Below are 288,358 nucleotides of genomic sequence, written 5' to 3'. Positions count from 1 at the left end.
ATAAAAAAAAAAAAACATACGTATCTATAATTACGCTGAATGTAAATGGACTAAATGCACCAATAAAGAGACAGAGAGTCTCAGACTGGATAAAGAAACACGATCTGTCTATATGCTGCCTACAAGAGACACACCTTAGACTCAGAGGCACAAACAAACTAAAACTCAAAGGATGGAAAAAAATATACCATGCAAACAATAAGGAAAAAAAGAGCAGGAGTAGCAATATTAATTTCTGACAAAATAGACTTTAAACTTAAATCCACCACAAAGGATAAAGAAGGACACTACATAATGATAAAAGGGACAATTGATCAGGAAGATATAACCATATTAAATATTTATGCACCCAATGACAGGGCTACAAGATACATAAATCATACTTTAACAGAACTGAAAAGTGAGATAGACACCTCCACAATTGTAGTAGGAGACTTCAACACACCACTTTCGGAGGGCAGGACATCCAGTAAGAAGCTCAATAGAGACACGGAAGACCTAATTACAACAATCAACCAATTTGACCTCATTGACTTATACAGAACTCTCCACCCAACTGCTGCAAAGTATACCTTTTTTTCTAGCAGACATGGAACATTCTCTAGAATAGACCACATATTAGGTCATAAAACAAACCTATGCAGAATCCAAAACATCGAAATATTACAAAGCATCTTCTCAGACCACAAGCCCATAAAAGTGGAAATCAATAACAGAAAAATTAGGGAAAAGAAATCAAATACTTCGAAACTGAACAATACCCTCCTGAAAAAAGACTGGGTTATAGAAGGCATTAAGGAGGGAATAAAGAAATTCCTAGAATGCAACGAGAATGAAAATACTTCCTATCAAAACCTCTGGGATACAGCAAAAGCAGTGCTCAGAGGTCAATTTATATCGATAAATGCACACATACAAAAAGAAGAAAGAGCCAAAAGCAGAGAACTGTCCCTACAACTTGAACAAATACAAAGTGAGCAACAAAAGAATCCATCAGGCACCAGAAGAAAACAAATAATAAAAATTAGAGCTGAACTAAATGAATTAGAGAACAGAAAAACAATTGAAAGAATTCACAAAGCCAAAAGCTGGTTCTTTGAAAAAATTAACAAAATTGAAAAACCATTGACCAGACTGACTAAAGACATACAGGAAAGGAAACAAATAACCCGAATAAGAAATGAGAAGGGCCACATCACAACAGACCCAACTGAAATTAAAAGAATCATATCAGATTATTATGAAAAATTGTACTCTAACAAATTTGCAAACCTAGAAGAAATGGATGAATTCCTGGAAAAACACTACCTACCTAAACTAACAGAATCAGAAGTAGAACAACTAAATAGACCCATAACAAAAAAAGAGATTGAAACGGTAATCAAAAAACTCCCAACAAAAAAAAGCCCTGGCCCGGATGGCTTTACTGCAGAGGTCTACCAAACTTTCAGAGAAGAGTTAACACCACTACTACTAAAGGTATTTCAAAGCATAGAAAATGACGGAATACTACCTAACTCATTTTATGAAGCCACCATTTCCCTGATACCAAAACCAGGTAAAGACACCACAAAAAAAGAAAATTACAGACCTATATCCCTCATGAACATAGATGCAAAAATCCTCCACAAAATTCTAGCCAATAGAATTCAACAACATATCAAAAAATTAATCCGCCATGACCAAGTGGGATTTATACCAGGTATGCAAGGATGGTTTAATATTAGAAAAACCATTAATGTAATCCACCATATAAATAAAACAAAAGACAAAAACGACAGGATCTTATCTATTGATGCAGAAAAGGCATTTGACAAAGTCCAACACCCACTTGTGATAAAAACTCTCACCAAAATAGTAATTGAAGGAAAATTCCTCAACATAATAAAGGGCATCTATACAAAGCCAACAGCCAACATCACTCTAAATGGAGAGAGCCTGAAAGCATTTCCCTTGAGAAAGGGAACCAGACAAGGATGCCCTTTATCACCGCTCTTATTCAACATTGTGTTAGAGGTCCTAGCCAGAGCAATTAGGCTAGACAAAGAAATAAAGGGCATCCGGATTGGCAAGGAGGAAGTAAAATTACCTCTATTTGCAGATGACATGATCTTATACACAGAAAACCCTAAGGAATACTCCAGAAAACTACTGAAACTAATAGAAGAGTTTGGCAGAGTATTGGGATATAAGGTAAACATACAAAAATCAGTTGGATTTCTCTACATCAACAAAAAGAACATCGAAGAAGAAATCACCAAATCAATAACATTCATAGTAGCCCCCAAGAAGATAAAATACTTGGGAATAAATCTTACCAAAGATGTAAAAGACCTATAGAAAGAAAACTACAAAGTACTAGTGCAAGAAACTAAAAAGGACCTACATAAGTGGAAAAACATACCTTGCTCATGGATAGGAAGACTTAACATAGTAAAAATATCTATTCTACCAAAAGCCATCTATACATACAATGCACTTCCGATTCAAATTCCAATGTCATTTTTTAATGTGATGGAGAAACAAATCACCAACTTCATATGGAAGGGGAAGAAGCCTCGGATAAGCAAAGCATTACTGAAAAAGAAGAAAGTGGGAGGCCTCACTCTGCCTGATTTCAGAACCTACTATACAGCCACAGTAGTCAAAACAGCCTGGTACTGGTACAAAAACAGACACACAGACTAATGGTACAGAATTGAGAACCCAGATATAAATCCATCCACATATGAGCAGCTGATATTTGACAAAGGCCCAGTGTCAGTTAATTGGGGAAAAGATAGTCTTTTTAACAAATGGTGCTGGCATAACTGGATATCCATTTGCAAAAAATGAAACAGGACCCATACCTCACACCATGCACAAAAACTAACTCCAAGTGGATCAAAGACCTAAACATAAAGACTAAAATGATAAAGATCATGGAAGAAAAAATAGGGACAACCTTAGGAGCCCTAATACAAGGCATAAACAGAATACAAAACATTACCAAAAATGATGAAGAGAAACCAGATAACTGGGAGCCCCTAAAAATCAAACACCTATGCTCATCTAAAGACTTCACCAAAAGAGTAAAAAGACCACCTACAGACTGGGAAAGAATTTTCAGCTATGACATCTCCGACCAGTGCCTGATCTCTAAAATCTATATGATTCTGTCAAAACTCAACCTCAAAAACACAAACTACCCAATCAAGAAGTGGGCAAAGGATATGAACACACACTTCACTAAAGAAGATATTCAGGTAGCTAACAGATACATGAGAATATGCTCTTGATCATTAGCCATTGGAGAAATGCAAATTAAAACTACATTGAGATTCCGTCTCACTCCAACAAGGCTGGCATTAATCCAAAAAACACAAAATAATAAATGTTGGAGAGGCTGCGGAGAGATTGGAACTCTTATACACTGCTGGTGGGAATGTAAAATGGTACAACCACTTTGGAAATCCATCTGGCGTTATCTTAAAAAGTTAGAAATAGAACTACCATACAACCCAGAAATCCCACTCCTCAGAATATACCCTAGAGAAATAATAGCCTTCACACAAACAGATATATGCACACCCATGTTTATTGCAGCTCTGTTTACAATAGCAAAAAGCTGGAAGCAACCAAGGTCTCCATCAACGGATGAATGGTTAAATAAATTGTGGTATATTCACGCAATGGAATACTACACATCGATAAGGAACAGTGACGAATCTGTGAAACATTTAACATGGAGGAACCTGGAAGGCATTATGCTGAGTGAAATTAGTCAGAGGCAAAAGGACAAATATTGCATAAGACCAGTATTATAAGCTCTTGAGAAATAGTATAAACTGAGAAGAACACATACTTTTGTGGTTACGAGGGGGGGAGGGAGGGAGGGTGGGAGAGGGTTTTTTACTGATTAGTTAGATAAGAACTGCTTTAGGTGAAGGGAAGGACAATACTCAATACACGAAAGGTCAGCTCAACTGGACTGGACCAAAAGCAAAGTTTCCAGGATAAACTGAATGCTTCAAAGGTCAGAGGAGCAAGGGCGGGGTTTTGGGGACCATGGTTTAAGGGGACTTCTAAGTAAATTGGCAAAATAATTCCATTATGAAAATATTCTGCATCCCACTTTGAAATGTGGCATCTGGGGTCTTAAATGCTAACAAGCGGCCATCTAAGATGCATCAATTGGTCTCAACCCACCTAGAGCAAAGGAGAATGAAGAACACCAAGGTCACACGATAACTAAGAGCCCAAGAGACAGAAAGGGCCACATGAACCAGAGACTTACATCATCCTGAGACCAGAAGAACTAGTTGGTGCCCGGCCACAACCGATGACTGCCCTGACGGGGAGCACAACAGAGAACCCCTGAGGGAGCAGGAGATCAGTGGGATGCAGACCCCAAATTCTCACAAAAAGACCATACTTAATGGTCTGACTGAGACTGGAGGAATCCCGGTGGTCGTGGTCCCCAAACCTTCTGTTGGCCCAGGACAGGAACCATTCCCGAAGACAACTCATCAGACATGGAAGGGACTGGACAGTGGGTAGGAGAGAGATGCTGATGAAGAGTGAGCTATTTGTATCAGGTGGACACTTGAGACTGTGTTCGCATCTCCTGTCTGGAGGGGGGATGGGAAGATAGAGAGAGTTGGAAGGTGGCAAAATTGTCACGAAAGGAGAGACTGGAAGGGTTGACACATTAGGGGGAGGGCAAGTGGGAGTACAGGCTAAGGTGTATATAAACTTATATGTGACAGTTTGACTTGATTTGTAAACGTTCACTTGAAGCTCAAAAAAAGTTAATAAAAAAATAATAATAAATAAATAAAAAGATGCATGATAATTACTGGTGATTGGTATGCAAAAGTTGGAAACAATGAAGAAGGATCAGCAGTTGGAAAATATGGCCTTTGTGATGAAAATAATGCCGGAGTTTGAATGATAGAATTTTGCAAGACCAACGCCTTCTGCATTGCAAATACCTTCTTTCACCAACACAAATGGCAACTATACACATGGACCTCGCCAGATGGAACACACAGAAATCAAATTGACTACATCTGTGGAAAAAGATGATGGAAAAGCTCAATATCATCAGTCAGAACAAGGCCAGGGGCCAACTGTGGAACAGACAATCAATTGCTCATATGCAAGTTTAAGCTGAAACTGAAGAAAATCAGAGCAAGTCCACAGGAGCCAAAATATGACCTCGAGTATATCCCACCTGAATTTAGAGATCTTCTCAAGAAAAGATTTGATGCATTGAACACTAATGACTGAAGACCAGACGAGTTGTGGGATGACATCAAGGACATCATCCATGGAGAAAGCAAGAGGTTACTGAAAAGACAGGAAAGAAAGAAAAGACCAAGATGGATGTCAGATGAGACTCTGAAACTTGCTCTTGAGTGTCGAGCAGCTAAAGCAAAAGGAAGAATTGATGAAGCAAAAAAACTGAACAGAAGATTTCATAGGGCCTCTCGAGAAGACAAAGTATTATAATGACGTGTGCAAAGAGCTGGAGATGGAAAACCAAACGGGAAGAACACGCTCTGCGTTTCTCAGGCAGAAAGAACTGAAGAAAAAATTCAAGCCTCAAGTTGCAATAATGAAGGACTCCTTGGGGAAAATATTAAACTACATGGAAAGCATCAAAAGAAGATAGAAGGAATACAGAGTCATTATACCAAAAAGGATTAGTCAATATTCAACCATTTCAAAAGGTGGCATATAATGAGGAACCGATGGTACTGAAGGAAGAAGTCCAAGCTGCTTTGAAGTCATTGGCGAAAAACAAGGCTCCAGGAACTGATGGAATATCAATTGAGATGTTTCAACAAACAGACGCAGCGCTGGCAAAATTTCGTCTATGCCAAGAAATATGGAAGACAGTTTCCTGGCCAACTGACTGGAAGAAATCCATGTTTATGCCTATTCCCAAGAAAGGTGATCCAACCGATTGTGTAAATTATAGAACAATATCATTAATATCACACACAAGCAAAATTTTGCTGAAGATCATTCAAAAATGGCTATAGCAGTATATCAACAGGGAACTGCCAGAAATTCAGGCCGGTTTCAGAAGAGGATGTGGAGCCAGGGATATCATTGCTAATGTCAGATGGATCCTGGCTGAAAGCAGAGAATACTGGAAGGATGTTTACCTGTGTTTTATTGACTATGCAAAGGCATTCGACTGTGTGGATCTTACCAAATTATGGAAAACACTGCGAAGAATGGGAATTCCAGAACGTTTAATTGTGCTCATGAGGAACCTTTACATAGATTAAGAGGCAGTTGTTTGGACAGAACAGGGGGATACTGATTGGTTTAAAGTCAAGAAGGGTGTGTGTCAGGGTTGTATTCTTTCACTATACCTATTTATTCTCTATGCTGAACAAATAATACGTGAAGCTGGACTATATGAAGAAGAATGGGACATCAGGATTGGAAGAAGACTCATTAATAACCTGCATTATCCAGATGACACAACCTTGCTTGCAAAAAGTGAAGAGGACTTGAAGCACTTACTAATGAAGTTCAAAGACCACAGCCTTCAGTATGGATTACACCTCAACATAAAGAAAACAAAAATCCTCACAACTGGACCAATGAGCAACATCATGATAAACGGAGAAAAGATTGAGGTTGTCAAGGATTTCATTTTACTTGGATCCACAGTCAAGAGCCGTGGAAGCAGCAGTCAAGAAATCAAAGGATGCATTGCATTGGGTAAATATGCTGCCAAGGACTTCTTTAAAGTGTTGAAAAGCAAAGATGTCACCTTGAAGACCAAGGTGCACCTGACCCAAGCCAAGGTATTTTCAATCACATCATATGCATGTGAAAGCTGGAGAATGAACAAGGAAGACTGAAGAAAAACTGATGCCTTTGAATTGTGGTGTTGGTGAAGAATATTGACTATACCATGGACTGCCAAAAGAATGAAGAAACCTGTCTTGGAAGAAGTGCAGCCAGAATGCTCCTTAGAGGCAAGGATGGAGAGACTGCGTCTTACATACTTTGGACATGTTGTCAGGAGGGATCAGTCCCTGGAGAAGGACATCATGCTTGGCAAAGTACAGGGTCCGTGGAAAAGAGGAAGACCCTCAGCAAGGTGGATTGACACAGTGGGTGCAATAATAAGCTCAAGCATAACAACGATTGTAAGGATGGCTCAGGATCAGGCAGTGTTTCGTTCTGTTGTGCATAGGTTCGCTATGAGTCAGAACTGACTCGACAGCACCTAAAACAACAACAGGCTAGTGAGGACACAACTCAGTATTCAATCCATATACTAAATACTGGTAACTGGTAATTTTTTATCAGATTAAATAAATATGATGGAAGTTGCATCAGGTATTTGTTGCTGCATTTTGAAGAAAAACGCCCTAAAATACAGTATCTTAACACACAATGATAAATTATTTTGCTCATGATTTTAGAATTAGGTGGGGTTTGGTGGACACAGTTTGTCTCTGCTCCGTGTGGTATCTGCTGGAATGCCTCACTTGGGGCTGGAAGATCAATTTCCACGATGGCTCACTCTCATACCTGGCATGTTGATACTGTCTGACAGTTTCTATTCACTCGAGGCCCTCCACAGGCATGGGAGTTTGATTCAAGAGCAAACTCCCAAAAAGACAATTTATTGTTGTTATTAGGTGCTGTGGAGGCAGTTCTAACTAATGCAACCCTATGTACAACAGAATGAAATGCTGCCGGGTCCTGTACCCTCTTCATAATCATTGCTATGCTTGAGCCCATTATTTCAGTCACTGTGTCAGTCCATCTCATTGAGAGGCTTCCTTTTTTTTTGCTCACCCTCCATATTACTTAGAACTCATGTCCTTCTCCAGGGACTGGTTCCTCCTGATAACATTTCCAAAGTAAGTGAGACAAAGTCTTGCCATCCTTGCTTCTAAGGGGCATTCTGGCTGTACTCCTTCCAAGATGGATTTATTCATTCTTCTGACAGTCCAAGTAGTACAAACTGCAAATCTCTTAAATCTTGGGCCTGAATACTGGCAGAATGTCATTTTCGCATACTCTATGGGTCAAGCAGTCACAGATTGCAGTTTAAAAGGAGCTTACATCTTAATGGCAGGGGTTATGAAGAATTTAGGGCCATATTTTAAAACTGCCACAAAAGCTGTAATATTTTTGTTCTGTATTGAATCATCTTCCACCCCCTATTCTAGAAACCAGATGGAGAGCATAGATGGAATGAGTTTAGATAGAAAGCAGGAAGCCAGTTATAAACTTCTTGCGATAGTCCAAACAGAGAAATGATAGCAGATATGAGGATGGGAGATAAATGTCAATCAGGTGGATATTTTGGAGTATAATTCATAGAATTTGGTTATTTATTGTACAATAAATCCATTTCTACTGAGTCTATTCTGACTCATAGCAACCCTATCAGACAGGGTAGAACTGCCCTATAGGGTTTCCAAGGAGTGGCTGGTGGATTTGAACTGCTACCTTTTGGTTAGCAGCCAAGTTCTTAACCACTGCAACACCAGGGCCCCCTATTGTACAATAGAGGAGGAGTAATGGAGTGATCAGAATCAGAGTAGGCTGGTGTAAATGTGGTGTCATTCATTAATCCAGATATTCCGTGCAGGGTGAGACACAGTTTGGGGAAGAAAAAAGCTAAATAACGAGTAAGTAGTGAAAGTTTTTAGTTTGAAGTAGCTTTGATAAGTCTAGATGGAAAATGTCTAATTGGCGATTGGAAAAAAATAAATTTAGAACTCAGGATATGAAGTGTTAACATTTAGGAAGCATCAGTGTTTAGGATACAGGCAAATTCAAATCAGCACATAAGATTTCTCTTAATGAAGATGTATCGTGGGGATAAAGACTGAGACTAGGAAATTTGTATGCACTGCTATTTAGAAGTATACGGATGGCTCACATGAATCACAGCTTCCTCTAAATTGAGACTAGAAGAACTAGATGGTTCCTGGATACCACTACCAACCACTCTGACCAGGACCACAACAGAAGGTCCCAGTAAAAATGGGTGAAAATTGTAGAACAAAATTCAAATTAAAAAAAAAAAAACACACCAGACTTGCTGGTCTGATTAGAACTTGGAGGAACCCCCAAGACTATTGCCCTAAGTCAACCTTCTAATTTGAAACAGAAGACACTCCCAGAGGCCACCTTTTATCCAAATAACAGATGGGCCTATAAAATAAACAATAACACCCATGAACAATCAACTATATGAGACCAAAAGGGAAATAGTTGTCCAAAACCAAAGATGAGAAAGCAGGACGACACAGGGAAACTGAATGAACAGAAATGATGAACCCAAAAGAGGAAATAGGGAGAGTGCTGATACATTGCAGGGATAACAACCAATGTCACGAAACAATTTGTGTACAAATTATTGATTAGAAAACTAATTTGCTATGTAAACTTTCACCTATAGCACAATAAAATGCCCCTCCCCCCAAAAAATATATATAGGGGAAAAAAGCATCCACTGATAGAAGAGATAAAGAGAAACAGATAGGGATGTCATAAGAGCCAGGTTAGGAGAGAAGGCACAACTGGCTAACCATTTATATTGAATATAGCAATTTGGCATGTGTAGAGGTACGTGCTACATAACCTAAGATATTCAAATTTGCCTCCTTAAAGTTTGAAATAAACAAACAAACAAAAAAACATTGTCATCAAGTTCATTCTGACTCATAGGGACACTTTAGGGTTTCCAAGGCTGGTACCTATATGGAAGCAGACTGCTACATCTTTCTCCCGCAGAGCGGTTAGTGAGTTGGAACTGGTGGTAAGTATCAACAAACCAAAGAAGCACTCCACGTTACAGTTTCTTCCTTCTTCTCTGAGGTGTATCTTTTCTGCACCATTTTAAATGGATTAAAGACAGCACTTCCTCCCCCAAGCCATCTTCCCCTATCCTTAAAATAAGAAACTTTCCTGAATATATTTTAGCACTATTGAGATTAGAACAAGTTTTTCTAAAGCTTAAGAATTAGGAAAAGGAAAACAGGCACAGACAACAATAAACAATTACTTAATATGACATAGTTTCAGTTTGTGTCCCAAAACACGGCCACTTCCCTACCTAATGCCCTATCTAAATCTGCGTAGAAGAAAACATTTTCATTCCCAATGGTAAAAAAAAAAAAAAAGAAAGAAAGAAAAAATCCCCAGTACGTCCTGCTCTTCAAAGCCCTAGATGGTTTTCTTTTTTTTTTTTTAATTATTATTATTCCTGCCTAAGGCTCATTTTCCAAGACTTGGTTTCCTTTATGAGGATGCACTTAATTATTGACAGAAGAGATTGTCACCTCAGGGTAACTCCAGTCCACTTAAAACAGCATTGTCCCAACCTATTTCTTTTTTTTTTATAGTCATAGCAGTCATCCTCAACAGACCCTCTTATAGTAACAAATAATTTTTAACACTCTCTGCACATTTATAAAATGTGATAAAAATTATATGGCTGACTCCTGCACAGATATCTTTGAAAAATCAATATAATATCATAAACATAATACATATATAAGATAAAGGAGAAATAAAGTATTTTGTGACAAAATAATACATGTTTGACTATATACGTGCACAAAAGGGATTAATTAGAAAGCATAATGAAGTAGCCAGTTGCTTGCACCATGAATCACCATGAACTGACAACTACAAATGCAGGCTGATCAGACGTGCTGAGTGTGTGACTCTTGTGACTCCTATGTAGTACCACAAGTGGTGTTGCTATTGGTGACAGAATTTTCTGAAATGGTTAACAGATCTTGAAAGTTCTGGGAAAAAAATACAATCTCAATTTACATAATTACGTTCTTTGGAGATTTGTTGTAAACTGAAAACATGAAAAAATCATTTGCTTTAATATGTTAAAAAAAAGAGTTAGGTTATAGGTTCATAATTTGAGGAGGTTGTTCATATACTATGAATGTCCAGTAGAAATTTCAACTTATTTTACAATTCAGCCTTGTGAGGGGTTATTCTGGTCCTGAAATATCTCAGGAAACCTTCCACTAAGTACCAATAACCCGTTGCCATAGAGTCAATTCTGACTCATAGTGGGACCCTTTGAGGACAGAGTAGAGCTGCCCCATAGGGTTTCCAAGGAGCGACTGCTGGATTTGAACTGCCAACCTTTTGATTAGCAGCCGTAGCTCTTAACCGCTATGCTACCAAGGCTTCCAAATGCCGATAGTATTCCCCAATCATTGAAAAAACTATGCCTCCTAAATTCTCAAAATGCTCTCTAGGCAGTTGTACAATCCCATGGAGAATTGTAGAGCTTCAATCAGCCAGAAAACACAATGAGCCTGTTACCACTAGGAACGTGGCCCTAAACCATAACTTCTACATAACAACTGTGTCATAATACAGCAGAATAAGCCTAGTGTTCATTCAAGAGATAATTAAATACAGTAAGTGGTGAAAGGAGGAAAGAGTTAGGGTTTCTGTATTGGGGGTGCAGATTATATTAGCAAAAGTAGATTCCACAGAATAAAATAGCAGGGGATAAATTAAGATTTCAGTAGGTTAAGTAATTTAAAAAAGAAAAAAAAGGCTGAATAATTGGAACCAGCAAGTGTGTACACAATTCCCACATATAGTTTGGTTGCTAAGGAGGGACAGAGTATATATCAGACATTTTCAAAACTATTGGGTGAAAGCTATGCTGCTAGGAATTTGTAAAATTTCCCATAATGATATAAACATTCCCAGAAAAATGTGTATTCAAAGGAAGCTTAAACTTCATTTAAAATATTCTGCCTTTTTCCATAACAGATAAATTTTTAACTCACAGTTTTTCTGCTTATACCCAACTTTGGCTTTAGATCCGTTTCTTCTGTGCTTGTTTATGGCTATTTTCACACCCTATGTTTGTATTGCATTCTGCTCCTAAGTGTGTGTGTGTGGTGGGAGGTGGGGGGACATCTCTAATGTATTATTTATTTAAATGTCAGAGAAAAAAAAGTTCATTTGCAATTTGTCAAATTTATTTAAAACTGTACTTCACACTTATGAAGTCATTTAATTTAGTATCATCTGCAAACCTGATGAGCAGATTTTCAATTGCTTTGTTCAGGTTATTAATAAGTATAGAACTCTAAGAATGGATTGATCTTCAAGATTTATTCCTCTGTAACTTGACCTTCTAAGGACAAATCACTGATAGTTTTCCTGAGTTTGCCTTCAGTTCAGTTGTTCATACTCAAAAGTTCAAAATGAGTAACGTAAGTCTACTTAGATGGATACAGGTAGTCCCTAACTTACACCATGGATCTGCTCCAATGACTCCATCTTAAGTCAGTTCTGACATAAGTCAAATACCTTATTTTTTTTTTTTTTCATTATGATTGCCTTTTATTTATCGGTATCTTTACATCTGATCATTACTTATCTTTGGGGGCTGAAAACATTACATATAAACTTCCAGATATATTTTAATACATACATACATTTAAAAATACACGAATCATATACATTTACTCCAACGATGAAAAAGAGTTGGACATGTTGGGTATTTGGTCAATTGCAGTAATAACTCCACTTATGGAAGGTTCTGGATCATCTGGATTATCCCTGGGATTGGGAATGGCATTTCAAGTCAGAGAATTAGTGAGAGTTGTCTGTTATGGTCTTTTTCTTTTTTTCTTCGTATGTTTTGCAGTGACATCTCACTGCTTCCTGAATCTACCTAGCAACTTTAGCAAAGCAATCAGCCTTTGGGTCCATGTTTTCAGGCAACTGAAGCCCCTGATTTAGTTTAGAGAAAACTTCAGCTAGCCTTTTCACTGTAAATTTTTGACAACTTTCCTTCCTTTTTCTCATTATTTCTTTCTTATTCAGTGTTTCTTTCCACTTCAAAATTTAATAAAGCCTGATCTGTCAGTTCCCCTTCTTTGGATCTATGAACTGTTCCGCATTGGCAATATCAGTGTTCTTGCCCTATGAATGTTTCCCCCCCACCAATGATCTCGTCTATCATATTATCCTGATCAAATGATTGGAGCGTGTTCACATAACTCAGCAATTTTTTTTTTTCCATATCTCCCACATGCATTTTCCCATAACTTCCTCCCAGGAAGACGCAACATTCCATGCACACTGAAGAATATTATAATTCTTCCAGAAACTGCATATCATTACCATACCTCCATCTGTTGCAGCTATTGCCTGAGCAAACATACTCCATAGGTAGCATGTCTTGAAGGTGGTGATTACACCTTGATCCATAGGTTGAATCGCAGCTGTCCTACTGGGAGGTAGACACACCAATTTCATGCCTGGATTTAGATAATCTGCGTGAGTAGGCAGAAGCCCTGTTTGCGCAGCAGTTAACTGCTTGGTTCCTAAACAAAAGGTTGGTCTTTTGAACCCACCAATTGCTCCATAAGAGAAAGGTGTGGCGGTCTGTTTCTGGTAAAGATTACAGCCTTGGGAACCCTAAGGGACAGTTCTACTCTGTCCTACAGAGTAGCTATGAGTTGTAATCAACTCAATAGCGATGGGTTTCTTTTTGGTTTTTATGTGAGGAGAATGTCCTGAGCATTATAAAGTAGCAGCATAATCTTGAAAGGAATACGTAAGGCGTACAGTTATGAGATGGAACAATTTAACAACTAGCCTTTGAATGACACAATTGTCATCCCAGCCTTGGAGTTACCCGGTAGCACACCGGCAGCTTGTTTTTGTCAATGTTTTTGAATGCTTGGGAGTTTTCAGAACAATAAACAGGAAAAGGCTTTAATTTAAATCCAGCAGCATTTCACCCAAGCAAAGCATGATTCTGTCTTTAAATGCCCGGGACTATGGCATCAACTTCGCCTCTTTGTGAGAATGATAACATCAGCAAATTACTCACTGTAACATTGTATATAGTACATATTGCTAATGATAAACTATACAAAAATAAATACATAAATAAGGACAGTCCTAAGTGTTTTGTAAATTGGAGATTATCTGTAATGTCTATATATATGACTAAATGAAAAGCTTTCCACTTATACTGCTGGGTCTACTTCAATACAGAGTTGTCTTAAAAGTTTAAAAAAAGAAAAAAAGACCTCACATATATTGATTGCTTATCTTATGCAGGGATAGTGTAACTATTTCACATAGATTATGTTATTTATAGTCTAAAACAACCATATGCAGTAGGAACCCCTCTTATTACCATGAGTAAGATTTGCAACAAAACTGAAAGCCCGTCAGTCTGAATTCTGAATCTAAATTACTTCATAAGATGATTTTTATGAGAAAACAAAATTGGTGTCTTTGGGTACCACTGAGAAAATTTTTAGCTCCACAAATCTCATCTTTTGTTATGTTTCATAGTTTTGATAATGTGAGACAAGAAAAAAGAAAAAGGAATAAAGCTAAAATTAGTAACCCATCTAATGTGTTCCAGACATTTTAAATAGATATCGATTTATCCATTCTTTCACCCAATGTTTTCTGGGAAACAGGTATTCAGTGATTATTTTGTGTGATTTGTGCTTGACTCTTATGTATACAGTAGTAAATAATGGCCTTTTCATGGTGTTCAGTGTCTAATTGATTGTTGGCAAATAAATCCTTACAAATTACTCTTAGAAAAGCTCTGGCAAGATAAATTTAGTGTTATATGGAATCACAGAACATGGAATGTAATCTGGCATAGGGGTCAAGACAGACCTCCTGGAGGGAAAGGTGTTTATATATCAACCTAATAGTTGAGCTGATGTCAATCAAGTTGCGAAGCAGCCTGCTGCTTCTAACTAAGAATGTTTTCTCTATTTGTTCTCCACTGGCTCCTTTCAGGAAACTGTGAGCTATTTCCCAGGCTTTCTTGCAGTTAGGGATCCCCATGTGTCATGGATTGAATTATGTCCCCCCAAAATGTGTGTATCAATTTGGCTTGACCATGATTCCCAATACTGTGTGATTTTCCTGTATGTCGTAAACCCTGCCTCTATGATGTTAATGAGAGCGCACAGCAGTTGTATTAGTGAAGAAGGACTCAATCTACAGATTGGACTGTGTCTTGAGGCAATCTCTCTTGAGATATAAAAGGGAAAAGTGAGCAGAGAGACAGGGGGACCTTATACCACCAAGCAAGCAGTGCCAGAAGCAGAGCATATCCTTTGGACTCGGGGTCCCTGAGCAGAGAATCTCCTAGTCTAGGGGAAGACTGATGAGAAGGCTGACAGAGAGAGAAAGCCTTCCCCTGGAGCTTATGCCCTGAATTTGGACTTTTAGCCTACTTTACTGTGAAGAAATAGACTTCTCTCTGTTAAAGCTGTTCATTTGTGGCATTTTTGTTCTAGCAGCACTAGATGACTAAGACAGTATGTAACCCAGTTGAGATCAAAGAGCTACTAGATAAAGTATGCTTTGGCGTGTGTTCAAATCGGATTGAGGGAGTTGCTTTTGGAAAGCCTTTCCCATCCTGCTAAAAAGATAAGCTTCACAAGAGGATCCTTTGTACAGCTTATTCCATCTCTAAAAATGGGCATGATGCCTGAACTACCCATGAGGTAACAAGATGAGGAAAAGCTAGCAGTTAAGGCTTGCAAAATGGAAAGAGAGAAAATATCTAGGACCTGATAATATAATTCAGCTGCTGCATCAGCCCTCAGCTATGTACTTAAAAACTCGTTATATGAAAGAAAATTAATCAACCTAATTTCCTAAGCCCCTGTTTGTTATGTTTTCCACTATTTATGGTTGAAACATCCTAACTTAAATAAACATGAATGAAAAATAGTGGAGGGGCATGAAAAAAAAAATGAACTCATCTTCAACTGCCCTGAAATCCAATTCTTTGAGTGTTATGGACTGAATTGTGCCCCCAAAAATACGTGTTGTAAATCATAACTTTTATGCCTGTAGTTATAATCCCATTTGGAAATGGGTTGCCTTTGATATATATTGAAGCAGGATTAGTGTACGGTGTGTCTTGAGTGAATCTCTAACAAGAGGTAAAAGGAGCAGTTTAAGCAAGCAGAATTGGGGGAAGATAGATGCCAAGCCACATGGAGATCTCCGAGGAATGAGGAAACAGAAGCTGAAAAGACAAAGACCCTAGAGCCAACCACCTGAATTCAGACTTCTAGCCTCCTAAACTGTGAGAAAATAAATTTCTATTTGTTAAAGCCACACATTTGTGGTATTTCTGTTATAGTAGCACTATATAACTATGTCATAATTTGGTACTAAGAAGTGGGAGTGCTGTTCTAACAGATACCGAAAACTTGGCAGTAGTTTTAGAATTGGTAATGGGTAAAAGTTTCAAAGTGTTAAATAGTAAAAGTCTAGATTGCCTTGCTAGAATGGTTGGTAGAATTAAAACACATCAAAGACACTTCTGATGAGGCCTCAGAAGGAAGTGAGAACCGTAGAATGGTTGGTAGAATTAAAACACATCAAAGACACTTCTGATGAGGCCTCAGAAGGAAGTGAGAACCGTAGAATGGTTGGTAGAATTAAAACACATCAAAGACACTTCTGATGAGGCCTCAGAAGGAAGTGAGAATGATAGAAAGTCTCTGTCATGTTGTTAGGTGCCATTGAGTTGATTCTGACTCATAGAGGGCTCATGTACATCTGAAGGAAACACAGCTCAATCCTGTGCCATCCTGACGATGGATGCTATGTCTTAGCCCTTTGTTGCAGCCACTATGTCAATCCATGTCATCAAGCGTCTTTGTCTTTTTCACCGACCCTTTACCTTTCCGGAAATCCTGGTGGCATAGTGGTTAAGTGCTACACCTGCTAACCAAGAGGTCGGCAGTTCAAATCCTCCAGGTGCTCCTTGGAAACTCTATGGGGCAGCTCTCTACCCTGTCCTATAGGGTCGCTATGAATTGGAATCAACTCAACAGCATGGGTTTGGTTTTTTAGTTTTACCTTTCCAAGCATTACGTCCTTTTCCAGGAATTGGTCTCTCCTGATAACATGTCCAAAGTAAGCGAGATTAAGTCTTGCCATCCTCATTTCCAAGAAGCACTCTGGCTATACTTCTTCCAAGACAGGCTTGTTCATTCCACTGGCAGTTGATGATAGTTATATTCTTCCCCACAGCATAATTCAAAGGCACCCATTCTTCATTTTTCTGTTGAACTTTTGCATGCATATGAGCCAATTGAAAATAAGACTTGAGTCGGGGTATCTCAGTACTCGAAGTGACATCTTTGTTTTTTAACACTTTAAAGAGATCTTTTGAAGCAGATTTGCCCAAAGCAATATGTTTTTTGATTTATTGGCTGCTGCTTCTATGGTCATTGATTGTGGATTCAAGTAAAATGAAATCCTGAACAACTTAAAACTTTTTCTCCATTTATCAAGATGTTGCTTATTGTTCCAGTTGTGAGGATTTTTGTTTTCTTTATGGTGAGGTGCAATCCATAGTGAAGGCTATAATCTTTCATCTTCATCTGTAAATGCTTCAAGAACTCTTTTCTCTCAGCAAGCAAGGTGTGTCATCTGCGTATTGCAGGTTGTTAATGAGTCTTCCTCCAATCCTGATACCCTGTTCTTCTTCATGTAGTCCAGCTTCTCAGATTTGCTCAGCATACACCTTCAGTAAGTATGGTGAAAGGATACAATCCTGATGCACACTTTTCCTGATTTTAAACTACAAAGCATCCCCTTGTTCTTTTCAAAAAACTGTCTCTTGATCTATGTTCCTTATAAGCAAAATTTAGTGTTCCAGAATTCCATTCTTTGCAATGTTATCCATAATTTGTTATGATTCATGTGGTCAAATGCCTTTGCATAGTCAATAAAACACAGGTGAACGCCTTTTTGATATTCTCTCGCTTCATCCAAGATCTACCTGACATCAGCAATTATATCCCTCTTTCTACATCTCCTTTTGAATCTGGCTCGAATTTCTGGCAGTTCCCTGCTGATGTACTGCTGCAACTATTAGTGAATGATCTTCAGCAAAATTTTACTAGCATGTGATATTAATGATTAAAAAAAAAAACAACCCACTGCCGTCGAGTCGATTCCGACTCATAGTGACCCTATAGGACAGAGTAGAACTGCCCCATACAGTTTCCAAGTAGCACCTGGAGGATTCCAACTGCCAACCTTTTGGTTAGCAGCCGTAGCTCTTAACCACTACGCCACCACAGTTCCCATATTAATGATATTGTAAGATAATTTCCGCATTCTGTTGGATCACCTTTCTTTGGAATGGGCACAAATACAGGTCTCTTACAGACAGTTGGCCAGGTAGCAGTCTTCCAAGTTTCTTGGCACGGAGGAGTAAGCACCTCCAGCGCTGTCCATTTGTTCAAACATCTCAATTGATTTTCTGACAATTTCTTGAGCCATGTTTTTTGAAAATGCCTTCAGTGCAGCTTGGACTTCTTCCCTCAATGCCATAGGTTCCTGATCATATGCTACTTCCTGAAATGGTTGAATGTTGACAAATTCTTTCTGGTACAGTGACTCTGTGTGTTTCCTCCATCTTCTTTTGATGCTTCCTACATTGTTTGGCATTTTACCCATGGAACCCTTCAAAATTGCAACTACAGGCTTGAATTTTTCTTCATTTCTTTCGGCTTGAGAAATGCTAAGTATGTTCTTCCCTTTTGGTTTTCTAACTCCAGGCTTTTGCACATTTCATTATTATATTTTACTTTGTCTTCTTGAGTCACCCTTTGAACTCTTCAGCCCTTTTATGTCATCATTTATTCCATTCGCTTTAGCTACTCTGTTCAAGCTTAAGTTTCAAAGTCTCTTCCGACTTTGATCATTTTTCTCCTGTCTTTGTAATCACCTTTTGCTTTCTTTTAGTGTACAATATGTCCAAGATGGCCACAAAATTCAGGTGGAATATACTCAAGCTTGTGCTTTGGCTCTCATGGACTTGTTTTTATTTTCTTCAGCTGCAAGCATAACTTGCATAGGAACAATTGATAGTCTGTTGCAAAGTCCGCCCCGGGCCTTGCTCTGACTGATGATACTGAGATCTTCCGTTGTCTCTTTAAACAGATGTCATTGATTTGATTCCTATGTTTCCCATCCTGTGAGGTCCACGTGTATAGTCATCATTTATGTTATTGAAAAAAGGTATTTGCAATAAATAAGCTGTTGGTCTTGCAAAATTCTATCGCATGATTTCCAGCATTATTTCTATTGCTAAGGTCATATTTTCCAATACTCACCCTTCTGTATTTCCAGTTTTTGCATTCCAATCACCAGTAATTATCAGTGCATCTTGATTGCATGTTTGATCAACTTCGGACTGCAGAAGTGGACAAAAATCTTAAATTTCTTCATCTTTGGCCTTAGTAGTTGGTATGTAAATTTGAATAACATTCGTAATTAACTAGTCTTCCTTGTAGGCATATGGATATTATCCTATTACTGACAGAGTTGTACTTCAGGATAGATCTTAAGACCTTCTTTTTTACTAAGAAAGTGACTTCATTCCTCTTTAATTTGTCATTACCAGCATAGTAGGTCATATATTTGTCTGATTCAAAATGGCCAATACCAGTCCATTTCAGCTCACTAATACCTAAAAAAAAAAAAAAAAATTATTTATGTGTTCCATTTCATTTTTGACAACTTCTAATTTTTCTGGATTCTTCCCTCATACAATCCATGATCTGATTATTAGTGAATGTTTGCGGCTGTTTCTTCTCATTTTGAGTCATGCCACGTCAGCAATTGAAGGTTCTGAAAGCTTGACTCCGTCCATGTCATTAAGATCAACTCTATTTTGAGGAGGCAGCACTTTCCAGTCATCTTCTGAGTGCCTTCCAACCTGAGGGGCTCATTTTCTGGCACTATGTCAGACAATATTCTGCTGCTATATTTTTTTATTCATAAAGTTTTCACTGAACAACTTTTTCAGAAATAGACTGCCAAGTCGTTCTTCCTAGTCTTAGTCTGAAAATTCCTCTGAAACCTAACCACCCTACGTGACCTTGTTGGTATTTGAAATACTGGTGGCATAGCTTTCAGCATCAGAGTAATGTGTTAACCACCACAGTACAAAAAACTGACAGACTTGTGGTGGCCTATCATCTTAGAGAATACATATGGTTCCAGCAAAGAATGTAGCTAGAAAGTTGGATGTTAAATGTGCTTTTGGTAAGGCTTTAAAAGGAAATGATGAACACGTGATTAGACAATGGAGGAAGGGCAATGCTTTTTATGCAGTGGCAAAAAAAAAAAAAACTTGTTTGAATTATGTTCAAATATCTGGTGGAATGTACAGCTTGTAAGTAGTGAGCTTGGATATGTGGCTGAGGAGATTTCTAAGCAAGATCTTACACAGACCACTTGGTTTCTCCAAGTCACATATAGTGAAATGCAGGTGGAAAGAGGTGGACTTAAAAATGAACTCTGAAAAATGAAAACAAAACTTAAAGATTTGGAAAATTCTCTTGTACAAACTAAAGATACGTGTTTTCAGATTTTCACCAAGAACGTGGTGACCTGATCTTTTTGTCAAGATTAAGCCTATGAATGATGGATCTAACCAAGCTGCCACATCTGAAAATCCATCAGTTTAGACTGAAGGAGAGAGAGATAAGATGAAAGTAAAGAAAACTTCTAGCTTCTTAGAATTCTGAAGGCAGGAAATAGACCAAAGGAGCTACATCTGTTCTCCTCCAAGAAAAAAAAAAAAAAACAAAGAGCCATACCTGAAGCAATCAGAGCTCAGAAGATCTGTTGGAAGGTGCTTGGAGGAAGGGCTGTCTTGGTTTCAAATGGTAGGACCACCATGTCCTAGGTTTCAGGAATAGATCTTTACCAACACAGTTCCAGAATGTGGGGCTGCCATTCACAAGTCCCAGGGCAATAAGAATGGGGCTGCTGTCTAAAGATGAGGGAGCAGGGCTATTATGCCCAAAGGGCAGAACAGGAGGACCGGGTCACCACCCAGGTGGATTAGGAGAATGAGGCAGCCCAAAGCAGAGGGAACAGAGTTGTAACCCGAGTGGTGCTGGAAGACTGAGCTGAAGCCCAGTGCCAGGTGGCCTCCATCCAGAATCCAGAGAGCACAGCCAACACTCAGAGTCTGGAGGGCAGAGATCTTGCTCAGAGGAGCCCAAAGAATAGAAGATTATTTTCAAGGCTTCAGAGCTAATTTGAATTTTTATGTTTGGTTGTGGACCTGCTTGATACCCATTACGTCTTCTTCTCCTTCAATTTCTCTCATTTAAATGGAAATGTCTACCTCATACCTATGCCATCGTCAAAGAGATAACTTTAGTTTAGATTTCATAGATCCACAGATGAAGATGAATTTTGCCCCAAGATAGAATACACCTAAGGTGTCACCCATATTTGATTTAGATGTTTCAGTAGATGAGATTTTGGACTTGGGGTTGATTTAAGAGTTTTGGGATAATATGATAAGATGAATGTGTTTTACATGCAGCAAAGACATCAATTTTGGGGAGCCACAGGGTAGAATGTTATGGATTGAATTGTGTCCCCACAAAATATGTTGCAAATTCTAACCTCTATGTCTGTGTTTATAATCCCACTTGGGAATGAGTTGTCTTTGTTATGTTACTGAGGCAGGATTAGTGTAGGGTGTGTTTTGAGTCAATCTCTTACAAGAGATAAAAGGAACAGGTTAAACAAGCAGAGTTGGGGAAGATAGATGCCAAGGTACATGGAAATCTCCAAGGAAATAAAAGCTTAAGAGACAAAGACCTTGTCCAGGAGCTGACAGAGAGAGAAAGCCTTCCCCTAGAGTAGACAACCTGAATTTAGACTTTTAGTCTCCAAAACAGAAAATAAATTTCTATTTGTTAAAGCCATCTGTTTGTGATATTTCTGTTATAGCAGCACTAGATAACTAACACAGAATTGAATGTCAGCTCTCCCGTCTTCCATTTGGATAGCAGCTTTTCTGTTCACTTTTAAGCATTAGAGCAATCTCATTTGGCTTTTTACTATATACTGTATTGAATGTTGAATATACCATAGACTGTCAAAAGAATGAACAAATCTGTCTTGAAAGAAATACAACCAGAATGCTCCTTAGAAGCAAGGATGGCAAGACTCTGTCTTACATACTATTGTCAGGAGGGATTGATCGTGGAGAGGGACATTATGCTTGGCAAAGTACAGGTTCAGTGAAAAAGAGGAAGACCCTCAATGAGGTGGGTTGACACAGTGGCTACAACAATGAGCTCAAGCATAACAACGATTGTAAGGATGGCACAGGACCAGGCAGTGTTTTGTTCTGTTGGGCATAAGGCCACTATGAGTAGGAACCAACTAGACAGCACCTAACAACAAAAACATATAAAACCAAAAAAACCCTGTGCCATTGAGTCGATTCCAAATTATAGCGACTCTACACTGCCCCATAGAGTTTCCAAGGAGCTCCTGGCAGATAACTATAAAACAAAACCTCAACATCCCATTCAATTGTGGATTTTTATCTTTCATAGCCCTGGTGGTGCAATGGTTAAAAAGATTGACTGCTAACCGAAAGTTTTACTGTTTCAAACCACCAGTGGCTCCAAGTGAGAAAGATGTGGCAGTCTACTTCCACAGAGAATTATACCCTTGGAAACCCTACAGGGTTGCTATGAGCCCGAATCAACTTGAAGTCCGATAGATGGGTTTATCTTTCTTGATAGATTAGATTTAACACAGATTGGAGTGGTAAGGGTAGTGCAGGGTAATTTGCCTTTTCTCTCATTGTTGTTTCTTCTATCCTACATATTAGTCAGTGTTTCTCTCTACTACAGGTTTGGATTAAGGGAGAAGGAAAAAGTGAAGAGATTAAAATATCTAGTGAACTGGAGCCTTGTAACATTTCATTGGAGCCCTCTAGAAAACAGATGCCCAAATGCTGGTTCTTTCTCTTATTAAGGTTCTTTTCTGGGCTTTTCAGAGTTTGGCTCTGCTAGGTATCTCCAAAATGAGATGGGCAACACATTCCCAGGCCAGGATCTGACAGTATACTTCATGCAACTGCTCTTTTGCCAGGCTTCTCACTCTGGGACACTACCCGCTTGGGAGTGTTGTTTTCAGGTAGCTTTAACTAGAATAATTTCCACAGGGTTCAGTTTCCTCACAGGAAGTAATCATCCTCTTGACCCTGATGCTGATGGGAGTGAAGCTTACTTCAGCTCCCTCTGCCTCTATATAAGCAATTACCAAAAAAAAAAAAAAAAATTGCCACGGAAGCAAGGGTTAGGGCTAGTCTCTGTGACTGCTGGACATCAGTAAATTCTGATGAGTCTCCTCCAAGAACCTCCCATTATATTCTTATTCTGACCTCAAGGCTGCACTGGCAACCGTGGAGTCCTTTGACTTGGTTTGAGGGAAGAGTGATGAGGAATGTCTTTTTTCTCTACTCCATGAAAAGAAGGGACTTTCACCACTACTATCTTCCAAAGATTCTATTAGACTGTAGAGTTAATAGTACTGTTTTGGGTCAATTAAGAGGAAGTCCTAAAGATGGTCTAGCACTTGTTTTTAGAAGTCACATATATTTGATGCCTATTTTTCTCAAGCATTATCTCGGGGTAGGTGTATTAGCCTGGGTTCTCTAGAGATGCAAAACTAGTAAATCATATATGTATATATTTGTATACAGAGAGATTTTATATCAAGCAAATGGCTCATGTGGTTGTAGAGCATGGACAGACCCAAGTCCTTGGGTCAGGCTTGACGCTTCTCCTGACACAAGTTGCTTCACGAACTGCTGAACCCAAGATCAGCAGGTCAGACTGCAGGTCTCTGATTCACAGTCTGTGGAGTCTGATAAATCTCAAGATTGGCAGGTAAACTTCCAGCTCAAGTCCCAAGACCTGGAGGTCAGGTGAGGATCCAGAGCAAGGAAAAGCCAGCAAGGTTTGCCAGAAAGTCCACATATATTGGATGCAGGCCACACCCCCAAGATAACTCCCATTCAAGTGATTGGCTGCTCATTGCAGATCTCATCATGGAGGTGATTACATTATTACATAGCTGTCAATCTGCATCATGACTGCCAAACCACTGAAAATCATGGCCCATCCAAGTTGACACACAACCTTATCCATCACAGTCCACCCCTTGTCAGCTTGGCACCTGTACCCATCTCTCTAAACCATACACAATCTCTAAATAAAGACAACTATAAAGTTGTACTTGTGCCCAATGTGATACCAAGAAATGCACATACAACTGAAAATGTCCTAGCCCTATTTGCATTTTATATTTTATAAGTGAAGAAAACAAAAAATATTTGATGCACACCTACAAGGAAGAAGTACAGTAGTCCCCTCTTTTCCTTGGGAGATGTATTCCAAGACCCTCCAGGGATGCCTGAAACTGTGAGTAGTACCAATTCCCATATATAATATGTTTTGACCTATACATACATACCTATAACCTTTAATTCATAAATTAGGCATATCAAGAGATTAACAATGGTAACTAATAATAAAACAGTTATAACAATATACTCCAATAAAAGTTATGTGAATGGGACATTCATTCGGTAGACAGCTACTCATATAACATTTTCAGAACTCTTTCGACCACAGGTGACAGAAACCATGGAAAGTGAAACTGCAGATGGGGGAGGAGGCTACTGTACTCATAACAATTGCAGTCCTCATTTCTGCAATTGGTCACGTGGTCGTAGCTGGTATTTAGACATACTTTCTTTCATCACCCATTCCATATTCCCTTTACCCTCAGCAAGCACCTCAGCTGATCATTTTTCTTTTGGAGTATAGCATACCTCCTCCTGGGCCACACTTTGCACTTCACTTTTCGGGGCATGCTGGGACTAGTTATAGGTCTAGAAGCAAAAATGAGTGATAAGTATGTGTTCTGAGAACATTCAGCAACATCTTCTAAGGCATTTGCCTCAGGAAATGCCTCAGGCAGTTACTCAGATGTCACCTCAAGGGATGACTCAGACAAAGGCTCTTCAGACACAACTGGGTTAATCTTATTAGATGGGGTGGAGGGGATAATGGCTTTACTGGGGAGAGTGGTTTAGCAGGCAAAGATGGAGTAATCTCATCAAATGGGAGCGAGACAGCTGGTTCCATTGGCCAAAGTGATTCAATGGAATTTATGGGCTCAGTGTCCCCAGCTTCCTAATTATATGCTCATATGTTCCCAGCCCAAGTTTCAGAATCCCATTTCTTCTTAATCAATGCCCTGATTTTAACTTCAGGCACCATTTGGGGTTGGAATTCAACTGGCTTTATAATTCATCCACTCTTACAATAAGACTCAGGGTTTAGTTTTCTGCAATATCAGCTCTGTTGCTACAAAAAATAAGGTTTTCCTTCAAGGCACAAGTGAAAAATCTGAGATTGTTTATGCGACACTTGAGCTGTGACTCTGAAGCCCTAAATTCATCTCTTTCATTTACCACTTTTTCTAGTGAAAGTAAGACCAAACAAGCAGTTTCTTTTATATATATATATAATTTTTATTGTGCTTTAAGTGAAAGTTTACAAATGAAGTCAGTCTATCACAGAAAAACCCATATATACCTTGCTAAAAAAAAAAAAAAAAAAAAAACCCAGTGCCATCGATTCGATTCCGACTCATAGCGACCCTATAGGACAGAGTAGAACTGCCCCATAGGTTTTCCAAGAAGCGCCTGGCGAATTCAAACTGCTAAACCTTTGGTTAGCAGCCATAGCACTTAACCACTACTATAATGAGACAGCACGCTCTCTCCCTCCACTCTCTCTTTTCATGTCCACTTTGCAAGCTTCTAACCCCCTCCACCCTCTCATCTCCCCTCCAGGCAGGAGATGCCAACAGTCTCAAGTGTCCACCTGATCCAAGAAGCTTACTCCTCAACAGCATCCCTCTCCAACACATTGTCCAGTCCAATCCATGTCTGAAGAGTTGGCTTCAGGAATGGTTCCTCTCCTGGGCCAACAGAAGGTCTGGGGGCCATGACCACCAGGGTCCTTCTAGTCTCAGTCAGACCGTTAAGTCTGGTCTTTTTATGAGAATTTGGGGTCTGCATCCCACTGCTCTCCTGCTCCCTCAGGGGTTCTCTGTTGTGTTCCCTGTCAGGGCTGTCATTGGTTGTACCTGGGCACCGTCTAGTTTTTCTGGTCTCAGGATGACGTAGTCGCTGGTTCATGTGACTCTTTCTATCTTTTGGGTTTGTAATCACCTTGTGTCCTTGGTGCTCTTCATTCTGCTTTGATCCAGGTGGGCTGAGACCAATTGATGCATCTTAGATGGCTGCTTGCTAGTGTTTAAGACCCCAGATGCCACTCTTCAAAGTGGGATGCAGAATGTTTTCTTAATAGATTTTATTATGCCAACTGACTTAGATGTCCCCTGAAACCATGATCCCCAGGCCCCTGCCCCTGCTATGCTGGCCTTCGAAGCATTCAGTTTATTCAGGAAACTACTTTGCTTTTGGTTTAGTCCAATTGTGCTGACCTTCCCTGTACTGTGTGCTGACTTTCCCTTCACCTAAAGTAGTTCTTATCTACTAATTAGTGAATGCCCCTCTCCCACCCACAGCTCATAACCACAAAAGAATGTTTTCTTCTCAGTTTAAACTACTTCTCAAGTTCTTATAATAGTGGCCTTATACAATATTTGTCCTTTTCCAACAGACTAATTTCACTCAGCATAATGCCTTCCAGGTTCCTCCATGTTATGAAGTGTTTCCAGATTCCTCACTGTTCTTTACTGATGTGTAGTATTCCATTGTGTGAATATACCATTATTTATTTATCCATTCATGTGTTGATGGGCACCTTGGTTGCTTCCGTCTTTTTGCTATTGTAAACAGTGTTGCAGTAAACATGGGTGTGCATATATCAGTTCGTGTAAGCGCTCTTATTTCTCTAGGATATATTCCAAGGAGTGGGATTGCTGGATTCTATGGTAGTTCTATTTCTAGCTCTTTAAGGAAGTGCCAAATCAATTTGAAAAGTGGTTGCACCATTTGACATTCCCACCAGCAGTGTAGAAGTGTTCCAATCTCTCTACAGCCTCTCCAACATTTATTCTTTTGTGTTTTTTGGATTAATGGCAGCCTTTTGTTGGAGTGAGATGAAATCTCATTGTAGTTTTGATCTGCATTTCTCTAATGGCTAATGATCGTGAATATTTTCATATATCTGTTAGCTACCTGAATGTCTTCTTTAGTGAAGTGTCTATTCATTTCTTTTGCCCATTTTTAATTGGGTTATTTGTCTTTTTGCAGTTGAGTTTTTGCGGTATCACGTAGATTTTAGAGATCAAGCGCTGATCAGAAATGTCATCGCTAAAAACTTTTTCCCATTCTGTAGGTAGTCTTTTTACTCTCTTGGTGAAGTCTTTGGATGAACATAGGTGTTTGATTTTTAGGAGCTCCCAGTTATCTAGTTTTTCTTCTGCATTCTTAATAATGTTTTGTATACTGTTTATGGCATGTATTAGGTCTCCTAACGTTGTCCCTATTTTTTCTTCCATGATCTTTATCATTTTAGATTTTATATTTAGTTCCTTGATCCATTTTGAGTTAGTTTTTGTGCATGGAGTGAGGTACGGGTCTTGTTTCATTTTTTTGCAGATGGATATGCAGTTATGCCAGTACCATTTGTTGAAAAGACTGTCTTTTCCCTCATTTAACTGTTTTGGGGCATTTGTCAAATATCAATTGCTCATATGTGGATGCACTTTTGTCTGGGTTCTCAATTCTGTTCATTGGTCCATGTATCTGTTGTTGTTACCATTACCAGGCTGTTTTGACTACTGTGGTGGTATAATAGGTTCTAAAATCAGGTAAAGTAATGCCTCTCACTTTATTCTTCTTTTTCAGTAATGCCTTATTTATCTGGGACCTCTTTCCTTTCCATATGGAATTGGTGATTTGTTTCTCTATCTCATTAAAGAATGTTGTTGGGATTTGGATAGAAATTGCATTAAATGTATAGATTCCTTTTGGTAGAATAGACATTTTTATAATGTTAAGTCTTCCTATCCACGAGCAAGGTATGTTCTTCCACTTATGTAAGTCTCTTTTGGTTTCCTGCAGAAGTGTACTGTAGTTTTCTTTGTATAAGGCTTTTACATCTCCGGTAAGATTTACTCCTAAGTATTTTATCTTCTTGGGGCTACTGTAAATGACATTGATTTGGTGATTTCTTCTTCGATGTTCTTTTTGTTGGTGTAGAGAAATCCAACTGATTTTTGTATGTTTACCTTATATCCCAATACTCTGCTGAACTCCTTTATTAGTTTCAGTAGCTTTCTGGAGTATTCCTTAGGGTTTTCTGTGTATAAGATCATGTCATCTGCAAATAGAGATACTTTGGTGTCTTCCTTACCAATCTGGATGCCCTTTATTTCTTTATCTAGCCTAGTTGCTCTGGCTAGGACTTCCAGCACAATGTTGCATAAGAGTGGTGATAAAGGGCATCCTTATCTGGTTCCCGATCTTGATGGGAATGTTTTCAGGCTCTCTCCATTCAGGGTGATGTTGGCTGTTGGCTTTGTAGAAATGCCCTTTATTATGTTGAGGAATTTTCCTTCTATTCCTATTTCCTGAGAGTTTTTATCATGAATGAATGTTGAACTTTGTCAAATGCCTTTTCTGCATCAATTGATAAAATCATGTGATTCTTGTCTTTTGTTTTCTTTATGTGGTAGATTACATTAATTGTTTTTCTAATGTTGAACCATCCCTGCATACCTGGTATGAATCCCACTTGGTCATGGTGAATTATTTTTTTGATATTTTGTTGAATTCTATAGGCTAGAATTTTGTTGAGGATTTTTGCATCTACATTCATGAGGGATATAGGTCTATAATTTTATTTTCTTGTGGTGTCTTTATCTGGTTTAGGTGTCAGGGATATGCTGGTTTCATTGAATGAGTTTGGTAGTATTCCATCTTTTCTATGCTTTGAAATACCTTTAGTAGTAGTGGTGTTAAGTCTTCTCTGAAAGTTTGGTAGAACTCTGCAGTGAAGCCCTCCGGACCAGGGCTTTTTTTTTGTTGGGAGTTTTTGATTACCTTTTCAATCTCTTCTTTTGTTATGGGTCAATTTAATTGTTCTACCTCTGTTTGTGTTAGTTTAGGTAGGTAGTGTGTTTCTAGGAATTCATACATTTCTTCTAGGTTTTCAAATTTGTTTGAGTTTAGGTATTCATAGTAATCTGATATGATTCTTTTAATTTCAGTTGGGTCTGTTGTAATATCGCCCCTCTCAATTCTTATTCGGGTTATTTCCTTCCTCTCCTGTTTTTCTTTTGTCAGTTTGGCCACTGGTTTATCAATTCTGTTGAGTTTTTCAAAAAACCAGCTTTTGGTCTTGTTAATTCCTTCAATTGTTTTTCAGTTTTCTGTTTCATTTAGTGCAGCTCTAATTTTTATTATTTGTTTTCTTTTGGTGCCTCTGGGTTTCTTTTCTTTCTCTCTATTTGTTCAAGCTGTAGGGATAATTCTTCGATTTTGGCCTTTTCTTCTTTTTGGATATGTGCATTTATTGATATAAATTGGCCTCTGAGCATCGCTTTTGCTGTGTCCCAAAGGTTCTGATAGGAAGTGTTTTCATTCTCATTGGATTCTATGAATTTCCTTTATTTAATCCTTAATGTTTTCTATAATCCCAGTCTTTTTTGAGCATGGTATTGTTCAGTTTCCAAGCGTTTAATTTCTTTTCCCTGCTTTTCCTGTTATTGATTTCCACTTTTATGGCCTTTTTGTCAGAGTAGATGCTTTGTAATATTTCAATGTTTTGGATTCTGCTAAGGCTTGCATTATGACCTAATATGTGGTCTGTTCTAGAGAATGTTCCATGAGCACTAGAAAAGAAAATATACTAGGTTGCTGTTGGGTGGAGTGTTCCGTATATGTCTACGAGGTCAAGTTGGTTGATTGGGGCATTTAGATCTTCTGTGTCTTTATTGAGCTTCTTTCTAGATATCCTGTCTTTCACCAAAAGTGGTGTGTTGAAGTCTCCTATTATTATTGTGGAGCTGTCTATCTCACTTTTCAATGCTGATAGAGTTTGTTTTATGTATCTTGCAGCCCTGTCATTGGGTACACAAATATTTAATATGGGTATATCTTCTTGGTGTAAAAAAAAAAATTTATTGTCCTTTTAATCATTATATAGTGTCCTTCCTTATCCTTTCTGATGGATTTAACTTTAAAGTCTACTTTGTCAGAAATTAATGTTGCCACTCCTGCTCTTTTTTGATTGTTGTTTTCTTGAAATATTTTTTTCCATCCTTTGAGTTTTAGTTTGTTTGTGTCTCTAAGTCTAAGGCGTGTCTCTTGTAGGCAGCATATAGACAGATCTTGTTTTTTAATCCATTCTGCCACTCTCTGTCTCTTTATTGGTGCGTTTAGTCCTATTGACATTCAGGGTGATTATGAATAGGTATGAATTTAGTGGTATCATTTTGATGTCTTTTTTTGTGAGTTTACAGTTTCTTTTTCCCAGTTGATTTTGTGTGCTGAGTAGATTTTCTTTATATATTGTCCTTTCCTCATATTTGTTGTTTATTTTGTTTCTCCTGAGTCTGTATTTTTCCCATGTGTTTTATTTGGATGAGTAGGATAGTTTGTCTCCTTTGTGGTTACCTTATTATTTACCCCTATTTTTCTAAATTTAAAAGTAACTTTTTTTCTTTGTATTGCCATATCTTCCTCTCCATAAGGAAGGTGTATAATTACATTTCTTAGTCCCTCTTTATTTTATTAATTTTGTCTTCTTTCATATAATAACATCGCCTTTACCCTGTGTTGGGCTTTTTTTTTTTTTTTCTTGCTTTTTTTTATTTCTGTGTCTGGGCTGACTTCTGGTTGCTCTGCCCAGCGTTCTAGTCTTGGATTGATGCTTGATATTGTTGGTTTTCTAACCAAAGAACTCCCTTTAGTATTTCTTGTAGTTTTAGTTTGGCTTTTATGAATTCCCTCAACTTGTGTTTATCTGGAAATGTCTTAATTTCACTTTCATATTTAAGAGACAGTTTTGATGGATATATGATTCTTGGCAGGCAATTTTTTTCCTTCAATTTTTTAAATATGTCATCCCATTGCCTTCTTCCCTGCATGGTTTCTGCCGAGTGGTCTAAGCTTATTCTTATTGGCTCTTCTTTGTAGGTGACTTTTCGTTTATCCCTCGCTGCTCTTGTAATTCTCTCTTTATCTTTGGTTTTAGCAAGTTTGATTATAATATGTCTTGGTGACCTTCTTTTAAGATCTACCTTATATGGAGTTCGATGAGTATCTTGGATAGATATCTTCTCAGCTTTCACAATATCAGGGTTGTTTTCTGCCAAAAAAATCTTCAACAATTCTGTCTGCATTTTCTGTTATCCCTCCCTGTTCTGGTATTCCAATCACTTGTAGGTTATTTCTCTTGATAGAGTCCCACATGATTCTTAAGTTTTTTAAATTCTTTTATCTGATTTTTCTTCAAATATATTAGTGCCAAGTGATTTATCTTTGAGTTCAGAAATTCTAGCTTTTACTTGCTCAATTCTGCTCCTCTGACTTTCTATTGACTTGCCTAGTTCTGTAATTTTATTGTTAATCTTCTGAATTCCTGATTGCTATCTGTCCATGGATTTTTTCAACTTATTAAACTTTTCATTATGTTCCTGAATAATCTTTCTATTTTCTTCAGTTGCTTTGTCTGTGTTTTCTTGGCTTGTTTTGCGTATTGCCTCATTTCCTCCCTGAGGTCTTGAAGGGTTCTGTATATTAAACTTTTGTATTCTGCATCTGGTAATTCCCAGAATGCACGTTCATCTAGAAGATCCCTGGATTCTTTGTTTTGAGAGCCTGTTGAGGTGATCATGATCTGTTTCTCAATGTGACTTGATATTGACTGTTGTCTCTGAGCCATCTATAAGTTATTGTATTAGTTTATTCTTGCTTACTGTGTCGTAGGTGCTTGCTTTCTTTTGTTTTGTTATACCCCTATGGGTTGCGTGAATGAGCTAGCTTGATTATTTTTGCCTTTGGAGCTCTGGTGTCCTGTCCCCAGTTGCCTAGAGCTGTTATCAGGTATATCAGTCTAGGAGTCCATTCAGTTTTCTTGTACAAATTCAGCTCAGATTTCAGGTAGCTGATCATCAAGTGTGTGGTTCAGGCTCTGTCCTACAGTCTTAGAGGGGCAGGGGTGATTGGTGTATATACCGGTATCTGATTGCAGCAGAGGGTCACACTCTGAACAAGGCAGGGGTCAGCCCCCGAGTGCCTCTGAGGAAAGCACGTCCGTAGAGCATGCTGGTGGGTGGTTCTGCAGAGGGACCATGGGCACCCAAAATTTTTGGTTTTAAGGACTGGGAGGTACCAGTTATCTTTGGACCCCTGTCACAGGTGGCTGGGTGACCAGAGTGGAGCTACCAGTCCTTAGGTCCCTGATGTGGGTAGGCAAGGACCTTGTTTAATAGGCAAAGCAGTGTCAAAAATCAAACACCCACCTCTCCACCGCACCACTGAAATGGTTGGAGTTTGCCAACAAGGGCCTATTCTCCCGAAATAGGCCTGTACAGGTCTATGCAGGAGGGAAAGGTGCTCAAAGTCCACGGACGGTTTATGTCTGGAAAGGAGCTGCTTCTGTCCTGAGCTCCTCCGGTTAACGGAGCTAGGAAATTATCTTTTCCCCACAGGTGCAAATTTTTTCTTTCCCCGAGGCCGGGAGGATGGCTCTAGGTGCTCACCAGGTTCTACCTCAGGCCCAGGGATTCAGCCACTGAAGCCGGCTGGGGGGTGGGGTGGGGCACGGTAAAATATAAACAAGTACTTAGCTTTTGCCGAGAGCGCCGTTCTCTTCAGGTTCTGGAGGTGTGAGTGGGCTGTGTGGCTGGCTGCGAGGAAACTGCAGCTGAAAGCTAGTACCAGCCCGCCGCCACCGCTGCCGCCACTGCCACTCTGGGAATGATGCCCGAGGGCTCCCTGCGATTCAGGTCTGGTAACTCCTCCCCACTTCTGAAGGGCCTCTTCCTCCCCTGCTCCTCAGTTCATTGTCTAAGCTTGCCTTTGATGCTCAGGGCTCCCAGCTTATCACAAATATACTCATTTCACTTGTTTTTCAGGTCTTTGTTGTAAAACGGGCTCGACAGAAGCATCTGTCTACTCCGCCATCTTGGCTACGCCGCCCTCCCAATCAGCTTCTTTATACTTCTCATTCTGACCAAACTGTAGACAGGTATTGTAATGAATTGAATTGTGTCCTTTAAAAATATGTGTCAACTTGGTTAGGCTGTGATTCCCAGTATTGTGTGGTAGTCCTCCATTTTGTGATTTTTCTATGTGTTATAAATCATAATCTTTGCCTGTGGTTAAAGAAGATCAGCGTGGGATGTAACCATCCTTGCTCAGGTCACATCCCTGATCCAATGCAAAGGGAATTTCCCTGGTGTGTTGCCTGCACCACTTTTTATCTTTTAAGAGATAAAAAGTGAAGCAAGCAGATAGTTGGTGACCTCATACCACTAAGAAAGCAGTGCCGGGATCAGAGCGTGTCCTTTGGACTCAGGATTCCTGCAGGGAGAAACTCCTAGTCGAGGAGAAGATTGATGACAAAGATCTTCCCCCAGAGCTGACGGAGAGAAGCCTTCTCCTGGACCTGATGCCCTGAATTTGGACTTCTAGCTTACTATACAGTGAGAAACTAAATTTCTCTTTGTTAAAGCCATCGATTTGTGGTATTTCTGTTACAGCAGCATCAGATGACTAAGACAGGTATCAAGCACATGATCATGTAGTGCCTTGCCTCTCACCAATACTTGATCTATTGGTGATGATATTTTGCATATTTCTATTGTCACCTCACACCATGGATTAGCAGTCCCTCCTTACTACTGGAAGCAGAGTCATCAACATCTTTAAGACTAACCAGACTTAAGAACCAATTTAGAACACTTATTCTTACAACTTTATCTCTCTAGAGCCCCACTCCAGGTACCAAATGTCTTAGGCTGGGTTCTCTAGAGAAGCAAAAACAGTGAAGTATATATATACATATATATATATATATATATATATAAAGAGGGAAGGAGGAGAGAGAAAGAGAGAGATTTATATCAAGGAATTGGCTCTCATAGTTCTAGAGGATAGAATTCCCAAGTCCATGGGCCAGGCAGGAAGTTTCTCCTGACTCACATAGCTGCAGGGACTGGCAAATCCAGGATCAGCAGGTCAGACAGCAGGCCTCTGGATCACAAGCTGCGGAGGTTGACAAATTCCCAAGATTAGCAGGCGAGATGGCAGGCCACTGGCTCACAGGTGGCAGAGGCTGGTGAATCCCAAGATCAGTAGGTAACCTACCAGCCCAGGTCCCAAGAACTGGAGGTCAGATGAGGATCCAGAGTCAGCAAAAGCCAGCAAGCTTTGCCAGTAAGCCCAAATATATTGGATGCAGGTCACACCCCTAAGGAAACTCCCATTCAACTGATTAGCTGCTCACAGCAGATTTCATCATGGAGGTGACTGCGTCATTAGTTAGCTGCCAAACCACTGATAATCATGGCCCAGCCAAGTTGACACACAACCTTAACCACCATAGTAGTTAAAACCAGTTTAACATCCTCTTACACTTTTTGAAATTTCAGGAACCTAGAAAAACTGTAAGTTATACAAAAACCTTCCGATTTTTGAATGAAGTGTTTTTTTTTCCCTCTCTAATGAAGCAATAGGTCATAGAACTGCCTTTACCCTACCTTAAGCTTGCATAAATGTGGTTTAATAACATTATGGAGCACTTTTGATCAACTAAAAGGAGTCACTTTCCATGCCCATAGATGTCTTGTAAGATTTTTCAGTTTTTTGCTAACCCCTGGATTTTTTTTTTTTTTTTCAGAAAACAGATATTTCATCGCTTTATTCCTTTTCAGGGCCACTCCGTTACATTGAGTCTTCATTGCACATAGCAACAAGAGCTGATTTTAAAAAGTGCAACTGACACGACTTTTTAACATTTCCCATTTCTATTATTTTATGTAACTGTTGTTAATAAAGAGATAAGAATTGGAACTTCCAAGTTATTTGGCATTGAACCCTTAAGAGAATCCTCTTCTTATACATTAGATATAACTCAGTATCTGTATAGAAATTATTGTTATAATTAATTTTGAGAAAAAAACTTGAACAGGAATTTTAAACATGTTTATATAACTTTTTCTATGCAATTTCCATGGATCGTTTCCACTTATTAATTACTTTGAATTTAATTGTGTAGTTTTCCTACTTGTATAAAGGACCTGGAATGATGCTGTAACTTATATTCTGAGGCTAGATATGTTGCTATTTGAATATCCTTGGCTTTGGACCTTGCTCTTTATTCTGAAATTCAACCAAAGATTCAAAAGAGTAAACTTTATTTTTCTTTATTTGGACTAAATTTCTATTATCAGTCCTTTCTTCCTGATGCAGAAAATACAATCCAGTAACATCTATGAAAACTAATTCCAATTTAATGTTTGTTTGTTTGTTTTGCAATCAAATGATTGTTTCTCCTGCTTCCTCATAAGAATTGCATCTAAGTTGCAGAAACAGGATTTGGGGACTTTTGTAACATCCCAGCAAAAGTGTTTGGTCAGGGGAGAGATCATTCTCTAACTCAGTGGAATCTGATCAGCTGTAACCACCCCATCTGATCTTCAAGAATGTTGTGCCTCCACAATGCTTCAGAGAGACTTAATTAAATCTTCATCCTAATCCTAGATCAACTGATTCACTTTTCTTTTGTTCTGATCCCACCCTCTAAAGATTATCTCTTTTCTTTCTACAATCCTTCAGTGATATGGGAATATTTATAGAAACTTCAGTACCTTTCATTGGCTCACAGGAAATGTTGGGACTTAGCTACCCATAATTCCTTTCAACTCTATGATTGCTACACCAAAAAGTAGCCTAGGTGGCACAAGGGGTTTGAAATTGGCTGCTAACCAAAAGATTGTTATTGGAATCCACACAGCAGCTCTGCAGAAGAAAGGCCTGCCGATGTGCCTCTGCAATGACTATAGACAAGAAGCCCCTATGGAGCAGATCTACGGTATAACACACGAGGTCACCATCAGTTGGGGGCCAAGTTACAGCAGCTAACAACAACAACAGCATTGCTACACCGTGACAGTCTGGCCACATTTTCTTTGGAGCTTTCCATCTTAGGATTTGATTTCTTAAAGGAATTGGCTCACATGATTGTGGGGGCTGGCAAGTCTAAACTCCATAGGTCAGGAGACATACTGGAAATTCCAGAAGTCTTGTGTCCCCAAACTGGTAGGCCAAGTAGTAGGATGAGGAAATCTGACAGGATGTCTATGTACAGTCTTGAGGCAAAATCTTTCTTCTTAGGGAAACCTCAGGCTTTTGCTTTTACCAACATATTCATAATAAAATAAAGAAGAAATACAACAATTACAGTGCTCATTTCTGCAACCGGTCACATGGTGGTAGCTGCTATTTATAACTACCTTCTCTCACTACCTATTTCATATTTCCTTTGCCTAAGCCAATACCTCAGCTAGTTGTAGTTTGTGTTTTTTTTTTTTTGCCTGGTGAGGTAACTCAAACCTTCTTCCTTGAAGGGTCTGGGCCATTAGTGGTCCTGCCTGAGTTGAGTTGTTACAGTTTTTCTTTGACTTTGATCGCAGGGCATAGTAGTACTAAGAGATGCCCTAAGGAATCTCCTGTGTTCTAGCCATATGCTTCTCTATTGTCATTGTATGGTAACAGTCCAATTCCCCTGATAATCAGGATCAATCACATCAGACAAAACTGTAACTCTCTTTTTCGCCTGTTGATTCAGAGGCATAAGGAGCCCAAAGTGGCCTGGTGGCAGTCATAACTTCCAATTCAGTGGAATTGTTGCTGCATCTCCTGGTGGAAGTACACTTCCCTTTGGAACTAAGACCTCTAGACCAGCAGAGGATAGTCATGGGGACAAGAAGCAAAAGTCTTGCAAGTGGATCACTAGGGATAATAATAAATGGTGTCACTTTCATTTCTAAACCTTGATTTCTAGACCTGTGAAAAAACATTGGAAATTATCTCTCTAAATTGTTTCTTTTAATTTGTAATATTTAACCTGAAAGTCTTTTCTAATAACTAATATCAATTAAGGTTTTACCTCATTAACAAAATTGTGAATATGTCAAAAGCTTATAAGCCTATGCTCTTTTACAGGAATAAACAAAGCCATAGACACAGGTCATACAAAAATGTTACTGAGTTATCAATATACAATTGAAAGAGAGGAAGTGGAGAGAATTTGGAATCTATGCCTGATTTCTACCTCTGCAACTTGGTATGTATCTCATCCCTTAAAAAAAAAAAAAAAAAATGACATTTTCGTCTTAAGGATACAGGTTTTTTTTATAGCCATCAACACTTAAAGGGAATTGTATGGAGCCCTTGAATTTATATCCAGTAAGCATGATTGGGAAACCCTGGTGGCGTAGTGGTTAAGTGCTATGGCTGCCAACCAAAGGGTCAGCAGTTTGAATCTGCCAGGCGCTCCTTGGAAACTCTATGGGGCAGTTCTACTCTGTTCTATAGGGTCACTATATGGTTGCTATGAGTCGGAATCAACTCGAGGGCACTGGGTTTTGGTTTAAGCATGATCGTCCCATTAGAACATTTCAGGTTGCTTTCAGTCAGTGTCAGTTCTGACTGGGTCAGACATGTGTCACTTACTGTTTTCTTTTGTTTTTTAATATTTGTAACATCATTCTTGTCCATAACCTACTACTTTTCATGAAGAACAAATTCAGAGAAAAGTTAATGAGTTCAACATAGTATTTCTTTCCTCCTTGTAACTCTTTCCACAGATAGACCAGGAACACAGTTTTTGGAACATAGCCATAGAGCCATGCCTAAAAAGTTTACTGCCATGTGGTGGAAGTGCCCAGGCTGTTAGTCTAGGAAGAATGCTTATTAAAAGGAGTTTAATTTGAAAAGTTATGTTTACAATAATTGGTTCCAATTGAATAGTATCAAATTTGGAGAACCCAAAATGGTAAACCTATAGGCAAGTTTGATAGTTCATAGTTTGAAAAAAAACTTGAATACTTCTGGAAGTTAAAAAACAAAATAATTTCATAATAACCTACCTAGCATTTAAAAATGTTTTATTTAAAAATATTTGCTAAATATTCAAGGTAAACATGTTTGCAAACATTCATTAAAATATTCCATTGTATGATATTTATTTGCAGGCATCTATAAAGTATTAAAATTCATTACTGTTTTGTCACATCATATGCATATTCTACAACATTCTAAAGAAACCTGAAGGATTAGTGCTGCAGTTTTCTTCCACAAAAGCCACCTGTACCCAGAGGACATGCAAAGTTGCCTGGTCCTTATCTCTTCAAACATATGTTTCTAAGCCTTTTGTAGGCACCTATTCTATGCATTTATCAAAGATTCACTAAAGAGGCATGCAGAAAGCCTGTCATAAAAAGTCATTGATTTTGGGAATACTCTTTGGACTGAGAACTTACCAATAATACATTCTGTATATACTGTCATATTTAACACGTTATATCACATTGTACATGAATTTTTGGATTTCAGTTTCTCAGGAATCTAATAAATCCATGAATTTACTTGATATTTATTTATAATCAGGAAATATGCATTTCTTATTAAAATGCATTCCATTTCACTAACTGTGTTGACTTACAGTACATACTAAATCAGCATGTTAATACTGTGGCTGAATTTTCAGATAATAAAATTCTGAACATTTTATTTTACCAGAGTGAGGTCAGATTCTAAGACTAGAATTAACTGACTTCTTGTATAGTACTATTAGCTGCTCCTATGTGAAGACATACCTTTCTCTAAATGACATTTTTTTACAAAGGATTTAACATTAGTTACACTGAGCCTTTCTATTAACAATGGGATTGCACACTTTTTGAAAATCTAATTTCTATCACTTAAATCTCAACTTCTTGAGGCCGTAGTTAATTATTGGACTACAAGTAGAATAAAACTAGCTTACAGGTTATTTGATAATGTTTTTATAGGAGGCTTTGGCTTTATTCTGGAAATCTATTTAGGGAAAACTAACAAGCTTGTAGAGGGAAGAACTAGCTGAGAAAGAATTAGGATCATGTAAGTAACTGATTCCCTGTAAAGAAAAAAAAAACTTGCATGAAAGAAATTCATGACAAAATTTAAGATGACAAATGTTTATGAATAACATTTTAAATAACTGAAGTCAATTGAGCTATAAACCATCTGGCATATTTAATTCCTAACTAAAATGCATATGAATTATTGTCATTTAATGGACTATTTAATGGACCTACGAAAAAATTATTTGGCGAAAACAACAAGCTTTCAGTAAAAAGAATCAATCTTCCTGAGGATCAAAGCTAGAGAATGTGTCTTCATACAAATATGAATATGAATAATATTCAGGACCAAATGACATATTCTTTCAATTTTTAGAAAACAAAAGCCATATTTATAAAGTGTAAATAAAAGCTATTCATGCCAGTGTCAAAGATAACATTTAGCAGGTAACAGAGTGGCATTGAAATCCACAGTCATCAATCAACAAGATAAATAAAGTCTCCCAGAAGAAAAGCAAAATTAGGCCTGCATAAGATTTTGGGAATAGTAGTAAAATTATGCTGAAGCATGGATTTGAAATTTATAGAGGTTAACTTGTTAAAATTTATTAACTCAATAATCTCATTCAGTGATAAAATCATATCTGATTAATATTTCAGTCGATGATTAAAAACTCATATTGAAATATTCTATAATTTATAGTAGATCTGAAACAAATGCAAAACTTTGTTGACTTCTGGGATTTTTCAATCACTACATTTTTTGCTTTATTTCCACATAGTAAAGCAGATGATAGTCGATTATGTTAACTGAAGTTTCGTGATTCTTGAGTCGCTGGTGTTGCATTGTTCTTTAATGAGGTAAAATGATTTCCTCAAATATTTCATAGTGTCCTGTGACATTATTTAATTTGATTTTTTTAAGATGAAGTTAGGAAGAGGGGGAGATTAATATACAGTTATTATTTATGTGAAGAACAAATCTTGTAAGCTGAGGTTATGACAGGTTGTTGATGTTGTATAAGTGCTTCTATGGAAGCTGTTATTTTAAAGCCATAAATCTATGTAGTACTTTGATTAAAGAATTCTAAGCTGAATATCTGACATTACTTTAGTGCATTATTTTGAAAGCCGTTCACACAAATGTGTCAGCCCACTTGTATCTACACTTCCTAAGTAGATAGAAAATCTGAAGTTCCAGGAATACTCAGTCAATGGTACCACTGATATACTTCCTTGACCCAACACACTGTTCCACAAATATTCCAAAAATATGAATGTGTTCATCTTTGTACAGGTTATATATGTTACAAATACATAATAATATTGAAAAAAATGGAAAATAATAGGAACTCTGCAACAATATTAAAGGAGTAACAAAGCAAGTCCTTGAAAGTGTTTTTCCCTTTTCTTTTGTCTTCTCCTTTCTTCATTTCTTCTCTCTTTTTTTTTTTTAACTAGAAGGATGGGAGAGTTCACTCACATGTCTCAGTAATCATTTTTATGTCTTTAAGAGGTTTTCAGGAATGTTTTCTGAATCTGCCAGAATGACTTAAATGAACAATGCTGTATGCAGTCACATCAACCACTTTTTGACAATTTTCTTCCCTTCGATTGTTTTTGAAAGGACTTCTTATCAGAGGGACTTTATATTCCTCCTTATTAAAAACAAAATGTATTGTATGGAGTGAAAATTCTATAATGAACATATGACCTGTGTGTTTCTTATCAAGAGCTTTAGGTGAGCAGGTCAAAGTCACAGCTTCTGAGAATTTGCAGTTTTTAAGGGAATACACAGAGTCTCTTGTAATCATCACTATGAGGTGCCTTTAGACTCTTGTTTGCTCATCAACCCAAAGCTGTATTAGTAGATAAGATGCACTTACTAATAAATTACTGGGGAGCTCTGTTTAAGACGACAGCTTAGATAGACACACCATACTGTCTCTGTACAACAAACACTTGAGAAACTAAGTGAAATGGATACAAATAACTGCCTCCAATTCCTGAATATCAAATGGAAGTTTGAAGAATTGGGCAAGTACTGATTGCAGAACTGATTGGAGAGTTAGAACAAAAGCAGCTGTGTCATGGATTGAATTATGTCCCCCACAAAATGTGTGTATCAGTTTGGCTGGTCCATGATTCCCAGTATTGTGTGATTTTCCTGTATGTTGTAAATCCTGCCTGTATGATGCTAATGAGGGAGGATGCACAGCAGTTGTGTTAATGAGGCAGGAGCCAATCTACAAGATTGGGTTGTGCCTTGAGGTAATCTCTTGAGATATAAAAGAGAGAAGCAAGCAGAGAGATGGGGGAGCATCATACCACCAAGAAAACAATGCCAGGAGCAGAGTGCATCCTTTGGACCTTGGGTCCCTGTGCAGAGAAGCTCCTAGTCCAGGGGAAGATTGATGAGAAGGCCAATAGAGAGAGAAGGCCCTCTCCAGAGCTGATACTCTAAATTTGGACTCTTAACCTATTTTACTGTGAGAAAATAAATTTTCTCTTTGTTAAATCCATCCACTTGTGGTATTTCTGTTACAGCAGCATTAGATGACCAAGAAAAGCTGGAATATGGAGATTCACTGATCATCTATACCCTGGTTGTCAGCCAGGTGCAGTGTGACCATTGTGAGATGGCAGCAAACAACATCACTGGATGAGGGACCAAGGAAGGCAACTTCACGGAAAATACAGCTAGAGACAAAATAACCAGTACCAATACACAGTATAAACAAATCTAGAAAGAAATGAGGTAGGCAGTTTGCAAGCCAGGTCTGAACAAGCTCGATAGGGTGATGTGTGAGAATGACATAGCTTTAAAAACAGGGAAACACAGAGAAGTGCTACAGGAGCAAAGTGAGCCAACTGAATTGTTGGAGCCTCAGGATGGGTGATCGATAGAATGGAGTGCAGGTGCAAAGGAAAAGAACGGGAAGGTGGGCAAGAGCTCCTGTGTCTCTGGACAGTGTAGAGAAGGGAGAGAGCTAGGAACTGGGGACAGGACTTACTCAGCAGTGAGTTCATCAATTTGAAAGGGAGACACCCATGCAATAGTAAAACTGCAGAGCACTAAATAGAAATTCACCCCCAACCAGTTCCATGCCGCCCCTGCATTCCCCTCCAGTTTGTACAGGCCCCACCTCAATAGGCTATGCAGCTAGCTGGCAACCTCATGCCCTGCTCCCTGTATCTCTGTCCCACAGAGTCCCACCTCCTTGTCCCCCAATTGCCTGGGTTGAAAGGCATAGTGCACTTGTGCCCTGCCCATCCTGCTGGCCCTGCCCTACTGGCCATGGCAACAGTCCTCCCAAATCCCACCTTTTTCCCCAAGCTCTCAGTAAATGTGCAGAGGTCTCTTATACCCCACTATAATGCCACTGTGATGCTATTCATGCCTGCACCAAGCCTGCCTCAGCCGTTTGGGTAGCGCTGCCTCCCTGTGACTTTAAAAACAACCTTTGCTTCTCACCAGAGGCTGCACTGTTTTTGCCAACACAGAAGGTCTATGCATCCTTCAAGAGCTGTAGAGTGATCCCAAACACCCAAAACCTGGCACCTCACATAGGGGAAGGGACATGCTCTTGCATCTCCGTGCAATCCTCTGATGGAATACATACACACATAATAACAAAGAACTCTATTGTGTGTGCAACTCACCATACTCACCAGTGAAAGGAAATCACTCCCAGCCAACTGGCAAAGACAAAGTCATATATACATGAATACCACAAAGAAACAATTAAAATAATACTAAGGAAGGTAGGCAAAATAAAGGGAAAAGGAACAAGCTAAGCTTCAGATATATCAAAGCAGAATAAAAATAATAAAATAAAAATTTATAAAGACAAACTAACATTTAATAAAGAAAAATATAAATAAATTACATTAATCCTAGTACCATGAAGATAGCAGTCAGTTGCAAATCATATGAAGAGACAGGAAAAGATGGCTGAAATAAACAAACAAAATAAGCGGACAGAAAACCTCTTTGAGGAAGGGCTGATCATGGAACTACCCAACAAAGACTTCAAAAGACTGGTATTAAGGAGCCTCAAAAAGATCAAAGAAAACACACACACCAAAAAAAAAAAAAAAAAATCTAGAATTCGAGAAAGCAATACAAGAACAGAATGACAAATTCAATAAAGAAATAGTATCCTTAAAACAAACACGCCGGGGGGGGCCAAGATGGCTGACCAGGTAGACGCTACCTCAGATCCATCTTGCAACAAAGACTCGGAAAAACAAGTGAATCGATCACATACATGACAATTTACGAACCCTGAACAACAAACACAGATTTAAAGAGTCGACCTGAGTGACAGAGACGGAGAATGAACAACTACGGGGAAGTAGCGACTGTTTTCGGAGCCTGGAGCCAGCGTCCCAGTCAGGTAACCTTGGCGCCGGGCTTAGGAGTGGGTGCAGGGGGACTGAACATGACATCTGTGATGATGCAAACACGGGGCGCAGCCCTTGCCCCCTGAACTGACCCCGGGAGGGGGCCCAGCTGGTCCGCGAGGGGGGCACAGCCACACAGCTGGTGGGAGGAGAAGTCCCCAGGAGGCAGTGACAGGTTTTGGAGCCGGGAGTGCAGCATCCCAGCTGGGGAACCTTGGCACCAGGCTTTGGACTGGGCGCAGGGGAGCTGAACACGGCATCTACTCACGGCACAAACAAGGGGCGCAGCCCTACTCCCCTGAACTAACCCCAGGAGGGGGCCCAGCCGGTCCGCGAGGGAGGCGCGGCGACGTGGCTGGCGGGTCGAGAAGTCCTCGGGAGGCAGTGACTGATTTTGGAGCCGGGAGTGCAGCATCCCAGCAGGGGAACCTTGACACTGGGTTTTGGACTGGCAACGGAGGATCTGACCGTGGCTTTAGCAGGCCAGACCCTTGGGGGCAATCTCCACACAGCCAGCACACATAGGTGACAGATAAAATAGTCATCCCAAGCAAGATAAGCAACTTTGGCTATGTTCCGGGGTGCTACTCTCCTGTTTTTCTGAATCCCCCCTCCCCTTCCCAGGTGGCTTCATTAACATTGGAATTTCCTGAGCCAGAGGGAGAATGGCTCTGGCTCTGCAGCAGCTTTGCTTTTCCCTTTTTTTTTTTTTTGGTCTTTTCCTAACCCATTCTTCTGGCCTGAGAGAAGCAACCACAAAAAACCCAGGGACCAAAAATCCTTCCCTAATTGGACTAAAAACACAAAACCAGCTCCAGCCAAGCATATATGATCCAAATCTCGGGCTTTCATCCTTACAAGGAACAAGGTGGCTGTTATAATGCAAAGGCATTTCTGATAGGGATCTGACGACAATTTTTTTTTTTAGTGGATTTACTGGAAAAACAAGTTTCCCATGTCTGATATCTCTGCTTATTCAACAGAGCCCTCACTGACCCACAACAGGGAATTGAGGGCTGAAGCTCCCCCCAGACCACCTAGCCTCTTGCCTTAGGGGTCTAAGGAGGGTGACACCTACCAATCAGTAGAGGTACTTGCATTGGGGGCCTAAGGTACAGCTGCAGTGCCCTCCCACCAAGGTGCTATAGGAATAGAGACACACCTACCTCACTGACACTTGGGGGAAGCCTGTCAGCATCCTGCCCTCCCGGAGTGTGAACCCCAGCTGCTACTAGAATCTTGTGCACACAACTATCACCACTACTTCTCGAGGTGGATAGGTGTTAGGGTACAGCACACACTTGATGACCCAAAATCAGATTCTACTCAAGAGTAGTGAATAGACTCAGGCATATATATCTGGTAACAGCCCAAACCAGCTGGTAATAGGTCATAAGTAAGTCAAGGGCTACAACTAACAAGACAACACAATCTAGTAGCCCATCCATGTATATTGAAAGAAAACAAAACAAGATAAGAATCACTGAGCAAATATAGAACGAATCACTACTATATCTTAGTGATGGCTCGGAGACAGCAGTCGATATCAAACCACATAAAGAAGCAGACCATGATTGCTTCTACAACCCCCAAACAAGAGAATCAAAATCTTTCCCAAATGAAGATACAATCCCGGAATTATCAGATACAGAATATAAAAAACTAATTTACAGAATGCTTCAAGATATCAGGGATGACCTCAGAAACGAAATAAGGCAAACTGCAGAAAAAGCCAAGGAACACACTGATAAAACAGTTGAAGAACTCAAAAAAGATTATTCAAGAACATAGTGGAAAAATTAATAAGTTGCAAGAATCCATAGAGAGACAGCATGCAGAAATCCAAAAGATTAACAATAAAATTACAGAATTAGACAACGCAATAGGAAGTCAGAGGAGCAGACTCGAGCAATTAGAATGCAGAGTGGGAAATCTGGAGGACCAGGGAATTAACACCAACATAGCTGAAGAAAAATCAGATAAAAGAATTTAAAAAAATGAAGAAACTCTAAGAATCATGTGGGACTGTATCAAGAAGGATAACTTGCGTGTGATAGGAGTCCCAGAACAGGGAGGGAGGACAGAAAACACAGAGAAAATAGTTGAAGATCTGTTGACAGAAAACTTCCCTGACATCATGAAAGATGAAAGGATATATATACAAGATGCTCTTCGAACCCCATTTAAGATTGATCCAAAAAAAAAACACCAAGACATATTATCATCAAACTTGCCAAAACAAAAATAAACAGAAAATTTTGAAAGCAGGCAGGGATAAAAGAAAGGTCTCCTTCAAGGGAGAAGCAATAAGAATAAGTTCAGACTACTCAGCAGAAACCATGCAGGCAAGAAGGGAATGGGATAACATATACAGAGCACTGAAGGAGAAAAACTGCCAGACAAGAATCATATATCGAGCAAAACTCTCTCTCAAATATGAAGGCGAAATTAAGATATTTACAGATAAACACAAGCTTAGAGAATTTGCAAAAACCAAACCAAAGCTACAAGAAATACTAAAGGAAATTGTTTGGTCAGAAAACCAATAATATCAGATAACAGCACAACACAAGGTCACAGAACAGAACATCCTGATATCAACTCAAATAGGGAAATCACAAAAACAAATTAAGATTAATTAAAAAAAAATGCTCAGAACAGGGATTCATTGAAGTCAATATGTAAAAGATCACAATACTCAAAAAGAGGGACTAAATACAGGTGGCATAGAACTGCCATGTGGAGAGGGATACAAGGCGATATAGGACAATACAAGTTAGGTTTTTACTTAGAAAAATAGGGGTAAATATTAAGGTAACCACAAAGAGGTATAACAACTCCATAACTCAAAATAAAAGCCAAGAAAAACATAACGACTCAACAAACATAAAGTCAAATACTATGAAAATGAGGATCTCACAATTTATAAAGAAAAACGTCTCAGCACAAAACAGTAAGTGGAAAAATGAAATTGTCAACAACACACATAAAAAGGCATCAAAATGACAACACTAAACACTTATCTATAATTACGCTGAATGTAAATGGACTAAATGTACCTATAAAGAGACAGAGAGTCTCGGACTGGATAAAGAAACACGATCCATCTATATGCTGCCTACAAGAGACACACCTTAGACTTAGAGACACAAACAAACTAAAACTCAAAGGATGGAAAAAAATTTATATCAAGCAAACAATAAGCAAAAAAGAAGAGGAGTAGCAATATTAATTTCTGACAAAATAGACTTTAGACTTAAATCCACCACAAAGGAGAAAGAAGGACACTATATAATGATAAAAGGGACAATTGATCAGGAAGCTATAACCATATTAAATATTTATGCATCCAATGACAGGGCTGCAAGATACATAAATCAAATTTTAACAGAACTGAAAAGTGAGATAGACACCTCCACAATTATAGTAGGAGACTTCAACACGCCACTTTCGGAGAAGGACAGGACATCCAGTAAGAAGCTCAATAGAGACACGGAAGACCTAATTACAGCAATCAACCAACGTGACCTCATTGACTATAACAGAACTCTCCACCCAACTGCTGCAAAGTATACTTTTTTTTCCTAGCGCACATGGAACATTCTCTAGAATAGACCACATATTAGGTCATAAAACAAACCTATGCAGAATCCGAAAATTCGAAATATCACAAAGCATCTTCTCAGACCACAAGGCGATAAAAGTAGAAATCAATAACAGAAAAACTAGGGAAAAGAAATCAAATACTTGGAAACTGAACAGTACCCTGCTGAAAAAAGACTGGGTTGTAGAAGACATTAAGGAGGGAATAAGGAAATTCATAGAATGCAACGAGAATGAAAATACTTCCTATCAAAACCTCTGGGACACAGCAAAAGCAGTGCTCAGAGGCCAATTTATGTCGATAAATGCACACATACAAAAAGAAGAAAGAGCCCAAATCAGAGAACTGTCCCTACAACTGGAACAAATAGAAAATGAGCAACAAAAGAATCCATCAGGCACCAGAAGAAAACAAATAATAAAAATTAGAGCTGAACTAAATGAATTAAAAAAAAGAGAACAGAAAAACAATTGAAAGGATTCACAAAGCCAAAAGCTGGTTCTTTAAAAAAATTAACAAAATCGATAAACCATTGGCTAGACTGACTAAAGAAATACAGGAAAGGAAACAAATAAGCCAAATAAGAAACGAGAAGGGCCACATCACAACAGACTCAACTGAAATTAAAAGAATCATATCAGATTATTACAAAAAATTGTACTCTAACAAATTTGCAAACCTAGAAGAAATGGATGAATTCCTGGAAAAACACTACCTACCTAAACTAACACAATCGGAACAACTAAATAGACCCATAACAAAAAAGAGATTGAAACAGTAATCAAAAAACACCCAAAAAAAAAAAAAGCACAGGCCCGGATAGCTATACTGCAGAGTTCCACCAAACTTTCAGAGAGCAGATAACACCAATGCTACTAAAGGTATTTCAAAGCATAGAAAATGACGGAATACTACCCAACTCGTTCTATGAAGTCACCATCTCCCTGATACTAAAACCAGGTAAAGACATCACAAAAAAAGAAAATTACAGACCTATATCCTTCATGAACATAGACGCAAAAATCCTCAACAAAATTCTAGCCAATAGAATTCAACAACATATCAAAAAAATAATTCACGACGACCAAGTGGGATTTATACCTGGTATGCAAAAAAAAAAAAAAAAAAAAAATTTTATGCAAGGCTGGTTAAATATTAGAAAAATCATTAATGTAATACACCATATAAATAAAACAAAAGACAAAAACTACATGATCTTATCAATTGATGCAGAAAGGGCATTTGACAAAGTTCAACACCCATTTATGATAAAAACTCTCACCAAAATAGGAATTGAAGGAAAATGCCTCAACATAATAAAGGGCATCTATGCAAAGCCAACAGCCAACATCACTCTAAATGGAGAGAGCCTGAAAGCATTTCCCTTGAGAACGGAAACCAGACAAGGATGCTCTTTATCACCGCTCTTATTTAACATTGTGCTAGAGGTCCTAGCCAGAGCAATTAGGCTAGACAAAGAAATAAAGGGCATCTGGATTGGCAAAGAGGAAGTAAAATTATCTCTATTTGCAGATGACATGATCTTATACGCAGAAAACCCTAAGGAATCCTCCAGAAAACTACTGAAACTAATAGAAGAGTTTGGCAGAGTCTCAGGTTATAAGATAAACATACAAAAATCACTTGGATTCCTCTACATCAACAAAAAGAACATCGAAGAGGAAATAACCAAATCAATACCATTCACAGTAGCCCCCAAGAAGATAAAATACTTAGGAATAAATCTTACCAAGGATGTAAAAGACCTATACAAAGAAAACTACAAAGCTCTACTACAAGAAATTCAAAAGGACATACTTAAGTGCAAAAACATACCTTGCTCATGGATAGGAAGACTTAACATAGTAAAAATGTCTATTCTACCAAAAGCCATCTATACATACAATTCACTTCCGATCCAAATTCCAACGACATTTTTTAAGGTGATAGAGAAACAAATCATCAACTTCATGTGGAAGGGAAAGAAGCCTCGGATAAGCAAAGCATTACTGGAAAAGAAGAAGAAGTGGGAGGCCTCACTCTACCTGATTTCAGAACCTATTATACAGCCACAGTAGTCAAAACAGCCTGGTACTGGTACAACAACAGACACATAGACCAAAGGAACAGAATTGAGAACCCAGATATAAATCCATCCACATATGAGCAGCTGATATTTGACAAAGGCCCAGTGTCAGTCCATTGGCGAAAAGATAGTCTTTTTAACAAATGGTGCTGGCATAACTGGATATCTATTTGCAGAAAAATGAAACAGGACCCATACCTCACACCATGCACAAAAACTAACTCCAAGTGGATCAAAGACCTAAACATAAAGACTAAAACGATAAAGATCATGGAAGAAAAAATAGGGACAACCCTAGGAGCCCTAATACAAGGCATAAACAGAATACAAAACATTACCAAAAATGACGAAGAGAAACCAGGTAACTGGGAGCTCCTAAAAAGCAAACACCTATGCTCATCTAAAGACTTCACCAAAAGAGTAAAAAGACCACCTACAGACTGGGAAAGAATTTTCAGCTATGACATCACAGACCAGCGCCTGATCTCTAAATCTACATGATTCTGTCAAAAGTCAACCACAAAAAGACAAACAACCCAATCAAGAAGTGGGCAAAGGATATGAACACACACTTCACTAAAGAAGATATTCAGGCAGCCAACAGATACATGAGAAAATGCTCTCGATCATTAGCCATTAGAGAAATGCAAATTAAAACTACAATGAGATTCCATCTCACAGCAACAAGGCTGGCATTAATCCAAAAAACACAAAAGAATAAATGTTGGAGAGGCTGCGGAGAGATTGGAACTCTCATACACTGCTGGTGGGAATGTAAAATGGTACAACCACTTTGGAAATCTATCTGGCGTTATCTTAAACAGTTAGAAATAGAACTACCATACAACCCAGAAATCCCACTCCTCGGAATATACCCTAGAGAAATAAGAGCCTTTACATGAACAGATATATGCACACCCATGTTTATTGCAGCTCTTTTTACAATAGCAAAAAGCTGGAAGCAACCAAGGTGTCCATCAACGGATGAATGGGTAAATAAATTGTGGTATATTCACACAATGGAATACTACACATCGATAAAGAACAGTGATGAATCTGTGAAACATTTCATAACATGGAGGAACCTGGAAGGCATTATGCTGAGCGAAATTAGTCAGAGGCAAAAGGACAAATATTGTATAAGACCACTATTATAAGATCTTGAGAAATAGTAAAAACTGAGAAGAAGACATACTTTTGTGGTTACAAAGGGGGGAGGGAGGGAGGGAGGGAGAGGGTTTTTTTATTGATTAATCAGTAGATAAGAACTGCTTTGGGTGAAGGGAAAGACAACACTCAATACATGGAAGGTCAGCTCAATTGGACTGGACCAAAAGCAAAGAAGTTTCCGGGATAAAATGAATGCTTCAAAGGTCAGCGGAGCAGGGGCGGGGGTCTGGGGAACATGGTTTGAGGGGACTTCTAAGTCAATTGGCAAAATATTTCTAGTACGAAAACATTCTGCATCCCACTTTGAAATGTGGCGTCTGGGGTCTTAAATGCTAACAAGCGGCCATCCAAGATGCATCAGTTGGTCTCAACCCACCTGGAGCAAAGGAAAATGAAGAACACCAAGGTCACATGACAACTAAGAGCCCAAGAGACAGAAAGGGCCACATGAACCAGAGACCTACATCATCCTGAGACCAGAAGAACTAGTTGGTGCCCGGCCACAATCGATGACTGCCCTGACAGGGAGCACAATAGAGAACTCCTGAGGGAGCAGGAGATCAGTGGGACGCAGACCCCAAATTCTCATAAAAAGACCATACTTAATGGTCTGACTGAGACTAGAGGAATCCCGGCGGCCATGCTCCCCAGACCTTCTGTTGGCACAGGACCGGAACCATCCCCGAAGACAACTCATCAGACATGAAAGGGACTGGTCAGCGGGTGGGAGAGAGATGCTGATGAAGAGTGAGCTAATTATATCAGGTGGTCACTTGAGAGTGTGTTGGCAACTCTTGTCTGGAGGGGGGATGGGAGGATAGAGAGAGAGGGAAGCTGGCAAAATTGTCATGAAAGGAGAGACTGAAAAGGCTGACAATAGGGGGAGAGCAAGTGGGAGTACGGAGTAAGATGTATGTAAACTTATATGTGACAGACTGGTTGGATTTGTAAATGTTCACTTGAAGCTTAATGAAAGTTAATTAAAAAAAAAAAGATTGAAGTCAAGGATTTCATTTTACTTGGATCCACAATCAACAGCCATGGAAGCAGCAGTCAAGAAATCAAAAGACGCATTGCATTGGGTAAATCTGTTGCAAAGGACCTCTTCAAAGTGTTGAAGAGCAACTATGTCACCTTGAAGACAAAGGTGCGTCTGACCCAAGCCATGGTATTTTCAATTGCATCATATGCCTGTGAAAGCTGGACAATAAATAAGGAAGACCAAAGAAGAATTGATGCCTTTAAATTGTGGTGTTGGGGAATAATATTGAATATACTGCCAAAAGAATGAACAAATCTGTTTTAGAAGTACAACCAGAATGCTCCTTAGAAGCAAGGATGGCGAGACCGCATCTTACATACTTTGGTCATGTTGTCAGGAGGGATTAGTCCCTGGAGACGGACATCATGCTTGGCACAGTACAGGGTCAGCAGAAAAGAGGAAGACCCTCAACGAGGTGGATTGACACAGTGGTTGCAACAATGAGCTCCAGCATAACAACAATCATAAGGATGGCTCAGGACTGGGCAGTGTTTCGTTACGTTGTGCATAGCGTCGCTATGATTCGGAACTGACTCAATGGCACCTAAAACAACAACTATGTATATAGATATAAAATGGAGCTAAAATGTGGGCTCAAGAGATAAACATACTATATTCAGTAGGTGTTTCACGTGAATCTGCCTCAAAAGCTACGTATTTCCAAACAACTTTCAAACTGAAGGTTACATTTTGTGTGCATGTGCGTCCATTGGTGTATATGTTACTTTTTAAGTTGTTTTTATTCCCCTAGAACTTTGTTTACTAAAATTATTATGTAATGATGCTGCCTGTGCTTCTTTTATGACAAAGGCCAAAGTTAAACAGCAAGTAAGAAAATTATCTCCTTGTGTAGTTATATAACTCATTAATAGCGTATGAAACTTGAAAAATTGTATTAATTTTATTGAATTCTATGGTAAATGCCCTTGATGTTTACTCTGCTATTAAGTAATCTTTTTAAGAGAAGAAATTCTAGCCCATGACTATACTACCCCTCTATGTAAACAGATCCAACGTATTGAAAAGATTGCAAAACTCAAATTCCCCACAACTTTTTACCAATCAGGATTAAGCGAAAGCATTTTGACAAAAAGCCCCCTAGGAGGCTATTAGGAAAATGCAGTAAGGCTGTTTCTGAAACTTTCTTCCTATAGCTAGGCTAATTGTATTTGGCCCTCTGAGGCAACAAGAATTGCCGTCAAAAAAAAAAAAACCTGATAACAAAGATGTTTCCTGCATCTATGTTGACAAACAAAAGAAATCAGACAATGAGCATCTGGATGGGCATTTAATGCTGAATTGTTTCAAAACATTTGTGTGTGTGTGTACATTTCTTGAGAATTTTCCAAAATTACATATGTTCTGCATCTATGTTTCAGGAACTCACCTGAGTTTACCCTAAGGATGTCATGTCTGGGCCTCCAGGAATCATTCATCAAGGAGAAATGAGCTTCCCAGAAAGGCTCATCCTAGGAAAAAAGTGGAAACCCTGGTGGGGTAGTGGTTAAATGCTACGGTTGCTAACCAAGAGGTCAGCAGTTCAGATCCGCCAGGGGCTCCTTGGAAACTCTATGGGGCAGTTCTACTCTGTTCTATAGGGTCGCTATGAGTCAGAATCGACTTGAGGGCAGGGGGGTTGGTTTTTTGGTAAGTAAAAAGTAAAAGCGCTTATCCCAAGTACAGAAATGTGTCCGAGGGAAAACAGTTCACAATCAGGGAAATACTGCATAATCTGCATCCTCTGGTTGTGCTCTAGCCTCCCCTGGTGCCGCCTGGGAGTAGCAGGAAAAGAAAATAGAAAGATTGCCAACGTCTGTTTAAGACAGTGAGGCAGACCTTAAATATAGACACAAAGCAGAACAATATGACTATTGTGTCTGTCTGAGTCCAACCAAGAGAGAGAAATAACACGGTAATTTGACCAGGGAAGCTTAATATTAACAAAATAACAGAAATCAACAATCAATATATTATTCAACAAAGAACAAGGACAAGTCAAAACAAAACTCAGTAAGGATACTTTCTGCTCAGAACCCTCTAATAGCTTTCCACCTCATTTAGTATGAAAACCAATGTACATATAAGAACCCAGGAAGTCCTAATCAAATGCTCTAATACCAACCACAGCCACCATTTTGACCTCACATCTCCTTCTCCTGTGGGTCACTCTGCTCCAGTTACACTGGCCACCTTCCTTTTATTTATTAATTTTTGCTCCAAACTACTCCAAGAGTGCTCTTAAATCAGGGATTTGGGACTTTTAGTATTTGTTAATTTCTCTCTGCCTGGGGCACTATTATTCAAAATATTATAAATCTTGCTTAAATGCCATTTTAATGAAGAAGACTTCCATGACATCCTTACATTAAATGACAATACCCTTTGTCCTTATCTATTACCTCCCCCCAAATTATTATTGCTCCTCCAAGGGAAGGAATTTGCTTTATTTACTCCTGTATTTTCTGTACCTTAAACAATGAGTGCTATTTATAAAACATAGCAAAACATCTACGGCTACGAGTTGGAGTGGTAGAGGTCATGGTCTAGAAGACATAAACTTTATCTCTTTTTATACAAGCAATGTGCCCCACTGTAAGCTTTCAACAAACATTTGAAATAGCATAAATGAATGAATAAATGAATCAGTTAAAACAACATTTATTACTACCTTGCTATGACTTAAAGAATTTTTGTTAGTGCTGATAATGCAAAAAAGAATAAGCTGCTCTTGCCCTGGGGCTTACTTGTTTAGACAAATCACGATGAAGAAAGGGTAGTCAAAACAATACACTTGCGGTTGGAGAAAACGTAACACAGAATATGCCATAGTCTGGAGTTCATGAAGACTCACCGTAGAGAATAATCACTGTGCTCAATCCTGAACAAACAATCAGATTTACCAAAGGAAAGTGGGGTGTTAAGATACTCCAGGCAGAAAGAAGAGCATAAATAAAATACAGGCAATCCCTGGGTTACGAATGTACAACTTAAGCATACAACCCGTAGTTATGAACCAACTCCCATAAGGCCTGTTATATTACAAATTCAGGATACATACAACGGTTCATAATAACAAACAGGAGCTACTTTATAACATGTACATCTCCTCACATCTCCTTCTCCTGTGGGTCACTCTGCTCCAGTTGCACTGGCCATCTTCCTTTTATTTATTAGTTTTTGCCCCAAGAGTGCTCTTAAATCAGGGATTTGAGACTATTATTATTATTGCATTATGTTAAAGATATTTTAGTGTATTTGGAAGTGTATCTTTAATTTTTTTCATGTATAGAAAGGTACACTATATACTAAGACAACATTTGACTAACTGATATTAGAGCCCTAACTGTTCTGATTTACACACAAATTTGACTTGAGGACGTATTTAGGAATGGAACTTCTTTGTAAAACTCATTCGTAATCCAGGGACTGCCTGTATTGAAACATGAAATACCTGATTTTTGAGGCTGGCTGAAACTAGAAGTTTTATACTCCATAGACTGTGAGAAGACGAATATTAGCCTTTCCTTTTACCTTATAGCTCTCCCATTCAAATCTGTTTCTTAAAATTACATCTACAGATTGGTAGCAGCTCACATTTTAAGATTATTCTGGGTACTAGTCAAGAAGGTGATTGACCCCATTATCAAGGTGAACAATTTCAAGTTACCATATTTCTGCTTCTTACATTTCTTACATAATCATGATGTTGGCATACACCAATCTTTTGCTGAGTTTCTGAACCTTTATTTTTCACTTTCTCAGCTTCAGGATGCCTCATGCCTAAATTTGTGAATCTATTAGAATGCATGACTATAGAATTTGTAATCCTCTCCTGTCTGGTTGAATTCCTACATAGAGAATTGTCACTTTTCATAAGTGTATGATGCAGCCATCAAAACGGTAATGCTCCTTTCATGTTGAAGATACAGCACCAGAAATATGGTAAAATTCTGGCATAGAAGATAAACAGACTGGAGTAATCTTATTGAATGAAATAATTGTATTATTAGGGCTTTCCAAAAGAGTAAATAGACCATGACAATTTAATGTAGATTGTTAGTATTAATTATGTGTGCTTACTTCTGGATTAGGGTGGATGGAGTTAGGGGTCTGGAAGTATTAAGAGATCAAATTGATCACTGGATTACAGAGGTAAGGTCCCTTTTTTAATAGGCTCTCTAAAACAATACCAAAATCTTCTTCGCAATTAAAAAAAAAAAAACCTGTTGTCAGTTAACATTATTGAAAAAATAAATAGCCCTTATTCAGCCCACTTACGGTAGACAAAAAGTAAAAAAAAAAATAGCATTGTCAATAAATGATCTAGTATTCTCATATCAAATTGGAAATTTTTTTGTGTTTTCCTACAATTTACGTATGTTGATTTAGAGATTATTTTCCCAAGATGTAAGGATAAGATCAAATAGATGTAATTTACCAGTGTAGTATATAATACTATGATCCTTTCCAACAGGAACCAATTTATATTTCAATTATTTCTCTCCAAAATTTATATTAAGACATTTTTCCCATTTAAATATGCAACTAATTTTTTTACTGAAAACAGCAAAAATATAGACACAGTCATGTATCTATTTATGAGAATATTTAAAACATGGTATGGATACAACCACAGTGCTACATTACATGAGGTAGAGTTCCCATTGCTGTCAAATCTATTCTGACTCAGGGCAACCCCATGTGCTACAAAATAGAACTGCACTTAGTAGGGCTTTTCTTGGTTGTAATCTTTATGGAAACATATTGCCAGGCCTTCTTCTGCAGTGCTGCTGGGTGTATTCAATCTGCCATCTTTTTAGGCCAGTAGTCAAGCACAAACCATTTGCACCACCCCGGGACCTATGCTCTTGTTGGTCCATATAACTATTTTTTGCAATTTTCCAACTGTTTCACTTTCAAGTCTCTGAGAGATGTGAAATGTAGTTTATTGCAGCTCTAAAATACCCTCTCACTGGCAACTAGACACTATGTTAATATGACTTAATTACCCAGAGCTACAATAGAAGCAAGATGTCATAACATGGAAAAATTCTCTTCCATTTACTTAATATATATTTGGAAGCCTAATGGGTCCCACTTACACTGACCCATTAGTAATATTTTATAAAATGTAGAGAGTTGTTAATTTAATGTTCTGATTGCACTCTGCATATTGCTCACAATATCGACAGCATTTCATTCTGTCCTGATTTCTGTGTATTTCTCTTTAGAGCTATAGTGATTCACAATGGACTCCCCGCTCATTTAATTTTCATGGTAAGTTGCATATTTTAGAAAAACACTTCAGTGAAATCTGTTAAACCTAATATACAGTGGATGAAAGAGGAAGAAAATAATGGAAATACAATAAAATTAAACACACACACACACAACTAATACTGGGTTTTTTAAATATGCCACTACCATGATGTATAACAGAAAAATAAAAATTCTCCGTAAGAAATGCCACTGTCATTGATACCTCTCTGGTCTTTCAAGTATTTTCCAAAATACTTTCAAAGAGTCCATTTCAATCAAAATGAATTTTCTTTACTCAGTAATAATGGTATTGATAAAACCATGAATTTGTCAGAGAATTTTAGTCCAGGTTATGAATTAAGTCTAAAAAAAATATACAAATATAAATATAAAGGAGTGGCAAATATGATATTACTCATAAGTTTAACCTATGATATTATAACCCTCTACATTTTTTTTACATGGGTTAGTTCCTTAAGGGAACAACAACAACAAAAAGACATAAATTATATTCTTATTGAACATATTTCTCTCTATTATAGACAGCATGGTTGCATTTATTTTACTCGTGAACAATAACATGCTCATGAATCTATCAAGCTAAAGCAAGAAGCCTACATTACATCTGAGCAAACTTATCCCTCTGTCAGGGCAGGCACCAAGGTGAAACCAGTGAGGTAAATGAAGCACTTGCTGTGGGTGCAAAATTTAAGAGGCTGTCAAAATACTCAGTAATCAAGATACATAATATTTTAATGCAAATATTTTTTAAAGATCAAGTGTAATGAAACACATCCATGATAAGAAAAGAACCACAAATTTAAAACAGGCTCAGTAGTACTGATTTTTCCTTTGCTCTCTCTATGTTGTTGCAATCACTATGAACGAAGTAGGGAGCTATGTTAAGGACCCTCAAGACACTGTTATTTTGTGAGACTGTAAATTTTGATATTTAATATATAGAATTAATAATAACTGGTCAACTTTCTCTTACCTGAACTTAAGACTATTTATAGGGTAGGCATGGGGGTTATGACAGGGCCAGCTGCCTAACTGATTATCTATTTTCAGGCATGCTTTTGATGTTTTTCCAAAGGAAGTGAGGTATTATTCCAAACAGTAATCTAGGTACTTAGGCTATAGGTGGGAAGAGTCGATCGTGTTGAGAATGATTATTGGGGTGGAGGAGTATATTAGGATAGAAGAAGGAAATGGCAAAAATAGCAACTTCAAAGTCTGAGGACACACTGAGCCTATGAAAACGCATGATTTTCCTTTGATAGAAAATTCATTACTCGTGGAGGTATTAAAGCCAAGGAAAATTGTCAGCTATTTAGAAGCATACTATGTATTTAATAGAGCTGAGGTAAAATCAAGTTTCTTTTTATTGTCTGTCTGTTTGCCTATCTACCTATCGCAAATTTATAACCACGTTCAAGTATTTGAGGAATGGAATATCTCTCCATCTTCTTACTTAAGTAACGGAGAAGATAATTAAGAGTTCTTTACGATGTGATTATAAATATTTAAATATTATATAAATTAAAAATTAAATAGATTTTTTAAAATTTCTTTTTTGAGGAATTTCTCTGGCAGCAGAGATAGATTTGTGGAACAGTGCTGGGGATGGTTCAGAGGAGAATGAGAAAAAAACAGATTAGTGGCTCAGTCTTTTTGAGTTTAGACACCACCCAGACCCAGTGCCGTCGAGTCAAGTTACTTATAAATTAAATTTTGGAAGCAAAGAAAAACTTTTTAGAGACCACAAATTTTTTGACAGGTAACTGAAGGGTTTTCGTCTCTTTTTCCTATAGATAACTGACAGAAAATATTTGCCAGAATTATTACATAAAATACATAATGCCCAGTTAAATTTGAATTTTAGATAATAACGTTTTAGTATAATTATGCTTCAAATTACTATTTATCTGAAATTAAAATGTAATGGGCACCCTATATTTTACCTGGCTTTTGGGTCCCTATGAGTCAGAATCAATTTGACAATGCAATTTTTTTTTTTTAATCCTTTTTTTTTTTTTTTTTACTCTAAGGAGCCCTGGTGGCACAGTGGTTAAAACGCTCAGGTGCTAGCCACAAAGTTTGCCCTTGGAACCCACCAACTGCATCACTGGGAGAAAGATGTGGCAGCCTGCTTCTGTGAAAATTTACAGCCTTGGCAACCCTATGGGGAAGTTCTACTCTGTCTATAGCGTCGCTATGAGTCAAAACTGACTCTACAGCAATGTTTTGTTTTGGGGTTTTTTTTTTTTTTTGGTTATTCTAATCTATTGTTTCATCAGGTTCTTGATCTGTGTGTTTCACTTTCTAAGTGCTTATCTATCACACCATTAATTCCAAATGAATACCTGCACATGTTTTCCTGCTCTCCTTGTGGCTTAACAGCACTCCTGCTCACCTATTCCTGTTCTATGTTGTTGTTGTTGTTAGGTGCCATAAAGTCAGTTTGAGTCAATTCCGACTCATAGTGACCCTATAGGACAGAGTAGAGCTGCCCCATGGGGTTTCCAAGGAGCAACTGGTGGATTTGAATTGCCAACCTTTTGGTTAGCAGCCTAGCTCTTAGCCTCTGTGTCACCATGGCTCCCCTGTTCTGATAGCTGGTTATAATCCCACAGATTGAGAGCCTTCACCTGGAAATAGGGATGCATTAATTCAGTGTTAACATTTTTTCTCATTAATCCCCTACTGAGAAGTCTTTTTAGACATTTTTTTTTTCTAATCACTCACCTGACTCATGAAATTTAAACATTTTTTTTTTTATATATATACACCATATATCTGTTTTATACTGTAGCCCTTTAAAGGGCCAGAAACCATTGTAATATCTAATTTTTTTTTGCACTCCAAGAACCAATTATTGTTCTCTTTGGGAGCAATATTGTCCCTGTAGAGAATGTATACCTCAACCCCAGAAGATAGCCTCACCCTGTACTCTTCAGTAACTCTGTCTCGATAGCAAATACTTCATATTTCTGCAGGAAAAAAAGGCATAAACTCACATCTCATCCATACTGACATTTTTATAAAAGTAATTGTATACTTTAGTTTTGTGCAGCAAATTTTACATATGCGACATACCTGAGGCTTCTCTAATAGGTCATTCCTGCAGAAAGCCAAGGCCCATGAAAAGAAGATGGCCTACAGGTGTCATGATTCAGAAAATGTTTATTCGAACGTCCTAATCCTAAATTATAATTTTCTTTGGAAAGCTTTGAACATTCAACTTGTTTTTTATTAATGCACTTAGATTTCAAAATGTAATTGGAAAAACCTGCATTTTCAAAATAACAGTTTATATGAATAACATGTATTCATGTATCATTATTACTAGTGACACATGTATTAATCAGCTTGCCATATGCTGGCACAGCTACAACGGTTGATCCAAATCTCCACAGATTTTTCTTTCTTTGCTCAGAGATATTATTTAAAGTAGGAGCAGAGTGCCACGATGTTCTATAATAGGGCATGGTATAAAGTCAGCATATGCTGTCTAATATTTCTTGGCAAGACTGGCACATATTTAGTTATTTATGAGGCATCTTAAATTAGCTTATCCTTTTGTTTTTTTTTTTTTTTAGTTTGCTTTGAGTTGTGTCAGGTTTCAATGGCCTTGAAACAGGCAGAACATAGATTCTTCCCAATTATAGTTACATCATCAGTATAAAATTTAATAGCATCATATCTTTCTCTGTTGTGGACACATATTATTTCTCTTGCTGACCTCTTGCCTACTTACAACTGCTTCATTACTATTTCACTTATGCTTAAATTGAAATCATTTTGCACTCCCTCCACATGCTTGACAAAATCCATAAGAAACTTCCCAGTTCTTCAGCCTCAGTTGGACATGTAACATTAAGAATTGCTTGATCACGTAACCAGGAATGACTGGGGATAAGGATAAGTGTAAGCTAGCCAAGCCTGAAATAATAACAATGTGATACTTTGGTGTCCTTCTTAAACAGTCTATCCAGCCATTCTACAAAAAAGCAATGAGGATCCAATGAAGGCTCAGGTACAAAGCCAAGAGTCTAGCTTGAAAGGGTAGAAAAAGCTGTGAGTTGGCTGCTAAGCTACTATCACAATGAAAAATAAAGACATACCAAGTCATTGGGGGAAAAATCTGCATTCCCATTACAACATGTGCATTGTAACTTGATTTTCTTGTGTTTATGACTAGTAAAAAACTTAGAAGTTGTTAGGGTTTTTTTGAGTTTTCTTTTCTGGTTAACAATTGACCAGCTGAGGACTGGAAGATAGCAACAGAATGGGCTCTGAGAAGACATACAATGCAAGAGGAGGTAAGCAGACAAGTAGGCAATGATATCCTGACTAATAAAAACAACTGGAACCTCATGGAAACCCTGGTGGTGTAGTGGTTAAGAGCTATGGCTGCCAACCAAAAGGTTGGCAGTTCAAATCCACCAGGCCTTCCTTGGAAACCCTATGGGGCAGTTCTACTCTGTCCTATGAAGTTGTTATGAGTTGGAATCGACTCAACGACAATGGGTTTTGGGAGGAACCTTATGCACACAATATCACAGAGAAACAATTTCAATATTAGGTATATGGTTTGAAACAGATAGATTTATTAACAGATCTCAGGACACTTAATGTTGGAGTTAGGAATCCATTTATTGGAAGTGAGTTGCAAGGAGGCTAGCAAAACTAATACTAGAATTCAGAACTTATAATGCTAAGTAAGTGATTTATTCATTCTTTTATTCACCACATATTTTTGAATGGCTACTAAAAGCCTTTCAGCCACTCATCTGTCAGTTTGTCATACTATGATGGCTTGTGCATTGCTGAAATGCTAGAAGCTATACCACTGGTATTTCAAATATCAGCAGGGTCACCCATTGGAAAGGTTTCAGCAGAGCTTCCAGACTAAGACACAGCAGGAAGAAGGACCTGGAGATCTACTTCTAAAACAAATTGGCCATTGAAAACACCAGAACACTGTCTGATATATTGCTGGAAGATGAGCCCCTCAGGTTGAAGGTACTCAAAATTCTTTGCTGAAAATGAAGAGGACTTGAAGCACTTACTGCTGAAGATCAAAGACTACAGCCTCAGTATGGATTACACCTCAACATAAAGAAAACAAAAATTCTTACAAGTGGACCAATAAACAACATCATGATAAATGGAGAAAATATTGAATTTGTCTAGAACTCCATTTTACTTGTATCTACATTCAAAGACCATGGAAGCAGCAGTCAAGAAAGCAAACAATGTATTGCTTTGAGGAAATCTGCTGCAAAAGGTCTCTTTAAACTGTTGAAAAGCAAAGATGACCTTTTAGGACTAAGGTGTACTTGACCCAAGCCATGGTGTTTTCAATCGGCTCATATGCATGTGAAAGCTGGACAATGAATGAGGAAGACTGAAGAAGAATTGATGCCTTTGACTTATTGTGTTGGCAAAGAATGATGAATATACCATGGACTACCAGAATAACAACCAATCTGTCTTGAAAGACGTACAGCCAGAATGCTCATTAGAAACAAGGATGGTGAGACTTTGTCTCACATACATTGGATATGTTATCAGGAGGGACCAGTCCCTGGAGAAGGACATTATGCTTGGTGTCTTAGTCATCTAAGGCTGCCTTATCAGAAATACCATAGATGGCTTTTACAAAGAGAAATTTATTTCCTCATGGTAAAGTAGGCTAAAAGTCCAAATTCAAGGCGTCAGCTCCAGGGGAAGGCTTTCTCTCTCTGTAGGCTCTGGAAGAAAGTCTTTGTTCTCAATCTTCCCATGGTCAAGTAGCTTCTCAGACACAGGTACTCCAGGTCCAAAGGATGCGCTCCGCTCCTGGTGCTGCTTTCGTGGTGGTATGAAGTCCCCAACTCTCTGCTTGCTTCCCTTTCCTTTTATCTCTTGAGAGATAAAAAGTGGTGCAGGCCACACCCCAGGGAAACTCCCTTTACCTTGGATCAGGGAGGTGACCTGAGTAAGGGTGGTGTTACAATCCCACCCTAATCTTCTCAACATAAAATTACAATCACAAAATGGAGGACTACCACAGGATACTGGGAAACATGGCCTAACCAAGTTGATACACATATTTTGGGGGGACACAATTCAATCCATGATGCTTGGTAAAGTAGAGGGTCAGCAAAAAAGAGGAAGACCCTCAATGAAATGGATTGGCCCAGTGGCTGCAACAATGGGCTCAAACACAGTACTGATTTTGAGGATGACATGGGACCTGGCAGTGTTTCGTTCTGTTATACATAGGGTCGCTATGAGCAGAAATCGACTCGATGTCACCTAACAGCAACTAAAAGTCAGGCATGGTCTAATTGCTTATGACATCATGGTTAACTTTAGATGTAATACGTACAACAGAAACAGATGTTGACTGCATGCAACTGATAAGACCGGGTATTTGAAAAGGAGAGTAAAACAAAGATCCCGTTTTTAGACAGCAGTGTAGGATCTCAAAAGCAAAGAATAGGTCTAGCTATTTAAACTCTGGTGCAGTGTCAGGGAGAATAATTTTTGCTAAGTCATTTAAGCATAATTTGGAATTTGCAAGGCTTAATTCTGCACAAAGGTCTGGATTCTTTAACTTAATGTGAGGAATAACATTAATCCCTGTTCTCCTCACTCTTACCCGATTGGTCATCTAGGAAAAAGGAATTTGTCCAACTGTGTGCTAATAACAAGCTCTGGAAAAAAAAAAAAAAAAAGCCCATTTTTTTTTTTTTTGCATATTTTAGTGGTGCTTATGTAACCTGCTGACAAAATTTCTAAAATAAAAGGAATAGGCTCTTAGAAACTGGTACAAGGTATGTTATAGCACATTCCTGATCGCTGACCTCTTAATTCACGTCTGGTTTCTCAGCTATTAAAAGATCTTGCCAAATTTTTAGAACTCACCTTTGAAAATATTTTTATTAAAACCTCAGTCTGGGGCTATTGTCACTTCCAGTAGCTGTCCAATTCCAGGCAGAAAGAAGAACGTGGACAGCTTTGGATATATCTTCATTTTCTAAAACCCTTTAGCCTTACTTCAGGATTTATCCTGGAGTTGTAGTTGGGGTTTGGACTGCTGGTAGTCAACTGATCTAAGCAATCAGAGGAAAAAAGAACTAGGGCAGAGACCCAGGCACTCCCAAATTTCTTGTCCTTTAAATATATATAGAAAGATATAAATAATGCATTTATCTTGAATATTCATGGTCATTCCTCTGAATACTTAGTAATCTCCATATTATTATGCAATACAAATATACAATGGAATCATAATTGGAACATATTCATTATTTCACATTTCCATGTATTTGCAGAGACACAGAAATTACAGACACTGACCTTAAAAACTTTGGTATTATTCCTGGGGAAATCAGCACAAGTTGACCAAGGCAAAGCCACAGAAGGCTCATAGACACATCCAAACTCCCTGAGGGACCGAATTACTGGGCTGAGGGCTGGGGACCATGGTCTCAGTGGACATCTATCTCATTTGGCATACCATAGTTTATAAAGAAAATGTTCTACATTCTACCTTGGTAAATAGCATCTGGGGTCTTCAAAGCTCGTTAGTGGCCACCTAAGATATATCTAAGATAGTCCCACCCTATCTGGAGCAAGGGAGAATGAAGAAAACCAAAGACACAAGGGGAAGATTAGTCCAAAGGACTAATGAACCACAACTACCACAGCTTCCACAATACTGAGTCCAGAACAACTAGATGGTGCCTGGCTATCACCACAGACTGCCCTGCCAGGTATCACAATACTGGGTCTCAGAGCTGGAGAAAAATGTAGAACAAAATTCTAACTCACAAAAAAAGGACCAGACTTATTGGTTTGACAGAGACTGGAGAAACACTGGGAATATGGTCCCCAGACACCCTTTTAACTCAGTACTGAAGTTATTCCATAGGTTCCCCCTTCAGCCAAAGAAAAGACAGACCTATAAAACAAACAACAACACAAATTGTTCAACCATGTAAAGGAGTCTAAATGATCACACCAGCCCAGGAGCAAGGACAAGAAGGCGCACGGGGATAGGAAAGCTGGACAAATGCAAAGGGGACAGTGTTGACATGTCATGGATTGGCAACCAATGTCCCAAAGCAGTATGTGTGTTAACTGTTTAACGAGAAACTGATTTTCTCTGTAAACTTTCACCTAAAGCACAATTAAAAAAAAAAAATCCTCAGTGTCATGTGAGAGTCCTTGAGAAAGCCAATCAAAAGCTTATTTATGGATTGAATTGCATCCACCAAAACGTGAGCTGTAAATCCTAACCCCTATACATGTGGATGTAATCTCATCTGGGAACAAGGTTTTCTTTGCTGTGTTAATCAGACCATTTCAGTGTAGGATGTCTTAAAAAAAAAAAAGCCAGTCATATTTGAGATATAAAAGGAGTAGCTTAGGCACAGAAGCAAGCAAGCACAAATGAAGAAAGATTAATGCCACCTGGAGATTGCCAAGGAACCTAGAAAGGGAAGCGGAAAGTGACAAGAATTTTCTCCCAGGGCGGACAGAGAGAAACTTCCCCTATAGCCAGTGCCTTGAATCCTGCTTCTAGCCTCCCAAACTGTGAGAAAATAAACTTCTGTTCGCTGAAGCTGAAAACAAAACAAAACAAAACAAAAATTCAGGTATTGTTTATTCAATGGAAATCCTGATGGTGTAGTTGTTAAGAGTTTGGCTGCTAACCAAAAGGTCGGCAGTTGGAATCCACCAGGTGCTCCTTGGAAACCCTATGGGGCAGTTCTACTCTGTCCTATGAAGTTGCTAGGAGTTGGAATCGACTTGCCAGCAATTTTTTTTTTTTTTTTTAAATATAAAACCTAGACTAATACAAGGAGCCCCGGTGGTGCAGAGGTTAAGGCGATCAACTGCTAACAAAAAGTTGTAAGTTCAAAACCACCAGTGGCTCCACGGGAGAAAGCTGTAGAAGCCTCCTTCTGTAGAGATTTACAGGCTTGTAAACCCTATGGGGGAACCCTGGTGGCGTAGTGGTTAAGTGCTACGACTGCTAACCAGGAAGTTGCCAGTTCAAATCCATGAAGTGCTCCTTGGAAACTCTATGGGGCAGTTCTACTTCGTCCTATAGAGTTGCTATGAGTCGGAATCGACTCGAAGGCAGTGGGTTTTTTGGTTAAACCCTATGGGATCGCTATGAGTCAGAACGTATTCAAGGTCAGGGGTTTGGTTTTTGGTGGTTAGACAAACATATGCCTGTCATAGATTTTAGTTTACTTCATTACTTATTCGTTGAGGATGGATAGAGGCTAAGAGAATGTAGAGGGCAGAAAAGGTTACCGTGAAAAATAAATCAAAGCTATTCGTTTTTAAAAGAGTGGGAAAATCTGCGAATTTTGTTTATCTCTCTTATTCGTGTCCCCATTACAATGGATAATCAAGAGTTGACTACGCTGTAATTAGAACTGAAGTTGAAGAATACATCAAACAATTCACAATTTATATTATAATACAGCTCATGAGCACACTAAATATATATTAATGGGGCATTCAAAACCATGCATTTGAATGGAAAATTCCACATCTGGAGTGATTTGGGATAAATTATTTAGTGCCCTCACTGTCTTTAAATTATTTTTGGTGAGGTCTCCTTTGCATAATAACATAATCAGCCCTTGAGTGGAAAATGTTAATGTAGTGGAGGGGAGTAATCTTTATCTCTGGACGATTCTAAAGAAAATCATACAATCAAGAAGAGAAAACCAAATTTTGAGGTAATTAGTCATAAGAATAAATGAATGTTGATAAATTTTGAGCTTATTCAAAAATTACAGGTTTTAACTAACATTTGATTTTGAGAATTTTGCTTTTTGAAAGTAGAATATTATCAAACTTGTCTCCTGAAATTTTATTTAGCTGTAAAATACTTCTTCCCGAATATTATAATAGTAAAGGGTCAATGTAATAGAAAGTATTTCTATCTGTTCTTTGATACTGAAAAATAGTCTCTGATTCACCTGAATTTAGGAATAACATTAATCATATGCACTTCTGAGACGTCAGATTGGAAGAAGCCTGGGTTTTGCATATTTGTTCCAATTTTGTAATGTAGTGAATAAGCAAGTTTTGGACGTTATGGCTGAAGCAAAATTGAAGCAATGTTTGAGAACACATTATTAGGCACATTATTTGGAGGCATTTAGGGAGTTTTAAAAAAACACAGTAAAAAGATATAGTGAGGAAGTATTTCATAAAGACAAATACTAATAACTCATTTTATTGTTTGAGATGGTGCCAGACTATCCAGATGGATTTGATAGTGAAATAAAGATAGTAGAATAAAGAGTTAGATGTTAGAAGTATATTTTTACTTCACCATGGAATTTAAAACTTATTGTTGTAAATAGCATTGAGAGAAATTTGAACTCAGTTACAATTATGATAATAGGCACTGAGCTCATATTCTGTGCCAGAGATTGTTCTACCTCTTTTTCATGCCATTTAATCCAAACAACATCTCTAGGATATGAAGGACTGCCACTTATTCCCATTTTACGAACAGAAAACTGAGGTTTATAGTGGGAAAGTCACTTGCTGACAAATGAAGAAGCTTGTTTTAAAATCCAGGAGCTCTGATCCAGAAACCGTGCTGCTAAATCAAAAGCTGTTCCAGAGAGAAGACTTTGATGAAAAAATTCTACTTATATATCCTTGAAGGGCTAGCCATGGAAGGGGGAGAAAACATCACATCTTTTATTTCAAATTCACAAAAAAAGAATGAATAAATGAAAATTACAAGGAGAATAAATTTGTGAAAGACATAAAATATATTTTCCCTGTTAGAGCTATCCAGCAATGAAATGAACTTCCCTACAAAGTAATGAACTTCTTACCCTTGGAATTATTCAGAAGGATAATGTTGACAATTCAGCAGACATATTGTGGACATTCTCTTTGTACTGGGAAGAATACTCAATTATTTTCCTCTGACAAAAAAAAAAAAAAATCCCTTCAACTGAGGACTACTCGAATAAAAATTACTGATGCTAAAACAATAATGCATTCATTTTTGTTTTTCTCCAATAACCAATGACATTCATCAAACTTAAATGAAGACATGTCCACATATAAAATAGCAAAGGCCATTCTCACCACTGATTATTTGCAGAATTCTAAGCAAGGAATAGTCACAAATTTTCTTTCCTGCTATATCATCTAGCTTTAGAAATAGTAGTAGTTATTTATTCTACTGAGGGTATTGGTTCTGAGTCATTTCATTTATTGTTGAATCTATGTATATATCAAGATTTATCTCTTGTTTTATTAGGAAATATTGATAGGTATGTGAATTATATAACTCAGAAAACAAAAAGGATGTAAAGAGTGCAAATTGCTACAAAATATCACAGAAGTTACCATTCTGAATCATTTTGTTTTCACTCAGTATAATTTGACTGGTTCAAAAACTGGTATGTAAATCTCTTGTCACTTAAACAACATGTCTATGAACATAATATCATTTAATAAACTGGAACTAATCTACTTTTTAATCTCTCTGGAGAGCTGCACTGTTGATAGGATTTTATCTATTACTATACTCATGTATTTAGTGCTGCTATAACAGAAACGGAGTCCTGATGGTGCAGTGGATAAGAGCTACATCTGCTAACCCAAAGGTCGGCAGTTCAAATCCACCAGGCGCTCCTTGGAAACACTATGGGGCAGTTTTACTCTGTCCTATAGGGTCTCTGTAAGTTAGAACAGATTCAGTGGCACCTAACAGCAACAACATAACAGAAATACCAGAAGTGGATGGCCTAAACATACATTTTTTTCTCACAGTTTAGGATGCTAGAAGTCCGATTCAGAGTGCCAGCTCTAGGGGAAGGCTTTCTCTGTCAGCTCTAGAAGAAGATCCTTGCCTCTTCAGCTTCTGCTTTCTGGTCCCTTGGAGATCTCCATGTGTCTTGGCATCTATCTTACCCCATCTCTCCTCTGTTTTCTTGTTTAACCTTTTTTGTATCTCAAAAGAGACTGAATATATACTGTACATTAATCCTGCCTCATTAACTTTAAAAGACGATCCATTCCTAAATGGGATTATAACCATAGGCATAAACCAAAAACTCGCTGCCGTGGAGTCGATTCCGACTCATAGCGACCCTATAGGACAAAATAGAACTGCCCCATAGAGTTTCCAAGGAGCGCTTGGTGGATTCAAACTGCCAACCTTTTGGTTAGCTGCCGTAGCACTTAACCACTACGCCACCAGGGTTTCCGTACCACAGGCATAGAGGTTAGGATTTACAATACATGTTTTGAGAGGACATAATTCAATCCATACCATTCCACCCTTTGTCCTTCCAAAGTTCATGTCCTTGCCACATACAAAACACAATCACTCCATCACATCATCCTAAAAGTCTTAAATCAACTCCTAGTCCAAAATCTGATCTTCTGAATCATCTAAACCAAGTGTGGGTGAGACGTTAGGTGTATTCCATCCTGCGGCAAAATTCTTCCTAATCTGTGAAGCTATGAAATCTAGAATACAGTTTATCGGTTTCTGAAGTACAATGCTGAAACAGGCACAAAGTAGACATTTCGGTTACAAATGGAAGAAACTGGAGAGAAAGGAGGGCACCAAGCAATCTAAAACCCAGCAGAACAAATTATATTAGCTCTCAAGTCTTGAAAATAATCCCCTTTTCTCTGAGACCTTCTGGGTAATGACCTTGCCCTCCAAATGCTGGGTGTTGGCCACATCCTCTGGATTCTAGGTAGAGGCCCTTTGGCCCTGAGCTTCAGCTACACCTTTCAGGCTTTCTTGGATGGCAAATCTACTTTCCTAAGCTTTAAATGGCCCCATTCTCCTAGTCCATCTGAGTGGCAACCCTACCCTCAGCCCCAGCAGGCCCCATTCTTCAGTTTTGGGTGGCCACTCCATCTCCCTAGTACAACTTAATGGCAGTTCCACACTCTCGAACTCAGTTGGTGAATATCCGACTCTTTGAAACCTAGGAGGCTGTGACCCACTCTTTGAGATCCAGTACCTTAGCCCCATCCTTTGAAGCTGTGAAGGCCCTGCTTCCTGTGCTCCTTCTAATAGTTCTTCTGATCTCCGAGCTGCTCAAGGGATGTCCTTTTCTTTTCTTGGAGGACAACAGATGTAGCTCCTTTGGCTTGTTTCCTGCCTGTACAATTCCAAGACGCAGACAGAGTTCTTTCCTTTTGTTCTTCTACGTCCCCTTCGGTCTAAGCTAATGGGTTTTCTGCTGGAGTAGTTGGTTAGATCCATCAGTCACAGGGTTAATCTCTTTAACAAAAGATTCTGTAGCCACATCCTTGGTCAACATTCTAGTATATGTGTCTTTAGTTTGTACAACAGAATTTTCCAAATCTTTAAGTTCTGTTTTCATTTTGCACAGTTCATTTTTAAGTCCATCTCTTTTGCATTTTACTGTAAGTGGGAAGGAGAAACCGTGTAAGCCCTTTAAGACCTTGCTTAGAAATCTCTCCAGCCAGATATCCAAATTCAACACTTAAAAGTTTTACCTTCCACTAAACACTTGAATTAATTCAGACAAATTTTTCGCCACTGCACAAAAAGCATCACCCTTCTCACTTGTCCAATCACATGTTTATTATTTTCTTTTAAAGCCTCGCCAGAAGCACATTGACCATCTACATTTCTAACAACGTTCTGTTGCTGGTGCCATATGTATTCTCTAAGACAATAGAGGCTTTCTCTATAGCTCTGCTCACTTTCTTTTCAACCCTCACCAGAATTTCCTTTGACATCCACAATCCTACCAACAGTCTCTTCAAGGCAATCTAGGGTTTAATTATTAAAAAAAAAAAAAAAATAGGCATCTTAAATTTCTTTAGCCTCTACCCATTATCCAATTCAAAAACCACTTCCACATTTTAGGTGTCCGTTTGCTAATATTTTAACTCTGCATTTCATTCTGGCAACGCCAAAATCTTTTTGATGAATATGCCAAACTTTGGTATATGATTCCTGGCAACAGCAAACTACTGCTAAAGATCATAGAGCTCATGGATATAATGAAGGTTCTTTTCTTTTTCTTCTTTAAAGCTATTGCCATAGGCAGTCTTTAATTTTTAGATTAATGAAAGTTCTGTACCAAATTTCTTTCTTAAAAAATTTATTAAAGCATGTCTTAGACTAACTGTATCACAGTCACTTTGGATGTTGACTAAAAATACAGAATTTAGGGCTCACCACACGTCTGTTGAATCCATGTCTCTGTGGTTGGAAAACCACAACCTGTAGTTTGAACAAACATGCCAGGTAATTTTCTTGCAGTCTAATATTTGGAACCCATAAATACAATGTTCTTAAAAACTCATTTTAGTGTTGCATATGTGTGTGAAACAGCACATTTTATGAAACTGAAAGTCTAGTTCATTACTCATTACCTTTTTTCTTCTCGCATAATATATCTTCCAACTTGAAAATAGGTGTAGCTTTAAGTGGCTACACTTGTCATTTATTACTCTGGCTTTTCCAATGAAAATGACTGTGCCATCCTAACTTTAAGAATATTTTCTGAAATATTTTCTTTCTGCTGAGGAATGATTAAATACTCCTTAAGAGATTGGCATTATTTTATACACAACACAAAACATCTCAAAATCTTCAATGATTAATACCTAGCACTTATATTTGACAGAAAAGTAATTAACTATAATTTCCTAATAATGCAAAAAAGAATTACACAAATTAACACTAACCTAACAACAAACAAGAGCAGTTGTTTTTTGTTTGATTTCTTAGTATTATCTCTGAGGCCTTTCCTTCCTTTTTATCCAGCATTAAAACAGCACACTATAGTCAACCTTATTAAGTATTAAAAAAAAAAAAATATTAAGTATTAGCAATATAAAAACGCACATTCTACAAGATAAGCCAAATATGATCTTAGTCTCCTACAAAATGATTTTTCTGTAACTAATGTTGCTAGTATTTACATAGATGATAATGAATAGATAGAGAAAAAGAGGGCAAGCCAAATGCATTGTCATGCTGCAAATGCCCTTGATTTTCTGATTTTTTATTTTTGAATGCAATCTCTGTGCATAATAAACAGGTTGGAAGATTTAATATGAAAAGCCATATTATACATTTTCATTTTTACTGTAATAATTTATTGTGGATAATAGTATAGGAAGGTTTTAATTTTTGTGAGAGAAAAAGATTTCACAGATTCACAAGGTAAATCAAAGCATGAGAGTCTGTTTCATAACCTAAAATGTGAGTCAATTTTTTTATAATAAAATGGATTTTAATAAATTTTTTTACATCGCTGGGTAAGGCATTTCACCTCACTTAATCTCAATTTTCTTATTCGTACCTATCAAGAGGAATGCCTGGACTGTATTTCAGATGAAAATGATGCATCTTGATTAGGTATAAAATGTGCAAAGAAAAATTATGAAACATATTGGATGTTTAAACTGTGAGTTTCCGGGATACGCAGTAACATTTTTTCCCCCCATTCAATGCCCTATTTTCTCATGCCTCTCTGTCTAAAAAGCTACCCATTCAGTTTAAATGTGCTTCCTGCAGTGTTTCATTCCATAAAGAAAGCACAGCAACATAAGAGCTAGACACAGCTTCAGCTACTGGCTCCTTTTTAGCTCTACAGGGACCTAGATGCTTGCCAATTCTTACCTGCCAAGATAAGGGTGCAGGGTGTGGGATTCAGATGCCAGAATCATGGCCACACAAAAAAATTTGGACCTTTGCATAAAGAAAATGATTGGATCTTGTGAAAAACAAAAGGAGTGTTGATACCTAATATAGGATTCAATAGAAAACAAATTGCAAAAGGAATGCAAGTGAAAATTAACTAACCCCTCTGCCTCACCCGTGATTACACTGGCATCTGAGAACCAAGTGACAGCAAATGTTTCTTAAAACATGTGATTCCTATTAAGAGTGAGGTAGGTATATACCCTATTGGCCATTTAGATAAATTACACTAAAAGCAGATGGAGGAAAGGCAATACATTTAAGTAATTGTTGGCTGGATCTGTTTCCACACAATTCTAGTGAGGGAAATAATACTGTAAAATCCTGCAATCCTGTAAATAATTTGAGCTAATTGAATAAATATTGTCTATAATCTGGTCCCCCTAAATTCAAGACTGCCTGTTGATGCCAATTATCAACTACAGAAAAGCAATTTTCGAAACTATATATAATATTGGGATAATTTTAGTAAGACTAAAGATATTTTTTAATATTGGGATAATTTTAGTAAGACTAACAAGATATTTTTTATCTTTCTATACTTATTAATGTGAAACCCTGGTGGCACAGTGGTTAAGTGTTATAGCTGCTAATCAAAAGGTCAGCAGTTCGAATCCACCACACTCTCCTTGGGAACTCTATGGGGCAGTTCTACCCTGTTCTGTAGGGTAGCTATGAATCAGAATGGACTTGACAGCAATGCATTTGGTTTTTTGGTATACTTACTAGTATCTATGCTAACTAATCACAGTACATGGCACTGGTTTGGATATGCTAACTAATATAGACATGACCTCTAAATTGGTACTTTTTTCAAAGTTAAAATTAAGACTGCTGGTTTGTTGCAAAGAGACCATGTACAACCTTTTTACCTATGGGTTTTCAGGTGATAGACATACACATTTGCATATATCTATATGAATATGTACATATGTATACCCATGTGAGTTTTTGTTTTTTAATAACATCAATCTAAAAATAGTGTTACATTTTCTTTTTTTAAAAAAAAATCACACTGTTCTATGTGGCTGGAACTATCCAGAGTGGGAAAATAGCTGCTGCTTGCTATGCTTGGCTGCTTCCAACGTGGTTTATGCTTCTTCACCCGCTTCACCAAACCACCAGTGTATTTTCTGTGTGGAATGTTAGTGTATCTGATGTCTCAGGACTTGAATGTTTTATGCCTGAAAGAATTGTAACTGGATGCATGCTGTTGAACTAGTTGAGGGCAGTGAGCCATTTTTCCCTCTTTGTAAGATGAAACCTTTATCAAAATCTTGTCATATTGTCAATATTAGAAGATGAAAGGTAAAAAGTCTTGTAACACTGAGAACAGCAATGGTTTCTGTAAAAGGCAATATGAGAATTGAAATCGCTTGTTTAAAAAAACATATCAGCCTTCCAAGCTGAGTACAGGTTGAATTCAAGGTTAAATGAAAAAAATGCATTGTTAAGTATGATTGCAAGGAAATAATATTCTTCAGCTTGTTTCTTCAAAGTTTTTATTCCTGCCTGGTAATTGTTACGTGTTTTTGTATACATGCGTTCTCTTTCCGGTATTTTATTGTAAGCTCTTCCAGAATAGAAATGTATCTTATATGACTTTGTAATCACCCTCCTACATTATAATTCGACACTCAAAATCTTTTAGTTTCCCATCTATTATTTAAAAAAAAAAAATCTCTCCATGAGCCCGCATTCTTCATCAGCTACCTTTCTTTTTCTCTGCTCCATAGCAAAATAAGCTGAAAATGTTTTCTATATTTGCTGTTGTTGCTTACTCATTTCCCATTTTTCCCTCAAAATTCCATTGAGATTATGTCACAATTGGCAAACATTATATTGCTGATCCTAAAAATGGTGTCTTTTTCTCATCCTACTTCAATTCTCAGAAGCATTCCAAGCAACATTGCTTTTTGAAATTCTCTCATTTCTTAACATCCATCACATAACACCCTAGTTCCTGCCTGCCCCACTTCCTGGACCAGCTCTTAATTTCATTTGCTGGTAACTATTCCTTGTTCTGGCTGCTAAATGCCTAGAGAACCAAAGTTTAGCTCCAGGGTCTCTGTTTTCCGTCTTGTTGTCCTCCAGTCTATTGGCTTTAAATACCATGTATATGTATTCAAGCAAGTTTCAGCTGCACCTCTGAAGTTTTCAATCAAATTCAAATTAATGAAGCCAATTGTTTACTTGATGCATTCTCCTGGATGGCCAATAGCTACCTCCACCTAATACCTATTCTCTCTATTCGAATGAATTGAATATCATAGTCAATGGAAATAAATTTGAGCAGCTAAATATCACATGGTTGGGAAACAAAAATAATTGTATTCAAAAATTGTCAGTAAAGTGAAGAGCAGTCTGAATCAACTTTGTACTAAACTCTGCAGATAACATGACACATAGTTGTTTTCTTCCCTAAAGGTTTAGGATAATTTGGGTAGGTGATAAAGTTTATGTAATCTCTATATTAAAAAAAACCTTGTCAAGAAAACTAAATACTTAAAGAGTATAACCAAAAGAGTATAGGAGATACATTTTAGGTATTGTTTATAATTATGCATTTTCGTAATAGCACACAATTTTTTTTGCAAAGAAATTTTGTTAATAAAAAACATTTTTGTCAACTTATTAAAATTCTAGAAATTTCCATTAGTAACAGTTTTGTGAACTTAATTCAAATTACTACATGAAACTAAAGTGTAAAAAAAATGATATATGTGCCTAGAATTATCAAATATTTGTGCTGTTAGGAAATTTAGACATCACTTAGTCAAATATTTTTCAGACCATAAATCCTGGCCATTTATTCATTCATGCATTTAATTTAGTGAGTTCTGACTAGCATTAAACAATAATAGAATAGAATAAATAAGTGAGAAAGAAATATATAACAAAGGAAAGTATTTTTTGGTATAGCTTTCTTGTTGTTTTTAGTAATGCTTTTATATATGTATATTATATACATATATAAAATTTTATATATGTATATTATGTACATATATTATATATATATGTATATATGGAATTCAGGATTGGATGTGAAATTTATTTTTACTTTTGGTCACAGTGAAAAATGTATGAAAGTCACTGAATTTAATTAAGATTTTAAGATTTCTCCAAGGTCTAAGAGTGGATCAGAGGTGAACCAAGATTATAATCTACTCTCATATTTTACAGTCCACAGATTTTTTTCCAATACACTATAAACAAGTTATTGTACTAAAAGAATGTCAAAAAGAAAAGAAAAAAAAAACCTCTTCTAAAAACTAGTAATTTGACTTTAAATGAGCTTAGCAACTGTAAGAACATCAGAGGAGAAAGAACTTTCTTCCTGAATCCTGGATATATAAAAGAACCTGAAGGTAGCTTTAGTTAGTGGAACTTTTGTTTCCTTTTCTTTTTTAAAAAAACTTCCTACTAATGCAGATGACTTTTTCACCTAAAAACCAAAAAAAAAAAAAAAAATCGAACCCAGTGCCATCGAGTTGATCCCGACTCATAGCAACCCTACAGGACAGAGTAGAACTGCCCCCATAGAGTTTCCAAGGAGCGCCTGGCGGATTTTAACTGCAGATGCAGCCGTAGCACTTAACCACTAACCCACCAGGGTTTCCATTGTCACCTAAGTAAATAAAAATCAGAAAGGTTATATATACATTGTTCATTTTTAATGACATGTGCAATGTCTTCTTGACTCCCAACACAACTTCCCATTGCTTGACTACATTCACAATATTGATTAATGTTTTACACTAAGTATGTGTAGGTTTCTGTATATACAAAAACCAAACCCATTGCTGTCAAGTCTATTCTGACTCATAGTGACCCTACAGTAATGTCAAATAATAATAATGACTCAGTACCTTTTGAATTAAAATGTGTAAATTGTTACTATTGGGTGTCTGAAGCAAACACACTGAGAAGGGTATTCTGGTGCTTGTTTAGGAGCCAGTAAGAAATTTTCTAGAGAATTTTGTATGTATGACAGACAGGCTAGAGACATGCTATACCTTAAAAAAAAAAAAAAAAAACTTATAAGTATCCAGAAGTGATAACATTCATTCTATTTAGTTAATATTTATACCTGTTAATAATATTTTCACTTTGCAGAAATGAAAGATCTCATACCTCTTCCTATCATATAAATAACTGTGAAAAAGAAGCTACATATTATCTTGACAGCAATGGGTCTGATTTTGATACATCTGCCATATATGTTTTTCTGTTCTGATTTAGGAAATAATATTAGTCATTATTCCCTGTCCTTGAGCATAGAGAATGGGACCCAGCTGGAGCTGGGCTCACAAGAGCTCACGAGGACTCACAAGGACACACCAACTGGGCCCTGAGGTATAAAGGCAATAGATAGAATAATCCTGGAAAATGTCTTTTAGGGAACATTTCACCTAAGCCAGAACACAAAAGACTTTCCACTCGTATCTTTTGCTACTAACATTTAGTGAATAGAAATTTGTTGGACCAATGAAGACCCTCCTGACTGTCATTACTGAATCCTGTACCAATGATTGTTCAGAAAGATAATTCAAAATGTAAGATCACAGTTTCTAGCCAATCTGTGAAAAGGTGAAGCTTTCACTGGTTTTGCCTGTTTGTAATGTTAATATATACTGACGACTCCGTAACCTTCCCTTGGACTCAGACAGACATGGCTGTGGTAGCACGCTTGTCTGTTTTTCCACTTTTGTCTATTCTGTAATTTCCTTGGACTCGGACAAAGCTCTGGCAACATCTTTGTCCACTTCTCAACTTTTGTCTTTTTGAATATATGCTGAATAAAACTTTCTTTTTGCTTTACTAAACTTTATGATGTTTTTTCCCCTACAATAGTTCCCATAAAGATTATACCAGATTTCCAGCTTACCATGAAAAACACAATTAAATTATTTGAGGAGAATACAGTATTTCAAAGAGCAAAGACAGTCATATACATACACTGTCTATAAGTTTTTGCCTTTTCTTTCCTTGTTTACATGAAAAAAAAAACACTTACTAAAATCATTTAAATGAATATGTCCAAAACAAATGAAATTAATAATATAGTTGAAACCCTATCTAAATAAATTTGTAATGACCTATTTTTAGATTAGTAAACAATTGAGTTTGGTTAAATAATTTGGACTTTTCTCTATAGTACAGTAGTTTTGTTGACTTCAATTTATTCCATTTTATCAAATCTTAATAGTCTGGATTATTTTGCCAAAGAAAAGTTAAATAAAACAAGCAAATGTATATTAAAATGGATCAAATTTTAAGGGGGATGGTGAGGGCTTACACTCAGGAGGAGGAAGAGACAAGAGGTGGTGACATTCCTCAGTAAGATAGTCCTTACAGAGGGAGAGGCAGGGGGTAGTGACATTTCTCAATAAGATGATCCTTACCTAGTTAAACATTAAGCCAAGGAAATGGTCCCTATAGTGGTCCCTAACTTGGTAATTAAACGTTAAGCCAAGGAAATAATCTCTGCAGGGGTCTCTGACTTGGCAGTTAAACGTTAACAGAGAGAGTAAGAGACAAGAAGGGTACAAAACCCTAAGAAAACGACTATCGGGGCTCTCAGACCCTGTATCTGAGTAGCCCACTTGATGCTCCCTAGTCAAGTGTACTTTTGCTACTAACCCTCTGCTGGCTAATAAACCTCTGCTCGCTTGGCACTATTTGTCTCAGTGTTTGAATTCTTTCCTACACCAAAGACAACAACCGAGGCTATTCTCTGATAACAAAGTAAGTATATATAATCGTATATGAGTATGCATATATAGTTATGCACACATGCATGTGCAATTATATATAATTTTTTTTTTTTTATACATGTAGGTAAGCATGTGTATGTATATGCATATGTTTGTGTATGTATATTTTTCCCAAAATTTGGGGAAAATTTTAACCTATAAATACAGGAAGCACAGTGAACTTCAAGCACATATCACATCATTATAAAACTGCTGAAAACCAAAATGAAGAAAATATCTTAAAGGAAGTAAAAGAAAAAGGATATAGTCTATACCCAAAAAACCAAACCAAACCCGCTGTTGTCGAGTCGATTCTGACTGAAGGGTCCTTTGAGCTATGCTGAGCAGATATCTACCATCTAAATCAAAATCAAACCTGTTGCCATTGAGTCAATTCTGACTTGTAGCGACCCTATAAGACAGAGTAGAACTGGCCCCTAGGGTTTCCAAGGGGCAGCTGGTGGATTTGAACTGCTGATCTTTTGATTAGCATCTAGGCTCTTAACCACTGAACCACCAGGTCTCCATATTATATACAGGGAAGAAAATAAGAATTACAGTGGTCTTAAAGTCTAGATAATGTCAACTGCTCAGAAAAAACCCAGATTTAAATATCAAGCAAAAACTTCCTTCAAATATGAATAGAAACATTTTCGTATAAATAAAAGAAGAAAGAATTTGAGGCCAGCAAATCTGCACTAAAAGATCTACAAAAATTTGAAGGGTACAAAATCTAAGACCATATGGAAACTTTATCCTATGTGAAGAAATAAAGAATCCCAAAAACAGTAAAAACATTGACAGAAATAAAAGAATGTTCTTTTTTTTTTTCCCAATTCGTTGAGAAGAAAACTGCCCAAAGCAAAAATAATAATTTTGTAAGTTTATTTACATAAATGGGAACCCTGGTGTTGTAGTGGTTAAGTGCTACCGCTGCTAACCAAGAGGTCAGCAGTTCAAACCCACCTGGCGCTCCTTGGAAACTCTATGGGACAGTTCTACTCTGTTCTATAGGGTTGCTATATAAGTCTAATAGAAACACATCAAAGGGTAGGTATGTGAAACTGTATTATGTAAAATTGCTATATTTTAGCTGGGGAGGAACAATATCAATTTTTTAAGAATGTATATTTTAATTCCTAGAACAATCACTAACAAATAATACAAAAATATATATAGTAAAAAAGTGAAATGAGTAAGTGACAAACAAAACAAAACAAAAAATTCTTGTTTGGCTTGATAACCCATTGCCAGCAAGTTGATTCCAACTCATAGCGACCCTATAGGACAGAGTGGAACTGTCACATAGGTTTCCAAGGAGCGGCCGGTGGATTTGAACTGCCGACTTTTTGGTTAGCAGCTGAACACTTAACCACTGAGACACCAGAGTGTGACCCCAATACTCCCTACCATGTTTTCTCCTTTTTCAAAATGGGCAACTGAGAGCTTGACATAACTAACGCCATGATGAACATATAAGTAGTTCTTCCTCTGCCTGCCTCCTTCACTTACCTCTGTTAAAGACTTTGTTTTGACCTAATGTTAATGACTTTGTTCTTTGTTTTAAACTGATGCAAATAACTTTGTCTTGTTCTATTGGGCCACCTGTGACTTACAACCCCCCACAGGAAAATCAGAGCCCAGGTATCTGATATGTATATCTTTAGTCTGATAAAGAGTCTTTTGTCACTACCTTGTAATGAATAATTCCTCTGGCCAGGCCATCTGTAGACTACAAAGACACTTCTAACGCTTGTAAGATTCTATATAAGCTCTAATGTAAAACTGGCCTTTGGGACTCCATAGAGACAGTCTGTGCTGCTGCTGGGTCTGTCCCCAGTGATTGTGTACATGTGCTTTATAAACTTTCTCACTCTTTCTGACTTGGAGTATGTTTCATTGGCTCCATTGCTCCAGGGCACAGACCCTAATCAGGTAACAAGGGCTCCATTTGACTTGACAGAAACAGGAAAAAACAAACAAAATTCAAAATATAAATATATATGGGACAGAGAAAAATATGAAGACTATCAACTCAAAATCTAATCATATCGATAATTACAGTAAATAAGAATGTAGTAAACACTCCAAATAAAACGCCAACATTGTAAAATTAGATTGGATTTAAAAATGATGAAATAAATGGTATAAGGTGATACACTTCATTATTTTTAATATTTTATTGTGTTCTAGGTAAAAGCAGACACAACAAATTAGGTTGTCTTTTAACAATTTTTATACAAATTGCTCCATGACATTGGTTACAATTTCCATGAGTCAGCATTCTCGTTGTTTCTATTCTATATGTTCTGTTTCCATTTATCAAGCTTCCCTGACCCTCTTTGCCTTCTCATCTTTGTTTTGGGATAAATGTCAACCATTGTTTAAGTGAACACATTCGTCATGGGTGATACTGTTTTCTTGTTTAATAAGCCAATCTATTACTTGACTGAAAGGGAGTAGCTTCAGTTCCAAGCTAAAAAGGTGTATTTAGGCAACAGTCTCTGGGGTCCTTCTAGTTTCCCTCGGTCCAGTAAATCTGGTCTTTTTTAGGAATTTGTGTAGTGATACGATTTAAATGCATGTCAGCAAAAATTCAAAGTAAAAGTATGGAAGATGATATACTCTGCAAACATTGCAAAAAAAATTCTGGTGTGGCTGTGTTAGCATCAAAGTAGATTTCAATATAAGTTATATTTTTGGAGATAAAGAAAGATATTTCATAATTATAAAAGTACCAATTATGATTTATTTATAATATTTCAGAATTATAGAAGTATCAGAAGACATAATGACCATAAAGCTGTACTCTTCTAATAGCATAGTTTCAACACTCAGCAAGACTTAATAGAACTAAGGGGAGAAATAGAGATATTACCTTTATCATAGTTTAAGATTGTAACATTCCTCTTTCAAATGATTTTGTCTACTTGGTAGAAAAAGTAGACAAAAGTTTTCTCAATTTGAACAACACTGTCAAGCAAATTGATCAAATTGATACTGATAGCACACTACATCCAACTACTGAAAATTATAACTTTAAGTCTTCATAAAACACTCACCAAAAAAGCAATATATTGGGGTGTTATGGATTGAATTACGTGCCCCCTCCCCCAAAATGTGTGTATCAACTTGGTTAGGCCATGATTCCCAGTATTGTGTGGTTGTCCTCCATTTTATGATTGTAATTTTATGCTAAAGAGGATTACGGTGGGATTGTAACACCACCCTTACTCAGGTCACCTCCCTGATCCAATGTAAAGGGAGTTTCCCTCTTAACAGATAAAAGGAAAGAGAAGCTAACAGAGATTTGGGGACCTCATAGCACCAAGAAAACAGCACCAGGTACAGAGCACATCCTTTGGACACAGGGTTCCTGCACCTGAGAAGTTCCTCGACCGGGGGAGATTGAGGACAAGGACCTTCCTCCAGAGCCAACAAAGAGAGAAAGCCTTCCCCTGGAGCCAACACCCTGAATTTGGACTTGGAACCTACCACACTGTGAGAGGATAAATTTCTCTTTGTTAAAGTCACCCACTTGTGGTGTCTCTGTTATAGCAGCACTAGATAACCAAAACATGGGGGCCATAAAATGTTTCAATATATTGCAAAATATTGTAATTTTACAAAGTATATTCCCTGACTACAAAATAAATAAATAAATAAAAATCAGTAACAAGTCCCTAAAAAGTCTCTCTATATTTGGAAATCAAACGCTTTTAAAGAACACAGGTTCAAAACTGAAATAACAAAGGAAATTAGAAAACATTTCAAATTGAATGATGGAGAAAACAATATATCAAATTGAATGGGATGCAGATAAAGTGTTGCTCTGAAAGAACTTTATAACTCTGAATGATTAGGAAAAAAAGATTTTAAACAAAGATCTGCATCTCAATCCTAAGAGGCAAGGAAAAGAAAAGCAAATTAGACCCAAAGGAAAAAGAAGAAAAAAGATAAAAGACAGGTATCAATAAAATAAAACCTGATAAAGAATTTCTTAAAAAATTAACAAAGTCAAAAGTTAGTCATTTGCAAAATTAATAAATCCCTAGAAAGATTGAACAACCATAACAAACAAAAAAAGAAGATACAAATTACCTTTCCAGAACTAAAAGAGCCCATGTTACTAAAGACTACAGACATAATAAAATCATATTGTGAGCAACTTTATGCTAATGAATTTGACAATTTATGTGAAGTGAAAAAATTCTTGCAAAAACAACTTACCTAAACGGACACATTTAAAAATAGAAAATATGAATAGTTCTGTATCTGTTAATTTAATTTAAATTAAAAAACAAAAAATCCCACATCCCCATGAAGAAAATTAAACACGTACATGGTTACAGTGGTGAATTCTATCAAACATTCAAGGAATATAAAATACTAATCTCATGTAAGCACTTTTAGAAAATAGCACAGGAAAGAAAATTTCAAATTCATTTTATGATGTTCACATACCCTGTTACCAAACCTGGCAAAGGTAATCCAAGAAAAGAAAATTATACATTAGAATCTCTCATAAACATAAATTCATAAATACTTTCAATGGAATTCAGCAATCTGAAAAATGGATCATGACCTAGTGGAATTTATCCTATGAATGCAAAATTGATTTAACATTTAAAATTCTATCAGTATAAATTCAACACATTAACAGAATAAATGTTAAAAAGCATTTGATTGTCCCAATGATATAAAAATAGTACATTCTAGAAATCATTACCCATTCACAGAAAAATGCAACAAATTTGAATAGAAGGGAATTTTCTCAGTCTTATAAATGGCATATGCAAATAGGCCACAGCTAACGCTTACCTAAGATAGGATGTGTTCTCCTAAAACCAGGAGCAAATATGCCTTCTATCACTGCTTCTATTTAACATTGCTTTGGTAGTCCTAGCCAATACACTAAAAACGGAGAAAGACTGAAGAAGAAATGAAAATTGTATTTTTATACAGATGAAATGATTGTGCCTGTAGAAAATCCTAAGAAATCTATACATTTTAAAAACTATTAGGACTAGTAAGTGAATTTGGCATGATCACAGGGTACAAGGTCAATATACGAAATCATTTGTATTTCTATTTATTAGCAAAAATTCAAAACTGAGATTAAGATAATATTATTTTAATAGCATCAAGATCATAAAATATTAAATTGAATGCAACATGATAAAGATTTCTCCACTGAAAATATATTGCGGAGAGAATGTAAAGAAGCCCTATATAAATGGAGACATTTACTATATTATCTGTTTACAAAGATATCAAATATACTCACTTTGATCAATATCTTTAGCATCAGACAGTCAAAATTCCACCTGCCACATTTAAGAAATTGATGTTAATTCTAAATTTACATAGGAATCAAAGGACCTCAAAGGAGCAAAATAATTATGTAAAGAAAACACAATCCAATGCTTATTATTAACCTATAGATACCAAAATAGAGAGATATTGACATAAGATCAATAAATAGTATAATGAATAGACTAGGGAGTACTCAGAATAAAACATACATACACCAACAATTGATATTTGACAAAAGTATGTTGACAATTCAATGTAATAGAAAGAACTTGGTTTTAAAAATTTGTGCCATACACAAAAATATAACTCAAGATAAATCACAAAACTAAATGAAAAATCTAAAATTTTACAGCTTCTAGAAGAAAATATACAAGGATATCTTTCTTTCCATGTAGTATTATAGTGATTATTTATATAAATTAACCACACATAAAAAAAAAAAAAAAAAACTTTACCACAAAATACCCAAAAACCCAGTGCTGTCGAGTTGATTAAAATACTAATAAATCTGATCTCATCAAAATTAAATATTTTTGTACAGTAAAATCACTGTTAAGGTAATGAAAATGCGTGACAAGTGAAAAAAAATATTCACAGTGCATACATCTGATAAAGCTTTTGTATCAAAAAAGTTGACATATCAATAAAAAATACAAACAAATCATTTTTAAAAAGATGTACTTGAATAGACACTTCCCAAAAGACAAGAATGACTAATATGTATATTTTTATTACATTATTTCTTAGGCAAATGCAAACTAAAATTGTGGTCAGATATTTTTACTAAAAAAAAAAAAAAAACACTGCCGTCGAGTCGATTCCAACTCATAGAAAAAGAAAAAAAACACTAAATATTAGGAAAATATAAAGTAACAGGATCTCTGCCAAGTTGGAGGTGAGAATGTAAAATGGAACAATTTGGACAATTACTTGACAGTTTGTACCAAAGAACATAGGGTAAAATATACACATAGGTTATGACCAACAATTCTATTCCTAGCTATTAACTGAAGTGAAATGAAAACCTGTGTTCATATAGAAACCTGCGTTCATTTAAAAAAAAAAAAAAGTCTAAAAACACTTAGCATGCTTTATTCATGATAGCGGTCATGGATTGAATTGTGTCCCCCACCCCAAATATATATCAACTTGGTTAGGCCATGATTCCCAGTACTGTGTCATTGTCCTCCATTTTGTGATTGTAATTTTATGCTGAAGAGGATTAGGGTGGGATTGTAACACCACCCTTACTCAGATCACCTCCCTGATCCAAGGTGTAAAGGGAGTTTCCTTGGGGTGTGGCCTGCACCACCTTTTATCTCTCAAGAGATAAAAGGAAAGGGAAGCAAGCAGAGAGTTGGGGACCTCATACTACCAAGGATGTAGCACCAGGAGCAGAGCATGTCCTTTGGACATGGGGTCCCTGCACCTGAGAAGCTCCTGTACCAGGGGAAGACTGAGGACAAGGACCTTCTTCCAGAGCCTACAGAGAGAGAAAGCCTTCCCCTGGAGCCGATGTCCTGAATTTGGACTGTAACCCACTAGACAGTGAGATAATAAATTTCTCTTTGTTAAATCCATCCACTCGTGGTATTTCTGTTATAGCAGTATTAGATGACTAAGACAATAGCAAACATGGCAACAACCCAAATGGCTATCACCAGAAGAACATATATACTCATTCAATAGAACACTATTCAGTAATTGAATTGATTAGTGATTCTAGTAACATGGAGGAATCTTAGAAACGTCTTGATTAAAAGAAGCTAGATGCTGTATAAATGCATTTACGTGAAATTCATAAACAGGCAAAATTAATTTTGGTGATAGAAATCAGAACGCTATGTGAGTGTTGGAGTCCCTGGCTGGTGCAAGTGGTTAATGTCCTAGGCTGTTAACCAAAATGTTGGCAATTCAAGTCCACTGAGAGGTGCCTTGAAAGAAAAGCCTGGCAACCTACTTCCAAAAATTAGCAATTGAAAACTCTATGGACCACAGTTCTGCTGTGACACTCATGTAGTCTCCATGAGTTAGAGTCAACTAGATGGCAACTGGTTTATGTGGGTGTTGCAGTACCACCCAGCCTGCTCCTCAGTGGGCGGCTCTCTCCGCTTTTAAATTATTATATATCATAACACACCACAACAAACCAGAGATCACAAATAATTTAAATGATTATGACTTAGGCATATGAAAAGTAGATTCCCCGGGAAAGGGGTGGGAGCCCACCAGCAAGAAGCCTCTTGGATTGTGTCCTGCAGAGGTAGGTACAAATATATGCCAAGGGCACCTGCAAACGGGAGTTTTAAATTATGCTGGGGCAGGCTAGGGAATGCCAGGATTGGGGTCTGCAGTGTTACGTAGGAATTTTAGGGATCCCTCACCTAAAACAAAAAAATGGTATTTGCACAAAAACTTTAAAGATGAGGTAATGAGCCATATGAACCTAAATTTGTCGCAATAAACTAGTTTCCAGCAGAGAAAACTGAGTACAAAGGCCCTGATTTGGCAACATGCCTCGTGTTTCTCAAGACTAGCAGAGTTCAGTGTGACTGGAGCAATGTTTCCAAAGGCGAAATAGTAGACAATAAGATCTAAGAAAAACGTTGTTGTTGTTGGTGTTGGGTGCCATCCAGTTGGTTCTGACTCATAGCAACCCTATGTACAACAGAACGAAACACTGCCCTGCCCTGTGTCATCCTTACCATCTCGTTATGCTTGAGTCCATTGTTGTAGCCACTGCGTCAATCCATCGCGTTGAGGGTCTTCCTATTTTTAGGTGACCCTCACTTTACCAAACATGATGTCCTTCTCCAGGGACTGACCCCTCCTGATAACAAGTCCAAAGTATGTGAGATGTAGTCTCACCATTCTTGCTTCTTCCAAGACAGATTTGTTCGTTCTTTTGGCAGTCCATGGTATGTTCAATATTCTGTGCCAACACCACAATTTAAAGGCCGCAATTCTTCTTTGACCTTCCTTATTCGGTGTCCAGCTTTCATATGCATAAGAGGCTATTGAAAACACCATGGCTTTGGTCAGGCGTACCTTAGTGCTCAAGGTGACATCTTTGCTTTCCAACACTTTAAAGAGGTCTTTTGCAGCAGATTTGCCCAATGCCATGGGTCTTTTGATTTCTTCACAGCTGCTTCCATGGGTGTGGATTGTCAATCCAAGTAAAATGAAATCCTTGACAACTTCAATCTTTTCTCCATTTATTATGATGTTACTTATTGGTCCAATTGTGAGGATTTTTATTTTCTTTATGTTGAGGTATAATCCTTGCTGAAGACTGTGGTCTTTGATCCTCATTAGAAAGTACTTCAAGTCCTCCTCACTTTCAGCAAGCAAGGTTGTGTCATCTGCATATCGCAGGTTGTTAATGAGTCTTCCTCCAATGCTGATGCCTCATTCTTCTTCATATACTCTAATTTCTCGGATTATTTTCTCAGCGTACAGACTGAATAGGTATGATGAAAGGACACAACCCTGATGCACAACTTTCCTGACATTAAACCACACAGTATCTACTTGTTCCGTTTGAATAACTACCTCTTGATCCATGTACAGATTCCTCATGAGCATAATTAAGTGTTCTGGAATTCCCATTCTCCCCAATATTGTACATAATTTGTTATGATTCACACAGTCAGATGCCTTAGCATAGTCAACAAAACAGAGGTAAACATCTTTCTGGTATTCTCTGCTTTCAACCAGGATCCATCTGACATCAGTGATGATATCCCTGGTTCCACATCCTCTTCTAAATCCAGCTTGATTTCTGGCAGTTCTTTGTCGATATACTGCTATAGCCATTTTTGAATTATCTTCTGCAAAATTTTGCTGGCTTGTGATATTAATGATATTGTTCTATAATTTCTGCATTCGGTTGGATAGCCTTTCTTGGGAATGGGCATAAATATCGATCTCTTCCAGTCAGTTGGCCAGGTATCTGTCTTCCAGATTTCTTAGCGTAGACGAGTGAGCACTTCCAGCACTGCATTCGTTTGTGGAAACATCTCAGTTGGTATTCCATCAGTTCCTGAGGCCTTGTTTCTCACCAGTTCCTTCAGTGCAGTTTGGACTTCTTCCTTCAGTACCATCAGCTCCTTATCATATGTTGCCTCCTGAAATGGTTGACTGTCAACCAATTCTTTTTGGTGTAGTAACTCTGTGTATTCCTTCCGTCTTCTTTTGGTATTTCCTGTGTCATTTAATATTTTCCCCATAGATCCTTCACTATTGCAACTCGAGGCTAGAATTTTTTCTTCAGTTCTTTCTACTTGAGAAATGCTGAAATTGTTCTTCCCTTTTGGTTTTCTATCATCAGGTGTTTGCACATGTCATCACAATATCTTGTCTTCTCTAGTCACCCTTTGAAATCTTCTGTTCAACTCTTTTACTTCCTCATTTCTTCCTTTTGCTTTAGCTATTTGACATTCAAGAGCAACTTTCAAAAGTCTTTTCTGACATCCTTTTAGGTCTTTTCTTTCTCTCTTGTCTTTTTAATGACCTCTTGCTTTCTTCATGTATGATGTCCTTGATGTCATTTCACAGCTCATCTGGTCTTCCTTGATAGTGTTCAGTGTGTCAAATCTAATCTTGAGATGGTCTCTAAATTCAGGTGGTATACACTCAAGATTGTAGTTTGGCTCCATTCCCAGTATAGTAGATCATATAAGATTGTCCAATTCAACATGACCAATACCAGTCCATTTCAGCTCACTAATGCCTAGGATATTGATATTTGTGTGTTCCAATTCACTCCTAACTAGGTTAGGAAGATATTATCATAACCCATTCAAAAGAAAATGGTGGCTTGGATGAGGGAACGTACAGTGGTATTGGTAATAAGAAATGTTCACATTTTGGACATATTATGGTTTATTTGGATATATTGTATATTCAATCAACTGAATGAGGAATGTTAGAGAAAGAAGAGTGAAAGATTACATCAAGGTTTTTGCCCTGACCAACTAGAAAATTGTATTTGCTATAAACTGAGATGATAAGTGTTTTTGGAGTTAAATGTTAGACATATTACTTAAATTTTGGACGTATTAATTCTGGGATGCTTTTTAAAACATCTAATGGGAGTACAAGGGAGAGAATTAGACTAGAGATAATTTGAAACCATCAATATACAGACAGTATTTAAAACCATAAGACTGGATGAGACCACAAAGAGAGTATAGATTCAGAGACTGAACTCCGATATTATGCAGTAGTATATCCAGAGACACTGGATAAGGAGACCGAGATGGGACAGTCAATGAAATAAGAGAAAAGCCCAAAACATGATATCCTAAAAGCAAGTGAACAAAGTGTTTCCAGGAGGAAGGTAGAAGGCTAAGAATTGACCTTCTGATCAAAATTTCCTACTTAATAAATGAGAATATCTTTATGCCCAAATAGTAAAAGGTAACCAATTTTAGCAATTATTGAGTGTTTTGACCCTTTGCACTACAGTTTTCCTCTCCCCATCATCCCACAATTTGATAGAGATGGGGGAAAAGCATTAATCATTGTTCTGACTTGCCATCAGTAATTCCTTATACTCCAGAGTCAATAATTTACCTGTGTGGGCAGTAGCTTGCATTGCTGAATAAATGTATGAAAATTTGATCTTCATTTCACGAGAATGTGTTAGTTTTTAATTAAATCAGTATTTTATAATTTTATTAATTGCAGACCGACACTCCTTGCTAAAAGAAAAATGTGTCATATTCTTTTGTACTCTTTACAATAGCCCAATGTTCTCAGTACGTTATAATTATATTTGGCTTTAATCCTGAACTTAGTCTGCTCAGTGATGCAGTTTGTCACTTTTACACGTAACTTCCGAATGATTTCCATGTGTTTCAGACCTTTAGAAATTGCAAGACATGTCCCTGAAAATTGTGAGAGCAGATTTTTGAATCACAAGATGAATTTTATTTCTGAAATATTGACTTTTTTACTCAAGAAATAATATTGAATGCCCTGTGGATATGACCCCCATGTGTCTGTCAGTTTGTCGTACTGTGGGGGCTTGTGTGTTGCTGTGATGCTGGAAGCTATGCCACCAGTATTGAGATACCAGCAGGGTCACCCATGGAGGACAGGTTTCAGTTGAGCTTCCAGACTAAGACAGAATAGGAAGAAGGACCTGGCAGTCTACTTCTGAAAAGCATTAGCCAGTGAAAACCTTATGAATAGCAGCGGAACATTGTCTGATATACTGCTGGAAGATGAGCCCCCAGGTTGGGAGGCACTGAAAAGATGAATGGGGAAGAGCCGCCTCCTCAAAGTAGAGTCGACCTTAATGACGTGGAAGGAATAAAGCTTCCAGGACCTTCGTTTGCTGATGTGGCAGGACTCAAAATGAGAAGAAACAGCTGCAAACATACATTAATAATTGGAACCTGGAATATACGAAGTATGAATCTAGGAAAATTGGAAATCCTCAAAAATGAAATGGAACACATAAACATTGACATCCTAGGCATTAGTGAGCTGAAATGGACTGGTATTGGCCGTTTTGAATTGGACAATCATATTGTCTACCATGCTGGGAATGACAACTTGAAGAGGAACGGTGTTGCATTCATCGTCAAAAAGAACATTTCAAAATCTATCCTGAAGTACAACACTCTCAGTGATAGGATAATATCCATATGCCTACAAGGAAGAGCAGTTAATTCAACTATTCAAATTTACACACCAACCACTAGGGCCAAAGATGAAGAAATAGAAGATTTTTATCAGCGCTAAAGTCTGAAATTGATCGAACATGCAATCAAGATGCATTGATAATTACTGGTGATTCGAATGCAAAAGCTGGAAACAAAGAAGGAGAATCAGTAGTTGGAATATATGGCCTTGGTGATAGAAATAATGTTGGAGATCAAATGATAGAATTTTGCAAGACCAACGACTTCTTCATTGCAAATACCTCCTTTCACCAACATAAACGGCGACTATACACATGGACCTCGCCAGATGGAACACACAGAAATCAAATTGACTACATTTGTGGAAAGAGACGATGGAAAAGCTCAACATCATCAGTCAGAACAAGGCCAGGGGCCGACTGTGGAACAGACCATCAATTGCTCATATGCAAGTTCCAAGCTGAAACTGAAGGAAATCAGAGCGAGTCCATGAGAGCCAAAATATGACCTTGACTATATTCCACCTGAATTTAAAGACCATCTCAAGAATAGATTTGACGCATTGAACATTAGTGACCGCAGGCCAGATGAGTTGTGGAACGACATCAAGGACATCATCCATGAAGAAAGCAAGAGGTCACTGAAAAGACAGGAAAGAAAGAAAAGACCAAGATGGATGTCAGTGGAGACTCTGAAACTTGCTCTTGAGAGTCGAGCAGCTAAAGCAAAAGGAAGAGTTGATGAAGTAAAAGAACTGAACAGAAGATTTCAAAGGGCCTCTCGGGAAGACAAAGTAAAGTATTATAATGATTTGTGCAAAGAGCTGGAGATGGAAAACCGAAAGGGAAGAACACGCTCTGTTTCTCAAGCTGAAAGAACCGAAGAAAAAATTAAAGCCTCGAGTTGCAATAGTGAAGGATTCCATGGGGATAAAACTAAATGATGCAGGAAGCATCAAAACAAGATGGAAGGAATACACAGAGTCATTATACCAGAAAGAATTAGTTGATATTCAACCATATCAAGAGATGGCATATGATCAGGAACCGATGGTACTGAAGGAAGAAGTCCAAGCTGCTCTGAAGACATTGGTGAAAAATAAGGCTCCAGGAATTGATGGAATATCAATTGAGATGTTTCAACAAACAGATGCAGTGCCAGAGGTGCTCATTCGTCTATGCCAAGAAATATGGAAGACAGCTTCCTGGCCAACTGGCTACAAGAGATCCATATTTATGCCTATTCCCAAGAAAGGTGATCCAACCAAATGTGGATATTATAGAACAATATCGTTAATATCATACGCTAGCAAAATTTTGCTGAAGATCATTCAAAAATGGCTGCAGCAGTATATTGACAGGGAACTGCCAGAAATACAGGCTGGTTTCAGAAGAGGACGTGGAACCAGGGATATCATTGCTGATGTTAGCGGCTGAAAGCAGAGAATACCAGAAGGATGTTTACCTGTGTTTTATTGACTATGCAAAGACATTCAACTGTGTGGATCATAACAAACTATGGATACCACTGCAAAGAATGGGAATTCCAGAACACTTAATTGTGCTCATGAGAAACCTTTATATGGATCAAGAGGCAGTTGTTCGGACAGAACAAGGGGATACCGATTGGTTTCAAGTCAGGAAAGGTGTGTGTCAGGGTTGTATTCTTTCACCATATCTCTTTAATCTGTATGCTGAACAAATAATATGAGAAGCTGGACTATATGAAGAAGAACAGGGCATCAGGATTGGAGGAAGACTCATTAACAACCTGCGTTATCCAGATGACACAACCTTGCTTGCTGAAAGTGAAGAGGACTTGAAGCACTTACTAATGAAGATCAAAGACCACAGCCTTCAGTATGGATTACAGCTCAACAAAAAGAAAACAAAAATCCTCACAACTGGACCAATGAGGAACATGATGATAAACGGAGAAAAGATTGAAGTTGTCAAGGATTTCGTTTTACTTGGGTCCACAATCAACAGCCATGGAAGCAGCAGTAAAGAAATCAAAAGACACATTGCGTTGGGCAAATCTTCTGCAAAGGACCTCTTCAACGTGTTGAAGAGCAACGATGTCACCCTGAAGACTAAGGTGCGTCTGACCCAAGCCATGGTATTTTCAATCCCATCATATGCATGTGAAAGCTGGACAATGAATAAGGAAGACTGAAGAAGAGTTGACACCTTTGAACTGCGGTGTTGGCGAAGAATATTGAATATACCATGGACTGCCAGAGAACAAACAAATCTGTCTTGGCAGAAGTGTGGCCAGAATGCTCCTTAGAGGCAAGGATGGCGAGACTGCGTCTTCCATACTTTGGACATGTTGTCAGGAGGGATGAGTCCCTGGAAAAGGACATCATGCTTGGCAGAGTACAGAGTCAGCAGAAAAGAGGAAAAGCCTCAACAAGGTGTTTTGACATGGTGTCTGCAACAAAGAGCTCAAGCATAACAACCATTGTGAGGATGGCGCAGGACCAGGCAGTGTTTCGTTCTGTTGTGCATAGGGTCACTATGAGTCGAAACCGACCCGAAGGCACCTAACAACAACAACTGTGGATATGATATGTAAAATGAATACCAGAGTAGAGCTGAGGATTGTGGAATTGGAACTAACTGAGGGGCAATCACAAGAGCGATCTGGACCCTTTGTTTTCATTATAACACTTGTGGGCATATCTACTGCTCCTGTATAATAAAGTAAGCAGCGTAAGCTGCTGCCTTAATCAGCAAACCCTTGGTTAATCACTGACTCAGTGAAGAACTATTTATGAAGCATATATTATTTACACTGAGATATGTGCTGTAGGGGATAAAAAAACTCTGTGAATTGGAATCCACTAGACTGCAACTCCTACAGGTTCACAAAAAAACTTAACTGGGGAGACATGAATAATAATGCAAAATAAAAAGAGAACCAAGCAATACATACCTAAGTTCCAAATTCTCTGACATATCCTTACAAAGTATAGTATTTATACCAAGGGAAAAGATAGGTGTGACTTGGAATATTTAAAAAAGATATTAAGAAAGTGAGGCAGGAAGCCTCAGAGCCCAATCCTTCTGAGAGACACCTGCTCGGGCTTATCCTCTTACACCAAGTGGGATAAGCTACACATTCGTCTAACATTGTCCTGGACAAGATAACCACAGAATGAGCCATGGATAGCCTGAACCTCCATCTGGATGGAGAGTTAACATCCTAATGAAGAAAAATTCATCCTTTCCTCCATCCTGGGGATTGAACTGTTGTCTAAAGAAAATGCATAATTATCCCCAAGCTCTGAGAACCTGTGTGAAGGTCAATCCTGAATATTCGTGATGAATTTGGTTTTTCTTGTCTGTTTTCTGTAAAAGCCCACCTCCCCGAGCTGCCGGTGAGCAGTCTTGGAGGCAACAGCCCTGATTGATGAAATAAAGGCATCTTTCTGATCGCCCACCTTGGCCTCTTGTTTATTGGCTATAACAAGTCAGGCCGAGCAAAACCTGGGTTTTTTCCCTGGCAACAAAGGGAATGGACTTGAGCTTTCAAACTTTCTCCTTCATGGACATGTAAAATTCACTTAGTACCCCCAAAGTGGTCTAACAGTGTTTCTTAAACGTTGGCCTTTAGTAAAAAATTTCTGGTAAATAGTTAAATGACTTTCAATAGTTTGGCTAGTCCAAGAGAAAGGATGTGATCTGGTGATCTAAGCAGGCCAAAAAGTATCAGAAAAGGAATAAAAGTAGAAATGAGCACAGCTTATTCTGAGCAAAGATGGCAAGGATATTGCTTAGAAAGAAGGGTTAGAGGTAAAAGAAAAAAAATTGATTCCCACCTAAAGATATTGTTTTTTTTAATTAATTTTTGTTGTGCTTTAAGTGAAAGTTTACAAATCAGGTCAGTCTCTCGTACAAAAATTTACACAAACCTTGCTAACCCACCACTGCCGTCGAGTCGATTCCGACTCATAGCGACCCTATAGGACAGAGTAGAACTGCCCAATAGAGTTTCCAAGGAGCGCATGGCAGATTCGAACTGCCAACCTCTCAGTTAGCAGCCATAGCACTTAACCACTACGCCACCAGGGTTTCCACATACCTTGCTATACACTCCTAATTGCTCTCCCCCTAATGAGACAGCACAGTCCTTCCCTCCACTTTCTCTTCTTGTGTCCATTCGGGCAGCTTCTGGCACCCTCTGCCCTCTCATCTCCCCTCTAGACAGGAGACACCAACATAGTCTTATGTGTCTACCAGATATTGTTTTGATAACATAATAAACCAGGGTTACTTTAGGAGATAAACATATTCATACTGATAATTTCTGGTAAATTATTCCCCCCAAATGCTCCATCAGTTTTCTTAATTGCCATATAAACAAATAGCTATGGAGATTCCGAAACAAATTATTTGAGAAAAATATTACAGAGCTGTTAAAAGCACTTCAGTAATCAAGGTATACAATTTACCAAAGTAATATTTTGCCTGTCAATAAACTGTTTTAGTTGGTCTCCTTAGGAAAATATAAGTTGCTCCTAGTATTTCTTACATTATTTAAAAATTTTTAACTTCCTAAGCCCTATAGTCCCTTCCTAACCTTATCTTCAAGCATATTTTATCCTTAATTTAGTCAGGCATATTTGGAGTAGGTTTGGGTAGGAGTTCTGTTGGGCCTGGGTTAGCATATAGAGCCTTTTGGGGATGGAGACTCATTAGAAACTGGGCAAGGACAGTGTCACTAGTTCAGGTCGTAGACTGAGGGCAATTTATTCAGTGGCAGAGGCTAGATTTGTTGAAGGTTGTCCAAGGAAAGCAGATAATGGAGATCTCAGATTTGGTACCAAAATAAGAGTCCAAGCAACAAATTAATCTGCACTGTGGTTCCTGAATTACAGTAGAACCTCAGCCAGGCATTGGACACATCGTAGGGACAACTAAGCCACTCAAGAAGGAACTAACAAGAGCCAGTCATTGTATCAGGACCCCAGCCAAAAAGGCTAAAGTTCGGGAGTTGAGACAAAATCGAGAAAAGAGAAGATATGAAATCAAAGTAAATATAAGAAAGAATTAGGGAGGGCTGTAAATCAAGTACTTAAAGGTTTGCTAAATTTGCCCTTACCAATACTGATACTGTAACTGAACCCACTCGGGTTCTTGTCCTGTCTTATTAAAAAAAATATATTAGCCGATTGAAATAAGACAGACACTGATTGCAACAGAAAGTGGCAAGTTTATTGTCTGCGCATACAAGGAGGCGTGGGGGTCTAGTGACCTTAAGGTCACGTGCTCGCTGACTAAGGGGGCTGGGGAGCTTTTTGTTTCCAGTGGCGTCAGGGGGTTGGGTTTGGTACCCGGAATTTTCTGCTTTTTTAGCCCTCCCATGGCTATATTTTGGGGTGGGGGGGGTCAGTTGAGGATGTGATTTCAATCTGTGCATGCTTCAAGGTGTAACTAGGGTGGAGCCACTACCTGCCGCGACTTCCTGCTCAAAACAAGCTTGTAGTTACCAAGACAAAGAGGGGGCAAAAGGGTGTTGCCTGGGGTTTTCAATATGGCTGAGTAGCCTGTTTCAATACCAAGGCTTGTTAGCAATTGAAGAGTCTTGTGATTGGGGAAGGAGTGACTTGTGCAACAGAAGGGCACAGAAACTAAATCAAGACTGTAACTCATGAACACAGGAAGAATCATGTCTAGTTTATTATAATTTCTCTTTCCAGAAATAAGTAGAATGCCTGCAACATTAGCCACTGTGAAAAGCTTTTGAATGCATAAATGAATGAATCAAGGAATGAATGAATGGATAATGGTCCTGTTCTTTGATGCCAGAGTGCTGACATTAATCCAAATTTCAGTAGAGGAGGGGGCTGGTTCTACTTTATTTCTTGAGCCTAGCATGAAGGTGGCAGTAAATTTTTCAGCAGGCTCAGAAAAACACAAGAACCGAACAGATAATAAACACTTATGATTTCTTATTTTAGTTGGCTTTGGGATCTGTGACCATCTGTGACAGTGTGACTTAGGAAAAGTTTACCTAGGAATGTTAAGACTGTAAACCAACAAATTACTTCATTGTTTCCTTCAGAAAAGTCCTAAAGACCAACTTATCAAAGATAAGAATCTAATGACCTGAAAAAAAAAGTCACTTATCAAGCAACAATTTACTTACTTCAAGGCCATCCCCTCACTGGGTGCAAAATCCTAGTATTACTTCATAAACTTTGTTCAACCCCAGTCAGTTTGTTGCCTGATTAGGGTCCACTCCAAGTCAAAAAGAGTGAGAAAGTTTATTAAGGAGATGTATACATCACTGGGGACCCAGCAGCAACACTGGTGGTCTCTATGGAGTCCCGAAGAGCAATTTTACATTAGAGTTATAGAGAATCTTACAAGGGTTAGAAATGTCTTCGTACTCTGCAGATGGCCTGGCCAGAGGAGTTATTCATTACAAGATAGTGACAAAAAACTTTATCAGACTGAAAATATACATACCCCACACCTGGGCTTTTATTTTCCTGTGGGGGATTGTAAGTCACAGGTGGTTGGACAGAACAAAACAAAGTTATTGGCATCAGTTTAAAACAAAGAACAAAGTCATTAACATCACGTCAAAACAACGTCTTTAACAGAGGCTTGAGAAGGAGGAGGCAGGCAGAGGAAGAAGAACAGGTTCTTTATGACATTATGACATTAGTTGTGTCAAGTTCTCAGTTGTCCATTTCGAAAAAGGAGAAAACATGCTGGGAGTGTTAGGGTCACAAGTTCCTAACCTGGAAAGAGCCACCTAAAAAGACTAGCTTAAACTCTCTTCTGACTTTTCTCTTCCAATTCACTCCTAAAAATCTCTCCGGACATTGTGTATTGAATTCTAATTAATTTATCTTTGTGTTTTTTTTTTTAAATAGGTTGTCTGGTGATGGTCTGTTAAGTTCAACAACTTTTTTGATCTTGATGCCTTTCAACTCTTCTTTGCTACATTGCTGGTTCTTGTTCCTTGAAGTCATTTGTCGTGCCCTCGTTCATAAGATGTGACATATTTAACACTCAATATTGTGACCCCAATACTCCCCAGCATGTTTTCTCCTTTTTCAAAATGGGCAACTTAAAACTTAACATAACTAAGGCCATGGTAAACCTATAAGTTGTTCTTCCTTTCCCTGCCTCCTTCACGTACCTGTGTTAATGACTTTGTTTTGACCAAATGTTAATGACTTTGTTTTTTGTTTTAAACTGATGCAAATAACCTTTTGTTCTGTCCGACTACCTGTGGCATACAACCCCCACAGGAAAGTTGGAGCCCAGGTATCTTTAGCCTAATAAAGAAATGTCTGGCAGGGGACTACAAAGACACTTCTAACCTTTGTAAGATTCTATGTAAACCCTAATGTAAAATTGCTCTTTGGGACTCCATAGAGACAGCCTGTGTTGCTGCCGGGTGCCCGGTGATGTATGCATCTCCTTAATAAACTTTCTCACTCTTTCTGACTTGGAGTATGTTTCATTGGCTCGACTGCTCCAGGGCGTGGACCCTAATCAGGTAACAATAGGCTAAGTATTAGTGTTAACATAGATTTTCCTAAACTCAGAAATGTATTGCTCTATGTGCTGAACAAGCTTCTGTAAATATGTATAATGCGATCCTGGAGACCTTTTAAACAAGAAGGATTATACAGTATTATAAAAGACTGAAACATAAATATGGGTTTTTAAAGCGGGAAAGATCAAAATTCTAAATGATGTACTACATGCATAGTAAATAGAGAGAAACCAAGCAACTAAACTATTATTAATCATGAATAATTCACCAACTAAAGCAACATCATATACAGGCAAGAACTAAATTTGTGATTTTAATTAATGTTTAACAAACCAGAACTATTCTGCCTTATAGAACATGATAAATGACAAGGATAAAAAGCACAATGTTTATCATTCAACACTATTATTATAAATCAGGTTTTAAAGATGCTTTTTTTTTTAGAGACTTCTTATTCAATTCATTATTTGCAAAATTCAGATAAGCAAACTTAGTTCCCGGACTTTCTTAAATTGAACTGCTCAAGTACTTTTCATACAACATCATACATTTCACAGCATACATCTTTCATTCCAAAAAGTGTGAAAATAATGTGGTAGTTCTTGTAATATTAAATCAATTTCCATGTTAGATATGTTTGTGATAGTTTTGAAAACTGAGGGAAGTGCCAAACTAGTTCATGCCCTCTCCTCAACATATGTTTTTCTAAAGCAATTCTATGTCAAGTTTGACGTGTGAGAACTGAAACCATCAATAGCCAGAGGCTTACTCTTTAAATTAACATGACTTTATGAGCTCAGAGAATTCTTGTTTAGGAAATGAAGTTGCAAATAACTTTATTGTTTGTTTCAAGAACTTACTGAAAATCCATTTATCCAAAAAATAGACTACTCAACTTGCTTTCATCAGGGTAAAAGACCCCTTCTTAGAATAACAGATCACTTAACTGGGCTCATCAAACAGTTACCGGCTCTTCAATCACTTGCTTCACAAAACTTACCTGGCTGTATTTACCACTCCTATAGCATTGCTGGAAACCCTGGTGGTGTAGTGGTTAAGTGCTACGGCTGCTAACCAAAGGTCAGCAGTTCGAATCAACCAGGCGCTCCTTGGAAACTCTATGGGGCAGTTCTACTCTGTCCTATAGGGTCAGTATGAGTCAGAATTGACTCAGTGGCAGTGGGTTTGGTTTTGTTTTTTTTATAGGGTTGCTATGAGTCAGAATCCACTTGAGGGCAACGGGTTTGGTTTTTTGGTTTTGAACCATTATATGGAAACCCTGATGACGTAGTGGTTAAGAGCTACAGCTGCTAACCAGAAGGTTGGCGGTTTGAACGCAACAGGGTCACTATGAGTCGGAATCCACTCGATGGTAATGGGTTTGGTTTTTGCTTTAACCATTATATGGGCAAGTTTGTTCAAGCTCGATCAGGCCTTTCTACATTTAAAAACCCACTGAGACAAGCAGCCTCAGAGCTCAACACTTTAAGGAGATAAAGGCAGCCTTAGAGCTCACCACTTCTAAGAGACACCTGCTCTGGCTTAGCCTCCTACACTGAGCAAAATAGACTATACATTCTTCTGAAATTGTCCTTGACAAGACAGCTATAGAATGGGCCAAAAACCGTCTTTGACAAGATAACCACAGAACAGCCATACCACCCACTAGTGGGGCCCAATTGATCTTAGCAGGCGTCCTATGCTATCTCAACACTTCAAGTAACCTGTTATCTCATTATGTGCAAAATGCGTATAAGCACCCCATCAGAGAATCGAACCCTTGTCTAGAAAAAATGTATCATCACCTCCAAGCCCCGAGTGCCTGTGTGAAGGTCAGTCCTGAATGTTCATGATGAATTTACATTTTCTTGTCTATTCTTTGTAAAAGCCTACCTTCCCAAGCTGCCTGTGAGGCAGCAGCCCCTATTTCTCCTTTCCTTGTACAACGAAATAAAGGTGTCTTACTGATCTTCCACCCTGGCCTCTTGTTCATTGGCTGTAGCAAGTCATACCGAGCAAAACCTGGGGTTTTCACTCGGCAACATATCTGGTGAGCCACCCAGGAGTCATCACTTAGTTCCTGAGACGGGCCGTGCCTGGGACCCTGCCTGGTGTCTGGTACCACCCGAAAATTCTCCAGAAGACTTTGGGTGGTCCTCAGGGCTGCCCCACCTCAGGCCCAATGGCGACTCCATGGGAGACATGAAACGCACCTGAGTTATTTGGTAAGTATCTAGGTAAGGCCTTAGAAGAATCCTTGACCATTGAGGGCATAAAAGGCTCTAGGTACCTGTTGGTGCACTGAATAAGGTTGTGTGAGTGTGTAAAGTGTGTGTCTGTCCAGAAATGGAGAATGATCAAGGGATCCTGGAATGCAGCCCACTGGGATGCATCCTTAAAAACTGAGACTATTTCAGGTCAGGCCCTATGGAAAAAATATATATATATATTTTCTTTTGTAACACCCTACGGCCTCAATATGAATTGGCAAATGAGGAAAAGTGGTTGGCGAATGGGTTTCTATGTTCTAATACTATCTCCAACTTGATCTTTTCTCTACTAGCAAGGGTAAATGGGATGAAAAGTATTATATGGAAGCTTTCATGACTCTGTATCAGAACAAAGAGTTACAAGAGTTATAGGATCTTAGTTTAGAGAGGGACTGACAAATCACAACTGCCAGTCCTCTCTCCTGACCCTAAGGAGGACTCCCCTCTCAGCCTCTGCACCGAAGCCATCCCCTCCCAAAACTTTAGTGTCCATGCCATCTTCTCCCTACTCCCTGCCTCCACCCAGTAGAGCAACCACACCAGCAATGGCCCCCAGTGTTAAGCCCCCTCAACCTTTGTATACACCCCTCCTGGGTATTTCTGTCCCACTAGTGGGCTCACTGTTCCCACACAGAGCAGAATGATTTGGGGGCACCCTGATTTGGCTGCTAGGGAAAGTGAAAATACCCCTTAGCACAGCTGCGGCCAGAGGCATGCACACCCTCTGACAAGTCCTGGCAGGAGACACAGGCATGGTTTGGTTTCACCAGCCCATCTCAATCACTAATCTGTACAATTGGAAAAATTATTGTCCCAGTTACCAAGAGGACCCTAAGAGAATCTTTTTGCTTCCATTTTTCGCATCTACACCCCCAGTTGGGCAGACTGCCAAGCACTACTAGATATGCCCCTAACTCCAGAGGTGTGCCACATGGTGATAGAAAGGGCTAAGGCAGAGGGTGACACATGCCATGAGCTGCAAGTAGAAAACTTGTCAGGGGCATAAACGTTCCCAACAGGGGACTCTGGTTGGCACCAGAACATAGCCAAAGGATGCACTTGACTTACCTATCATCAGGAGTGTCTCTTAGAAGGGCTAAAGAAGGGAATGCCAAAGCAAAATAATCCTAGTAAGGCATATGGGGTTAAAAAAGAGACCAATAAAGACCCATCAAAATCTCTGGAGAGAATTTATAAAGCTTTCAGACAGTCCACAACCACCAATCCTGAAAGCCCTGAGAATGCCAGAATTATTAATATGATATTCATTTGGCAAAGCACCCCTGACATTAGAAGAAACTGTAAAAATTTGAAGGGGGTGTAGAACTAGGAACTCTCAACTGGTTGAAATAGCTTATCAAGTGTATTCCAACAGAGATCAGGAATAAGAAAAGAAGAAAATTTCAGAACATAAAAAGCAGGTGGCATTTCAGCAGCTACCTTGTGTAGAGGAAATCCAACCCTAAGTAACTCATTAAGAGGAGTCATGTTTGAGCAGAGGAAAACCTCCAAGGCCCAGGCCCCATTAGAACTCAATCAACATGTGTGGTGCAAGGAAAAATGACACTGGAAAAGGAATGCCCCAAAACAAAAACAAAGCCTGAAGTGACTCAGTGTCCTATAATGCTGGCAGGGAAGGACTCAGACTGAAGAGGATCAGAGGTAAGTCCTCAACCTAAGCCTCTGGTTATAATGAAGGTGGAGGGAGAAATCTGTAAAGTTTTTGGTAGATACTGGGGTGACACCCTCACTTCTGACCCAAAAGAAATCTACCCTGATGAGACAGAAGGTGTCAGTGATAGGAATATCAGGAAAAGAAGAGCACCCTCCCTTCCTACAACCTCTAACTTGTTCTATACAAGGGAAATCTCTAACACACTCCTTCCTTTACATGCCTGATTGCCCAGTCTCCTTGCTCTGAAGGGACTTACTGTGCAAACCACAAACATAGATCTCTTTTGAGAATGGAAACATGCAAATACAAGTTCCCCCAGAAAATAGGTGGTGGTTACAAACGGCCCTTACTACCAGGCCAATAACTAATTACGGGAAAGACGACATTATTGAGGGTTAGTTGATCTAAATAAATATCAAAAATACTGTAGTGCCATGGGTCTGGGCTAACAAACACTGGGAAGAGCAAAAAATGTCCCTCCGTTTGTCATTGAATTGTTACCTAGTACAGTTCTCCTCCAAGGCTTAAGCAGTAAGTATTCCATCTGAGCTGAAGTGCAACAGACACTGGACGAAATCATCACCAGGTACCTGAAACATAGACTGCTCAGACTGTGTCAGTCACAGCTCAACACACCACCTCCCAATGTGTAAACCCTGCTGTCGACCTTGTTGCCCACCTTTTCCAGGTCCACTGTGTTAGACCTAAAGGATGTCTTTGCATCCGAGTGGAGGAGGAAAGTCACAAATCTTTGCCTTAGAGTGGGAGGGCCCAGGAACAGGACAGAAACAGTAGTTCTGTTGGCAAATCCTCCCACAAGGTTTTAAAAACAGTCCTACTCTTTTTGGATCAGCTTTGGCCCAAGTACTGAGACAACTAACCTTACCAATGACATCCTTCTCCAGTACATGGATGACCTGCTTATCACCAGCCTCACTGAGTATGACTTGGTCCAGAACACTGTAGAAGTTTTAAATTTCCTGGGAAATGCAGGGTATTGAGTCACAGAAGAAAAAGCTCAGGTCAACCAAAAAGAGGTCATTTATCTGAGTTTTAAAATCAGACACCTAGAGCAAGAACTCCTCCCTACTCAAAAAGACACCATTTGCAGATTGGCGGCCCCTACCACCAGGAGACAGCTCTGAGGTTACACATTCTCTGAAACTGTCATTGACAAGATCTTTACAGAATGGGCCAAAAAGTGCCCTTCACAAGATAACCACAGAACAGCCATAGTGGCCCCAACCGGTCTTAGCAGGCTTTCTATACTATCCCAACACCTGAAGTGACCTATTAGCTCATTATGTGCAAAATACATATAAGTACCCCGGTGGAAAATCGAACCCTGTCTAGAGGAAATGCATCATCACCCCCAAGCCCTGAGTGCCTGTGTGAAGGTCAACCCTGAATATTCATGAGGCATTTACATTTTCTTGTCTGTTCTCTGTAAAAGCCTACCTCCCCAAGCTGCCTGCAAGCAATCTTGGAGGCAGCAACCCCGTTTCTCCTTTCCTTGTACAATCAAATAAAGGCAACTTTCTGATTTCCTGCCTTGGGCTCTTCTTTATTGGCTGTAACAAGAAATGCTGAGCAAAACCTGGGGTTTTCACTCAGTAACACCACCACAATCTAGATGCCAAAAAATCTTATAAATATCTACTTGTTACCTGTTACCACTTCCTTCATAGGTTGTTGTTGTTGTCATCCTTGTTATCAGCTGTCATCCAGTGCCCCACCCCCAACATGAAATTCTGATGCTAATGCTTGGTCCTGGGCCACCCAATGATTGGTTATGGATTGAAACATTGTGATCCATACAATTTTCATTGGCTGATTTCAGGAATAGATTACCAGGTCTTTCTTCATAGTCTATCTTAAGATGCTCTGCTGAAACTGTTCAGCATCATAGCAACACTTAAAACTTCACCGATAGATGAATGGTGGCTGTGTATGAAGTCCATTGGCTGTGAATTGGTGCTTCTCCCCTCATAAACACCAAAAATTAGTTGCCACTGTATGCATTCTGATTCATACGACCTCAAGTGTGTCTGAGTAGAATTGTGCTCCACAGGGTTTCCAATAGCTCATGTTTCAAAATTAAATGACCAGGCCTTCCTTCCAAGGTTCCTCTGGATGGACTCTAAGCTCCAACTTTTCGATTAGCAGCTGAGCAGCTTAACCATTTGCACCACCCAGGAACTCCTCTCCCTTCATAAACTAAAAAACCTAACCCATTGCCATTGAATCAATTCCAAATTATGGCAACACAAAAAGGTTTGCTCTCATCTACTAACCAAAAGTTCAAAGCCACCCAGCAGCTCAACAGAAGAAAGGCCTGGCAATGGGCTTCTGTAAACATATGCAGTCAAATGTCTCAGGAAAAGACAATTTTCAGTAAATTGAGTGAGCCAAGAGGCATAATATGCTGACCATGCTATCTGGATTCTAGACTAACAGCTATGTTTTTTGACGAAAACATGTTTTTCCTCGGTGGTCAAAACCAGGATGTGAAACCATATGCCCTGAGGATCCTTGACCAAGTGACAATCTTGCTGTTGCTGTTAGGTGCCATCGAGTCGGTTCTGACTCATAGCGGCCCTATGCACAACAGAACGAGGCACTGCCTGGTCCTGCGCCATCTTTACAATTTTTGTTATGCTTGAGCTCATTGTTGCAGCCACTGTGTCAATACACCTCGTTGAGGGTCTTCCTCTTTTCTGCTGACCCTGTACTCTGCCAAGCATGATGTCCTTCTCCAGGGACTGATCCCTCCTGACAACATGTCCAATGTATGGAAGACGCAGTCTCGCCACCTTTGCCTCTAAGGAGTATTCAGCATCCCTCAAAATAAACATACTCAGGAAGAGTGCTGTCTGGGTGCTGCAGCCAACAAGATATTTCTTCAAGATAGACAAAGAAAATATATGTAAGCATCTTGTGACCATGATGTAAACATCTTGTGAAACTATCTGTAGTCACTAACTATGCTATTAAGAACTAGTAACCAATCAGAGGGTGATTATTACAATATTCATTGATTTTCGTGTAATTGCCCTCCCTGTGATTTGGTTCCTGTTTTTACCCCTTAAGAATACTTGTATAATAAAACTGCTCGAATTTTGTCTTAGTTATCTAGTGCCGCTGTAACAGAAATATCATAAGTGTACGGCTTTAACAAAAAGAAATTTATTTCTTCACAGTAAAATAGGCTAAAAGTCCAAATTCGGGGTGTCAGCTACAGGGGAAAGCATTCTCTCTCTGTCAGCCTTCTTATCAATCTTCCCCTGGACTAGGAGCTTCTCTGTCCAGGGTGCATTCTGCTCCTGGTGCCTCTTTCTTGGTGGTATGAAGTTCACTCTCTTTGTTTGTTCTTTCTTTTATATCTCAAGGGATTGCATCAAGACACAATCAAATTTTGTAGATTGAGTCCTGCCTCACTAACACAACTGCCTCCCATCCTCCCTCATTAACATCGTAGAGGCAGGATTTACAACACATAGGAAAATCACATAATACCAGGAATCATGGCCCAGCCAAATTGATATACTCATTTTGGGGGCGGGATATGATTCAATCCATGCCATACAGACTACATGGCTCTACTTTCAATGGGCTATGTAGTTTACCAATTGCAATTGTTTTAAGCCCTTAATAAACCTCTCTGTTTTAACTTAAAACAGCTTTCAAGTTTTTCTTTACAACACAAGAAAATCCTAAGGAGCTGTGAGGAGAAAATTCTTCCATCAAACCAGGCAGCCATGGTTTTCTCCATTCCTCTCCCTGCTTGCATTTTAGGGTTCACCCCCACTGAGGTCTAATGTTTGGTAGCAGAGTTAAAAAGATAAAATTAGCCACTCAGACTAGGGGTATAAATAAGGTGGGAATGGAAGTTTCCTTAGTCTCCACAGCTATGGTGCAAGTGCAGTACACATAATGTAAGCTTATAGTCCACCTAAGTGAACTTACCTGACCAGGGGAGACCAGCAGCAGCAAAGTTTCCATTTAAGTCCCTCACCTATAGTGCAAAGCGGGGTGTGCAGGGAAGAGTCATCATCTCTGCCCAGACACAAGGGGGAACCGCTTGTGATAGAGCTTTTCCTGTTGTATGCTTTCTGATTCTTATAATAAAAGCCACTTTCCATGTGCTAATGTGTGTTCAGGCTCTGATCAGAAGGACGTGATGTTTATGAAGCAACCCGTATTAGTTATTGGTGCCCTTTTTCTAAGGATCTCCTGACTATACAGAAATTGGGTACAACCTGTGAATACCAGGCAAATTTGGAGTGTTGTCCTATAGTTATGGCATAGTTAAGAAGAGCATATTTTTTGCAGGAGCTCAGTTCTACTCTGTAACACTTGGAGTCACCATGACACCCTTCATAATAAAAAAATAAAAACAAAAACATTGCTGTTGAGTAGATTCTGACTCATAGCGACCTTATATAGGACAGAGTAGAAGAAGTGTCCCATAGAGTTTCCAAGGAGCTCCTGGTGGATTTGAATTGCCAGCCTTTGGGTTAGCAGCCATAGCTTTTAACCACTACACCACCAGGGTTTCATTTTTTTTTTTTTTAGTCACCACTAAATACAGTGGCCTTACTGTATTTAGCAGTTAGCAATACATTTGGCTTTTCTTGATAAACAGGTCTTATTGGTAATTCTTAGGGGACTTGATAACTGATAATCACAAAAGATAAAATTCAGAATTTGTCAAAATTGGGACGGGCAGAAAATTAGCTTCAATAAAATATAATAATATGCTATGTATATTACATATAATATATGTCAATAACACACATATGTGTATGTGCGTATGAATGCATTAATGAAAATTTAGGTAAAGCAAAATCTTTTTTTGAATATCTATTATAACGACCTCTTCAAAAAGTAATATTTTTTAAATAAATTGAATATGAGCCAAAATATTTATAGAAATATTAACATTTTCAGAGTGTTTATATAAAGGAGAGTACTAAGATGCACTTATTTTTGTATTTCCAATCTGTGTCATCCTGAAAAAGTACAGTTGAGAATGCATAAAATTTGTTTTGGGAATGAGACAGCTGCTGCTGTTGGAATCAATTTAAGTTGCACATTCATGACATTTGGAAGTTCAAATGCATTTTTTTGAGGAGAATTTTTAACATTGCTTCTGTGAAGTACCAGTTCTGGGGGATGTTAAAACATGCGTGTGATTTTTTTTTTTTTTTTTTTAAAGTAAATTGACTACATAACCTCTTATCGGGGGGACAGATATTAACCTCCTTCAAATGTAATCCAAGGTAGTAATCACTAAATATTGCTCTTTCAAAAACTCAGGCCTAGTGCTTAAGTGTTTTTTTCAGAATACAAGTCATAGAATTCCAGTGTTGGATAGTCTATTCAATTCCTTAACCAACCACTGAGTGTTCACATTCAATACACTTGATTATCGTCTATCCTCTACTTGAAAACCCCATTGAATGAACAACTCATCATGCATATGACATCTTAGCTTTTTTTTTTAGATAAAATGATATACCATAAATATCTTTATTCTTCACCAAAAATTGCCGCCATCAAAATCATTATCAAGTCTGACTAAGACTAGAAGGAGCCCACAGGTCATGGTCCCCAGATCTTCTGCTAGCCCAGGACAGGAACTGTTCCCAAAGCCAACTTTTCAGACAGGGATTGTGCTGGACTATAGGATAGAAAATGATACTGGGGAAGAATGCTTCTCCGATCAAGCAAACACATAAGATTATGTTGTCATCTCCTGCCTGAAGGGGAGATGTGAAGGTAGAAGGGGTCAGAAGCTGGATGAACAGGCACGAAAAGAGAGAGTGGAGGGAAGAATATGCTGTCTTATTAAGGGGAGAGCAAATAGGAATATATAGCAAGGTCTTTAGAAAATTTTGTAGGAGAGTCCAACCTGATTTGTAAACTTTCACTTAAAGCACAATATAAATTAAAAAAAAAAAAAAAAATTATTACCAATATTTTTTCAAGAGTAACACAAATCGAGGCAGAGCCAAGATGTCGTAATAGACAGATGTTTCCAGAGAGCACTGTTTACAACAAAGACCTGAAAAAAAACAAGTGAAACGAGCATATTTGTGACAAGCTAGGAGCCCTGAGCTTCAAAGGCAAGCTTAGAAAATGAACTGAGGCGCAGGGGAAGGAAGAGACCATTCAGAAGTGGAGAGGAGTTACTGGACCTGAATCATGCGGAGCCCTCAGGCACCATTCCCGGAGCGGCGGCGGCGGGCTGGTACTAGCGCTGGGCTGCAGTTTCCTCAGGGAGAAGCAGCCAGCCACACAGCCTACTCGCACCTCTGGAACCTGAGGAGAACAGCGCTCTCAGCAAAAGGTAAGTACTTCTGTATATTTTAATGCGCCCCCCCCCCCCAATCTGGCTTCAGCGGCTAAATTCCCTGGGCCTGAAATAGGTACTGTTCAGCACCTAGAGCCATCCTCCCAGCCTTGGGGAAGGAAAAAATTTGCATTTGGGGGAAAAGATAATTTGCTAGCTCCACTAAATGGGGGAGCTCAGCACAGAAGCACCTCCTCTCCAGGCATAAACTGTCCATGGACTTTAACCACCTTTCCCTTCTGCATGGATCTGTGTGGGCCTATTTCGGGACAACGGGCCCTTGTTGGCAGACTCCAACCATTTCAGCTGTGCGGTGGAGAGGTGGGTGTTTGACATTTGACATTGCCTATTAAACAAAGTCCTCACCTACCCACATCAGGGACCTAAGGACTGGTAGCACCACTCAGGTCACCCAGACACCTGTGACAGGGCCCAAAGATAACTGGTATCTCCCAGTCCTTACAACAAAAAAATTTGGGTGCCCATGGTCCTTGTGCAGAACCCACCCACCTGCATGCTCTAGGGAACAGGGACACGTTTTCCTCAGAGACACTCAGGGGTTGGTTCTCAGCCGCCTGCTGAGAACCCCTGCTGCAATCAGATACCAGTATATACGCCAATCACCCCTGGCCTTCTAAGACTGTAGGACAGAGCCTGTACCACACACTTGATGATCAGCTACCTGGAAACCTGAGCTGAATTCATACAAGAAAACTGAATGGACTCCTAGACTGATATACCTGATGACAGCTCTAGCCATCTGGGGACAGGATGGCAGAGTTCCAAAGGCAAAAATAATCAAGCTAGCTCACTCAAGCAACCCAGAAGGGCACACCAAAATAAAACAAAGCAAGAAGCTATGACACAGTAAGCAAGCATAAACTAATACAATAACTTATTGACAGCTCAGAGACAATAGTCAATATCAAGTCACATAAAGAAACAGACCATGATCACCTCAACAAGCTATCAAAGCAAAGACTCCAGGGATCTTCTAGATGAAAGTGCATTCCTGGAATTACCAGATGCAGAATACAAAAGTATAATATACAGAACCCTTCAAGACAAGGAAATGAGACAATACACCGAACAAGCCAAGAAACACACATATAAAGCAATTGAAGAAATTAGAAAGATTATTCAGGAACATAATGGAAAGTTTAATAAGACGGAAAAATCCACAGACAGGCAGCAATCAGAAATTCAGAAGAATAACAATAAAATTACAGAAGTAGACAACTTGATAGAAAGTCAGAGGAGCAGAATTGAGCAAGTAGAAGCTAGAATTTCTGAACTTGAAGATAAATCACGTGGCACTAATATATTTGAAGAAAAATCAGATAAAAGCATTTAAAAAAAATGAAGAAAGCTTAAGAATCATATGGGACTCTATCAAGAGAAATAACCTACAAGTGATTGGAGTACCAGAACAGGGAGGGATAACAGAAAATACAGAGAGAATTGCTGAAGATTTGTTGGCAGAAAACTTCCCTGATATTGTGAAAGATAAGAAGATATCTATGCAAGATGCTCATCGAACTGCACAAGAGGTAGATCTTAAAAGAAGGTCACCAAGACATATTGTAATCAAACTTGCCAAAACCAAAGATAAAGAGACAATTATAAGAACAGCAAGGGATAAACGAAAAGTCACCTACAAAGAAGAGCCAATAAGAATAACCTCGGACTACTAGGCAGAAACCACGCAGGCAAGAAGGCAATGGGATGACATACTTAAAAAATTGAAGGAAAAAAATTGCCTGCCAAGAATCATATATCCATCAAAACTGTCTCTTAAATATGAAGGTGAAATTAAAACATTTCCAGATAAACACAAATTGAGGGAATTTGTAAAAACCAAACCAAAACTACAAGAAATACTAAATGGAGTTTTTTGATTAGAAAATCAATAATATCAGGTATCAACCCTAGACTACAACACTGGGAAGAGCAACCAGAAGTCAACCCAGACAGGGAAATCCAAAAAACAAAGCAAGATTTAAAAAAAAAAAAAAAAAAAAGCTCAAAAGAGGGTAACAGTGATGTTATTACATAAAAGAAGACAACATTAGAAAAATAAAGAGGGAGTAAGAAATGTAATCACACACCTTCCATATGGAGAGGAAGATATGGCGATACAAGAAACAAAAGTTTGATTTAAATCTAGAAAAATAGGGGCAAATAATAAGGTAACTACAAAGGAGACTACTATCCTACTCATCAAAATAAAATACAAGAAAAAAATACTCAGCAGAAACAAAATCAACAACAACAAATATGAGGAAAGGATAATATATAATCTACTCACCACATAAAATTAAGTGGGAAAAGGAAACTGTCAACAACACACAAAAAAAGACATCAAAATGATAGCACTAAATTCATACCTATCCAGAATTACGCTGAATGTAAATGAGCTAAGTACACCAATAAAGAGACAGAGCAGCAGAAAGGATTAAAAAACAAGATCTGTCTATATGCTGCCTGCAAGAGACACACTTTAGACTTAGAGACACAAACAAACTAAAACTCAAAGGATGGAATAAAATATATCAAGCAAAAAAGTAGGAGTGGCAATATTAATTTCTGACAAAATAGACTTTAAAGTTAAATCTATCATAAAGGATAAGGAAGGACACTATATAATGATTAAAGGGACAATACACCAAGAATACATAACCATATTAAAGACATATGCACCCAATGATAGGGCTGCAAGATACATAAAACAAACTCTATCAGCATTGAAAAGTGAGATAGACAGCTCCACAATAATAGTAGGAGACTTCAACACACCACTTTTCGTGAAGGACAGAACATTCAGAAAGAATCTCAATAAAGACACGCAAGATCTAAATGCCACAATCAACCAACTTGACCTCTTAGACATATACAGAATACTCCACCCAACAGCAACCTAGTATACTTTCTTTCCTAGTGCACATGGAGCATTCTCTAGAATAGACTACATATTAGGTCATAATGCAAGCCTTAGCAGAACCAAAACATTGAAATTTACAAAGCATCTTCTCTGACCATAAGGCCATAAAAGTGGAAATCAATAACAGGAAAAGCAGGGAAAGGAAATCAAACACTTGGAAACTGAACAGTACACTGCTCAAAAAAGGCTGGATTATAGAAGACATTAAGGATGGAATAAAGTATTTCATAAAATCCAATGAGAAAGATACCACTTCCTATCAGAACATCTGGGACACGGCAAAAGCAGTGCTCAGAGGCCAGTTTATATCAATAAATGCACACATTCAAAAAGAAGAAAGGGCCAAAATCAAAGAATTATCCCTACAACCTGAACAAATAGAAAGAGAGAGAAAAAAGAAACCCACAGGCACCAGAAGAAAACAAATAATAAAAATTAGAGCTGAACTAAATTAAACATAAAACAGAAAAATAATTGGAAGAATTAAGAACACTAAAAGTTGGTTTTTTGAAAAAATCAACAAAATTGATAAACCCCTGGCCAAACTGAAAAAAGAAAAACAGGAGTGGAAGCAAATAACCTAAATAAGAAGTGAGATGGGCGATATTACAACTGACCCAACGGAAATTAAAAGAATCAAAGCAGATTACTATGAAAAATTGTACTCTAACAAATTCGAAAACCTAGAAGAAATGGCTGAATTCCTAGAAACACACTACCCACCTTAACTAACACAAACAGAGTTAGAACAACTAAATTGATCCATAATAAAACAAGAGATTGAAAAGGTAATCAAAAAGTTCCCAACAACAACAAAAAAAAGGGCCTGGTCTGGAGGGCTTCACTGCAGAGTTCTACCAAATTTTCAGAGAAGAGTTAACACCACTACTACTAAAGGTATTTGAGAGCATAGAAAAGGACAGAATACTACCAAACTCATTCTATGAAGCCACCATATCCCTGATACCAAAACCAGGTAAAGACACCACAAGAAAAGAAAATTATAGACCTATATCCCTCGTGAACGTAGATGCAAAAATCCTCAACAAATTCTAGCCAATAGAATTCAACAACATATCAAAAAAATAATCCACCATGACCAAGAAGGATTCATACCAGGTATCTAGGGATGGTTCAACATTAGAAAAACAATTAATGTAATCCACCACATAAAGAAAACAAAAGACGAAAATCACATGATTTTATCAATTGATGCAGAAAAAGCATTTGACAAAGTTCAACACCCATTCATGACAAAAACTCTCAGCAAAATAGGAATAGAAGGAAAATTCCTCAACATAAAAAAATACATTTATACAAAGCCAACAGCCAAAATCACCCTAAATGGAGAGAGGCTGAAAGCATTCCCACTGAGATCAGGAACCAGACAAGGATGCCCTTTATCATCGCTCTTATTCAACACTGTGTTGGAGGTCCTAGCCAGAGCAATTAGGCTAGATAAAGAAATAAAGGGCATTCAGATTGGCAAGAAAGAAGTCAAAGTATCTCTGTTTGTAGACGATGTGATCTTATACACAAAACCCTAAGGAATCCTCCAGAAAACTACTAAAACTAATAGAAGAGTTCAGCAGAGTATCGGGATATAAGATAAAGATACAAAAATCCGTTGGATTCCTCTACACCAACGAAAAGAACATCGAAGAGGGAATCACCAAATCAATGCCATTTACAGTAGCCCCCAAAAAGATAAAAGACTTGGGAATAAATCTTACCAGAGATGTAAAAGACTTATACAAAGAAAACTACAGTACACTTCTGCAAGAAACCAAAAGACTTACATAAGTGGAAAAACATACCTTGCTCATGGATAGGGACACTAAACATTATAAAAATGTCTATTCTTCCAATTGTTTTCTATATATTTAATGCAATTCTGATCCAAATCCCAAGACATTCTTTAATGAGATGGAGAAACAAATCACCAGCTTCATATGGAAGGGAAAAAAGCCCCAGATAAATAAGGCATTACCGAAAAAGAAGAACAAAGTGGGAGGCCTTACTTTACCTGATTTTAGAACCTAGTATACTGCCACAGTAGTCAAAACAGCCTGGTACTGGTACAAAAACAGATACATAGGCCAATGAAACAGAATTGAGAATCCAGGTATAAATCCATCCATATATGAGCAGTTGATATTTGACAAAGGCCTCAAAACTGTTAAACGGGGAAAAAACAGTCTTTTAACAAATGGTGCTGGCATAACTGGATATCCATCTGCAAAAAAAATGAAAAAAGGAGGAGGGGGCCAAGGCGGCTAACTAGGTAGAGGCTACCTCGGATCCCTCTTGCAACAAAGACCTGGAAGAACAAGTGAATCGATCACATACATGACAATCTACCAACCCTGACCATCAAACACAGATCTAAAGAGTTGACATGAGGGACAGAGACTGAGAACCAACAACCACGGGGAAGCAGCGACAGTTTTCGGAGCCTGGAGCCAGTGTCCCAGTCAGGAAACCTTGGCGCCGGCCTTTGGTCTCAGCGCAGGGGAGCTGAGCACGGCACCCTGTGAAGGTGCAAAGATGGGGCACAGTCCTAGCCCCCTGAACTGACCTTCGGGGAAGCCCAGCCAGTGCACGCAGGCAGCGCAGTGACGCAGCTGACAGGAGGAGAAGTCACCGGGAGGCAGCGACTGGTTTTGGAGCCCGGAGTGCAGCGTCCCAGCTGGGGAACCTTGGCACTGGGCTTTGGACTGGGAGTGGAGGAACTAACTGCGGCTCCAGACACAGCGGAAGCAGGGGACACGGGCCCGACCCTCAGGGGCAATCTCTACCCAGCCAGTGCACACAGTCGACGCGCCCCACGGGAATCTCAGATAAAACAGTCATCCTAAGGAAGATAAGTAACTTTGTCTACATTTTGGGGTGCTACTCTCTCGTATTTATCTGAACCCTCCCCTCCCCTTCCCAGGCAGCTTCATTAACATTGGAATTTCCTGAGCCAGCGAGTGAACTGCACTGCAGGTTTTCTTTCTTTCTTTTTTCTGGTCTTTTCCTAACCCATTCTCCTGGCCTGAGAGAAGCAGCTACAAAAAAATCCCAAGGACCAAAAATCCTTCCCTAATTGGACTAAAAACACAGAACCAGCTCCAGCCAAGTATATGTGATCCACAGTTTCAGGCTTTCATCCCTACAGGGAACAAGGTGGCTATTATAATGCAAAGGCATTTCTGATAGGGATCTGCCTGTAATTGTTTTAGCGGATTACTGGAAAGATAAGTTTCCCAGGTTTGATATCTCTACATATTCAACAGAGCCCTCACTGACCCACAACAGGGAACTGAGGGCTGAAGCTCCCTCCAGACCACCTAGCCTCCTACCTTAGGGGTCTAAGGAGGGTGACACCTACCAATCTGTAGAGGTACTTGGATTGGGGGCCTAAGGTACAGCTGCAGAGCCCACCCACCAAAGTGGTTTAGGAATAGAGACACACCTACCTCACTGGTACTTGGGGGAAGCCTGTCAGCATCCTGCCCCCCCGGAGTGTGAACCCATGCTGCTACTAGAATCTGGTGCACACAACTATCACCACTACTTCTCGAGGTGGATAGGTGACAGTCTGCACCACACACTTGATGACCCAAAATCAGATTCTACTCAAGAATAGTGAATGGACTCAGGTGTATATATCTGGTAACAGCCCAAAACAGCTGGTAATAGGACATAAGTGAGTCAAGGGCTACAAAAATCAAGACAGCACAATCCAGTAGCCCATCTACATATATTGAAAGAAAAAAAAAAAACAAGATAAGACTCAGTGAGCAAATATAGAATAAATCACTACAATATCTTAGTGATGGATTGGAGACAGCAGCCGATATCAAACCACATAAAGAAGCAGACCATGATTGCTTCTACAACTCCCCAAACTAAAGAATCAAAATCTTTCCCAAATGAAAATGCAATCCTGGAATTGCCAGATACAGAATATAAAAAAAACTAATTTACAGAATGCTTGAAGACAACAGGGATGACCTCAGAAATGAAATAAGTCAATCTACAGAAAAATCCAAGGAACACACTGATAAAGTACTTGAAGAACTCCAAAAGATTATTCAAGAACATAGTGGAAAAATTAATAAGTTGCAAGAATCCATAGAGAGACAGCATTCAGAAATCCAAAAGATTAACAATAAAATTACAGGATTAGACAACGCAATAGGAAGTCAGAGCAGACTCGAGCAATTAGAATGCAGAGTGGGAGATCTGGAAGACCAGGGAATTGACACCAATATAGCTGAAAAAAAAATCAGATAAAAGAATTAAAAAAAAAATGAAGAAACCCTAAGAATCATGTGGGACTCTATCAAGAAGAATAACTTGAGTGTGATTGGAGTCCCAGAACAGGGAGGGATAACAAAACACAGAGAGAATAGTTGAAGATCTGCTGACAGAAAACGTCCCTGACATCATGAAAGACGAAAGGATAGCTACCCAAGATGCTCACTGAACCCCATTTAAGATTGATCCAAAAAGAAAAACACTAAGACATATTATCATCAAACTTGCCAAAACCAAAGATAAAGAGAAAATTTAAAAAGTAGCCAGGGATAAAAGAGAGGTCTCCTACAAAGGAGAATCAATAAGAAATAGTTCAGACTACTCAGCAGAAACCATGCAGGCAAGAAGGCAATGGGATGACATATGTAGACCACTGAAGGAGAAAAACTGCCAGCCAAGGATCATATATCCAGCAAAACTGTCTCTCAAATATGAAGGTGAAATTAAGACATTTACAGATAAACACAACCTTAGAGAATTTGCAAAAACCAAACCAAAGCTACAAGAAATACTAAAGGAAATTGTTTGGTCAGAAAACCAATAATATCAGACACCAGCACAACACAAGGTCACGGAACAGAGCAACCTGATATCAACTCAAATAGGGAAATCACAAAAACAATTTAAATTTAACTAAACAACAACAACAACAACAAAAAATGCTCAAAACAGGGAATCATTGAAGTCAATATGTAAAAGATCACAATAATCAAAAAGAGGGACTAAATACAGGTGGCATAGAACTGCCATATGGACAGGGATACAAGGTGATATAGGACATTACATGTTAGGTTTTTACTTAGAAAAATAGGGGTAAATATTAAGGTAACCACAAAGAGGTATAACAACTCCATAACTCAAAATAAAAACCAAGAAAAACATAATGACTCAGCAAACATAAAGTCAAATACTATGAAAATGAGGAACACACAATTTACAAAGAACAAGGTCTCAGCACAAAAAAATAAGTGGAAAAATGAAATTGTCAACAACACACATAAAAAGGCATCAAAATGACAACACTAAACACATACCTATCTATAATTACGCTGAATGTAAATGGACTAAACGCACCAATAAAGAGACGGAGAGTCTCAGACTGGATAAAGAATCACGATCCGTCTGTATGCTGCCTACAAGAGACACACCTTAGACTCAGAGACACAAACAAACTAAAACTCAAAGGATGGAAAAAAATATATCAAGCAAACAATAAGGAAAAAAGAACAGGAGTAGTAATATTAATTTCTGACAAAATAGACTTTAAAGTTAAATCCACCACAAAGGATAAAGAAGGACACTACATAATGATAAAAGGGACAATTGATCAGGAAGATATAACCATATTAAATATTTATGCACCCAATGACAGGGCTGCAAGATACATAAAACTAACTTTAACAACTGAAAAGTGAGATAGACACCTCCTCAATTACAGTAGAAGATTTCAACACACCACTTTCAGAGAAGGACAGGACATGCAATAAGAAGCTCAACAGAGACACGGAAGACCTAATTGCTACAAACAACCAACTTGACCTCATTGACTTATACAGAACACTCCACCCAACTGCTGCAAAGTATACTTTTTTTTCTAGCGCACATGGAACATTCTCTAGAATAGACCACATATTAGGTCATAAAACAAACCTTTGCAGAATCCAAAACATCGAAATATTACAAAGCATCTTCTCAGACCACAAGGCCATAAAAGTGAAAATCAATAACAGAAAAATTAGGGAAAAGAAATCAAATACTTGGAAACTGAACAATACCCTGCTGAAAAAAGACTGGGTTGTAGAAGACATTAAGGAGGGAATAAGGAAATTCATAGAATGCAATGAGAATGAAAATACTTCCTATCAAAACCTCTGGGACAAAGCAAAAGCAGTGCTCAGAGGTCAATTTATATCGATAAATGCACACATACAAAAAGAAGAAAGAGCCAAAATCAGAGAACTGTCCCGACAACTTGAACAAATAGAAAGTGAGCAACAAAAGAATCCATCAGGCACCAGAAGAAAACAAATAATAAAAATTAGAGCTGAACTAAATGAATTAGAGAACAGAAAAACAATTGAAAGAATTCACAAAGCCAAAAGCTGGTTCTTTGAAAAAATTAACAAAATTGATAAACCATTGGCCAGACTGACTAAAGACATACAGGAAAGGAAACAAATAACCTGAATAAGAAACGAGAAGGGCCACATCACAACAGACCCAACTGAAATTAAAAGAATCATATCAGGAAAAAAAAAAAAAAAAATTTTTTTTTTTTTAATGAAAAATTGTACTCTAACAAATTTGCAAACCTAGAAGAAATGGATGAATTCCTAGAAAAGCAGTACCTACCTAAACTAACACAATCAGAAGTAGAACAACTAAATAGACCCATAACAAAAAAAAGAGATTGAAACGGTAATCAAAAAACTTCCAACAAAAAAAAGCCCTGGCCCGGATGGCTTTACTGCAGAGTTCTACCAAACTTTCAGAGAAGAGTTAACACCACTACTACTAAAGGTATTTCAAAGCATACAAAATGATGGAATTCTGCCTAACTCATTCTATGAAGCCACCATATCCTTGACATGAAAAACAGGTAATGACATCATAAAAAAAGAAAATTACAGACCTATATTCCTCATGAACATAGATGCAAAAATCCTCAACAAAATTCTAGCCAATAGAATTCAACAACATATCAAAAAAATAATCCACCACGACCAAGTGGGATTTATACCAGGTGTGCAAGGCTGGTTTAATATTAGAAAAACCATTAATATATAAAAAAAATATATATAATCCACCATATAAATAAAACAAAAGACAAAAACCACATGATCTTATCAATTGATGCAGAAAAAGCATTTGACAAAGCCCAACACCCATTCATGATGAAAACTCTCACCAAAATAGGACTGAAGGAAAATTCCTCAGCATAATAAAGAGCATCTATACAAAGCCAACAGCCAACATCACTCTAAATGGAGAGAGCCTGAAAGCATTTCCCTTGAGAACGGGAACCAGACAAGGATGCCCTTTATCACCGCTCTTATTCAACATTGTGCTAGAGGTCCTAGCCAGAGCAATTAGGCTAGACAAAGAAATAAAGGGCATCCACATTGGCAAGGAGGAAGTAAAATTATCTTTATTTGCAGATGACATGATCTTATACACAGAAAACCCTAAGAAATTCTCCAGAAAACTCCTGAAACTAATAGAAGAGTTTGGCAGAGTCTCAGGCTATAAGATAAACATACAAAAATCACTTGGATTCCTCTACATCAACAAAAAGAACATCAAAGAGGAAATCACCAAATCAATACCATTCACAGTAGCCCCCAAGAAGATAAAATACTTGGGCATAAATCTTACCAAAGATGTAAAAGACCTATATAAAGAAACCTACAAAGTACTAGTGCAAGAAACTAAAAAGGACCTACTTAAGTGGAAAAACATACCTTGCTCATAGATAGGAAGACTTAACATAGTAAAAATGTCTATTCTACCAAAAGCCATCTATACATACAGTTCACTTCCGATCCAAATTCCAATTACATTTTTTGATGTGATGGAGAAACAAATCACCAACTTCATATGGGAGGGGAAGAAGCCTCGGATAAGTAAAGCATTACTGAAAAAGAAGGAGGAAGTGGGAGGCCTCACTCCACCTGATTTTAGAACCTATTATACAGCCTCAGTAGTCAAAACAGCCTGGTACTGGTACAACAACAGACACATAGACCAATGGAACAGAATTGAGAACCCAGATATAAATCCATCCACATATGAGCAGCTGATATTTGACAAAGGCCCAGTGTTAGTTAACCGGGGAAAAGATAGTCTTTTTAACAAGTGGTGCTGGCATAATTGGGTATTCATTTGCAAAAAAATGAAGGAGGACCCATACCTCACACCATGCACAAAAACTAACTCCAAGTGGATCAAAGACCTAAACATAAAGACTAAAATGATAAAGATCATGGAAGAAAAAATTGGGACAATGTTAAGAGCCCTAATACAAGGCATAAACAGAATACAAAACATTACCAAAAATGACAAAGAGAAACCAGATAACTGGGAGCTCCTAAAAATCAAACACCTATGCTCATCTAAAGACTTCACCGAAAAAGTAAAAAGACCACCTACAGATTGGGAAATAATTTTCAGCTATGACATCTCCGACCAGCACCTGATCTCTAAAATCTCTATGATTCTGTTAAAACTTAATCACAAAAAGATAAACAACCCAGCCAAGAAGTGGGCAAAGGATATGAACACAGGCTTCACTAAAGAAGATATTCAGGCAGCTAACAGATACATGAGAAAATGCTCTCAATCATTAGCCATTAGAGAAATGCAAATTAAAACTAGGATGAGATTCCATCTCACTCCAACAAGGCTGGCATTAATCCAAAAAACACAAAAGAATAAATGTTGGAGAGGCTGCGGAGAGATTGGAACTTTTATACACTGCTGGTGGGAATGTAAAATGGTACAACCACTTTGGAAATCTATCTGGCATTTTCTTAAAAAGTTAGAAATACAACTACCATACAACCCAGAAATCCCACTTCTAGGAATATACCCTAGAGAAATAAGAGCCTTCACACAAACAGATATATGCACACCCATGTTTATTGCAGCTCTGTTTACAATAGCAAAAAGCTGGAAGCAACCAAGGTGTCCATCAATGGATGAATGGTTAAATAAATTGTGGTATGTTCACACAATGGAATATTATGCATCAATAAAGAACAGCGACGAATCTGTGAAACATTTCATAACATGGAGGAACCTGGAAGGCATTATGCTGAGCGAAATTAGTCAGAGGCAAAAGGACAAATATTGTATAAGACCACTATTATAAGCTCTTGAGAAATAGTATAAACTGAGGAGAACACACACTTTTGTGGTTACGAGGTGGGGGAGGGAGGGAGGGTGGGAGAGGGTTATTTACTGATTAGTTAGTAGATAAGAACTACTTTAGGTGAAGGGAAGGACAATACTCAATACACAGAAGGTCAGCTCAACTGGACTGGACCAAAAGCAAAGAAGTTTCCAGGATAAAATGAATGCTTCAAAGGTCAGCGGAGCAAGGGTGGGGGTTTGGGGACTATGGCTTAAGGGGACTTCTAAGTCAATTGGCAAAATAATTCTATTATGAAAACATTCTGCATCCCACTTTGAAATGTGGCGTCTGGCGTCTTAAATGCTAACAAGCGGCCATCTAAGATGCATCAATTGGTCTCAACCCACCTGGATCAAAGAAGAATGAAGAACACCGAGGTCAAACGATAACTATGAGCCCAAGAGACAGAAAGGGCTACATGAACTAGAGACTTACATCATCCTGAGATCAGAAGAGCTAGATGGTGCCCGGCCACAACCGATGACTACCCTGACAGGGAGCACAACAGAGACCCCTGAGGGAGCAGGAGAACAGTGGGATGCAGATCCCAACTTCTCATAAAAAGACCAGACTTAATGTTCTGAGACTAGAGGAATCCCAGCGATCATGGTCCCCAAACCTTCTGTTGGCCCAGGACAGGAACCATTCCCGAAGACAACTCATCAGACATGGAAGGGACTGGACAATGGGTGGGAGAGAGATGCTGATGAAGAGTGAGCTATTTGTATCAGGTGGACAATTGAGACTGTGTTGGCATTTCCTGTCTGGAGAGGAGGGTGGAGATGGTTAGAAACTGGCAAAATTGTCACAAAAGGAGAGACTGGAAGGGCTGACTCATTAGGGGGAGAGTAAGTGGGAGTATGGAGTAAGGTGTACATAAGCTTATATGTGACAGACTGACTTGATTTGTAAACGTTCACTTAAAGCTCAATAAAAATTATTAAAAAAAAATGAAACAAGACTCATACCTCACTCTATGCACAAAAACATGCTCAAAATGGATCAAAGACCTGAATATAAAATCTAAAATGCTAAAGATCATGGAAGAAAAAATAGGACAAAGCTTGGGGCCCTAACACATGGCATAAATAGGATAAAAAGCATTACTTAGAATGCAAAAGAAAAACTAGATAACTGGGAGCTCCTAAAAATCAAACACCTATGCTCATCCAAAGACTTTACCAAAAGAGTAAAAAGACTACCTACAGACTGGGAAAAAGTTTTTAGCTATGAATTTTCCGATCAGTGCCTGATCTCTAAAATCAAAATGATACTGCAAAAACTTAAGTACAAAATGACAAATAACCCAATTAAGAAATGAGCAAAAGATATGAATAGACACTTCACTAAAGAAGACATTCTGGTAGCTAACAGATACATGAGGAAATGTTCACAATCATTAGCCATTAGAGAGCTGCAGATCAAAACTACAATGAGATTTCATTTCACTCCAACAAGGCTTGCATTAATCCAAAAAACACAAAATAAAGAGAGATTGGAACACTTATACACTGCTGGTGGAAATGTCAAATGGTACAACCACTTTGGAAATTGATTTGGCACTACCTTAAAAAGCTAGAAATAGAACTACCATAGGATCCTGCAATCCCACTCCTTGGAATATATTGTAGAGAAATAAGAGCCTTTACATGAATAGATATATGCACACCCATGTTTATTGCAGCACTGTTTACAATAGCAAATAGATTGAAGCAACCAAGGTGCCCATCAGCAGATTAATGGATAAATAAGTTATGGTATATTCACACAATGGAATACTAGGCATCGATAAAGAACAGTGAGGAATCTGGAAACACTTCATAACATGGAGGAACCTGGAAGGCATTATGCTGAGTGAAATTAGTAAGCTGCAGAAGGACAAATATTGTATAAAACCACTATTACAAGAACTTCAGAAATAGTTTAAACTGAGAAGAAAAAATTTTTTTGTGGTTATGAGAGGAGGGAGGGAAGGAGGGTAGGAGAAGTGTATTCACTAATTAGGTGGTAGATAAGTACTACTTTAGGTGAAGGGAAAGACAGCACACAGTACAGGGGAGGTCAGCACAATTGCACTAAACCAAAAACAAAGAAGTTTCCTGAAGAAACTGAATGCTTCGAAGGCCAGCATAGCAGGGGCAGTGGTCTGGGGACCATGGTTTCAGGGGACATCTAAGTCAATTGGCATAATAAAATCTATTAAGAAAACATTCTGCATCCCACTTTGAAGAGTGGCATCTGGGGTCTAAATGCTAGCAAGCAGCCATCTAAGATGCATCAATTGGTCTCAACCCACCTGGATCAAAGGAGAATGAAGGACACCATAAAATAAGCCCAAGAGACAGAAAGGGCCACATCAACCAGAGACTGCATCATCCTGAGACCAGAAGAACTAGATGGTGCCTGGCTACAACTGATGACTGCCCTGACAGGAAACACAACAGAGAACCCCTGAGGGAGCAGGAGAGCAGTGGGATGCAGACCCCAAATTCTCATAAATAGACCGGACTTAATGTTCTGACTGATACTGGATGGACCCCAGTGGTCATGGCCCGCAGACCTCCTGTTGGCCCAGGACAGGAATCATTCCTGAAGCCAACTCTTCAGACATGGATTGGATGCTGGTGAGGGGGATGCTGGTGAGGAGGGAGCTTCTTGGATTAGGCAGTCACTTGAGACTATGTTGGTAGCTCCTGCCTGCAGGGTAGATGAGAGGGTAGAGGGGGCTAGAAGCTGGCGAAATGGATACGAAAAGAGAGGGTGGTGGGAGTAACCAGGCTGTCTCATTAGGGGGAGAGTGATTGAGAGTATGTAGCAAGGTGTATATAAGTTTTTATGTGAGAGACTGACTTGATTTGTAAACTTTCACTTAAAGTAAAATAAAAATTATATATATAAAAAAAAAGAGTCACACAAATCAAGTTAATTATACATGATTGTTTACCACTTGCTTGATGATAGTAATCATGGCCCACATGAGCTCCTTTTCTGAACTAAAACAGCCTTATCCCATATCTGGATTTTTTTATACAAGGTTTGGGGTTCCATTACTTCAATAAATAAGGTCTAGCTTTTAATTTCCCCTTTTGAGTATGTTGTCAAAAACAGTACACTTTTTCATGTGTAGTATTACAAATGTAGATTACAGTAAGTCCCCCAAGTTAAGAACGTCCAACTTACGGACAAGTCTTAAGAAAGGACTGCCATAAAGCCTATTATATTAAAAATTCGAGTTAAATACAATAGTTGGTAATAACGAATGCACACACTACTTAGTGACATTCATGAAAACATTGCACAGCTTCAGCGGTTCATCAGTTGGAGAAAGAAGAACAACTTCCGTCATTTGAAGTCAGATCCCGTTGCCATTAACACTATGCTGACTGCGTAACTTTGTTTTTGCCTTAATTTTTTTCCCTTATTCACTCTTGTAGCCATGCTTTCAAAGCATAAATCATATGCAAGTACATCAAAGAAAAGGAAGATGATCATGAGTAATAATAAAGTGGAAATAATAAAGTGATCAGAAAGAGGTGAAATGACATTGGTCATGGGAACGGCGCCAGATCTAACCTCTCCAACACCAGGCTCACCATCTTTAACAATAGTATCTCTCCATTACCTTCTCCTGCATCATCCAATTATTGATATTACTATAATGTTACCTTATGAATGCCCCTTTTGGTATGCAAGACATCAATGGAACAAGAGTAATTGTTAACCTTTAATCCTAATTTTTTTTCTTTCTAAACCATTTTGAGAACTATTTCTTTACTGTTTCTTTTTTGTTTGTTTTATAGTACCTAATACTTAGACAAACAGATTCTCTTTCTCTTTTCAGTGACAGTACCATATTTTTTTATCATCACCATATTATTATTATGTAAGGTATTATTATGTTTAAGTTGTTTTAGTGTATTCAGAAGTGTTTCTTAAGAGTTGTATATGATTAGAAAGGTAAACAGTTGACTAACTGATGCTAAATAAGAACTGTATGTACCCATTCTGACTCACCTACAAATTCAACTTAAACACAGATTGAGGAACAGATCTCATTCTTAACTCAGGGACTGCCCGTAGTTTCAAACCATCTATTTCTTGCACCGAAAATTGCATTTCTATTGTTGTGCTATTGTTGTTGTTAAGAGCCATTGAGTTGGTTCTGACTCATAATGACCCTATGAGCGAAAGAATGAAGGACTACCTGGTCTTGTACCATCCTCACAATCATTCTTATGCTTGAGCCCATAGTTACAGCTACTGTGTCAACCCGTCTTGTTGAGCATCTTCCTCTTTTTCACTGACCCTCACCTTTAGCAAGCATGATGACATTCTCCAGGGACCGGTCTCTCCTGATAATGTGTCCAAAGTATGTGAGTCAAAGTCTTGCCATCATTGTTTCTAAGGAACATTCTGACTGTACATCTTCCAAGACAGATTTGTTCATTCTCCTGAGAGTCCATGTTGTATTCAACATTCCCTGCAAACACCATAATTCAAAGGAGTCAATTCTTCTTCAGTCTTCGTTACTCATTGTCTAGCTTTCACATGCATATGAGGTGATTGAAAATACCATGACTTGGATCAGACACACCTTTGCCCTCAAAGTGACATCTTTGCTTTCCAACATTTTAAAGAGGTCTGCCCACTGTGATACATCATTTGATTTCTTGACTGCTGCTTCCATCAGCGTTGATTGTGGATCCAAGTAGAATGAAATCCTTGATAACTTCAACATTTTCTCCATTTATCTTGATGTCACTTAATGGTTCAGTTGTGAGAATTTTTGTTTTCTTTATGTTCTAGTGCAATCCATACTGAAGGCTGTAGTCTGTGATCTTGATCAGTAAGTGCTTCGAGTCCTCTACGGCAAGCGAACTTGTGTCGTTTGCGAATCGCAAGTACTTAATGAGCCTTCCTCCAATCCTGATGCTGCATTCTTCACATAAATGCAGCTTTTCAGATTACAGATTGCTCAGCACACAGATTAAATAAGTATGGTCAAAGGATCTAACACTCACCCACACCTTTTTGACTTTACACTATGCAGTATCCCCTTGTTCTGTTTGAATGACTGCGCCTTGGTCTATGTACAGGTTGCTCACAAGCACGATTAAGTGTTCTGGAATTCTCATTCTTCATAATGTTATATTTAATTTGTTATGATCCATACAGTCGAATGACTGCATAGTCAATAAAACACAGGTAAATATCTTTCTGGTCTTTTTTTCAGCCAGGACCCATCTTATATCAGCAATTATATCTCTCATTCCGTGTCCTCTTTGAATCTAGCTTGGATTTCTGGCAGTTCTCTGGGGAGGTACTGCTGTACTGCTTCAGCCACTTTTGAATGATCTTCAGCAAAATTGTACCTGTGGGTTATATTAATGATATTGTTTGATAATTTTTTCATTCTGTTGGATCAACTTTCTGTGGAATGGGCACAAATATGGATGTCTTCATGTCAATTTGGCCACGTAGCTCTCTTCCAAATTTGTTGGCATGGATGAGTGAGCATCTCCAGCACTGCATTCACTTTAGCTACTATAGGTGAAATAGCAAGTTTCAGAGTCTCTTCTAACATCCATTTGGTCTTTTCTTTCTTTTCTGCCTTTTCAGTGACCCTTTGCTTTCTTCACGTATGATGTCCTTGATGACATCCCACAACTTCTCATGTCTTCAGTCATTTGTGTTCAACATATCAAATCTATTCTTCATGCGGTTTCTAAATTCAGGTGGGATATACTCAAGGTCATGCTTTGGCTCTTGTGGATTCATCTACCCTCCATATAGCTCTAGAAAATCTAGGGTCCATGAGAATTTGAAAATCTATTCTGTATTTTCCCTCTTTTGATTCTACACTACAAACTAGGAAGTAGAACAGAAGCACTAAACGTATTATTAGGCCAATTGACTGCGATGTCCCATGAAAAAAAACCGAGGAACCAAATCCCATGAGGTGCTTAGTTGTACATAATTAGCCTCAGCAGCAACTCTTTTTTTTTTTTTCATTGTAAATTGTCTTAGTCATCTAGTACTGCTATAATAGAAATACCACAAGTGGGTAGCTTTAAAAAACAGAGATTTATTCTTTTACAGTATAGAAACTATGTGTCCGAACTCAGGGTTCCAGCTCCAGGGGACGGCTTTCTCTCTCTGTCACCTTTTTGGGAAGATCCTTGTCATCAGTTTTCCCAGGTCAAGTAGCCTCTAAGTGTAGGGACATCAGGTCCAAAGGACGCACTATTGTTCTGGCTCTGGTTTCTTGGTGGTATGAAGTCCCCCTGTCCTCTGCTAGCTTCTCTCTTTTATATTTCAAAAAAGATTGACTCAAGACACGACCTAATCTTGTAAATTGAGTCCTGCCTTATTAACATAACCGCCTCTAATCCTGACACATTAACATCATACTCTAAACTCAGTGCCGTCGAGTTGATTGTGACTCCATAGAGGTAGGATTTATAACACAAAGGAAAATCATATCAGATGACAAAATAATGGACAATCATATAATACTGGGAATCATGGCCTAGCCAATTGACACACATTTTTGAGGGGACATTGCTCAATTAAAACATTCCACCCTTTGACCCCCCAAAATTCACATCCTTGCCACATGTAAAACATATTCACTCCATCATATCATAGCAAAAGTCTTAAATCAACTTCAAGTTTAAATTCCAAAACTTCTTCTTCATCTGCAAAGTCCAGAATACAAGTTATCTGCTTCCAAAGTACAGTGGTGAAATAGGAACAAGCTAGACATTACCAGTACAAATAGGAGAAATTGGAGGGAAAGAAGGAATAACAGGCACCAAGTAAGTCAGTCAAACCAAAAAACCAAACCCAGTGCCGTCGAGTCTACTCCGACTCACATCGACCCTATAGGACAGAGTAGAACTGCCCCATAGAGTTTCCAAGGAGCGCCTGGCGGATTCCAGCTGCTGACCCTTTGGTAGCAGCCATATAACTTAACCACTATGCCACCAGGGTTCCCGGTAAGTCAGCAGGATACATTGTATTAGCCCTTAAGGCTTGAAAATAATCCTCTGTTCTCCGAGACTACTTAGGAAATGGTCCTGCCCTCTAGACTCTGAGTGTTGGCCACACTCTCAGGATTTTGGGTGTAGGCCCCTCGGCCATATAATGTTGAAATAGCAAATGTTTGGTTACATGTATATTTATAAAAAATAAATCTGTAGTTTTGATAAGGAACTTTTTAGGTAGCATGTTCAAAGTATAAGTTGAGTGTTTCTAGCTGTATGTAAGAAGCTTTTACAGACATATAAATTCAATAAGAAACAGTTTTCTGTGTGGGAGAGAAATGAGACTGCATATTTGGTGATCAGAAAACAGATTGTGGTAGATAACATTAAAAAAAATAAATAGATAACATTACTATTCACAAATTCAGGAGGATTATATATCCTCTAGGTGGAGTTATACGACATGATTTGGACAATAAAATTGAGGAAAGTAATTGTTGACACCGGTAGAATCTTTAAGAGCCAGCATACGGTTCACTACATTTTCATTCTTTCTAGACTCTGCTATAATGACAGCATGTGTCAAGATGGAGTCTCCACCAGACAGAGTACTTGAGTGAATATGATGAGCACAGTTCCATTGATAATGTGTAATGGACATGCAGTATAATAAAAAGCAAAACTTGATGCTTTCTGCTATTAGAGTTTTAGGTTTAGTTGTCACTGCTACATAGCACACTCAACCTGAGTGTATCAAATGCAAAAGAATATTTAAATAGCTTTACACTAAAGTAAATTAGAATATATTTGCTACCATGTAAAATCTACCACTCTGACAAGTACCCATATTCAAACAATAAACCAAATTTATCCAGAGAGCAAAGTAGTTGAGCCAATAATGAATATGCCAGTCTTTTTTTTTTTTTGGTAATACAAAGACAAATTCTTATTTCATTCTAGTGAATTCACCTGAATTACCTCAGGAATCATTTTTGTCATAGTTCTGCTATTCTCCATGGTATTTGGTCCTTAACCCTTTAGTATTTCCTGACTAATTTATTTATTGTTAGGTTTTTTGTTTTTTTGGTTAGTTATTTTTTCATCGTTACATTCAAAAATAGGCCAACATGTTGGTTAACATTAAGTAACCTAAATCTTAGTAACTGATAAAGCAATTAATTTTCTAGTATTGTCAATAAATATTGGAAACGTCATATGAGCTTTTGTGACCATTCAGTATAGGGTTAACTCAGTCAACTTGGGTTGTTCAAACCCTGCACAGACCGAGGAAGAGAATGGCCCTTGACCAACTCCAAAGGGCTAAGCTCTCAGCCCTTGGAATAGTCTGCCTGGTAAGAGTGTTTCTATATGTCTCAGGCTGTGGGCCACATTGTATCAATTTGGTCTTTGGAGGCCAGGAAACTCAGTAGTTAGGGTCAGTCACAAGGGTGTTGCATGCTTATGTGACTGACCCTCAATTAAAACCCTGGGCACTTAGGGTTGAGTGAGATTTCCTGATAGGCAATATTTCCCATATGTTGTGATACATTGGAAACCCTAGTGGCATAGTGGTTAAGTGCTATGGCTGCTAACTAAGAGGTCGGCAGTTCGAATCTGCCAGGCATTCCTTGGAAACTCTACTCTGTCCTGTAGGGCGCTATGAGTCGGAATTGACTCGATGGAAGTGGGTTTTTGGTTTGGTGATACATTGCTGCCAGGAGAGTTAAGTAGGTCCCCATGTGACTCAGTTTTGAGGGAATACCTGTAAGCTTGTTCATGCATGACTTCTCCTTGACATGCCCTATAGTCCTTTTCCCTTTGTTGACTTATTTATATTTGTCCTTTCACTGTAATAAACCATAACCATGAATAAAACACCTTTTCTGATTTTTGTGAGTCCTAGTGAATTATTGAGCCTGAAGATGGTCTTGGGGACCCCTATCTCATGGACAAAAATGGGAATATTTTAATTTAGTCTAAGATTATTGTTACTCACAAAATCTTTTCTGTAAAAATAAAAAATCAGAATAGAACAAGCTTTAATTTTAGAATTGTGTTAAAAATCCTATAATAAGTTTTTGCTATTACTTTGATTTGCATTATTATATAATAACTTGTACATAAAATATTGATAACAGGAAAAAAGAGTGAGTATATACTATCATTTATTAATAATAATAGCAACTTTCCAATGTAGAAGTTAATAATTGAAATGATTGAAAAATATGTTAAAATTATTAATTAATGTAATCTTAGTTTAAAATGAAGCTTTGATTGAATTTATGAATTAGAAAAAAAGAATCTGAGACAAGAATCAGTCCTAGTAAAACATTTTTGAATCACTGATATAATTTAATGTCCTCATTTCTGTTCTCTCTCTCTCTCTCTCTCCTCATCTGTCTAAATTTTCACCCATTGTAGATTTCTTTGTAAATTTACACTAAATTTTTAATGGAATTTTTTTACAATTCACTGTAAATAACTCCAGGGAAAAGTACAACTCATTAAAGAGTTCTTTTTAAAAATAATATCCTTTTTTTAACACATAAAAATAAAAGGCAAAAAAAAACATTTTAAATGACAAAATTAAAATGCTAAGATAATTGCATAAAACAACGAATATGAAAGCAACTAGAATGTTTTGTTTGAATTAAAGGTCTATCATCAATCTTATTTTACTTTTTTTTTCATTTTATTTAGGCTTCTTAAATTTTAAGAAGAATTTTAGTGACATTGCCAAAACTACGTATTTAAAAATGAAAGTTACATATTATAATACGCATCTCTTCCTAGAACATTTCTCTGTATTTTTGTAATAATATTATGTGGCAAACATATAATATTAACTCCAAAATATTAGTAATTACAATAAATAAAAATAAGCTACATATCTAATTTAAAGCAGAGACTGTCAGACCTGGTAAAAAAGCAAAGACTCATCTACATTAATATTTAGTTGCTCAAAAAAGCAAAGAGCCACTTTTATATAATATTGCTTACAAAATACAGACATCTTATATAAAGGCACAGATAAAGCCAAAAGTATGGAAAATATATTTCAGGCAAGAACTAAGAAAAAGAGAGCTCAAGTGGCTGTATTAACACATGATAAAGCAGACTTACAGACTTAAAGATTATCACTATAAATAAAACTAGATATGCCATTATAACATACGAATCTGGAAGTCATAAAGAATTAGAAATGTGTGTGTGTGTAATAACAGAGCTTTCAAATATGTAAACAAAGGCAGGCAAACCTGAAGGGAGAAATAAACAAATCTACAATAATAGTGTAAAAAAAAAAATTATACCTCTCTGTCAGTAATTACTAGAAAAACTTGTTAGAGGATCATAAAGAATATAGATTATTTGAAAAACATAATAAATCATCTTGACCTAATTGACCTAGACCTAACAATTGTACAATATGTATCTCCTTCAAGGTGTAAGACAAATGGAATTCTTCATACATTGCTGATAGGAGTATAAAAGGTAAACTACTTTAGAAAATTATTCAAAATTTTCTTCTACAGTTAAACATACCCTCTGACCCAAAATGTCTATTCCTTTTTATTTACCCAAAGACAATAATAATACGTCTGCAAAAAATATTTGTACAAGACTATTCATACCTGTTTTAGTCATAATAGTCAAAACTTGGAATAATCCCCAAATCCTTAATAGTATAATTCATAAGCAAATTTTGATACCCTCATACAAATGGAAAACAAGTAGGCAATTTAAAAATACATTTATAGTAAAGGATATGGATGATTCCACAAAAAGATTATTTTGAGCCAAAGAAGCTATGCAAAAAGAATACAAACTGTATAATCTCATTTCTATGAAGGTCAAGAATAGGCAGAATGATCTATGCTGGTAGAAATCAGAAATCTCATGCGAGGTGGGAATGGATTTAAAAGAGGCATGAGGCAACATTCTAGGGTGATGGAAATGTTCTATGTCTTCATTAAGGTGTTGGTGACATGAGGGAACTTTCTGTTCAAACTCATGGAATTGTATACATATGATTCATGGATTCCCCTATATATAAATTTTACTTTAGTTTTAAAAAATGAGTATTATCTGAATTTTCTTCACACTAGAACTAGTATAATAGAAGCACTATTGTTTCCCTCTCCAATATCTTTTTGTCCCTTCTTCAAAAAAACCCTTAATTTTGTTTACTAACCTGTCATTTTTTTGCAGCTGTTTTCTTTGATAAGCTCTTTGTAGTGCCATCTGAATGGGTAGAGGACATTGTCCTAAGCTAATTACCACTGTCTTTTTTCTTTCCAGTAGTTTGTTTTTGCATGAATGGGTTATGCAATTATGGAAGATAAGATTCTAAGCCGATTGGCATTCTCCTGGGAAAAGTTCTCTTGAATATAATGCATATATGATTTCATTCTTTTATGGAAATTGTCATGCTTGCATGAGCTGGTGCATGTTTTGATTTCATGCAGAATACAAGCCTAAGGACAAACTAATGTCAAGAATGACAAAGCAGAAAGATTAAAAAAAAAAAAAGAACTTTGTAATCTCTGAGTCTGTTGGTTCAATGAATGAATCTACCCTGGGACTAATGTACTTGGGGATGACTTTTTGAGTGAGATATAAAAGTTCCATAATGTTAAAGCTTCTTTTACTTGTGTCTTTTTTACTAACAGTCAAAAGTTTTCTTATTGATACATATACTCAGAAAATTTTCTTACCAGTTTAAAAAATAATACTCTGTTCTTCCAAAACTTTGAATTGTCCAATGGTGGCACCTCTAGTCCTCAGATCTTACCCAGGACTTCTTTGGTTCCTCTGTCCCCATCCTGTATGTTGAAAACATCTTCATTATTTATTAGAGAAATGATATGACATCTGGACTTTTAACAAACTCTACCATAAAAACATGTCAGAGAATAGTTGAAACAAGAATGACAGAAATTGTATGGTTATTGAAGTTGCATGATGGAAAAATCATATTATTCTCTTTATTTTTGTGTTTGAAAATTCTACAATAAAATTTTAAACTCTATAATAATACAACTAGAATTAAAAAAAAAATTCAAGTGGTGAATTGTTTGCCACAAAAGATGACAAGCAAAATTGTGTCAGCAACAATTTATCAAAGAAGAAAAAATAGAATAATCTAGAAGTTAATATTACGATTTAATTGCCATGACCACTAAAAGCTTGATTAATAACCCAGGGCAAAATATAATTTTTCTGTCCCCTGTGCCATGGTCTAATATATAATGATAACATATTGCAGTATCTTAATCAATGATTTAAAATACAAAAGAAAAAAAAAATCATCAAAGTACCACAATGCCGTAAGCATACACAGTATAACATTTCTAATGATTTCCATATAAAATAAACTTTTTATATTTATTGAGTAAACTAATGTGCTTCCCAAAATAATGCATTATTCACTAAAACTAGGTTCATTATTGCACTACATTTCCAACTTTAATGATTAACACATGAATAATTATTGCTTGACACTACCCCAACTTGACTGGATTGAAGAACTTTCATATCACAAAATAAGAATCTGAAGTCTAAGAATATATCACAAGAAATTATATCAAAGTGATTCTTAATGATAGACTAATCAGTTTGTAAGAAGATAGCTCTTCAGAAAGAACCCTCAATTGTTCTGAGATGAAGACTATTCTGTCTTTAGAACAGAACCAATTGGAAAGTTACAAAATCTGCACACTAGAGTTTAGACAATGAATACAGAGTAGGCAGTCTCACTTTAATTTCTTCTAGTCAGTTTCACTTTTTAGTTCTCATGCAAAGGTACCTGAGATACCAGCAGAATATTTAAACACTAAAGAGAACCATTTTTACTTATTTAATACCCTAATATGACTTATATTAATTCTATATTTCGTAATATCTTAAGATTTAAGGATCACATTTTCTAGAGTGCTTTAAAAAAAAAAAAAAACTCCCAAAAAGCACTTTCATGGATCATAAAACAAGCATTATTTGCTTGGAATGCAAAAAAGTAGACTATTTCAACTGGATAAATTTTATTTAAGCTTGACACAAATTCTCAGTTAAGTAAAAGGACACTGAATCTTAAATCACTAACACGTTATTACTAGGGCTTAGCAAATTAACTCAGCCAATTGACCCTTCTGAAAATAAATCCCTTATTGAGGTCCATAAACGTTCAGTTAACTTTCCTTTCATTACCTTTCCTTTCATTTTCATACACCTTCGAACTTATATATTCTGATCAACTCTCAAAAAACAGCAAGAAGAAAAAATGTAAGAAGAATTTTCTTTATAATTTGTGAAAGTTCATAATTCTCCTATCCTAGTTTAATTTTCTTTTTTTTTTTTTTCCTATTGCTCTAAAAAAAAATTGCTCTGGCTTCTATTAAATAACGCTGTTTAGTGATGGTCTTCTGGAAATTGTAACTTCCTATATTTATGTACTGCCATGATTTCTCATAGAGTAATTTTTTCAACAATTAAACTTTGTTGAAACACTAACAGTTTTTTCTTACCTTTTTTACCCGTGACTAGACCATTAAATAAAAGAAAGAAGTTAGGAAGTTAAGGAAAGGAGAGCAAGGGACAGAGAGAGAAGTGAGGAAGGGAGACAAAGAAAATGAGGGAAAAAGGAAAGAAAGCAGGGAGGACAGAAGGAAGGAAAAGAGGGAGGAAAAAAATTCATTTCCAAATACTACCTACAGCAATCAAATAATGGAACCTGCGCTCTGTATCTGAACCTACCTCAATATTTAACATGAGGCTTTTTAATACATTGAATAATTCAATGATTTTGGAGGTTCATATATTGAGAGACAATCTTTAAACATTCACCATAATAACATGACCTGTACTGCTTCATTGTAAATCATGGCATTTGATGACATTTGTGAATTACTGAAGGCACATTTGATCACAATCATAATATTAGAATTTCACAAAAGAAACCCACATCATGTTGCAAAAAATTATATTTTCAACCTGACTTAAATTTGGGGATTTTAACACCAATCCCTTTGCAGATTTGCTTTATGTTTAGAATGTACACTAAAAAATCTTGAAAGCACTCTTTTGTGATGATTATTAGGTTATACAGAACCCAGCATGCAAGACTGCATCAATATATTCCAGAAATGAAAAAGTAGTTTTAAAAAGAATATTGCTGATCATATTCAGTAAAAATACTTGCATTTCAGCAGAAAGAAGGAATTGCTTGGTCTAGATAATCAGTAAATTAATTTCCACAAAACTGTTTCAGATTGTACTATGTCTCTAAATTTGAGGACGAGTATAAATTCCTCAAAACACCAAGTTTATGTAGAACGTATGGAAGGTGCCCTTTTGTAGCTCCACGTAACTTGCATTTGAGTCAGTGTTAGTACTTCAGAGGTGCTCTTAACACAGTATTTGGTGAAATAATAGAAGTTATTAATTTAAAAAATTGTGTTGAGTTGATTCCAACTCAAGGCAACTTCATTTGTGTCAGAGTAGAACTGTGCTCCATAGAATTTTTCAGTCCTGGTTTTTCAGAAGTAGATCTCCAGGCCTTTCTTCCAAGGCACCTCTGTGATCTCAAAGCTCCAGCCTTTAGGTTAGCAGCCAAGCACGTATCTGTTTATAATACCCAGCGATTCCATGTGGTTTAATACCTATCAGTAACTCACTTATGGAGACTCTGGGTGGTACGAATGGTTAAGCACTGGGCTACCAACCAGTCAGAGGCACCTCAGAAGAAAGAACAGGTGACCTGCTTCCGTAAGGTCACAGCCATGAAAGAAACTCCATGAAAGAACTCCACAGCCATGGAGTTCAGTTCTACTCTGAAACACATGGGGTCACCATGAATCAGGTTGAACTTGGCAGCCCCTGGTTGGGTGATTAGTTCATTCTTTCGCATTCACCTGATAGTGTTTGATCTATGTTGTCCACATGACAGGAAGATTGAGGCATTTAAAAAGTAAATAGCATAAAAGAATTTCTGAAAGCAGATGTTTTTAAAGCAATTTATACTTGCAAAGTACATGAATCAGGATGATTAAAATGTAAGAGCTTAAAAAACACACACCTGAAATCAATTACAAAAATGGTTTCAAATGTAGCATATCAAAAAAAAAAAAAAGCAGTCACTAGAGAAAAAAATCTGAAAACCTATGTTCTGGTCCTTTTGGATGACTTCAAAGTATTTTAGTCCTTAGGCATTTGCATCTCCTGTGTTTGTCAGGGTTATCGTGAATGTTAGAAAATTAATGCTTGTATAAACAATTTGAAAATTGTAAAATCTATACAAATGAAAAATATTATTATTACTGCCATCAAAAATAAGTTTATTACTACACATTAGCACTAAATTTAACTCCATACTTTATGGCACTTACTTTATTCTTGCTATTCAATAATTTAAAAATACAAGTTTATTAAAAGCAAATGAAAATTCTCTCCAACTTTGAATTCAAGAAATTAACAAAATGTGTATCTCTATTCAAAGAACAATAACTGTACCAGCAACAAAAATTTTTGCAAAATCTACCAAAAGTCTCCCAAGAAATTTCAAGTTAAAATTTCTTATATCATCCAAATAGAAGAACCATTAGACAATAATTTACTCAGGCATTTATGTAAAAAAAAAAGAAATAAAATACAATCTTGGTATATTGCCTACTCTCATTTCCTTTTCCACATGGCTTTTAGTTTCTGATCACAATATAAGGATATTTGTTATTAAAAATATCATACAAATCAGAATCAGATAAAATCATCTCTCTAGAATGTCAACCAAAGAACGACAGCAAGGTATTTGGTTATATAATTTTTCTTTTTTTTTGCTTCCTATATATAACAAATAGTACAATGGCCATAATTTTTCTCTTGTTCATACGATCTGTTTTCCAACTATTAAGTCATATTGAAAATAAATTTTTATGCTTTACCATATATTTGTAAATCCTTCCATTTCAGTATATATAAAGTTATAACATTCTTTTTAAAGAATTGGATAATGCTCCATTAGTTTTAAATACTTTCCCCCATAGATGGATCTTTGCGTTATTTCCAATATGTGCCATCAAATACAAGGCTATGATCTTTATTTTTGTACATATAATTCTGGGCATTCGTAAGCATGCTTTATACATTATCTAATAAAGATTTCACCTAATGCATATTTATATTTAGAGAAATAAACAATTATAAGGTGCCTTGGTGGTATAATGATTAAACCCTTAGCTACTAACCAAAAGGTTGTTTGTTCAAACCCACCAGCCGCTCCAGCGGTCCCGGGGAGAAAAGATCTGGCAATCTGCTGCCTTAAAGTTCACAGCCTAGGAAACTCCATGGGGCAGTTCTACTCTGTCACATTGGGTCTCCATGAGTTGAAATCAATCCAATGGCACACAATAAGAACAACACTTTCAATAATAAGTGAACTTTTGGAGACAGCAGGGTAGTAAAACATTATGGTTGAGATCTTTTTAAAACACTTGTATTATTCACAATCATTTGTACATATATCAGCCAACTAAATTTTTAGATATCAGAGTGTAGGTTAGAGAATAACTTTTTTTTGTAGGTAGAGGGGATTTGAAGGAAAACAAGTTACTCTAGTTCATAAAGGGTCTATCCCTGAGTCACACAGAAAATTATAGTGCTTAGAGCCTGGGGTCGGAATTTTGCAAAAATAAACAATTTCAGCTCATAATACTTATAGAAGTCCTACCAGGCACCCAGTAATCAGTCAACAAAATTTATGGATGGGTGATTTAAATGTTGGTATAAAAGTCTGATTTTCATATTTTTCCAATGTAATTTGTAATAATTCTTCCAGAGAAATGCAAAGGCAATTCTCATTAGAAAAGCAGACCAAAATGAGAAGGCCTGAGTCCTTAAAATAAGTACCAAGCAGCTCTAAAGTTGGCATCCACTGTTAATTGAGAAATAACTGGCCAGACTATTGTGGCCTCTATCAAAATTATTTCCAAAAGGTAAATAAGGACGTTTCCAAAGCTTTGGACATTGGGAAATTCCCTCAAAAGTCACATTTCCTAAAATAAAAATGTTAAAGACAATAAATGCTTAGATTTCAGCTGTAAACATTGTAACTTATATTTGACTTTTCCTGTGTGTCTCAATGCAAAAAAAAAGAAAGATTTTTAGTCACAGTTGAGTATATTTTAAATAACCAGTGGCATTTATTAAGATGTCCTACCAATATTTATGGGATCCTCTGGGTGTCTGGGTGGCACAAATGGTTAAGCACCAGACTACTAACTGAAAAGCTGGTGGTTCAAATCCACCCAGAGATGCTTCAGAAGTAAGGCCTGGCAATTTGTTTCCAAAAGGTCGCAGCCATGAAAACCCTATGGAGCAGTTCTACTCTGCACACTTGTGGTCCCCATGAGTTGGAATCGACTGGATAGTAAGTCACAATAACAACAATCAATATTTATAGCTCTTCTTCTTTTGAGCACACAGTCAGACCGCATACTCTGCCCATTCTTGCAATTAGCTGAGGTTATATGACTTGATTTAGCAATAAAACGGTGGCAGAAGTAATGCATGCCATTTCTAGCCAGAAGAATTTGAAAGGTGGTGAGTGATTTTCTATCTCCTTCTTTCACCTACTGCAATAACTAGTGCTTTTATGACTAATTTAGGTGGTGGAGTCTCCATCAGCTTGGATCCTGAGGTGAGGACAACACGAGACAGCGACACTTTCCCACTAATACTCAATGGGCATATAACTTGAGCAAGCTTGTGTAGAGAATAATATTTTGATGCTACTTATTACTACAGCATAATCAGGTCTAACCTTTGAGTGAAAATAATTACCCAGGTACTATTTGCAGAGTTGCTGGTTTGTTATTATAATTAGGATTAGGCAGAACTATTCCTTGTGGGGAGCCCTTGTGGGGCAGTAGTTAAGAGCTCAAGCTGCTAACCAAAAGGTCAGCAGTTCGAATCCACCAGCTGTTCCTTGGAAACCCTATGGGGCAGTTCTGCTCTGTCCTATAGGGTTGCTATGAGTAGGAATCAATTTGACAGCAACGGGTTTGGTTTTTTTTTAAATTCCCTATGGTAAAAAACACCTTCTTAACTGGCAGATGTTTGTTGGCTTTATAGCACAAGTCATCTAGAAAAGAATTCATCTAGAAAATAATTTATTAAGAAAAGAATTGGACATCGTTATCTATTAATAAATATGTTGAGGTTCTATGATTGAAATAAATTGCCAATTGACTTCATAGTTTAGTCATGCCAACTTGACATCTAGGCAAGATAGTCATAAGTGGAACCTGGCATAATTAAGTAATTCTCCAATCCATTGATTACAAGTCTAGATCCTGTAACTCTTTGAAAACAAGAAGTGTGCTGTTTACATATGCATCCACAGAGCCTGGCACTGTGGCTGGAACATAGTAATTGCTTGATAATATCTGCTGAAAATGATCAAGATCTCTTTAATCTTCATTATGGTCATGACTAAAAGAAAGAAGTAGACTTTTACTTGGTCGATCAATAATCTTAATATTGTCTCATAAATCACTTCACTATACTTGGGGCTCAGATTCAGTTTTCACAATTTCAATAAAAACTGTATTTCCAGGAACTCTCTTGTGAATGCACACCGTGGTATTTACTGATAACTTTTCCTTCACTATCACCTGATTCACATATTAGAAAAGGGAGATGGGGAGGAAAGCAAACCCTTGAAAGGACAGATTCAAAACATGATGAATTACTGTCAGGGATGGTCTTACCATCAAAACTTGCCAACCACAGGGAAATAATGGAGAGAACTAGCACTTATTGTGTACCTACTAATGGTTAAAGCACTCAGTTGCTAACCGAAAGGTCACCATTTGAATCCACCAGCGGCTTCTCTGGAGAAAAAATCTGGTGATCTGCTACCATAATGATTCCAGAAAACCAAACCCACTGCCACAGACTGCTTCCAACTCATAACAGCCCTACAGAACAGAGTAGAACTGCTTGCTGAGCAGCTGGTGGGTTCAAAAGCTGACCTTTTGGTTAGCAAAGGTACTTTAACCCCTGCCCCACCAGGGCTCCTCCCATAAAGATCACAGCCTAGGAAATCCTAAGAGGCCATTCCACTTTGTCACATAGAGTCCCTATGAGTCAGAATCAACTTGTCAGCATACAACAGCAATTAATTGTTAGCTACATTTTTTTTTTAATTAAGTAATGAATTTAACCAGCATGTTGTATTGTTTACAATGTGTCAGACTTTATTCTGTGTGGCTTTCCACGTACACCTTCCTATCCGAGTCTTAATAATCACCTTGTGAGGTAAGTATTACTAACTCTCTTTTTCATTAAATGGACATTCAGAGAAGATAAACAACTGTTTTTTTTTTTTTCCTTTTTTTTATTTTTTATGGCCACACATATATTAAGCAAGGAAATGAGGCTTTAAATCAAGTATAGTTTAACTCACCAGGAATTATTAGTTTTTCCCCAAACCTACACCTTTCTTATAATTGTGTGCTATTATTGAAAGCTACATCAACTAATCTTCCAAAGCATTCTCTATGGGAGTGGTCTCCTATGAGGGTCAACAATTGCTACTCCATATGACCTCACTTCATTTCATTTTATTTCAACATTAATTGATGATAGCAGTAAAACTGTAATAAAATATGGATCTTTGCCTTAAGGAGCTGGCATTCTACACAGTCCCCAAACCAAACCTGTTGCCTTCAAATTGATTCCAACTCATATCAACCCTACAGAACAGGGCAGAACTGCCCTATAGGGTTTCCAGTGTGCAATCCTTACTGAAGTGGACTGCCACATTCTGCTCTTGAGGAGTGGCTGGTGGGTTCCAACCACTGACTCTTCAGCTAGCAGCTGAGCACTTAACTGCACCACAGGGCTCTTATATTCTACATATTACATCTCTAAAACTGGAAGCTAGAATTGTGTTTTGCTTAAGAAATAAAATAAAAGACCCTGTGTCTAATTAAAAAGTATACAGGTGACAACATCTACTATGCCATACTAAACCAAACCAAAAACCAAACCTGTTGTCGAGAAGTCAATTCGGACTCACAGCAACTCTATAGCCAACCTTTTAGTTAGCAGCCGGGCTCATAACCACTTTGCCACCAGGGCTCCATGTCCTGCTAGCCTAAGCCTTCCGTACACTTGACTCCGACTCATAGTGACCCTGTAGGACAGACTAGAACTGCCCTATAGTGTTTCCAAGGAGCAGCTGGTGACTCGAATTGCAGGCCTTTTGGTTAGCAGCTGAGTGCTTAACCACTTGCCACCAGGGCTCCTATGCCATACTAGAAGCCCTATAACAATCACACTTAATACTTTTTTTGTTGTTGAGAATTGACTTTTTTTTTTTTTTCAAGAAAGGTGTATAGTGCCTTCATTATATAGTTCACAGGATAATGTTCATGTCACATTGATGGCATAATCTCCAGTATTGCAAAAAGAGGGAACTGGAAATCAGAGATGTTAACTTGCCTTAAGACCCAAAATCACATAGCTGAGATTATAACTATATGAATTTAATATATATTATTTGTTTCCATTGTATCACACATGATAATGGACTATAGACCTAGAAGAAGTTGACTTCCTGCCATAATAATTGAGGTGTTCAGGTTAGGCAATCCATAGGGCTATTTGCAGAAATTGAAAAGTGGCATTGCAATTTAAAGCCATTCCTGACCAAAAGGCTTGAAACCTATTGTATAATTTTTTAAAGCCATAAGGCATTGATTGTTCGGCTGTATGTGTAGTGGATGTCCCAGAATCTCAGAGAAAGGAGTAAGAAAGATTTAATTATCTGGACTCCATAGCTATAGATTTGTAGAGTCACTGGGTTTTTCTACACCTGGTATTACGATATGGGCAGTCCCACAGAAATAACTTTTCTAAGTAAAGAAAAATAAAGCCTAGTGTTACAGATTAAAAGTAGTAAAGCAGTTGACGTCATTTATTGTTAGTCCTCCTGTACATTTTAGTTCCTTTAAAGTATTCATTGCAGTGATTTAAGATAGGGTTAGACCAGAGTCGTGTTAGCAAAAACAAAGCCTGGATATTTTTTCAAGTTTTTGTTTTGTTTCTTAACAAATGTCCTTTACGTGTTTATAATAATCTGGAATCATGTTAAATAAATTAGTCATTTTATAGGAATTTAGTTACATTGAATAAAATGGTGCCAAAGTTCATGTTAATAAGACAACTAATGAGGTTGCAAACAAATATTTTCATTTAAATACTAAATATGTGAAATCACTTTCTATAAAAGAACCTGAATTGTTTCTTGCAATAACTTCTCATTTGTACTGATTAAAATTTTTGACTTAAATGTTTCTTTAGAGAGCAAATCATGATTTTAATCCTCTTTCAAGATCCAGGAATAGTATTTTCCTCCTCACCATGGACCAACATATGCCATTTCCTCAGCATACGTTTGTGTCATTCCTTATAAAAAACAAATTAAAGAAAAGTTCAAGTCTCTAATCAGGCAAGATGACCCTGAATCAATCAAATAGGCCCTACTCAGCTTCCCCAATTGTGCCACCACTAAAGCTAAATGGTGAGGTGATTGCAGGACTTTTAGATTTCTAAAGTATTTAATACTTCCTGTACGTAATCACTAGTTTTTATTCTTGACTCTGTCAAATGTGAATTTAGAATTTACCCATCAATTTAATTGGGTAGTGTAATCGCAGGTGGCTTTATTTTCTTCTTACAAAGATATTGTGTTTTTTATGCTGTACAATTCATTTTAAAAGGGACTACAAAGATATTCAGCATGTTCTCTCTGTGTTCTTCTTATAGCAGTATCCTCACCATTCATTAACTCACTCTTTCTGTCATAATAATTTTGATTTTTCCAAGAATATTCGTCAAAGAAATGTGTCACGTGGGAAGGCATCAAACTCACAGAAAATACCCTTGCTGAGTCTTTACGTTATAATAGGCTAGGGACTGATTTAAGTGTTTCATACGTATTGTGATGTTTAATTTTCACACTACCCTATGAGTAGATAATTTTATTATCCTCAATTAGAGATGAAGAAAATGAGACACAGGGAAGTCAAGTAGCTTGCACTATGTCAGTCATACGATCGCTAAATGGCAAAACCAGAATTCAAACCAAGACACTCTGTCTCCAAATGCATGCTCCCAACCACTATTCCATAATGCTTCCCAGGCATGTCTTATCGATATACGTATTTATCAGTTAGTAAGAAGAGGAAGCATTATGAGTCGGATCCTAAAGATAACATTTCTAAAAGCAAGCCAAAAGAATAAATCAAACAAATTTAATTAAATTAGTACAGGATTAAAGTTAAGAAATATTTTATGATTCTTTTAAAACTCAGTGATCTCTCTGATATCCATACACTATTATTTCAGTAACAAAAATACAAAAGGTTTACATCCATTCTTTAATTTTTACTTTTTGCTTATGTTTTGCTTCAATGGGATGAAATGCTGTTTAAAAAAATTTTTTTTGCTATGTATCCCAAGTGGTTGTAGACATTTTATTCTTCTTTCATATTCATATTTTGAACTTCTATTTCAATGTGAAACTCTATTTTCATCTGAGTTGAAAATTTACTCTGCTTTACCCTCCTCTCCCATCATTCGTATATGGGACAAAAGCTAGAAGTAGGATTCAGATGAAAAATATAAAAGATTATTTATAGGTGATGCCCAGAAGACTCCAAAAAATATTGGCAGTGGATTCCCCTTTTCAGGGACTGTGATGGCATGATACAATTGGGTGAAATGATCAGTAAAATTTGAATCATTTTGCAAACATGGCCTGATTTGTCCCCATAAATTGGCGAGGACTGGGAAAACTTAATTTATAACCACCATAGCTTCTCAGCAAGACCTAGATTCTCACTTTTAAGATTGTTAATCTTTCTCACAGGTTCACATCTTGACCATGCACAAATAAGATTCAAACTAAGTCCAAATCATACTTGGCTCCACAAGACTTGTATCACCTTTAGCAAGTTACTGCCCTAAACTTCTGTGATCTCATCTAACAGATCCTGAAAATAACAGAACCCTCCTTTTATGGTTATTTGGTTTAAACAAGGTAGTAGTTCTTCCATAATTGTATTCATCCCACCACGACGGTTGTGTTTTTTTGTTTTCCTGTATATCTGTTAACATTGCTCCTTATTTTTGCTGCTAGTATAATTCGGTTATATAGTTGGCACCTCTACCCAACCAGTTACAGAGTCAATTCTGACTCATTATAACACCATGTGTGTCAGAGTAGAACTGTGTTCCATAGGGTTTTTCAGTGGTTGATTTTTTAGAAATGGATTGGCTGGCCTTTCTTCCAAGGAGCCTCTGAGTATCCTTCAACCTCCAACTTTTTGATTAGCAGCTAAGTGTGTTAACTATTTGCACCATTCAGGGACTCCTTAGTACCTTCAGACCAATTACAATAATGAGCAGCAATAGTAATAAAAGGGGTACGCTTGTATTGTTCTTGACTTGAAAGATATTTTTGTTTCATCATGACTTAATTACCCATATTATATTATATTTAGAAATTATTTAACTATTTATATTTATTTAGATTTCAACCTAAAATGGATGTTGCATTAGTTGCATAGTCAAAGACTATGCATATATCTAAGTAAAATAAGCGTATTTTCAAATCTGGCCTCTTAATATGGTGAACTGTATTAATATATTTCTGAAGTTTGAAACAGTTTTACATGGTTTGAATGCAATTCACTTGTGTATGCTCTGCCTTTGTTTTAAAGACTGTTGTATTTTTTATTTGTTGAAAGGTGATCCAGCAGAACACAGAAATTATGAAACAATATCATTAATATCACATGAAAGTAAAATTTTGCTGAAGATAATTCAAAAACTGTTGCAGCAGTACATCAACAGGGAACTGCCAGAAATTCAAGCCAGATTCAGAAGAGGATGTAGAATGAGGGATATCATAACTGATGTCATAGGTCTTGGCCGAAAACAGAGAATACCAGAAAGATGTTTACCTGTGTTTTATTGACTATGCAAAGGCATTTGACTGTGTAGACTATAACAAATTATGGATAACATTGCCAAGAATAGGAATTTCAGAACACTTAATAGTGCTCATGCAGAGCCTGTACATAGACTAAGAAGCAGTTTTTTGAACACAACGAGGGGATACTGCATGGTTTAAAATCAGGGTAGGCATGTGTCAGGGTTGTACCCTTTCACCACATTTTGTCAATGTGTTTATAGTAATCTGAGAAGCTAGACTATATGAAGAAGAATAGGGCAACAGAATTGGAGGAAGGCTCATTAACAACCTATGTTACACAGATGACACCAGCTTGCTTGCTGAAAGAGAAGAGTGCACTTGAAGCATTTACTGATAAAGATCAAAGACCACAGCTTTCAGTATGGATTATACCTCAACGTAAAGAAAACAAAGATCCTCACCACTGGACCAGTATTTCTTTCTGTGTAAGCAGGGTCACTATGAGTAGAAACATACTTAAAGGCACCTAACAAGGACAACATATTTGATTTGGTAATACAGAAAGGGGGAAAGAAGGTGGAGAATGGCCAGAGATGAAATTTAAAAGATAAGCTAATACTAGATCATATAGTAACTTGATTTTAGGAATTTAAAATTTATTTAGAAGGAAATTAGCAAGAAATTTGGATTATATTTTAAGTGCATACTCTCGTGGATTGAATTGTGTCCCCTCAAAATTTGCTTATCAATTTGGCTAGGCTATGATTCCCAGTATTGTGTGATTGTCCACCATTTTGTCACCTGATATGATTTTCCTACGTGTTGTACATTCTACCTCTATGATGTTAATGAGGTGGGATAGATGGCAGTTATGTTAATGAGGGAGGACTCAATCTACAGGATTGGATTGTGTCTTGAGCCAATCTCTTTTAAGATATAAAAGAAAGAAGCAAGCAGAGAGACAGGGGGATCTCATACCAACAAGAATGCAGCACCGGCAGCATAGCATGACCTTTGGACCTAAGGTTCCTGTGTGGAGAAGATCTTAGTCCAGGGGAAGATTGGTAACAAGGACCTTCCTCCAGAGCTGAAAGAGAAAGCCTTTCCCTGGAGCTGATGCCCTGAATTTGGAGTTTTAGCCTACTGGACTGTGAGAGAATAAATTTCGGTTTGTTAAAGCCATCCACTGGTAGTATTTCTGTCATAGCATCACTAGATAACCAAGACATATACCATTTTACATCTTTTCTCTTCTCTTATCCATTAACCTCTTTCCTCTTTCTCAGCCTATGAATTTGCTTATTTGACTGAGAGATAAGAAGCAATCAGAACAGAATTTCCTAATGATCCCACTCTAAATCTAAAATCTTTCTACATCTTTAGTCTGCCTACCCTTCTCTAAAAATTAGTGAAAGTTTCTGCATCTGTTTAAGAAAACTAGACCACTCAAAAGACTCTTTTCACCTGTTTCTTCAAGGAATTTGCTATTGCAATTAACCTCTTTTGCCCTTGCATCAATTTTTTTTTCCTAGTGGATAATTTCAACGAAGCCACAAACACTGAATTATCTCCCACCTTAAAAAAATAACATCAACAATAGCAATAATAACAGCAACAAAACAAAGACAATCATTCCATGATCTCGTCAGCATCACCTCATTTCTCTTCTCTTCAGAACAAAACCAAAACCTACTATGTCAAGTCGATTCTGATTCATAGCAACCCTATACAACAGAGCAGAACTGTCCACAGAGTTTCCAAGGTTTTTATCTTTATGGAAGAAGACTGCTATATTTTTCTCCCTCAGAGTAGATGATGGATTCAAACAGTGGATCTTTCTTTTGATTAGGAGAAAAGTACTTTAACCACTGTGCCAACAGGGCTTCTCCTTCACAGCAAAGGCCTCCCAAAAATTGCTTATATTCACCATCTCCAATTTCTGATTCTTCAATCTCTTCTGAACCCATTCCATTCTAACCTTTCTCATTGTAATTCCAACTAAGTACTACTTAAATGATCATTTTACCAGTATTGTGAAATCTAGTGATTAATTCTTAATTCTGATTTCCTGAGATATCAGAAGCTTTCAAAACACTCGATATCTCTTATTTGAACAACTTTGTTCACTTGGCTTCCAGTAATCCATCTGCGAGTTTTTTCGCGTGCCTCATCGCCTGCTACTTTTATCTTGCTGTGTTCTCTCTTTACCCTCTTTTTTACCTCTAAGTGTTGAAGAACTCCAGGGCTCAGTCCTTGGATGTTTTCTCTTCTCTAATTATACTCACTCACTTGGTCTCAGGACCTTAAATACTACCCATTAGCACATGCCCTGACTTCCAGTTAAAGTTTCAGATTTAAATATAAAACTGCCACCTTAGCATGTTTAACTGAATATTTAATACGTATTATAAACCCATCGTGCCCAAAATTTAATTCTTGATTTCCCCAAACTAGCTCTTTATCTAGTCTACCCATCTCAATAAAGGACAACACTATTCATTTCATTGCTTAGGTCTAAAAACTAAGGGGCATCCTTGATTCCACTCATTATCTTACATCGCATATCAGCCTGTTAACCAGTCCTGTTGGAGTCACTTACACTTAAAATATACCTAGACTCAAGGCTATGACCCTAGTCAAAGCTACCATCTTTCTTTCCTATAACATTGCCAGTCTCTGAAGTGGACTCCTTGTATGCTGAGTGAAATAAATCAATCACAGAAGGTCAGGCATTGTATGACCTCATTTATATAAAGACAAAACCAAACCAAACCAAACGCAGTGCTGTCGAGTCAATTCCAACTCATAGCAATCCTATAGGACAGAGTAGAACTGCCCCATAGAGTTTCCAAGGAGCGCCTGGAGGATTCGAACTGCTGACCCTTTGGTTAGCAGCTGTAGCACTTAACCACTATGCTACCAGGGTTACCATATAAAGACAAGAGCAGGCAAATGTATAGAGACCAAAGTTTATTAGTGGTTATTAGGGGGCAGAAAGGAAGGGGAATAAGGGATTATTACTTATGGAGAACTGAGTTTTGGTTACAGTGATGGAAATATTGCATTGATTAAAGGTACAGTTGCACGGCTAATTAATCCAATTGCTGTCAAGTTGCACACCTTTACAAAGTTGAATTGACAAACTTGTTTGTACTCTTGCTGTGTTTATATACAGTGTATTCCTCACATACAGCTCAGTGTTTAAACTGTAAAGTAGTTCATTTTACTCCCTTGCTCCTCCCAACGGCTTCTGTTCACTCTTAGAATAAAATTTAATGTCCTCACTAAGCTTTACCATACTTTACATATTCTGATCCCTGGGTACCATTTGGATCTTTCCTTTTCTAATCGTAACCATTAAGTCATAAAATTTAAATTTAAATGAATTAAAATTTAAGCCATTTAAAAACTTTTTCAGTTGTATAAGCACCGTATTCCAAATGTTCAATGGCCACATATGGCTACTGGCTGACATATTGAACAGTGCAGGCTACAGAATATTTCTATTATTGCAGGAAGTTCCATGGGGCAGCCTTCACTAGAACGTATGCACCATACAAACGTAGCTCTGTTTCGTTTAGAAAAATATCTGATCTTGAAAAAGAAATATTTTTGAAAGAATTAATACATGCATTGAATAAGACAGAATACATAAGGGTCAGTTTGAGTGGTTATTTCAAGAGCTTAGGGGCAGAATGAGTAAAGGGGTGGAGAGAGCCTAGGAGGTTGCTTAAGAAACAATCTCTCCTCTTAGAAAAAAGGCGTAGGTGAAATTTAATCCTCGCTCATGCCAACATGCAGTTTTTACACAGAAAATGTAAATTTTTTAATTTAATATGGGTACAATGATTCCAGTTTTGTTTAATGAAAGTGAGAAAGATAATTAAAAAACCATATTCACCACACTAGGTAAGATTATGCTCATTAACTGTAATGCTTTTTCCAATGTGTTACACTGATTGAGAATAGGTTACACTTAAAGATAATTTTTAAATTACAAAAGCTTCAGTTTAGAATTTATTTAAATAAAGAGCAACATTTGGATATTTAAAGTCCGAGTTTTTAAATTGATCACTATATACGAATTTTAGGAATACATAAGCATCATATGTGTAAAGAAAAGAATGTCTATTGGGTGACCATAGTGACATGAAGTAATACAAAGAGCAAATAGCATAAGACTAAATGTCAAGAATAACTTGATTTCATCCCTAGATGTGCTGTGCAAATTACTAAGTTATCTAATCTCTCTGAATCTCAATTCCCTCATCTGTGCAAAGCAGAAATAATATTTGATCTACTAATATAGTATTTTTCTGGAGATGAAATAAGTCAAGATAATGTATGGGAGGTACTTCAAAAATACTTATTTTTACATAAAATTCAGTGAATTCCTCTATGAAAGTGAGATTTTGTCATACCTAACTAAAAGTATGAGCAAATACATAATTGGCAATGAGCTGTTGACTAAAATTATCTCAGTACTAAGTGTGCAATTTTTACAAGAGAAATATTTTGCATACTCAGTCACCTAAAAATTTGGAAACTTGACTCAAAGCATTTAAAGTTTTATTTGTTGGCACAATGTTCAGCAAGAAAACATGGGTCATTCCCCTCTAAAGATCTCATTTTTTACCTGTCAAATGGGACAGAGTTCAATACACAATTGTTTTCCCACTGGCGCAGTTTCTTGGCTGAGGTAAGTATGTCAGGCAGAGCTGGACAGTTAAAGAATTAAAATGTCCTAAATAGCACAGCAGAAAAGATTTGATGTGTAGCTCCTAGAGATAAAACAATATAAAAACCAACACGTATTATTATTTTAAAAAATATTTACTTGGCTCAAAGTCAGGATGATCATGAGAGTATGAAGAGAAGTGCCAAAGGAAAAAATTGGCAAATTCTCCCTTGAAGTTAAGGACATAGTAAGACATGGAAAGCTCAGGAAGCTGTGTAGGCTGCCTAAATGGTGGTGAGTTGGTTGGGGAGAAGGGAATTAGCAGGATAGATACACAAACATTTCTGTAATGGGCTCTATCAGAAAGACCTCAGAAGCCATTTGTCAACAAGAAGCCATTGGAAACCTGGGAGAATTTCCACTTTGTTTCTGTTTCTTTTATGAAATGCCAAGCAGCAAAGTGTTATTAAGATCACTGAGAAAATGGAGAGGCAAATAAGGATTCTTTTTCCTACAACCTACAAATCCTAACTGAACAAGATTTTTTTTTTTTAAATTTTACCAGCTAAGCAGATAGAGGCAATTCAAGTATTATGCTGAATTTTAGTCTCAGCATTGTTGGAGAAACTGTAATATAGAATCTGACAACTGTGCAGACTGACAACAAATTCCCCAACAATTAACCCCTTATTCAATAATATTACTGACCATGTTGTTGCTTGATTGATTAAGGGTAAGGAGGAGATGACATCTTTACCATTTACCTCATGTTTGGGGAGAAAGAAAAAGTGATACAATGAGCTAATGCAGGCCATTGATTTATGTTCCTTCCCATGGTGTTGCACATTTATTTGATTTTTTATTATAGTAATGGTAAGATAACATTTTATTTCTGCATTATTATCAAAGTTCTAAAAATGATAATGCTAAGGAATGTTTCTGGCATACAAATAACAAATGAAACCACAGCAGTTTGTTTAGAATGCAAGGTCACCTTTCCACATTCTTTGACAAGTTCTTGGCAATTTCAATAACTACTTTTGAAATTTTTCAAATATCCTGACCAATCAGTTCCTTTCCCTCTCATCTCCAAAAATTTCGTCCTACATCTAAACTCAGCCATATACTCCTACAATCATATCCTAGACCTTGTCATCACCAAAGTACTCTCTGCTTCAAATATCTCCTCTAAATACCATCTGTAACCATTGTACTTTCCTTCCTCTAACATCCTGACTCCAATGATAATTCATCCCACCATGTCCTCCTACTCAACCACTCTACCATTTTTCACTTTTGATTACCCCTCCTTATTTATTCTTTTACCTACCCGAGATAACATGGCCCATCTTTATTTTTATATTGCTTTTACTAATGAAGAAATTAAGCTCAGAGAAGCTAAACATCTTGTCTAAGTACTTACAGGATCTCAAATGAAATTTTCTTACTCCCAAATCTAGAACCTTTCTTTTTAACCTTTCCAATACAGTTCAAGAATGATAAGTAATACCTAGGTCAGTGATTTTCAAACCTGGCTGCACATTACAATTATCCTTGAGCTTTTATGGAACATTTATGCCAGAGCCCACTCTGGACTAATTTAAACAGAATTTCTGGTTGAGGGGAATAGATATTTACTTATTTGTTAAATTATTAAACTGCCCCCCCCCCTTTTTCTTTTGTACATCTGGTGTTGAGAACCACCTGACCAAATGCTGTTAGATGCTCATGTGAAAACAAGGATAATCAGGTGACCATATACTATCACTGCCCTTAAGTGGCATGGCACTATTTTTTTTTTTTTTACCCATCTCTTTAATTAAGCTGCTTTTATTATTTTCTTTTTAATTCATCTTCTGATTAAAGCTATGTATTTAACTTCCTCTACTCACCTGTATGTGTGAATGATAATGGCAAGAACACAAAACCAAGCATCAAGAAAACTGGCCTGTATGAATACTCCTACCTGTCAAGGATCTGCTAGGTTCCAGGGATAATCATTACCCCTATTAATCCTCGCAACTCCACAAGTGTGGATGATGAGAACCGTATCCCAGAGAATGAAATCAAAAAAAAGAGTCACCTCCTGGTCCAAGTTCTCGAACCAAGCCACAGAATCAGGTAATAAACCCAAGTGTGTCTTATTCTAACAATCTTGTTTCCTCCTTCCACATCCTAACTCTAATTTTCTTGGAAGTTCTTTAGTTTTTGTTGTCCACAATCTTCTTGGGAAACACGATAAATTCCAAAACACTCCTCTCAGACAAAACGCTCATGGACACAAAATGTTGCCTACAACCTCAAAGGATTTTTGAGCCACCTGGAACCTATATATTAAATAAAAGCTTAAGAATTCAAGGACTGTTCCGAGCTTTTGTGGACTCCTAAACCTTATAGGGAGTCCCTGGATGGTGCAAATGGTTAACACACTCAGCTGCTAACCAAAATGGTGGTGATCTGAGGCATCTCAGAAGAAAGGTCTGGCAATAAAGTCAGCCATTGAAAATCCTGTGGAGCACAGTTCTACTCTGGCAGTCATATGGTCATCATGAATAGGAATGGCCTTGATGGCTACTGCTGGGGAAACCTTATACAATATTAGCAGCTATCCTTAAGAAAAAGAATTCAAAATCACAGACACAAATTAGTAACAGGACATTGAAAGAGGCCAGGGTGAGAGGCCCCTGGGGCTTAATCTTCATTAGCTTCATAGTTATTCTGACTCTACCACAGAGCATTCCAACACTACCTGTCACCAAAAACAAACAAACAAAAAACTTAATGATTTGGTTAAACTAACTAAAGAATCTGAGTCATTTAACCTGTATGGAAATGTGATTCAGAGTTTCCTGCAGGTTAATTTAGGGGAAATTTCTAAGTCTCCATTTCAGTTGTATTTGACGATTTGGTATCATATTTCCTTCGGTATGGATGATCTTCTAATTTTCCAAAGAAAGTTCCAAAGAAAGGTAAATATTTAATGGATAAATCTGAACAGTATTAAGAGTAAAGTAACTGACCTTATTCCTGTGAGTTGAAATAGACTCGATGGCAATGAGTTGTTTTTTTGGTTATTCCTAAATATATTCCTAAACAAGAAGGTATACCGTTAGTAGTTTTCTTTCATGGAAAATGATTCAAGACTTACTTCACATTTTATGCTGCCTTCTCTGGCCCCCAGTAATCAGAACTCCAACACCAATTGTACTAAATCCTGGGCATAATATACCTGTTAAATATTGTGCACCTGTCCCTTCCAAACAAACCCTGATGGCATAGTGATTAAGTGCTATGGCTGCTAACCAAGGGTCAGCAGTTCAAATCCACCAGGGGCTCCTTGGAAACCCAATGGGGCAGTTCTACTCTGTCCTATATGGTGGCTATGGGTTGGAATTGACTCAAAGGCAATAGGTTTGGGTGGGTGTCTTCCAATTTATTACTTACACTACTCTTCCAGCTTAGGCCTTGCCTGGAATCAAGCAATACCCTCTAGTTGCTCTCTCTACCTCTGGTTTAATCTTTCAGAAATCCATTTTGCATCATCTAAATGATTTATTCAGAAGTTGGATTATTTATTCAGAAGTAAAACTTTGATTTTACCATTATCTGCTCAGCAACTCCTTATTGCATTATTAAAATATTTATACAATTTATTAAATGTTTGCCTTATGCTTGGCACTTAACATGCAGTATTTAAATTTATTCATTATGTCAAAATAATGAAGCAAATATTTTTACTATCCTTATTTTACAGATGAAGAAACTGAGCCATAGAAAGAAACAACTTGACAACAATCATGCTGGTGACAGTAAATAGAGGAGTCAGGAATTAACTCAGGTCTGTCTTATTTTCAAGACCTTAAGCTTAATCATTATGTTACATATCACAATCTGAATATTGCCTTCATTTTACCTTCCCAGATTTCTTTGTGACAGTATACCGTTGTAGAGCTTCCAATTGTATCACATTAAAATACTCCATGTTTTCTATCCTTATCCCATTCATCCTCATCTTCAGGCCTTGTCCATCTTTGTCCTAGAATCCCTATTGTTTCTTTTCCTCATATTCAAAGCCTGCATATACTTGAAAACCCACCATAAATTTCCACGTGCTCCATAAGACCTTTCCTGTTTCACTTTTGAGAACAATGCCTCAGCATTTTTATCTGTTCTATGTACATGATCCATATCACCTTTTTATCCTATATTTTAATTTGGTATTTAATTATACATTACATTTCAATGATCTACATCCTATGTGAGCTCCTTCAAGAGAGAATGATCGTCTGGTTTATCTCCATGTGCCACAAAGCACATAGTATCTCCTCTTGGGTAGAGGCTTAATAAATATGGTTGAATGAATGAACACAGCATAGACAAACATTTCCTTGATACTGCAAATCTTTCTACATCGACTTCTGCTGGCCTATATCCAAACCATCTTCAGTATCTTCCACAGGTTCTTACATTCAATTGCTATAATTTAACTATACAGATGATCATTCATTATTCATAGTTTCACATAATAACCAAATTTTCTGTCATTTAAAATTATTCCAGGGTTCACCCTACTGCCTGCTATCATCATCACTCACTTACCACTTGAACTGACGCACTACACAAGAGAGTCAGCTCCAATGCAATACAAAATAATGCTACTGCAGATTACAGAATGTCTTCAGTTTATAATTCAGCATTTCAAGAAACAAGCTACTAAAACTTGGGAATTTCAAGAACTGAGCCTAGGTTTTGATTGAATTTGAGGAAAATAATCAAATACAATAAAAAAATTATAAATTACAATGATTTTGTAACGATAAAAGTGACATCCTGTTTTTTTTTTTTCTAACGTTCTAATAAATCCTGGTTTTAACTTCTGCATTCTTGTATTTGAGCCTAAACACATGAGGCTCAATTTATATAATTATTGGGAAATGATAGGTAGCAATCTTCTTATAATACAATATCTTCCAGCCTATGGTGGGATGAATCAACCAGAAACAAATCATCCAGACATTGAGAGTTAGCACTATGTTTTGTTCACTGTCCATTTAGTGTGCTTTCCCAGGCTTCTGCTAGTTATCCTTAACTCATCTCAATGCAGATATTAGACCTTGTGGCCCAAACCAAAGTTTCTAGTCTGTTTTCAGTTTAAATTTATTTTATCTTCTAAATTGTTCCCAAAACACAGAACACACTAAGCACCTCCCTTAAATGTAAACTCTAGCTAGCTCTTGAAGTCCATCTGAACAGAGAATTCATTTGAGATCCTCAATGTAATTCAAAACCATACTGCATTCTAAATTCAGCTATTGAAATAGAACATTCTTTTGTTCATCATTTGTATATTTCATTTGAATATTATCATTTGTAATGTGTTTTTCAAAGTTATGGGTAGTCACAAAGTGGTATTATATGCCATATGAAGTGCTAAACATTCTTATAATGATGAATGATCTAATATCAAATGTAATAGAAATTGGTTAATATTAATGATTTCAGCCTCTGATTATAAAAATAGAATCACATTTTGCATATTATCAATTCAAAATGTCATATTGTATCATGTAATTGATTACTTGTTCTTCAAAACAGTAAATTGTGAGCTGAAATTAATATATTAAGAGGATTACAGCTAAATACTTAAGCTAAACTTTGAAATGCCTCATTTATACTGTTAAGTGTTACTCTTACATTTCAATTTGTCCCAGAGTTTGGCATCTTTTGATTAAAACAAATACTAAGTAAATATTTACAGCTTTCAAAAATAAGTCAAGAGTATTAATGGGGAGAGTGGCGATCCCCTAAATCTTATAGGGCTTGGCCATGGTAAGGAAAACTAGGATAAGGTCCAATTTCTCTTCCCCATAGTTATGTGATAGAAAAACTGGCACAACAAGTTTCTCTGCTGGTCAATAAATAAGTGTACCTATGTAAAGCAAAGAAGGAAATGCTCCATATGCAGGTTATCTGATTTAAGTTAAAGGTTGGAGTCTTGGTATTGTCTTATAACCACCTTGTGACTATGACTCAGGATCACATCATCATGAATCTACAATAGCCACCAGGTAGCCAAGTAACTAAAATCCCAATCCTGTAACCCTTTTAACCTGTAACTATGTACGTATCCTCTTCATGGTCCCTTCCTCACTTCTGTGGGGGACAGTGATGAACTGACCGGCTACCAGCCATGACCTTGTGATGATTTTCTTTGTCCTCTGACCGTGATTCAGTGGATTCCTTCAGCCTCTGTACTGGGTACATGTTGATGGTCACCCTCATTTGAATGATTGTCTTGGGTTAATAAAAATATCTTTTGATTAAATTTGAGTCTGGCTTCTTTTTGCCCTACGACAATATATTTTTTTCTTAGATCTTGTGACTAGTAAAATGTGTTACAATGACCAAATAATGAGTTTATTAAAAAACAGGCACAACGTTAACATCCCAAACATATACCACTGATGAGAGAAAGAATGATTATGCAAGGATGTAAGAATCTCATCATTGCATTGTGAGCATTTGACATCCTGGCTCTCTCCCGTTTGTACAGTGCCTACATACAAAGCTGATATTCCAAAGACAATAATAACAGCTAGCACTTAAATAATAATTCTGTCTTGCAGACTTCGAAAATATTTTTTCTATATTAATTCATTTAATCCTCACAACTCTTCATAGTTACTGTTAGTAGTATTCATTTTACAGATGAGGAAACAGAGGTACAGAAAGATTAAGTAACTTGCCTCAAATTACCCAGACCATTAGTGATGGAGCTGGGATTTAAAACCAGATAATCTACGTCCAAGGAGCCCCGGTAGCACAGTGGTTAAGAGTTCAGCTGCTAACAAAAAGGTTGGCAGTTCAAATCCACCAGCCACTCCTTGAAAACTCTATGGGGCAGCTCTACCATGCCCTGTGGGGTAGCTATAAGTCAGAATCAACTTGATGGCAATGGGCTTCTTTTTTTTTTTTTTTTAAGTCTATGTCCAAGGAGCCCTGGTGGCACAGTGGTTAAGCACTAGGCTGCTATCTGACAGTTCAAGCCACCCAGAAGCTCCACAAGAGAAAAGGTCTGGAAATCTGCTTCTATAAAGATTACATTCTAGAAAATTCTATGGGTCAGTTCTGCTCTGTCACATAGTTGTTATTAGTCCAAATGGATTCGAAGGCACCTAACAATAATCTATCTCCAGAGGCCATGCTTAGTTTCTCTGTATCACATAGGTAGAGCTACACCCAACTTGCCAGTGAGCCAGTGACTTCTTTCACAGACATAATTGCAACTTCCCACAGGTCCCCAAGGTCTCCAGGTCCTGGACAGCTGGATTTGCCAGCAATGGTTATAAACAGCAGACACAAGCACAGACTCACGAATGCCCATGTAATTTATTTGTACACGATTGTTCTTGCTCTGCCTCAAATAAAGGGAGAGTAAAGGGGAGGAATAGCTACAACGATGCACTAAAACATACTGTGGTGCAGGACTGAGTAATGTTTCCTTCTGTTATACATAAGATTACCTTAAATTGGAGCCAACACTATGGCAACTAATAGGAATAAGAAGAGGGGAGAGGGCAGTCAGCCTCTAGGGGAAAACAGTGTGTCCAACTCTGCTGTGAGGTACCTCTCTGCAGAATGCTAAGAGATTCGCTGCTTCTGTGGTCTTTTAGCATGTGTGTTTTCACCAGCACCAAGGGATAACTTTAGCGTTTGCCTTGCACCCTCACCAAAGTAGATATCATCACTAGAAAATAATTTAGTGAATGTTCTTAGCTTTTGGCAAAATGAGGAAAATATCTTGGATATCTTCTGAACAACTAATCCATATCTGGCATTCTTCCTTAGTGTTCTTCAAGTACTAACCATTTTCTCCTCAGCCACTAAGTGTTCCATTTCTTAGCTTTGGACTCTTCCCTTTTTGCTCTATACTCATTCCATAGCCAATGAAAGTCATAGCTCTGACTCTTTCCACATGTTAGTAACCCTTACACTGAAATCTCCAGTCTAAACCTCTCTTCTTAGCTCTGGATCTTTATATCTATTAGGTTACTTTATAAAATCATTCTTAGACAATCACTTTTTAACCTAGGAAACAGCAATTTTACATGTTTAAATGTAATCATGCTTGCTAAAGTAGAGGGTCAGTGAAAAAGAGGAAGACCCTCAATGAGATGGACTGACACAGTGGCTGTGGCAAAGGGATCCAGCATAGCAACAATTGTTAAGGATGGCTCAGGATCGGGCAATGTTTCGTTCAGTTGTGCATACGGTCGTTATGAGTCAGAACCGACTCGACGGCACCTAACAACAACAACGACAAATGTAATCATTGCTTATTTAATTATTCCATTTGGATATCACAAAATATCTACAACTCAATAGGCTCGAGGCCTAATTCATAATTATTCTTATCAAAACTTTTTGTTCCTCTGTCTGTGATACCTTTCTCAGTGAAAATCACCATCTCTCATCTAGTTACATAAACTATGAAGACAAAAACGTTGCCAAGAGTTGATTCCAACTGATAGTGACCCTATAGGACAGAATAGAACTGCCCCATAGGGCTTCCAAGGAGCAGCTGGTGGATTCAAACTGCCAGCCTTTTGGTTAGCAGTCATGCTCCTGACCCCTACACCACCAAGGCTCCTGAAATGTGAAGGAGTTTTATAAAACCTAGGTGCTTGGTATAAGAGAGATTTCTGCCAAAACTTTTGCTCTTTACTGCTTATTCTAAGCTGACTTTCAAAAGTCAGCCAGCCAGATCACTTCAGGATGCCTGTTAGTTCCCCTCCTCTCTCTTCCTCTCATAGCATGCTCCCAAGCACTCAGGCTAGCCCTAGAAATATGCATAGATAAAGCTGTTTTACTGTTAGCAAAACAGTGTTTAAGGGAGCTTGCAATTGTCTAAAACCAAACTAAATCTGTTGCTGTGGGGTTCTACTCACAGAGGCCCCTGTAGGACAGAGTAGAAAGTGCCCCTTTGGGTTTCCAAGGAGCAGCTGGTGGATTCCAACTGTTGACCTTTTGGTTAGCAGCCAGGCTGTTAACCACTGTGTCACTTTTGTAAAGACCAACCAATTAGAATTTTTTCCTTGTAAATTCCTAGATTTTCTGTGCTTAAACTCTGAAAAATTTCTTTCGCCGAAGTACTTTTGTGAATCCTTACGAAGTACTATCTGATCTGTATCTCTTTTTTTCTTTCAATATGCTCTTTGCTTTAGTTTTAACAGAAGCTCCAGTTTGCTCTTTGACAAAACTAGAGATTCTCCTGTGACTTCTACTTCAATGAGGCAAGTCCAGCTGATCAAAAATTTCCATCTACTTTATTTTCTATAAATTTTACAACTGCTTCCACTTCTTGAAATCTGTTATCAATGTCCTACTTCTGCCCGTAATGTTCTAGGCCAGGCAACCTCCATTTCTTTCCAGATTTCAGAGCATTAGCCCACTAGCCTACAAACTAGCTTTACCTCAATTCGTTCTCCCCATGGAATCCAGATGGATATTTTCAATATTCCAATTTGATCCATTACTCATCCAACTCTCTCAAAATGGTGCTCTGTACAGCCCATTTTGCCAGTTGCTTGTCCTTATTCTCTATACATGAGTCACTCTGTCTTATTTCAGCTTATACAGAGTGTCAGCCTCTCACCGTCCACAGGATCTTTTTTTTTTTGTAGCGTTTTTTCTCATATCGATTGTTATCAATATTCTTTTTTTAATTTATTGTGCTTTAAGTGAAAGTTTACAAATCAAGTCAGTCTCTCATACAAAAACTTATATACACCTTGCTATGTACTCCTAGGTGGTCTCCCCCTAATATGATGGCACACTCCTCCACTCTGTATTTCCCATGTCCATTCAACTAGCTCCTGTCCCCATCTGCCTTCTCATCTTGCTTCCAGACAGGAGCTGCCCACAAAGGCTCATGTGTCTACTTGAGCTAAGAAGCTCACTCCTTACCAGTGTCATATTCCGTCTTATAGTCCAGTCCAATCCCTGTCTGAAGAGTTTGCTTCAAGAATGGTTCTAGTCTTGGGCTAACAGAAAGTCCGGGGACCATGACCTCTGGGATTCCTCTAGTCTCAGTCAACCATTAAGTCTGGTCTTTTTATGAGGATTTGAGGTCTGCATCCCAGTGTTCTCCTGCTCCATCAGGGATCCTCTGTTGTGTTCCCTGTCAAGGCAGTCATTGGTTGTAACTGGGTACCATCCAGTTCTTCCAGTCTCAGACTAAAGTAATCTCTGGTTCATGTGGCCCTTTCTGTATCTTGGGCTCATATTTAACTTGTGTCTTTGCTCCAGGTGGGTTGAACCCAATTGATGCATCTTAGATGGCTGTTTGCTAGCATTTAAGACCCCAGACGCCACTAATCAAAGTGGGATGCAGAACATTTTCTTAATACATTTTGTTATGCTGATTGATTTAGATGTCCCCTGAAACCATGGTTCCCTACCCCTGCTCCTGCTACCCTGGCCTTTGAAGCATTTGTTTGTCTTCAGGAGACATCTTTACTTTTGGTTTAGTCAAGTTGTGCTGACATCTCCTGTATCATCTACAGGATCTTTGCAGATGCTACTCCCTCTGTTTAGAACATGATCAGCTCCTGGACTTCTCTGTTCTTTTTGCTCAGTTAACACATGTTCATCTGTCAATTTATCTGATCATCCACATTATATCAAAAAAAAAAAAAAAAAACTGGTTGTGTGGATTCTGGCTCCTAGCAACCCAATAAGACAGAGTAGAACTGCCCCATAGGGTTTTCAAGGAGCAGCTGGTGGATTCTACCTGCTAACCTTTTGGTTAGCAGCATAGTACTTAACCACTGTGCCACCAAGACTCCAATCATCCACATAACCTGCTGCTGTTGAGTCGATTCTGACTCATAGCGACCCCATAGGACAGAGTAGAACTGCCCCATAGAGTTTCCAAGGATCGCCTGGCAGATTTGGACTGCTGACCTTTTGGTTAACAGCCGTAGCACTTAACCAGTATGCAACCAGGGTTTCCACAAAAATCATCCACATATTCCCTCCAAATTTACCTCAAACTACTTTGCTTCATGCCATTATGGGATTGTATTACTGTACCTCACAACATGTATATAAGACTTTAATGCCTGGTAGTGAAGTGATTAAGAGCACAGCTGCTAACCAAAAGGTCAGCAGTGGAATCCACTAGCTATTCCTTGGAAACCCTCTGAAACCCTTCTACTCTGTCCTATAAGGTCGCTATGAGTTGCAATCAACTTGACAGCAAGAGATTTGATTTTTTTTTTTTTTTGGTTTAATGCTAAAGACAACAGTTTAGTTAATATCCATTCCCACTAGATTCCAAGTGCCATACAAATAGGAACTGTGTTGTTTTTGGTTACCACAGTGTCACACATGCTCAAGGATAAGGTACAGTGCCTGGCACAGAGCAGATGCTCAATATTGAAGAAGAAAACAGTCCAAGTAGACAAGATAAGAACAAGGTGGTTGGCTCTTTTTATGCTTTAAAATTCCATCCGCAACTCACTGGTAGACTTTCAATGTGCTCTATACAGGCCAATTCATCAAATACACGATTCCTTTCTTTTCTAAAATGTCCACTATGTTGAGATCTGAACAACATAGGTGTTTAAATCTTTAGTAATGATGACTTAATTTTCATTACTTGCAAATTTAGATAAAAGGTTTTGTTATTATTTATTTTCCCCTAATACAACCTCTCTCTTAACTTTATCTGCAGGACTCCAAATACGTGTCTTCTATTATGATAACAATTTTCTTTTTGTAATAAAAGTCATTAAATTGTTTTTTTAATCACTGATCTCTTAAGTTAAATTAACAAAATAATAAAGCATATGACATCATATTCCTACATGTGGTATTTTAAATAATATATTTAAATTCCTTTTTAGTTCATATAAATACAACATACTGTGGAAAAGAATAAATCATGTAATACATTTTATAACTATCATAGTTACATAAAATATCATAAGGCTAAGTTTTCTAGTTTTCCAAAGTAGAAATAAAAGACCTATTTGCATATAGTACTAAAATCCCCAAAGTAGAGGAAGGAACTTTCTGAGTGGCACGTTAAGACTTTCTGAGTGGAAGGGAGAAAATGCAACCATTCCTTTACTTGCTTTCTTCTCTTGCTAAAGCAGAGTTGTTCCCTATGGTGTAGTTTCTAGTGCTTCTTTGTTTGTGGTCCAATTTTACGTGACTTAAGCAGTATGGCTGGTGCAGCTTCCCTAGAGAGATAATTTCCTGTAGTTTAATAGTTTTCTTTATTAGGATGCTTTTCCCTGTTGATCAGCCATTGTAGATATTCTTTACTCAATTTCCTTCAATTACATATGGTCATTATCTAGGAGGAAAATGTGCAAAGTTCTAATTCATTATGTATATTATAAGAAGTAGTAAATTATTATTATTAGGAATTAGTCTTCAATGAATGCTATGGGCTTGACATAACACTGATGCTCATGCTAATACTGTGTTTTTCTTTATTATACAGGAGTGGGAGAGAATTTAAGTTTCAAACTCAAAAAATAATTGAATATTCTTACAAATAGATTAGGGTTATGGAAATGAAGTTGAATAACTCAAAGAAGGAATGAAATGTTTGCAAATACTAATATGTAAATAACATATGCTAAGAAAAAAAAAACTTTTTTTTTTTTTTAAGGAATACTCAATTAGGGAGGGAGACCTAATTCTTCCTCATTACTATTTTATTACCATAATAGTTCATTCGTTTTTCCTGACCATCTATCAAGTCAGTATTCTCCTGAAATTTATATGTTAACTGACTCCTTTCAGCAGAACGGAATTAGAACTATGGATTTATGACACAATGCTGAACCAAAATCAATGGCATGACCACAAACTAACAAGTTTCCATTCGTTGCACTGCATTTAAGTATCAATCCAATAGAACTTTGCATGAACCACAAATAAACATCTCCTTGTTCAGTAGAACATAAAGCTGATTATAAAAAATGATTTTGGCCAGTGAAAGAGTTGAGCACTGGATTAAGAAACAAATGTTAGATAGCAATAATGTAATTGATTTATAATCAATGCAAGTACTTTCAATAATGGAACAGCTTACCTTTAAAAGCGCTGTAGAGGCACTGAAATGTGATAAAAGTTTATTAAGAACACAAACCAAGTTGAAATAGAATCTCAGAGAAAACATATGATTTTTTTTTTAATAGCTGTACACCTTGCAACATAGTATCACAGTACATATTATTTAACTGTAACTTTTGTAAATATCCGTTGTTGTTCGTGACAAATTGTGGATTCCTATTCATAGCGACCCTATAGGGCAAAGTAGAACTGCCTTAAAGGGTTTCCTAGGCTGAAATCTTTACAGGAGCAGATTGCCAGGTCTTTCCTCCTGAAGAGTGACTGGTGAGTTGGAACCTCAGGACCTTCCTAGCAGCTGAACACTTGCACCACTAGGGCTTCTTTTGTAAATATCTAGATATACAAAAGTCTTATATTCTCTTAACATAGAGATTGTATTTTATTTGTCCTATATTTCAGTGTTTTGATATACAATTTATAAAGTTGTTGTTGTTAGGTGCCGTCGAGTCAGCTCCAACTCATAGCGACCCTATGCACAACAGAACGAAACACTGCCTGGTCCTGTGCCATCCTTACAATCGTTGTTATGCTTGAGCCCATGGTTGCAGCCACTGTGTCAATCCACCTTCTTTGAGGGTCTTCCTCTTTGCCGCTAACCCTGTACTTTGCCAAGCATGATGTCCTTTTCCAGAGACTGGCCCCTCCTGACAACATGTCCGAAGTTTTTAAGATGCAGTCTCGCCATCCTTGCTTCTAAGGAGCATTCTGGTTGTACTTCTTCCAAGACAGATTTATTTATTCTTCTCGCAGTCAATGGTATATTCAATATTCTTCTCCAACACCACAATGAATAAGGAAGACCAAAGAAGAATTTATAAAGTATATCAGCTATTTTTATTAAGGCACATAATAGCAATAATTATGATTGATTTTGGTTATATTCACGGTTGGAAAATAGGTTCTGACAATTTTTAATCATCTTTGCAAACTTCTGCCACATAGTAAGGAATTATCCTTTGAACTGCTTTGTCACAGGGCTGTGCTCCAAATTATAATTACTTTGATCAAAACTTGGCCTTTAATTTGCAGCTGCATAGTAGTTATCATCAGGGGGTGCTAGAGTTGATATAATAGAAATTCAAATCTAAGGTTGTCGAAAAGTTTACAAAAAAAAACAACCTCAGAAGGTAAGGCGTTCCTTTCTGAAATAGCCAGTTGACCTCTCCTTAGTATTTGCTGAGCAATTTTGAAATAGTTTAGAAAAAGTAAAATTGTCTAGATGTTCAAATTTGAGCGAATGTGAGCCGTCTAAACAAATTCTACCAAGGTCCTTGTGAAATAAGTATTCCATCATAAATATCAGGGTGACTAACTCTTCCAGTTTGGAATTGACTGACTCAGTGTGAAATGTGCAAAGAGAAAATGAAAGAAATCTTCTCTAAGCAGAAGTCTCTCTGAATAAGACAGGGCTAGAGCCATTTTTTTTAGCCTCAAGACTGTCCTTCATCCAGCCCATTTCCTACAGTTCTTTCTTCTTTTCCTCAGAACCTCCTTAAAAAGAAACAGCCACAGTCTAGCCGGAATTGGCTGAACCAGGTCCTGTCCTCCATCCTGGCATTCCAGATGACTTTTAGCTCATCAACTGCTTCCTGCATGATAAATTCTCCGCCCCTGGGTGGAGAGCTGACATACTAATGAACAAAAAGGACTAAATTCCTCCTGCTTGGGAATCCAACTGGGTCTTAGAAAATGCTTACTCATTCTGAAACGCTCTTAGTCTATGCGCACGCCATTTTGTATACTGAAACTGATCCTGCCTACATAAGCCAGCCTCCACAAGCTGCCTTCCAGGTAGTCTTGGATGGCACGCAGTTCCGCCTGTTTTCTTGCCTGACCAGCCAATAAAGTTGCCTTTCGTTCTCCTCAACTCAGTCTCTTTTTGTCCCTGATGGAATTATGCCGAGCAGAATCTGTACTTCCTGGCAACATGACTAGTTTTAGGCTCTTTATTGATGGATTATCAACTATACTTTGCACTTCGTAGACATTAAAAATATGGTCTGAAAAATCATTCACTAAGCATGCAAACAAGTAAGTTGTTTGAATGCCTGCCTTCACACATTCTACTGCTTATGGAATTTAATGTTATGATAACTTACTACTCATAAGCTTTTATCCTATATAAGACATGAAATCAAATCATGTCTATTTCATCAAATGCTTTCACAAGCATTACCTTGTTTGGTTCTTACCACATTGTTCTGGAGTGAGCATTTTCACAATTTAGTCCACTTGTTAGTCAACATATATTAAAAATAAACAAACAAAAAAACTTCTACAGGGTTTTCAAGGCTGTGACCTTCAGAAACAGATGCCAGACCTTTCTTCCAAGACATCTCTGGGTGGGTTCAAACTACCAACCTTTTGTTTGGTAGTCAAGTGCTTAACTGTTTGCGCCACCCAGGTACTCTTCAACGTATATTTATTGAACACTTCTATTTTGCTGGGTAATGTGCTAGGTCTTGGACATTGATATATAAGCAAAACAGTTCAGTCTCTGACTTCATGGAGTTTATGGTCTAGCTGGGCTGATGTGCAATAAAGAAATGATTATAGCTAATTAAATAAATTTCAAGTTTGCAAAATGCTGCAAAAGATAATAGGGACAGAGAAAATAAAACTCAACAGTATGTCTTTATTTTCTCACGGAAATACATCTAAGAAAGTATTGATCCAGAGCTCAAACTTAAGTACATTATAAGTACATTACATGGAGCCCTAGTAGTGCAGTGGTTAAGAGCTTGGCTGCTAACCAAAAGGTTGGCAGTTTGAATCCACCAGCTGCTCCTTGGAAACTGTATGGGGCAGTTTTACTCTGTCCTATAGGGTCGCTATGAGTTGCAATCAACTCCATGGGAATGGGTTTGGTTTTTTGGCATGTGCTACATAACACCTGGAATCTCTGAACACCATCTCCCAAGGAGTATCACTTCATTCCAAGTGTGAAATTTAAACCAGTAAGAGGGAGTTATGAGAAAGTCATATGCCACTTCTACTGCTCTCTCTCCATTTTGCCGCCACCACAACTGCAATACTTATTTAAAAAACCTATAGATTGCTAATAAAAAAAATAGCATGGGTATATTTAGAAAAGATTATCAATGTTAATTTGGGGGCATATCTTGACATATTTAGGAATCCATGAAAAAGAAAATCCAATTTCCTGGGTTATAGACATTTAAGTTTCATGAAAACAGGAGCCATGTGTTTCTTGCCCACTGCTGCTGCTTCAAGTGTCTCAGAGCACTTGGTAATTTGTAGGCAATTCAATTCCTACAATTGAATGAAAGAAAAAATTACAGCATAGGAAAGTGTAAAAAAAAGAATATATATATATACACAATGAATGAAGGAATGAATGTCAATTGGAGAATTAGAGAAGATTTGGAAAAAATGGGTATGCAAAACTCTGTAATCCATAAGTTTAATACCTATATCTGGTGATGCTGTTAAGAAGTTTTTGGCATTTTCTTCACTCCACTTCACTTCACATTAATAAGAATATTAATGTGATATCATTAATATTCTCTTGCAATTTAAAACAAACAAAAACAACGGTTGCCATGAGTCGATTTTGACTCATGAGGATCTCATAGGTTTCAGAGTAGAACTGTGATCTTTCAAAAGTAGATAGCCAGAACCTTCTTTCACGATGCCTCTGGGTGGATTCGAACTACTAACCTTTGGTTAGTAGTCAGCACTTAACCATTTGTACCACCTGGAAATGCTTTTCCCTTACAAATACTATATATTCACCCTACCTGCAGTTGAAATGTTATAGATAAATAGCAAAGCCCAACAATAAACTTAAAAAGTCCTTGAGAAGCAGCATTTCGGGATGAGCAGGGAGCTTTTTATCCTACTTTGCCACAAAGAAGACAAAAAGAAAAAGATAAAGAAAGGAAGCATAGAAGCTAGGATATTTGCATAACAGAGGAAACTCTTTCAAGCAATGCTTTGCTAGGATTATTTGTTTTATTATTGTTTATACTTTAAACCCATTATGTGCCACCGTTTATCATAATAGCTGTAGGCAGCCTATAAAGCCACAAGTCTTTAGCATTTTCAAGAACTCAAAGAGAACTTTATACTGAGAATTTATGAGAATTACAGGTCACATTTTTCCTAGAGGAGAGTGATAAAAATTGTATAAATGAAATACTTTGGAAATTTCTGAAACTATGATGGTATCTTGTTTGAAGAAAAATAAAATGTCTGAGTTTCAAATAAAAATTGTGTTTGATGACCGTTAGTCTTAAGCCAAGTCAGCTATCCACTTCCTTTCAAAACAGGGTGCCAAAGTACTTGTCCACAGGTCTCATAAAGACCTCTTCATGTAGGACTGTCCAACCAATTGACCTAATACCTAATAGAATTACTGTTCCACTCCCAAGTTTGGTGATTAGTGCCTACTGTCTTAAAAGCTTACTAGCAGACATCCAAGATAGAGACCATAAAGATGGTCTCTTTATCTGTCTGGAGCAACAGAGGAAGAAGGAGATCCAGGAGAGAGAACAACTGGACTGAAGATATAACTGCCTCCGTGAACTACTGCCACCTTAGCCATGAGATCAGAAGAACTGGATAGTGCCCGGCTACCATTATTGAACATTTTGATCAAGGAATCAGTGGATGAATCTTGATAAAAAGGGGAAAAATGTGAATTAGAATTTCAACTTTTGTAGAATCCAGCTTACTGAATCTATTGAGATGAGATCTATTGGTCTGAGAAAATCTTCAGACCATGAACCAAAATTATCCTTGTAGTCATCTTTAAACTAAACAACTATTTAGCTAAATTAGCACTGCATTCTTTTAAAGAATTATCTATATGAGATCAAATTGTCAACAGTAACTCAAAAGCAGAGGTGAGAAGTTTAGGGAGTAGAGTAAGCCAATGGTGGTGAAAGAGTACGGTTGAGATAGTGAGAATGGTGACACAATGTAAGAATGTAATCAGTGTTATTGAATTCTACATGTAGAAACTGACAAATGTTTTGTTATGTGCATTTTAAATAAAATTAAAGTAAAAAAATGAATAAAACGTCTTTAAAAGTTATTGATAAAAAGTCTCTTCTTTTAATGGGGACGTCTTCTTAAGCTAATAAAATTTCTGTGGTAAGCAGAATTTTAAGAATGGCTTTCATGACTTTTGTGTTCCTGGCGAAAACCCCAGATTTTGCTCAGTATGGCTTGTTACAGCCAATAAACAAGAGGCTGAGGTGGGAGATCATAAAGACGCCTTTATTTCATTGTATAAGGAAAGGAACAATCGGGGGTGTTGCCCCCAAGACTACTAGCAGGCACCTTTGGGAGATGGGCTTTCATAGAAAGCGGACAAGGAAATACAAATTCATCATGAATATTCAGGATTGAACTTCACAGCAGGCGCTCAGAACTTGGGGATGAGAATGCATTTTCTTTAGACAAGTGTTTGATCCCAGGATGGAGGACGACATTGATTTTCCTTGATTAGGATGTTAAGTCTCCACCCAGAGGCGGGTTGAGGCCATCTATGGCCCATCCTGTGGTTATCTTGTCCAGGACAATTTTAGAAGAAAGTGCGGCTTATTCTGCTCCTGTATGAGGATAAGCCACAGCAGGTGTCTCTTAGAAGGGCTGGGCTCTGAAGCTGTCTGCCCCACTTGCTTTCCTCTTTAAGTGTGGGTGGAACCTGTGAATATAACGAGATAGTGCTCCTGTGATTGTGCTATATTATATGACAAAAGGGAGGTCATCTGGTGGGCTCAATCAAATCACATGAGCAGGTAAAAAGCAATTTTCTATAGCTGGTGGTAGAAGGAAAAGTCAGAGAGATTTAAAACTCAGGAAGGATTCGATAGACGATTGTTGGCTTAAAATTGGAAAAGACATCAGACTGCAGGAGTTAATAGAGATCCCCAACAACAGCCATGAAAAAATGGGGTGCACATACACATACACATATACACACATAAAAATATGGAATTTTCCAAAAGAATTTAGCCTGAAATTTAAATGACCTAAGTAGGAGGCTTCTCCCTAATCTTTATTCAGTGTTCCCTATAAGTAAATGTGCCATGTTGTAATATCTAAAAAATACTTTTAAAACTAGGCTTTTTTTTTTTTTTTTAATTAAGTTTAAAATGTCCTGCTTCCTTTTAAGGTTATTTCCTTCCAGGCTACTATGGAAAGAAATGTAACTTTTTATTGGTCCTAAATTAACATCATCATAGACAGAGTAACTACTTAACTCACCCACTAGTCTGACACTTAGAGCTCTGATGGCACAGGGGTTAAGCGTTCAACTGCTAACCGCAAGGCTGGCAGTTCAAAGCCATCACCTGCTCCTTGGAAACCCTATGGGGCAGTTTTACTCTGTCTTATAGGGTAGCTATGAGTTAGAATTGGCTTGATAGCAACAGGTTTGATTTTGGTTTTTAGTCTGACACTCTGTTGATTTCTCACTATTTTTAATTAAATAGTGGATTTATAAACTTGATTGTATCTTCTAAAAAGATATGTTGAAGTGTAATCCCCATATCCTTGTGAACGTGACCTTGTTTGGGAATAGGGTCTTTAAAGATGATATCAGTTAAATTAATATGAAGTCATACTGGATTAAGGTGGGTCCTAATGCAGTATGAGTAATGTCCTTATAAAAGAGAAGAGGCATAGAGAGAGACAAAAAAAGAAGACAGCCATGTGAGAACAGAGGCAGACATTACTAGAGCAGCAAGGGCTACCAGAAGTTGAGAGACAAGGATCGTCCCTAGAGCCTTCAAAGAGAGCGTGCCCTACTCAGACCATGAATTTGAACTTCTAGCTTCCAGAACTGTGAGACAATAAATTTCTGTTCTTTTATAAGCCACCCAGTTTGGGTACTTTGTTACAGTAGCCATAGGATATTTAGAGTGGCTAAGGTCAGAAAGTCGGAATCGACTCGATGGCACTGGGGTTTAATGTCAGAAAACTAGCACTTAGTGAAAACCAATAACAATACCTACTGATATTTGTGTTACACTTGCAAGTTCTAAAGAACTTCACCTCAAATCAATTTTACAATTAGAAAAGATATAAATTATTAAAGCATTTTTACATATTATTTATTATTGAAATAAACTTGTGTAATAGGTTATCAATAATTCTGTTTCTGAAATGAACACTGGAAGTTTATATGCATAATTTTTATGAGTCAGTCTATAACATATGGGAGAAATGGGATTATAGAATAAAATATAATCCCTACCATGAAGTATCTAACAATTTAGAAGCCTCCACATTATAGACAAGGCGATCTAGCCTTGTGAACATCTGAAATACCAAATACTGTTTTCTTCTATGTGAGTAATGTAAAAAAAAAATGTGGCTCAGCCTTCAGTATATTTGGCTAGTTATCTTGAATAATTTACTTTACTGAGCCTAATCTCTGTCTACAACTGGTTCCAGTGAGGAAGAAGATAGATTTAATTCTATCCTTTAACTGCTATATGTTAATATCTACGTGTTAACATATATAGCAAAACCTGTGAGAGCCGGAATCTGCGTAATGTGGAAACCTGTCAGAGAAGAAAACTAAAATAAGCAATAAAAAAGTGGTAAGACTGCATCCTCTCAAAGACCCGGAAAAACAAGACACTCCCGTCAAGTTCTGGCTTTCACAGGTGTCACTGTAATCATAATATGTGTTATCGTTATATTTTCATATAAATTTATTAATATTATATGTGATTAAATATATAACGTATGCTCAATTATTGCTCAGTTACTGAAATATAAAACAATTTTTTTAATTTACACAATTTTTTTCCCATTGCTTTCAAGGTGACCTATATCCTTCACTGCTCTCCTAACAGCACCCACTAAAGTTAATATTAGAATGAAAAGTATTATAGCATAGAAGACAAAATTTCAGACTCTTTAAAACTCAGTTCTGAACTCTGAAGTTCATTAAAGGTGTGATCATATCTGCAAAATGGAAACAATAATAGAACTTACTTCAAATTGGTAGTTATGAGGATAGAGATGATTCCGATAGAGTGTTTGGCAAGTGGTAAGAGTATAATTAATATTTGTTTCTGCTTTTCTAATGATTGTTGTTGGTGATTGTTTTTATAAATTATATCATGCCTATCTTGCCAAAATCTTATACCACATATTTTTATTCCTATGGATTTTTTTTAAGCTTCACAGAAAATATGTAACAAAATACAAGCTACTCATACTGGATTAGGACTCACCTGAACCCAGTGTGTGACCTGATGTTAATTTAACTGATGTCTTCAAAATTCAATCATAGAAGTAGAACCACTACTGTGTGTGTACAGACACACACACACATGCATTCCTCACTGGGATTTTCCTTTAAGCAATCATGGGAGTTGGAAAAGCAGTCTCTATAATGCTGTTGCCTTTGAATTTGATGCTGGGACTGGAAATTTTCTGGACAGGAAACTGGAAAGGGTAGATGGATGAAAAGTAGAAGAGAACAGAACAAGCCAGAACATACAAGCATGAGATAGAACCCCAGAGCATAGATTAAAGCTTGTTTCAGTTTTAGCTGTCTCTGACTGTGATGTGCATGTGTTTGAAGAAAAATCTGGCACACTTATCACAGAGGAAAACACACACCTAGCCTAGGAGTTAGAGAAGCTGAGGGAAATCCAGTTGGATGGCGAGCAGTTGCAGGCCACCTGCTGTCCCATCCGAATGAGGTCCTTGAGCAGATAAGTAACAAGATATGTAAGCCACAAAATGGCCACCACTTCATTTCTGCCCTCTGCATCTCACACAAAAATCTCTTTTTGTAGCTCACCTTACTCAGAAGTACATGGTGAAGGGAATTTAGAAAACTATCATTCGGCCAAGGCCAACTGACAAAGCCACCACAATAATAAAAATTTAAACGATGACAAACCAAGTAAAAAACAAAAAGTAGTGCTAAGATATTCTTTAGAGTCTTAAAAAAGTTAATTTCCTTGTCTCAAGAGCTGAGAATGACATTTGGCTTCTACGAGGTGGGAGAAACAAAGATCAACTAATTCCATCTGCCACAAAGATTAGCTCATGTTTTTTTTTTACCAGGAGAATTGAAATGAAAGGGGGTGACAATGTGTCTAATATTCCAGTGTACTTCTGCATCCTTTGTATTTCAGATTTTTAAAAGTCATGATTAAAATGATTCTATTACTATCGAATGCCTGCATAGAAGTTTGACAAAGTTCTTAAAGAATTGCAACTAAATGTTTTATTGAACGTACAAAATTATATTATTGGGTATATTAAAATCTGACTAAAAATAATAAACATTGAACCAACAATTATGCTTTATTTTTCTATTTTGGACTCACAGTTGCTTTTGTACTCCCAGTATTATTCTTTTATTATCATGAAATCTAAAGTATGTCTCACATACAGAACACTATTAGTGTTTTATATTGGAAATAAACTATAGTTGAGACTGAGCAATTAAAAAAAAAGAAGCTCTTTTCCCTTTTCTTCTATTTTCAAATAGAATCTAATTTAATCTTATTCAACAGATTGGCCGAAAGCATTAAGCAGACACATTCTTAAGAATATTCAGCCCACACCATGTTTTTTACTGTGATAATTACAGCTTGGTGTATCAATAGAACAGTTAGCTTGAGGCTTGAGCAAATAAACCAACTCATATTCTGCTCTCTTAGTAATAACATTTTTAGCTGATCCCCTTTGTTGTACTAGCTTTACTAATCACAAACAATGTTATTTGTCTGGTAATGTGTTTTATCTTCAAGATTAAATTTGCTATTAGAAAACATTTTCTCATAAAAAAATATGATTCATAAGAAACGGTCAAGGCTTAAAGTAGAAAATATAAACAGGTTCTCTTCCATTTTTCCTCGAAGGGGTTGAAACCTACTCTGATTAAACAAGAAATCGCCCTTAAATTAAAATTATGTTGAAATTAGCTACCAGTGGCGTGAATAGAAGGTTCAGATTCACCTCACTAGAGACGTAATTAAGATGGGAGATGGAACAGAGCAATGTAATGAAGTGAAAGCTCTAAAAGTAAATATTCAGTCACTGTGAGGAAAATGTCAAATCCACAGTTTTCTGCCACTTATGTTCTGACACCAGCTATACATGCAGCACTTCCTCTGACCCTAGCCCCCTGGAGCTAGGTCAGACCTCACAAGTTACAGGGCAGTCCTCCTGACTGTGAAGTTGGCCAAAGACCTCAAACACAGGCTATAAGCTTGGGAGTCCACAGGACACGTTGACTTTTGACCTGATGGTTACAAATTTAGGGGTTCCTTATACCCCTCTCAGGATACCAGTCATAAACTAAGTATCCCTTGCCCTCTCACTTCTGAACTGCTGGCTCCCACTTCTCCCTTAGGTTCAGTGATTTGCTAAAGGACACACAGAACTCAAGGTAAGCACTATCCTTATGATTGTAGTTTTTAATATGTATGTATATTTTATTGTGATTTAGTTGAAAGTTTACAGAGCAAATTAGTTTCTCATTAAACAGCTAATACACAAATTGTTTTGTGACACTGGTTGCCAACCCCACTATGTGTCAACCAATACTCTTCCCTTTTGCACCTCAAGTTCTCTGTTTCATTTGTCCAGTTTTCCTGTCCCTTCCTGCCTTCTGGTTTTTGCTTTTGGGCTGGTGTGCCCATTTCTCTCATATACGTGTTTAAACTATGAAGCATGTCCCACACATGTTATTGTTGGCCCCATACACCTGTCTAATCTTTGGCTGAAAGGTGAACCTCAGCAGTGACTTCAGTACTGGGGTAAAAGCGTGTACTGGAGAAAATCTCAGGGTTTCTCCAGTCTCTGTCAGACCACCAAGCCTAGTCCGATGACAGTTTTATTATAGCAAAAATAAAAAAATTCTCAGGACCACTATAAGGAAGAGAGACATAGAGCGAGGTCTGGGAGAATCCCAAATATGAAGCTTCAGGATCTAAAAAAGGGCATGTCACCCTCTTTAGTACAGATGTCTTTCATTAACTGGAAACCATATGGGACAGTCCTACTCTGTTGATTCAATGGCAATGGGCTTTTTTTTTTTTTTTTTGTAAATGTGGATAAACCTATCTGAGAAGGAAAAAAAAAAACAGAATATGAGGAGCTGTATTTTTTTCCCCATTGTCATGGTTTGAATTGTGTCCCCCCAAAATATCTGTCAGCTTGGCTAGGTCATGATTCCCTTGTATGATTGTATGACTGTCTACCATTTTATCTTCTGATGTGATTTCCCTATATGTTGTAAATCCCATCACTGTGATGTAATAAGATGAATTAGCAGCAGTTATATTAAGAGGTCTACAAGATTAGATAGTGTCTTAAGCCAATCTCTTTTGAGATATAAAAGAGAGAAGCGAGCAGAGAGACATGGGAACTTTACACTGCTAAAAAAGAAGCACCGGGAGCAGGGCACGTCCTTTGGACCCAGGGTTCTTATGCAGAAATGCTCCCAGACCCAGGAAAGATTGATGACAAGGGCCTTCCTCCAAAGCTGACAGAGAGAGAAAGACTCCTGGAGCTGATGCCCTGAATTTGGACTTGTAGCCTACTAGGCTGTGAGAGAATAAACTTCTTTGTTAAAGCCATCCACTTGTGGTATTTCTGGTACAGCAGCACTAGATAACTAAGATACCCATCAATTGTATTATTACTCCAAACATTTTAATCAGGTGTTCCTAAGGGAAGGAGGGATTTCTTCATCTTTTCTTTTTTTCCTCCTCCTCCTCCCTCTTCATTTTCTATTACCTCTTATGTTTTCTCTAATTCTATCTTTGTAACTCTCTTTGCATCAGGGTAAGTCAAATTTCAAAAGCTAATCTGTTGCTCTTCTTTTGGTTGATTCAGATCTTAATTAGAAAATACTTTCAATAGTCTGCACCAGAGACAGCAATGGAAACAAGAGGTTTGAAAAATGAAAATAATGTGCAAAGACTGATAAACCTGGAATCATTTAGCCTGGAATTTGAGAGATTAGGTAAGGTGGCATTTACTTGGAAATATTTAAATCATAAAACCTAAATGTTTGGTGGTCAAAGAGGGATTGATAATATATTCTATGCTTGTTTTGCTTTAATGGAATTCAGTCAAATATATGAGCATAATGGGAAAAAGACTAATTGCCATCCTCAGTTTGACATTATCAACTTGTTGCTTATTGAATACTCTGTGGTGAATAAAAGGAGAATTATCAACTATTCCCTTTCCCAGAATCTAGAAAAAAAATCTGGTTTCGATTTCAACTTGAAAGATTTGCCGTCAGTGCCTTTGTTAAATATTGAACTAGGGTGTTAGAATTTCTTTTCTCTTGAGTACTTAAAAACCCATGACAAATTTAAACAGCCTGAACGGTTTGTAAGTCCCTATGGACAAAAGAAGGACTAAAGACCTCCAGAGGTATCTTCTACAATCTTCTATTTTTTGAGAAGCTATGATACATTAGAAAAACTGAAGTAGAGAGGAAGATTGATAGGAAACAAGAGCTTTGATTTTAAGCTAGTAGATTTCAACAGGCAACTTAACATTATGTGGATAAATTCTTGTCAGCATTTGTGATTCATTGGGGGATTTTACAAGAAAAAGTCCTTGCATGTTTTTTGAGGGCTCCTGGTACCAAAGAAATAAATCATCTTGGGATTTTGGGCCCAAGGTAAAAAGGACACTTAGTACATTGATTTGATCCTGAGTCTTCTTCCAGAAGCAAGTCAAACATTAGAGCAGAAATGATTATCTCAGTTGATACTTGTTGAATAGAATTATAGAGCAGAACAGAATAGAATAGAAAAAATAGAACCGAGTTAAACTCTTACCTATAGAGTTATTTAAATGGCAGTATATATTAGAACAAATAAAACTACTTCCTCCTGCATTTTTGAATTTTTCTGGCAGTTTCTACAAAGTGTGAAATATTCTGCAACACAAATAGTAGGTGTCGCTAAGGATGGCTTTTAAATAATCCTCAATGGGTCAGTTAAAGTACACATACGTTGTTGTTGTCCTTAAACCACCAAACCCACTGCCATCGAGTCGATTCCGACCCTTGGTGCTGTCAAATTGGTTGTGACCTCTAATAACCCTACGTGCAACAGAATGAAATACTGCCCAATCCTGCGCCATCCTCAAAACCAGTTTTATGCTTGAACCCATTGTTGCAGCTACTGTGTCAATTTATCTCATTGAGGGTCTTCCTCTTTTTTGATAATCCTCTACTTTACCAAGTATGATGTCCTTCTCCAGGGACTGGTCCCTCTTAATAACACAACTAAAGTATGTGAGAAGAAGTCTCGCCATCCTTCCTTCTAAGGAGCATTCTGGCTGTACTTCTTCCGAGACAGGTTTGTTTATGGTTCTGGCAATTCATGATATATTCAATATTCTTCCTCAACGCCATAATTCAAAGGCATCAATTCTTCTTCGGTCTTCTTTATTCACTGTCCAGCTTTCACATGTATATGAGGACATTGAAACTACCATGACTTGGGTCTGGCACACCTTAGTCCCCAAAGTGACATCTTTGCTTTTGAACACTTTAAAGACGTCTTCAGTGCAGATTTGGCCAATGCAATACATCACCTGGTTTCTTGACTACTGCATCCATGGGCATTGATTGTGGATCCAAGTAAAATGAAATCCTTCATAACTTCAATTTTTTCTCTCTTTCTCATAATGTCGCTTATTGGTTGAGTTGTGAGGACTTTTTTTTTTAATGTTAATTTGTAATTTGTACTGAAGGCTGTAGTCTTTGATCTTCATCAATAAGTGTTTGAAGTCCACTTCACTTTCAGCAAGCAAGGTTGTATCATCTGCATATCACAATTTTTTAATGAGTCATCCTCCAATAGTTATGCCACCTTCTTTCTCATATAGTCCAGTTTCTTGGATTATTAGCTCAGCATACAGACTGAATAAGTGTGGTGAAATAATACAACCCTTATACACACCTCTTGACTTTAAAGCATGCGGTATCCCCTTGTTCTGTCTGAATGACTGCCTCTTGGTCTAGGTACAGGTTCCTTATGAGGACAATTAAGTGTTTTGGAATTCCTACTCTTCCCAATGCCCCCACATATATGTCAGTTTGTCAGCTTAAGCATAACAATAATTGTGAGGATGGCACAGGAGCTGGCAGTGTTTTCTTCTGTTGTACACAGGACCACTATGAGTCGGAACCGACTTGATGGCACCTAACAACAACAACAAAAATTTTTCCCGATGTTATTCATGATTTGTTATGATCCACATAGTTGAATGCGTTGCATAGTCAATAAAACACAGGGAAACATCATTCTGAAATTCTCTACTTTCAGCCAGGATTCATCTGACATCAGCAATTATATCCCTCATTCCAAGACCTCTTCTGAATAAAGCTTGAACTTCTGGCAGTTCACTGCTGATGTACTGCTGCAACCGCTTTTGAATGATCTTCAGCAAAATTTTACTTGTTTAATAATATTATTCAATAATTTCTACATTCTGTTGAATCAGCTTTCTCTCAAATGGGCACAAATATGGATCTCTTCCAGTTACGTGGTCAGGTAGCTAGCTGTGTTCCAAATTTCTTGACATAGACAAGTTAGCACCTCCAGTGTTGCATCCATTTGTTGAAATATCTAAATTGGTATTCCACCAATTCCAGGAGCAATGTTTTTCGCCATTCTCTTTGTTGCAGCTTGGATTTCTTCATTCAGTACTGTCAGTTCTTGATTGTACACTACCTCCTGAAATGGTTGAACATCGGCCAATTCTTTTTGGTAAAGTGACTCTGTGTATTCCTTCCATCTTCTTTTGAATCTTCCTGTATTGTTCAGTATTTTCCCCTTAGAATTCTTCAGTACTGGAACTTGATGCTTAAATTGTTTCCTCAGTTCTTTCAGCCTGAGAAATGGCAAATGTGTTTTTCCCTTTTGGTTTTCTAACTCTGTGTCTTTGCACAGGTCACTATAATACTTTGTCTTCTTGAGATTCCGTTTGAAATCTTCTGCTCAGCTTTCTTACTTTATCATTTCTTCCTTTCGCTACATTCAAGAGCAAGTTTCAAAGTCTCTTCTGACATGCATTTCAGTCTTCTCTTTCTTTTCTAGTTAATGAACTTCTTGCTTTCTTCATGAACGATGTCCTCGATGTCATTTGGCAACTTGTCTGGTCTTCAATCATTAGTGTTCAATGCTTCAAACCTAGTCTTCTATTCTTGAGATGGTTTCTAAATTCAGGCGGGATATACTCGAGGTCATACTTTGGCTCTAATTCTTATAAGACTTGTTCTTATTTTCTTCAACATCAAATTGAGCTTGCCTATGAGCAATTGATGGTCTCTTCAGCAGCGAACCCCTGGCCTTGTTCTGACTTATGATGTTGTGCTTCTCCATTGTCTCTTTCCACAGATGTAGTTGATTTGATTCCTGTGTATTCCATCTGGTGAGGTCCATGTGTATAGTCACTATTTATGTTGTTGGAAAAAGCATTTGCAATGAACAAGTCATTGGTTTTGCAAAATTCCATCATGCAATCTCTGGTGTTGTTTCTATCACCAATGCTATGCTTTCCAACTACTGATCTTTCTTCCTTGTTTCCAACTTTTGCATTCAATCACCAGCAATTATCAATGCATCTTGATTGCATGTTTGATCAATTTCAGACAGGAGAAGTTGGTAAAAATCTTCAATTTCTTTGTCTTTTGCATTAGTATTCGTGCATAAGTTTCAATAATATTTGTATTAACTGGTCTTACTTCTAGGCATGTGGGTATTATGTTATCACTGACAGCATTGTACTTCATAACAGCTACTGAAATGTTATTTGTGATGACGAAAGTGTCATCATTCCTCTTCAGTTGGTCATTTCTGGCACAGTGGACCACATGATTGTTTGATTCAAAATAGCAAGCATCAGTCCATTTCAGCTCACTAATGCCTAGGATATCAATCTTTATGCGGTACATTTCATTTTTGAGCACTTCCCATTTTCCTAGACTCATACTTTGTACATTCCATGTTCTGATTATTAATGGATGTTTGCAGCTGTTTCTTCTCATTTTGGATTGTGCCACCTCAGCAAAAATGTACACACAAAAATTTTTTTTTTTAATGTACACATAGAGGAATACAAAAACAATATAAATCTTGTAAATGTATCTTGAGAAATTGTACTAAACCTCAAAATAATGTTAAGAACTAAAACCGAAGGGCTATAAATTTGGTCTTTGTATGTTTAACGTGGTCTCAATTGATTGCCGATAGCTAATATTTTATTTTTGTATCCAGCTACTGAGTGTGTGAAAGTTTATCTTATGTCAGGATCAGGTGAGGTTGAATAAAAGGACAGTAAATTTTATGAACAAAAATATATTTTCAATTAATAATATAATAACATTTTAAAGAAAAAGATATAAACTAAGAATATACTATGAAATTTGGTAAATTTTTAGCACCATTATTTTATACTAAAAGTAAACTTATTTTAAATTAAATAATTATATATTCCACCTACACTTGGCAATTTACTCTAACACTTTTGAAGACTTTGAGCCTTATGAATTAATGGGTTTAATTTTTCATTCACTCAATAATATAGGGATTAGTTCCTTGGAACATGAAGGACAACAAGAGAAATAATGAATTGGCTATCAAGAAGCTTACTTTTCAGTGGGATAAACAGACATTCACCAAATAAAGAGATATAGAATGCAATGACTACAAGTGGTAAATAACGTTATGCAGGAAAATAACAGGTTGCTAAATTAGAGAATAAAAGCATTCTCTTTTGGTGTTTGTTGACTGGAAGCTTCATCTGAAAGTACAACACAAGTGTAAACTTTAAGAATAGAAAATTATCTAAAGAGTTGGGGTAGTATTTTTCCAAGAAAAGCAATATGAAATGAAAAACAGCGGGGGTAGAAAAAAGTTTGGGCGGGGTAGGAATGACAGAAGATTTTGTGCCTCCAGTGAATACAGAAAAGGGGTGGAGTAAAACTGGAGATGTAAGTGAAAAGTGGGTCATGCGGTACCTCCTCAGTGACAAGAAAGAATTTGTGTTGTAGTGCAAATGATTTGGAAACCTATGCTACAAGTGATTTGGAAAACTTTGAAGGAAGAAAATGATAAATCATTTTATTTCTAATTTTCACGGTAGGTACTGTGCACAAAATAGATGGTAGAACAAATAAGAAGAACTGTTAAGAGGTCAAATGGATGGCTTTGAGATATATTTTGTTCAACAACTACAGGGAAAAACATTTTTTAGATATTTGTCAGTTTTCTGGCTTTAATAACTGAGGAGATGGGTATTATAGTTCTTGAGACACAGGAAAGCTTATGTTTTTTAAAAAAATAAAAATAAAATTTTGTATTTTGGATGAGCTAACTTTAGAAATGTATGAGCTATCCAAGTTGAAATATCAAAAGCTCAGTGAAAATACCTTGGCTGGAGCTATACAAGTGAAAAAGTATGGATGACATTTAAATGAATAAGACCACTCTTAAATGATAACAGAAAAAAGAGAAGAGAAAAACACCTGCATTCTGCAGGTATGCATCATTTAGAAAAGAGAGAACCAGGGAAGACTAAGAAAAGTGGACAGTGAGGCAGAAGGAAGGCCTGAAGAAGAATCACCACAAAGGCTAGGAGAGGGTTTCAGGAGCAAGGCTATGTACAACCTTGGCAAATGCTACTAGTAAGAATACAAAAATGTAAAATGGGCTTGATTAAAATGGAAATAATTAACAACTTTCACAAAAGCATTTGACTGGATTGTAATGACTTGAAGAATAATTGGCAAGTGGTTGTAGAAATTTATCAGTCCAGATTATAACCTGAAAACCCTCACGGTACAAACATCTAAGATAATTATTACTTCTTTTTTTCATGTTTGCCTTTTTTTATTTTATTGTATTTTAGATGAAGGTTTTCAGAACTCGCTTCTGATTAAATAGTTAGTACATATATTGTTTTATAACATTAGTTAACAACCCCACAACATGACAACGCTTTCCCTTCTTGACCTTGGGTTCCCTATTACCAGCTTTCCTGTCCCCTCCTGCCTTCTAGTTCTTGCCCCTGGGCTGGTGTGACCCTGTAGTCCCATTTTGTCTTATGGGCCAGCCTAATCTTTGGCAGAAGGGTGAACCTCAGGAGTGACTTCATTACTGAGCTAAAAGGCTGTACGCGGGCCATAGTCTCGGGGTTTCTCCACTCTCTGTCAGGCAAGTAAATCTGGTCTTTTTTTGTGAGTTAGAATTTTGTTCCACATTTTTATCCCGCTCTGTCCAGGACCTTCTGTTGTGATCCCTGTCAGAGCAGTCAGTGGTGGTAGCTGGGCACCATCTAGTTGTACTGGACTCAGTCTAGTGAAGTCTGTGGTAGTTGTGTTCCTTTAGACCTTTCAACTAATCTTTCCCTTATGTACTCAGTTTTCTTCATTCTCCCTTGCTCCCAAAGGGGTGAGACCATTGGAGTATCTTAGATGGCCGCTCACATACTTTTAAGACTCCAGTCACTGCCTACCAAAGTAGAATGTAGAACTTTTTTTAAAAAAAAAACTACTTTATGACAATTGAGCTAGATGTTCCCTGAGACCATGGTCCCCACAGCCCTCGCCCCAGTAATTCAGTCCCTCGGGGAGTTTGGATGGGTCTATGGAACTTCCATGACCTTGACTTGTACAAGTTGTGCTGGCTTCCTCAGTATTGTGTACTGTCTTGCCCTTCACCAAAGTTACCAATTTGCTATTGTCTATTCATTGTTTTCCAACCCCACTCCTCTCCTCTCCCGTAACCATCAAAGATTGTTTCTTTTTGTTTGTAAACCTTTTCATGAATTTTTATAGTAGTGGTCTCATACAATATTTGTCCTTTTGTGATTAACTTATTTCACTCAGCATAATGCCCTTCAGATTCATCCACATTGTGAGATGCTTCGCAGATTCATCATTGTTCTTTATCATTGGGTAGTACTCTATCGTGTGTATCTGTTGATGGGCATCTAGGCTGTTTCCATCTTTTTGCTATTGTGAACAATGCTGCAGTGAACATGGGTGTGCATATGTCTATTTGTGTGATGGCTCTTATTGCTCTAGGATATATTCCTAGGAGTGGGATTGCTGGATCATATGGTATTTCTATTTCTGTTTTACAAAATGGTTGTATCATCTTGAATTCCCACCAGCAGTGCATAAGAGTTCCAACCTCCCTGAAGCCTCTCCAACATTTGTTATTTCCAGTGTTTTTTGATTTGTGCCAGTAATGCCGGGGGTGAGATGGTATCTTATTGTGGTTTTGATTTGCATTTCTCTAATGGCTGGTGATTGCCAGTATTTCCTCATGTGTCTGTTAGCCACTTGAATGTCTTCTTTGGTGACGTGTTCATTTCCTTTGCCCATTTTTTAATTGGACTATTTGTCTTTTTGTCATAGAAGCGTTGGATTTTCCTGTAGATTTTAGAGATTAGAACTTTGTCAGATATGTAATAGCCAATTTTTTCCCCCCATTCTGTAGGTTCTCTTTTTACTCTTTTGGTGAAGTCTTTTGATGAGGATAATTTTTAATTTTTAGAAGATCCCAGTTTCTAGCTTATCTTCTGGAGTTGTTAGTTATGGTTTGTATCCTGTTAATGCCATGTATTAAGGCCTCTAGCTGTGATCCAGTTTTTTCTTCTACGATCTTTCTAGTTTGGGGTTTTATATTTAGGTCTTTGATCCATTTTGAATTAGTTTTTGTGTATGGTGTGAAGTATGAGTTGTCTTTCATTTTTTTTTGCAGATGGACATCCAATTTTGCCAGCGCTATTTGTTAAAAGTCTGTCTTTTTCCTATTTGATGGACTTTGGGCCCTTGTCGATGATCAGGTGACCTTAGGTGTATGGATTTACATCTGCGTTCTCAATTCTGTTCCATTGGTCAATGTATCTGTTGTTGTACCAGTACCAGGCTGTTTTGACTACTGTAGCTGTATAGTAGGTCAGGTAGTATGAGTCCTACTTTATTCTTCTTCTTCAATAGTGCTTTACTTATCCAGGGATTCTTAAAAGTTAATGACTAGCTTCTCCATCTCTTTAAAGAATATTGTTGGTATTTGGATTAGGATTGCATCACACTGTAGATTGTTTTGGGTGGAATTGTCATTTTCACAAAGTTGAGTCTATCTATCCATGAGCATGCTATGTTTTTCCCTTTATGGAGATCTCTTTTGGTTTCTTGCAGTAGTGTTTTGTAGTTTGCTTTGTATAGGTCTTTTACATCCCTGGTTAGATTTATTCCTAAGTATTTTTTTTTTTTTTTAGGGGATATTATAAGTGGTATTATTTTCCTGATTTCCTTTTTGTTGTTCTCTTTATTGGTGTATAGGAATCCAACTGATTTATTATTATTATTATTATTGCGCTTTAAGTGAAAGTTTACAAACCAACTCAGTATCTCATACAAAAATTTATATACACCTTGCTATATACTCCTAGCTGCTCTCCCTCTAGTGAGACAGCACCACTGCTTCCCTCCACTCTCTATTTTTGTGTCTATTTGGCCAGCTTCTGACCACCTCTGCCCTTTGATCTCTTCTCCTGACAGGAGCTGCCCACATAGTCTCATGTGTCTACTTCATCCAAGAAGCTCATTCTTCACCAGTATCATTCTCTACCCCACAGTCCAGTCCAATAGCTGTCTGAAGAGTTGGCTTTGGGAATGGTTTCTGTCTTGGGCTAACAGAAGATCTGGGCACCATGATCTCTGGGGTCCTTCTAGTCTCAGTCAGACCATTAAGTCTGGTCTTTTTATGAGAATTTGGGTTCTGCATCCCACTGCTCTCCTGATCCCTCAGAGGTTCTTGTGTTCTCTCTCAGGGCAGTCATCGGTTGTAGCCAGGCACCATTCTAGTTCTTCTGGTCTCAGGCTCTGTGGTCTCTGGTTTATGTGGCCCTTTCTGTCTCTTGGGCTCATAATTACCTTGAGTCTTTGGTGTTCTTCATTTTCCTTTGCTCCAGGTGGGTTGAGACCAATTGATGCATCTTAGATGGCTGCTTGCTAGCATTTAAGACCCCAGACACTACTCTCCAAAGTGGGACGCAGAATGTTTTCTTAATAGATTTTATTATGCCAATTGACTTAGATGTCCCCTGAAACCATGGTCCCCAAACCCCCGCCCCTGCTACACTGGACTTCGAAGCATTCAGTTTATTCAGGAAACTTCTTTGCTTCTGGCTTAGTCCAGTTGTGCTGACCTCCCCTGTATTGTGTGTTGTCTTTCCCTTCACCTAAAATAGTTTTTATCTACTATCTAATTAGTGAAAACCTCCCTCCCTCCCTCCCTCCCTCCGTGCTCTCATAACCATCAAAGAATATTTTCTTCTCTGTTTAAACTTTATCTGGAGTTCTTATAATAGTGGTCTCATACAATATTTGTTCTTTTGCAATTGACTGATTTCACTCAGTTATTTTCACTCAGTTATTCTTGGATCTATATTTGTTTCAGTTAATACTGAAAGACATTTCTTCACTCTTATTGCATTTCAATTCACTTGTGACAAACTGCATCAGTTTGGAAACTTTTGACTTAATTTAGAGAAGAAAACCTACATTAAGCATTTTTTAACAATAAGGAAAATCACTGATAATAGAACTGGAGTTGTGACAAGGAATATATGCTACTGTTGAATCTAGTTATTCTAGGTGGCAACAATTGTTGTTGTTATTTGCTGTCAGTTGATTCTGACTCATGGCAACTCCATGTGAGCAGAGTAAAACTGCTCTGTAGAGTTTTCAAGGCCATGACCTTTTGGAAACAGATCACCAGGCTTGTCTTCCAAGACATCTCTGGATGGGTTTGAACCACCAACCTTTTGGCTAGTAGTTAAGCGCTTTACAGTTTGTGCCATCTAGTAACTCCTTGGCTACAATTACGTCATCTTTTATGAGGTCTTATTGATATGAATTGGGCTTTGTATCAATTCCTGTTTGTCAAGTGCAAACAATCAAATATTGGCTTAGGCCTGGTTTCTGAACCAAGCGCTTAGGAGGGAGATTATCTTAAAGCCATGTAGGGCAACCTCATCCCTGATGATTCTGAGTCAATGCTCTTATTCTAGGCCAATGGAAGAGGTTGGGAATCTTGAATATATAATAGTGTCTACTACGCATATGACTCATATCTGAATGCTTTAATGCATCTGTCAATAGATGTGTATTTGTGTTTTTAAACATATACTTAAAATTCACCAAAGACAAATATGTCTCTAGGTTGTCAACAATGGCATTTTTTAAAGACAACTGATGCTTATTATTTCTTTTTGAGGTCACTTTCAAATAAAAATGGTGTTTATTAAACAAAGAAGTAGAATGGAATTGTATGCATTTTATCACATAAATGATTGTTATTTTAAATTTATTTTAGTATGAGACAAACACATTTTTTACAGGAAATATCTAATTTGAACAAGTATATTGTCCAGTTTGGTATGAATGGTTAATGGTAACTGTCATGGATCGAATTGTGTCCCCCGCAAAAATATGTGTCAACTTGGCTAGACCGTGATTCCCAGTATTGTGTGGCTGTCCTCCATTTTGTGATTTTAATTTTATGTTAAGAGCATTAGGGTGGGATTGTAACACCACCCTAAGCCTCAGGTCAACTCCCCAAGCCAGTGTAAAGGGAGTTTCCCTGGGGTGTGGCCTGCACCACCTTTTATCAAGAGGTAAAAGGAAAAGGAAGCAAGCAGAGACTTGCGGATCTCCTATAACCAAGAAAGCAGCACCTGGAGCAGAGCGTATCCCTTGGACCTGGGGTCCTTGCACCTGAGAAGCTCCTCGACCAAGGGAAGATTGAAGACAAGGACTTTCCTCCAGAGCCAGTAGAGACAGAAAGCCTTCCCCTGGAGCTGATGCCCTGAATTTGGACTCGTAAACTACTAGACTATGAGAGAATAAATTTCTGTTTGTTAAAGCCATCCATTTGTGGTATTTCTGCTATAATGACACTAGATGACTAAAACAGTAACAAACCAACTTTGCGAAGCAAGTAGGTACATAGCAAAGGCATGTACTTCATTTGGAATGACTCAATAATACTTGCAAAAAAAAAAAAGATTATTCATTGCATATAAAGGAATACAAGTAAAACAAGCATTTAATATTATTTTTGTTTCTGCAATTCTTTCTTAAACAATAACATAATTTCTTCTCATATTTAATCTGAAAATGAAAGATTATTAAGGATTCAAAAGTCAAGCAGTGTTAGATAAGGATAAGATAAATCAAATACATTAAATTGAAAGTGCTTTCACTTGAGATATTTGGTGATTTGCCTCTGCCAGGTAAGTAAAAGGAAATATGTATTGTTTGTTATGTTAGTAGCAGAAGGTTATTATAAAACAGTTATCTTGCAGAAAATAAACTTTTCCAATAAACTCCAAGACACAAAAATCAATCTGTGCTGTACAAAAATTATCATATTTTATAGTGATTTATAATTTACAAAGCATATTCTCTTTGTTAGACTTAACAAATACTGTCTCATTTATTTCCCACAAAGGGCCAGTAAAAGAGGTATTGCTGGAGAATCAGAGGGGTTAAATTATGTGTGTGAGATAACAAAGCTATTAGAAAGCAGAGCTGGAACCTGAATTTAGAGAATTAATTCTTCATCTGGGTCTCCTTTCTCCGCTGCTGCCTCCCCTTGTTCCCCCACTTTAGAAGTTTGAAGAGGATTTATTGTATTATCACATATTAGATTACTAGACAAATACTGGGTAATACTAATACAATTAAGATGCTGGCTTCTTTTACTGTGATGCAGAGGACAGCCAGAGGAAAAAGCAAACACAAGATATCAGAGGCATGAAGAAAGGGGACTAAACGTTACTGCAGATGGATCTAGGGGGTTCATAGCAATTAAGCCAGTAAATCCCAAGTGCTTAATCATAGGTTCTGCCACTAGGGGTTCCATGTTAGTTCAGTAGAGAGCAAAACAGCAATTCAGCATCAGGAGTAAAAGTGCTTCCCTTGGCTTTCCACTAACTGTGAGTTTTATGAAGGGTGGAAATTTTATAAGGCTTTTCACCAAGGTAATGTGAAAGTATTATGATTTTATGCTTGAAATGGCTTAAAAAGAACACATCTGATGCACCTATGACCAGAGTAAAATATCTAATATTTCTACCCTATGGAGTATCCCTAATAAGAAAGTGATTCTTTCTTCCAGAGGAGTCAAATATAAATTGCATAGATGTGACAGTACTAGAAATCTGATCTGGGCAGAATATAAACATATCTGAGCAGGGAAGATAGGTTTTAGTATGTAATTACAGATAAAAACTCATTCGGATAAATAAGTAAAAGCAGGTGTTCTGCTTCTCCACGCGGTAAATAATTGACCATAGTATTCCTAGGACAAAAATCTAGAGATAGCCTAATAAGCTTCCACTAGATTCCTGCAAGAGAGAAAACATCCAGTTTATTAAACAGGATCCTAACAGAAGCAAATATTATAAATCACACTCTTCATTCAAATCCAAATCCTAAGTCAGGTCACATAATCTGAGCCCCTTTCAACGAAATAGAGGTTGGACGCTATTTAAGAAGAAGCTTACAATTACTTTACAAGTATACTCTGAAAGTCTTCCTCTTACCCTTCTCTAAAGGGATCTAAAGTCATCCAAAATATCAACAGTTAACTAGGGGAATGAATACTCAAATAATTTGGGGATTCCTAAGTATTGGCTCTGACTAACAATCCCTAGATCTCAAAAATTCTACTGGTGTCATCAGTCAAGGTAAGATTTATAGATGTTTCATGATAACAGAATTTTGATCAAAATCTATTTCATGTTAAGCTGAAGAGGAGTCTAAATCTATTCAGTGGTTATACCCTGAGTCCCTGATTACATAACCAAAATAAAACTGTTTAGTTTCATTTATGATCTCCACAATAGCTTTCTAATTTGTGAAGTATATGTGATGATAGAAAGAAGGACCAGAGGAAGCATATCATCTTCTCCCTATAAAACAGCAAATCAAATAGCAAATGATCATATTTATGGAAAAAAAAAAGTACCAATTAGTGTCACTATCAAATATATGTAAAAAAAATGCAGGCATGGTCTTCCTTACTTTCATTTAACTTTCCTAATTGACCTGATGCAAGGCAGATAGTTCTTGGAGAGGAAAAAGGGATTTACTGTAATTTTTCTAATTATACATATTATCGTATATGTGGTTTCCTTACCGGATACCACAATTTAATATAGTGCTTTTTACCTTTTATACAGCATAAAGGCTAGAAGTATTATTTCCCTAAAACAGATGAAAAGAAGAGCAATATTTTGAGGTCATAAGTCTTCAATACACCAATTCAGCAGCATTGGGTCAGATTCAGACTGAAGCGTGCATGAAACATTATTTGATCTATTTCATTGGTGACTTTATGCTGGTAGGGTCTAAGTTTAGGAAGTAAAAAGATCCTAGATCAAGGCTTTATACTATAAATAGTTTGAAATATAGATATGTGAATAAAATATGAGTTAAATTATAGGAAAATAAAACAGCCATCGTGGACTGAAGTATGTCCAGTTATTTCCTTTTAAAATAAGTGCAAGTTGTCCCCTGCACCACTACCTATGAAATAAATTATAATGTTGGATCTCCAGACTTTGGAAAACCCTAAATCACTTTTGGGTGTGTGCTTCAACTCTCTGACTAGGTGACCTCACATGTTGTTGCCTATTTTGAGTGGGACTAAAAGCAAGAGACTCTGCTTTGTGGGTCCAGGCTTAAGTATAAGCAATACAACCATTTATGACCTTGCTAAAGCTTAAAATGTCTATGAGGTTATACACTCAATATGCACAATAATCCATAGAATTTTGTAGAAAAGCTATGCCCTCTTGAGTAAGTTAATGCTTACCCTCTGAGAAGTGGCCCTTGGCCCTTGGCCCTTGAAAAAAAAAAAAAAGAGGCTTAAAACCTGATTCTGAGATGTCAGGTAACCAGACAAGATGAGATTCCTTTCATGAACTTAGTATTGTCTGATTAATCTAGTCAAATTGATTTAGCATGTTAGCCACTATCCATTATTGGTTTGAATGTTATAATCAGTTCTTGGCTGGTAGGGTGAGGAGGCCCAAAGGCACATAAAAAGTTGCAGGAGCAGGTGGCTCCCATTCTCCACATGCATATTCACACCTTAGTGAAACCTTTCCCTCCATCTGTATCTGTGGCTCCAAGGTAAGCTCCCTATGTGGAGGTGAATAAAAAGAAAAACGTAACCAGTTTACGAATGATATTTACAAGGATATCAAGTGTAGTGGCACATGTTGTACACTCTATAAATCTGAAAGGTGCTATCTGAATTCTAGTCTTCTGTAGTTATGGAGAACATAACCTGAACTGATTGCTCAGTAGTAGTCCAGGTATATCATGATGTGTTGAACCAGCCAGTAATGGTCTGATGAACTGTTAGAGGAGATTATGAATGACTGTGAAAAAGACAAATAGGGAGATCCTGCCCTTGGGCAGGACATTGTACAGTATAAGTTACTGTCCACTGTTTCTGGAAGGAAACGTCATCACTAACTAATGTACTTTGAATTAATAGTTTGGCTAGATATTCAGAGAAAAGGGAGATACGAATTTGGAAAATCATTGACAAGAATGTTTGGTAAGATGTAATAGAACAGATCTCTAGAATGGACCCAGAATAAGGTGAGGATATTTATGTAATATGTAAAATTTGAGCACCACTTTACTTAAAAAAAAGACAAAATTATCTGTTTCCTAGATATTATCCTTCCAGACCATTTGACTAATAGGCGCATGAACCACAGACAACAGCAGCAAGCCTTTAAGCTACGTTTAGGCCCAAACAAAGGCCCTACCTCACTAAGAATGACAAGCTGCAAAAACTGCAACCCATCTTTCCAGAAGCGGTGACCGATTTGGAGCCCCTAATATTTTATCACCACCACGTGTCTGTCAATTTGTTGTATTGTGGTGGTTCGCGTGTTGCTGTGATATTGGAAACTTTTCTACTGGTATTTCAAATATCGGCATGATCACCCTCGTTGGACAGGTTTCAGCTAAGCTTCCAGACTAAGACACTAGGAAGAAGGACCTGGCAGTCTATTTCTGAAAAAAGTGGCCAGTGAAAACATTATGAATAGCAGCAGAACATATTGATATAATGCTGGAATATGAGTCCCTCAGGTTGCAAGGCCAGTTAATACAACTATTATTCAAATTTACCCACCAAACACTAATGCCAAAGATGAAGAAACTGATGATATTTACCAACTTCTGCAGTCTGAAATTAGTTAAACATGCACTCCAGAAGCATTGATAATTACTGGTGATTGAAATGAGGAAGTTGGAAACAAAGAAGGATTGGTAGTTGGAAAATAATGGCCTTGGTGGCAGAAATGACGCCACAGACCATATGATAGAATTTTGCAAGACCAATGACTACTTCATTTCATTGCAAATACACTTTTTTCAACAACATAAACGGTAACTTTACACATTGACCTCCCCAGATGGAATATATAGGAATCAAATCAACTACATCTGTGGAGAGAGGTGATGGAAAAGCTCAATGTCATCAGTCAGAACAAGGCCAGGGGCTGACTGTGGAACAGACCATCAACTGATCATATGCAAGTTCAAGTGGAAACTGAAGTTGAAGAAAATTAGAAAAGCCCACAAGAGCCAAAGTAAGACCTTGAGTATCTCCCGCCTGAATTTAGAGACCATCTCAAGAATAGGTTAGACACATAGAACACTAATGACCAAAGACCAGACGACTTGTGAAATGACATCAAGGACAATACACATGGAAAAAGCAACAAAAAAACAAGCCCGATACCGTCCTGTCGATTCCGGCTCTTAGTGACCCTATAGGGCAGGGTAAAACTGCTCCATAGGGTTTCCAAAGAGTACCTGGTGGATTATGAACTGGTGACCTTTTGGTTAGCAGCCAAACTCTTAATCACTATGCCATCAGGGTTCAGGTGCTACGCATGCTTAGTCTCTGGAATTCAACAGCATACACAGGAGAGGGTGTCTCACTGGATGCATTCACTGATGTGCGTTGTGGGGAACGACTTCAGTGTGGCAACTGTGAGGAATCTTTTTGTCTTTCCCTTACGGGTGACCCTGCTCAGGCACACCCACTACCCACGGTAACCCGCTGGGGTCATTTCTTTTGTGCCTAGTGCCAGTCATTGGGGGCCTCAGCGAGGTTCAACAACACTTTCAAGCAGTGTTATGGTCTTCCTTCACCCTTCTCACCTGAACAGCCTGTGAAGTCTCACAGTTTGCGCCACCTTAAAAAAAAAAATCCAGCTCAAGCTTCCTCAAATAAGTTCATTTTCTGCATTCCCTGTTTGGGCTGTTACCCAGTCCTGTTCCAAAACGGCTGCAATGAGCAAGCACTCCCGATGTTAGCGGATAGGATCTCTCAGTTTCTGAGGTGATCCCGTTCCTCCTCTCCCCCACTTCTAGACTCACCGGAAATCTCTATATTCCTTGCTGGTCTCTGGAATTCTGAGATTTCAGTCGGTGCTTGTTCTTATTCGTTGTTCGGTGGGTTACTTGCCGGGGCAGTTGATGGGAGAGTCCGCTCTTTTGCCATCTTGCACTGCCCTTCAACCTTATACTTTTTTTAATGAACCAAACTGGGTTATCAGGGAAGAGAATCAGGTGGAAAAATGAGTTTTGTTTTTAATTACCATGAGCCCCTTGTTAAAAAATAAAATAAAAAACACATTGATTTCCTTTGTATGGCCCTTCCATTGGGAATTTTCAGTGATTATAGATAAGCTACATGAATTTAGAGGATCCCTGAGGGTTTAAACAGTTAAGCCTCAGTTACTAACTGAAATGTTGGTGGTTCGAATCTGCCCAGAGGCATCTTGGAAAAAAGGCCTGGTGATCTATTTCCGAAAGATCACAGCCATTGAAAACTCTATGAAGCGCAGTTCTAATCTGAAACACATGGAGTCACCATGAGTCAGCATTGACTGGAGGGCACCTGGTTTACTGGTTAGTAGAACTTAGGGATACTCGACTCTAGCGATCTATCTTGGTTACATCTTTTAGTGACACATAACAAATAAGAATCTTTTTCATCACATCTACAGCTTAATTTTTCATACCTACAAAAAAAAAAGTTTTTTTTTTTTTTTTACAACTTGCCACCAATTCAAAGTCATATTTTTTTTTTCCTTGACAAAGTATTGATTATAATTCATGTAAATTAGAAAGATAATACAGGAGACTGCAGTACACCAGATGTACAAATAACCCTTGAAAAAAGTGAAGGAACCAAGCCGAGAAAATTAAAAGAATGTAGCATTAACCTTACTTTACTCATTTCAACCAAACAGGATCCATTTCAAGGAATGGGCTCAAAACTAGTTTTGTTTGAAATTCTAGTTGCTTAATCCTTCCTCTCAGATGTAAGGTGGATACTATAAATGTTTCATTGTTCTTCAAACTAATTAAATAAGTTACATTAAGAAATGAGAATGTCAAAGGAGGGAAAATAGAGCACTGATAATGGCACATTGAAAAATAATTTACAAAATGAGAACAGTTTACATAAAATGAGTTTATATTTTACTATATTTTGTTGCTCATAGTTTTCTGACCATAAAAGCATATATAATTTTAATTTACTTAGTCACTAATTATTGTCTATCCAACCCAGTTTAGAAATACTTTTGATTCATTTTAACTCATTTAAAAATTCTTTATAACCCCAAATCCCAACAATCCTTTTTTTTAAACTTTTTTTCCTCTTCATTGCTATTCTCTTTTCTTTTCCTTTAAGGCTTTCTTCCCCTATTTCCTTTTCATTTATCTTTACCTGCCTCTCTTCCTTCAGCCTGCCATGCCTTTCTCTGTCTATCCTCTCAATGCACCTCTTTCTCTTTGATCTTCTTCCCTTGCTTTCTCACTCTCATAGTCTTCCTCTCTATTCATTTTTTTCTCTCAACTACTTTGAGAAAGTTAGGTATTTTCTCTTTCTATTTTTCAGGAGAGGAAGAGTATGAGCTATTTGGGACAGAGTACCAAGAAGAAAACCTTTAACCTCTCCTCACCTGAAAATAATTGAAAATCTTCAAGAAATGACAGTATTTGAATTGTATTTTATATTGACGTTTATGTTGAGGTGAGAAATCTTGGATGACATTTTTCTTGCTTAAAGCAGGAGAATGAAAATGCCAACCTGTCACATGTATTTGCTTTGAATGTAATCTTAACTTGCCTGCTTTTGGGATTTTCAAAATATCTAACATAAGTTTCTAATTAAAATCTTCCAAGTGTGATGTATTTTTGATTGTGTAAAATCATCTCCATTTCCTGGCATTAGATGTTTAATTATCTCTGCCTGTATCATTCTCTCCCTCCCTACAATAGACAACATATGCGATTACCCTACAGAGGGCATTTGCCCCTAATGTGAAACCTAGAAATGAAAGTTGTATCATCAGGCATGGAGTTGCATTAAAATTCTGAAGCCTTTCTAGGCAGTAAAGAAAAAAATTTTTTTTTTTTTTTTTAGGCAAGTGTTCATAAAATATGAATTTGAAAAAGATACATCCTAGGTCACCAACTGTACTTAATAGCGTTATTAAGGCTTCTATCTATAAGAGAGAGAAAATTTTCACATCAATTCACATCAGTCTAATAGCATTAATTATGCCAACTTGTTTCATGTACTGAAGATTTAAATATCATTTAGCTTAGTGCATGTATACTACTGAATGATACTCATAACCCTCTAGAGAAGGTAAAGATGAATGTCACAAATGCCAGCTTGGGCTCAATCATCAAATCAGGGTGGCAGAAACTCCAAACTAGCTCATCGCAATCTGTTTAACTAAAACTAACCTTGATTTAAGCAAAACTAAATTTCAGCAGAAACAATGATTTTAACTGTCATCTCTTCCACTCTTAATATATAATTTCACATCCATTACCAATTCTATCATTGATAAAATTACAACCTAAAAGTGAGACTGATTTTATGTACTCCCAAACATTTATAATATGAACATAGCATACACTGTTATTAATTTAATTATTATTACCTTTTTTTTTTTTTTTATATATGGTATACTAAGGTCAATACACCTAACACTGTTTGATGCTCTAGAGATACGGAACAGAGAACAATTCTTTAACTTTGCAAACTTCGTTATTTTTTGAGACGAAACTCCAAAGGGTAAAACAGTTAAATGACTACGAAAACTTTTCCTCAGGGTATCATTTTCACAATAGTCCTTAGAAACTGTACAAATAAAGCTCTGCAGTAACTTCATTGTCAGCTATATCAACAGAGAGAGCAAATGTTTTCTGAAGAAACTGAAAGGCAAGTATAGTACAAACTTTGCAGCCAAACATTTTATTTATGAATTATGCAGCTTTGCTAAAGTCATTTGGCTTTTCTAAGTTTTAGTTTCCTCGCTCCTATAGTTTGTTGTTGTTGGCTGCCATGGAGTTGGCCCCCAACTCATGGCAGCTGCATGTGTCACAGAATAGGCCTGCTTTCTGGGTTTCCCTGGCTGTAGTTTTTACAGAAGCAGTTTGCCAGGCCTTTCTTTTGCAAAACTAGTGATGATCATATCTAATTTGCAGCTTGTTGTGAGAATAAAATGTAACATCTATAAAGCACCAGAAGGTGACAATATTTAAAAAGACACTATTTATTATGATTATGATTTTATCATGATGAATCCCATTACATTCATATGAGGAAAGTAATCCAAAAATGCAAGTAAATCAGAAAAAAAAAATTAAGTAAGTGGCTAATTAAGTCACATACATAAAAAATATTTGGTCAAGTAAAAACTTTTCTCATATCTGAGAAACTCAGTTTCCACAAATAAGCTATGAAGTTTGAAAATAATCTGTAGATTGAGATGATATACCAATTCATTAAAAAAAAATAGGCCATTAAAAATGAGAATATAAATGTGTTTGCTCTCATGCTGTGTTGAGAATATTTACTAGAAATGATTTTTAAAAATAACAATAAATGGATTTATGACAAAAATCTGTACATACAAATACTTTTCCATAAATTAAAAGGGAGTGCTGATAACTAATATGAGAAAGGGTAAAAAGTCTCCATAGTCTAAATATATCACAGTATTAAGAATTTAATTAAGAACTCTCAATATGGTGGTATATTTAGACGAAGGTGACTTTAACATTAAACAGAAAGAAAAATATAAAATAAATACAAATTAAAAAGTAAACTATAATAGCATAAAAAATTATTTTATTTTATTTATTTTTTTTATAGCATAAAAAATAGCATAGCAAAGGGAAATAGGTACTATGGAGAAAAAAAGAAAAGGGAGAATAAAGAGTACTGGGGTGAAAGGATGTAATTCTAAGTTCAGTCATCGTGTAACTTGGAGGTGAGGATGATGTTTGAGCTAAGATCCAAAGGAAGTAAGAAACTGAGATGTGAAAGCATCTGGAGGTAGAAGAGGGAATGCTGAGTGAAGAACAAGAGCAAACGTTCTCAGGTGAGGGTGAGCCTGGGGAATGTGAGAAATCAAAAGAAGACCAGTTTGACTAAATTGCATTAGAGTAGTGAGAGAGACTCCCAAGGATTGGGGTGATATCTATTGAAATATATGCAAAAGCTGCTCAAGCAGATAAAACTATTAGGTAGATTTGGTGTATGGGTGCAAACAAAATAGGGAATAATAGATTTGCTTATTCAGGACCACTTAAAAGTCATTGTATTGGTTTCATAGGGCTTCTGTAATAAATTATCACAAAGTAGATGGTTTAAAACAACAGAAATTTGTTCTCTAACAGTTCTGGATGCTAGAAGTCAGAATTCAATATGTGTCAGCAGGGTCTTTATGTTCTCTCTGAAGGCTCTAGAAGAAAATCCTTCCTTGTCTCTCCCAGATTCTCGCGGCCCCAGGCAGTCCTGGACTTGTGGCAACATAACTCCCAATTTCTGCTTCCATCTTCACGAGGCTCATTTTCTCTGTATCTCTCTGTGTGCGTATTCCTTTTTGTATAATGAGGCTAGTCATACTGGATTATATCCCACCCTACTCCAGTATTACCTCATGTTAACTAGATACATCTGCAAAGACCTTGTTACCAAATAAGATCATATTCACGGGTACTGGGGGTTAGGACTTCAACATATCTTTTATGGGGACACAATTCAATCCACAAGAGTAACTCAGCAGCAATAGTCATTATGCCCCTAAAACTTTCTCAGTCTGCCTTGCTTTTTGTTTATCCTTATGCAAACTAACTGGGCTTAAAAATATTTAAACTTAAAAAGATAATTCCTTATATACAACCTGCTTCAGGCCCACATTAATAGCTCCACATGTAAACCAATCAGACAGAGTATTTCCCATACCTAAAGCTGTCAGACATGGATCCATATCAACTTTTGTAAATGCCTAGCTGCCAATTTTTTTTTAATCAAGGTATTAGCAATATAGTATAATAGAATTTCATATGAACATAAAGTAAAAACACATACAGTTTGAAATTCTGGGTTAAGAACTTCTTACCATTTTGAACTTTGGAAATTTTCTTAATCTCTCTGAATTTCAATTTTCTAATTGGTAAAATGTTCACAAATAATGTGATACTAATGGCACTGGTTAAAAAAAAAAAAGTAAGTTCAGAATGTTAACCTAGGGTTCCCATAATTAGGGAGTAATAGGGAAGAGATTTACCCTCCCTGTTGTGTCCTTTCCCCATACTTATTCAATCTGTATGCTGATCAAATAATCCAAGAAGCTGGACTATATGAAGAAGAACGGGGCATCAGGGTTGGAGAAGGACTCATTAACAACCCGTGTTATGCAAATGACACAACCTTACTTGCTGAAAGTGAAGAGGACTTCAAGTGCTTACTGATGAAGATCAAAGACTACAGACTTCAGTATGGATTGCACCCCAACATAAAGAAAACAAAAATCCTCACAACTGGACCAATAATTAACATCATGATAAAAGGAGAAAAGATAGATATTTTCAAGGATTTCATTTTATTTGGATTTACAATCAAAACTCATGGAAGCAGCAGTCAAGAAATTAAAAGACACATTGCATTGGGTAAATCTGCTGCAAAAGATGTCTTTAAAGTGTTGAAAAACAGAGATGTCACCTTGAAGACTAAGGCAGGCCTGACCAAAGCCATGGTGTTTTCAGTCACCTCATATGCATGTGAAAGCTAGACAATGAATAAGAATTGATGCCTTGGAATCGTGGTGTTGATGAAGAATATTGAATATACCACGAACTACCAAAAGAATGAACAAACCTGCCCTGGAAGAAGTACAGACAGAATGCTCCTTAGAAGCAAGAATGGCTAGACTATATCATATGTACTTTGGGCATGTTATCGGGATAGATCAGTCCCTGGAAAGGACATCATGCTTGGTAAAGCAGAGGGTCAGTAAAAAAGAGGAATATCCCCAACAAGATGGATTGACACAGTGGCTGTGACAACGGGCTCAAGTAAAACAATGATTGTGAGGATGGTGTAGGACTGGGCAGTGTTTTGTTCTGTTGTACATAGGGTTGCTATGAGTCGGAACTGACTCGACAGCACCTGACAACAACAAGAACATAGAATATATAGGGACAGTTCATATGTAATAACTCTTCAGAAATTGACCCATAGGCAATTTTATCCCATTTGGAAGGGAAAAAATTACTGTTACTTTCTGCCTTGAAACACATTCTAGACAAATGAGCAGATATAGATTTCCAATTAATATTTCTGAGTTGAGACAGAGATCAAATGTCAGGCAATCTGAGGTCACTAGAAATTTCTATGCTTCAAAAACGGCAGTATATAGATAGAAAAAAGTTTCAGAAATCACCAAGGTGGACTGCTTTTGTATTGCTGAATACTAAGGCCTTTAATGTGGGGTAAAATGCTACAAGGTCAGAGAGAGAACTTAAAGGGATCTGTCAGCCTAATAATTCTCAGACCTCACCTAGACTAGGGGGTATTTTAAGATCACACCAGCCATAGTCAATATTCTTCATTGATTACTTAAGAGCTGGTAGAAATCGCAAAAGGAAAGACCTTTAGTGGTGAGGTTAAATAACAGAGAAAAGGTGTTTTATTCCTACAAAAACAAAGCAGATAAACTAGACATGAATGAATCAAACTGAACCACATGTAACTTTACTGCCTACCAATACAAATACTCTTTAAAGAAAGACAATAAAATCCAGACACTAAGCAACACAAAATACACCAATACCAACATCTAATACATGTTTTTAGATATTCGACGAGGGTGAAAAACATTACCAGAAGTACCAGTCAATATAAAAAACACCCAAACAGTAATAAATTTTGGAGAATTAACAGAAAATAACATTATACTATCATTAAAATTATGTTCAGTGTTTAAAAGAGAACAAGGACACAGTGAGGAGATAAATGAAAGACATAAAAATTGAATTTCTAGAAAAGTTAAATAACAGCACTATATTGGATTGGAAACACTGGTGGCATAGTGATTAACAGTTTGGCTGCTAACCAAAAAGTTGGAATCCACTAGGCACTCCTTGGAAGACCTATGGGGCAATCCTGCTCTATCCTATAGGGCCGCTACGAGTCAGATTTGACTTGAAGGCATGGGTTGGTTTATATTGGATTAGCTATTGAATAGGCACTGCTGAAGAAAAGAACAGTGAGCATGAGACAAAGTATAAAACCTATAATATGAAGCAAAAAGAGGGAAAAAAAAGACTAAAATAATAACTAGTCTCTGTGGGACTATCAATTTTTGTTTGCCTGAATATCAAAAAATTTTATACACATGTAACTGAAATTTTAGAAGAAAGGAAAATGAGACAAAAAAAATTTTTTTTTAAATATAATAGTCAACTTTTTTCATGTTGATGAAAACTATAAACTCATAAATCCATGAAGATCTATGAACCCAAGAAAAATAAACACAAGAAAATCATATGAAGGCAAATTAAAATCAAATTTATTAAAGTCTTAAACATAGCCATAGGAAAAAAGATAATATAGTCAGAGAAAGGGGAAGAAACAATAAAGAGTTCTCATGACAAACTGTGCAATCCAGAAGACAATGCTTTGAAAGAAACTATCAAAATAGAATTCTTTACCAAAGAATATACCTTTCAAAAATGAGAGCCAAGTAAAGATTTTTCCAGACAAACAAAAAGTGATAAAATTCATGGCCAGCAGACTTGCGCAATAACAAAAATGTCAGTAGAAGCCCTTCCTGAGGAAGGAAAATAATACCAGAGGAAAACTGTACTTCGTCAAAGGGATAACTTTGTCCTTCAGGATAGATCTTCAAATTTCTTTTTTTTTTTTTGATGATGATGTCATTCCTCTTTAATTTGTCATTCCCTGCATATCAGACCATAAGATTATAAGATTCAAAATGGCCAGTATCAGTCTATTTCAGTTCAAAAATGCCTAGGATATTGATCTTTATGAGTTCCATTTAATTTTTGACAACTTCCAAGTTTCCTAGATTCATACTTTGCACATTCCACATTCCAATTACTAATGGATGTTTACAGCTGTTTCTTTTCATTTTGAATCATATCTTATCAGCAGATGAAGGTCCTGAAAGCTTTACTCCATCCATGTCATTAAGGTCAACTCTGGTGGTGCAGTGGTTAAGACCTGTGCTATTAGCCAAAAGGTCAGCAGTTTGAATCCACCAGTCACTCCTTGGAAACCCTACGGGGCAGTTCTACTCTATTCTATAGGGCTGCTATGAGTCAAAATTGACTTGATGGGAACAGGTTTGGTTTGGCTTTCCACTCTGAGGAAACAGCCCTTCCCTTGTTGTATTTTGAGTACCTTCCAACCTGAGGGCTCATCTTCTGATACTATATCAGACAACTTTCCATGGCTATTCATAAGGTTTTCACCGGTCAGTTATTTCAGAAGTAGACTGCCTGGTTCTTCTTTTTAGTCTGTCTTAGTCTGGAAGCTCTGCTGAAACTTGCTCACCATGGGTGATCCTGCTGATATTTAAAATACCAGTGACATTGTTTTCAGCATCACAGAAACAGGCCAGCCACTGCAGTATGACAAATGGAATACACAGGAATCAAACTGACAACATCTGTGGAAAGAGATGATGGAAAATCTCAATATTATCAGTCAGAACGAGGCCAGGGAACTACCAATTGCTCATATGCAAGTTCAAGTAGAAGCTCATGAAAATTAAAAGAAGTTCATGAGAGCCAATAAATGAACTTGAACATATCCCACCTGAATTTGTAGACCATTTCAAGAATAGATTTGATGTGCTGAACACTAATGACCAAAGACCAGATGAGTTGTGGAACAACATCAGGGACATCACACATGAGGGTAGCAAAATGTCATTAAAAAGACAAAGGTAGAAAAGGCCCAAATGGATTTCAGAAAAGACTCAGAAAATTACTTTTGAACATTGAGTAGCAAAAGCAAATGGAAGAAATAATGAAGTAAAAGAGCTGAAAAGAAGATGGAAAAGACTGGTTGGAGAAGACAAAGAATTATTTTAGTCTTTTTTTCCCTCTTTTTGCTTCGTATTATAGGTTTTATACTTTGTCTCATGAGGATGATATAGGACCAGGCAATGTTTCATTCTGGTGTACATAGGACTGCTATGAGTTGGAACTACCTCAACAGCATGTAATAACAAAAACAACAACAACAACATGTACCCAATACCCCATTTTAAAAATGAACAATTCATGGCCAAGCATGAGATTGATTTATATTCTCCCATTTCCTCCACCCTGGATTATTTGGAAGCAGACTTTAGACATCCTATCCATTTATTCATGATTCTAATATTTACAGGGAAATATCATAATTCACATTTGCTTCTCTATAAAAATTTATCTGTATGAAATAGCCTCTGGTGATAATGTATGCCTTTATTTATTTATTTTTAATATTTATTTTTTTTGTTGAGAGTATTCGCAGCAGAACATACACCAATTCAATAATTTCCACATGTACAATTCAGTAACATCAGTTACATTCTTCAAGTTGTACAACCTTTCTCACAGTCTTTTTCAGAATTATCCCCCCCAATTAACATAAACTTGCTGCCCCCTAAATTTCCTAGTTTCCTATCTAATCTTTCAATTTGCTTTTTCAATTTGATCCCATACAAATAGTTCTTAAAAGAGCACAACACTTAAAGTAAACCTTTTTTGCTCCCACTGCCGTAGAGTCGATTCCGACTCATAGCAATCCTATAGGACAGAGTAGAACTGCCCCATAGAGTTTCCAAGGAGCGCCTGGCGGATTCGAACTGCTGACCTTTTGGTTAGCAGCCATAGCACTTAACCACTATGCCACCAGGGTTTCCCCTTTTTTACTAGTTAGGCTAAACTGTTCTTTGGTTTTAAGACTTGGGGATATTTTTGGTTTAAGGTTTAAAGATTATCTGAGGGCAATAGTCTCATGGGTTTGTCTGGTCTGAATTGCTTCAGAAAGTATGGATTCGTGAGAATCTGAAATTCTGTTCTGCACTGTCTCCCTTTTGATTATGATTCTTCTATAAAATCTTTGATCCAAAATGTTCAGTAATGATAGTCAAGCACCATCTAGTTTTTCTGGTCTCATGGCAAAGGAGGCAGTTGCTCATGGAGGCAGTTAGCCATACATTCCATTTAGTAAAATAATAAGAATGGATTTGTTTATATTGCATTTGGAAAAAAAATTAGCACCAAAGACTGAATTTAGGATATGAAAGAATATTGTTGTGTCTTATAGATGAAGTATGAAAATATTTGAAATTGAATGGTGGTAAGGTAAAAATGCACATTAATTCTTTTAGACAAACTTAAGAAAAAAAGAGATAGATATAACGAATAAATTGTGGAGATTAAAAGGGTATAGAAGATACTTCATCAATCAAAAACATAGTCAAGACTATAGAAAATATAAAACAAAGAGGATATGGGACAAATACAATACAAATATTAAGAAGGTCAATTTAAACATAATAATGGTGAAAATGGAAACCCTGGTGGCCTAGTGGTTAAGAGCTATGGCTGCTAACCAAAAGGTTATCAGTTAAAATCCACCAGGCACTCCTTGGAAACTCTATGGGGCAGTTCTACTCTGTCCTACAGGGTCGCTATGAGTCTGAATCAACTGCATGGCAATGGATTTGTTTTTGTTTTTAAAATGCTGAAAATAAATGCATCTATTAAAAGGGTGAGATCATTAGACTTAACAAAATTTTTGACTCGACCATATGCTGTCCACGAGAAATTCACTTTCAATGTAAAGTTTCTGACAGGATTACAATAAAAGGATGTTAAAACTGTATATATAATGCAAACTATATATATACATAAACAAAATGCTGGAGTCATTACATGCATATTAGACAAACAGTACTTCCAAAAATATATATATGCAGAAATAGACAGGAATATTTCTTGCAGAGAAAGTAGTCAATTTAGAAAGAAGTCATGCCAATGCATACATTTAGTAGTCACATTTCAAAATATGTTAAGTAAAAGCTAATATAACTGAACTAAGAAAGAGAGAAATCCACAATTTTAATTGATGGTACAAGCGGACAGAAAAATCAGTAAGAATATAGAAGATACGAAAAACATTATCAACCAAAATGACCTAATTGATTTTTTTTCTTTGCCTTGGTCACATTGTGCTGACTTTCACCATGTTGTGTACTGCCTTTCTCTTCACCAAAATTAGCATGTGTCTACTATCTAGTTAGTGATTCTCTCTACCCTCCCCCTCCCATCCCCGGTAACCATGAACAAATGTTTCTTTCTGCATGTAAATCTTTTCTCGATTTTTTATATTAGTGGTCTCATAAGGACAATATTTGTCCTTTTGTGGTTGATTTATTTCACTCGGCATAATGTCCTCCAGATCTATTCATGCTGTGAAATGTTTTGAATGTTTATCATTATTCTTTATCATTGGATAGTTTTCCTTTGTGTGTATATACCACATTTTGTTTATCCATTCATTGGCTGATGGGTACTTAGGTTGTTTCCATCTTTTTGTTATTGCGAATAATGATGCAATGAACATAAGTGTACATATTTTTGTTCATATCACAGCTCTTATTTCTCTAGGATATATACCTAGGAGTGGAATTGCTGGGTCATATGATATTCCTGGAGCCTTGTGGCACAGTGGTTAAGAGCAAATTTGCTAACCAAAAGATCTGCAGTTCAAATCCACTAGCCACTCCTTTGAAACCTTATGGGGCAGTTCTACCCTGTCCTCTAGGGTTCCTATGAGTTGGAATCGACTTGATGGCAACGGGTGATATTTTGGAATGGCTAACAATCATGAGCGTCTCTTCATGTGTTTGTTAGCCTCCTGAATGCCTTCTTTGGTGAAATGTCTGTTCATGCCCTTTGTCCATTTTTTTGTTGTTGAAGTTTTCTAAAAATTTCAGAGATTACACCCTTGTCAGATGTCGTCTCCAAATTTTTTTCCCCAGTCTTTAGGGACTGTTTTTTCTCTTTTGGAGAAGTCTTTTGATGAGCATAATTATTTAATTTTTAGGAGGCCTGTTATCTAGTTTATCTTCTGCTGTTTGTGGATTTTTAGTTGTTTGATAAGCTATTTATGCCATAAATTAGGGTACCTAAGTTTGTTCCTGTGTTTTCTTCCATGAACTTTATAGTTTTAGGTTTTACATTCAGGCCTTTGATTCATTTTGAGCTAGTTTTTGCATATGGTGTGAAGTATGGTTCCTGTTTCATTTTTCTGAAAATGGATATGCAGTTTTGCCAGCAACATTTGTTAAAGAGACTATTTCTTCTCCATTTAATGGACTTCGACACTTTGTCAAAGATCAACTGTCCATGGGCAGATGGGTTTCTTCTGGGCTCTTAATCCTGTTCCATTGTTCTGTATGTCTGCTGTACCAGTACCAGGCTGTTTTGACTACCATGGCTATATAGTAGGTTCTGAAATCAGATAGTGTGAGTACTCCTACGTTGTTCTTTTCCTTCGATAACACTTTGTTTATCTGGGGCCTCTTTTCTTTCTATATAAATTTGGAGATCAGTTTTTCCATTTTGTTAAAGAATGTTGTTGGAATTTGGATTGGGATTGCATTGTATCTATAGACTGCTTTGGGTAGTATTGACATTATCACGATGTTAAGTCTTTTTATCTTGAGCGTGGTATGTTTTCCTATTTATGTGTGCCTTTTTTGGTTTCTTGTTTTGTAGTTTGTGTAGGTCTTTTACACTCGGAGTTATATTTATTTCTAAGTATTTTATCTTTTTGTTGGCTAAAAAAAAAAATAAAATAAATAAAAAATTTTTATTTTTATTTTTATTGTAAGTGGTACTGTTTTCCTGATGTACTTTTTGGCCTTCACTTTGTTAGTGTAGAGGAATTCCACTGGTTTTGTTTATGTTGATCTTGTACACCGTCAGTTTGTTGAACCCTTCTCTTAGTTATACTGATCTTCTTGTGGAATCTATGGGATATTCTGTGTATTGGATCATGTCATCTGTGAATAGGGGTCATTTTGCTTCTTCCTTACCAATTTCGATGCCCTTTATTTCCCTTTCTTGACTTATTGCCCCAGCTAGGACTTCCAGTACAATATTGAATAAAAGTGTTGACAAAGGGCATCCTTGTTTGTTGCCCATTTTCAAGGGAAATGTTTTCAGCCCTTCTCCACTGAGCATAATGTTGGCTGTTGGTTTTGTAAATATGCCTTTAATTATGTTGAGGAACTTCCCTTCTATTTCTATTTTGCTGAGTGTTTTTATTAAGACAGGGTGTTGGATTTTATCAAATGCCTTTTCTGCATCAATCGAGATGATTATGTGCTTTTTCTTTTATTTATGTGGTGCATTACGTTGACTGATATTCTAATATTGAACCATCCTTGCATATCTGGTAGAGGTTCCACTTCATCATAATATTTTTTTAATAGGTTGTTTAATTCTATCGGCAAGAATTTTGCTGAGAATTTTTGGATTTATATTCATGAATTTTCTTTTTTAACGGTATCTTTTCCTGGCTTTGGTATCGGGGTTATACTGGCTTAATAGAATGAATTGCGGAATATTCCTTTCATTTGTCTGTTCTGGAATAGTTTGAGTAGAATTGTTATCAACTCTTCTCTGAATGTTTGCTAGAATTATCTACTGAAGTTGTCTGGGTTCTGTGTTAGGTTTTTTTGTGTGTATGTGTGTGTTTTAAGAGGGGGTCAAACTTTGTTTTTATGATCTCTTCTATTTCTGCTTTTGTTAGGAGTATGTTCAATTTTTTTTTACCTCAGTTTGTGTTAGTTTAGGTAGGTAGTGTGTTCCTAGAAATTTGTCAATTTCTTCCAGGTTTTCAAATTTGTTGGAGAACAATATTTCATAATATTCTGTTATGGTTCTTTTTATCTCAGTTGATTCTGTTGTAATGTTGCCTATCTCATTTCTTATTTTGGTTGTTAGCATCTTCTCATTCTTTTCCTTTGTCAATTTTATTGATCCTCCAAAAAACCAACTTCTAGTCTTGTTGATTCTATTTTTTTGTTTGTTTCCTGTCTCATTTATTTCTGCTCTGATTGCTAATATTTCCTTTCTTGTGGTGATTGTGAACTTTTTTATTTGTTGAAGTCGTACGGTTAAACTATTGATTTTGTCTCTTCTTTTTTGACGTTTGAGTTTATTGCTATAAATTCTTCTCTGAGCACTCTTTTGCTATGTCCCAAAGGTTTTGGTATGTTCTGTTTTCATTCTCCTTTGATTCTAGAAATTTTTTCATTTCATTTTTTTAATTTCTTCTATTACCCAGTGGTTTTTAAGGAAGGTGTTATTCAGTTTCCATATATTTTATTTTTTTCATTGCTTTTCCTGTTATTGATTTCCAATTTTAAAACATAGTGATTAGAGAAGATGCTTTGTATTATTTCGATGTTTTTGAATTTACTGAGGATTACTTTTTGGCCTAATATATGGTCTATTATAGAGAACATTCAGGTGCATTGGAGAAGAAATGTGTACTGTGCTACTGGTAACTGGAGTGCTTTGCGTGTATCTCTGAGGTCAAGTTGGTTGATTGTGTTATTCCGATCTTTTGTATCTTTTTTGAGTTTTTTTTTTTCCTAGTTGTTTTGACCTTCATCAAAAGTGGTATGTTAAAGTCACCTACTGTTACTGTGGAACTGTTTCTTTTTTCAATACTGTTAAAGTTTGTTTTATGTATTTTGGAGCTCTGTCTTTGGGTGCGTGAGTACTTATTATGGTTATGTCCTCTTAGTTGATTGACACTTTAGTAATTATGTAATGCTCTTTCTTGTCTCTTATGCGGGATTTTGATTTAAAGCCTATTTTATCAGAGATTAATATTGCCACTCCTGCTCTTTTTTGGTTACTGTTTGCTTGGTATATTTTTTCCATCCTTTATCTTAATCCATTTATGTCTTTGTGTCTCTTGCGGACAACATATTTATGGGTCTTTTTTTTTTTTTCTGGTTATCCGTTTTGCAACTTTCTGTTTCTTGAGTGGTGCACTTAAGCCATTTACATTCACTGTGATTGTAAGTATGAATATATTGCTATCATTTTGTTATGATTTTTATTTTTGTTGTTGATGGCTTCTGTGTTCTGCTTAATTTTCTACCCTGAGTTCTTTGTGTTTATGAGTTTTCTTTTCCTTCATTGTTGATTTTTGTATACTGAACCATAATGATTTTTTTCTTTTTCAGTTTGGTGAATTGGATTATTAATTTCCTTTGTGATCACTCTGAAATTTATCCTTGTTTTCCTAGGTTTCAAACAGTCTGTTATTTCTTGATATCACCTTGACTTCCTTTCCGTATGGAAGTTCTATTATTTCCCCATTTATTTCCCCTTTGTTTTTGAAGCTGCCATCAATTACACATTAACATCTCAGGTTCCCTGTTTTCAGTTTTGTAGCTTTATTTTACTTTTGAGAGTTCTTTACCTGGGTTGGTATATGACTGATGCTATTGTGTGTCTTAAACTAAGGTTGTTGTCTGATATCATTGGTTCTCTGTCTGAATGACTGCCTTTAATATTTTTTGTAAGGCCTATCTAGTTTATAAAAGTTTTCTTAACTCTATTGATCTGGGAATATTCTAGTTTAACCATCATATTTGGGAGACAGTTTTGCTGGATATGTGATTCTTCATTGGCAGTTCTTTTCTTTCAGGGTTTTATAGATGTCATCTCATTGTCTTCTTTCCTGCACGGTTTCTGCTGAGAAGTCAGAGCTTATTCATCTTCTTTCCCCTTTGTAAATGATACTTTATTTTTTATAAGTTGCTCTCAGAATTCTTTCTTTGTCTTCTGTCTTAAAAGTTTGATTATGATGTCTTAGCAAATTTTGGGGGGTTTGTAGTATGAATGGAGTTTGTTAAGCTTCTTGGATGAAAACCTTGTCTTTCATGGTATTATAGAAGTTTTCTGCCAGCAATCTCTCAAAAACTCTCTATGTGCTCTTTTTTTTTTTTCTTTTGTCTCCTCCTGTTCTGGAATTATAATCATACATAAATTATTCCTCTTGGTTGTGTCCTATATAACTCTTAGGCTTTCTTCATTCTTTTTCCTGACAGTTCCTCAAATAAATTTGTGTCAAGGAGTTTATCTTCTATTTTACTAATAGAGTGATTCCATTGGTTCAATTCTACTTGAATTGATTCAATTCTACTTCTGTGTCCTTCCATTGGGTTATCTATTTCTAATATTTTATTGTTAATCTGGATTTCTAGTTATTGTTTTTGTAGGGTTTCTAATTGTCTATTTATTTTGTCATTTTATTTTTGTATTGTTTTCTTGAATTCTTCCAGAGTTTTGTCTGTGTTTCCCTTGATATCTTTGAGGACCCTATATTTATAAGTCTTTTGAATTTCTTCCTCAAAAATTTTTTTTGTTCCTTTATTTTTCTCACTTGTTTGAGCCATCTTATCCTGTTTCTTCGTATGATCTGTATATTTTTTAATTGCTGTCATTATGAGCAACTTTGTTTTATTTTAGTTTTTGAAAATTGGTATTCTATGTACATGTAACTACCTTTCAACATAGAGATAACTACATTAATTATAATAATATAGAACTTGTACTAATTATTCTATAACTAGTATATAACTATTATGGCATAATTTTATGTGTTTCTTAATGTGATTATGTATATTTCAAACATTTGGAAATTTGCACAGAAAGGAGGCTAAGTTGGCATAATTAGCAAAAAATAGTGAAAAAAATCAACCATTGTTAACTAAGATATACCTTCTGCTGGTTTTTTTCCCATTGCACCATTAATATTATATCTTTAAGACTTAGCATTCATTACATTGTTTTTTCTATAGAGAGTCTATATATGTGAATTGAAAGGCTCAAGCACAGGTTGATGCTATGCACAAAACATCTGTGGTTATTGCTGCTCTGTAGTTGATGGACCATAAAGCGTGATACTGAAAGGCCAAATAGGAAAGAGAGCTGTTAAAATGTAGCACACCATTTTATTGATTAGGGAAATGTGAAAGTGATATGATATTTTAAAAATGCCTCAGCAATTAGGCAGAATGACCCCATAAAACATTTGTTAAGTTTCAAAATGTAATCCCTCATAATTTAAATCACTCATTTGACATTTTACACAAAACCCAGAGACTACGTTCATTTTTATGGGAAGAAGCATCAACTGTCTTGTACCTCCCTTTCTTGCTTCAGGAAGATCTGGTGAAGGTGAAGCAGTATGGTCTTAGAAGTTGACAAACCAGGCTTCAAATTCCTGACCACCTAGAACTGGCTGTGCAACTTTGGAAAGGTCAAGTAACTTCTTTGGTCTTGAGCATTCCAGGTCGATATGAAGATTTAAGATACAATGGCAGGCACATTACAAATATTTATCTGCAACTCCAAGACTGCACTATAAAAAACTATAGGAAGTGAAATATTTTAGTGGGTGCAAATGAGTATGGTAGCCTGATCTTCTACATGTGAAAATATTCTTCTTCTTTTTTTTAAACAATCAGGCCTATTTTACAATTTTTAGATGTTCATTTTTAGGCAAGTAAATGTAAAGCTGAGTGCATTCAGGTGTTTTTTACTAATTAATGGAGTAAAAGAAGACATTTGAAATTGAACATTAACTATATTGTCTATTAACGTAAGTATACTCTCATTACATTTAAAAGAAATTCCCCAATAGCAATATTTTTACTTGTATAACATTTTATAATTTCTAAATCAATTACATATATTGTATATGTATTGCTTTTGATATATTTTAGATTATCCCTACCTGTCTTATTCTACTCTCAAGGTGCTGTCCTTATTCTGGGAGACACAAACTCCACATACATAATCCACTCAATATCCTTTTGTCTCATGTTTTTGATCTGTTCTTCCTTGGTAAATTTCATATCACTCCAATTCAGTCATATTTTTCCATAGTCACTGGATTTGTTTCCTAGGGCCGCCATAATCAATTACTACAAGCTTGATGGTTTAAAACAACAGAAAATTTTCTCTTATATTTTTGGAGGCAAGAAGTCCAAAATCAAGGTAAAGGCAGGGCCACAGTCTGTCAAAGAATCCTTCTTTGCCTCTTGCAGTATCTGGTAGGTCCAGGCATTCCTTGACTGCATAATTCCAATTTCAGCCTCCCTTAACCTGTGGCTTTCCCTTCTTTGCTATGTGTGTCTTTTATAAGAACACTTGTCATTTCATTTAGGGCCCATCTGGATAATCCAGGTTGATGTCATCTCCAGATTCTTATCTTAAATGCATTTGCAAATACCCTTTATCCAAGTAAGGTCATATTCCAGGTGTAGAGCTTCGAAAGCAGACATGTTTTTTGGAACTACAAAGCAGCCCACTAAAGTCACCATTTCAATTCTCTCATCAGTCTCAACTTTTCTGCATTTGTAGTATTTCACTAGTTTACTCCAGTCTCTTTTTCTCTTTATTTCCTAGCGAACTCTCAGATCCCTCTTGGATTCATTTTCTTTCCTAGCAAACTCAAACTCTATGACTTATCATGTAAACTATTTTCTTATAAATGACCCTAAAATCATGACATTCCAAATAGTTAGCAAAGCCCTGAATCTCAAAACAATTCAGTTAACTATTTCTCACACATAGGATTCATAGAACTGCTAGATTAAAACACACACACACATACACACACTGCATCTTTTTAAACTCAAGATCTGCGGTACAACCGGGTTATCAGTATTTCTAGGCCATCAATTTATATTTTTCTAGTAAGATCTCTTAATCTTTACAGATTATTTTTAACCTTCATTTTTTCCCAAGAATCTGATTCTAATATCTCCTCATTCCATTTATCAGATAGCTATTTTTATCCAAAAGAAACACTTTCAGCTTCCTTCAATAAAATCTTTTATCCTGACCCAACCTCTGTCCTCCAGTTACAGTATGATAGGCATGCTTCATTTCTTAACATCACCTGTTTTTTTTTTGATCCTATGCTTTAAGGGTTCTCAAAGGCACCCCCAAATTCACTGATTCTCTAGAAGAACTCACAGGGCTCAGCATACAGCTGTACTCACGGCTACACTGTATTGCAAAGTCAAAGGATACAAAGCAAATTCCACAATAGAAAAAGGTGAACAGAGTGAAGTCCAGAGGAAACCAAGCACAAACATCCAGGAGTCCTCACCCTGTGGAGTTACACAGGGTACGCTTAATTCTTCCAGCAATGAGTAGTGACAACATATGGGAAAGCTATTAGAAACACTGTAGTCAGGATTTTTGGGCAGCTGGTGACATAGACACCTTCTGCCTAACATGTTTCAAAATTTCTTACCCTCATAAAGAAACCAGTGTTCAACATCAACCATATTTTTTGCATAAACAGTTTAAGCATAGTGAGTGACCCTTATTAGTTCTGGGAATGTTGGCAACACTCCCAATATTCTGGTTCCCAGAGGGCCAGCTAAAGGTCAACCTTGCAAGCAGATCTTCCTAAGGATTGCAGTCTCAGGCCCGCTATATGATTCTTTTGTACACCCATGGGCTTTTGCCTTCTTTTCTTTAGGAGCTTTGGCTTTCGTGTAGCATCCCCTTTCTTTCCTTCTATCTGTCATGCTATCTTTACCTTCTCATATAAAAATCTTGAAGGAATTTTGAACTGTGACTCTTAATTTGAAGCTTTACTTAATTTCCTCACTTAATGTTTATTCTTCCAACAACTCTCTAACTCTGTCCTCAAATCCTTCACTATAATTGTTTATTGTGAATCATCCCTGATCTCCTGGTTGCTAGATAAACCCAAGGCTCTTATCGTTTCAATCTGTCAGCAGCAGAAAATTGTTGACTCTGCATTCCCCCGAGATTGTTGTGTTTTTCTCCCATCTCTCCGTTCACTTTCAAGTTTCTTTTCCTTTGTCTATCCCATAAATGTTGATTTGGTGCCCTGTTTTGCCTGAGGCCACTTTCTGTCTCCTTCAGTTGACTGGCCATTCTTTGTTGGCTGTGGATAAGGTATTGCCTTCCCATTCACATGTGTGCGAACATAATATCTGGACTGATAAAAAATAAATTAAAAAAAAAAACTGTAACTAACCTAAAATTTCTCTACTCATAGAAATGTTTCTTTAAAAAGTTATTAAAATTTCTTGTGGTAAAGGGGCTTGCTCTTATGTTAAAAAGAAAAAAAGAGAAAAGTCTTTCATAAGACCAGAAATTCTTCATTCAAATCCATTAGGCAATCGCCACAAGGAACCGGTCCCTGTCCATTTCTGGGATCCCATCCAGCTATCTGATTAATCAAGTTCCATGTGCCAGGCTTTGTATTAGCCCTTGGTGGCAGGCACATTTAATTGCCTACACAGTATTCATTTCCCTTTTCTCCTTACTGCTGCTGTTCTTGCTGTGCACCATCAAGTCAATTCTGACTCATAGGGATTTCTGAACGATTATGCAATCTGTGTACTGCACAAATACAGGAGGCACCATGTACACCAAGATAACTATGAAACAAGACCTACATTTTGTTTAAGATGGCAAGAACCCCAGCTCAAAGCCTAACCAAGTGAGCCCAGGGGTCAGTACTTACAAAGGTCCCCAGATGATTTTAGCCTCTTGCTAAAGTTGAGAACCACTGTCAAAGCTGAACATGATAATACTGTTCCCCAGCTTCCTGCGCTTCTGTATAGTTAGGTGCCAGTTTTAACCAACATAATCCAGACAAAAGCTACATGATTGGTGATCTAGGAAAATTTTGCTTTCTTCATAAAAAAGGAATGCAAACTGTTAGTATGAGTATGATGCTTTCCCTTTGTCTCTGACCGTCCTCTGAATGCAGACATGTTGCCCAGAACTGGAACAGTCTTCTTGAAACCATCAAGCAATAAAACTAACCCAGACCCAGACCTGTTGCCATCGAGTCGATTCCGACTCATAGTGGCGTAGTGGTTAAGTGCTGTGGCTGCTAACCAAAGGGGCGGCAATTCAAATCTGCCAGGCGCTCCTTGGAAAGTCTAATGGGCGGTTCTACACTGTCTTATAGGGGTCATTATGAATACAACTAAAGGCAACACATTAAGGATGAGAGAGCAGAAAGATGGGAAAAGCCTGCGTCTGTGATTGCGTTGTTAAGCTACTGAACCATTTACCCATAAACATCATTGTGTGAAAACTAGAAATTCCTTTGCTTAAGCCACTGCTTAATTGCACCGGTTGCATTATTTACAGCTTTAAAGAATCATTACTTAGTTCAATTTTTACAGTTCTGCAAATATGGGACTGTTTCATTGTTAGTTAAAAAGACCATAGCACCTTGCTAAGTGGCCAGCTTTGGCAGATGCTAGGCTCTTATCTCTGATTTCCTTGTTGGCTACTGGTTGGTGTAAAATGGAGAAATTACTGTTTGAGATTCCATTCCTTAACAATGAAGGCAGACGAGACAATCCATCATGATTAAGTTAAGCAAGCAGGACTTGTAAACATGCACGACCCTTGATTTTTGGTAGTGGGAGGAACTGAAGCAGTATCCTAACTGCTATTCCACACTCCAGTCAGGGTCTTACTGATAGTAGAATAAATAATAACAACAACAATGGTAACAGCCTATATTTATTGAGCACTTATATATACCGGTTATGTGCTAAACCTGTCATATGCATTATTTTCCTCTAATCCTGACAATCACTCATTTTGTTCTTTTCTCCATTCTAGACATGAAAAAACTAAGGTTTGGAGAGGAGAAAATCAATTTGCCCATTGTTTGACAGATGCTAAGCATGTAGTAAGAATATGAACCCAGGTATTTTGTATTCACTGGCTGTCCTATTTATCACTAAGAGCTTCTGTATCTTTATTTAGCCCAGACATCTGCCATAAACACCAAAACCATATATAGCCATGTACTGGACACCTCCACTTAAAATCTCACAGATGTCTTAACAGAAGTATACATTAGCCCACACATGAGTTTCCTCTCATCTTAGTAAGGGACTCCACTACCCATATAATTATCTAAGCCAGACATTTTTCTGTCACACAGTATTCCTATCAAATCTTCACATTCAATCAATCATAAAGTCACATAGATTCATAATTTTTGTTTTTTAATGTGACCATTTAATGGGTCATAAAGTCAGTTGAGTAGGTCATAATCAATACTTTAAAGAGAAAATATCAGAATAAATAAAACATAGTAAATATTGTTGCCTGAAATTTTGGTTTCAGACTAACATATATGTTTAAGTGTATGTGTATGTGTGTGTGTTGTGTACTGAGAAGTGACACTAAGTTCATTTATTCTCTGGGTTGTGGCCAAAAGTTTTTTAAAGACTGTTGGCCATTGTATCTCCTAAATAACTCTTGAAGTCATCTACTCCTTTTCTTTGATTTATGTTTCTGTTCTCTTCTTTCAGGTTCTACTGAATTTTTCAAGAACTTCCTAATTGTTCTCCCTGCCTCCAGGCTTTCCATTTTGCCATCCATTCCCTGTACTGCTGCCCTAATTAGTTTACAAATGCAAAAATCCTACAATGTACCACCTTTGCTTAGTTAAGAATATTCAGTATTTTCTTGCACAGACTTTAAGAATAAGTCTGAACTACTCCAGGATTTGAAGGTGACTAGACTTTTTTTTTTTTTTTTTAGACGGTAGCTGGAAACCCTGGCAGTGTAGTGGTTAAGCGCTACAGGTGCTAACAAAAAGGTAGGCAGTTCAAATCTACCAGGCACTCCTTGGAAACTAAGGGCAGCTCTACTCTGTCCTATAGGGTCACTATGAGTCAGAATTGACTCGACGGCAATGGGTTTGGTTTTGGTTTAGGTGGTAGCTACCTATCTGCTCACCATGACATATATGACCATTTAAGTTCTTTTTTTTTAAGTTCTAGTAACTGTCTAACTTTCCAAGCTCATCTTTCATCCTCATTATGTATGGTCTCACCGAACTATTTTCAGTTGACCAAGCCATGCTCTTCCAATCTCACTGCTTTTTCAAGACAGTCCTTCTGCTAAGAGGTAGGAAACAGCTGACAAGCTTTATTTTCCATACCATTTTCCTTTTGTTACAGATGAGAAGACTGAGTCATGCTGTTACTATCAGTTACCATTAAGTTGGTTCTGATTTATGGTGATCCCATATGTGCACAGTAGAACTGCTCCATAGAGTTTCCAAGGGTTTTGCTGTGATCTTTCAGAAGCAGATTGCCAGCCTTATCTCCCAAGGCACCTCTGGGTGGATTTGAACTGCCAATCTGTTGTCTAGAAGTCAAGGCCTTAACGATTTGAACTACTGAGTTTATTATCCCAAGATTTTATATATATTGAAAGTTGCAGAACCAGGTTTTCAGAAAACCTATGCTCTTACTCACTATGATTAACTACTCCTCAAAAAATTTACTGGTTGAATGAATAAACAATGAGCATTTCCCTTAGAAGGTAGAAACAAACTCTGCTAAAAAAACCCCACAATGCTAATCAGGTATTTTGCTGCCAACTTAGTTATAGGAATTTGATCTGAGCACTCTGAATTGAACCTACTTGGTATTCATGACTTGAGGAATATTCCATTCTCCCTAGGATTCCTCTCTAAAAGACTATCTGAGGAATACTAATATAAATGAGAATTATTTTATATCTTCCAGCTTAAAATGGAAAGCATAATGCTATATAAATAAAAGATTATAGATAGTACTTTATTAAACATAAAAGCAATTGTTCTTTTTTATTATATCATTAATAGACGTTTAAATTTCTTGCTTGAAGAAGAAATGTTAAATGAAGTAGTGATATTTGAGGTTAATTGTAATGCAAAATACGCTTCCACATCAGTAAAATGCAAATTAATGAGCCCAGCTCTTCTTTTCCTAGTCTTAGGGGTCCATCTTGAGATGTTTTGGGCTCTTTCCTAGTGTGACATGAGGACTGAAAAAAAGTTACTACTTTTAATATTCAGAGTCTGGTGGCACCCTGAAATTATTCTGCAGTATAGTAGAAAGCAGGAGCCCTGGTGGTGCAGTGATTAAGAGCTTGGGTGTTGACCAAATCAAATCTACCAGCCACTCTTTGGAAACCATATGCAGCAGTTCTACTCTGTCCTATAGGGTCACCAGGAGTTGGAATTGACTAAGTGGCAATGGGTCTGTTTGTTTGTTTTCTGCATAGTAGAAAGCAAGGAAGAAGAATAATCCAGAAGCCTGGATTCTACTTTTACTCATACTATTTGCCTGCTGTCACATAGGCAAGACACAGCTTTACTTACCTGCTCTGAAAATGGGAAAAATAATAACTGCTATGTCTTTATCTCAGGTTGTTAAAAAATCTGTACAATGGGAAAGAGTTTCATATACTATCATATGCTATGTAATTACGCACACACCTATAAAAGTATACACATACCCATAAAATTATAAAATAGATGTCTCCACTGTTATTAGCATAGCTTGAGGAATGTGTCCTAACTCTCACATATCTAGTTTTTTCATTTATTAAATGAAGATATCAACTAGATCAATACTAATATTATTTTGAACTCCAACTTTCCAAGTATATAAATAAGAAGATAATGTAACATTGAGTAGAGACATTAGGGCAAGAAAGTGGCTTGATTCACTGGACTTCTACAAGGGAAGTTACTTGGTCACCTGCTGTCCCCACTCTTCTCCATTAGGCTCCATGGTAATGTATAATTTGATGTTTTCTCATTTCATTAATTCTCCTCATAAATGTTAGAGTCATTCAAAAAGTGCAAATCTGACAATGTATGTTCTCTTAAGTTATTTAAATTTTTTCACCACAGGATAAAGCTAAAATTCTTAAGACATCAAGAGCATTTTATAATATGCCCATATTTCCGATAACATTTATCTCAATTTTCTAACCTAAGCACTTGAGGTGAAATCACGTAGGGCTTTATAAGCCACAGTAAAAAGGTCAATTGAATTCTAAGAGAGATGGGAAGCAGTTAGCGGATTTTGGGCCTAGGAAGGAAATCACTCTAAGTTGAGTTTTAAAAATCCCCTTGATTGCCATATGACAATTGTATTATAGAGATTTTAAAAAAAACAGGGAAATTTATTGTTGCTTTTAGGTGCTGTCAAGTTGTTTTTGGCTCATAGCAACCCTATAGGAAGGACAGAGTCTAACTGCACCATAGTGTTTCCAAGAAGCAGCAGGTAGATTTGAAGTGCTGATGTTTTGGTTAACAGCAGAGCTCTTAACCACTATGCTACCAGGGCTCCCAGGGAAACTTACCAAAAAAACCAAACCCAGTGCCGTGGAGTCGATTCTGACTCATAGCGACCCTATAGGACAGAGTAGAACTGCCCCATAGCGTTTCCAAGGAGCGCCTGGCATGTTTGAACTGCCAACTCTTTGGTTAGCAGCCATAGCACTTAACCACTACGCCACCAGGGTTTCCCAGGGAAACTTAGAAGTGCTTTAATAATAATACAGCTGAAAGATTTTTGTTATCTTCACTAAGATGATGGTGGAAGAAGAGATGGGTGAGAACGTAGAAAGATTAGAGATATATTTTAGTAGAATACTTGGCAGAATTGAACGTTGGGTAATATCTAGACAATTGTCTTAAGGATCAGGAAAGATGGCAGGACCATTTACAGAGAAAGAGAAGGTTAAGAGACTTCTACATTGGTGGCATAGTGGTTGAAAGCTCGACTGTTAACCAAAAGGTCAGCAGTTCGAATTCACCAGCCACTCCTTGGAAACCCTATAAGGCAGTTCTACTCTGTCCTATAGGGTTACTATGAGTCAGAATCTACTTGACAGCAATGGATTTAGCCTTTTTCTTTCAATATTGGCCATAGAAGCCCTGGTGGTGCAGTGGTTAAAGCACCTGGATGTTAGCCTAAAGGTCAGCTGTTTGAACCCACCAGCCATTCCATGGGAGAAAAATGTGGCAGTGTGCTTCTGTAATGATTTAAGCCTTGAAAGCTCTATGAGGGCAGTTCTATTCTGTCCTGTAGGGTTGCTATCAGTTGGAATAGACTCAATGGCAATGAGTTATACTGACCATGGAGTTTAAAGAGACTAGGGGAAACCCTGATGGCGTAGTGGTTAAGTGCTATGTCTGCTAACCAAAGAGTCGGCTGTTCAAATCCACCAGGTGCTCCTTGGAAACTCTATGGGGCAGTTTTATTCTGTCCTATAGGGTCGCTATGAGTCAGAATCGACTCGACTGCACTGGGTTTGGTTTTATCAGACATAAAGCAGAACTTTTAAGTAGGCAGCTTTTGTTCAGTCTAAAGATCAAGGGAGAGGCTGGGGATGGAATGTTATCACCATACAAAGCATTTAAAGCCATTGGAACGCTGTGTAATCACCAAAGAATTGCAAACAGATGGTGACTAGAAGAAGGCTCAAAGCCAAGCACTGGGGTGTCCCAATATTTACATCAGGAGGAGGAGGCAAATCTGGCAAAGAAAGAATAAAAAGACTGACAGGTGTTATACTAAGGGGGAAAAAAAAAAGCTGTAATAGCTTTATGAAATTCCTGTTGCTGCTACTAAAAAAAAAAAAAAAAATCAGTGGCTGAAAGCCATACAAATATGTCTTTGAGAGTTCTGAAGGTCAAAAGTCAAAAAGGGATCAGCAAGGCTGCATTTGCTCTGAAGGGACTAAAGAAGACTCCATTTCCTTTTCCAGCTTCTAAAGGCTGCCTGCATTGGTGGCTCATGGCCCCACATTATTCCAATTTCTGCTTCCATCATTACGTTTTCTTCTCTGACTCTAATGCTCCTGTCCTTCTTATAAGAACCTTTATGATTACATTGAGCCTACCCATATAATCCAGGATTATCTCCTTATCTCAAAATTCTTATCTTAATCACATTTGCAAAGTCTTTTTACCACATATATTAACATCTTCACAAATTCTGGGGCTTGCATGAGGACACTGTTTGGGGGCCTTTATTTGACTTACCAGAGTAGCAAAGAGATTCAAGAGTTTCATAAAAATAGACTATGGTAAACTAGGTTAAGTGCTGTAAGGTTGTTGACTGAAATGAGGATAGAGAAGTGATGATTCAATTTGGCAATGTGGGCAGTCACTGGTAATTTCACATTTATCCCATTCAGTTCTAGATTGGAATGTGTTGAAGAGTATTTGGAATTGAGCCATTTCTTTAGGAAAGGGAATACAAAAATAGCAGTTGGAAGAAAAGGTGATGTTGAAGACAAGCTTATTATAAAGATGAAATTTACTATACGCTCATCGTATGCAGATATACATGACCTAATAAAAATGAAAAATTTAGTCATGGGAAGAAGGGATAAATAAATGCAGAAGTGAAGTCCATGAGAAAAAAAAGTGTGAGAGTCCTGAGTTTTGGTGTGCTTGATGGGGAGGACTGCTCTCCCAGACTTGGGATCAGTAATATACTGCTTTTGCTAACTTGTAACATTGAGCCAGACTTAATCTGGTATTTAAGGAATTTTTTTTTTTTTTTTTTGGTAACTAAGCTAAGAATGTTGTCAGTGTGTTTCCAAGGGCCCTTCATACAGTGTACCTAACCTCTATGTCCCTAGAAAGCAATGCTCTGCGATTGTCTTGTAAAAAAACAAAAAAAACCAAACCTATTGCTGTGGAGTTAATTCTGACTCTTGCACCACCCTGTAAAACCCACCCTACAGTCACCAGGTAGTAACTAATCAACAAAGCACACCATCACCAAGTGGTAACTAATCAACAAGGACTTTTTAAACTAATCGTGCAGACCCACGTAGGTTGTAAACTCCCTACTTTTGTTTACCAGCCTTTGACTTTTGTAAAACACTAGTAAGCCAATCAGAATATTATGCTGTTAATTCCTGCTTTAACAATATAAATATTGCCTGAATGCCTGTAGCTCCTTGGAGCGCTGTGGTTTCACTTCGTTTTCCTCAGTTTAAACTTTATCTTGCCTTCAATAAACTTCTTGTTTTTATTTTAACAGAGTACATGGTTCTTAGTCTTAGACATTTCTTCTTACACTTCGACAAAAGAGAAGAAACCAAGGGTATAACAAGAGAGATTAATTTTTATAGTTCTAAAGCATTTTACTTTTCCACCTATAAAAAAACAGGAGAGAAGACAGAAAATCTTACAGATGCAGAAAAATGAGAATTTGGTTGTAGGAAGATGAGTACATTTCTTACCCATGCATTTGTTTTTTCGATAAATTATGAAATGTTATCTTCATCTGGGGTTTTCAAGATGAATATTAGTTCTGGACACCACTTTTCTGTTGTTTTTTTGTGCCGTGATGGCTTGCATGTTGCTGTGATGCTGGAAGCTATGCCATCAGTATTTCAAACACTAGCAAGATCACCTATAGTGGATAGCTTTCAGTAGAACTTCCAGACTAAGACAGACTAGGAAGAAGGACCTGGCAGTCTACTTCCAAAACAGATTGGCCAGTGAAAACCTTATGAATAGCAGCAGAACATTGTCTAACTTAGCGCCTGAAGATGAGCCCTTCAGGTTGAAAGGCACTCAAATTATGACTGGGGAAGAGCTGCTGCCTTAAAGTAGAGTTGACCTCAGTGACAGGAACGGAGTAAAGCTTTCAGGACCTTCATTTGCTAATGTCGCACAACACAAAATGTAAAGAAACAGGTGCAAATATCCATTGATAATTGGAAAGTGGAATGTAGGAAGTATGAATCTAGGAAAATTAGAAGGTGTCAAAAAAGAAATGCAACACATAAAAACCGATATCCCTAGGAGGTGTTAGTGAGCTGAAATGGACTGGTATTGGCCATTTTGAATTGGACATTCTTATGGTGTACTTTGCTGGAAACGACAAATTGAAGAGGAATGGCATCGCATTCACCATCAGAATGAACATTTAAATATCTATCCTGAAGTACAATGCTGTCAGTGATAGGATAATATCCATAGACCTACAAGGAAAAACAGTTAATATGACTATCATTCTAAAGTAGAAGGTCAGCGAAAAAGAGGAAGATCCTCAGCAAGATGGATGGACACAGTAGCTGCAATAGTGGGCTCAAATATAGGAACGAACGTAAGTATAGCACGGGACACGGCAGTGTTTTATTCTGTTGTACATAGGATTGATATGAGTTGGAATGGACTCAATGGCACCTAGCAACAGCAGCAATTAGTTCTGGGAGGAAGCAGAAGTAATAGAACACTATTCTCTGATATTGAATGGAAAATTAAGTGACATTGCTGAGTTGTACTGAGTGCTCATTTGAATGCATGGTCATAAAATTAAAGTCAAACAAGTTAGCATAGGCATTTGATTTTTCTCCCTCAATACTGAATTGCTTCCATGCAGGCACTGATAAATTTGATCATTAAATTTGCACAAAGATGGCTTTAAAATTAAAGAGCATTATGGAGGGAAAATAGGGAAAATCGGTTGATGGAATTTTGTGGATAAATTGTGTCAATATCCTTTTTTTTTTCTTTAAATAAAGACCCACAGCCAATCCACGTGAGGTCTCGTCAATCTTATCAATTCTATCACCAAAATGAAGTTCAAATTCCTTCTCTTCTGTCTGTCTTCCATCACCACAAGTTTAGTCTAACCTAGCATCAGCTATTGTTGGGATCACTTTAATGGCAACTTAAATAGATTTTCATCCTATCCATTTCCTACATTGCAGTCAAAACAGAAATAAAATGATAATTTTATCCTGCCCTCCTCCTAAACTCACTGTAAAACTCCTCAAATTAATTCTCATTGGGTTCACAATAAAGACATAAACCTTTTCATGTGCCTTTAATATTCTACATGTTTTTTTTTTTTCCCCTTCCCATCAGTGGTATTTCAGCCCCTTCTTCCTTTCTCTACCTTAGCATTCCAGCCATTTTGATATCCTTTTTATACTGGTACCAGTTATCATCAAATAGTTTCCAGCTCATGATGACGTCATGTGTATCAGAGTAGAATTGTGCTCCACAGGATTTTCAATGACTGATTTTCCAGAAGTAGGGAGCCAGGCCTTTTTTCTAGGTGCATGTGGGTGAACCTGAACCTTCAACCTTTTGATTAGTAGCCACGTGCCATACACAGTAATGCTTTGGACCACCCAGGAACTCTAATATCCCTTGAATTCCTCAGATATTCCAAGTTCCCTCAGGGTTTTAATGACACTGTTTCTTTACTCGGAAACAAAATTTCTCTCTTTGCCTAATCAAATGTTACTGACTTTTCGGATCTCAGCTCTAACTTGCCTATGTCAGGGAAGACACTGCTGACCTTGCACATAAGTCAGCAGCCTATACCAAGGGATGGCTTTCCCAGTAACACATATGAAGTTGTGCAAATGGACATTTGTATGAATTATATAATCAACGGGTATCTTGCCTACTAGACGTTAATTTACATTAGAGGTAGGTTTATTTTTTTCACAACATTTTATCTTTAATGCTTATTATGCTGTCTGGCATATAGTAATTGCTCAACAAGTATTTGTTGAATGAACACAGCCAGCATTAATATATGACACTAGGTCTATGTTATAACATTGAATCTTGTTCTCTTGTTATAATCAGATTTATTTGATCTGCATGGGTATTATCAGGCATTGCTTACCTTTCACTGGTACAATTTAAAAGGTACTTCACAGGAACATTCCTGCCTAACACATAAGTTTCTGATATTACATGTTCTAAACCACACAAAGGATTTTAGCACTGTAAGGAAACCAGCTAGACTCAAATGATCTTGAAAACTCAAGGTACAATGAACAGTCTTCAGGCCTTTTCAAATTACATATATATATACTCATACACACATACATATATATGTTTTATATGCACATATATGTGTGTATATATATGTACATATAAAACAAAACAAAAAAAACCCATTGCTGTCAAGTCCATTCTGACTCATAGTGACCCTATAAGACAGAGTAGAACTGCCCCACAGGGTCTTCAGGGGACAACTGGTGGATTCGATCTGCCAATATTTTAGTGAGCATCCAAGCTCGTAGCCACTGCACCACAAGGGCTCATATGTATATATAATGCATGTGTGTGTATATATATAAACACATATACATATACGTGTATACATACACCCAGATATATAATATATATTTACATATTATATAATTTATATTCATTTTATATGTTATATATGTACACTATGTAATTTGACATATTAACAACAACAACAAAAAAAACCCACACCCATTGTCATCAAGTTGATTCTGGCTCATAGCAATCATACAGGACAGAGCAGAGCTGTCCCATAGAGTTTGCAAGAAGCATCTGGTGGATTTGAACTGCTGAGCTTTTGATTAGCAGCCAAGCAATTATGGATCATACATATACATTCATATACACAAAACCTTTTCTATTTCTCACTTTTCACAGATCCATCAGAAGAATTAATTCTAAAACAGGATAGACAAAGTAGAGAATTATGAGAACTAGGAAGATATTCAAAGCTGAATGTAAAATGTCGCTTTTTTTTTTTTAACTTTACAGGTAGTATTATAATAATATCATACTTATCTATATTTATAATACCCCAAAATATATATATTTTTTCTCAACTGGCAGTAGAAATTTGTCAGTTTTCTTTGTACGAGAATAGTTTTTGAACCTAAGTGCTATTTTAAATGGCATATAATGATACTTTTAAACTACAGGATTTCTCAAAAAATTCATAACAGATGTTGCTTAGCATTTTCAAGAAGAAAATAACTTTGATTCCACACTTACATTGAGGGGAATATTCTCAAAGTTTTCTCACGTAAATACTTCAAAACTATAATTTTAACAGGAAAATGCATACCTTCATTAAATAAATTCTACTGTATCACAGATATTTAATATACATGTATAAATCTGTGTCTTTATATATGTGTTTATTCACATACACATAGGTCCTTGTTGCTGTTGTTAGTGGCCATGGGGTTAATTCTGACTCACGGCAACCCATGTGTGTCAGAGTGGTACTGCTCCATACAGTTTTCAAGGCTATGACCATTTGGAAGCAGATTGCCAGAACGTTTTTTTGAGGCACTTCTGGATGAGTTCTAACCATCAATCTTTCAGCTAGTAGTCAAATGCTTAACATGCATGTATATATGCAGAGATATGCCTGGGTCACATTATTTGTCTTTAACGGCCAATGTTATTTGATTTCTTTTAAGAGAAGTTTTCACAAAGGAAAAGATTCTCTTAAAATCTATTTGATTATCCTTCTAAAAAAGTTTATATATTCTAGGCAACATATCAGATTTCTGATTTATTGAGAGGACTCTCTTCCAGCAGCTTCCAGGGAGCTATATTGTCATTCCACATCACATATTCAACCCATTTTTTCTTTGCACTGTGGATTCTAAGCTACTGTGCATAGTCATTTGCAAGACCCCACAGCACTCCGGAGTTCCTAATGAGTTAATCATTTTGTGTCTATAAACACGTAACAGACTACATGTCACATCACCAAACACATTTTGACACAAGTAAGTAGAAATGAAATATGGCCAAATGGCTGCTCAATTAAAAGAGCACATGTATATCTTTTTAATATATGACTTAATCTCACCACCTGAATTTTAATTAAATTTATATGAAATCTATTATGTTTATAAAAATATGATTTCCATAGCTTTTCTTTTTCCTTCGCTGTATGTCAAATGCTTTTAATAATGTTTCTTATTTTGGGTTTTTGAATTAGTGTTGCATCATTTGGGCTCACTTCCTTCCAGAACTTACTGGCAGGATTGCTGTCAAGAGACTGCATTCTATTTAATACTTGACCAAAATAGAGAAATACCGTTGATAAAACAAAGACATGAAAGGAAGGAAGGAAGAAAGGAAAAAGAAGGAAGAAAGCAGAGGAGGGAAGGCAGGCAGATGGGTGCATTTTTAGATCATAACTTATACAAAAGCATTAAGTCTCTAGCTCCCTGGCACTTTGTCAAGAATCAGACACTGAAGAAATGATTGTTTATGTGAACAGGATAACCAACATTGCAGGATAAAATAATTTCCCCTTTTTCCATGATAATTTCACTCAATATTTTCTTTTCCTGATAGCTTTTTAGTCTTCTCTGTCTACTCACACACTGTGTAAGTTTTCTATTGCTGTATAAAAAATTAATTCAAAACCTGGTAACTGAAGACAACAAATATTGATTATCTTAGTTTCTGAGGGTTAGGAAACAGGGTATGCTCACCTGGGTGGTTCAGTCTCAGAGTCTGTCATGAGGCCATCCAGGAATGTGATCATCTGAAAGCCTGCCTGGACCTGGAGGATTTGCTCCTAATCTCACACCTGCAGATATTGGCAAGAGGCTTCAACTCCTTGCAAAGTGGGTCTTTCCTTAGTTCTCCTCCCCATGAGTTTGCTGGCTTCCTCCAAAGTAAGAGGTCAAAGAGAGAAAGATAGTAAAATGACATAGAAAAAATATAGCTCAATGTTTTTAATAGCCTAATCTCAGAAATGACCTACTGTCTATGACAGTTACTACAGGTAGCAGTGTTTGCTAAATTTTCTATTACTACATGTAAAGAACTCCCTTTCCTCCATTTTCCAAGATTTTTCTTGTATCCTTTTAAGTTCTTACTGACAATGCACACACACACACACACGCAACATCACATCTTAACAGAACTTAGCATTTCCAGTGACTTTCTTTCAGAAATTAAGAAAGTATCAATCAGGTTGTGAGACTGCATTCTATTCCTCAGTTAATTAATTTTGGGGAAAAATATATGTAGAAAGAAGAGATTCATATTCGTGCCCATTCCAAAAAATGTGATCCAACAGAACATAGAAATTATGAAACATTATCATTAATATCACATGCAAGTAAAATTTTGTTGAAGATAATTCAAAAATTGTTGCAGCAGTACATCAACAGGGAACTGGCAGAAATTCAAGCTGGATTCAGAAGAGGACGTGTAATGAGGGATATTTTTGTTGATGTCAAATGGATCTTGGCTGAAAGTAGAGAACACCAGAAAGATGTTTATCTACATTTTACTGACTATGCAAAGACATTTGTGTGAATCCTAAGAAATTATGGCTAACATTATGAAGAATGAGAATTACAGAACACTTAATTGTGCTCATGTTGAATCTGTACATAGACCAAGAGGCAGTTCTTTGAACAGAACAAGGGGATAATGTATATCTTACAATCAGGAGAGATGTGTGTCAGGGGTGTATCCTTTCACCATACTTATTCAATCGGCATGCTGAGCAAGTAATCTGAAAGGTTGGACTATATCAAGAAGAATGTGCCATCTAGATTGGAGGAAGAGAAAGTGGAGTGAACATGGTGTCCTAGACAGATGCGCCATGCTGTCTGTCTGCAGCAAAACCTGAAAAACTAAAGAAAACAGATAAAAATGTCAGTCTTGGAACCCTAAGCATCAAACAAAGGGATAAATAATTAGATAACTCTCAATAATAAAACAAAGCCAAAAGACTTAAAACAGGGAAACAGAGATGTCAACCTATAAATGATGATGTCAAAACAATAAAAGGGGGAATAAATGGTGTAATTACAGAACTTTCATAAGGAGAGCAAGGCAAGGCAATATCAAGTAAGAAAAGACTGGTTCACACTTAGGAAGATAAGGGTAAATTTCAAGGTATCCACAAAGAAAGTTAACCAATCTACTCATGAGAACAGAGAAGAAGAAACACACTAAGACTCAGTAGACATAAAATCTATAATAATGAAAGAAAATCCACAAACAAAAGAACTCAGCACAGGAAAGCAAGAAGAGCAAAGAAATCATCATTACCACACACACACACACACAAAAGCACGATATGACAGTAACAAACTCATACCTATCGATAATCACACTGAATATAAATGGCTTAAATGTACCTGTAAAGAGACAGAGTGGCAGAATAGATAAAAAAAAAAAAAAAAAAAAATGACCCATCAACATCCTGTCTATGAGAGACACACCTTAGACACAAAGACCTAAATATATTAAAAATCAAAGGATAGAAAAAAATATCAAAATAGAACCAAGGCTAATAAAATTAAATTAAATATTAAACTTTTTAAATAGTAAAGATGTTAAAATGATAAAAGGGAAATTCTGAATAACAATAGGATGTCTTGAAGTAAAAGTACACAAAATTACATGAACATTAGTAAACTGCAGACAAATTGAGGGTTGATATTCTAAAAAAAAAAAAAGTAGAAAATACATGCAAATTTTTTTCTTAGAATGTAGAATATTTTTTTAATGTTTTAGATGAATATTTATGGTCCCTGCAATGTGTCACAAAAATGATGAATCTGTGAAGTATCTCAAAACATGGATGAATCTGAAGGGCATTATGCTTAGTGAAATAAGTCAATCACGAAAGGACAAATATTGTGAGACCACTATTATAACAGCCCAAGAAAAAGTTTACACACAGAAAAAAAACAAACTTTGATGACTACAAGGGCAGGTGGAGGCCGAGAGGAAAAAAATCACTAACTAAAGTAACTCTTATGCATAATTTCAAAATCAGAAGACAAAGTATGAGTTTAACCAATTCACAATGAGAGAATTTTACATTTTATAAGAATATAATAAGGTTTTTCAGTTCTCTGATTGGCAAAGACTAAACTCTTTGAAATCACTTACTGTTGATGAGGTTGTAGGGAAATAGAGACCGATGCATTATATGGTATTGTCAATGACTGTAACCTTTTGAAGGAGAATTTGCCAGTATTTGACTAAGAAATTTTCATTCCTTCATAGGCTGTTGTAGCTGTATCACCTTTTGTAGGCTGGATAATGCCCAGTCCTCAGATGTCCACAGCCTAGTCCTTGGAATCCGTGAATGTTATAAAAAAAAGAGGACCTTGCGGATGTGATAAAGTTACAGATCCTGAGTGAGATGGAGAGGTTATTCTGTATTATACAGAGGGACACAAATATAATCACAAGTATCCATATAACAGGGAAGCAGAAGGAGTTCCAACTACAAAAGAGAGAACGCAATGTGACGTGGAGGCAGAGATCAGAGCGATGTGGCCACAGAACCAAGAATTGCCAGCAGCCACCAGAGGCTGGACAAGGCAGGAACGAATTGTCTCTGAAAGCCTCTGGATGGAGTGTGTCCCTTTATTTTAGCCTCATTGACCTATTTCAAACTTGTGGCCTTCAGAACCTAAGAGAATAAATTTCTGTTGTTTTAACTTAGTAAGTGTGTGGTTTTTTGTTACAACAGCTATAAGAAAACAATTCATTATCCAAAACCTTGAAGATGTACAATTTTTTTTTTCTTACTGAAGCCTTTGTATAATTAAAAAATTTCCAAAACAAGTTAGATATCAACCAAGGGGAAACTAGCTTTAAAAATATGTTTCTCGAATGTGACTTAAAAAAAAAAAAAAGACTTGATCTTGGCCCTCACAGACCATTCCAACAAGCAACAGCATATGCACATCAAACGTTTTAAAAAGGTAGACCATATTTGAGACATAAAAGAAGTCTAAATAGTCCAAAATGAATCAAATCAAAGGATTTTTTGTCAACATGATGGAATTACAATAACATCATTAGTGGGGAAATCTTTGGCAAATTCCCAAATGCATGAAAACTAAATACCTTACTTCTAAATAATCATGGATTAAAAAAAGAAATCAGAAAAAGCAAAAACAAGAAAGTATTTCAAACTGAATAAAAACAATATAACACCGTTTTGGGGATGCTGGAGTCCTGGTGGTGCCGTAGTGAAGAGCTATGGTGTGCTGTGGCTGTTTCGCAAAGGGTTGGCAGTTTAAATCCATCAGCCACTCCTTGGAAACCCTATGGAGCAGTTCTACTCTCTCTTCTAGGGTCGCTATGAGTCAGGGTCACCTTGACAGCAATGGGTTTGGTTTTTTTTTTTTGTTTGTTTGCCATAGCAGTATTTAGGGGAAAATTTCCAGCACTAAAAACATATGTTAAAAAGAAGAAACGTCTCAAAACAATAACTTCAGATTCTACCTTTAAAAACTAGGAAAAGAAGAACAAAGTAAACTCAAAGTAACCAGAAGAAAGGCTATAATAAAGATCAAAGTGGAAATCAATGGAATATAAAAACAAAAATAATCAAGGAAATCACATACTGCCTTCTCTGGAAGATCAATAAAATTGACGATACTCTAGCCAGAGTGATAAGGAAAAAGAAACTTAAACATAACACACAGATTATCAATATTAAGAATGAGGGGGGTAACCTCACTTCATAATCTACTGATATTAATTGACTAAAAAAGTAAAGGAATATTACCAACAACTTTATGCCAGTAAGTTCAGCAACTTCTATGAAATGGATCCATTCCTGGCAGATAAAAATCATCCAAGATCACTCAGAAGGAAATAGATTTCCGGAATAGCACCATATCAGTTAAAGTAACTGGAACCGTACTAAAAACAAAGCAAAACAAAACAAGACGTCTCGTAAAGAAGACTCCAGGTACAGGTCACAGATCTTTTCACTGGTGACTTTTGCTACACATTTAAGGAAAAAGATAACAGCAATTCTCCGCAAACTCTTCCCAATGAATGAGTGAATGAATATGCTTCTGAATATTGTACCAGATGCATTTTCTGTATTAAGACATCTTTCCTCCCTGGCTGATGAAAAAGATGGCTTCTTCCTAGCCATGTGTGAGCTTTGGGAACTGTTTGCCCTGTGCTTTTTCATGATTCTTTCTTACCCTCGTGTGGTCTCCAGCCACAGATGTGCAGATTAGTGTGCAGCCCAAAATTTGAAGGTATCCCTCTGCAGATTTACAAAGTTCTCTCTCTCTAACTTCCTCTTCCCCAAACTAGCCACCTTGGCCTCCCTGAACTCTGATCTCTGAATCCATAACTCAGTAGGATTTCTGTCATCTTTTTTAACTCTTCCTCCCCTCCTCACAATCATAGAGCTCATGTTGTATATTCTTTTTATCTAAGAGACCATACTTATGGAGTCTATTGTCTAATGTTGGAAAAAGTGCTGTATATTTTTTCTAGTTTTCTGGTTGTTTACAACAGAATGTCACTTCCTATAGTGGTTAACACTTCATAAGTCAGAATGGAAATCTGGTTAAGATGTATGACATCGAGGGTGGGAAATGAGGAACCGTGATTGACACTAACATAACCTTTTCATTTAGATCTGTGTGACTTTAACAGCATAATATTTTTAAATCAAAACAATGCAAATTGATTTATTTTTTTTTGTCTTGTGTCCTTTTTTTAAAAAAAATTGTACTTTAGATGGTTTATAGAACAAGCTAGTTTCTCATCAAAGAGTCCACACATTTTTCTATGACATTAACTACCCCACGGCATGTCAACACTCTCCCCCGACAGCCCTGGATTCCCTATTACCAGTTTTCCTGTTCCCTCTTGCCTTGCAGTCCCTGTCCCAGGACTGGTGCACCCTTTCAGTCCTGCTTTGTTCCATGGGCAGGTTTGGCGGAAGGGTGAACCGCAGGAGTGGCCTCATTATTGCGCTGAAAGGGTACCCGGGAGCCATACCCTCAGGGTTTCTCTAGTCTCCGTCAGGCCAGCAAGTCTGGTCTTTGTTTTGAGTTAGAATTTTATTCTACATTTTTCTCCAGCTCTGTCTGGGACCCTCTATTGTGATCCCTGTCAGAGCAGTCAATGATGGTAGCCGGGCACCATCTAGTTTTGCTGGATTCAGTTTGGTGATAGTTAACAGTATAATTTTGAGAGAAGATCTAGTCTTAAAATAATAGTGAGTAACATTGATAAGCCGTGACAAAGTTGAGCTTCCTGTGTAGGGCTCTGTCAACAATTTATCCAGATGCCTTTACTAGACTGTAGACTATCTGATTTTTTTAATTAAAATTTACAATTAGGGACTTCTTATGATGAATTAATCTTGTATTAATGCCTTTTTCTTTATTTTATTAGTAAAGGTATCATTATTTCCTACACAAAAATAATTTTATTTTTAAAAGTATATATCAAACGAAGCTTGGTTAAAAGAACAAATACATGACATATTTTCAGTTGTTATATTATGGCTGGAGGCTCTATATATTTAGTTATAATCTAGATTGCAGATTCTCTAAAATGTAAAGGAAAAATAAAACATTTTAAGGGTATTGTTCCTGCATAGCCCATTTTCAAGCACTTTGTATTTGTTGCATTGGTTAAATGGGTTGACCTGTTTTAGCATTCAAAGCTGTGAGTTACATTCTATTATATTCTTAAGAAAATTCTCTGTGCTAAATGCTTTTTTACACATGGCCCTAAGTTAGAAACAGCAGTTATAAATACAGTCACAAGGAGCACGATGAGCCTTCTTTTCTACAAGAATTCCATCTGGGGATGACTTCTTACTAGAAAAGACAATTTTTGATATGACATTTGAAATTATGGTGCAATATAATGAAGTAATCAATTTGTATGTATGCTTTTTGTTTTGGTTTATGTATACATATGTATCTATATAGGTTTTTCTAGAGCATCTAAAAGCTTATCCTAGGTACATCACTTCACCCATAAATACTTCAGTATGCATTTATAAGAAGGAAGATGTGCCCAGTGGTCTACTTCCAAAAAGAATTAACCAGTGAAAACCTTATGAATAACACCAGAACATCGTCTGATATAACGTCAGATGTGCCCCTCAGGTTAGAAGGCAGTCAAAATATGACTGGGGAAGAGCTGCCTCCTCAAAGTAGAGTGACCTTAATGACGTGGATGGAGTCAAGTTTTGGGGACCATTTGCTGATGTGGCACAACTCAAAATGAGAAGAAATAGCTGCAAATATCCATTAAAAATAAGAAAGTGGAATGCACAAAGTATGAATCTAGGAAAATTGGAAATTGTCAAAAATGAAATGGAAAGCATAAACTTTGATAACCTAGGCATTAGTGAGCTGAAATGGACTGGTATTGGTCATTTTGAATCAGACAATCATATGGTCTACTATGCTGGGAATGACAAATTGAAGAGGCATGACATTGCTTTCATTGTCAAAAAGAACATTTCAAGATCTATCCTGAAGTACAGTGCTGTCAGTGATAGGATAATATCCACACGTCTACAAGGGAGACCAGTTAATACGACTGTTATTCAAATTTTTGCACCAACCACTAAGGCCAAAGATGAAGAAACTGAAGATTTTTACCAACTTCTGCTGTCTGAAATTGATCAAACATGCAATCAGAATGCATTGATAATTACTGGTGATTGGAATGGGAAAGCTGAAGACAAAGAAGGATTAGTAGCTGGGAAATATGGCTTTGGAGATAGAAATGATGCTAAAGATCACATGACAGAATTTTGCAAGACCAATGGATTCTTCATTGCAAATACATTTTTTTCACCAACACTAACAGCAAGTATACACGTGGATCTAACCAGACGGAACACACAGGTATCAAATCGACTACACCAGTGGAAAGAGATGACGGAATAGCTCAACATTATCAGTCAGAACAAGGCCTAGGGCTGACTGTGGAACAGGCCACCATTTGCTCACATTCAAGTTGAAACTGAAGGAAATCAGAACAAATCTATGAGAGCCAGAGTATGACCTTGAGCATATTCCACCTGAATTTAGAGATCATCTCAAGAACAGATTTGACACATTGAACACTAATGAACGAAGACCAGACAAGTTGTGGAATGACATCAAGGACATCATATCTCAAGCTGAGAGAACTGAAGAAAAAATTCAAGCCTTGAGCTGCAATATTGAAGGATTCTATGGGAAAATATTAAATGATGCAGGGAAGCATCAAAAGAAGATGGAAGGAATACACAGTCACTGTACCACAAAGAATTGGTCAACATTCAACCAGTTCAGGAGGTAGCATATAATCAGGACCCAACGGTACTGAAGGAAGAGGTCCAATCAGCACTGAAAGCATTGGTAAAAAAACAAAGCCCCAGGAACTGAGGGGATGCCAACTGATATGTTTCAACAAATGGACGCAGCACTGGAAGTGCTCATTCATCTATGCCAAGAAACTTGGAAGACAGCTACCTGGCCAACCCGTTGGAAGAGACACATATTTACGCTTTTCGCAAGAAAAGTGGTACAACCAAATGCATAAATTATCAAACAATACCATTACTATCACCAAAAAACCAAACCCATTGCTGTCGAATCGATTCTGACTCATAGTGACCCTATAGGAGAGAGTAGAACTGCCCTATAGAGTTTCCCAGTAGAGCCTGGTGGATTTGAACTGTCGATATTTTGGTTAGCAGCCGTAGCACTTAACCACTACTCCACAAGGGTTTCCTTTAATATCACACACAAGTAATATTTTTCTGAAGATCGTTCAAAGGAGTTGCAGCAGTGTATCAACAGAGAACCGCTAGAGATTTAAGCTGAATTCAGAAGAGGGCTTGGAAGGAGGGATATCATTGCTGATGTTGGATGGATACTGGCTGAAAGCAGAGAATACCAGAAGGATGATTGCCTGTGTTTTATTGACTATGCAAAGAAATTCTAATGGGTAAAAAAATCATAACAAATTATAGATAACATTGTAAAGAATGGGATGTCCAGAACACTTCATTGTGCTCATGATGGACATGTACCTAGATCAAGTAGTCTTTCCAACAGAACAAGGGGATACTGCATGGTTTTAAGTCAGGAAAGGCGTCCGTCAGGGTTGTATCCTTTCACCATACCTATTCCATCTGTATGCTGAGCAGTCCGAGAAGCTGGACTATACAAAAAAGAAGGGGGTATCAGGATTGGTGGGAGGCTCATTAACAATCTGCTTTATGCAGATGACACAACCTTGCTTGCTGAAAGTGAAAAGGACTTGAAGCACTTACTGATGAAGATCAAAGACCACTACCTTCAGTATGGATTACATCTCAACGTAAAGAAAACAAAAATCCTCACAAGTGGACCAATAATGATAAACGGAGAAAAGATTGAAGTTGTCAAGGATTTCATTTTACTTGGATCCACAATCAACAGCCATGGAAGCAGCAGCCAAGAAATCAACAGATGCATTGCATTGGGCAAATCTGCTGCAAAAAGCTTCTTTAAAGTGTTGAAAAGTAAAAACGTCACCTTGAACACTAAGGTGTGCCTGACCTAAGCCATGATGTTTTCAATGGCTTCGTATGCATTTGAAAGCTGGATGATGAGTAAGGAAGACTGAAGAAGAATTGATGCCTTTAAATTGTGGTGCTGGGGAAGAATATTGAATATACCATGGACTGCCAAAAGAATAAACAAATCTGTCTTAGAATAAGTACAACCAGAATGCTCCCTAGAAGCAAGGATGGCAAGACTATGTCTCGCATGTTTTGGACATGTCAGAAGGGATCAGTTCCTGGAGAAGGACATCATGCTTGATAGGGTAGAGAGCCAGTGAAAAAGAGGAAGACTGTCAATGATGAGATAGATTGACACAGTGGTTGCAAGAATGGGCTCAAGAATAACAACAATTGTGAGGATGGCTCAGAATCTGGGAGTGTTTAGTTCTGCTGTACATACGGTTGCTATGAGCTGGAACTGACTTGAAAGCACCTAACAAGAACATGCATTTCTAAAAGACACTTTTAGAAAAATAAAAACCATAGTACCATTTTCAAATTTAGCAAATGTTAGCAATAATTCCTTAATGCCATCTGAAAATAAGTTTTCCCTGCTTTTTTAAATTAAATATATACTTTTTCATTGTTTTTTATTTCAAAAAGTAAAGTTCAACTTACAGCATTTGTCAAGAGCTCTGCTGGCACAATGGTTAAGAGCGGGACTGCTAACCTGAAGGTCAGTGGTTTGAATCCCAAGCCACTCCATAGAAGGAAAGACCTAGCTATCTGCTCCTGTAAAGATTACAGCCTAGGAAACCCTATGGGGCAGTTTTACTCTGTCCTATACAGTGGTTACGAGTCAGAATCGACTCGATGGTACGCAACAACACACGACATTTGTCAATATGTCTATTAAGTCTCTGTTAGTCGTCAGCAGCTTTCCCTTTTTAAGCCATTTATTTTTTGAAGAAACCACTCTCTGGATTTCCTCACATTCTGGATTTGGCTGACTGCATCCTCATGCTGTTTGTTCAACAGGTTTCCCTATCTACACTTCTTCACCAAAACTTCTATAACTCAAAGACTGACTGGATTATATTCAGTTTAATATGTTTAATATGAGTTATAAAATGTAATAAACTTTTTCAAATTCCATTCAGATCTTTACTCTAAAAAACAACCAGTATTTCTATGAGGTACAATGGACTTAATGGCAACAGGTATTTGCTGTTTGATGAATTTCTGATCACTGAGATAACAAACACTACTTAGGCAATCGGTTCCCTGGGTAATCAGGCACTGCAGATATCAATAATAATAATCAGCATACCAAAGCACAAAATTGTACTTATCACAAATTTCTAAAATTGCTATTTAGCATTAATTGCTTGAAAATACTTGTGAAAAATGTAAATATATGTTTCAACATTCTCATCATCATCTCTAGAATCACACAACTATCATTTAGATTTTTTTGGCTGTTAACATAACACTTTGGCCGTAATAATCATATATTTAATAAACAGATTTATTAATGCATGTTATAGAAAGAATTCTCATGTATTAGTTGTGAGTTAGTTTTTTAAAAATTTTTCAAAGCTACAAATCTGGGTTTCTATCTCCTTTGTATATGAAAAATAAGTATTAGGTACAGCACTTTGAAGAAAACAGCAAAGAATATGTAGATCTCTTTCTCCAAAGACCCCACGACATCTAGTGTGGCGGTGTGCATGTGTGACTGTTATGTCTGCAGATGCAGAGTGAAAGGAACTTATGTAAACACGTTAAGCATGACGCTTATTTCTTCATACAATTTAGTCTTTGAAAGTGGTGTTTAAGTGCATAATATCTCTAATTTATGTTGTTATTGTGTTGCTGTTAAGTCAATTCAGGCTCATAATGACCCTACATGACAGAGTAGAACTGCCCCATAGGGTTTCTCAGTCTGAAATCTCTACAGGAGCAGATTCCCAGGTATTTTCCTTGCAGAGCCACTGGTGGATTCGAACCACTGACCTTTCAGTTAGCAGCCAAATACTTAACCATTGTGCCAATAGGGCTCCTGAAGTCCATAGTATTTCCCTTTATGAGAGTATTTTATAGAGTAATTCTTGATAGACCTATTCTGCACACACACACAAGTTTATACATGCATATATGTATATATGTGTGCATGTATGTATATATAGACACACACACACATATGTATATAGATCATTGCCGTTCAGTTGATTCCGACTCAGAGCGACCCTACAGTACAGAGTAGAACTGCCCCACAGGGTTTTCAAGGAGTGCTTGGTTGATTTGAACTGCCAACGTTTTGGTTAGCAGCCGTGGCTTTTAACTATTATATCACCAAGGTTTCCATATATGTATATATATGGAACATATATACATGTTCACACACACGTCAGATCTATTCTTGAGATGGTCTCTAAATTCAGGTGGAATATACTTAAGGTTGTACTTTGGCTCTTGTGGACTTGTTCTAATTTTTTTCACTTTCAACTAGAACTTGCATTTAAGCAAATGATGGTCTGTTCCACAGTTGACCCCTGGCCTTGTTTTGACTGATGATATTGAGCTTTTCCATTGTCTCTTTCCACGGTCTTTCTCACATGGAGCCACTCGGTGGGTTCGAACTGCCAACTTTTTGGTTAGCCACTGAGCGCTTAACTGTTGTGCCACTGGGGTGTGAAGACGCTCGAATGCGGCAAAAATTGGTGCAGACTTTCTGGAAGGCCTTTGGTAGGGCAGTTGCTGTCGAGTCTGCTTCCACTCATGGCAACTCCATATGTGTCAGAATAGAACTGTGCTGCATAGCATTTTCAAAGGCTGATTTTTTAGAAGTAGATTGCCAGATCTTCCTTCTGAAGTGCCCGTGGTGGGGTTTGAACCACCAATCTTATGGTTAGCAGCCGAGCATGTTGTATATGATAAAATATAATACATACATATATATATATATATATACATACATATATAAAATAATGAATGAACAAGTGCCATTATAAGTGGTTGTTCAGACATTTTCCTTTGGAGAAAATCAGGCAGTTTGTATGAATGCTTAGGTGTGTTTCCTAAAGGAGACTGGGTAAAATCTCTAGTCTGAAATATTAATTTATTGATCCAACAAGTATTTACTGAGGGCTTGTGCTGGCTAGGCTTCATTCTAGGGATTTGGAGTATAATACAAATAAGGTAGACAAAGGCCCTTTCCTCTGTTGCTCATTCAAATAAGATGATTAAGATCATAATAGATCGAGAAGAAGGAGTGTAAGTTCAGTCAAAAGGAACAACATGAAAGGAAAAAGGCAAGAGTGATAATTTAGGGCAGATCAGAGGTTTTGAGATGATATGGAGGATGAACAGGCTAGTGCAAGGGGATATTCTTGGGAGAATTAGAGAAAAATTGCTAGTATATTATACGGGAAATAAAGGAAGCAAGTAGGAAGAGAAGAAATAAAATGTATGCAGAAATTAACCTTAATGTTCTAAGCATGTTAGCTCTGATCAGATCACCACCACCATCACCCCAAACTACTCCCACAAAATTACTGTCTCTTGCAAATTTTCTCTCTATCCAGCATATATAAGAAGTCTCCAATCTTACAGTCCTTAGAAGAAAACATCTTGCTATGCAAAACTTTGTTTTCTTGGCATTCACAGTGTTGTGAGAATAATTAGACTAGCTAGAGGAGAAATCTGATGATAAAGAAAGATTGGTGTTCCACTTTTGACTTCCAAAATAGAGCCTTAAATCTTGCTTTAGAAAGAGACATATTGAAAGTCAGTTTTTTGTTTGTTTTTGTTTTTTTTTTTTTCACAAGTGAGGCATAGTTGAGAAAAGTTAGTTTCTTTAAAAAGAGTTAGACAGGGTATGTGTGACAAAATATTGCAAGGAGACTAGAGGAAAACCAAACTGACCCACCCCCTCGGGACACAAAATACATCTTATGTGAGCAGAGAGAAGAAGACAACTGAATTTGTTAAAGGTAGATAGGGCGTAAGACAAGGAAACTAGAACAAGATATTCATATGGAGAAGATCAGGAAGAACTGATGCGTGAAATTGTGGACAGCAAAACCTGTGCAACTATATGCACCATCCATCTATCAAAATCAGCTCCACGGTATGACCTGGAACCTTCTGGGACCAGGCCCCGGTATCTACATGGAAGACAAGACAATTCTGGCCACTTCACCATTACCATTCAAGTGACCAACACATCACTTGTGTTGACAGTAACTGTTCTTATTATTTGATAGGAATTTTCAATACTTCTGCTGAATATCATGAGTGAATTATCCTGCAGATGTGAAATTTTCTTTTGCCTAGAGACCTTGTTGAGATTACATGAACTGCTTCAAGTGGAAATCCCCTTCTTAATGGCCCTAAAGATTTTTTTTTTAAAAGTGTAGGCCCCTGGACACTCAAAGAGGCTGTGGTTGTAAGGAGTGGAAACCTACCCTCCCCCCTGCCCCAGCAATCCCTTCGCGTGGGTAATATTGAACAGTGGTAAAACCCACTTCAGTTATCAATGCACCTACAAATCAGGGGAGCCTGTTACCACCCACTGGGACTGTACAGATCCCCATCCACCTGTCCCATACTGACCTGCACTTTGCATAGGCTACAAAGTGCTCCACCTATTCAGCTTTAAGACAGAAAATCACTGCTTCTGATTAGATGGTAATCTCATTTCACTTACCTGTAATTCCCAGAACCCTGTCCTTACTGTCTGGACAGTCACAAACTTGGCAATCACAAAGATGGTAACACTTATTGAAATTTACGGTGCTGTATAAGTCTGAAAATATTGACTGGGAGTTGATAGAAATAGATAATGGCATACAATCCTAGGTCCGAAATTAAAGATAAAGTTCTGTCACTGTTAGTAAGTGCCTCTGTCTAATTGGTAATCCACATGAGTAGGCTGATTGATAATATTGTTTCAGACTATAAATTAAGGCACATGTTTTACATATAATTCAGTTTCCTACTCTTCAGGAGGGCATACCTGGTGACCTGGAGCACTAAAGCATCACCATCAAGATGATATTCATCCCAGGAGATTATTGTACAGCACAGAACACTAATTGCTGCTATTAACTAAGGAGAGAAAGACAAGTGCCCATCAAACTCTCAGGCTTGAAATAATTACCACGATTGGCAGGTAAGACCTCCCAGGGAAAAGGTTCCTAGGCTCTGTCTTTTTTCTATAGATAGAGAGGAGCCAGATGAAATGAATTCCTGGTCCTGTTGTTTTCCTTCGAACTTGGATAAGAGAAAGTTTAATGATCACAGATGATTTTATGTGAATACAATTTAGTATTTTAGAATACAGAATTTGGAGTTTAATACATCTGAGTATGAATCTGGGCTCTGCCACTTCCTGACTTTGAGCAATGACTGATCATTTGTTTGCCTCCTGAACAAACATCCCCCCTTCTTCCTGCATAAGGGAACCTCATATCCATTGACGTGATTAGATATTTTATTAAGCCCCAGTCCTCTAGCAGCAGACTCTGAGCTAAAGATTAAAATGTGATCATTGGAGAAGTGCTAACCAGGGACCTAAGTATGAGGACAAGAGAGGAAATAAGACAATGGAAGACAGAAATATCAAAAGCTAGTATTTTGCCTACAGTGATGGCTGCTTCACAGAAAGCAAGGAAGGGACACAGCAGGCTATTCAGCAAGTGCACTGATTCCATTTGAAGGACTTCTCTGGTAAATTTGCAAGGAGAAATCACATCAGAGCAGTTTACCTACGGGAGAAGAAGGAAGATTTGTCTGTTTGATTCCTATCTCTCTTCTCGCAGGTTAAGACTACCCTGTGGAGAGCTAAATCCCGCATGTTTCTGGGTTTCGCCATGTAGCTGCTCAGCTGCTGCTCTCGAAGTGAGAGATGGTACAAAGGGAATGGAACCTTGACAAAGAAAAAAAAAACAAAAGGTGAACAAGGAAATCTGAGCAGGTGCACATGATTTTTTTGTCTGGTATCGCAATGTGTCGAGCCTCCATGAGTCACTCACGGATAAATTAGGGCTGGTATAAGTCATTCATACTAGTTTCCTTTCTGTTTGCAAGTTATTGGTTGAGGGCAAGCAAGCTGTTCTTTTCTGCAGAACTCTGTTTAAGGTGCTTTGGAAAATACTTTCCTTTTCAATTAAAAAAAAAAAAAAGGTTATCACCAACTCTAGCATATATGGAGAGGCAGAATGGCGTCATGATTAATTAAGGGCAGGAGATCTGAGGCTGATTGTTTTGGTTCAGAACTTGACTTTGCCAGGTACTATGATTTAGGAAAGCCATGAACCTATCTGTGCCTTGTTTTCCTCATTGCTAAAATAATGTGACAACAATGGCTATTTTATATTATCATGAGAATTTAATGAGCTAACATATGCAAAGTTCTTTGAACAGAGTTCAGAATATATAATAGGTGAGCAATAAGTGTTACCTACAGTTGCAACTTAATTTACATCCCAGAATATTGTATAAATTGCTCATCTTTAGAAATATCCTTAGTCCTATCTCAGAGTGTTCAATGGATAAGTCACTGAGTGACATGATTTCAAATATTTGGAAAGACCTAATTTACCCGTAAAAGTAAGCTGTTTATTCTCGAGAAGGCCACTGATATAGAAAGAACTTTGAGTCCTTTAGAAGAAAGAGCAACTATAAATCCACATTTTTACGTTTTTTCTCTTCTTCTTTTACTAAGACACTGGTTGATTTGAAGTTTTTTTGGGAAGAAATATACTCATCTCTGAACTTATATTTTCCTCAGTAAAATGAACATCCTAATGAACAATAGTGCTAGATATTACCTCCCTGAAATATCTCATCATCTCTAAAGGTAATGCTGTCTATATTCACATTAGACATTTCAGTGTTTCAGTTGATTTATTGCTTGGCTAAAGTTCTTAGGAAATAAGGTATGTTATTCCTCTGATTATTCTCCCTCTAGCTTCCTTTCTTTTGTTCTCTGTTACTTTCCCATCATCAAGATTACAGCTTATTCATCTTTCAGTGTTTTCACATAAACGCTTATATTCAACTTCATTTCAGATTATAAAAAATGGAATTTAATAGTTTCCTAGTATATACTTTCTTCTTTAATAAAACAATTCTCAGTCTTCTCCTACAGGCACAGATGAATATCAGTCTACTCACTTCCGTCTCCTTTCATTACCTTTTGATATGAGGAGAAATGTACTCTGATGGCAACTATCATCGTTTTTTATATAATTCTTTGTTCTGAGAGGATTCTTTTTTTAAAAGAATGCACAGTATATTGCTTATTAACAGGGTAGTTTGAGAAGTTACATACTTGATGGATTTTCTATTCACATTAAAATTTTTCCAATACGCAACTTCAATCTTTAGTAAGGATAAAACTTCATCAGCATAGGTCTAGATGTTTAAGCTAGTTGTAACCTTATCATACAATCTTTGTGACAATCAAGGTGATTAATTGTATGATTTCCTCTTTTAGCAAGAATGCTGAATCTTGGAAGTGCATTTGACTTTTTTTTTTTGCACCTTAATAAAGAAACTATAAAAAAATAAACCATTTCCGTCAAGTCAATTCTGACTCATAGTGACCCTACAGGACAGAGTAGAACTGCCCCACAGGGTTTCCAAGGAGAGCCTGCTGGATTCGAACTGCCAAACTTCTGATTAGCAGCTGTAGCACTTAACCATTACGCCACCAGGGTTTGCAAAGAACCTACAGTTGTTGAAATTTCAAGGGAAGATGGACACAGTTTACTTGATTATCTTGTTCATAAAATGGCTAAACATTTACTTCTGTGCATTATGATTCTGAACTTTTGTGTCCCATAATAAAGCATAGATAACCAATGAGAGTGTGGAATGGACCTCAGGGAAATTCTGAGTAGTCACTGCAAAGAGCATTAGCGTGCTCAACCAAAAAGTACATGGAGTAGGGAGCTTCCTACTAGGATTTGGCTTTCATTCATGGACTATTGTGTTTTTTTTTTTTTTTTTTCTGCTATATAAATTCTGTTTTTACAGTCTGTACTCTATTTTGAGGCTTTCAAAATATTTTTTCCCCTGATCTTTTCATCTTAAATTATTCTGTTAATTTTTGACAATTCATTCCAGAGCAATTCACCATCCTCCTTGATAATCTTTCCAGTTGCTGCAGTGTCCTAACAAAAGCTGCATTTTCCACATAGACTTTTGCAAGTTACCTCTATTCTTTCTTTCAAAAGCTGTCCTCCCTACTGCTCAAATGCAAGGGTTCTTTATATTCAACTTCACAGCAGTGATTCTTATATTAGATATTCAGAATTCATTTTGAAAATGGCAGAATACCAGAGCAAAATTATTTAAGCACAAAAGTAAATGTACTGATTTTCATAAGTGAAAAGTTTAGAGGTATCTCTGATGTGAGACAGAATTGGAAGAAATAGATCAAATGACTATGTTAAATGGGGCTGCCTTACTTTACCTTTCATCCTTTAATTTATTGTATTTTTTAGCCCCAATGCTTCATTCTCAGGCTTGCCTGACCCGCAGGCTGCAATTCACCAGGTTTAACTTTCTTGAGCTAACTCAAGGGCAATGAAAATCTTCCTTCTTAGTTATTCAAACCACAGTCTTAAAATTGCGACTCATTTCCTCTAATGGGGTCAGATGCTTGTAATGAACACTCACTGTGGCCAGGGGCATAAAATACATGGATCAGTTTTAATATAGTTCCAGTACCCTCTCCTGGAACATCCAGTTGAGTCACTTTCAATCTGTTAGGGTCCTTATATGTAAGTAAAAATAACTCACTTTTGCTACATTAAGCAGGAAGGTATTTATTTCATGTTAAATAAGCATCCTATAAAATCTGGAGCAAGCTCTAGACTGAGCTTCCAGGAACATCTTCATGAATCACAGTTGAGAACTGCCTCCTGAGCAGGGCTGATGCTGCTGACCACATAGAAGCTAAACTACCTCTGCCTCAGTCAAAGCTTCCACCTCCCCGCTTCCTGCCCCAGAACTACACCTCCTCTGCTGTCACCTGCACCCAGTACAATGGGTATTTCGAAAGCTGTCGTCTCTTCACCTAAAAAATTTCTGAATGTAAATCTCAAACGGGTGCATTTGACTGATAGCAACTAAGCCGCATATCTGCCCACTAGGAGTGTTGGAAAAAAAAAAAAGCTGTTGGATCCTAAATTGAAAAGGCAGGATGAGCACTGTGAAGACATAGCAAGATGTTCAGAGGGTGCTAACAATTGTGAGTGGCAGATGTGCATCTTCACCCAAACATGGGGATTGGCATTAAGAAAGGGTTATATCCCAATGTAAAAAAGGGTATTTTTATATTCTTGTTTTTCTTTGTTTTTAACCAGTGAGTGAATGTTAAGCAAAATTGTAGGTAAAAATAATAACAGCACACCTTATTATCTCAGTACGTGGCATTAAGAGGCATACCATGCACTACCTGTTAGTTGAATGAAGGATTGAGCAAATGATTCTCAACATAAACTTGTATGTAGTATACATGTAAAATGCTGCTAGATGTTGGTACATATGGCTCTCAAGCACAGAATAAAATACAAAGCAATGACACTAACTATGTAAATTGTGACTATTAAGCCTATATCTATAGTACAGAAATATATTTTTGAGCAATGAGTAGCATATTTAAACATGGGAGATGTTACACAGCATATTAAGCACATCTCAGATATTTGTCATAGTGATTCTAAAATGCAAAAACTTAATATGAAATACTTTATGGGGTCATTTAATGTAGAAAATTGTGTATTTTGTGGAGAGAGGGGTCTCACTAAACTCATTTCATACTGACAATTAAAATCCAAATTCATAAGGTTTACGCAAACACCTGTTAATGGTTTGCCTGACTGTAGAGAGTAGAAAGTGTTAGCCATGTTCTAATCCTTGTACTATAATGTCCAGGCAGACTTCAATGTTTAGCCTTTCAGTTTACCCCCAGGAAGGAAAAGTACCAATATAAGCCTAGAGACGAAATGACATCTTCATGGACAAAAATGAACTGGCATGAGGTGGCACTTAGATGTGAAATGTAAAAATGTCAAAGTTCTTTTGCTGTACCTGAGGGTCTTTTTTTTTTTTTTAGCATTAGGTCTGAGTAGGAACATCAAGGTGAGATCCATGGGAAAGAGGCCCTGCTGGAAGACTCTGCCCGGGTCCTGGGGTGAAAGACTAAACAATTTCTTCCTATGTGATCAGATAATATAATTACTTGCTGCAACATCTTCCTAGGAGGTATTTTTGACATTAATAGGCCCAGGCAGGGTTGATGCTAGTGGTACGGAAGGGGGATACAAACATTAAGTTATGGCATTTCTGCTTTGGGTGATAGGACAGAGAATTAACAGAGATATTCTTCTTTCTACCTTTTTTTTTTTTTTTTAATATTCAATTCAACATGTAGGAAACTAGGCATTTGTTTCAGAGCTCCAATTAACAATAATGAGCTGAGCTATGTATCTTTTAAGAAATATAAAGAATGGGTGCAGTAAGTGTTTGGATAGGTATTTGGGTACTCATTCTAGGAGATCATACAAAATACACCTTAAACTAATTTCCTTTTTCTTTAAATTTAATATTTTCTCAAAACAAGAAAATCAGGATTTAGATGGAAGGCTTTAATCAGAAAGAAAAATGATGTTCATTCATCTCCTAACTAATTTAAAAATCACTTTTATTTTATCTTTACTTAATAAGTTGTCAATATTTCTTAAAAGGGGTTGTGTATTACAATAAAATTGTCTGTAAATAAAGTGGTCCATGGTCAATTAAGATTGAGGAAAAAAGCACATATCAAAATCCTCTTGTATAAACACCAGACAAGTCATATGTTGAGGTCTGTGTGGATTTTGGCCAATGACAATATTCTATTTAGACAAAATATCAGGTTTTAATGCCGTCACATAAAAACTAAATGAATCTTTCATTTTTAAAATTTACCTTTACAAAATTCATTCCTTTGACACAAATTATTGTGAATTTGCGATGTCAAAGCTCAATTAGTTAACAAAAACACTAAGTTTTCTATTTATCTAATCTATTATGTATATTCAAAAAGAAAAGCTAACTAAAGCTAAACTATACTAAAACGCTATTTATCCCTTATATGTGAATCTTGCTACTATACAAATTTACCTGGATAAAGAAAATATCTTTTAAGTTATGGAACGTTTTCCCATGAAAGCTATTGGTAGTAGGAAACTACTAAAACTCCACAGTTAAAACTAGCGAGTCCTTACAACTCCCCCCCCCCCTCCCCGCCACGGTATGTAGGTTTTGGTGCAATCACAACGTACCTACTCTGTATGTAGTCTCATTTTCTGAAGAAATCTTTTAGAGTAGTTATACTTGACAAGTGCTACGGCTGCTAACCAAAGGGTCAGCAGTTCGAATCCGCCAGGCGCCCCTTGGAGGCTCTATGGGGCAGTTCTACTCTGTCCTATAGGGTCGCTATGAGTCGGAATCGACTCAATGGCACTGGGTTTGGTTTTCTGGTTATACTAGACAAAATAAATTTCACTTGAAAGAAATCAATTAACCAGAATAATTTTTTTACTTTTTAAAAGCCATTAGTGACTTTTTCCCCAACAAGAATATGTCTCTTGAAATTAATTTTTTATTGAGTGATTCAAATCAAAATATTAAACACTCTGGTGGGTATAGAAGCAGTGCTACTTTACTGTAGCACTTTCTGAATTTTAATTCATGATAATAATAAGATTTAAATTAAAGCTTTCAATGATGCATTTAATTTAGCTTTGATAAGATTTTGGTAATGTTAAATAAATACCAATGCATTCCCCAAATCATATCTGACTTTATAATAATAGTTATGTTTAAGTACTAGGTAAATATATTTAAGTTCATAATAATTGTTACATAAAATTAGACTCTTATCAGTGTTGTGGTCAATATGACATGGTACAAAGAGCATAGGAATGAGGCTAATGGCAATTGACTCGTAGCAGTTTTGAATAGATTCAGATGCTATCTTATTCTGGAGTGAGATCATCAAATCATTCAAATAAATCCAAAGTTCTTGAATTAAAAAAAAAAGAAAGAAAAAATTTGGCACATTTAAAGAAAAATATTGAAAATAGCTACCAATTTCTGCTGACAATGGAAATATGTGAAATTGAAATACATTCCCCTTGCTTTCAAGGTATTCTCAAAACTCCATTCCATAGCAAAAGGCACTGAAGATAGTGCCTCCCTCTCTTCTTTGTCCTGGCTGGCTGCGTGCATCTTGCAGCATCAAAATGTGCTTTCACTGTTAAAATATACTTCAGCCATGTATCTTGCAAAGTAAATGGGGATCAGGAAAAATCGCTAGCTAAATGTTCAATATTACAAGCAATTCAATAATTATATTCCATTGGAGAATACATGATGCAATGATTGGCTCAATTATCACATTTCTGTTGAAATGTAAACATGACAGTTTAATTTTAACGGAGCTCCAGATAAACACAGGAAACACCAAGTTAATTACTTTATTAGGTGTTAAGCTATGTCCAAGTGGAAGCAATAATGCAACCCAAAAGCATGATCCTCATTCCTGAGGAACGCATATCTGCAGAAAATTAAAGGAAGCTGTACACACACACACACACACACACACACACACAATTCACCAAATACAGGAAAATGGAATAAGCTCACTTTGGGGTTCCCAAGCTTACAGAGTTCCTTTCCACTCCTTCCACAAGAAATGTTGTTCCGGATCATGCTTTTTAAAATGTCATTTCCTTGGCTGGGCACATTTTCTAGCTGCTCATCATTTCGAAACTTGCAAAATATTCCAGTTTTCACATAGAAAATACCAGTGTTCTTTAGGATTTCAATTTGGTCATTATTTCCTCAAGGAAGCTTTTTTAATCCCCCAAATTCTTTCTGTCATCTTACTTCTGGGTCTGTCCCTCAACTAGTGTATAATCTCCATAAATGTGAAAGTCTGCATTTTAGGCTCACATGTGTATCCACAATGCCTAATTCCATACTAAATAAATGAATAAATGAGTGAACGCTCAAAGTGAATAGAAAGTCTGAGACTGAAACTACAGAAGCATAATTGCAAGCGAGAACAAGGTCTGTGTAATGCTATTTGATAACTTAAAGGTTAAAATTTCTTAGAAGGTTTATAGAACTATAATTCTAAAAGAAACAAAACAGACCAAAAAACCAGCATAATCTGGATATCTTTAAAAAAGCTTCATTAACTTTTGTACACAAAGAGTCCCTGGATTATTCACATTTTATAAGGTAAGAAAAAATCACCCATTAAAGAGTAGTAAGTGCCACTATACTCACCTATGATAGAGATAATTTATGTGTGTCATTTTCTAACTGGGCCAGCAGAAAGGTCAAATAATGTTTTATAAACAGTGGATCATCTTTAAAGGTAGATAGGCTATAAGGGCTGCAAATCTACTTAAATTAAAAAAAATAACATATATATTGTATAAATATATATATATATATTCTGTAAACAAATTACGCTAAAATGCAGCTAATGTTGAATAACTGATCCTAACTGGTTGATGAGTTGATATGGACAACCTTAGCTCATATTCTCATGTATTGACCACTGTCTTGCATGTAATCACATGGTAATCTTTGCTCACTTAAAGATTATTAAATTGGGGGAAAATCTACTGGTTACAGCTTCCATCTACCCCTGTTCATTTTGCTAATCAGTTTTAATTTTAATCATATAATTTACTACTCATTTTTATTTCTCATTGTCTTCATTCGTTGTCTCTTTTTAGTTCGTTTGCAAATTTCTTTTTTAATTCATTAATGTGATGAATAGTTTTTACAGAGGTATCAAAAGCCATGTGCATTATTTTAAAAGAGCTTATTGAAATTTCTACAAATATTTGGGCATTGTCTTCCCCAAAGTCACCTGCAAGGTAGTACACATATCCTATATATATATCAACAATGATAAGATATATTGTAGAAATTACATTTCAGAATATTTTTTAGAGATTTTGACATGTTTGTTGGTATTTTAACTGATGAGAAATATTCATATATGCAAAAATAATTTTAATATTGATTAAAAATCATGTGAAGTTAAGATGATGAATAATATGGCAGTACAATTTTAAAATACCCTTCCTCCGTCTAGATGCATATAAACACAAACACATGACATCACCACCACCACTACCAACAGCAACGGTAACAAATACAAGTTTTAATTATAAAGAATTAAATCTGATTTTTTCAACAGATACCAAACAAGTTCTAAACTCAAAGCAAAATCAAAAGCAATTTTATTAAAAATTTTAAGCAAATGTAGTGCCATATGACTATGCTTCTCTAACTTTTGCTCATGCCATCAAGTGTAAATACAAACACATACATGACTTTTTAAACTTAATAATCAAAATCAAACTTCTATTTGTTTAGCATACCTCATATTCTCTCATTCTTAACTTCGTTTTACCTAGATATTTAAAAAGGAAGGTGTCCACTTTACTCAAACTCTATGAAGTCATTTTAATTATTTTCTTAGATACACTGGCCATTCTTGCCATTTTTCAGGCCTCAGTTTCAATCATGGCTAGCTCAGCTCACCTGGCTGTGCAGCATTTAGTCTAACATCAGACATCAAATAAGTGATATTTTAAAACTGCCGTGACCTAGTCTGACTCTGCCCCTTTTTCACTGATAACCCAGATTTTAAGTTTGTTGTTTTATTTTATTCACAGTAAACAGCAGGTGATTCACTTAGCTCAGTGGTGGCTTAAAGAGCATTGATTGGTCTTCATTGTAAAAATTATAATAATGAGACAGATGAGGAGAGTAATCAAAGAAAGCTTAAAATATTCTTGATTCCTTCAGATCATAAAAGTCCTTAATTAAAATTATAAGAATCCAATTAAAAACACTTGAGGGCATTATATCTACAGTGAACTGCCAGAAATTCAAGTCAGACTCAGAAAAAGGTATGGGATGAGGGATATCATTATCGATGTCAGATGGGCCTTGGCTAAAAGCAGAGGAGACCAGAAAGATGTTTACCTATGTTTTATTGACTAGGAAAAGGCATTTGACTGTGTGGATCATAACAAATTATGGATAACTTTGCAAAGAATGGGCATTCCAGAACACTTAATTGTGCTCATGTGGAACCTGTACTTAGACCAAGAAGCAGCAGTTCAAACAGATAAAAGGGGATACTGCATGGTTTAAAATCAGGAAAGGTGTACATTAGGGTTGTATCTATTCACCATACTTATTCAATCTGTATGCTGACCAAAACAATCTGAGAAATTGGACTATATGAAGAAGAATGGGTCATCAGGATTGGTGAAAGACTTGTTAATAACCTGTGATATACGTATGACTCAACCTTGCTTGCTGACAGTGAAGAAGACTTGAAGCATTTACTGATGAAGATCAGACTACAGCCTTCAGTATGGATTACATCTCAGCGTAAAAACCAAAACCAAACCCATTGCCTTTGAGTTGGTTTCCACTCATAGTGACCCTATGGGACAGAGTAGAACTGTCCCATAAAGTTTCCAAGGAGCGCCTGGTGTATTCCAACTGCCAACATTTTGGTGCAGTCATAGCTCTTGACCACTATGCCACCAGGGTTTTCCAGGCTACATTAAAAAGACAATATATTTAAACATGATACCACAAAGTTGCGTATTTTATTTCTCCAGGTCCTCAAGGCAAAAATTTACACATGGCTACCACTGTAAGATTCAGGATCTAACAATTACATTCACAGGCTAGAGTTAAGCTGGACTTTGCCAAAAAAAAAAACAAAACATTTTCCCAGGTCAGTTAGCAAATAGTATATAAAATTATTTTTAAAAGAGTATATCCTAATACTTCTATTCAATAATGACTGACATTAATTTAGTATGTAATTCATGTCTGAGATTGTGCCAAACACTGGGGAGAGAGAGGTGAACAAAACATTTTAAAATAACAAGAGAGACTTAAACTAATTATAAAAGTGATGAACAGAAAGCTCAGAAAGAATATATGTAATACAGTTGTTGTCAAGTGGATTCTAACACATCGTAAACTTAGAGGACAGAGTAGAACTACCCCGTGGAGTTTTCAGGGTGCAGCTGGTAGATTTGAACTGTTGACCTTTTGGTTAGCACCTATATCACTTAACCTCTGTGTTGGTTTGTAAGTGAGGCTTGAAGAAACAATGACTGAATGCAAAAAACCTTTTCAGGAAAAAATAATGGTGCTTTTCAGGAATGGAAATGTGGGCAATATGATTGAAATATATAAAAACATATAATAGATAGGAGAAAATTGTGTAAAATGAAGTTGCAGAAGTGCTGGTTAGGTCAAGAAGAGCCTTGCTACAGATTTTTTAGTTTTGATTTGTTTGTATTTTTTGATATATTCTAAAGGCGATGTCAAGTGACTAAAGAGTATCTTAGCAGAGCATGCTGATGAGATTTGTTTAATCTCTGGTTCACTGTGGTTTGAGAAAAATATAAGAGTAAATGGCCATAGACCAGTCAGAATACACTTATTTTTCAGGAACATAGGGAATTAAAAATAGTAACTTGTAAGAGTATGGTAGCAATGGAGTAGCAAAAATGAAGGAGATAGAATTGACAGGATCAGTGGTTTAATTTGACAGTGGATTAGCTAGCGGAAGATTTTAAAGATGATTCTCAGGTTTCTGACAATAGTAACTAGGGTAAATTAATAAGGTGACAGGAGATCATAAAATGATGAAAGCTAATTTTCTGCTTATTTTTATTCACAACAAATGTGTGACTACTCTGTCAGAGTGCATGATAGATCAGCTTGACAATAAACATATCATCCAAAAATAGATAAAATATTCTTTGTTTATTTCTGTAGTTACAATTGCAAGATAGTCTCATGAGTTTAAAATACATGTCTTTACATAATAAGTAAATTTTGAAGAAGGAGAGGTGGAAAGCAAAATAAAACTTCATGATTTCCATTTTACAATCTTTGGTTAATGGGGAAATCATTAACATAAAATGAGAATATACTAATGCTGTCAAAGAAGTGCTGGGTTTTTCAACTTTTAATTTTACATGCCTGAGAAACATGCAAGTGAAGATTCCTAGTGGGAAATAAGATATATGCTCTGGAGGTCACAGAATATTTCTGATGTTATCTGCTTATAGATGGTTTTCAATACCACAGATGTGGATGGGATAACCCATAAGGAGAACATAGTGTAAGAAAAAAGGGGAAATATAAAATTTAAAGAAACACTCCAACTGAAGAAGTGATCATATTAGTAGCAACCTCATTAAGAGGGAAAACTAAATAGCCATAGAGTTTGTAGGGGAAAAAGAGCTTATGATATCTTTAAATTCAAGGAAGGAGAGTTTGGAGAAGCATAGTGCCATCATCAATTGTAGATTGCTTGCAAAACCTACAAAATTATCTCGCTCCTATATCCACACCCTTTGACAATGGAATTTTTGCAGCTCTTTTCATCAGGGGTGGAATTTTTTCTCTGCATTGCTTGAATCTAGGCTAGATTCACGGCTTACTTTGATCAATAGAATTCAGAAAAAAAACAAATCCCAAATATTTGAGCCCAAATTGGAACATCAGAGACTGCAATTGACTACAGATACCTGTTTAAGGTGACCTTAGACAAGAAGAACCAATCCTCTGACCTAGAAGTGTGTGGGAAATAATAAGCTATGGTTGATTTCAGCCCTTTCATTTTGGGGTAGTTTATCACTCAGCAATTAGTAGCTCATGCAGTCATGTACTGCATTGACCATGAGTAGGATGAAAAAGAAAACTGGCCATTTGATCTGTCACTTTTGTCATTTTGGCCTTATTCAGAATTATTTCATTCTGGGAATAAAACAGAAGTCAGATTGTAATAGTTTGTGAAAAACATGGGATTGGGTGAATGCACACAAGACAGATTTGGGGTTCCTGAATTATTCCGTAAAGAACAAACTTTAATCAGTGGAAGGGTGGGGGCAGATTTTCTAGCCATAATGAGTGATCTTCAAGCTATTTGCAGTGATTCTATAATTTCCCTCAGTGACAAGTGGCAAATGTTGGGATGTATGGGACGAACATGGCTTTATTTGGCTGGACAATGAAAATGCAACTTGAAAGTACAAGATGAAAGAAGCTATTTATTGATACAAATGCCAAAGTGAAAACCTAGCTTAACAGAGGAAGGAAAGCAGATTACTTGGAATATTAATATAGCTAACACTGATTAAAAAACAAAACAATGGTCTAAATAGAATAAACAGACCCCAGGATAAATCAGTTAACAAATCCTTGTGCAAATATTCTGAACCAGTCAAACATTTAATTCTCTTAACTATATTCGGAAACTGAGGCTTAAATATGTCATTGCTTTTTCAAAGTTTACACAATTAAGAAGTTCAAAAGCCAGAATGTACAACTTTACAAATGAGTCCCATAAAGTTTGTCTCACTCAAAACTCATTGGCAAATTTTTGGAATTTGGAGCTCTAAGTCTATTTTCATTCAAGAGCCACTGACTGATGCTTGTTCTTATAAAACGTTTCCTAAAACTGAGGGGTTCCAAAATTAAGTTCACTGATAAATGGTCCCTCTCTGAACAGTTTTTATCACGTTATAATGAATATTTTTACCTGCGTACCAATAATTTTAACAATAAGACTGGAAAACCTTAATGAAAAGTATAACGAAGTTAACATGTGCTCTAAACTGTAATGATATCCATGTTCATTGGCTATATGATTATTAAGCATACATCCCGTTACCAAAAAAAATTGCATCATCAAAAAGTTACAGACTTAAATCAATTTGGCCATAAAAGAATTAGTGTTCAGTTCAAACCAACTTGAGGCTGATGTCTTTTGTCTACTAGTGTCTCACCTGACACAAACCTATAATTTTTTAATTCTATTAATATTCACTTTGCAATATACATATATATATATATGATTTTTTGTTCCTTGTACTCATTACAGAATTCAGCTCTTGTTGCTTTAAGGTGAAGGAATTACAAGGCTTCATGAGACTTTCATTCTGAGTAGACACGAGATGACTCTTCTAATTAGGGAAGAAATGAAGCTGATGCCCTCTGTCTATTTCCATTTCATTCAGTAAGCCTCCGGAGAGGGAAAAGATGACTCTGATTTAGGAAAGGTTCACACTGATTGAGTAGTTAGAAATAGTTTGTTCAATGCATCCTCCAGAGGCATAAATTATGTCATGAACCTGATTCATAGAGTAACAAAGAGTGCCCATTGTATTCCCCTAAAGTGCAAGTGTGATGGTTGTTTATCTTAATAATGAGTCTCTGGTTTACTGAAAGGCCTTCTGAAATGAACCGAATAAGGCAAAATGGATATAGAATTTGAAACTCTTGTTCTAATGAGGAAATAGAATGGGATTGATTTTTAATGAAAATATTTTGAGCCAAAGGCAGAACTTAGGATGTTGAATAGCAAATACAAGGATTTAATGTTGAAACAAGAAAAAAATGTTCAAAGAGAAATTAAAATATATATATTATAAAGTCTTGTCCAATTCTAATCATTAGAAACTTCCACATATTAATCTTATAGACATATTATACAATGTAGGCTTTTTTATTTCTTAAAAGAAACTGGGAGATTAGAAATTTAAGGAAGAAATTTCTTATAGAAGAAATTTCTTCTAGGGGCTGATGCTTCTCAAAATCATTAATATTTACTATCTCATTACGTTCTTAATTCTTGGCTCTTTCATATACTGCCCTTGCTGCCATTTAGCAAAATTTTGTTTCATCCTTTCAAACTCATTGATGTAAATAAACAACTGATAATTTTAAAAGGATAAATGTCCCTTTGTAAATACCTTAGTTAAGTAATTCGTGTTAACATCACAATTCACAGGCCAATATTATGTGTCTCCTGATTAATGCAATCAAGGAAACACCACTGTTAAACCTGATTTTAATCCTGGGGAAACTATCAGACAAATCCAGGAATCAGGATATTCTATAAGAAAATTAACGTGGACTCCTCCCAAATGTCGAAGTTGTGAAAAACAGACAACCTTGGTTGGGGTACCATTCTAGATGAAGAGAGGTTAAAGAGGTATAACAACCAAATGCAGACCCTGATGATCCTTAAAGAGAGAGAGAAACCTAATGAAATTAACCAAACACTATATAGGTGCCCATTGTATTATTTTTTTTCAACTTTTCTATAGGTTTGAATTTTTTTTAATACAAAGAGATGAAAAAATATATATATTTTATTTTGCCTGACCTTTGTTCTGTATAACTTCTAGTACTATATGAGATTCATAGGGAGGAATCAAATAAATAATTGCTGAATGCATGAATTAATAATATAAAATAGTTTTCTTCTGGACTTCAATGTTCTGTTGTCACATTCTTTCTCTATGGTATCAGGTATAAAGTCATAATTTTTGAGAATCCTTTTTCATTCATGACCAGATATCTCAACTTTTCAAAAGCTCAGAACCATCTCAAATGACAGAAACAAACATATACTTTATAGACTTGAAGCTAAGTCATATTATCAATCCCTACTTTGCTATTCAAGGTTTTCAGTGAGATTATCAAGTTATCAGCCATTACTTATTAATCATCTAGTGTTGCTGTAACAGAAATACTACAAATGGATGGCTTTGACAAAGGGAAGTTTATTTCCTCACAGTAAAAAAAAAAAAAAAAAAATTACAGTAAAGTAGGCTAAAAGTCCAAATTCAGGTCATCACCTCCAGGGGAAGTCTTCCTCTCTCTGTCAACCTTGTCATCAATCTTCCCTCAGACTAGGAACTTCTCTGCACAGGGACCCCAGGTCCAAAGAACATACTGTGCTCCAAGCACTGCTTCTTTGGTGGTATGAGGTCCCCCATTCTCTGCCTACTTCCCTTTCCTTTTTATCTCTTGAGAGATAAAAGGTGGTGCAGGCCACACTGCAGGGAAATTCTCTTTACATTGGATCAGGAATGTGACCTGGGTAAGGGTGTTACAATCCCACCCTAATCCTTTTTAACATAAAATTACAGTCACAAAATGTAGAACAATCACATGATACTGGAAATTATGGCCCAGCCAAATTGATACACACATTTTGGGGGGAGGGACTTAATTCAATTCACGACATTCCACCCTTTGGCCCTCAAAAAATCACATCCTTGCCACATGCAAAACATATTCATCTCATTATATCATAGCAAAAATCTTAACTCCAAGTACAAAATCTAAAAACTCCTCTTCATCTGTGAAATCTAGAATGCAAGTTATCTGCTTCCAAAGATATGATGGCAGAACCAAGCACAAGCTAGACATTTCCATTACAAGTGGGAGAAACTGGAGAAAAAAAGGGATAACACGCACCAAGCAAGTCAGCAGAACCCATTACATTAGCCCTCAAGGCACTGAAAATAATCGTCGGTTCTCTGAGACAATTTACACAATGGCCCTGCTCTCCAGACTCCAGGTATTGGTCATACTCTCTGGATTCTGAGCGGAGGCCTCTCGGTCCAGGGCTTCAGCATGTCATTCCAGATCCACTGGGATAGCAACTCTGCTCCCTCAGATTTAGGTGCCATTCTCCTAGTCCATTTGAGTGGTGACTCTACCCTTAGAAACACCAGAGGCCATAGCTCCACCCTTTGAAACCCCACAAGTCATGGCCATACCTTTTTAGACTGAGTCAGCTTGGCTTCTTGTTTTCCTAGTCTCTTTAGCTTCTGTTTCCTGGTTTCTTGCCCTCTTGGCTCTTCAGGCCTCACACCTGCATCTTCCCTGCTGGAGCAAGTGTTCCAAAGCTCTGTAGCTCTACTGATAAGTACCCGGAGGCACACCACTCTGCCAGAACTCCTTCTGCACACAGGCACTCAGCTCCTTCACTCCACCACTGCCTGGTGCTGGTCTCCTGGTTCTGCTACTGCTGATTTGCTGCTGCTGCTGGTCCTCTGCTGCTGTTTCTTAGCATCTGCGCCTTCTCTGGTGTTAACAGTTCTCCTCACTTCCTTCTGAGCCTTCTATCCATTCACAGTTTCAAAGCTGCTTCCACATTTTAGGTATCTGTTCTAGCCACACCCCACTTTCTTGGTACCAAATTATGTCTTAGTCATCCAGTGCTGCTATAAATAAAAATACCACAGTGGATGGCTTTAACAAAGAGAAGTTTATTTCCTCACAGTAAAGCAGGCTAAAAGTCCAAATTCAAGGCATCAACTCCAGGGGAAGGCTTTCTTTCTCTGTTGGCCTTCTCATCAATCTTGCCCTGGAGTAAGAGGTTTTCCTCAAAGGGACCCCACGTCTAAAGCACGTGCTCTGCTCCCAGCACTGCTTTCTTGGTGGTATGAGGTCCCCCACTCTCTGCCTGCTTCCCTTTCCTTTTTATCTCTTGAGAGATAAAAGGTGGTGCAGGCCACACTGCAGGGAAATTCTCTTTACATTGGATCAGGAATGTGACCTGGGTAAGGGTGTTACAACCCCACCCTAATCCTCTTTAACATAAAATTACAATCACAAAATGGAGGACAACCACATAATACTAGAAATCATGGCCCAGTCAAATTGAGACACACATTTTTTAGGGTAGATAATTCAATCCATATCACTTATATTCAGGCTTTTTTGTACTCAGAGTATATGGAAAGTGAATCAATAGGTATTGAACAATTGAATAATGGTTCAATAATCCAGATTAGACATAAAAAAAAAAAAATTATTTCCAGTAAACTAATACATCAAAACACAATTAAGAGATAGTTATATAAATTCATCCTCTGGAAATGTAAACTAGCATTTTAGAAGAACATGGATAGTTTTAAGTGTTGGTTGGAACCACATACAAACCAGAGTGAAGAGGGAGGGAGCATGAATTTGAAAATGTTGAGGAGGAGGTAAAAGAGAGTGGGTGAAACCTGAAAGTGAGGAAGAAGTAGAAAGTACTTCCAAAAGAGGAAAACAGATTTGCATTTCAATATAGTTGTGTAATTTCTTTGCAACTGCTAAGACAATTTCAAGAGACTTGGTCGTATTACACTTACACACAAATGATGCAAAGTTCAGCTTCCTGCATGGCTTTGTACTTAACAAAACGCTCCATTATTTGTTAGGCATTGTTAAATGTGACTTTTGATTGCTTTCTCTCCTTTATGTACAGCAATCTCCATATAACAATTTTTTTTTTCTAATTCTTGTTTGTGTACGGGTTGATTTTTTTTTTTTCTGGTGTAGATTTTCATGCAATTAATTATCTCTGATATCAAACCCAAGATTTACACATCAATATATATTACTCTGCATTATGTACATAAATGACTAAAGTGTAAAGTGGTTCAGGCAATCAAACTTTATCAAAGAATTGAAGTGAAATGGCCTGGGTTGGTATATATACATATTCATTCTGAAGTATTATTGTAATTAATTACCATTCATTTTGGAATGAGATTGTTTAAGGGTACCAGTATCGACACAGTAACCATGTTTATTTTACTGTTTATTTTTGTTACCATTTGGAAGCAATTGATTTTATTTGAGTTATCATTTATGCCAGCATCCCCCTAACACTTTATAAATACATGTGCTCTACCTGCAGCTTTTAATGAGAAATGACTCCATTCACAGCACCTACTTCTGAGCATCAGTCCAAGGGATTGTGTTTGGCACACCAAGCTGTTAAATTTTCCTATCATTTATGTGTGTTTTTTGATCACTGCCTGTGGTTTTACTGTTCATTATTAAAGGGAAAGCAGTCTCAGAATTTCAGTTGGGTTTTCTGCCTGAATACCAATTAAAACGTGTTTAATACTGCAGTGGAAACACACTCCAATTCATCACTTTGTTTGTAACAGAAGTCTTGGTTCTAATAAGTCTGTTTTTATAAACTAGAATATTTTTAACAGTATTACTCAATCTTGCAGACTTATATCTAGTTAGGAGAAAAAAACCGTATTGGTCAAGCTATAGAAATTATTACCTGTCTAACCAAGAAAAAACTTAGCACTAGGCCTGTCCTTTGTCTTAATTAGAATTGTGTGTTGTGGCAGTAAGTCATGAACTTGAGTCTAGAGACACTGGAAAAATGCATTACCATATGATTCTGTTCTAAAGAAAGGAGTTAACAAGACAGGCTTTGATACCAGTATTCCATGAAAACACCTAAAACATGTGGCATTTAAAAATAAAAGGATAAAATAGCAATTAAACAATTTCAGAAAAGTGTTTTAGCTTGACCTTTAAAAGGTAGATCAAGATGCTTTTAGGACAAGTACAAAAGGAAAAAATCTGCTTTGCAATAATACTCCACAAATTTACTGGAAACTTTGTATGATAGGAGAAATACATCAATATATTATGTATCAACAAAGATCATATACTTAGATACCATTTTGTGATATGCCTAGGGGAAATAGAAACAAATTTAAAAAGCCTTTTCAAATACAGTAATTCAAAGCACTTCTATTTAAATTTTCTAGACTCATAAAACTCTTAAAAATAAATCTGTATAGAAAAGTTAAATATATAAAAAAAATCAAAGTAAGTGATTGTATAATTCTCATGTAAATGAGCATAACTTGCTAAACAGCAAAGTGTATCAACGTTGTAAGCAAAAAGATTTTTACACAGCTGCTATAACCCTGGGACTTTGACAGAAAACACATGTTTTAGATGTATAAAAGAATCTCTGGATTAGCTGGGAAATGTTTTCTAAGGACTGCTATAGCTGAATTTTGACTTGAGCAAATAAATGGTACTATTTGCTGAGATCAGAAAACCTGAGACAGAAACAGGTTTGGGAGCAGGTTCAAAGGGCATCAAGATTTTGTTTTAGCCAAGTTACATTTGTTTGTCCTTTAAATATGAAATTGGAGACGTCAAGCAGGCTGATGAACATAAAATAGAGGGTTCTGGGGACTGATCAGAGTTGAAGATATATATGTGAGACTTATCAGTAGGTAGCTGCAATTGAAAATGATGAGATAGGACAAGACCTCCCAGCACCTAGAGAAGGTGATTTGAATAGAGATGAGAAGATGGCTGCAGAATGAGCTCAGGGCCATTTCCTCATTTAGCAGGTAGGAAATGGAGGAAGAACCAGTAAAGGAGACAAAGTAGGGTGGCAAGGAAGATAAAACATAAAAGGATTTTGAGAAAGAAGAAATGGTTAAAGTTGTTAAATGCTGCTAAGACTTGATGATAAGGACAGAAATAATAGCTCGCTGGATTTGGCAACATGAAGAGGTGGTGGCTTGACAAGAAGAGACTCTTCAGGGTTATGGGTACTGAAGCCCAACTGGAATTATATGAAGAGAGAATGAACAGTGAGAAAATGGAGACTAGGTGTACAAAACGCATTTGAGTCATTTGTTCTGAAGGACCGTAGAAAAAAGGGACAGTTCCTAGAGAGTAATATGAAGTAAAAGAAGGATTATTTAAAAGACGAGATACTAGAATAGGCTTCTGTGGTAAGGAGAATGTTCCAAATATATAGGGGACAAGAAATGGCATGGAAGAGAGTGGGACAATTACTAAACACAGCAGCTAAACTTGCTTATTAGAAAATATTCAGAACCAAGTAACGATAAGCGGTGTTCCTTAAAGACAATATAACACTTTGTCAGATAAGGTCCATTAATACAGACCTTTGTACTATCTTTGATGCAAAGAATAACCAGCTTAAATTGGAACAGCATGGTTTAGACTATTAAGACTCAGAAGCAAAGTCTGACAATTCAAAACCAGCAAAACGACCTAGAACTAGCCTCAGAATGAAAGAGAATGATTGTCCAAATGGGGTCGTAGTTAAGACAAATGCTACTCTAGCTACTCCTAGCTAATGGTTTCCTCAAAACCTTAGGGAAAATTTGTAATAGACTATACTCTTTGCATTGTAGTTTGCATTATTTATACTGTACCTAGTAAAGTATATGTAATTAATCCCAGATACGTGTTCAAGGCATCGCTGTTTATTCTTTTGCTGCCTTTTTTTATTTTTACTTTTTATGAAGTCAGAAGAAAAAGATTTTCTTCAGGAATTTTTAAGGAAAGGTGAATGAATTGGTAGTTACAATTCTTTCTTTCTTTTTTTTTTTGTCATTTGTTTTTTCTAGTTTCTAGTGTCCTGAGTACATCTGGTGCCTGATGGAATTGTCTCTTTTAGTGTATGGAGTGTGTCATTTAAAATAGGATCATAATGCTTGCTGCATAGTCCAACACTTCCATTTTAAAACGTTTGGAGCAAGCTCCTGCTACAGTCCAGAAATGTGCCATACAACTTGCCTGGATGCTTATCTCAGCTTTACTTACAATTCATTTTGGGTGTCATGTTTATCTTTTGCTATTAAATGTCTTTCTGCCTCCTTCTCCAGGTAACAGTTTGAATCCAGACATCTCTCTGATGACTAACAGGTACTTCCCTAAGACATTTGAAGAGAACAAGCAGGAAAAATAAACCAACAAAACACATAAGCACAAGCAGTCAAGCAAACTAAATCTCACTTTTTCTCTTCATTTGCTCTTAAATAATGCATTGGATTGTGCTTTCCTGCCTGTTTGACATTTTTGCAAAGATACCCTGGCTTTCCCAGTCACTTTTAAGTATTAATGAACATGCTTATTTTTCAAGCTTTAAATATTCAAGTCCAGTTTAATAAAAATTCAAGCCTCCATCTAATTTTAAGATTTCTTGTCCCACAGCTAAGACCTGACCTAGGTGCAGAAACCATAGTGGGAAGGCTGCCATGGTCAATTTCTACTCGCTTTCTTCCTCTTCCATTTAGCGGCTATGGCTCCTGGGTGGGAATTGGGGAGGGGGGCAACAGAAATTTAGGACACATTCTTGTTGTTGTTAGTGCCATCAAGGGGGTTCCAACTTATGGTGACCCCACGTACAACAGAATAAAATGGTTGCCTGGTCCTGTGCCATCTTCATAATTGTTGGTATTCTCGAGTACATTGTTATAGTTGCTGCATATTTTGAGTGCATTCCAACATATGGGGCTAATCTTCCAGCACTATATGGAACATTCTTCTGTTGTGATACATATGGCTTTCATTGGCTAATATTTGAAAGTAGAAAGCCAGGCCTTTCTTCCTAGTCTGTCTTAGTCTGGAAGCTCCACTGAAACCTGTCCACCATGGATGAACCTGTGAGTATTTGGAATACCAGTGACATAGTTTCCAGCATCATAGCACCATGTAAGCAACCACAGAATGACAAACTGACAGAAGAACGGTGGGGACATATTCTTACAGGTCACAAATCTTTGCAGTCTGTTTTTTTTTTTTTTTTCCTGGTGTTGCAGATGCTGGCTTTTTCTCAAGCTGAGGTTACTCTTAGAAGTTCTTCAGAAAATCCCCTGCCCCGGGTGCTTCCCAACACAGATCATATCTGCAGATCCAGGCCCTCAGAGCATGCTGCCTCATGAGCAGGGTCCCTTCAGGTTGATTCAAGGCCAGGCACATTATCTGTTGCTTACTCTGGCACATAGGGAAAAAATTATTTTCTTCAAGAAACTGGAAACAAAAGTTGTACATGTGATATCCCTGTTTCTTTCCTCTGTTAACAAAAGCAGATGCAACCAACTTTTTTTTTTTTTTTAGTGAGAAATAGCACAAACACTGTGGACCCTCAGCTCCAGGTGCATGTCAAGTTCTCCCTCATTGATTAAAACTTAGTCCGAGTTGGGCAGTTGTTGTGTGCCTTCAAGTTGGTTCTGATCCATAGTCACCCCATTTATAACAGAATGAAACACTGTCCTACACCATTCTCATAACTGTTGCTATGTTTGAGCCCATCGTTGCAGTCACTGTATCAATCCGTCTTGTTGAGGCACTTCTGTTTTGGACCTCTGCTTTATCAAGCATGATGTTCTCCTCCAGGAATTGATCCCTCCTGATAACATTTCCAAAGTATGTGAGATGAAGTCTTGTCATCCTTGCTTCTAAGAAGCATTATGGCTGTACTTTTTCCTAGACGGGTTTGTTCATCCTTCTGGAAGTCCATAGTATGTTCAGTATTCTTCACCAAAAACATAATTCAAAGGCATTCCTTATTCACTGTTCAGCTTTCACATGCATATGAGGCAATTGAAAATACTATGGCTTGAGTCAGGCTTATCTTAGTCCTCAAAGTGACATTTTTACTTTTTAACAAACACTTTAAAGAGGTCTTTGGCAGCATTTTTGCCCAATGTAATACACCATTCGGTTTTTTGACCATTGCTTCCATGGGTGTCGATTCTGGATCCAAGTTAAAATGAAATCCTTGACAATTTCAATATTTCTTCCGTTGAGTTGGGCAAAAGAACACTTAACTCTGAGGAAACACAGTGAATATTTGTGCTATAATGTTTGTCAAATCACCTGAAATGACAGAGATTGTGGGGATATAATTTTACTGTTGTTTTCTAGTGTTGTGTGTGTCTTGAACAGTCAATGGCGCTTTCACTATTTTGTGTTTTTTCATTCTTGTAAAAAGCTTATCTTATACTGACAGACATGTTCTTTACATTTTTCACTTGACTTGAAAACCTCTTCATCCTGTCTCTTTTATTTAATGGTCTAGTGCTCCAAAATAGCTTAAGACTGTAAGACTTGAACTAAGTATGGATTGTGCATAAACACCACTGTATTGTTGCACAATAATAGCTAAATTCTTGATTGAACATATAACCACCAGTCACAGTCCTGAGAGAATAGGATTTTTCTATTTAGCAAATAAATAAATATGTTTACCATCTCAATCATTATACAGATTTGTGTTTTCAGATATATTTCAGGAACATATTACATTTACATATTACAAAGCTTCTCTATATTCATAAGTATATCTTATGAAAATTTTCAACAGCAATAAAAAGCTATATATAACTCTTTAATACCCTAAGGAGCATTATCTGTATATTTATTTTATAGCATTTGTAATGACATTTCAGGAAATGTCTGATTTTTACAGTAGAAATTTCTGTAATAAACAGTGGATCCAGTCATGGACAATATGAGTTCTCCAAACACAAAATGAGTTATTATAAATAGATATTATGCAGTCAAAGAAGTAGACTGCTTACTTGGGAAACTAATGATGAAAAATAAAATGAATTTAACTCATTAATAAGTTTTCCAAGCAAAGAACAAAGACTCTCAAGATTAAAACAAAGAAAAGCATAACAGAGTTAAAGAAAGTCAATCACTAGAAAGAAATATTAGAAAATTTTATTCATTTACAAATATGATCTCAAAATATGTGTAACAGAAAAACTGACAGGAAATAAGGTGGAAGGGACAAAACCATAATCATTTCTTTCAGTAAATGATAGATCAAATAAACTGAAATAAGCAGGAAAAAAAAAAAAGACATCTTAAACAATACAATCAATAAGTTTTGGCTATTGACTATCTCCCTAATTTTGTGTGGATGATGAAACTGATGACACTATACAAACGTAACCGCAGAAACCAAACCTATAGGTGGCAAGTCTATTCCTCTCATGAAGACTCCACGTCTTACATAGTAAAACTGCTCCACAGGGTTTTCTTGGCTGTAAACTTTATGGAAGTAGATTACCAGGACTTTTTTCCACAGTACCACTAAGTGGGTTCAGATCCCCAACCTTTAGGTTAGTAGTCAAGTGCAAAGAGTTTGCGCTACCCAGGGTCCTAATGAACATAATGGGGGGATGTATAAAAAAACATAATGAACGTAATGGAGGTAATGTATAGCTTTGCTTAATTTGGTTCATCTGAGGATCCTTGTAGGGAGAGTGTAACTATAAGAGGGTATTAAAATGCTTATTACTCATTAATGAGGCTTTCTCAAAGAGCGGGGCAAGCTCTCAAGCAGAACTGATAATGGCTTGAAAGATCAGGGAAAGGAGACTGGTCTGGGTTTTATGGTGGTTATGGAGTGGGACCAATGTGAAGGTTATCACGGAGGGCAGGGACTTGCACAGTTTGAACTTCCGGTCTGAGGTAATGGAGGGAGCACTACAGTTTTCATATCACTTTGCCCAGGTGTGGTACAAAAGGGGAAGGAAGAGTATTGTGTCTTAAAAGCTTTGAGCACCCGAACATGAAAAATGGAGTCAGACCGTTTAATAGACATCCTCCTCCAAATAAAATTCTTCTAAATCTAAAAAAATCTTATAAATCTTGCTATCTTGAAGCTAATGAGTTTTTTGGTCATATCTCACTCTACCTCATTTACATTGATGAAGTAGATTTTTTGTAAGTTTTTTTTTTTTTTTCAAATTACAGTCAACCATTCCTTCAGTATCAGACTTTCTTTAAACCTTGACTTTTCTCCAAATGAAATTATTTTTTCAGTGGGAAAAACATCCTATGCTATGCTTTTCTTAGTAACAATTTTATTAGTTTAAAAATAACGACAACATTCAACCTCTGAGAAAAACTCCACGCAGCAACACATGCATTTATTTTTCTAGGAAAATGAGAAAAATTGACATCCAAAGCAGTACTCTAGAAGCCAATAGTTCAAAATAAATAACCTAAAGATTTATCTGACTTCAACACATTCATGTAAGAGAATGTCAGGGAATGTCAGATTCTAAAAAAAGGCATATTTCTGGCTTTGATAAAGGATGATGAGTTTATCTTCAGTATTTTAATTATTTTTTATATCTATATATATATAGTATGCAACGATGTTCTGAGCAACAAATTCTAAATAATTTTTAAATATCACAAAATACAAGAACCTTTAACTGGCTTATTATGAGATATATTAAGATGTTATATTTGAATGATGATTCAAGTAAGTGACTTTGAAGATGCTTTTATTTCGAATTAAAAATAAAAAAAATACACAAAAAAAATTCTTATTGAATTTGTTTAAATTGTAATTTTTGATTTGGTTTAGAGGCTAACTGTACTCATTTGCTGCTTTAGAATTAACCATTCAATTAAATGAACACTATGACTGACAAGCATATCACCAATAAAAAACACCATGATTTGGTACCATATATTTATACAGATGTTGTTGTGGTTCTTGTTAGGTGCCGTGCAGTCAGTTCTGACTCACAGCAACCCCAGGCACAACAGAATGAAACACTGCCCTGTCCTGAGCCAACCTTACAATCGTTGTTATGCTTGAGCTCATTGTTGCAGCCACTGTGTCAATCCACCTCATTGAGGGTCTTCCTCTTTTCCGCTGACCCTGTACTCTGCCAAGCATGATGTCCTTCTCCAGGGACTGATCCCTTCTGACAACATGTCCAAAGTATGGAAGACGCAGTCTCTTCATCCTTGCCTCTAAGGAGCATTCTGGCTGCACTTCTTCCAAGAAGGATTTGTTGGTTCTTTTGGCAGTCCATGGTATATTCAATATTCTTTGCCAATACCACAATTCAAAGGCATCAAATCTTCTTTGGTCTTCCTTATTCATTATCCAGCTTTCACATGCATATGATGCCATCGAAAATACCATGGCTTGGGTCAGGCGCACCTTAGTCTTCAGGGTGACATCTTTGCTCTTCAACACTTTGAAGAGATCCTTGGCAGCAGATTTGTCCAATGCAGTGCGTCTTTTGATTTCTTGACTGCTGCTTCCATGGCTGTTGATTGTGGATCCAAGTAAAATGAAATCTTTGACAACTTCAATCTTTTCTCCATTTATCATGATGCTGTTCATTGGTCCAGTTGTGAGGATTTTTGTTTTCTTTATGTCGAGGTGTAATCCATACTGAAGGCTGTGGTCTTTGATCTTCATTAGTAAGTGCTTCAAGTCCTCTTCACTTTCAGCAAGCAAGGTTGTGTCATCTGCATAACACAGGTTGTTAATGAGTCTTCCTCCAATCCTGATGCCCTGTTCTTCTTCATATAGTCTAGCTTCTTGGGTTATTTGCTCAGCATACAGATTGAATAGGTTTGGTGAAAGAATATAACCCTGCCACACACCTTTCCTTACTTTAAACCAATCAGTATCCCGTTGTTCTGTCCGAACAACTGCCTCTTGACCTATGTAAAGGTTCCTCATGAGCACAATTAAGTGTTCTGGAATTCCAATTCTTCACAATGTTATCCATAGTTTGTTATAATCCACACAGTCGAATGCCTTTGCATAGTCAATAAAACACAGGTAAACACCCTTCTGGTATTCTCTGCTTTCAGCCAGGATCCATCTAACATCAGCAGTGATATCCTGGTTCCACATCCTCTTCTGAAACCAGCCTGAATTTCTGGCAGTTCCCTGTTGATATACTGCTGCAGCCGGTTTTGAATGATCTTCAGCAAAATTTTGCTTGCGTGTGATATTAGTGATATTGTTCTATAATTTCCACATTCGGTTGCATCACATTTCTTGAAAAAAAAAAAAAAAGACTAGGCATAAATATGGATCTCTTCCAGTCAGTTGGCCAGGAAGGTGTCTTCCATATTTCTTGGCATAGACGAGTGAACACCTCCAGCGCTGCATCTGTTTGTTGAAACATCTCAATTGATATTCCATCAATTCCTGGAGCCTTGTTTTTCGCCAATGCCTTCGAAGCAGCTTGGACTTCTTCCTTCAGTACCATTGGCTCCTGATCATGTGCCACCTCTTGACATGTTTGAATATTGACTAATTCTTTTTGGTATAATGACTCTGTATATTCCTTCCATCTTCTTTTGGTGCTTCCTGCCTCGTTTAATATTTTCCCCGTTGAATCCCTCATTATTGCAACTTGAGGCTTGAATTTTTTCTTCAGTTCTTTCAGCTTGAGAAATGCCGAGTGTGTTCTTCCCTTTTGTTTTTCCATCTCCAGCTCTATGCACATGTCAGTATAATACTTTGCTTTGTCTTCTCGAGAGGCCCTTTGAATCTTCTGTTCAGTTCTTTTACTTCATCAATTCTTCCTTTTGCCTTAGCTGCTCGACGCTCAAGAGCAAGTTTCAGAGTCTCATCTGACATCCATCTTGGTCTTTTCTTTCTTTCTTGTCTTTTCCTGTCATGTGTGATGTCCTTGATTTCATTCCACAACTCATCTGGTCTTCGGTCACCAGTGTTCAATGGGTCAAATCTGTTTTTGAGATTTTCTCTAAATTCAGGTGGGATATACTCTAGGTCATATTTTGGCTCTCATGAACTTGCTCTGATTTTCTTCAGTTTCAGCTTGAACTTACATAGGAGCAATTGATGGTCTGTTCCACAGTCAGCCCCTGGCCTTGTTCTGACTGATGATATTGAGCTTTTCCATTGTCTCTTTCCACAGATGTAGTCAATTTGATTTCTGTGTGTTCCATCTGGTGAGGTCCATGTGTATAGTCGCAATTTATGCTGGTGAAAGAAGGTATTTGCAATGAAGAAGTCATTGGTCTTGCAAAATTCTATCATTCCATCTCCGGCATTGTTTCTATCACCAAGGCCATATTTTCCCACTACTGATCCTTCTTCTTTTTTTCCAACTTTCTCATTCCAATCATCAGTAATTATCAATGCATCTCAATTGCATGTTTGATCAATTTCAGGCTGCAGCAGCTGATAAAAATCTTCTATTTCTTCATGTTTGGCCTTAGTGGTTGCTGTATAAATTGGAATAATAGTCGTATTAACTGGTCTTCCTTGTAGCTATATGGATATTATCTTATCACTGACAGCATTGCACTTCAGGATAGATCTTGAAATAATCTTTTTGAGGATGGATGCGACACCATTCCTCTTTGAGTTGTCATTCCCAGCATAGTAGGCTGTATGATTGGCTGATTCAAAATGGCCAATACCAGTCCATTTCAGCTCACTAATGCCTAGGATATCGATGTTTATGCATTCCATTTCATTTTTGAGGATTTCAAGTTTTCCTAGATTCATTCTTCGTACATTCCAGGTTCTGATTATTAATGGATTTTTGCAGCTGTTTCTTCTCATTTTGAGTCATGCCACATCAGCAAATGAAGGTCCCAAAAGCTTTACTCCATCCACGTCATTAAGGTTGACTCTACTTTGAGGAGGCAGCTCTTCCCCAGTCATCTTTTGAGTGCCTTCCAACCTGGGGCTCATCTTCCAGCACTATATCAGGCAATGTTCTGGTGCTATTCATTAGGTTTTCACTGGCTAATGCTTTTCAGAATTAGACTGCCAGGTCCTTCTTCCTAGTCTGTCAGTCTGGAAAGCTCAGCTGAAACCTGTTGTCCATGGATGACCCTGCTGGTATCTGAATACTGGTGGCATAGCTTCCAGCATCACAGCAACTCGCAAGCCCCCACAGTATGACAAACTGACAGACACATGGGGGATTTATACAGATAGCTCCCGACTTATGACGGGGTTCCATTCTGACCATTCTGTCAGTTCTGACACTTTTTTTTTTTTTTTAGTGTTCTTTATTATTGCCTTTATTATCAGTATATTTGTAAATCCAATTTTTGCCTTTGGGGATTGGAAAGATTACATATAAACCTACAGATATATTTTAATACATACATAAACCAGTCCAAACCCTTCGTGGTCCAGTTGATTCCAACTCATAGCAACCCTACAGGACAAAGTAGAACTGTCCCATAGAATTTCCAAGGAGCAGCTGGTGAAGTCAAACTGCCAACCTTTTGGTTCACAGCCTAGCACTTGACCATTGTCCTACCAGGGCTACAGTGGTTAAGCGTTTGTCTGCTAACCAAAAGATTGGGAGTTTAAATCCATCATCTGCTCCTTGGAAACCTTATGGCACAGTTCTACTCTGTGCTATAGGATCACTATGAGTCAGAATCGATTCAGCAGCATCAGGTAATATATACATACATAAAAAAAAACACAAATCATAAAATTTACTCTGATGACAAAAACTTGGACTGGATGACTTTGACATTTTGTCAGGTAATAACTCCACTTGTGGAAGGTTCTGGATCATCTGGATTATCCCTGGGAATGGGAATGGTGTTTCTAGTTAAAAAATTAGTGACAGTTATCTGTATAGTCCTTTTCTTCTTTTGGAATAACATCTCACTGCTTCCCAAATCTATCAACTTTAGCAAAGTGATCAGCATTTGGGTTCATGTTTTCAAGCAACTGAGGACCCAATAGAGGAAAATGAGCTAATCCTTTAACTGTACTTTTTTTTTTTTTGACAACTTCTCTTTTTCTTCTTCCTCACTATTTCATTCCTCTTCTGCATTTATTCCCTCTTCAAAATTCATAAAGTCCTGATCTGTCAATTACCCTTCTTTGTGATCTATGAGCTGTTCCACATCGGTGATATTAACTTCTAAATTCAGCATTCTTGCCATGTGGACAATTTTTCCACTAATCTCTTCCATCATATTGTCCTGATCAAATGCTAGGAGTGTGTTCATATAACTCAATAACTTTTTTCATATCCCCTGTATGCATTTTCCTGTAATTTTCTCCCAGGAAGATGTAATGTTCTGGATACACTGGAGAATATGATAATTCTTCCAGAAATCCTGTAGTGTTACCTCTGTTGGCAGCTATTGCCTGAGCAAACACAGTTTGTAAGTAGTATGCACCGAAGGTGGTGATGGCATCTTTGATCCATAGGCTGAATCACAGCTGTCACGTTGGGAGGAAAGTACACTACTTTCTTATCTTGATTTAGATCATCTCCATGAGGAGGATGTCCTGGGCATTATCAAGTAGCAGCAGAATCTTGAAAAAATACTCTTTTTAAGGCAGTATGCACACACTTACAGTACAAAACAATTTAAAAACCAGTCTTCAGATAACACAATCATCATCCAGGCTTTGGAGTTACTCCTGTAGTAGACTAGCAGCTTATCTTCGTCAACGTTTTTAAATGCTCAGGGGTTTTCACAATGGTAAACACAAAAAGATTTTAACTGAAATCCAGCAGCATTACGTCCAAGGAGTAGAGTGAATCTGTCTTTAAAAAATGCCTTGAAACCAGGAATCAACTTTTCCTCTTTGTTTTGTCCACTTTGAAAATCCGCCTCTTTCAAAGTTGAAAATCTGCTCTGGGCGATATTTTTCATCTTGTGTTATTTTGTCCAGCTCATCATGGAATTTTTTGGCAGCTTCAACATCAGCGCTTCCTGCTTCTTCAGTTACACACGTTAGGTAAACCAAATTTGCATTTGAAGCAATGAAACCAGCACTTACTGGCATTAAAGTACTGCCACCCTGATGGCATAGTGGTTAAGTGCTACGGCTGCTAACCAAAAGGTCACCAGTTCGAAACCACCAGGTGCTCCTTGGAAACTCTACAGGGTAGAATCCCTGTCCTGTAGGGTTGCTGTGAGTTGGAATGGATGTCAATGGGTTTGATGTGGTTTTGGTTTGTAGCTATTTCCTTGCTGTTCCTTTAAGTTTTCAAAAAGCCCACTTGCTTTCATTTGAATCATCAGTAAACTCATAGGAATCTTCTTCTGGATTTGGTCTTCTACCAGATAGCTTCTCCATCTCATGGATTAGCCTTGCTTCTTCTTTGTTAAAATTGTCAGTTTTATGCCAATTACTATTTCAACTGCCTCCAAAGTCCTGACTTATCCTTAATGAATGTCAAAAAGATTGAATGAAAGAGTCCTTCCTCACATGCTATTTCATCACTTTCTTTCCACTGTCATAGGCCTTAATGATCATCATTTTTATATCCATTTCTAGAGACTTCCTCACCTACTTTTTTTGAATTAGGGCTTTCGGTGACATGGCTTCTTTTTGCTAGACATATTTTTGGGGGTATAAGCAGTGCAGGTGTTATAGTTAGAGAAACCTGGACAACTGGGCATCAGATTAACAAATGATGCTTCTTATGCAGAATAAGATCACGCTATAGGCTTGGTCTACAAAGAATTTGGCGTCAGTGTTGTAACAATGAAGTTGGAGTTGTAATGGCTGTCAGGTACACAAGCAGTTCAATTGTCCTATGTCGTTAGAGTTGAACATTGCCTAACTTTGTATTCTTTATGACTTCCATCACCAACTTCACTGTAGACCAGGCCATGGCCTGCTATATGGCAGCGTTTTGAACAGTAAATCACAAAATGGAACACCTGAGAGCAAGTATTTGAGAATGATAACATCAGCAAATTACCCACTGCAACGACGGCAGTGGGTTTTTTTTTAACACTATATGCAGTACATATTTTTATTGAAAAAAATAAAAGTTACAGTTCATTGTGAGTCAAATATGTCATAAATTGGGAACTATAACTGGGAACTATTCATGCGTATAAATTAAGGATTATATCATTTTTATAAATGATGACCTCGAGTGTGTGTCTCATTGAAATAAAATAAGCAAAGCCCAGGACTTTTTACTAGAAACTACAGTAAATAAACAAAGATTTAAAACTATGCAGTGTCAGTCTAATAATCAAGTTGAAGAAATAAAATGGGTGCACAAGCAATCACAATATAAAACAGGAGAAAGAAAAGACCACCTGGAGAGATAAATCAGTGTTCAAAACAAATTCAGATCTGCATTGAAATATTACTCATCTTGACAATGTTTCAAATCATATAAAATCTCTGAAGCTTTAAAAGGATGCTTTTTTCTGAAAATTTTTTGGAATTTATATTGACAGAAAAAGTAATCAGATTTTTGATAAAATAATCCTGTTGGTGAATCTGCTCACAAATTATGTAGGTGAGATATATTTTTCCATTATTAATGAAGAAAACAGAAAGGAAATATCTTTCAATATTATTTGAACAAAATAAGTGGTGTATAGGATTAGTTTTTTAATCACTTATTATGAATATTAGGTTTTAAAAAAAGGTTTAATCTCAAGATATTTAGTTACCTAAAAATTAATTAAATAAATATTAATGATGTTATCAATTTCTCTCCTTGGTGTCTTCTATAGGAAAATAAACTAATCTCTTCATTAGAATGCTTAAGACCGTTCCATCACCTGGACTATAACTTTACAAATTTAGCCTCATTTACCACACCCTTACATTTCACTTCAGTATTAGGATTAATTTCGTTTATTGAGATTAATTCCTGATCCTTAGCATGCTATGTTTTATCTACTTTTTTTTTTTTTGCATGCATAGTTTTTCTTTTCTTCATTTTTATATGTGGTGAAAACTTACACACCAAAACAGCTGTCAAACAACAACTTCCACATTCACAACTCAAAGGCGTTGATTACATTTTTCATGTTGTCCCACCATTATTGATATCCTTATACGAAACATCCCACCACCATTAACAAAGTAATGCCTCCCAAACAAAAACTTTTTTCCCCCTCCCCTCCATCCCTGGTAATTTGGTTTCTAAGTATTGCTTATTTTATACAAGTGAGATCATACAGTATTTGTCCTTTGGCAACTGAGTTATTTTGCTCAGCATGATGTTTTAAAAGTTCTTTCATGTTATGGCATGCATCAGAGCTTCATTTCTCTTTACAGCTGCATAATATTGTATTGTGTATACATACAATTTTTCTATTCTTTCACCTGTTGGTGGACATTTTGGTTGTTTCTACCTGCATGTGCACTTTTATGTAATTAAAATACCCTATAATAAAGCACATAAGGGGCACAGTTATGGAGACATCCTAGACATGTCTAAACAACTCACAGTATTCGTTTACCAGGTTAAAAAGGCTTAGGACCACAACTTAGTCAATTGGCATAACATAGTTCGTAAAAATATGATATGCATCCTAGTTTGGTGAGTAGTGCCTGGGGTCTTAAAAACTTGGGAGAAGCTATCTAAGACAAAACTTTTGATCTGGAGCAAAAGTAAACCAAAAGATCAAATTAGAAAACAATCCACAGTACTAATAGCCCACAGGAACCATGGCCTTTTCTAACATAAGACCAGAAGAACTAGATGGTGCCCAACTACAATTATTGACGGTTCTGAAGAGGGACACATTAGAAAGTCCTGGATAGAATGGGAGAAAAATACGGAATGAAATTCTAATTCCTAAAGTTGCTAGATCTATTGTGCCAATAGAGACTAGAGGAAACCCCAAGACTATTGTTCTAAGATACCCTTTGAACTTGAAACTGAAGCTATTTCTGGAGCCTGCCTTTCAGCCAAATAATAGATTGGCTTCTAAAATAAACAATATCACCCTTGAGTAATGTGCTCCCTTAAATAATCAAAAATATGAGCCCAAATGGTCAACATTGTCAACATTTACCCATAAGCAAAGATGAGAAGGCAAGGAAGAAAAGGGAAGCTAGGTCAACGAACAACAAACATAACGGAAATAATCAGAATGCTAATACATTGTGAAAATTGTAACCAGTGTCACAGGACAATTTGTAAAAAAAAAAAAAAAAAAAAATTGTTAAATAGGGAACAATTTGCTGTGTAAAATTTCATTAAAACACAATAAAATATATATATTTTAAAATACCCTGTATATCTTCTTCACAAGGAGCCTTGCTGGCATAGTGCTTAAGCACTCAGCTGTTAACCTAAAGGCAGGTGGTAAAAACCCACCAAACCCACAACTTGCTTCATGGGAGAAACATGTGACAGTCTGCTTCCATAAAGATTTACAGCCTTGGAAGTCCTATGGGACAGTTCTGCTCTGTCCTATATGGTTGTGTCAGAATCAGCTTAATGGCAATGGGTGTATCTTCTTTGCAATCTTATTTATCCTTTACAAAGCATAGCTGTGTGTTCAAAATATTAAGAGCCCAATCTTTCCTTATAAAACTCTTTAGTACGCCTTTATAAGTGTGTCGGTAATTCTGCTTATCTATGACTTAGCTTCTTATGTGATGAGTAGTTTATTATGTTTCTCCTTCAAGAACACAGATAAGTTCTTATTCATATTTATATTTTAGGCTTTCAAATTGACTATTTGATGCACTTCAGTCATATATAAGTTTTAAATTGTTGTTGGTGGTAGAGGTGTTCATAAAAATCCGAAACGAAACCTGTTGCTGTTGAGTTGGTTCTGACTCATAACGACCCTATAGGACAGAGTAGAACTGTCCCATAGAGTTTCAAAGGAGTGCCTGGTGAATTTGAACTGCCAATCTTTAGGTTAGCAGCTGTAGCATTTAACCACTACGCCACCAGGGTTTCCGTGGTGGTCAATTTTTTTTTTTTTTTTTTTAGGTGCTGTCAATTCAATTTCGACCCATAGCAACCCCAAGTGACAGAGAGTGTAATGACCTTTCAGTCGCAGGCAAGAGCACTGTTTTCATAGTAAAATGTTGTTGTTATATCTATCCATAATGACATGTAATATTTGTACAATTTTTATGAAGTATGATATACTTTAATAATTTTTTTTTAAAGGAAGGACAATACTAAGTGTTGGCAAGGACATAGAGCAGCAGGAACTCTCATACACAGTGATGGGAATACAAATGTTCACCACCATTTTGGAAAACTGTCTGATAATTCTAATAAAGTTGAACAAATGCATGCCCTATGATATCGCAATTTTGTTCCTAGGCTTATGTCTCACACAACTGAAAGTGCTTGTGCAACAAAATATATGCACTAGAAGTTCATGGCAGCGTTATTCAAAACAGCACAAAACTGGAAAGAACAGAAAGTTATCAATAGTGGGATACATAAATAAATTATCATATATTCATATTTTACTACAAAGGAAATGAATGAAAAGCTATGCATACAAGATTATGTGTGTAGATGAATCTCATACAAAATATTGAACCAAAGAAATAAGACATAAAGTAACACATCTTGTATGTTTCATTCATAAAGAGTTTTTAAAAGTAAGATTGTGGTATGTATGAGAAGTTTAGGCTTGGGAAAATGGAGGGGTAGAAATAAGAGAAGACATAACAAGTATCTTTTGGAGGGTTGGCCTGAGTAGTGGTTGCATAGATGTGTTCACTATTTGATTATTTACTGAACTGTAAATTTACATTCTGTGTAATTCTTCTACATATGTTATATATACTTGAATCAAAAAGTTAAAAAAATGTATAAAAGTTTAGTCATGATTTTATTATTATTTTTTTCAATTTCAATTCTTATAGAAAAAAATGACTAAACTAACCAGTTTAGACACAGACATTGTAATGGTAGGGAAATAGTAAGAGTACGTACAGTATTGAGATTACCTGAGAAGAAACTTAATAATCTACATAGTGTAAACAAAGAAGAAGAACATCATCAGTGGCTAATGAAGAGGAAAATTTTGGGTTAGATCAGAGGTGCCAACAGCAGAAAACAGTAATTTTTATTGGGAGAAAATTTCACTGTAGGAGAAAGAATCATCCAGTTGACAGTGTGTATGTATAGGATGAGAACATGTTCGAATTTTATGACTTTAAAGAATTAGTTGATGCACTGCCATTTGAGGAGGTAGCATATGATCAGGAACTGATGGTACTGAAGGAAGAAGTCCAAGATGCACTAAATGAACTGGAAAAAAAGCTTAGTTCCAAGAATTGAAGGAATGCCAATTGAGATATTTCAACACACAGAAGCAACACAGGAAATTTTCACTCATCTATGCCAAGAAATGTGAAAGACAGCTACTTGGTCAACCAACTGGAAGAGACTCATATTTGTACCTGTTCCAAAGAAAGGTGATCCAACAGAATGTGGAAATTATTGAACAATATCATTAATATTACATGCAAGTAAAATTTTGCTGAAGATCATTCAAAAGCAGTTGCAACAGTACATCTACAGGGAACTGCCAGAAATTCAAGCAGGATTCAAAAGAGGACATGGAACAAGGGATATCACTGCTGATGTCAGATGGATTTTGGCTGAAAGCAGAGAATATCAGAAAGATTACTTGTGTTTTATTGACTATGAAAAGGCATTTGATTGTGTGGATGATAACAAATTATGGATAAAATTGCAAAGAATGGGAATTCCAGAATACTTAATTGTGTTCATGCAGAACCTGTATATAGACAGAGAGGCAGTCACTCAGACAGAACAAGTGGACACTGGTTGGTTTAAAATTTAAAAAAAAAAAAAATGTGTGTGTCCAGGCTGCATCCTTTCACCAAACTTATTCAATCTGAATACTGAGCAAATAATCCAAGAAGCTGGACTATATGAAGAGGCATGGGCATCAGGGTTGGAAGAAGACTCATTAACAATATGCAGTACCCAGATGACACAACTTTGCTTGGTGAAACCAAGAGGACTTGAAGCACTTACTGGTGAAGATCAATGACTACGGCCTTCAGTATGGATTACACCTCAACATAAAGAAAACGAAAAATCCTCACAACTGGACCAATAAGAAAGATCATGATAAATGGGGAACATATTGAAGTTGTCAAGTATTTCATTTTCCTTGGATTCACAATCATGGAAGCAGCAGTCAAAAAACCAAATGACATATTGCATAGGGCAAATCTGCTGCCAAAGTTTTCTTTAAAATGTTAAAAAGTAAAGATGGCACTTTGAGGACTAAGATGAGCCTGACTCAAGCCATGGTATTCTCAATAGCCTCATATTTATGCAAAAGCTGGGCCATCAATAAGGAAAACCAAAGAACTGATGCCTTTGAATTATGATGTTAGCAAAGAATATTGAATATACCACGGACTTCCAGAAGAACAAACAAATCTGTCTCGGAAGAAGTAGAGCTAGAATGCTCCTTAGACGAGAGGGTGGTAAGACTTCATCTCAAGTACTTGGGACAAGTTTTCAGGAGGAACTAATCCCTGGAAAAGTACATCATGCTTGGTAAAGTAGAGGATCAGTGAAAAAGGGGAAGACGCCCAATGAGATGGATGGACACAGTTGCTGCTACAATGGGCTCAAACATAGCAACGATAATAAGGATGGTGCAGGACCAGGTTGTGTTCATTCTCTTGCACATAGGGTCGCTATGAATCAGAATCAACTCAAAGAGACCTCACAATAACAACAGGAGTATCTTATTTTAAAAATTATTTACTTTTTCTATAATACACTAGGAAATATAAAAATCACTCAATAAAACACAGCATTTCAAATTATAGTTATATATGTAAAAGAAAAAAGATGATATATGTTATTCAGCCATATATTGTATTTTAGTGTGAGAAAATGAAACTTTTAAAGAGTTCTGATGAATATTTCCTAATTATATTAAAAATTTAAAATGTATTCCTTGCTGAGTTTAAATACATATTGTATTATATTGCACTTGAAAATGTTTACACAACAGTACCAGTGGTGAAGTTGATTTAGGTGTAAGAAGATAGAGAACAGACAGCCAGAAATTGACATTCATATATTCATTGCCAGGATTTCTCACAAATGCCAGCAGTTGTAAAATGACCTTTGTTGTCCAAACTAAAAGTATATTCTACCTTCTACTATGGAACCGTACACTTCACAGTCAAATTGAGAAAGTAGGGAACAGAAAATGATTCAATGGAAGAAAAATCTAATGGTGGCTGCACTGGTGGGCAAAAGTTCTTGGAGATAGACATAATTTGACTCTGAATGCCTTGTCTTAGGCCCTTGCTTGGCTCACCTGTGTCACTGTAAAGTATATAAACTGTAATCTCTACACATTTCAGCAGAGGGAATAACCTCTGAAATTATTCAATTAAGTGGTCATAAAATAGCAATAAAAGGGTCAAAAGCCTTCAGTTGTATGTGGAATGACTCATCCCACATCCTCTCATAGACAATAAGGTCGGTAAGGAAGGGCTATTAAATAGTGCAATCTGGTTCTTTATTCTCCCAAGGATGAGCTAGTAGAGAAATCAAGCTGAAGTTTGTGGGTTTATAATGTGCTGTGGACGAGGCGTGAGAATAGTTATTTGTCAAACGTTTGTCATGGAAGAGTTATTCGTTCAAGAACCACTTAGTCTATAATTGCAATCACATTCGGCTAAATTCCTTCAGTGCAGTCACTGATGACTGGAAGTAAGTCAGCACTTCTGGAAGGGCATTAACTCTTTGGCCATCATGACCATTAATGCACAGGAATTAGCACTTCACTAAATGACACCACAGCTGTCAAAAAAAAAAAAAAAAGTAGAATACTGGAAGGAAATAGCTAGTTAAAAATAAGTTCCTTCATTTTTAAAAAATACATTTGTCAATATGTGAGATAAAAATATTTCTCCAAAGAGAAGTTTAATTAAAAATTAGCATATAAATTTTTTTATATATAAATTTTAATAAAAATTATCATATAGGTTTTCACCATTTCATATGGACTTATTTTCTTGGTTCTTAAACATCATTTTTAAGCCTATATTTTTATTTATATCTTGTGGTTTTGCTTTGGTTTTTACAAATTTCCTAAACTTGTGTTTATCTGGAAATGTCCTAATTTCACCTTCATGTTTAAGAGACAGTTTGGTTAGAAAATCGATGATATCAGGTATCAACCCAAGACTAGAACACTGGGCAGAGCAATCAGAAGTCAACCCAGACAGGGAAATCAAAAAAATGAAGCAAGATTAAAAAAAACACTCAAAACATGGTAACGCTAATGTCCTTATGTAAAAGAAGACAACATTAAAACAATAAAGAGGGACTAAGAAATGTAGTCATAGATCTTCCATATGGAGAGGAAGATATGGCGATACAAAACAATAAAAATTAGGTTTAAATTTAGAAAAATAGGTGTAAATAATAAGGTAAGCACAAAGGAGACAAACTATCCTACACATCAAAATAAAATACAGGAAAAAAATAGAGACTCAGCAGAAACAAAATCAACAACAACAAATATGAGGAAAGGACAACATATAAAGATAATCTACTCAGCACATAAAATTAAGTGTGAAAAAGAAACTGTCAACAACACACACAAAAAAAGACATCAAAATGATAGCACTAAATTCATACTTATCCATAATTACGCTGAAAGTAAATGGACTAAATGCATCAATAAAGAGACAGAGAGTGGCAGAATAGATTAAAAAGCAAGATCCGTCTATATGCTGCCTACAAGAGACACATCTTAGAGTTAGAGACACAACAAACTAAAACTCAAAGGATGGAAAAAATATACCAAGCAAACAACAATCAAGAAAGAGCAGGAGTGGCAATATTAATTTCTGACAAAATAGACTTCTAAGTTAAATCCATCATAAAACAGAAAGAAGGACAGTATATAATGATTGAAGGGACAATACACCAAGAAGATATAACCGTATTAAAGATTTATGCACCCAATGATAGGGCTGCAAGATACATAAAATAAACTCTATCAGAATTGAAAAGTGAGATAGACTGCTCCACAATAATGGTAGAAGTCTTCAACACACCACTTTCGGTGAAGGACAGGACATCCAGAAAGAAGCTCAATAAAGACATGCAAGATCTAAATGCCACAACCAACCAACCTGACCTCGTAGACATATATAGAACACTCCACCCAACAGCAACCAAGTGCACACTTTCTTTTCTAGTAACATGGAACATTCTCTAGAATAAACCACATATTAGGTCATAAAGCAAGCCTTAGCAGAATCCAAAACATTGAAATATTACAATGCATCTTCGCTGACCATAAGGTCATAAAAGTGGAAATCAATAACAGAAAAAGCAGGGGAAAGAAATCAAACACTTGGAAACTGAACAATACCCTGCTCGAAAAAAACTAGATTATAGAAGACTTTAAGGATGGAATAAAGAAATTTGTAGGATCCAATGAGAATAAAAACACTTCCTATCAGAACCTTTGGGACACAGTGAAAGTAGTGCTCAGAGCTCAATTTTTATCAATAAATGCACACATCCAAATAGAAGAAAGGGTCAAAATCAAAGAATTATCCCTACAACATGAACAAACAGAAAAAGAGCAACAAAGGAAAACTTCAAGCATCAGAAGTAAAAAAAAAAAATAAAAATTAGAGCAGAACTAAATGAAATAGAAAACAGAAAAACATTTCAAAGAATTAACAAGACCAAAAGCTGTTTTTTTAGAAAATATCAACAAAATTGATAAGCCACTGGCCAAACGGACAAATGAAAAACATGAGAGGAAGCAAATAACCAGAACAAGAAATGAGATGGGTGATATTACAAAAGACCAAAATGAAATTAAAAGAACCATATCAGATTACTATGAAAAATTCTGCTCTAACATATTTGAAAACCTAGAAGAAATGGATGAATTCCTAGAAACAGACTACCTGCCTAAAAGACCACGAACAGAGGTGGAACAACTAATAGACCCATAGCAAAAGGAGAGACTGAAAAGGTAATCAAAAAACTCCCAACAAAAAAAAAAAGCCCTGGCCCTGATGGCTTCACTTCAGAGTTATACCAAACTTGCAGAGAAGAGTTAACATCACTAACACTAAAGGTATTTCAGAGCATAGAAAAGGAAAGAATACTCTCAAACTCATTCTGTGAAGCCAGCATATCCCTGATACCAAGACCAGGTAAAACCAGGTAAAGATAGTACAAAAAAAGAAAATTACAGATCTACATCCCTCATGATCTTAGATGCAAAAATCTAAAGAAAATTCTAGCCAACAGAATTCAACAACATATCAAAGAAATAATTCACCATGATGAAGTGGGATTCATACCAGGTATGCAGGGGATGGTTCAACATTAGAAACACCATTAACGTAATCCATCATATAAATAAAACAAAAGACAAGAATCACATGGTTTTATCAATTGATGCAGAAAAAGGCATTTGACAAAGCCCAGCACCCATTCATGATAAGAACTCTCAGCAAGATAGAAATAGAAGGAAAATTCGTCTACATAATAAAGGGCATTTATATAAAGCCAATTGCCCACATCATCCTAAATGGAGAGATGCTGAAAGCATTCCCCTTGAGATTGGGAAATAAAACAAGGATACCCCTTATCACTGCTCGTATTCAACATTGTGCTGGAGGTCTTAGCCAGAGTAATTTAGGCTAGACAAAGAAATATAGGGCATTCAGATTGGCAAGGAAGAAGTAAAAGTATCTCTATTTGCAGATGACATGATCTTATACACAGAAAACCCTAAGGAATCCTCCAGAAAACTACTGAAACTAATAGAAGAGTTCAGCAGAGTATTGGGATACAGGAGAAACATACAAAAATCAGTTGGATTCCTCTACACCAAACAAAAGAACATTGAAGAGGAAATCACCAAATCAATGCCATTTATAGTAGCCCCCAAGAAGATAAAATACTTAGGAATAAATCTTCCCAGATATGTAAAAGACTTATACAAAGAAAACTACAAAACACTTCTGTAAGAAACCAAAAGGGACCTACATAAGTAGAAAAACATAACTTGCTCGTGGATAGGAAGACTAAACATTATAAAAATGTCTATTCTACCAAAGCAATCTATACATTTAATGCAATTCTGATCCAAATTCCAATGACATTTTTTAGTGAGATGGAGAAAAATATCACTAACTTCATACGGAAGGGAAAGAGGCCCCAGAAAAGTAAAGCATTACTGAAAAAGAAGAACAAAGTGAGAGGCCGTACTTTACCTGATTTTAGAACCTATTACACCATCACGGTAGTCAAAACAGCCTGGCACTGGTACAACAACAGATACATAGACCAATGGAACAGAATTGAGAATCCAGACATAAATCCATCCACATATGAGCAGTTCATATTTGACAAAGGCCCCAAAACAGCTAAATGGGGAAAAGACAGTCTTTTTAACAAATGCTGCTGGCATAACTGGATATCCATCTGCAAAAAAATGAAACAGGACGCATACCTCACTCCATGCACAAAAACGAGCTCCAAATTGATCAAAGACCTAAATATAAAATCTAAAATGATAAAGATCATGGAAGAAAAAATAGGGACAATGTTAGGAGCCCTAATGCATGGCCTAAACAGGATACAAAACATAACTAACAGTGCAGAAGAAAAACTAGATAACTGGGGGCTCCTAAAAATCAAACTCCTATGCTCATCCAAAGGCTTCACCAAAAGAGTAAAAAGACTACCTACAGACTGGGAAAAAGTTTTTAGCTACGACATTTCTGGTCTCTAAAATCTACATGATACTGCAAAAACTCACCTGCAAAAAGACAACCCAATTAAAAAATGGGCAAAAGATATGAACAGACACTTCACTAAAGAAGAGATTCAGGTAGCTAACATACGTGAGGAAATGCTCAAGATCATTAGCCATTAGAGAAATGCAAATCAAAACTACAATGAGATTTCATATCACTCCAACAAGGCTGGCATTAATCCAAAAAACACAAAATAATAAATGTTGGAGAGGCTGTGGAGAGATTGGAACACTTCTACACTGCTGGTTGGAATGTAAAATAGTACAACCACTTTGGAAATTGATTTGGCACTTCCTTAAAAAGCTCGAAATAGAACTACCATAGGATCCAGCAATCTCACTCCTTGGAATATATCCTAGAGAAATAAGAACCTTTACACAAACAGATATATGCACACCCATGTTCATTGGAGCACTGTTTACAATAGCAAAAAGATAGAAGCAACCAAGGTACCCATCAATGGATGAAAGGATAAATAAATTATGGTATATTCACACAATAGAATACTACGCATTGATAAAGAACAGTGATGAATCTGTGAAACATTTCATAACATGGAGGAACCTGGGAGATATATTATGCTGAGTGAAATTAGTCAGTTGCAAAAGGACAAATATTGTGCAAGACCACTATTATAAGAACTCGAGAAATAGTTTAAACAGAGAAGAAAGTGTTCTTTGATGGTTACTAGAAGGGGGAGGGAGAGAGGGTGGGACAGAGATATTCAGTAATTAGATGGTAGAGAACAACTGCTTTAGGTGACAGGAAAGACAATACACAATAATGGTAAGGTCAGCATAACTGGACTAAACCAAAAGCACAGAAGTTTCCTGAATAAACTGAATGCTTCAAAGGCCAGAGTAGCAGGGGCATGGGTTTGGGGACTACGGTTTCAGAGGACATCTAAGTCAATCGGCATAATAATATCTATTAAGAAGCTGTTCTGCAATGCACTTTGGAGAGTGGCATCTGGGGTCTTAAATGCTAGCAAGCAGCCATCTAAGATGCATCAATTGGTCTCAACCTGCCTGAACCAAAGGAGAATGAAGAACACCAAGGACACAAGGTAATTATGAGCCCAAGAGACAGAAAGGACCACATAAACCAGAGACTACATCAAAATTTTGATGTTTTCTTTGGTATTATTTCATTGTTTTTGTTGTTATTCTTTTCAGAAGGTGATTGCCATTACCTAGTTTGTAATTAAAATGAACCAAAAAATCAGTTACCAATTCACTTTGTAGTAGTTCATGTGATATATAGATGGCTGTGCATGAGGAGAGGTTGAATCTAGTGCAGCCAATTACTGAATATGTTTGTTAATTCTTAATACATTTGAGGAAATATTTGTACCACTTGTATGATATTAGAATCATTTTGATTTGTTGCTATTGTTTTAATTTCAAAATATGAAATTATACTTAAAAACTCTTTACAAAATAGATTTTTATTTCCAAATTAACCCTAACAAAAAAAGTAATTTGATTACCCACCCAGTGCCATCGAGTCGATTCTGACTCATAGCGACCCTATAAGACAGAGCATAGAGTTTCCAAGGAGCGCCTGGCGGATTTGAACTGCCTACCCCTTGGTTAGCAGCCATAGCACTTATCCACTACGCCACCAGGGTTTCCAATTTGATTACAGTCTAAGATAAATAATGCAGCTTTAAAAGTAAAAATATAGTTCAGAAAATAATTGAGTAAGCACAAAAATCACAGTTTACTGTCCACTATATTGTCCACTTTATTCCAGTGAAATGAGGAGACCTTAGTTCAATTTGAGAATCAAAGGAAAATTTTACTTTTATGTATAAACGTTTCTAATATTTTAAATGGATCCTATGATGATTAAATAATTAAAACACATTTTCCCTATTTTATATGAATCCCACACTTCTATCACAGCACAGAAAATGTCAAATAATTTTGTATCTCAAAATTGAGGAAAATAACAGCTTAATTTTATAAATTTTTTTCCTCCTGACTTATTGTAAGTTCAAACTTAGTTCATTCATACAGAGTAATTATTGGAGATTTAATCAGTTAAAATGAATTTAAGTTAATCAATCATCACACAAGAGCAATTAGGAACCAAAATAAATTTTTCAAGCTGAAGTGAAGACAAATTGAGTTGAATTAGGGGACTAACAGAAATGAAGTACTTGAGTCAAGCTCAGGAGCACACTAAATTTTCAAACCAAAACCTAAGTCGAGAACTCACAAGAAATGACTCAACTGTTATTTTAGGATCTGGTTAAGGACTTTGTGGAGTGATTCAGATTTATAAGATTGGTTTAGGACAAAATTCACAGAAAAAAATTTTTAAAAAAAAACTTAAAATCCTATACATGTAAACAATAACTTTACTTTAATCAAAAATTATCTTCTGTATGTCAAGCTCATTCATAAATTCTATGAGTGAAACTATTTTTGCTATCCTAAAATTGGCTGCAAGAACTCAAAACTAAGGATATCTGTCAGAACTCATTTTTCACTCATCCCTTCAATTAGTGTATATAACTCAGACCATTGAACTATAATACAATAACTTCTTCAGACCGTCAAAATTTAAAGACCCCTTATGAATCTCAATTTTAAAGACTGGGTTTTAAATAATATGCAGTTCTATGATCTCGATGCACAAAATGGATCATGAACATGAAAATAAATTAATGTCAGCAAGTAGAGTCTTAGAGAAAAATAGAAATCATAGCAATTTTGTCTAAAACACTACTTGCTGACATCTAATTTATTTTCATGTTCATGATCCATTTAGTGCACTGAGATCATGGCACTACATGCTACTTAAAATTCATTCTTTGAAAAAACAACATAAGCATACAAAAAAAACCAAACCCACTGCTCTCGAGTCAATGCCAACTCATAGCAAACATAACTATGGCACAGATAAATGTGGGATGAGCTCTCAAAGTGTATTATATTTCATTAAAATTAAAAAAAAATTATTCCACCTATCCTTTTGTCTTAAAAAAACAATACTGAGCATATTTAGACAGGAAAATAAATAATCAGCTAAGGCTAAAGGAAATTCTAGAAAATAGACATGCGATATGTGGTACCATGAGTGAAACCAAGAAATATCTACATGTCCAAAATTTCTTATCATGACAAGAGAAAAATACTTGTATTCAATTTTGTTGTGGTGGTTAAAGTTTAATCAAAAAGAAATATAAGTAAAGCCTAACTCCCCACTCCTTTAATGTGAGCTATACATAGTGACTTCCTTCTAAAGAGTGCAGTATGGCACCCAAAACCAAATCCGTTGCCACCCAGCTGATTTCAACTCATAGTGACCCTATAGGACAGAGTAGAACTGCCCCCGTAGAGTTTCCAAGGCTATAAATCTTTTTATGGAAGCAGACTCTCACCTTTTTTCTCCCATGGAACAGCTACTGGGTTCGAACTGGTTAGCAGCCAAGTATTTAACCACTACACCACAATGCTGTTGTATAGAAAGAAGGGACAAAGAGTAACTTAATAGTGGAGGAACCAGACAAACACTGCCTCAGCCAGGTGATCAAAGTCAACATCAGTAGTATTAAGTCATGTTAATAACATGTAACTTTGATATGAAGTGGTGAAATCTGTGGTCTTTCTACCAAAAATGATAATAAGAATAATAATCCAAGACTAATAATGAGAAAAAACAAACAACAACAACAAACTCCTGAGGGACATTCTCAAAAATATCTAACCAGTATTCCTCAAGCTATTAAAATCATTAAATACAGAGGATGTCTGAGAGGCTGTCCCAACCAAGAAAGGGTTAAGAAGACTAGATAAAATTTGGTGTATTGGAAGGAATCCTGGGACAGCAGAAGGAAAATAGGTAAAAATTAAGAGATCCAAATAAATATGAACTGTATTTTAGTAGCTAGTTTTTTAGTAGTAATGTATTAATATTAGCTTGCTAATTGTAACAGATTTTTACTAATACAAAAATTTTATTGGAGGAAAATGGATGTGAGGCACATGAAAGTGCTCTACTACTTTTTCTAATTTTTCTGTAAGTATAAAACTATTCTAAAGTTTGAAAAATATTGAAAGCAAATATATATACAGAAAAAGTGAGATTGAAATACAAAGTAAGTTGGTAAAAAATTCTAAATATTTCAATAATCAGACAAATATGAACAAATCATATTTTCCAGTTAAAAGACAGAGATTATCAAATTGGCTTAAAATAATCCAGTAACCTTTAGTCTTAAGAAACACACATAAAACAAAAAAAGAAGTAGGGTAAAAGTAAAATGACAGGGAGAATAAAAAATATCTGGCTAATTCTAAACAAAAGAAAACTAGTATGATAAAATTAATAGCAGATAATGCAGCAAATATCTTTAGAAACAAAGAGTCGTAAGAAAGTGTTAACAGATTAACTTCACCAAAATGACGCTGCAATGGTAACCACGTAAGTATCCAAAGAATGCAGAGAACAAATGAGTGACCTACTATGAGAAAATAACAAATCACTATCAGCAGGAAATAATAACATAAGTTTCTTAAATGTCAAGAACTGCGTTAGGCAAAAAAAAAAAAACAAAACAAAACAGCAAAGGTAGAAAAGTTTTGAATATCAACAAAGAATGAACAAGTTTAACCTAATGAGTGGAAATATAGAGTTCTGTGTCAACACTTAGAGAATACTCATTCTTCTCAATCAAAAATGGAATATTTACAGAAGTTGTCACACACTAGGCCATAAAGTAAATCACTCCAAACAGTATAGAATAGATATCATATAAAGCATACAGAGTTAGAAGTTTTAAGAAATGAAACATTTAATTTTGAAGAGTAGAATGTTTAGGATTAAATATCATTGACAGCATATCAAGTTAGAAGTTAGTAAGAAAATGATAAATGTTAAAAAAAAATCATATGATTTTAAATGTAAAACTACATTTTTAAATAATGTATTGGTTATGGAAAAAACAGATGGAAATTCTAAAGTACTTAGAAGTGAAGGACATTAAAAAAAGCAAATGTTTGTAGCCAAAATTATACAACAAGGCTACTACAATGCTTCCCATAAAAGTTTATTCTTAAATAATCAGGAAATAAGAAAACAAAAAATGAATTAGCCTAATAAAGCAAGAAGCTAGAAAAAGAATAGCAGATAAAAAAGGAGAAAAGATATAATAAATGTAAGATTCAAATCAATGAAATAGAAAATGAAGTTAAGAACTAATGCTCAGTAATTAGAGATTATAAAAATAAATGACTAGATTAAACCCCTGCAGAAAACAGGTATAAAACCTGGACATAATGTGAAAAAATAAACAGCCAAAGGCACTAGAGAGTGGACAGGGAAAGGAGACTGTCGGGGAGTATATACACAGAGGAGAAGAAGGGCATCTGTGATTAGTTACTGGTTTTCTTTTGCAGAATTTAACCTGAGAGTCCTGATGGTGCAGGGGTTAAGAGTTCAGCTGCTAACCAAAATGTCAGCAGTTCCAATTAGCCAGCTGCTCTTCGGAAATCCTATGGAACAGTTCTACTCTGTCCTATAGGGACACTATGAGTAGGAACAAATTTGAAGGCAACAGGTAAGCACCATTGACTAGCGTATGCCAGTTGGCAGTAGGGGCACTAGTAGAAAAGCCACAGATTTTTCTGGCTTGGAGAGAAATATAAGTACCTAAGTATGGATTACAGTTCTGTCTTGAAACACGTAAAGTCACCATGATATGGAATTGACTCAAGGGCAACTGGTTTGGTTTGGTTTAAGCAGTCCCTCAATACACTAAAAAACAAACAAGCAACAGCAATAACAAAAGACATGTATAGAGTTAAAAGTATTTCCAAAAAGACAGTATTATTGACTTCGAGCAGCAAATCATCTCAATCTTATTAAACATTTCCAGACAATAGAAAAAGCCTACTTCCTAGTGAATTCTATGAGGCCAGCACATACCTGATACCAAAATTAGATAAGCACAATGCAACACAGAAAAATTTATTTATATACATGTAAAAATCCTAACCAGAATACTAGCAAATAAAATGCAACTAGAAAGAAGAGAAATAAAAAATACAAAGATAATAAAAGTTCAGTTTGACAACTTCCTTAGCATACAATAATATCAAAAAACACATGAATCTAGTTTATGACAAAAAAACTTAAGTACAACATAAATTTGAGCCTCTCAATAGGTGCAGAGTAAAATAAAGAACTCATTAAAAATTTATGATAAAAATTTAGTAATTTGGGACTAGAAAATGGAAAATTATGTCTATTAGAAAAAAAATTCTACACACAAAAATCTAGCTGTGTAAAAGCATTTTTTAAAATCAGACACAAGGCACGGACAATCTATAAACATTCACCAATGTTGTAGTCTGCCTAGTAAGGCAGGAGTAAGAAATTAGGAGGCTGGGGCCAAGATGGCAGAGTAGTCAGATGCTTCCTGTGCTCCTTCTTACAGCAAAGATCCCCCTCCCCCCCCCGAAAAAGTGAATCACTTATAAATGACAATCTAGGAGCACTGAAGATCAAAGACAAAGTTGAGGAATCGGACTGAGTGACAAGGGGAGGGAGAGATGGTTCAGAAGCAGCGAGGAGTTGCCAGAACTGACCTGGTCATTACTGGCATCCTGTAGGCTTGATTGGCTGGCACATGAGGGTGAGGCATTTCCCACATCGAGAGAGACCAAGCAGTGGAGAGCCTGCTCAAGCCTCCAGAAAGAGGGGAAAATGGTGCTCAAAGATAAGTACAAGTGTCTAACAAAAAGCACAGATCAAAAAATCCTTCCCCCATTTGGGAAGTACTCCACTCCTATTTATCTGTTCCAGGTCTGGTCCAGCTTCAGTGACTGCTGTGCTCCCTGGACTGGAAGTAGAAACCATTGCACACCCTGAGCCATTCTCCTGGCTTTGGAGAGGGAACAAATTAACAAACAGGAAAAAATAATCTACCAGATCCCCTATGCTGGGAACTCAGGGCAGGCACAGCACCTTTGCCTAGGCACGAGCATAAAGGGTCCACAGGCTTTGAATGGCTTTCACCCCTACATAGACCTGTGTGGGCCGATTTCAGCAGTGTAGGCCCTCCTTAAAACAGTGCAACAGGTTACATACCTGAAGTCTATTTTCAGTTGCATCAGCTATAAGGGGGAGTGGCAGATTGGTGATATTTGACATTGCCCTGCCCTTTAAGCAGGGTCCTCACCTACCCACATTAGGGGCCTGAGGACTGGTGGCTCCACCCACTTCACCTAATGATCCACAACAGTGGTCCAAGAATAAGTGGTGCCTCCCAGTTCTTATAGCCAACAGCATTGGGTGCTCATAATCTGGCTGCAAAACCCATCCATCCACTTGCTCTAGGAAACAGGGTCACAGTTTTCACCCAGACACTCAGTGCAGCTGTCAACCCCCTGCTGTCAACCCACCAGAACATGACCCTCTACTCCAGCCAGATACCTGTGCTTACTCCAATCACTCTTGCTGTCTGGGACTGAAGGTGAGATCCTGCACCGCATACTCAGTGACTGAAGACCTGGACACCTGATCTGAATCCATACAAGAAAAGTAAACAGAATCCTTGGCTCACATACATAGTAACAACACTAACCTTCTGGTGACAGGACATGAGAGTTTCAAAGACACCAATAATAAACTAGCTCACATGACTAGCCTATTTGGGCATATCAAAACAAGAAGCTATGATGCAGTAAGCAAACATAAAATAAATAAATATAATAACCTATTGATGGCTCAGAGACAACAGTCAATATCAAATCCCATAAAGAGGGGGGTTATGATGGCTTCAGAAAGCCACCAAAACAAAGATACGAGAAACCTTCCAGAAGAAGATAATTTCTTAGAATTGCCAGAGGTAGAATTCAAAAGATTAATACACAGAGCTCTTCAAGAGATCAAAAAGATCAGGCAAAATGAAGAACAAACCAAAGAACACACAGGCAAAGCAAAAGAGGAACTTAAGAAGGTTATACAAGAACATAATGACAAATTTAGCAGGATGCAAGAATCCATAGAGAGACAGCAAACAGAAATCCAAAAGATTAACAATAAAATTTCAGAATCAGACAACTCAATATGAAGTCATAGGAGCAGAATTGAGACAATGGAAGTCAGAATTAGTGAGACAAGATAAAACAGTTCACACCAACTTATTTGAGGAAAAATCACACAAAAGAATTAAAGAGCATGAAGAAACCCTAAGAA

The 288,358-nt window shown here is 37.0% G+C and overlaps 1 long non-coding RNA gene across 19 annotated transcripts; it reads right to left on the bottom strand.

Annotated features, from left to right (window-relative positions):
* Positions 1-51,023: 51,023 nt before the first annotated feature.
* Positions 51,024-255,559, bottom strand: LOC111750919 (uncharacterized). 19 transcript variants are annotated; one of them, XR_010319365.1, is made up of 12 exons: positions 253,992-255,028; positions 238,053-238,213; positions 227,536-227,672; positions 225,900-226,146; positions 224,437-224,544; positions 223,472-223,650; positions 190,325-190,491; positions 151,716-151,784; positions 131,737-131,844; positions 83,375-83,414; positions 82,909-83,001; positions 51,024-57,264 (listed from the first exon to the last, which is right to left on the bottom strand). It is a non-coding gene; the product is annotated as an uncharacterized LOC111750919 (long non-coding RNA). The 19 variants fall into 19 exon arrangements; XR_010319363.1 differs by lacking the exons at positions 190,325-190,491; positions 225,900-226,146 and adding exons at positions 148,654-148,798; positions 198,840-198,954 and having other exon boundaries at positions 51,025-57,264; positions 253,992-255,024; XR_010319358.1 differs by lacking the exon at positions 225,900-226,146 and adding an exon at positions 148,654-148,798 and having other exon boundaries at positions 51,025-57,264; positions 253,992-255,023.
* Between the last annotated feature and the right edge of the window lie 32,799 nt (positions 255,560-288,358).

Source organism: Loxodonta africana, chromosome 25 (genome assembly GCF_030014295.1).
Source record: "Loxodonta africana isolate mLoxAfr1 chromosome 25, mLoxAfr1.hap2, whole genome shotgun sequence".
Taxonomy (NCBI): domain Eukaryota; kingdom Metazoa; phylum Chordata; class Mammalia; order Proboscidea; family Elephantidae; genus Loxodonta; species Loxodonta africana.
The sequence above is the reverse complement of the archived record's forward strand: the minus strand, read 5'-3'. Positions and strand labels throughout refer to the sequence as shown.